The following is a 288358-nucleotide window of genomic DNA, read 5'->3' as shown; positions in this document are numbered from 1 at the left end:
AAGATATATGAATAAAATGTCAATAACAGAATTAAAGTTTAAAAAGCTAATAATGGAATTTGACAACAACCCTGTTACAAAAAAAATTGCAATTATTGATTTGACCTAGTGAACCTTTTTTTTTTTTTTAATTGCCCGGTCAAAGTCCAAGTTATGTTGACAGATGACGTTGATGTTGAAGTTGGTGTGCTCTGCTGGCCTTGTGTTTTGTTGCACATCAGAACAAAAACAAAATCTTCCATTGTATTAAAATTGGAATTATGTGGTGAAGTGTGGTTCAGTATTCATGTCTGTAGAAAATACTAGTCTCAGATACAAGCATGATATTTTCCATTTATATGTTTTATGAATTCCTTTTAAATTCCCACCACAGAAAAGTGCAGTGCTCGAAGCAAGTGGTCAGGAGGAGCTTGTCAAGCGTCTAGCTGAGTTGGAACTGAGCCGGGGACTGCTGGATGAGCTTGGTGATGAAGAGCAGGTGACTAACTCGTAAATGAAACGATGAGAAAAACAGTCTTGTTTAATTCTCAATTTAATTGCCTGATTCTGAACTGTATGAAATTCTTAATGTTGAAATTTATAACTTGTACTTATTCATAATTCTCTTATTACTGTGATAAATATTTTGTTTTTAGCTTCATGTTAATGTATTTTGAATGCCTTTGTAAAATGTTTGTCAAACATTTCGAAACGTTTGTACTGAAAGTTTCACACAAATAAAATGTATTATTGTTATCCTGATTACAGACTCCACCGAGACCCAAGCTACCCCTCCCTCCACCGCCTAAACTCCCTGAGCAGCCTGCTATGGTCGTCCCACACTCAGCCACAGAGGTGGAAAAGATGGTCCATGCTGCCACTCTGGAGATGTGGGTCAAATACAATCTGAAAAAGGAGGGAGTGCTGACCTGTCCACCACTGCCCAAACCCAAGGCTTCACAAGAGTATCTGGGTAGTGAGGCCAGCGGTGAGGACCAGGAGGCCGCCTGCATTCACAGTTACAAAAAGGTAAATAAAATACCTTAAACATGACACAAGAAAAAAGTAGGTATAATAAACATGTAATAATAAAACTAATATGATGCCAGTATCCCTAATCTATTGCTCTGCACGTGTTTTGGGAATCTATTCAGGAATTGTTTTCAAGCCCAACATGTGTAAGGCATATATTTTGTGCCGTCAGCTGTAACTGTTCATAATTATCATATGTTCATTTTACACAGTTGGCTATGACTACACACAGAAAAACAAACATTTATTAGTAAGTCCCTTCGGTTGCTCCCTAGTTTGCACTCGGGGTCGCCACAGCAAATCCAAGGTGGATCTGCATGTTGAATTGGCACACTGAAACCAAGTGCACTAACCACTCGGCCACCACAAACATTTATTAATGTGTCTAAATAAAATTAAAGAATTCACTATACTGCACAAAGTACAACACACTAAGAAAGATAATATAATTGGATAAACTAGGGCTGCACCGATCCCAATACCAGTATTGGGTATTGGCCCGATCCTGTATTCATTTACTTGTACTTGCACTCAGATAATGCCTCCGATACTTCATGACCGATACCACTTTACAGCAGTGTGATGTCAACCTCTCAATGTGGGATTTTCACGCGCACACTCTGAAATTTCTGGACTATAGTTGCTACTTTTTTCATACATTTTGAACACTGCAGCTTTAACAATGATGCGGCTAATTTATGTATTATTAAAGGCTTTCATGTAATTTACTCAGAAGTCAAATACGACTGTCAATGCTGTCCACTGATTGGTTGAAAGCCGCTGTCCATCATGCAGAGTAAATTCACACACAGTAAATAAAAAGTCTTCATCGTTCGATCTTGAATAAAAATAATCCACATAAAGCCTCCTGAGTTTGGAACATAACATCTCAAAATACTTCAATTCCTCTTGTGGATGAAAAAAGCTCCTCCGTGACTTTGGCGCTCCTCCGTGACTTTGGCGGAACTCCGATCAGGGTTTTTAGCGGCGGAGGCTGTCCATCAGGTTGGTGAGTTTCAGCCCTTGGTGTGAGTGATTCCGGCGTTTTGGTCCGCTACAGGGGTAATCCGTTTGCGGAATCTCTGTGCACTGCGTTCGGAACCTCTGCTCGCTTCCACGAGCTGCACTTTGGGTCAGAAGTTGAGTCACTGCTCCCCGTTAACGGCTCAGTTACCACAGGCAACAAGCTATGTTATGCTATAAAATTATCCCATGATCCTCAAAAAAAAAAAAAGTTAAAATTACTCCGTTTTGCCTCGTGTTGCGACACCGCGTTTGTGTGTGTGATGTCAAAGTCATCTTAAAACTGTAATGGTATCATTAAGTATCCGTATCGGTACTCAGTATTGATGAGAACCAAAATGTATGTACTCATACTCGTACTCAGTCTGGAAACAAATGGTATCGGTGCATCCCTATGTGTGTTTTGACAGGTTTGACAGTAAGGCTGATGTGTTGATTTGGAATTTTATTTTTTCCTTGATCTTCTTAAAATATAACAATAATAATAACAAAACATGAAATTGCTGAACTTGCTTAAGGACATTTGTACTCTGTCTGAAATGGACTACTTTTAAAATAAAAACACCAACTAAATAAATGTCCATAGGTAATCAAAAAAAGCTAAGCTTTGTTTTTGTTATTTAACTATTGGTCCATACATTTTTGTACAGTAACTCAGTTATTATAATTTGGCCTCTGTACACTAGCACAGTGGATTTAACATGAAACAGTTAAGCTACTGAAAATATTGCATTAACTCTTGGCCATTTGTGTAGATTGCACCTCAATTTTCAGAGGCCATGGGTAATTGGACAAACTAACATAGTTCTAAATATAAGGCTTACATTGACATCTTTAAATGATTTGAACAAACTAAATATAACAGTTTTTTTTTTATGGGAATCATCACTTTTATACAGACAGTTATTTATTTATTTGACAATTCAGTGGATGGATACATAAACATTTCAAAGTCACTAAATGTGTCTTAGAAGGTACAAGAAGGACATTAGTGAGGGAAGCTACCAAAACACCTACGTATAATGACTCTGAAGGCATTATTGATTTCTGTTGATCCGATTACAGAAAATGGAGACAGTACATATGTCTTTTGCAACACAGCTAACAACTTCATGGTGGAGTGGAAGACAGCCACACATTTCGAGAATCATTACTTTATAGTAATCTATAACCTTATGAATCCTTTACAAATGTACTGCAAGTACTCACTTCAGTAATCGGCATGATTTTCAGTTATGTATTGTGCCATTGCTTATTTTAATGCGTGTGTTTTGCTTTAGGTTGTGTATGACCTGACATGGGAGATCCTTCATGAGATCTTTAGTGACGACCCCAATACCAACCTGCCTGAGTGGGCCAAGCCACAGCGAGTGAAGAATCCCGTGTTCCAAAGAGTCAAGATGACAAATGATGTTGGTAGAGTCCAGGTACAGTTTGACTGCATGACAACTGTAGGGGTGGAAGCACAGGAGGGCGGTTCAGAGGTACATATTGTGTAGGAAGGTGACCGCTTAAGCTGATGATGAGCAACAGCAGGCGTTACAGTCTACTTACATAAAAACTTGGAATTTGTTCTTTTTGTGTGTAATGTAGACTTTCGAATTTAGTTTGGGGATTATGTCCTAGTATGAAATACTCGTTTTAATAATGTTTGGAAGGCAAAATGCTCTAATTCACTGAAATGTCTGGTCGACAACCATAGGGAAACATGCTGCTTCTTTTAACATGGTGGCTTGTGTGAAGAGTCAGAATGTCTGAATTTGTGATTGTTTGAGGTGAAGACTAAGGTCCAGGCTTTTCTTTACGTCCTGTACTCAGCCATCACTGCATCTGTATGCGGTGGAAGTGTTGTATTTGTAAAGACAGTGTTACTGCCATATGTTGTCATCCTACATAAATTGCTGCCAGTACCAATAGTATATATGCCAAGTCTGATGGCATGGAATTTATGCTATAAATTGTTGCCAGCATATATTGTTTTGTGTGTGTGTGTGTGTATATATATATATTATGTATATGCCACATTTGACAGCACATATTGACACCACCCTTTTAGTAAGACAAATAATAAATTTTCTCATGTTTCCATTGTCAAGAATACTGTATTTGTTACACAGCTTATAGTGTAAATTGCCCTCCACGTTGTCTCATGGATATCACAGCAGATTCGTCATCAGTTGTTGCACAACGAATTTGGTCTGAATTATTTTCAACTACAATATGTGCGTTTTGTGACAATGCAGTATGTGCTGTCAGTCAGCATATATTGTCACAGGCGACAGTTTATGCAGAGCAACAATATATGAGGTAACAGACGGCCTCTGATTTCTCAAATTTTTTAATATTCACATATCTTGGCCTGTGGAGATTGTGTGGTGTTTGGGAAGAACGTATGGACAACAAAGGTCCCAGTCTTTAGTGTCCTTGTGTTCTGTCTTACCCTGTAGTTGTAAGAATTGGACACGAACCAATGACTAAAGGGGACATTTGGGTGTCTTTGGTGCTCTGTCTTGTTGTAATGTTTTTCAGTACAGTTTAAATGACTGTGTCAAAAGAACAGGTAGTTGGGGAGGCTTGCATGAGGTGTACCGCTTGCTTTGTGAGGTAACATCAGGTATGACATTTCAGCCATGTGGTCCACTTCGTTGGGAATGGTCTGTCTTGCAGATGTCCCAGTGTTAAGGTTACCAGCAACAACACAAAGAATTAAAGGTCTTTATAGTGGTGGAAATTATTCTCTTTTTTCCATTGTTTACCAGGAATTCATCACAGCAGAAATTCTGAATCTATATGGATTTACAGAAGATCTGAAACAGCCTGATTGGCAGAAGATGCTCAAATTTGGAAGAAAGAAACGGGATAGAGTTGATCAGATACTGGTAGGTGAAATATTCAACGATGATATTTTTTTCTGTATGACTTTAAAAGTCAATAGATAATACTTTTAAATCATCAGCTCAAATATCTGTCGTACAAAACATGATGTGACTGGAAGCAAAATATTCTACTTGCATTTTCATGACATTATAAAATTAGTTATTCTTTGATTACAGTATCTTTAGGATCTGTCACACCTTGACGATTTAGCCAGTGTATGCCGACAGTATTAAAAAAACGCTGGCGTACATCTAATATGTGTAAGTTTTTTTTTTTATGTTAAGAGCACGTTGAACGTACGATGATATACGTCATCCTGCGTCAAGCACCTCGAAAAATTTTGGGCATGCTGCAAAATTTCAACGCATTCCAGCGTATGACTCATATGTCTCGCACATGCGGGACATAAGTTGCAAGTACGAGTAATGTAATGCAATTGTTGACACACATTTCTTGTAATGTACTCAGAAATCATTAACCCTCTGGAATCTTGGGTATAATTGCGCTTTTTTAACTACTTTTGGTTTTAACTTCATAATTTAACTTAAACTGCTTCCTTGCCGTGTTTGGTGTCATTGTGTTCAGCACAACCTCACCTGTGTGACTGTACAGTTTTTCTTTTGTTCTGATATACTGCATTAAAACAGTGACCCTAAATTCACCCAAAAACCTAAAATTCGAATCAGAATTTTTTTTTTTTTAAGTGTGAAAACCAGAAATATGCTTAACAAACCATTTTTATAACTTAGAATGCAAATATAAATTGTAAATTTCCAAAACATATGTAAAAATGTTGTTGTGTGGGCCGCTGAAGAGGAGGTACTGCTGGCTCACCACCACCGGATGGCGCCCTGCTTGGAGTGCGGGCTTCAAGCACAAGAGGGCGCCAGAACCACTGGGAGTGACAGCCGTCAATCATCCTCAACACCAGCTGTCACTCATCATCTCATCATCACCATCACCATAAAGGCCGGGTGGCGACTCCACCTCCTCGCCGAGAAATCTCCTACGATACAAGGTAATCTCTCTGCTGACTTATACGTCAAATAATAACCTGATCTGTTTTGCAGCTGTTTTTTCCTGGTGGTATTTCCTTGACTGGATTTTCGGAGCTGCACGTGTGTATGATTGGAGGTGGAGGCTCTCCCTCCACAAGAATCAATAATCAAGGTTGCTGGGTGTGAGGATTCACACTCACTACCTTCTGTTTTTTCTGCCAGCAGTACCAGGGCCGACAACGGAGGACAGAGACCACCTGGGGACTCGGGGCTTGGCGGCTTCGGTGTTCTTCAGGCCGTTGGTGGTAGAAGCGGTGTGGGTCCCGGCTCTTCGTTCATCTGAGGTCTCCTATCTTCGAGCCTGCCCGCAATCCTCTTGTGTGTGATTGGCAGTACCTTTGTTTATTTTACGTTGTGTTCTTGTGCAACATTAAATTGTTACTCCTTCCCTTATCCATTGTCCGTTCATTAGCGCCCCCTGTTGTGGGTCCGTGTTACGACACCTTCCCAACAGGATTTCTCGGCCATTCGTCATGGATCCCGAGGGGCGTCAACCACAGCTTGAACAGCCAATGGGAGAACAGGGAGCGCAGGCGTCAGCAGGAGGCGTGGTAAGTGATCTGCAGCAAATCCTTACCGCTTTCACTGCTCAGTTACAGCTGGTAACTGAGCAAAATGCAAGCCTCAATCAGAGGATGGAGGCTCTCACCGCCAGAGTGGAAGCACGCGAGTCAAGCGTCGCTGCAGTGTCTCCTCCTGCTGGTCCGGGGCCTAATGTAGATGTTCCACTGGCCGTTCAACTACCCCCCCCCACCGTCCCCTGAAGCTTACATAAGTCCTCCTGAACCGTACGGAGGCTGTGTGGAGACGTGCGCAGACTTCTTGATGCAGTGTTCGCTCGTTTTTGCACAGCGTCCAGTCATGTACGCGGCAGACGCCACCCGGGTGGCTTATGTAATTAATCTGCTTCGAGGTGAGGCACGCGCTTGGGCTACAGCGCTCTGGGAACAGCAGTCATGGCTTCTGACGTCATACGCTGGGTTTATACGGGAGTTCAAACAGGTGTTTGATCATCCCAACAGAGGCGAGACCGCCTCGACCGTGCTGCTGTCACTGAGACAGGGGCGTTGGAGCGCGGCCGATTACGCTGTCGACTTCCGCATCGCGGCTGCGAGGTCGGGTTGGAATGACGTCGCGCTCCGCGCCGCCTTCATAAGCGGACTGTCTCCAGTACTGAAGGAGCATTTACTGGCTAAGGACGAACCGCAGACTTTCGACGGGCTTGTCACTCTGGTTATACGCTTAGACAACCGTTTGAATGAACACCGTCGGGAGCAGGCCGGGGGGCGTGGCCGGGCACAAGCCGTCCCTCTCTCTTCCGGGTCTGACGGGGTGACGTCGTCCTCACGCTCCATTGCCGGTGGGCTCCGTGTGGCAACAGCTCCCCCTGCTGACGAAGCTATGGACACGAGCAGGGCTAAAGTGAGATCAGATATTAAACAAAGGAGACTGGCCCGCGGGGAATGTTTTTACTGTGGCTCATGTGAGCACCTGTTAAAAGACTGCCCCAAAACGGTCAAACACCAACGCCCGTCCTTAGACACTGGGCTAAGGGTGGGCCATAACATGTGCACGGGAAGTTCCCGCAAATCAGCACGAATCCCAGTGGTAATCCTGAGTGGGGATTTAACCCTTCACGCCCCAGCACTGGTGGACACGGGGTCCGAAGGGAATCTGTTGGATAGCAGATGGGCAAAGGAAGTGGGGCTCCCCCTAGTGGCTCTGCCTTCGCCCTTGAAGGTACGGGCACTAGATGGCACTCTACTCCCGCTAATCACACACCGGACCCAGCCTGTGACCTTGGTTGTGTCTGGGAATCACCGGGAGGAGATAGTGTTTTACGTGACATCTTCTACCTCCCGAGTGATTTTGGGTTTTCCTTGGATGGTGAAGCACAATCCCCGGATCGATTGGCCGTCTGGGGTCGTGGTGCAGTGGAGCGAAACCTGCCACCGGGAGTGTTTAGGATCCTCGGTTCCCCCCGGAATGACGGCTAAGGAGGAGGTTAAAACCCCTCCCAATCTGACGGCGGTGCCAGGGGAGTACCATGATCTGGCTGACGTCTTCAGCAAAGATCTGGCGCTCGCCCTTCCACCACACCGACCGTACGATTGTGCCATCGATTTGGTTCCGGGCAGTGAGTTCCCGTCCAGTAGGCTGTACAATCTCTCACGTCCGGAACGCGAATCAATGGAAACCTACATCCGGGACTCCTTGGCCGCCGGGTTGATCCGGAACTCCACCTCCCCGATGGGTGCTGGTTTCTTTTTTGTGGGCAAGAAAGACGGCGGACTTCGTCCATGCATCGATTACAGGGGATTGAACGAGATCACGGTTCGCAATCGATACCCATTGCCCCTCTTGGATTCGGTGTTCACACCCCTGCATGGAGCCAAAATATTCACCAAACTCGATCTTAGGAATGCGTACCATCTAGTTCGGATCCGGAAGGGAGATGAATGGAAGACGGCATTTAACACCCCGTTGGGTCATTTTGAGTACCTGGTCATGCCGTTCGGTCTCACTAACGCCCCCGCGACGTTCCAAGCCTTGGTTAATGACGTCCTGCGGGACTTCCTGCACCGGTTTGTCTTCGTGTATCTGGATGATATACTCATCTTTTCCCCGGATCCTGAGACCCATGTCCGGCATGTACGTCAGGTCCTACAGCGGTTGTTAGAAAACCGGCTGTTTGTGAAGGGCGAGAAGTGTGAGTTTCACCGCACTTCTCTGTCCTTCTTGGGGTTTATCATCTCCTCCAACTCCGTCGCCCCGGATCCGGCCAAGGTTGCGGCGGTGAGGGATTGGCCCCAACCAACGAGCCGTAGGAAGCTGCAACAGTTCCTCGGCTTCGCAAACTTCTACAGGAGGTTCATTAAGGGTTACAGTCAGGTCGTTAGCCCCCTGACCGCCCTGTCCTCCACCAAAGTCCCCTTCACCTGGTCGGACCGGTGCGAGGCCGCGTTTAGGGAGTTGAAACGCCGGTTTTCATCTGCTCCAGTTCTGGTGCAGCCTGATCCTACTCGCCAGTTTGTAGTAGAGGTGGACGCCTCAGACTCAGGAATAGGAGCCGTGCTGTCCCAGAGCGGGGAGTCCGATAAGGTTCTCCATCCTTGTGCCTACTTTTCCCGCAGGTTGACCCCCGCTGAACGGAACTATGACGTGGGCAATCGAGAACTCCTCGCGGTGAAGGAGGCTCTAGAAGAGTGGAGACACCTGTTGGAGGGGGCTACGGGGCCTTTCACGGTTTTTACGGACCACCGGAACCTGGAGTACATCCGGACCGCCAAGCGGCTGAACCCCAGGCAAGCCCGCTGGTCCCTGTTCTTCGCACGCTTTGACTTCCGGATCACCTACCGCCCCGGGACCAAAAATCAACGATCTGATGCATTGTCCCGGGTGCACGAAGAGGAAGCCAAGGTCGGGTTGTCGGACCCCATCGACACCATCCTTCCCGAGTCCACTGTCGTGGCTACCCTCACCTGGGACGTGGAGGAGATCGTCCGGGAGGCCCAGACTAAGAACCCGGACCCGGGAAACGGTCCGAAGAATAGACTCTACGTTCCACCAGAGGCTAGGGCTGCCGTCTTGGACTTCTGCCACGGATCCAAGCTCTCCTGTCATCCTGGAGTGCGTAGGACCGTGGCAGTAGTCCAGCAGCGCTTCTGGTGGGCGTCACTGGAAGCCGACGTCCGGGACTACGTCCAGGCCTGCACCACCTGTGCCAGGGGCAAGGCGGACCATCGCAAGACCAGGGGTCTCCTCCAACCCCTGCCTGTGCCTCATCGCCCCTGGTCCCACATCGGTCTGGACTTCGTCACGGGCCTCCCGCCGTCCCAGGGCAACACCGCCATACTGACGATAGTGGACCGGTTCTCCAAGGCGGCCCACTTCGTGGCCCTCCCGAAGCTCCCAACGGCCCAGGAGACGGCAGACCTCCTGGTTCACCACGTCGTGCGTCTGCATGGGATACCGTCGGACATCGTCTCGGATCGTGGTCCCCAGTTTTCCTCGCAGGTCTGGAGGAGTTTTTGTAAGGAACTGGGGGCCACCGTGCGTCTCTCGTCCGGGTACCACCCACAGACGAACGGCCAGGCAGAGCGGGCGAACCAGGAACTTGAACAGGCTCTTCGTTGTGTCACCTCCGCTCACCCGGCGGCCTGGAGTAACCATCTGGCCTGGATCGAGTACGCTCACAACAGCCAAGTATCCTCTGCCACCGGCCTCTCCCCCTTTGAAGCGTGTCTGGGCTACCAGCCCCCGTTGTTCCCACTTGTGGAGGGAGAGGTCGGGGTACCCTCGGTCCAGGCCCACCTGCGGAGGTGCCGCCGGGTGTGGCGGGCCGCCCGCTCTGCCCTGTTGCAGACCCGGACGAGGGCCAAGGCCCATGCAGACCGCCGGCGTTCCCCGGCCCCTACATACCAACCAGGGCAGGAGGTGTGGCTATCCACCAAAGATATCCCGCTCCAGGTAACCTCCCACAAACTCAAGGACCGCTTCATCGGGCCGTTCCCCATCGCCAAGATCCTCAGTCCGGCCGCAGTGAAGCTAACTCTCCCGGCTTCACTGCGGATCCATCCGGTTTTTCATGTTTCCAAACTCAAGCCATACCACACCTCACCGCTCTGCTCCCCCGGACCCGACCCACCTCCTGCCCGGATCATCGACGGGGAGCCGGCATGGACCGTTCGTCGGCTCCTGGACGTCCGTCGGATGGGTCGGGGCTTTCAGTACTTGGTGGACTGGGAGGGTTACGGACCCGAGGAACGCTCCTGGGTGAAGAGGAGCTTCATCCTGGACCCGGCCCTTTTGGTCGATTTCTACCACCGACACCCAGACAAGCCTGGTCGGGCGCCAGGAGGCGCCCGTTGAGGGGGGGGTCCTGTTGTGTGGGCCGCTGAAGAGGAGGTACTGCTGGCTCACCACCACCGGATGGCGCCCTGCTTGGAGTGCGGGCTTCAAGCACAAGAGGGCGCCAGAACCACTGGGAGTGACAGCCGTCAATCATCCTCAACACCAGCTGTCACTCATCATCTCATCATCACCATCACCATAAAGGCCGGGTGGCGACTCCACCTCCTCGCCGAGAAATCTCCTACGATACAAGGTAATCTCTCTGCTGACTTATACGTCAAATAATAACCTGATCTGTTTTGCAGCTGTTTTTTCCTGGTGGTATTTCCTTGACTGGATTTTCGGAGCTGCACGTGTGTATGATTGGAGGTGGAGGCTCTCCCTCCACAAGAATCAATAATCAAGGTTGCTGGGTGTGAGGATTCACACTCACTACCTTCTGTTTTTTCTGCCAGCAGTACCAGGGCCGACAACGGAGGACAGAGACCACCTGGGGACTCGGGGCTTGGCGGCTTCGGTGTTCTTCAGGCCGTTGGTGGTAGAAGCGGTGTGGGTCCCGGCTCTTCGTTCATCTGAGGTCTCCTATCTTCGAGCCTGCCCGCAATCCTCTTGTGTGTGATTGGCAGTACCTTTGTTTATTTTACGTTGTGTTCTTGTGCAACATTAAATTGTTACTCCTTCCCTTATCCATTGTCCGTTCATTAGCGCCCCCTGTTGTGGGTCCGTGTTACGACACCTTCCCAACAAATGTAGCATAAACAAAGTTATATATGACAATTCACAATAAAATGTCTGCTTACTGCTGGGGCGGTGTGTGTCTGCACCCTGCTCTGTGTTCCAGGACTCTGCACTGGGGCAGAGCTCTGCAGCGCTGAGTCCTGGAGAAGCTGGAAAGAGAAGCGTGCGATCTAATCCACTGTGGGGTGCAAAATTGCTTGCCTCTGCTGGTGGTTGGCTCTCACTGCGGTATTGTATCACTTCCTGTTCCGGAGCACAGCGGTGTTTTGCTGTATCTGTTAGCTGTTTAATCTGCGCAATTAGATTGATCTAGTTATCTAGATTACGATTTGTTTCCCAGTGTAATCTTCACGTGCCTTAACTAAAGCACTCCTTCTGCTGAATCACCTCTAAATTATTTACACATTATTCACTTTACGTGTTTTTAGGAATCCGCTAGCTTAGCGCAGCTACTAGCTCTTAGCCGATTTAGCATGGCGGCTTCTCCTGTCTCTCCCGCACTTTTCTGCTCTGGGTGTGAAATGTTTATTTATTCCTCGGCCTCCTTTAGCAGTAACGGTACTTGTAATAAGTGTAGCTTATTCGTAGCTTTGGAGGCCAGGCTGGGCAAATTGGAGACTCGGCTCCGCACCGTGGAAAATTCTACAGCTAGCCAGGCCCCTGTAGTCGGTGCGGACCAAGGTAGCTTAGCCGCCGTTAGTTCCCCTCTGGCAGATCCCGAGCAGCCGGGAAAGCAGGCCGACTGGGTGACTGTGAGGAGGAAGCGTAGTTCTAAACAGAAGCCCCGTGTACACCGCCAACCCGTTCACATTTCTAACCGTTTTTCCCCACTCGGTGACACACCCGCCGAGGATCAAACTCTGGTTATTGGCGACTCTGTTTTGAGAAATGTGAAGTTAGCGACACCAGCAACCATAGTCAATTGTCTTCCGGGGGCCAGAGCAGGCGACATTGAAGGAAATTTGAAACTGCTGGCTAAGGCTAAGCGTAAATTTGGTAAGATTGTAATTCACGTCGGCAGTAATGACACCCGGTTACGCCAATCGGAGGTCACTAAAATTAACATTAAATCGGTGTGTAACTTTGCAAAAACAATGTCGGACTCTGTAGTTTTCTCTGGGCCCCTCCCCAATCGGACCGGGAGTGACATGTTTAGCCGCATGTTCTCCTTGAATTGCTGGCTGTCTGAGTGGTGTCCAAAAAATGAGGTGGGCTTCATAGATAATTGGCAAAGCTTCTGGGGAAAACCTGGTCTTGTTAGGAGAGACGGCATCCATCCCACTTTGGATGGAGCAGCTCTCATTTCTAGAAATCTGGCCAATTTTCTTAAATCCTCCAAACCATGACTATCCAGGGTTGGGACCAGGAAGCAGAGTTGTAGTCTTACACACCTCTCTGCAGCTTCCCTCCCCCTGCCATCCCCTCATTACCCCATCCCCGTAGAGACGGTGTCTGCTCCCAGACCACCAATAACCAGCAAAAATCTATTTAAGCATAAAAATTCAAAAAGAAAAAATAATATAGCACCTTCAACTGCACCACAGACTAAAACAGTTAAATGTGGTCTATTAAACATTAGGTCTCTCTCTTCTAAGTCCCTGTTGGTAAATGATATAATAATTGATCAACATATTGATTTATTCTGCCTTACAGAAACCTGGTTACAGCAGGATGAATATGTTAGTTTAAATGAGTCAACACCCCCGAGTCACACTAACTGTCAGAATGCTCGTAGCACGGGCCGAGGCAGAGGATTAGCAGCAATCTTCCATTCCAGCTTATTAATTAATCAAAAACCCAGACAGAGCTTTAATTCATTTGAAAGCTTGACTCTTAGTCTTGTCCATCCAAATTGGAAGTCCCAAAAACCAGTTTTATTTGTTATTATCTATCGTCCACCTGGTCGTTACTGTGAGTTTCTCTGTGAATTTTCAGACCTTTTGTCTGATTTAGTGCTTAGCTCAGATAAGATAATTATAGTGGGCGATTTTAACATCCACACAGATGCTGAGAATGACAGCCTCAACACTGCATTTAATCTATTATTAGACTCTATTGGCTTTGCTCAAAATGTAAATGAGTCCACCCACCACTTTAATCATATCTTAGATCTTGTTCTGACTTATGGTATGGAAATAGAAGACTTAACAGTATTCCCTGAAAACTCCCTTCTGTCTGATCATTTCTTAATAACATTTACATTTACTCTGATGGACTACCCAGCAGTGGGGAATAAGTTTCATTACACTAGAAGTCTTTCAGAAAGCGCTGTAACTAGGTTTAAGGATATGATTCCTTTTTTATGTTCTCTAATGCCATATAACAACACAGTGCAGAGTAGTTACCTAAACTCTGTAAGTGAGATAGAGTATCTCGTCAATAGTTTTACATCCTCATTGAAGACAACTTTGGATGCTGTAGCTCCTCTGAAAAAGAGAGCTTTAAATCAGAAGTGTCTGACTCCGTGGTATAACTCACAAACTCGTAGCTTAAAGCAGATAACCCGTAAGTTGGAGAGGAAATGGCGTCTCACTAATTTAGAAGATCTTCACTTAGCCTGGAAAAAGAGTCTGTTGCTCTATAAAAAAGCCCTCCGTAAAGCTAGGACATCTTTCTACTCATCACTAATTGAAGAAAATAAGAACCCCAGGTTTCTTTTCAGCACTGTAGCCAAGCTGACAAAGAGTCAGAGCTCTATTGAGCTGAATATTCCATTAACTTTAACTAGTAATGACTTCATGACTTTCTTTGCTAACAAAATTTTAACTATTAGAGAAAAAATTACTCATAACCATCCCAAAGATGTATCGTTATCTTTGGCTGCTTTCAGTGATGCCGGTATTTGGTTAGACTCTTTCTCTCCGATTGTTCTGTCTGAGTTATTTTCATTAGTTACTTCATCCAAACCATCAACATGCTTATTAGACCCCATTCCTACCAGGCTGCTCAAGGAAGCCCTACCATTATTTAATGCTTTGATCTTAAATATGATCAATCTATCTTTGTTAGTTGGCTATGTACCACAGGCTTTTAAGGTGGCAGTAATTAAACCATTACTTAAAAAGCCATCACTTGACCCAGCTATCTTAGCTAATTATAGGCCAATCTCCAACCTTCCTTTTCTCTCAAAAATTCTTGAAAGGGTAGTTGTAAAACAGCTAACTGATCATCTGCAGAGGAATGGTCTATTTGAAGAGTTTCAGTCAGGTTTTAGAATTCATCATAGTACAGAAACAACATTAGTGAAGGTTACAAATGATCTTCTTATGGCCTCGGACAGTGGACTCATCTCTGTGCTTGTTCTGTTAGACCTCAGTGCTGCTTTTGATACTGTTGACCATAAAATTTTATTACAGAGATTAGATCATGTCATAGGTATTAAAGGCACTGCGCTGCGGTGGTTTGAATCATATTTGTCTAATAGATTACAATTTGTTCATGTAAATGGGGAATCTTCTTCACAGACTAAAGTTAATTATGGAGTTCCACAAGGTTCTGTGCTAGGACCAATTTTATTCACTTTATGCATGCTTCCCTTAGGCAGTATTATTAGACGGTATTGCTTAAATTTTCATTGTTACGCAGATGATACCCAGCTTTATCTATCCATGAAACCAGAGGACACACACCAATTAGCTAAACTGCAGGATTGTCTTACAGACATAAAGACATGGATGACCTCTAATTTCCTGCTTTTAAACTCAGATAAAACTGAAGTTATTGTACTTGGCCCCACAAATCTTAGAAACATGGTGTCTAACCAGATCCTTACTGTGGATGGCATTACCCTGACCTCTAGTAATACTGTGAGAAATCTTGGAGTCATTTTTGATCAGGATATGTCATTCAAAGCGCATATTAAACAAATATGTAGGACTGCTTTTTTGCATTTACGCAATATCTCTAAAATTAGAAAGGTCTTGTCTCAGAGTGATGCTGAAAAACTAATTCATGCATTTATTTCCTCTAGGCTGGACTATTGTAATTCATTATTATCAGGTTGTCCTAAAAGTTCCCTAAAAAGCCTTCAGTTAATTCAAAATGCTGCAGCTAGAGTACTAACGGGGACTAGAAGGAGAGAGCATATCTCACCCATATTGGCCTCTCTTCATTGGCTTCCTGTTAATTCTAGAATAGAATTTAAAATTCTTCTTCTTACTTATAAGGTTTTGAATAATCAGGTCCCATCTTATCTTAGGGACCTCGTAGTACCATATCACCCCAATAGAGCGCTTCGCTCTCAGACTGCAAGCTTACTTGTAGTTCCTAGGGTTTGTAAGAGTAGAATGGGAGGCAGAGCCTTCAGCTTTCAGGCTCCTCTCCTGTGGAACCAGCTCCCAATTCAGATCAGGGAGACAGACACCCTCTCTACTTTTAAGATTAGGCTTAAAACTTTCCTTTTTGCTAAAGCTTATAGTTAGGGCTGGATCAGGTGACCCTGAACCATCCCTTAGTTATGCTGCTATAGACGTAGACTGCTGGGGGTTTCCCATGATGCACTGTTTCTTTCTCTTTTTGCTCTGTATGCACCACTCTGCATTTAATCATTAGTGATCGATCTCTGCTCCCCTCCACAGCATGTCTTTTTCCTGGTTCTCTCCCTCAGCCCCAACCAGTCCCAGCAGAAGACTGCCCCTCCCTGAGCCTGGTTCTGCTGGAGGTTTCTTCCTGTTAAAAGGGAGTTTTTCCTTCCCACTGTAGCCAAGTGCTTGCTCACAGGGGGTCGTTTTGACCGTTGGGGTTTTACATAATTATTGTATGGCCTTGCCTTACAATATAAGGCGCCTTGGGACAACTGTTTGTTGTGATTTGGCGCTATATAAAAAAAAATTTGATTGATTGATTGATCTGTGCGCACGCCAGTGGATCCAACTGCTCTCGTCCGTCCAGATCAGAGATCGGCACAGTCTGCTACAGTTGTCATCTGTTGGTTGGATGTTTGTGGGTGCTGGCTCGAATTTCTGCTGTCAGTGGAGCCTCCTGTCCCTCCAACAGGCCTTGCTCTTAGCGCCACAAATCGAAAGAATCACAGCTCCTCAATCACGTCTCATTTGCCATAGGGATCAATCGATTCTGTCTGCATGCGATGAAATTATCCCATGATCCATAAAGAAAATAAATGAATGAATAAAATAATCTTAAAAATTACTCCGTTGTGCCTCCATGTGGAGCGAAGATGCCACGCGACACTGTGCACACACTCGATTCTGTGCTGATCAGGATTTAAGTGTTCCACCTGCAAAACCAAGGGTTCTACCTGTGGTGGAAATGCAAACCAAGCCAGACTTAACTGTTCTGACACACATAATACTGTGCAGCACTGACCCAAACCACACAGTAGAAATAGGGCTGTCAGTACAATATATGCTGGTTAAGTCATCAGGGTGTGACAGCTGACTTAATTTATGAGACATATGCTCGCTTATTGCAGCGTTTGTAATACAGCCGGCATACGCAGGCTAAATCGTCAAGGTGTGACAAAACCTTTACATAATGATTTCCTCTAGACGTCACAGACCAGATTGTCCTGAGTAATGGCTTTGTTCAAAAACTGGGTGGAGGGCAAACATAATAATCATAAGATCCTGGCAAATCATCCAACTTTAAAACTGTTGCTGGCTATCCAATTTGTTCATCATACAGTGCCTCCAGAAAATTATTCACAGCGCTTCATTTTGTCCACATTTTGTTGTTACAGCCTTATTCCAAAATGGATGAAATTCATTTTTTTCCCCTCAAACTTCTACACACAATACCCGATAATGACAAGGTGGAAAAAAGGTTTTTGTTTGTTTGTTTAGACTTTTGCAAATTTACTAAAAATAAAAAACTGAGAAATGACGTGTTCATGAGTATTCACAGCCTTTGCCATGAAGTTCAAAACAGGGCTGTGAAAACTCCAGATCCGCGAAAATTCCACGGATTTCATCATTGGGGGGTGTTAGTGTTTTACTCTGTAATCGTGATCGTCGCAGGGCTGTGAAAACTCCAGATCCGCGAAATTCAGCGGATTTCATCATTGGGGGGGTGGTTGTTAGTGTTTTACTCTGTAATCGTGATCATCACAGTTTTTAAAATGTCTATCGCAAAGTGTTCTTTTTTTTTTTTTATGACCATGCAATTTTTATGCACGGTCAATTTTTTTTAATTTTTAAGTCCTAGGCTGTCCACAGACACTGATCTGTGTGTTACAGATATAAATCAGTGTCCTCGGATGCGCAGAGTTTCAGGGAGGAAAAAATCCCTCTCTCAAAGCCTGGCTGTTGGGACAGTTGTCGTAAAGAGGGACTGGATGGTTTCTGCAGCGACGCTGTGTGTCTCCTGCCTGAAGCTTAAGCTAAATGGACATCGCAAACCTTTAGAGCTCTAAAGTTTTTAAAAGAAGACTTGTGCAGCACGTCTCTCACGGACCAACGTCGCACAGAGAGAAGATGGCGAGAAAAACTGTTTGAAAAGGTCTGATAAGGACAAGAATCCTTGGAATTGTCGCTGACTTCATCAACACAGATGAAACGGGAAAAGTGAACTGTGCTCTCAGGAAACACAGTAAGAATTTTTCTCTCTGGAAAATAAACATTGTGCTGTTCAAACAGGATTTTAGACAAGATTATGTGACTTTTTTCATTAATCTAGACTTTCATTGGGGAAAAAAAAGACTGGTTTTGAATGGATTTACATGAATTTACACAAGAATGTAAATGAGTTTTTATTAATGTAGACTTTTTCATAAGAAAAAGACACTGTGGCTTTGAGTGGATTTACACAAGAATATGTGGCTTTTTTTACTATAAGGTATGTTATTGATATTTTACCACAATTTTCAAAATATTCTACAAGCTTTAGCTGTGGTTTTTGAAATGCTTTAACAGTCTTTTCAGTCTTCATGAATTTCATGTAGTTTAATTGTTCTGAGTGAATGCATAATTTGGTTTACAATTAAAAGGAAAATCATTCCAGGCCCTACTTCCACGTTATATTCTGTTATTTCAACTTGATCATTGACGGTTCAAATGAAAGGTTGAATACAGGGTCATTTAAATATGCACAAATTTTGAGACTTATTGTTCCAGGAGATGCTGAAAATGTATCATTAGATAAAAAATGTATTTGATTTCTGGGATCCCACGGGGCCCGAGACCCCCAGACCCCCTGCAAATTTTCCTCGGATTTCACAGTTTTCATTTCACAGCCCTGTCAAAATTTAGCTCAGGTGCATCCTGTTTCCACTGATCATTCTTGAGATATTTCTGCAGCTTAATTGGAGTCCAGCTGGGGTAAATTTAGTTGATTGGAGACAGGATTGTCTCGAGGCACCAATCTGGGGAAAGGTACAGAAATATTTCTGCTGCTTTGAAGGTCTCAATGAGCACAGTGGCCACCATCATCCATAAACGGAAGAGGTTTGGCTCCACCAGGACATCAAACATTCCTCCTTTGACATGTGTTCACTGTAATGACTGCAATTAGAGGAACTTTTGTTGGTCGTGCCCCTCCAGAAATGATCTGTTTGTCTTTCAGGCTCAGGAGCTCCATGAGGAGGAGTCTCAGTGGGTCACATATGACGAGGATGAGTTGTTTGTCAAAAATCAGCTTGCAGACAGCCTCTTTGACATGTTACTGAAGGACACAGCAAACACACTCACACAAATATTTGACAAGAAGGCCAAAACAGATGCCCTCTCCTGACAGTGTGCGTGCAGCAACACAGGTCACTCATCCAGCACCTGTCAGACACAACACAGATAAAAGCTCTGGAATCCAAAGGCTCTTTGTAGGTTTAGTTTTAATTTAAAGTTTACTAGAAATTAACTGAAATTAAACAGTGATAATGTAACAGGATGTCAAAGTAATGTGATTGTTTAATATGAATTTTACAGTCAGTCATCATACAGAAAAGAAAGGACTTAAATATGGGAGAATAATCTATAATCTGAAATCAGTGAATATACAAGGCAGAAATGGCTCAAACGGTTTCTGATGTCAACTTTGAACTCAGCCCCAGTCACTGATATCAGGAGTGTTTTTAACCCTACTTTAGTGTATTATGTTTTGTTTGGAACAGTTTCATTTAATAATCAAGTAACATTTGGAACTCAAGGCTGTCTTGTTGACATTTTAGGAATTGAGTTTTAACTTTATGTAAAGCATAATTGGTTATTGCATGCCAGGTTATCAGATGTCTCCCTCCTGACTATCTCAGATTTACTTGGGAAAAAAATGTCCACATGACAGATGAAGGTCTTAATGGGGAAAGTGCAAGGGAAAATTTCAGGTCTGTACTATTATATGTTTTCTCAAGAAAAAAGAATAAAATACTATCCTCCTGAGACCCAGAAAAATAAGTGTTGTAAGTTTAGCTTTTTTTTCTGCATTAATTGTCGTGTGATGACAACATAAACTGTCAGCAGCATTTGTATTTATATTTTTTTATGGAATGTCCTTTGCAGTGGACAACGGGATCTAGTGCTCACTGAATAGTTCTTTTGAAATAAAGCTGTGAAACTCGTCATTTACAGAGGACAAAAATGCATTGCTGGGTCTCAAGAGTCTATGGTCGAGGTGTTTTGGGCTGTTATTCTTATCTGAGATGACGAGGTGGGAGGTGTTTCTGTCAGTTTGGTTTATGGACATGAAATGAGAGCAGTGGAATTTTAAAAGCACAAACTGAAATGTCCTAAATGTGAATACAGATGAATTATGTCAGAGGTTGTGTAATAATGGTTACAGCATTTTTGGCAGTTTACAAGAATGTTTGTACTTTATTTTGTATTAAGCCGTCACACATGGCGTACTTTGATGGCTGCTATTCAGACTGTGACTTTATACAACTGTCAATTTTAAAATGTTTCGTAGCTTCCAAGATACACCCCCCCCCACACACACACACACACACACACACACACAACACCAAAAACAAATGTAACTTTGTAACTTAATAGTGTTTTTCCATTCTTGGTGACCTGAACAATTTCTGTTTTTCTGTTTGTTTTTGTTTTTTTTTTCCCCCCTTTCTTTTGCTGTGACAAATGTGGTGTTACATGTTCAAGTGGCTGTTGGAATGTAGCCTGATGATGTTACTGCTCAGGTTTGTCCACATGAAGTCAAGTGCCTCTTTAGATCCATAACAAATTGTACCCACATCTCCTTTGGACCTACTTCTGTTTTCTTGTTCTTCCAACCACGAAAGGATCTTCACTCTAACCAGTCTGCCAATAATTCAGTTTCTGCCTTATAATGTCATTTTCTCATTTTCTATGCTTCAGTTGGAGGAAATGTAATGAACTGCTGACAGGCTCTTAGTGCTGTCAACATTTTGGCCGTTGTATCTGTATTTAGCCACAGTTAAGTTCATGAACTGTAGTTTGTTCTCACTTCACTGACAAATTGTGTCCAGTCCTAATTCTGTACCATCTCAGTCATGGAAGTGATGTGGCTGATCGCTAGATTGGATTCAAGGGCTTTTTTGATCCTCACTGTCAATGCTACTTTATTCCAATGATAATGTGTTCAGATTCATCAGGTGTGTGACAGATTTTACCATTTTAAAGAAATCCTGGCCTTAAATTGGTGGAAAATGCTGCTTCAACTGAATATTGTGCAGTACACATGGTACTATTGTAAATTAACAGTTGCGTAATTGTCTAATCAAAACCGTAAATTACTTGATGCATTGAAAAAGAAGCCTGAAAAGAACATATAACACAAATCTCCATGCTGGAAGGGTGTTTCTGATCCGTATGTAACTGACCACAAAAATATTTTCTGCAACATTGTCTCTCAGATTGTCCTCTTCAATTGATTGTGTGTAAGTACATTTTTATGACTATGCAGTCTTCGGTCTTGTACATTATTTTATATGTATGGAGATATTGGACTTAATTGTGCATATGAGGAGTTGTAAGTTTTTAAAGATGGTGTAAAGTGAGGCTGCTCATTTCCTCTGTTTTGAGGTCAGTTTCTTTGTAGAAGTTTATCTGCAGTGAAGAGAGAGATGGTGCAACTTCTTTAACATCATCTGTAGTTTGATTCTAATGAAAACAGTCACAAATCACTCACTCCCTCGCTCATCTTCAACCGCTTATCTAGGATCGGGTCGCGGGGATAGGCACAAATTTTTGATGATAAATTAAGCAGCCTAGATTGAGCTCTTTCTCTATGGATATGTTTATGAATATTTATATTGTGTGCTGACTGCACCAAGTGCACTTGAAGACTTTTACAATTCTTTCTTTGGGGTAAATATGTTTATCCATTCAACTCCACTGTTAACCTAAATGATTGTTGTAAAATATACACTGTCTACTTTGAATATATGTATATATTATATATTTAACTAAATGAACTTTGAAGTTGTAAAATAAAGCTTTCAGTGTTTTTAAACTGAATGCCGTGTGAAAAATCTATTCCTAACTAAAGTTGAGTTGCTCCACCTTGTTGCATTGTGCAAAATGCTCCTGACATTTACAGTTGGTCTGTTGTCCTGATGCAAAAGAGTGACACATGAAAGGAAAAACAAAGTGTGTTATTAAGGTGCCGCCAGAACAGCTTCATAGGCCTGAGGTTTGATTCTACAAGACTGGCTCTCCCACTAGAGGGATGAAACAAGTCTTCCAAAGTTATCCTCTCATTTGGTGGGTTATACAGTAGTGTTCAGAATAATAGTAATGCTATGTGACTAAAAAGATTAATCCAGGTTTTGAGTATATTTCTTATTGTTACATGGGAAACAAGGTACCAGTAGATTCAGTAAATGGACTGCATTTATATAGCGCTTTTCCATCTGCATGAGATGCTCAAAGTGCTTTACAATTGTGCCTCACATTCACCCCAATGTCAGGGTGCTGCCAGACAAGGCGCTCACTACACACCGGGAGCAATAGGGGATTAAAGGCCTTACCCATGGGCCCTTAGTGATTTTCCAGTCAGGCGGGGATTTGAACCCATGATCTTCTGGACTCAAGCCCAACACCTTAACCACTAGACCATCACCATTGGGCCTCATGTATCAACGTGCATACGGTGATATTTGAGCGTATATGGGGTGTACGCCAAAACGGCTGCGCTACTTGGCATTTATCAGTGTGGTCGCTGGCGTACACTGCACTGAAAATATACACCAGGTTGAGAGGTGGCGTAAATTATACACCAAAATGAACCACAAGGAATCCACATAAAAATGAAGATGATCAACATGATAAACAGTGCCATTATACAAATCAATGCATATGTTACATAAATAACACTTTCCTCATTATACTACATAATAATCAATACAAATCCCGCTTTTGCGGAATTGCTGGTCTATCGAGCACGATCCATGGCCACAGCGCTGACTGCAAAGAAGGCGCTGCTCGCCTTTTTCTCCAGAGCCTGGAACCAGAGCAGCGCTGAGCTTAACTTTATGTGGTGTGATCATTTTAGACAATGAAATTGATAATTACAACTGTAGTTTTGTCATTCCCTTCGCCCGTGCTGCAATCAGGTTGTGTCGTCTCCATTCGTTTGTCACAATAAAATAAATAAAGAAATACATCTTAAGAATAAAGATATCTGAAAAATTAGGCGTGTCTTATTAATTGAGCGAGCAAATATCCACGTCAAGAATTATTTACACGTGAAAAGAGAATACAGTGGTCCCTCGCTATAGCGCCGTTCGTTCACCTTTTGCGGCCTCGTCATTTTACGGAGTTTTTAGTACAATTTTGCATGCTTTTTTTTTTTTTTACAGTGTTCTGTGTTCTGCGTGTCTGTTTATAAGAATCTTCTCACCCAGAAGAAAAGAGAGCGCCAACAACTACTCATAACTGTGTTTGTCACTCGGAAACAGACACCTGCAGCCAGGTGTGAGTGGGGAAAAGGCGCGGCGTCAGGACGAAGAGGCCTGATCTGTGACATACTGGTCAGTCACTATTAATAATTTCTTATGTGTCCAACCTCGTACGTTGATCGTTAAAATTAAATTTGTTAGTTCTAAAAGCCATCATAATTATTTATAGGAAAACATTCTATTTTTATTTCTCAAACAAATGTTTGGGCCTGAAAACAGTTTGGTCTTATTTTTATACTAAGTTTTGAACTTTGAGAGTGTTTACACACGAGACAAGAGTGAGAAAATGTTCATGCCTGATTGAGAAAAGTGTATAAATTAGTTTTACAGGGTTTTTACAGCTTTAAAATGTCTATAATAATTGTAAAAAAAAATAACGCTGACAACGTTGCGGACTTCGCTTTTTGCGGACTATTTTTAGATTGTAATTCCCGCGATAAACGAGGGACCACTGTAACACTTTTTTGATTATACTACAAAACAATTGATACGACGGCCGCTTTTGACGCTCTATTGGCACGCATCGTGATTGGTGGAGTTCTTTTTCTTTGCCGTCTTCCTGGCTTCCATGGCGTAAAATGAGGGTGTGTCTGAAGCGGAGTCTGAATATTTATGGGCGTGTTTATTATAATTACGATTGTTTTCATCCGCCGCATTTATCAAGGTCACGTCAGGCGTACGCTGGAAATGGGCAGGTGCGCACTGCTTGATACATGTCACTGCAACTGATGTACTTCAAATTTACACCGTAAATTTACGCCACAAGTGCGCAATGTTGATACATGGGGACCATTGTCTTGTTGAAACACCCATTTCAAGGGCATGTCCTCTTCAGCATAAGGCAACATGACCTCTTCAAGTATTTTGACATATCCAAACTGATCCATGATACCTGTATGCTATATATAGGCCCAACACCATAGTAGGAGAAACATGCCCATATCATGATGCTTGCACCACCATGCCTTCACTGTCTTCACTGTGAACTGTGGCTTGAATTCAGAGTTTGGGGGTCGTCTCACAAACCTCTGCGGCCCTTGAACCCAAAAAGAACAATTTTACTCTGTCCACAAAATATTCCTCCATTTCTCTTTAGGCCAGTTGATGTGTTCTTTGGCAAATTGTAACCTCTTCTGCACATGTCTTTATTTAACAGAGGGACTTGCGGGGGCAAATAAATTAGCTTCACACAGGCGTCTTCTAACTGTCACAGCACTTACAGGTAACTCCAGACTGTCTTTGATCATCCTGGAGCTGATCAGTGGGTGAGCCTTTGCCATTCTGGTTATTCTTCTATCCATTTTGATGGTTGTTTTCCGTTTCTTCCACGCATGTCTTTTCTTTTTTTTCTTTTTTTTCCCCATTTTAAAGCATTGGAGATCATTGTAGATGAACAGCCTATAATTTTTTGCACCTGTGTATAGGTTTTCCCCTCTCCAATCAACTTTTTAATCAAACTACGCTGTTCTTCTGAACAATGTCTTGAATGTCCCTTAAGAGTGTGCATATCATAGCAATCATATCATATCAATGCTTGGTCTTGTTGGATTTGTGAGAATCTACTGGTACCTTGTTTCCCATGTAACAATAAGAAATATACTCAAAACCTGGATTAATCTTTTTAGTCACATAGCACTACTATTATTCTGAACACTACTGTACATCACATGATGAACTGTTAGCATTGGGCCATATCATCTGCCTCAGGAGTTTTCACAAGTTATCGTGATAGCTGTGTATGTAGCCCCATCTGCTAACCCTGAAATTGCTTGTGAGCATCTGCTAAATTGCATCAGTGATCCGCAGTCAAGACTAGGCCCTGTGCCTCACCACTGGTGACTTCAACCACTCCAACCCTGCCTCTGTCCTCCCCACACACACTCAGTATGTGACCTGTCCCACCAGAGACAATAAAACACTGGACTTATTTTTGCCAGTGTGAAGGAGGCATACACCTCTCCCCCCACTGGGCAGATCAGACCACAATCTCATCCATTTGGCACCAGTATATGTACCCCTTGTGCGAAGGCAGCCTGCTGAGTCTCGGACTGTACAGAAGTGGTCTGCAGAGAGTGAGGCAGCACTTAGACTGTTTCAGTACAACTGTGTGGTCCGAACTCTGTGACCCTCACAAGGAGGACATAAACGCCATGACAGAATGCATCATGGACTACATCAACTTTTTGCTCTGAAAATACCGTACCTACCCGGACAGTGCGGTGTTGTTTCGAACAACAAACCATGGATTAGCCCTGACATAAAGACTCTGCTTGAAGGTGAAGAAGAGAGCCTTTAAGTCAGGGAAACCGAAGAGGCCTGAAGAATATACAGAGAGAACTGAGGAGGGAATTCGCTAAGCTCAGACCACAAGCGGAAGTTGGAGGAGCAGCTCCAACACCAGAACGGGGGGTGTGGAGCAGCTTGAAGACCATCTCTGGGTTCAGACCCTCTCCCAAACAGGCGGAAGGTGACCATCAATGGGCAAACGACCTCAACAAGCCCTTCCTGAGGTTTGACACAACCCCTCCTCCTCCTCCCCTACTCTGTCTTCTGTGCCTCTGCCCGGTATCCCCCCCTCCTTAACACTTCCGCTCACACTGCTGCCACAAACTGCTTCATTCCCAATACACCTCCTAGCACCAGCCAGACCTCCTCCACCCCTACCTTCCCCCCCACCTGCTCTCTACTCTTCACGGCAGATCAGGTCAGGAGTCAGCTGAAGAGAATAAAGAGCAAAAATATTAGCCCGAGGCTCCTCAAATCCTGTGCAGATGAGCTGTGTGGGGTCATGGAGCGGGTCTTCAACCTGAGCCTGAAGCTGAGGACGGTGCCACACCTCTGGAAAATGTCATGTGTGGTCCCAGTGCCCAAACACCGCACGCCAAGGACTCAACAGCGTTCAGGCCAGTGGCACTTACATCCCACCTGATGAAGACCCTAGAGCGTGCTATGGACCCACAGCAGTTGGCTTACTGGCCTGGCATTGGAGTGGAGGACGCCATCATCTCCCTGCTGCACCGCTCACTGTCCCACCTGGAGACGCCCGGCAGCGCTGTGAGGATTCTCTTCTTTGACTTCTCTAGCGCTTTTAACACCATCCAGCCGTGGCTCCTGAGGGACAAGCTGGTGAATGCAGGAGTGGACAAGGATCTGCTGAGTGGGTCCTGGACTACCTCCACAAACCAGCCTCAGTTTGTGAGGACCAAGAACTGCGTGTCTGACCTCCTGACCTGCAGTGTGGGGGGGCCCCCAGGGAAACAGTCCTCGCGCCCTTCCTCTTCACTCTTTACACTGCAGACTTCAGACACAACGGACAGCGTGTCCTACAGAAGTCCTCCGATGACGCGGCCCTCATTGGACTCATTATGGACGACGATGACGCGGAATACAGAGGACTAACGCAGGACTTTGTGGACTGGTGTCAGAGGAACCACCTCCTCATCAACTGGGGGAAGACCAAGGAGATGGTGGTGGACTTCAGACGCCGCCCCACCACACTCCCCCCAGTGAACATCCAGGGAAGGAACATGAGAAGAGTGGACTCATATAAGTACCTGGGTGTCCATCTGAACAACAAACTGGGACTGGACTCACAACACGGACGCACTTTACAGGAAGGGTCAGAGCCGCCTCTACCTCCTGAGGAGAGTGAGGGGGCCACTCCTGAGGACCTTCTATGACTCTGTGGTGGCTTCAGCCATCCTGTACGGTGTGGTCTGCTGGAGCAGCCGCATCACAGAGAGGGACAGGAAAAGACTGGATAATCAATCAATCAATCAAATTTTATTTATATAGCGCCAAATCACAACAAACAGTTGCCCCAAGGCGCTTTATATTGTAAGGCAAGGCCATACAATAATTACGTAAAAACCCCAATGGTCAAAACGACCCCCTGTGAGCAAGCACTTGGCGACAGTGGGAAGGAAAAACTCCCTTTTAACAGGAAGAAACCTCCAGCAGAACCAGGCTCAGGGAGGGGCAGTCCTTCTGCTGGACTGGTTTGGGGCTGAGGGAGAGAACCAGGAAAAAAGACATGCTGTGGAGGGGAGCAGGGATCATCAGGAAATCCTGCTCTGTCATGGGCTGTCCTCTGGACTCTGTGCAGGAGGTGGGGGACAGGAGGGGTCCTGGCTAAATTCCACATCTATGCTGGACCACAAGTGTCACCCCCTGCAGGACATTCTGTCTGCTCTGGAGAACAGTTTCAGTGACAGACTCATTCCACCCTCGCTGTGTGAGGGAGAGATTCCGCAGATCGTTTCTCCGGCTGCTGTCAGACTGTACAATGAACAATGCTAGTACTGTGGTAACCATGGCAACCAGGACAATAATCATTGTCATACCTGCTGTATTATTAGGTGCAATAACACTATGTAACAAATTTTTATTTTTGTTTTGTTCCGGGTACACAGTGTGTTTTCCTAACCTGTTATGCCTTAAATAATAAAAAAAATAGCTGTTATTCCACAGAAACTTTGCTTCTGTGATCAGGAAACGTATTTTGAAATTTGTCTGTTTTCAAGAATATCTTGATTCGCCTTCACTACTACTGAGTAGTCTTCTAGAATATTCTTTAACTGCTAGAACTGTCCAGAATTTGCTAGAAGTTTCCAGAATTATCTAGAAATTTCAAGAAACTTTTAGAACTTTCTAGAACGTTTTAACAAAAATAAAATCAAAGTTTGTGCTGAATGTAGTCATTTTTCCATAGACTTTAGACATAAGCAGCTGAATCTAACACTTAGAAGCCAGGAACAAAAATTGTGTTACATAGTGTAATTTACTTATGGTGCAAATTCAAGTCATTTTACCTACTATATTTTAACCTGTCCATATTGTAAATATCGAGTAATTTATAGTAATTTCACACTGAAGTCACTTTATCTGATCATTTTACATCCCGACAGGCCGCACTTGAACTGAACAAGGCTTAGCCTATCTTACCGGCACTCAGTGCTTTGTTAGTTCTTGTTTTTTTTAATGACTATGAATGAATGAGTGAGTTTATTTCGGCACACAATTCCAACACAAACAAAAAAATCATAACAAGCAACTTTTACAAAGTCCTGCGTGGCCAAAACGGTGAGGGGCAGAAGCAGAGCTTATAAATACCCACCCCTTATACTAAAAAATAAACATATACACACAAAATTTCATAAATATCAACACACACACACACACACACATATATACACACACACACGATGACAATACCAAAAAGAAAAAAATGTGCAAACTTCAGATGGAAGAGTTGCTAGAAGAGGAGAAAAGGATATATATAAACTATATAAAATAAAAACTCCATGAGAATGAGTTTTAAGAACAGCAGTCAGTTAAACGTGTAGTTACCATGTTTTATTTTTGTAAATATAAGTAAATTTCTGCTTTTCTGTTTCTGTCTTCTCTCTTCAGCAGTTGCGGCAGAAATGATTCCAGAATTAATAAGAGCTTCACTTAATAAGACGTTAAGGCAATGACGTAGGAGTGTTACGCCCCACCCACTTTTGGCTCCCACCCACTCAGAGATGGTTTCATGTTTCAAACATGGTGTCAGAAAAAAAAATCTGTATAAATTACCATTTTTGACACAATAAATTTAAATTAACATGATAGTTTAAATTGAAAAAAGATTTACATACGTTTAATTAACTATAAATTAAGCTACTAAAACTTTAACAATTAAATTGTTGAAAATTATTTTTATTTAAGTTGGCAAACTCAAATCCAATCCAATCCACTTTATTTATGTAGCACATTTAACAACAAAAATGTTCCAAAGTGCTGCACATACAATAGAATCACGATAGATAAAACCCCAGTAGTCAAAAAATAAGAAAATTAACTAAAATGTGCAAGATAAATAAATAAATACATACGAGGTCTCTTAGATAATAAACCGACCCTTTTATTTTTTTTTTTTAACTATATGGATTTGAATGACGTGCGATTACACCAATCATGCTTGAACCCTCGTGCGCATGCGTGAGTTTTTTCACGCGTGTCGGTGACGTCATTTCCCTGTGGGCAGGCCTTGAGTGAGATGTGGTCCCGCCCTCTCGGCTGAATTCCTTTGTTTCACACGCTGCTCGAGACGGCGCGCGTTGCTTTATCAAAATTTTTTCTGGACCTGTAAGGAATATCCGAGTGGACACTATTCGAGAAATTAAGCTGGTTTTCGGTGAAAAGTTTAACGGCTGATGAGAGATTATGGGGTGTTTCTGTCGGTGTAAGGACTTCCCACAGAACGGGACATCGTGCAGCGCTTCCAGACGCCGTTGTCGGCCTGTTTCAACCTGAAAACATCCTAATTTAAGGCTTAATTCACCCAGGACGTCGTGAGAGAACAGAGAAGATTCAGAAGAGGCCGGCATGAGGACTTTATGCGGACATTCCACTGTTTAAGGACATTTTTTAATGAAAGACGTGCGCGCAAATTCGCCGAGTTGTCACGGAAACGACTCGGCGAATGTTCTGCAACAGGAAAAACACCTCCGTGTTGAAAACCATTGTAAAATTAAGGCGGTTTTTGATGGCTTTCAACAAGTGAGTAACTGAGAAATTGTTTAACAGCTTGGGCATGTTCCAACTTGCCCGTTAAGGTTTCCAACGGAGGTGTTTTTCCTGTTGCGACCCCCCCGCGGTCGGGTCCGGCCCGACATGCGACTCTGCCCGCACGTTCTTTCATTACAAAATGTCCGTTAACAATGGAATGTCCGAATAAACTCCTCATGCCGACTTCTTCTGAAAGTTCTCTGTTCTCTGACGACTTCCTGGGTCAACAGAGCCTGAAATGTGGAAGTTTTCAACTTGAAACGGCAAGACGCTGCCGCCTCAAAGCGCAGATCGCCGTCAGTCGCCGTAAGGACGGTCCTTACGGCGACACTACCAGACCAAAATCTCTCATCAGCCGTTAAACTTTTTACCGAAAACCAGCTGAATTTATCGAATGGTGTCCACTCAGTTGTGCCTTACAGCTTTGAAAACATTTTTATCAAACAAAGCAGCAGTCTCTGAGCCATTCCTAAACAATGAAAAAAATCGACGAGAGGGTGGGCCACTCCTCACTCAAAGACTGCCCACAGGCGAATGATGTAACCAACAGGCGTGAAAAAACTCTCGCATGCCCACGAGGGTTCAAGCATGTCTGATGTAATCACACGTGATTCAAATCCATATGGTTTTTGAAAAAATAATAAGGTCGGATACTTTTCTAATAGACCTCATACAGCATACAAAAGATAAAACCAATAAAATCTACCAAAATAAAAACAAAACCAATAAAACAGAGGACCACACAACTCACTCAGTGTTAAAAACCAGAGAATAAAAGTGGGTCTTCAGACGAGACTTAAAACACTCCACTGTGGGGGCTGTTTGGACATGGAGGGGCAGAGCGTTCCAAAGTCTGGGGCCAGCCACAGAGAAATCTTAAAATCAATTCTAAAATTAATAGGAAGCCAGTGCAAAGATGCAAGAATTGGGGTTATGTGATCACGCTTCCAGGCTCCTGTAAAAAGTCACGCTGCAGCGTTCTGGACTAACTGCAAACGGAAAAGAGCCCGTTGGCTAATGCCGAAATAAAGTGCGTTACAGTAGTCCAGATGACTTGAAATAAAAGAGTGCACAATTTGTTCAAAAAGGTTGAAAGATAAAAATGGTTTTACCTTTGATAAAAGACGAAGATGATAAAAGCACAATTTCAAAACCCCATTGATTTGTTTATCAAATTTAAAATCGCTGTCTATCGTGACGCCAAGGCTGGTGACCTTGGGACGTACAAAATCCTTAAGAGGGCCCAAGTCAACGAGGGTACTTCCAAACAACATAACCTCTGTCTTGCCCTCATTAAGTTTCAAAAAATTCTGTGACAACCAAGCCCTGACATCACACAGACACTCGAGTAGGGGTGTCAGGGGGCAAAGGCTGTTTTTAGCGATAGGTATGTACAACCCCTGGCAAAAATTATGGAATCACTGGCCTCGGTTGATGTTCATTCAGTTGTTTAATTTTGTAGAAAAAAAGCAGATCACAGACATGACACAAAACTAAAGTCATTTCAAATGGCAACTTTCTGGCTTTAAGAAACACTATAAGAAATCAAGAAAAAAAGATTGTGACAGTCAGTAATGGTTACTTTTTTAGACCAAGCAGAGGAAAAAAATATGGAATCACTCAATTCTGAGGAATAAATTACGGAATCACCCTGTAAATTTTCATCCGCCAAACTAACACCTGCATCAAATCAGATCTGCTCGTTGACATTGACCCTATGCCATGACATTGACCCTATGTGTCTTTTTGCAAGGAATGTTTTCACAGTTTTTGCTCTATGGCAAGATGCATTATCATCTTGAAAAATGATTTAATCACCCCAAACATCCTTTCAATTGTCCAAATATCAACGTAAACTTGTGCATTTATTGATGATGTAATGACAGCCATCTCCCCAGTGCTTTTACCTGACATGCAGCCCCATATCATGAATGACTGTGGAAATTTACATGTTCTCTTCAGGCAGTCATCTTTATAAATCTCATGGAAAGGCACCAAACAAAAGTTCCAGCATCATCACCTTGCCCAATGCAGATTCGAGATTCATCACTGAATATGACTTTCATCCAGTCATCCATAGTCCACAATTGCTTTTCCTTAGCCCATTGTAACCTTGTTTTTTTTTCTGTTTAGGTGTTAATGATGGCTTTTGTTTAGCTTTTCTGTATGTAAATCCCATTTCCTTTAGGCGGTTTCTTACAGTTCGGTCACAGACGTTGACTCCAGTTTCCTCCCATTTGTTCCTCATTTGTTTTGTTGTGCATTTTTCGATTTTTGAGACATATTGCTTAAGTTTTCTGTCTTGACGCTTTGATGTCTTCCTTGGTCTACCAGTATGTTTGCCTTTAACAACCTTCCCATGTTGTTTGTATTTGGTCCAGAGTTTAGACACAGCTGACTGTGAACAACCAACATCTTTTGCAACATTGCGTGATGATTTACCCTCTTTTAAGAGTTTGATAGTCCTCTCCTTTGTTTCAATTGACATCTCTCGTGTTGGAGCCATGATTCATGTCAGTCCACTTGGTGCAACAGCTCTCCAAGGTGTGATCACTCCTTTTTAGATGCAGACTAACGTGCAGATCTGATATGATGCAGGTGTTAGTTTTGGGGTTGAAAATTTACAGGGTGATTCCATAATTTTTTCCTCAGAATTGAGTGATTCCATATTTTTTTCCTCTGCTTGGTCTAAAAAAGTAACCGTTACTGACTGCCACAATCTTTTTTTTCTTGATTTCTTATAGTGTTTCTTAAAGCTAGAAAGTTACCATTTGAAATGACTTTAGTTTTGTGTCATGTCTGTGATCTGCTTTTTTTCTACAAAATTAAACAACTGAATGGACATCCTCCGAGGCCGGTGATTCCATAATTTTTGCCAGGGGTTGTAGATTTGACAATCATCAGCATAAAAATGATAGGCCACGTCATGTTTTTTAAAAATCTCTCTGAGTGGGAGGAGATAAAGAGCAAAAAGGATGGGTCCCAGGATAGAACCCTGGGGGACTCCACAATGAAGAGGGGCTGAAAACGAGGTGGAGTCCCCCAGCCTGACGGAGAAAGACCTCTCCGACAGGTACGACCTAAACCACTGCAGAACAGTCCCCCTGACACCCACACAGTCAAATGGTTTAAGTAATTGGTTTCCTCAAATGTTTTGAGAGCAACTCACTGAGTGTGCGAAGATTGAATAATCTGACCAGAGACACTATGACTGGATCACATGACAACGAAAAGTTACAGTGATGATTAGCTTGGACAGATTATCCCAAAAACAGTGTAGTATTTGACGGTTCTGTAACCAGAGCCCTGATGGGACTAAAAGACACTCTCTGAGGAATTGGCTGAAAAATCTGCAGTTAATAACATAATAGTTGACTGGTTTTACAAACATTTTGGCAAGTGGAAAGGACTGGTAACTTCAATTAGAATTTCTCTGTATCAGTAACTGTACTGGTCCATTGTATAAGACATTTGTCTCTCAAATGCATCACTGCTACCCTAGATAACAAATTGAGGCCCCTCACCCCTAATAAATGCCACAGCGCTCGCCTAATGAAACCAGACCTTCAGTGAAGACCGATATGTTTTTACTGCTATTACTGTGTTCTATGTTTTATTTTTCTCTCTTCTAGCAATTTTTAATTTTTATGAGTCACTGATACGCACTGTAGATGTTTTCCACAATGCACTGTGCAATGAAAAATACTTGCTGTTGTAAAATCTGGCAACGAAAAACTGCTTACACAAGGGGTGGCCAAGTTTGGTCCTCGAGAGCCACCTTCCTGACACTCTTAGTTGTCTCCCTGCTCCAACACACCTGAATCCAATGAAAGGCTCATTAAAAGTCTGCTAATGAGTCTTTCATTGGATTCAGGTATGTTGGAGCAGGGAGACAACTAAGAGTGTCAGGAAGGTGGCTCTCGAGGACCGAACTTGGCCACCCCTGGCTTACACTATTTTGTTACTGGTATAGGTGCTGCAATGAAGTAACTGCTTATATACAATCAGGGTGCAGGGTTGGGGGCTAAACTGAATGGGGGCCTTAGATCCTGTCAACATAATGGTAATGATATATATCTGATCCTGTCCTTGTTCAATTTTTTTATATATTATTTCTTATTAGTATTATTATTATTTTAATACAACCCAATTCCAATGAAGTTGGGACGTTGTGTAAAATGTAAAAAACAATGCAATGATTTGCAAATCCTCTTCAACCTATATTCAATTGAATACACCACAAAGACAAGATATTTAATGTTCAAATTAATAAACTTTATTATTTCTGTGCAAATATTTGCTCATTTTGAAATGGATGCCTGCAAAAGTTTTCAAAAAAGCTGGGACTGGTATGTTTACCACTGTGTTACATCACCTTTCCTTCTAACAACACTCAATAAGCGTTTGGGAACTGAGGACACTAATTGTTGAAGCTTTGTAGGTGGAAATCTTTGCCATTCTTATTTGATGTACGACTTCAGTTGTTCAACAGTCCGGGCTCTCCGTTGTTGTATTTTGCGCTTCATAATGCGCCACACATTTTCAATGGATGACAGGTCTGGACTGCAGGTAGGCCAGTCTAGTACCCACACTCTTTTACTACGAAGTCACGTTGTAACACGTGCAGAATGTGACTTGGCATTGTCTTGCTGAAATAAGCAGGGACGTTCCTGAAAAAGACGTTGCTTGGATGGCAGCATGTGTTGCTCCAAAACCTGGATGTACCATTCAGCATTGATGGTGCCATCACAGATGTGTAAGTTACCCATGCCATGGGCACTAACACACCACCATATCATCACAGATGCTGTCTTTTGAACTTTGCGCTGGTAACAGTCTGGGTGGTCTTTTTCCTCTTTTGTCCGGAGGACACAACATCCATGATTTCCAAAAACAATTTGAAACGTGGACTCATCAGACCAAAGCACACTTTTCCACTTTGCGTCTGTCCATTTCAAATGAGCTTGGGCCCAGAGAAGGCGGCGGCGTTTCTGGATGTTGTTGATGTATGGCTTTCATTTTGCATGGTAGAGTTTAATTTGCACTTGTAGATGTAGCGACGAACTGTGTTAACTGACAATGGTTTTCTGAAGTGTTCCTGAGCCCAGGCAGTAAGATCCTTTACACAATGATGTCAGTTTTTAATGCAGTGCCGCCTGAGGGATCGAAGGTCACAGGCATTCAGTGTTTGTTTTTGGCCTTGCCGCTTACGTGTAGAAAGTTCTCCAGTTTCTCAGAATCTTCTGATTATATTATGGACTGTAGATGATGGAATCCCTAAATTCCTGGCAATTGAACATTGAGAACCATTGTTCTTAAACTGTTGGACTATGTTTTCACGCAGTTGTTCACAAAGTGGTGATCCTTGCCCCATTGCTTGTGAACGGCTGAGACTTTTGGGATGCTCCTTTTATACAAATCATGACACTCACCTGTTTCCAATTAGGTGTTTTTTGAGCATTCATCAACTTTCCCAGTCTTTTGTTGCCCAGTCCCAACTTTTTTGAAACGTGTTGCAGGCTTCCATTTCAAAATGAGCAAATATTTGCACAAAACAATAAAGTTTCTCAGTTTGAACATTAAATATCTTGTCTTTGTGGCGTATTCAGTTGAATATAGGTTGAAGAGGATTTGCAAATCGTATTCTGTTTTATTTAAATTTTTCACAACGTCCCACCTTCATTGGAATTGGGGTTGTACTACTGTCATGTATTGTTTAAGCATTGATTGATCCATCAGATCTATTCTGAGATAAATTACTAAATAAGTAGTTCAATTCACTTTCAGTGATCCTACAAATTTGATGATCTGTGAAAATTTAAACTGGTGACACTGGATGACACTTCAAATGGTTGTTCCCCCACCCTTGGTGCCCCTGCCCAGTTGGTGTCCTTTTTCAGGCTAGTTTTGGAAGGCTGGATAGCCTATGATGGGTAAGATCCCATCTTACACCCTGGGACAACCTAAGGCAGGCAGAGTCACGATTACTCAACCTTGTCTCTTTGGGACTCTGACTCACTTGGACTGGTTATGAGGGTACAGCACAGGGGTACTGTGGTGGGGTCAAATGATGTATGATTGCTTGTATGCCTACATGTTTGATTGGAGTATTGGATCATTGTCGGGAATTGAATTATCATATTAAATCGACCTGAATTGGAAACCATGCCTTAAGACTTCTTCGCCTCATTGAATGGTATGTTCCAGATTTCACCTCATGAAATATTGGTACCATTGAGCTCATAAACATTCATTATTTGTATATTATTTGCTTTCACTCTTGGTCCCTTAGTTGCTTTAGCCTTAATTTCATTCTGTTTATCACATTTATGATATTTTGCTTTAGTCACAGGGTTTTGTTATTATTTATTTTCAGGTTTTCTTATCTGATTATGTTCCATTTGTTATTTATTGCATTTTCTGTTTATCAGTGATCTTGTTTATTCATTGTTTATTTTGGCTCATCTCATTTGTGATTTTAGTTATGCTTTAATGTCGGGTTTTGTTTTCAGTTCTCATGTTCATGCGCCGTGCTGGTTCTAGTTGTATTTTATTCTGTCCATGGTTTCCATTTTTGCCTCATCTTCTTTGATTGCCCCTGCACCAGCTCTTGTCTTCGTGTCTCACTATGACTCTTTTTGCTCTGTGTTTTCAGCCACTTCCACTCTTGCACCTGCTCATGTGTCTTTGTCTCTTTCATCAATCCACTTTATTTTCCTGCCTTCACTATCTTGCCCCATGCATATCTTTGTTCACTAGTCACGCCCCCTTCCAGAACTTTCACTTGACACCTGCATCTTGTTTCACTAATTACACCACCAGTTATTTAAGCCCTCAGTCTCACAGCTCACTGCCAGATTGTTGTCTTTGTACACTTTCCTGCCCTGTTCCTTGCTCTGGTTTTGCCTGCATGTGTTTTGACTCTGCGTCATTTTTTGACCTTGATTTTGCCTTGCCTCTGATAGCCCTTATACCATGTTTTCTGACCTGTGCCTGTTTATTGCACCATGTCTCAGCTTCCCGCCTTTTTGCTACCTTTGCCTTGCTGTTGGACCTCCTGTGTACCAAACCCCTGCCTGTTATTAAAACATCTGAACTTTATTAGTCAAGTGAGCTTGCATTTGTGTCCATCTGGTTTGTGCCATGCCTGATAGAGTAGCCAGATGTCCTTCTTTTTGCCACAAATTGAGATGATTTCCAGTGTTGTTAGGCGTCAGTTTGAGGTTAGTGTTGGGCCGGCTAGCGAGCCCATTAGCATCAGCTTAGAAACGCTGGCTGTGGAGGACGGCTTTCGGACTGTGGCTAGGCGGAGGAAGCCCCGTAGGGCTTGGTGCCCGGTTGTGGCATCCTGATCACACTCGCCAGTGCGAACTGTGAATCGGTTCTCCCCCTTGGATTTGCCAAATGTGAATTCTCTGAGCCCACAAGTGACTTCCTCTCCTGTCTCCAGGCCGAAACACCGGACTTTAGTGATAGGGGATTCTATCACCCGCAAAGTCAGGTTACAGATGCCGGCTGACGTTAAATGTATTCTTGGGGCCAGAGCTCCCGACATTGCATCTCATCTTAGGGTGCTGACGCTGCAGAAGGGAAGACAGACGAAGGAACATGACATGAGATATAGTCACATAGTTATTCACGTTGGCACCAATGATATCAGGATGAAGCACTTAGAGGTCACAAAAATGGACATAGAGAGGACTTGTGACCTTGCCAGAAAGATGTGCCGGCATCAATTAATAGTCTCTGGTCCCCTCCCCTCCCGGGGTACTGATGAGGCGTTAACAGGCTGACATCGTTAAATAGGTGGCTGGCGCAGTTTTGTAGACAGCAAGGCTTTAGCTTTATTGATAACTGGCCTTCGTTCTGGGGCCGCCGTGGCTTGCTGATGCCGGACGGTCTCCACCCTACTGGGGAAGGCACCGCCATCTTGTCTGCAACCATAGATAGAGCTCTACAGGGAGGGTAACATTAGGAATCTACAGCAGGCCGCAGAGCAGGTGATTAGAGACCCTGCAAGGCTTATGACAAATGTGGGTGTGGAATCCATTAGCTTAGCGGGGAATTTAGTGCAGAAAATCCACTATGGTGATAGTGCAGTTTATTTGCCAGGGAGGGAATTTCAACAAGTTGAGAATGTGGCCTGCTTCCGTAGTCGTGTCCATAAAAATCGTACAGGGATATGCTTTCCAAACCTAATACCATTACTATATTGGATGATGTTGAAATTGAGGATGGCCCAGTGGTTGTTCCAGCAATAGCTACCTACAACCGGCGTGGAATGTCTTAAACCTAAACCTACTTCTAGGCATCTTATATATGCTACTCTGGAACCACCGCTAAACCCAAACAGTTCAACTGTCAACCCCACTGAGGTCCTTAGACTGGGTCTCATTAACATAAGATCACTGTCCTCAAAATCATTGTTGATCAATGATCTAATTATTGATCATCACTTAGATATGATTGGGCTATGTGAAACCTGGCTTAAACCTACAGCTGTCCTCCCCTTAAATGAGGCCTGCCCACCAGCATATACATTTAGTCACGTCCCTCGTGATGCGAAGCAAGGGGGGTATTGCTCTTATTTATAAATCTAGGTTTAGCTTATTAGCTGTTAGCTCGTTTGAGCATTTGATTCTCCGCTCTGCTCAGGATATTACACATTGCCAAGGTCAGAAGAAATAAAATCAGTCGTATTACTTTGTCACTGTATATAGGCCTCCTGGCCCATATTCTGAATTCTTAGATGAATTTGGTGCATTCATCTCTAACTTGTCAACTAGTGTAGATAACATTCTGATCATTGGTGACTTCAACATTCATATAAATAAGCCTTCTGATCCCCTCTGCAAATCATTTATGGAAATTGTGGATGCATTAAGATTTCGGCAATGCATTCGGGATTCGACGCACATTAGTGTAATACCCTGGATCTGGTTCTCGCACGTGGTATTGCTGTCACGAATATTGACATCATGCCTCTTACATCTGGTGTCTGATCACTCACTTATTAAGTTTACAGTTTCGCTGCCATGTTTAGTGGAATAACAACCTTATATTCATTACGGCGATGCATCAACTCCTCAACTAAGACAGAACTTGAAGCTGAACTGCCTGATGTCTTAGGTTCACATTTGACAAATACCCAGTCAGTAGACAGACTTGTGGATAGTTTAAACTCTGTGCTCAAAATTACACTCGAAATGATTGTACCACCTGTGTTAAAACCGCGCTCCCCCAAATCACAGTCACCTTGGTTCAATGATTATCTGCGTGACCTCAAGCATAAAGCAAGAGGTCTAGAACGGAAATGGCGTCATTCAAAATTAGAAGTATTTCACCTTGCGTGGCATGATGCTATCTTTGACTATAAGCATGCATTATTGGCTACAAAGCGGACTTGCTACTCTGATTTGATCAACAAAAACAAGCATAACTCAAAGTTCTTGTTCGACACGGTGGCAACACGTGCATGGACAACCACTTGTAGTTCACTCTCCTTTTACAGCACAAGATTTCCTGGATTACTTTGGGAAGAAAATAGAAGACATCAGGTTAAACATATCCCGGCATGCCTTAATCCAGCCACTACACCCTGCTATTGAGGTGGGCGCCACTACTCAGGTATTACCTAGATTTATAGAATTTGATAGTATCGCACTTGGCATGCTGACAAAACTCGTAATGTCAACAAAAAGCACAACCTTTATTGATTATCCTACCAACAAAACTGTTTGTGGCCCACTGTTGGGCCGACTGTGCTGGAAATTATTAATCTTCTTTAACTTCTGGATCTGTTCCTAAATGTTTCAAATCTGCAGTGATTAAACCATTACTTAAGAAACCTAATCTTGACCCTAGTGTATTGACAAACTATCGGCTGATATCAAATCTATCATTTTTCTCTAAAATTCTGGAAAAAGTGGTGTCACGGCAGCTTGTAGACTATCTTACTGAGAATAATCTCTTTGAGCCACTGCAGTCTGCTTTTAGAAAATATCATTCCACAGAGACGGCTCTCACTAAAGTGGTGAATGGTCTTCTTCTTCGGACACCACTACGGTTCTATTGCTGTTAGATCTCAGTGTGATACAGTGTTTCTGTGTAGGCTCTCAGCTGTCCAGGTGGTTTCCATAGTAGAAAAAGCTTGAATCTTCGACTGGACTGGGTTGCTTGACGCAAGGACATTTCGCTTCAAATCGCAGAAGCTTCCTCAGCTAAAATTCTTGCTCTGGTGGTCTGACTTCTGTCTTGACTCTTGTAGAGAAGAATAATCAAGAAGTCACAAAACCTGGAGTTTTAAACCTAACCAGACCCCTCCTACTGAGAGGCAGACTGCTATAGGCCAGTGACTAAACAATAGCTCTAATTAGCACCTATTGTGCTCTAGTTAGCACCCTCCAAAAGACAGGGCAGCTGTCCCTCCTAATGATGGGAGGGAACCTCTCCTGATGGCTCCCTTGACGACTTTGCTGATGACGTGAATGACTCATTACCATGAACAAAAGACTGAAACTGCTTTGACCTGAGTACTCCATTGTAAACAGGGGATAAAGCGTGTCTCAGACCCCCTCCCCGGTTAAGCCTGGGTTTCAAACTTTTCACAAAGAATGCCTCCTTGACCCCTCTCTCAAACCATTTTCTCTCTGGCTAATATTTAACTTCCTTGTCCTCAAACGTGTGGTTAGTGTCTTTAAGGTGCAGATGAACTGCAGACTGAGGTCCACTGGCGCCCTCTCTGCGGTGCTGGTATAGCCTTTTGTGTAAAGGTTGCTTAGTCTCACCTATGTGGTGTTGGTTACAGTTTTCCTGACATCTGATAGAATACACTACATTGCTCTGTTTGTAACTAGGGATCCTGTCCTTAGGGTGAACTAATTTCTATCTCAAGGTGTTAACCGGTTTAAAGTAAACTGGGATTTTGTGCTGTCTGAAGATCCTCTGTAGTTTTTCCTACTCCTGCTAAATAAGGGAGAGACACTCCTCTTCTTCTTGTCTCCGTTTCCTGTCTATCTGGTCTCTTTGTTCTCTGGGACTTCTGCACTTTGTCCAGGGACCATCGTGGGTACCCACATACTGTGAGGGCTTTCCAGACAAGTTGTTGTTCTTTAGCCCTTCCCTCTGCAGTTGTGGGCACCTGTAGGGCTCTGTGTTGAAGAGTCCTGATCACCCCGAGCTTGTGTTCAAGGGGGTGGTTTGAGCCAAAGAGCAGATATTGGCGATGGGGTCTCCGGTATCCCCCATTGTGGCCAATCTGTACATGGAGCGAGTGGAGAAGACAGCCTTGATGTCTTTCACTGGCATCTCTCCCAGTCACTGGTTCAGATATGTTGATGACACATGGGTTAAAATCAAGCAACAGGAAGTTGAGGACTTTACAGAACACATCAACTCGGTGGACGCCAATATCAAGTTCACACGTGAGGATGCCAGAAACAACCATTTATCCTTCTTTGACTGTGATGTTACAATTGGAGAGAACAGGCAGCTCCAGACAGGGGTTTACAGAAAACCAACTCACACTGACCAATCTGCTCTTGCTGTTTGTTCTCCCAGAGAACAAAGAGACCAGATAGACAGGAGACGGAGACAAGAAGAAGAGGAGTGTCTCTCCCTTATTTAGCAGGAGTAGGGGAAAAACTACAGAGGATCTTCAGACAGCACAAAATCCCAGTTTACTTTAAACCGGTTAACACCTTGAGACAGAAATTAGTTCACCCTAAGGACAGGATCCCTAGTTACTAACAGAGCAATGTAGTGTATTCTATCAGATGTCAGGAAAACTGTAACCAACACTACATAGGTGAGACTAAGCAACCTTTACACAAAAGGCTATACCAGCAGAGAGGGCGCCAGTGGACCTCAGTCTGCAGTTCATCTGCACCTTAAAGACACTAACCACACGTGTGAGGACAAAGAAGTTAAAATATTAGCCAGAGAGAAGAAATGGTTTGAGAGAGGGGTCAAGGAGGCATTCTTTGTGAAACGTTTGAAACCCAGCCTTAACCGGGGAGGGGGTCTGAGACACGCTTTATCCCCTGTTTATAATGGGGTACTCAGGTCAAAGCAGTTTCAGTCTTTTGTTCATGGTAATGAGTCATTCACGTCATCAGCAGAGTCGTCAAGGGAGCCATCAGAAGAGGTTCCCTCCCATCATTAGGAGGGACAGCTGCCCTGTCTTTTGGAGGGTGCTAACTAGAGCACAATAGGTGCTAATTAGAGCTATTGTTTAGTCACTGGCCTATAGCAGTCTGCCTCTCGGTAGGAGGGGTCTGGTTAGGTTTAAAACTCCAGCTTTTGTGACTTCTTGATTATTCTTCTCTACAAGAGTCAAGACAAAAGTCAGACCACCAGAGCAAGAATTTTAGCTGAGGAAGCTTCTGCGATTTGAAGCGAAACGTCCTCGCGTCAAGCAACCCAGTCCAGTCGAAGATTCAAGCTTTTTCTACTATTTGATACAGTGGATCATCATATTGTACTTGATAGGCTGGAAAATCATTTTGGGATTACTGGGAGTGCCCTTGCATGGCTGATGTCATATTTGACCAGTCGTTCTCACTGTGTTTTGTACAGTAACACTACCTCTAACCTTAGTGACATGAAATTTGGGGTTCCACAGGGGTCTGTCTTAGGCCCCCTGCTTTTCTCCCTTTATATAGCACCCCTTGGGCACATATTGAGGCGTTTTGGGATTACCTTTCACTGCTGTGTAGATGATTCAGTTATATATGCTGATAACTGCTGGTTATCTTGTTCACATAAAATCCTTAGAAGATTGCCTTGCAGCAGTGAGAAGTTGGATGTCTGGAAACTTCCTACTTTTAAACTCTAAGACTGAAATGATGGTTCTTGGTCCAGTGAGACATCGGCATCAATTTGACCAGTTAACGCTCAGCCTCAGCTCGTGTGTCATACATCACACTGACAAAGTGAGGAACCTTGGGGTAATTTTTGATCCTTCGTTGTCCTTTGGCCTCCACATTAGAAATATTACTAGGACTGCTTCTTCCACCTGCAAAATATAGCGAAGATTCGTCCCATCCTGTCTATGGCTGCTGCTGAGACCCTGATCTATGCATTTATCTCTTCTAGACTGGACTACTGCAATGTTCTATTTTCTGGTTTACCGCAGTCTAGCATTAGGGGTCTCCAATTGGTTCAAAATGCTGCAGCCAGACTTTTGACACGAACCAGAAAGTACAACCACATTACAACCATTTTTGCGTCCCTTCACTGGCTTCCTGTCCCAGTGAGATCAGATTTTAAGGTTATGCTACTAACCTATAAAATTATTCATGGACTGGCACCTCCCTACCTAGCTGACCTAATTAAACCTTACGTACCGGCCCGGGCTTTACGTTCTCAGGGTGCAGGACTACTTGTGTCCCTAAGGTATAAGAAGTCTGTGGGTCACAGAGCTTTCTCTTATCGTGCCCCTGTTCTGTGGAATGATCTCCCTGCATCAATAAAACAGATTCTGTGGAGATTTTCAAGTCCAGACTTAAGACGCACTTATTTTCCCTTTCATATGGCTAGCATATTGGTACAGTTTGTTTACGCTTTTTACTCCCAGATCAGAGATCGGCACAGTCTGCTACAGTTGTCATCTGTTGGTTGGATGTTTGTGGGTGCTGGCTCGAATTTCTGCTGTCAGTGGAGCCTCCTGTCCCTCCAACAGGCCTTGCTCTTAGCGCCACAAATCGAAAGAATCACAGCTCCTCAATCACGTCTCATTTGCCATAGGGATCAATCGATTCTGTCTGCATGCGATGAAATTATCCCATGATCCATAAAGAAAATAAATGAATGAATAAAATAATCTTAAAAATTACTCCGTTGTGCCTCCATGTGGAGCGAAGATGCCACGCGACACTGTGCACACACTCGATTCTGTGCTGATCAGGATTTAAGTGTTCCACCTGCAAAACCAAGGGTTCTACCTGTGGTGGAAATGCAAACCAAGCCAGACTTAACTGTTCTGACACACATAATACTGTGCAGCACTGACCCAAACCACACAGTAGAAATAGGGCTGTCAGTACAATATGCTGGTTAAGTCATCAGGGTGTGACAGCTGACTTAATTTATGAGACATATGCTCGCTTATTGCAGCGTTTGTAATACAGCCGGCATACGCAGGCTAAATCGTCAAGGTGTGACAAAACCTTTACATAATGATTTCCTCTAGACGTCACAGACCAGATTGTCCTGAGTAATGGCTTTGTTCAAAAACTGGGTGGAGGGCAAACATAATAATCATAAGATCCTGGCAAATCATCCAACTTTAAAACTGTTGCTGGCTATCCAATTTGTTCATCATACAGTGCCTCCAGAAAATTATTCACAGCGCTTCATTTTGTCCACATTTTGTTGTTACAGCCTTATTCCAAAATGGATGAAATTCATTTTTTTCCCCTCAAACTTCTACACACAATACCCGATAATGACAAGGTGGAAAAAAGGTTTTTGTTTGTTTGTTTAGACTTTTGCAAATTTACTAAAAATAAAAAACTGAGAAATGACGTGTTCATGAGTATTCACAGCCTTTGCCATGAAGTTCAAAACAGGGCTGTGAAAACTCCAGATCCGCGAAATTCCACGGATTTCATCATTGGGGGGTGTTAGTGTTTTACTCTGTAATCGTGATCGTCGCAGGGCTGTGAAAACTCCAGATCCGCGAAATTCAGCGGATTTCATCATTGGGGGGTGGTTGTTAGTGTTTTACTCTGTAATCGTGATCATCACAGTTTTTAAAATGTCTATCGCAAAGTGTTCTTTTTTTTTTTTATGACCATGCAATTTTTATGCACGGTCAATTTTTTTTAATTTTTAAGTCCTAGGCTGTCCACAGACACTGATCTGTGTGTTACAGATATAAATCAGTGTCCTCGGATGCGCAGAGTTTCAGGGAGGAAAAAATCCCTCTCTCAAAGCCTGGCTGTTGGGACAGTTGTCGTAAAGAGGGACTGGATGGTTTCTGCAGCGACGCTGTGTGTCTCCTGCCTGAAGCTTAAGCTAAATGGACATCGCAAACCTTTAGAGCTCTAAAGTTTTTAAAAGAAGACTTGTGCAGCACGTCTCTCACGGACCAACGTCGCACAGAGAGAAGATGGCGAGAAAAACTGTTTGAAAAGGTCTGATAAGGACAAGAATCCTTGGAATTGTCGCTGACTTCATCAACACAGATGAAACGGGAAAAGTGAACTGTGCTCTCAGGAAACACAGTAAGAATTTTTCTCTCTGGAAAATAAACATTGTGCTGTTCAAACAGGATTTTAGACAAGATTATGTGACTTTTTTCATTAATCTAGACTTTCATTGGGGAAAAAAAGACTGGTTTTGAATGGATTTACATGAATTTACACAAGAATGTAAATGAGTTTTTATTAATGTAGACTTTTTTCATAAGAAAAAGACACTGTGGCTTTGAGTGGATTTACACAAGAATATGTGGCTTTTTTACTATAAGGTATGTTATTGATATTTTACCACAATTTTCAAAATATTCTACAAGCTTTAGCTGTGGTTTTTGAAATGCTTTAACAGTCTTTTCAGTCTTCATGAATTTCATGTAGTTTAATTGTTCTGAGTGAATGCATAATTTGGTTTACAATTAAAAGGAAAATCATTCCAGGCCCTACTTCCACGTTATATTCTGTTATTTCAACTTGATCATTGACGGTTCAAATGAAAGGTTGAATACAGGGTCATTTAAATATGCACAAATTTTGAGACTTATTGTTCCAGGAGATGCTGAAAATGTATCATTAGATAAAAAATGTATTTGATTTCTGGGATCCCACGGGGCCCGAGACCCCCAGACCCCCTGCAAATTTTCCTCGGATTTCACAGTTTTCATTTCACAGCCCTGTCAAAATTTAGCTCAGGTGCATCCTGTTTCCACTGATCATTCTTGAGATTTTCTGCAGCTTAATTGGAGTCCAGCTGGGGTAAATTTAGTTGATTGGAGACAGGATTGTCTCGAGGCACCAATCTGGGGAAAGGTACAGAAATATTCTGCTGCTTTGAAGGTCTCAATGAGCACAGTGGCCACCATCATCCATAAACGGAAGAGGTTTGGCTCCACCAGGACATCAAACATTCCTCCTTTGACATGTGTTCACTGTAATGACTGCAATTAGAGGAACTTTTGTTGGTCCGTAGCCCCTCCAGAAATGATCTGTTTGTCTTTCAGGCTCAGGAGCTCCATGAGGAGGAGTCTCAGTGGGTCACATATGACGAGGATGAGTTGTTTGTCAAAAATCAGCTTGCAGACAGCCTCTTTGACATGTTACTGAAGGACACAGCAAACACACTCACACAAATATTGACAAGAAGGCCAAAACAGATGCCCTCATCCTGACAGTGTGCGTGCAGCAACACAGGTCACTCATCCAGCACCTGTCAGACACAACACAGATAAAAGCTCTGGAATCCAAAGGCTCTTTGTAGGTTAGTTTTAATTTAAAGTTTACTAGAAATTAACTGAAATTAAACAGTGATAATGTAACAGGATGTCAAAGTAATGTGATTGTTTAATATGAATTTTACAGTCAGTCATCATACAGAAAAGAAAGGACTTAAATATGGGAGAATAATCTATAATCTGAAAATCAGTGAATATACAAGGCAGAAATGGCTCAAAACGGTTTCTGATGTCAACTTTGAACTCAGCCCCAGTCACTGATATCAGGAGTGTTTTTAACCCTACTTTAGTGTATTATGTTTTGTTTGGAACAGTTTCATTTAATAATCAAGTAACATTTGGAACTCAAGGCTGTCTTGTTGACATTTTAGGAATTGAGTTTTAACTTTATGTAAAGCATAATTGGTTATTGCATGCCAGGTTATCAGATGTCTCCCACCTGACTATCTCAGATTTACTTGGGAAAAAAATGTCCACATGACAGATGAAGGTCTTAATGGGGAAAGTGCAAGGGAAATTTCAGGGTCTGTACTATTATATGTTTTCTCAAGAAAAAAGAATAAAATACTATCCTCCTGAGACCCAGAAAAAATAAGTGTTGGAAGTTTAGCTTTTTTTTCTGCATTAATTGTCGTGTGATGACAACATAAACTGTCAGCAGCATTTGTATTTATATTTTTTATGGAATGTCCTTTGCAGTGGACAACGGGATCTAGTGCTCACTGAATAGTTCTTTTGAAATAAAGCTGTGAAACTCTTCATTTACAGAGGACAAAAATGCATTGCTGGGTCTCAAGAGTCTATGGTCGAGGTGTTTTGGGCTGTTATTCTTATCTGAGATGACGAGGTGGGAGGTGTTTCTGTCAGTTTGGTTTATGGACATGAATGAGAGCAGTGGAATTTTAAAAGCACAAACTGAAATGTCCTAAATGTGAATACAGATGAATTATGTCAGAGGTTGTGTAATAATGGTTACAGCATTTTTGGCAGTTTACAAGAATGTTTGTACTTATTTTGTATTAAGCCGTCACACATGGCGTACTTTGATGGCTGCTATTCAGACTGTGACTTTATACAACTGTCAATTTTAAAATGTTTCGTAGCTTCCAAGATACACCCCCCCCCACACACACACACACACACACACACACACACAACACCAAAAACAAATGTAAACTTTGTAACTTAATAGTGTTTTTCCATTCTTGGTGACCTGAACAATTTCTGTTTTTCTGTTTGTTTTTGTTTTTTTTTTCCCCCTTTCTTTTGCTGTGAACAAATGTGTGTTACATGTTCAAGTGGCTGTTGGAATGGTAGCCTGATGATGTTACTGCTCAGGTTTGTCCACATGAAGTCAAGGTGCCTCTTTAGATCCATAACAAATTGTACCCACATCTCCTTTGGACCTACTTCTGTTTTCCTTGTTCTTCCAACCCACGAAAGGATCTTCACTCTAACCAGTCTGCCAATAATTCAGTTTCTGCCTTATAATGTCATTTTCCTCATTTTCTATGCTTCAGTTGGAGGAAATGTAATGAACTGCTGACAGGCTCTTAGTGCTGTCAACATTTTGGCCGTTGTATCTGTATTTAGCCACAGTTTAAGTTCATGAACTGTAGTTTGTTCTCACTTCACTGACCAAATTGTGTCCAGTCCTAATTCTGTACCATCTCAGTCATGGAAGTGATGTGGCTGATCGCTAGATTGGATTCAAGGGCTTTTTTGATCTCTCACTGTCAATGCTACTTATTCCAATGATAAGTTGTTCAGATTCATCAGGTGTGTGACAGATTTTACCATTTTAAAGAAATCCTGGCCTTAAATTGTGGAAATGCTGCTTCAACTGAATATTGTGCAGTACACATGGTACTATTGTAAATTAACAGTTGCGTAATTGTCTAATCAAAACCGTAAATTACTTGATGCATTGAAAAAGAAGCCTGAAAAGAACATATAACACAAATCTCCATGCTGGAAGGGTGTTTTCTGATCCGTATGTAACTGACCAACAAAAATATTTTCTGCAACATTGTCTCTCAGATTGTCCTCTTCAATTGATTGTGTGTAAGTACATTTTTATGACTATGCAGTCTTCGGTCTTGTACATTATTTTATATGTATGGAGATATTGGACTTAATTGTGCATATGAGGAGTTGTAAGTTTTTAAAGATGGTGTAAAGTGAGGCTGCTCATTTCCTCTGTTTGAGGTCAGTTCTTTGTAGAAGTTTATCTGCAGTGAAGAGAGAGATGGTGCAACTTCTTTAACATCATCTGTAGTTTGATTCTAATGAAAACAGTCACAAATCACTCACTCCCTCGCTCATCTTCAACCGCTTATCTAGGATCGGGTCGCGGGGATAGGCACAAATTTTTGATGATAAATTAAGCAGCCTAGATTGAGCTCTTTCTCTATGGATATGTTTATGAATATTATATTGTGCTGACTGCACCAAGTGCACTTGAAGACTTTTACAATTCTTTCTTTGGGGTAAATATGTTTATCCATTCAACTCCACTGTTAACCTAAATGATTGTTGTAAAATATACACTGTCTACTTTGAATATATGTATATATTATATATTTAACTAAATGAACTTTGAAGTTGTAAAATAAAGCTTTCAGTGTTTTTAAACTGAATGCCGTGTGAAAAATCTATTCCTAACTAAAGTTGAGTTGCTCCACCTTGTTGCATTGTGCAAAATGCTCCTGACATTTACAGTTGGTCTGTTGTCCTGATGCAAAAGAGTGACACATGAAAGGAAAAACAAAGTGTGTTATTAAGGTGCCGCCAGAACAGCTTCATAGGCCTGAGGTTTGATTCTACAAGACTGGCTCTCCACTAGAGGGATGAAACAAGTCTTCCAAAAGTTATCCTCTCATTTGGTGGGTTATACAGTAGTGTTCAGAATAATAGTAATGCTATGTGACTAAAAAGATTAATCCAGGTTTTGAGTATATTTCTTATTGTTACATGGGAAACAAGGTACCAGTAGATTCAGTAAATGGACTGCATTTATATAGCGCTTTTCCATCTGCATGAGATGCTCAAAGTGCTTTACAATTGTGCCTCACATTCACCCCAATGTCAGGGTGCTGCCAGACAAGGCGCTCACTACACACCGGGAGCAATAGGGGATTAAAGGCCTTACCCATGGGCCCTTAGTGATTTTCCAGTCAGGCGGGGATTTGAACCCATGATCTTCTGGACTCAAGCCCAACACCTTAACCACTAGACCATCACCATTGGGCCTCATGTATCAACGTGCATACGGTGATATTTGAGCGTATATGGGGTGTACGCCAAAACGGCTGCGCTACTTGGCATTTATCAGTGTGGTCGCTGGCGTACACTGCACTGAAAATATACACCAGGTTGAGAGGTGGCGTAAATTATACACCAAAATGAACCACAAGGAATCCACATAAAAATGAAGATGATCAACATGATAAACAGTGCCATTATACAAATCAATGCATATGTTACATAAATAACACTTTCCTCATTATACTACATAATAATCAATACAAATCCCGCTTTTGCGGAATTGCTGGTCTATCGAGCACGATCCATGGCCACAGCGCTGACTGCAAAGAAGGCGCTGCTCGCCTTTTTCTCCAGAGCCTGGAACAGAGCAGCGCTGAGCTTAACTTTATGTGGTGTGATCATTTTAGACAATGAAATTGATAATTACAACTGTAGTTTTGTCATTCCCTTCGCCCGTGCTGCAATCAGGTTTGTCGTCTCCATTCGTTGTCACAATAAAATAAATAAAGAAATACATCTTAAGAATAAAGATATCTGAAAAATTAGGCGTGTCTTATTAATTGAGCGAGCAAATATCCACGTCAAGAATTATTTACACGTGAAAAGAGAATACAGTGGTCCCTCGCTATAGCGCCGTTCGTTCACCTTTTGTGGCCTCGTCGTTTTACGGAGTTTTTAGTACAATTTTGCATGCTTTTTTTTTTTTTTTTACAGTGTTCTGTGTTCTGCGTGTCTGTTTATAAGAATCTTCTCACCCAGAAGAAAAGAGAGCGCCAACAACTACTCATAACTGTGTTTGTCACTCGGAAACAGACACCTGCAGCCAGGTGTGAGTGGGGAAAAGGCGCGGCGTCAGGACGAAGAGGCCTGATCTGTGACATACTGGTCAGTCACTATTAATAATTTCTTATGTGTCCAACCTCGTACGTTGATCGTTAAAAAAATTTGTTAGTTCTAAAAGCCATCATAATTATTTATAGGAAAACATTCTATTTTTATTTCTCAAACAAATGTTTGGGCCTGAAAACAGTTTGGTCTTATTTTTATACTAAGTTTTGAACTTTGAGAGTGTTTACACACGAGACAAGAGTGAGAAAATGTTCATGCCTGATTGAGAAAAGTGTATAAATTAGTTTTACAGGGTTTTTACAGCTTTAAAATGTCTATAATAATTGTAAAAAAATAACGCTGACAACGTTGCGGACTTCGCTTTTTGCGGACTATTTTTAGATTGTAATTCCCGCGATAAACGAGGGACCACTGTAACACTTTTTTGATTATACTACAAAACAATTGATACGACGGCCGCTTTTGACGCTCTATTGGCACGCATCGTGATTGGTGGAGTTCTTTTTCTTTGCCGTCTTCCTGGCTTCCATGGCGTAAAATGAGGGTGTGTCTGAAGCGGAGTCTGAATATTTATGGGCGTGTTTATTATAATTACGATTGTTTTCATCCGCCGCATTTATCAAGGTCACGTCAGGCGTACGCTGGAAATGGGCAGGTGCGCACTGCTTGATACATGTCACTGCAACTGATGTACTTCAAATTTACACCGTAAATTTACGCCACAAGTGCGCAATGTTGATACATGGGGACCATTGTCTTGTTGAAACACCCATTTCAAGGGCATGTCCTCTTCAGCATAAGGCAACATGACCTCTTCAAGTATTTTGACATATCCAAACTGATCCATGATACCTGGTATGCTATATATAGGCCCAACACCATAGTAGGAGAAACATGCCCATATCATGATGCTTGCACCACCATGCTTCACTGTCTTCACTGTGAACTGTGGCTTGAATTCAGAGTTTGGGGGTCGTCTCACAAACTCTGCGGCCCTTGAACCCAAAAAGAACAATTTTACTCTGTCCACAAAATATTCCTCCATTTCTCTTTAGGCCAGTTGATGTGTTCTTTGGCAAATTGTAACCTCTTCTGCACATGTCTTTTATTTAACAGAGGGACTTTGCGGGGGCAAATAAATTAGCTTCACACAGGCGTCTTCTAACTGTCACAGCACTTACAGGTAACTCCAGACTGTCTTTGATCATCCTGGAGCTGATCAGTGGGTGAGCCTTTGCCATTCTGGTTATTCTTCTATCCATTTTGATGGTTGTTTTCCGTTTTCTTCCACGCATGTCTTTTCTTTTTTTTCTTTTTTTCCCCATTTTAAAGCATTGGAGATCATTGTAGATGAACAGCCTATAATTTTTTGCACCTGTGTATAGGTTTTCCCCTCTCCAATCAACTTTTTAATCAAACTACGCTGTTCTTCTGAACAATGTCTTGAATGTCCCTTAAGAGTGTGCATATCATGAATGCTTGGTCTTGTTGGATTTGTGAGAATCTACTGGTACCTTGTTTCCCATGTAACAATAAGAAATATACTCAAAACCTGGATTAATCTTTTTAGTCACATAGCACTACTATTATTCTGAACACTACTGTACATCACATGATGAACTTGTTAGCATTGGGCCATATCATCTGCCTCAGGAGTTTTCACAAGTTATCGTGATAGCTGTGTATGTAGCCCCATCTGCTAACCCTGAAATTGCTTGTGAGCATCTGCTAAATTGCATCAGTGATCCGCAGTCAAGACTAGGCCCTGTGCCTCACCACTGGTGACTTCAACCACTCCAACCCTGCCTCTGTCCTCCCCACACACACTCAGTATGTGACCTGTCCCACCAGAGACAATAAAACACTGGACTTATTTTTGCCAGTGTGAAGGAGGCATACACCTCTCCCCCACTGGGCAGATCAGACCACAATCTCATCCATTTGGCACCAGTATATGTACCCCTTGTGCGAAGGCAGCCTGCTGAGTCTCGGACTGTACAGAAGTGGTCTGCAGAGAGTGAGGCAGCACTTAGACTGTTTCAGTACAACTGTGTGGTCCGAACTCTGTGACCCTCACAAGGAGGACATAAACGCCATGACAGAATGCATCATGGACTACATCAACTTTTGCTCTGAAAATACCGTACCTACCCGGACAGTGCGGTGTTTTTCGAACAACAAACCATGGATTAGCCCTGACATAAAGACTCTGCTGAAGGTGAAGAAGAGAGCCTTTAAGTCAGGGAACCGAGAGGCCCTGAAGAATATACAGAGAGAACTGAGGAGGGAAATTCGCTAAGCTCAGACCACAAGAGGAAGTTGGAGGAGCAGCTCCAACACCAGAACCGGGGGGTGTGGAGCAGCTTGAAGACCATCTCTGGGTTCAGACCCTCTCCCAAACAGGCGGAAGGTGACCATCAATGGGCAAACGACCTCAACAAGCACTTCCTGAGGTTTGACACAACCCCTCCTCCTCCTCCCCCTACTCTGTCTTCTGTGCCTCTGCCCGGTATCCCCCCTCCTTACACTTCCGCTCACACTGCTGCCACAAACTGCTTCATTCCCAATACACCTCCTAGCACCAGCCAGACCTCCTCCACCCCTACCTTCCCCCCCACCTGCTCTCTACTCTTCACGGCAGATCAGGTCAGGAGTCAGCTGAAGAGAATAAAGAGCAAAAATATTAGCCCGAGGCTCCTCAAATCCTGTGCAGATGAGCTGTGTGGGGTCATGGAGCGGGTCTTCAACCTGAGCCTGAAGCTGAGGACGGTGCCACACCTCTGGAAAATGTCATGTGTGGTCCCAGTGCCCAAAACACCGCACGCCAAGGACCTCAACAGCTTCAGGCCAGTGGCACTTACATCCCACCTGATGAAGACCCTAGAGCGTGCTATGGACCCACAGCAGTTGGCTTACTGGCCTGGCATTGGAGTGGAGGACGCCATCATCTCCCTGCTGCACCGCTCACTGTCCCACCTGGAGACGCCCGCAGCGCTGTGAGTCTCTCTTCTTTGACTTCTCTAGCGCTTTTAACACCATCCCCGTGGCTCCTGAGGGACAAGCTGGTGAATGCAGGAGTGGACAAGGATCTGGCTGAGTGGGTCCTGGACTACCTCACAAACCAGCCTCAGTTTGTGAGGACCAAGAACTGCGTGTCTGACCTCCTGACCTGCAGTGTGGGGGGGCCCCCAGGGAACAGTCCTCGCGCCCTTCCTCTTCACTCTTTACACTGCAGACTTCAGACACAACGGACAGCTGTGTCCTACAGAAGTCCTCCGATGACGCGGCCCTCATTGGACTCATTATGGACGACGATGACGCGGAATACAGAGGACTAACGCAGGACTTTGTGGACTGGTGTCAGAGGAACCACCTCCTCATCAACGCGGGGAAGACCAAGGAGATGGTGGTGGACTTCAGACGCCGCCCCACCACACTCCCCCCAGTGAACATCCAGGGAAGGAACATTGAGAGAGTGGACTCATATAAGTACCTGGGTGTCCATCTGAACAACAAACTGGACTGGACTCACAACACGGACGCACTTTACAGGAAGGGTCAGAGCCGCCTCTACCTCCTGAGGAGAGTGAGGGGGCCACTCCTGAGGACCTTCTATGACTCTGTGGTGGCTTCAGCCATCCTGTACGGTGTGGTCTGCTGGAGCAGCAGCATCACAGAGAGGGACAGGAAAAGACTGGATAATCAATCAATCAATCAATTTTATTTATATAGCGCCAAATCACAACAAACAGTTGCCCCAAGGCGCTTTATATTGTAAGGCAAGGCCATACAATAATTACGTAAACCCCAATGGTCAAAACGACCCCCTGTGAGCAAGCACTTGGCGACAGTGGGAAGGAAAACTCCCTTTTAACAGGAAACCTCCAGCAGAACCAGGCTCAGGAGGGGCAGTCTTCTGCTGGGACTGGTTGGGGCTGAGGGAGAAACCAGGAAAGACAGCTGTGGAGGGGAGCAGGGATCATCAGGAAATCCTGCTCTGTCCTGGGCTGTCCTCTGGACTCTGTGCAGGAGGTGGGGGACAGGAGGGTCCTGGCTAAATTCACATCTATGCTGGACCACAAGTGTCACCCCCTGCAGGACATTCTGTCTGCTCTGGAGAACAGTTTCAGTGACAGACTCATCCACCCTCGCTGTGTGAGGGAGAGATTCCGCAGATCGTTTCTCCCGGCTGCTGTCAGACTGTACAATGAACAATGCTAGTACTGTGGTAACCATGGCAACCAGGACAATAATCATGTCATTACCTGCTGTATTTATTAGGTGCAATAACACTATGTAACAAATTTTTATTTTTGTTTTGTTCCTGGGTACACAGTGTGTTTTCCTAACCTGTTATGCCTTAAATAAATAAAAAAAATAGCTGTTATTCCACAGAAACTTTGCTTCTGTGATCAGGACAACGATATTTTGAAATTTGTCTGTTTTCAAGAATATTCTTGATTCGCCTTCACTACTACTGAGTAGTCTTCTAGAATATTCTTTAACTGCTAGAACTGTCCAGAATTTGCTAGAAGTTTCCAGAATTATCTAGAAATTTCAAGAAACTTTTAGAACTTTCTAGAACGTTAAAAAAAATAAAATCAAAGTTTGTGCTGAATGTAGTCATTTTTCCATAGACTTTAGACATAAGCAGCTGAAATATAACACTTAGAAGCCAGGAACAAAAATTGTGTTACATAGTGTAATTTAACTTATGGTGCAAATTCAAGTCATTTTACCTACTATATTTTAACCTGTCCATATTGTAAATATCAGAGTAATTTATAGTACATTTCACACTGAAGTCACTTTATCTGATCACTTTTACATCCCGACAGTGCAGCATTGAACTGAACAAGGTAGCCTTATCTTTACCCGGCACTCAGTGCTTTTTTAGTTCTTGTTTTTTTTAATGAATGAATGAATGAGTGAGTTTATTCGGCACACAATTCAACAACAAAAACAAAAAACTCATAACAAAGCAACTTTACAAAAGTCCTGCGTGGCCAAAACGGTGAGGGGCAGAAGCAGAGCTTATAAATACCCACCCCTTATACTAAAAAATAAACATATACACACAAAATTTCATAAATATCAACACACACACACACACACACATATATACACACACACACGATGACAATACCAAAAAGAAAAAAATGTGCAAACTTCAGATGGAAGAGTTGCTAGAAGAGGAGAAAAGGATATATATAAACTATATAAAATAAAAACTCCATGAGAATGAGTTTTAAGAACAGCAGTCAGTTAAACGTGTAGTTACCATGTTTTATTTTTGTAAATATAAGTAAATTTCTGCTTTTCTGTTTCTGTCTTCTTCTCTCTTCAGCAGTTGCGGCAGAAATGATTCCAGAATTAATAAGAGCTTCACTTAATAAGACGTTAAGGCAATGACGTAGGAGTGTTACGCCCCACCCACTTTTGGCTCCCACCCACTCAGAGATGGTTTCATGTTTCAAACATGGTGTCAGAAAAAAAAATCTGTATAAATTACCATTTTTGACACAATAAATTTAAATTAACATGATAGTTTAAATTGAAAAAAGATTTACATACGTTTAATTAACTATAAATTAAGCTACTAAAACTTTAACAATTAAATTGTTGAAAATTATTTTTATTTAAGTTGGCAAACTCAAATCCAATCCAATCCACTTTATTTATGTAGCACATTTAACAACAAAAATGTTCCAAAGTGCTGCACATACAATAGAATCACGATAGATAAAACCCCAGTAGTCAAAAAATAAAAATTAACTAAAATGTGCAAGATAAATAAATAAATACATACGAGGTCTCTTAGATAATAAACCGACCCTTTTATTTTTTTTTTTTAACTATATGGATTTGAATGACGTGCGATTACACCAATCATGCTTGAACCCTCGTGCGCATGCGTGAGTTTTTCACGCGTGTCGGTGACGTCATTTCCCTGTGGGCAGGCCTTGAGTGAGATGTGGTCCCGCCCTCTCGGCTGAATTCCTTTGTTTCACACGCTGCTCGAGACGGCGCGCGTTGCTTTATCAAAATTTTTTCTGGACCTGTAAGGCACAACTGAGTGGACACCATTCGATAAATTCAGCTGGTTTTCGGTGAAAAGTTTAACGGCTGATGAGAGATTATGGGGTGTTTCTGTCGGTGTAAGGACTTCCCACAGAACGGGACATCGTGCAGCGCTTCCAGACGCCGTTGTCGGCCTGTTTCAACCTGACAACATCCTAATTTAAGGCTTAATTCACCCAGGACGTCGTGAGAGAACAGAGAAGATTCAGAAGAGGCCGGCATGAGGACTTTATGCGGACATTCCACTGTTTAAGGACATTTTTTAATGAAAGACGTGCGCGCAAATTCGCCGAGTTGTCACGGAAACGACTCGGCGAATGTTCTGCAACAGGAAAAACACCTCCGTGTTGAAAACCATTTGTAAAATTAAGGCGGTTTTTGATGGCTTTCAACAAGTGAGTAACTGAGAAATTGTTTAACAGCTTGGGCATGTTCCAACTTGCCCGTTAAGGTTTCCAACGGAGGTGTTTTTCCTGTTGCGACCCCCCCGCGGTCGGGTCCGGCCCGACATGCGACTCTGCCCGCACGTTCTTTCATTACAAAATGTCCGTTAACAATGGAATGTCCGAATAAACTCCTCATGCCGACTTCTTCTGAAAGTTCTCTGTTCTCTGACGACTTCCTGGGTCAACAGAGCCTGAAATGTGGAAGTTTTCAACTTGAAACGGCAAGACGCTGCCGCCTCAAAGCGCAGATCGCCGTCAGTCGCCGTGGACCGTCCTTACGGCGACACTACCAGACCAAAATCTCTCATCAGCCGTTAAACTTTTTACCGAAAACCAGCTGAATTTATCGAATGGTGTCCACTCAGTTGTGCCTTACAGCTTTGAAAACATTTTTATCAAACAAAGCAGCAGTCTCTGAGCCATTCCTAAACAATGAAAAAAATCGACGAGAGGGTGGGCCACTCCTCACTCAAAGACTGCCCACAGGCGAATGATGTAACCAACAGGCGTGAAAAAACTCTCGCATGCCCACGAGGGTTCAAGCATGTCTGATGTAATCACACGTGATTCAAATCCATATGGTTTTTGAAAAAATAAGGTCGGATACTTTTCTAATAGACCTCATACAGCATACAAAAGATAAAACCAATAAAATCTACCAAAATAAAAACAAAACCAATAAAACAGAGGACCACACAACTCACTCAGTGTTAAAAACCAGAGAATAAAAGTGGGTCTTCAGACGAGACTTAAACACTCCACTGTGGGGCTGTTTGGACATGGAGGGGCAGAGCGTTCCAAAGTCTGGGGCCAGCCACAGAGAAATCTTAAAATCAATTCTAAAATTAATAGGAAGCCAGTGCAAAGATGCAAGAATTGGGGTTATGTGATCACGCTTCCAGGCTCCTGTAAAAAGTCACGCTGCAGCGTTCTGGACTAACTGCAAACGGAAAAGAGCCCGTTGGCTAATGCCGAAATAAAGTGCGTTACAGTAGTCCAGATGACTTGAAATAAAAGAGTGCACAATTTGTTCAAAAAGGTTGAAAGATAAAAATGGTTTTACCTTTGATAAAAGACGAAGATGATAAAAGCACAATTTCAAAACCCCATTGATTTGTTTATCAAATTTAAAATCGCTGTCTATCGTGACGCCAAGGCTGGTGACCTTGGGACGTACAAAATCCTTAAGAGGGCCCAAGTCAACGAGGGTACTTCCAAACAACATAACCTCTGTCTTGCCCTCATTAAGTTTCAAAAAATTCTGTGACAACCAAGCCCTGACATCACACAGACACTCGAGTAGGGGTGTCAGGGGGCAAAGGCTGTTTTTAGCGATAGGTATGTACAACCCCTGGCAAAAATTATGGAATCACTGGCCTCGGTTGATGTTCATTCAGTTGTTTAATTTTGTAGAAAAAAAGCAGATCACAGACATGACACAAAACTAAAGTCATTTCAAATGGCAACTTTCTGGCTTTAAGAAACACTATAAGAAATCAAGAAAAAAAGATTGTGACAGTCAGTAATGGTTACTTTTTTAGACCAAGCAGAGGAAAAAAATATGGAATCACTCAATTCTGAGGAATAAATTACGGAATCACCCTGTAAATTTTCATCCGCCAAACTAACACCTGCATCAAATCAGATCTGCTCGTTGACATTGACCCTATGCCATGACATTGACCCTATGTGTCTTTTTGCAAGGAATGTTTTCACAGTTTTTGCTCTATGGCAAGATGCATTATCATCTTGAAAAATGATTTAATCATCCCCAAACATCCTTTCAATTGTCCAAAATATCAACGTAAACTTGTGCATTTATTGATGATGTAATGACAGCCATCTCCCCAGTGCTTTTACCTGACATGCAGCCCCATATCATGAATGACTGTGGAAATTTACATGTTCTCTTCAGGCAGTCATCTTTATAAATCTCATTGGAAAGGCACCAAACAAAAGTTCCAGCATCATCACCTTGCCCAATGCAGATTCGAGATTCATCACTGAATATGACTTTCATCCAGTCATCCATAGTCCACAATTGCTTTTCCTTAGCCCATTGTAACCTTGTTTTTTTTTCTGTTTAGGTGTTAATGATGGCTTTTGTTTAGCTTTTCTGTATGTAAATCCCATTTCCTTTAGGCGGTTTCTTACAGTTCGGTCACAGACGTTGACTCCAGTTTCCTCCCATTTGTTCCTCATTTGTTTTGTTGTGCATTTTTCGATTTTGAGACATATTGCTTAAGTTTTCCGTCTTGACGCTTTGATGTCTTCCTTGGTCTACCAGTATGTTTGCCTTTAACAACCTTCCCATGTTGTTTGTATTTGGTCCAGAGTTTAGACACAGCTGACTGTGAACAACCAACATCTTTTGCAACATTGCGTGATGATTTACCCTCTTTTAAGAGTTTGATAGTCCTCTCCTTTGTTTCAATTGACATCTCTCGTGTTGGAGCCATGATTCATGTCAGTCCACTTGGTGCAACAGCTCTCCAAGGTGTGATCACTCCTTTTTAGATGCAGACTAACGTGCAGATCTGATATGATGCAGGTGTTAGTTTTGGGGTTGAAAATTTACAGGGTGATTCCATAATTTTTTCCTCAGAATTGAGTGATTCCATATTTTTTCCTCTGCTTGGTCTAAAAAAGTAACCGTTACTGACTGCCAAATCTTTTTTTTCTTGATTTCTATAGTGTTTCTTAAAGCTAGAAAGTTACCATTTGAAATGACTTTAGTTTTGTGTCATGTCTGTGATCTGCTTTTTTTCTACAAAATTAAACAACTGAATGGACATCCTCCGAGGCCGGTGATTCCATAATTTTTGCCAGGGGTTGTAGATTTGACAATCATCAGCATAAAAATGATAGGCCACGTCATGTTTTTTAAAAATCTCTCTGAGTGGGAGGAGATAAAGAGCAAAAAGGATGGGTCCCAGGATAGAACCCTGGGGACTCCACAATGAAGAGGGGCTGAAAACGAGGTGGAGTCCCCCAGCCTGACGGAGAAAGACCTCTCCGACAGGTACGACCTAAACCACTGCAGAACAGTCCCCCTGACACCCCACAGTCAAATGGTTTAAGTAATTGGTTTCCTCAAATGTTTTGAGAGCAACTCACTGAGTGTGCGAAGATTGAATAATCTGACCAGAGACACTATGACTGGATCACATGACAACGAAAAGTTACAGTGATGATTAGCTTGGACAGATTATCCCAAAAACAGTGTAGTATTTGACGGTTCTGTAACCAGAGCCCTGATGGGACTAAAAGACACTCTCTGAGGAATTGGCTGAAAAATCTGCAGTTAATAACATAATAGTTGACTGGTTTTACAAACATTTTGGCAAGTGGAAAGGACTGGTAACTTCAATTAGAATTTCTCTGTATCAGTAACTGTACTGGTCCATTGTATAAGACATTTGTCTCTCAAATGCATCACTGCTACCCTAGATAACAAATTGAGGCCCCTCACCCCTAATAAATGCCACAGCGCTCGCCTAATGAAACCAGACCTTCAGTGAAGACCGATATGTTTTTACTGCTATTACTGTGTTCTATGTTTTATTTTTCTCTCTTCTAGCAATTTTTAATTTTTATGAGTCACTGATACGCACTGTAGATGTTTTCCACAATGCACTGTGCAATGAAAAACTTGCTGTTGTAAAATCTGGCAACGAAAAACTGCTTACACAAGGGGTGGCCAAGTTTGGTCCTCGAGAGCCACCTTCCTGACACTCTTAGTTGTCTCCCTGCTCCAACACACCTGAATCCAATGAAAGGCTCATTAAAAGTCTGCTAATGAGTCTTTCATTGGATTCAGGTATGTTGGAGCAGGGAGACAACTAAGAGTGTCAGGAAGGTGGCTCTCGAGGACCGAACTTGGCCACCCCTGGCTTACACTATTTTTGTTACTGGTATAGGTGCTGCAATGAAGTAACTGCTTATATACAATCAGGGTGCAGGGTTGGGGGCTAAACTGAATGGGGGCCTTAGATCCTGTCAACATAATGGTAATGATATATATCTGATCCTGTCCTTGTTCAATTTTTTTATTATTATTATTTCTTATTAGTATTATTATTATTTTAATACAACCCAATTCCAATGAAGTTGGGACGTTGTGTAAAATGTAATTAAAAACAATGCAATGATTTGCAAATCCTCTTCAACCTATATTCAATTGAATACACCACAAAGACAAGATATTTAATGTTCAAATTAATAAACTTTATTATTTCTGTGCAAATATTTGCTCATTTTGAAATGGATGCCTGCAAAAGTTTTCAAAAAAGCTGGGACTGGTATGTTTACCACTGTGTTACATCACCTTTCCTTCTAACAACACTCAATAAGCGTTTGGGAACTGAGGACACTAATTGTTGAAGCTTTGTAGGTGGAAATCTTTGCCATTCTTATTTGATGTACGACTTCAGTTGTTCAACAGTCCGGGCTCTCCGTTGTTGTATTTTGCGCTTCATAATGCGCCACACATTTTCAATGGATGACAGGTCTGGACTGCAGGTAGGCCAGTCTAGTACCCACACTCTTTTACTACGAAGTCACGATGTTGTAACACGTGCAGAATGTGACTTGGCATTGTCTTGCTGAAATAAGCAGGGACGTTCCTGAAAAAGACGTTGCTTGGATGGCAGCATGTGTTGCTCCAAAACCTGGATGTACCATTCAGCATTGATGGTGCCATCACAGATGTGTAAGTTACCCATGCCATGGGCACTAACACACCACCATATCATCACAGATGCTGTCTTTTGAACTTTGCGCTGGTAACAGTCTGGGTGGTCTTTTTCCTCTTTTGTCCGGAGGACACAACATCCATGATTTCCAAAAACAATTTGAAACGTGGACTCATCAGACCAAAGCACACTTTTCCACTTTGCGTCTGTCCATTTCAAATGAGCTTGGGCCCAGAGAAGGCGGCGGCGTTTCTGGATGTTGTTGATGTATGGCTTTCATTTTGCATGGTAGAGTTTAATTTGCACTTGTAGATGTAGCGACGAACTGTGTTAACTGACAATGGTTTTCTGAAGTGTTCCTGAGCCCAGGCAGTAAGATCCTTTACACAATGATGTCAGTTTTTAATGCAGTGCCGCCTGAGGGATCGAAGGTCACAGGCATTCAGTGTTTGTTTTTGGCCTTGCCGCTTACGTGTAGAAAGTTCTCCAGTTTCTCAGAATCTTCTGATTATATTATGGACTGTAGATGATGGAATCCCTAAATTCCTGGCAATTGAACATTGAGAACCATTGTTCTTAAACTGTTGGACTATGTTTTCACGCAGTTGTTCACAAAGTGGTGATCCTTGCCCCATCTTTGCTTGTGAACGGCTGAGACTTTTGGGATGCTCCTTTTATACAAATCATGACACTCACCTGTTTCCAATTAGGTGTTTTTGAGCATTCATCAACTTTCCCAGTCTTTTGTTGCCCAGTCCCAACTTTTTTGAAACGTGTTGCAGGCTTCCATTTCAAAATGAGCAAATATTTGCACAAAACAATAAAGTTTCTCAGTTTGAACATTAAATATCTTGTCTTTGTGGCGTATTCAGTTGAATATAGGTTGAAGAGGATTTGCAAATCGTATTCTGTTTTTATTTAAATTTTTCACAACGTCCCACCTTCATTGGAATTGGGGTTGTACTACTGTCATGTATTGTTTAAGCATTGATTGATCCATCAGATCTATTCTGAGATAAATTACTAAATAAGTAGTTCAATTCACTTTCAGTGATCCTACAAATTTGATGATCTGTGAAAATTTAAACTGGTGACACTGGATGACACTTCAAATGGTTGTTCCCCCACCCCTTGGTGCCCCTGCCCAGTTGGTGTCCTTTTTCAGGCTAGTTTTGGAAGGCTGGATAGCCTATGATGGGTAAGATCCCATCTTACACCCTGGGACAACCTAAGGCAGGCAGAGTCACGATTACTCAACCTTGTCTCTTTGGGACTCTGACTCACTTGGACTGGTTATGAGGGTACAGCACAGGGGTACTGTGGTGGGGTCAAATGATGTATGATTGCTTGTATGCCTACATGTTTGATTGGAGTATTGGATCATTGTCGGGAATTGAATTATCATATTAAATCGACCTGAATTGGAAACCATGCCTTAAGACTTCTTCGCCTCATTGAATGGTATGTTCCAGATTTCACCTCATGAAATATTGGTACCATTGAGCTCATAAACATTCATTATTTGTATATTATTTGCTTTCACTCTTGGTCCCTTAGTGTGCTTTAGCCTTAATTCATTCTGTTTATCACATTTATGATATTTTGCTTTAGTCACAGGGGTTTGTTATTATTTATTTCAGGTTTTCCTTATCTGATTATGTTCCATTTGTTATTTATTGCATTTTCTGTTTATCAGTGATCTTGTTTTATTCATTGTTTATTTTGGCTCATCTCATTTGTGATTTTAGTTATGCTTAATGTCGGGTTTGGTTTTCAGTTCTCATGTTCATGCGCCCGTGCTGGTTCTAGTTGTATTTTATTCTGTCCATGGTTTCCATTTTGCCTCATCTCTTTGATTGCCCCTGCACCAGCTCTTGTCTTCGTGTCTCACTATGACTCTTTTTGCTCTGTGTTTTCAGCCACTTCCACTCTTGCACCTGCTCATGTGTCTTTGTCTCTTGCATCAATCCACTTTATTTTCCTGCCTTCACTATCTTGCCCCATGCATATCTTTGTTCACTAGTCACGGCCCCCTTCCAGAACTTTCACTTGACACCTGCATCTTGTTTCACTAATTACACCACCAGTTATTTAAGGCCCTCAGGCTCACAGCTCACTGCCAGATTGTTGTCTTTGTACACTTTCCTGCCCTGTTCCTTGCTCTGGTTTTGCCTGCATGTGTTTTGACTCTGCGTCATTTTTTGACCTTGATTTTGCCTTGCCTCTGATAAGCCTTATACCATGTTTTCGGACCTGTGCCTGTTTATTGCACCATGTCTCAGCTTCCCGCCTTTTTGCTACCTTTGCCTTGCTGTTGGACCTCCTGTGTACCAAACCCCTGCCTGTTATTAAAACATCTGAACTTATTAGTCAAGTGAGCTTGCATTTGTGTCCATCTGGTTTGTGCCATGCCTGATAGAGTAGCCAGATGTCCTTCTTTTTGCCACAAATTGAGATGATTTCCAGTGTTGTTAGGCGTCAGTTTGAGGTTAGTGTTGGGCCGGCTAGCGAGCCCATTAGCATCAGCTTAGAAACGCTGGCTGTGGAGGACGGCTTTTCGGACTGTGGCTAGGCGGAGGAAGCCCCGTAGGGCTGGTGCCCGGTTGTGGCATCCTGATCACACTCGCCAGTGCGAACTGTGAATCGGTTCTCCCCTTGGATTTGCCAAATGTGAATTCTCTGAGCCCACAAGTGACTTCCTCTCCTGTCCTCCAGGCCGAAACAACCGGACTTTAGTGATAGGGGATTCTATCACCCCCGCAAAGTCAGGTTACAGATGTCCGGCTGACGTTAAATGTATTCTTGGGGCCAGAGCTCCCGACATTGCATCTCATCTTAGGGTGCTGACGCTGCAGAAGGGAAGACAGACGAAGGAACATGACATGAGATATAGTCACATAGTTATTCACGTTGGCACCAATGATATCAGGATGAAGCACTTAGAGGTCACAAAAAATGGACATAGAGAGGACTTGTGACCTTGCCAGAAAGATGTGCCGGCATCAATTAATAGTCTCTGGTCCCCTCCCCTCCCGGGGTACTGATGAGGCGTTAACAGGCTGACATCGTTACATAGGTGGCTGGCGCAGTTTTGTAGACAGCAAGGCTTTAGCTTTATTGATAACTGGCCTTCGTTCTGGGGCCGCCGTGGCTTGCTGATGCCGGACGGTCTCCACCCTACTGGGGAAGGCACCGCCATCTTGTCTGCAACCATAGATAGAGCTCTACAGGGAGGGTAACATTAGGAATCTACAGCAGGCCGCAGAGCAGGTGATTAGAGACCCTGCAAGCTTATGACAAATGTGGGTGTGGAATCCATTAGCTTAGCGGGGAATTTAGTGCAGAAAATCCACTATGGTGATAGTGCAGTTTATTTGCCAGGGAGGGAATTTCAACAAGTTGAGAATGTGGCCTGCTTCCGTAGTCGTGTCCATAAAAATCGTACAGGGATATGCTTTCCAAACCTAATACCATTACTATATTGGATGATGTTGAAATTGAGGATGGCCCAGTGGTTGTTCCAGCAATAGCTACCTACAACGCGCGTGGAATGTCTTAAACCTAAACCTACTTCTAGGCATCTTATATATGCTACTCTGGAACCACCGCTAAACCCAAACAGTTCAACTGTCAACCCCACTGAGGTCCTTAGACTGGGTCTCATTAACATAAGATCACTGTCCTCAAAATCATTGTTGATCAATGATCTAATTATTGATCATCACTTAGATATGATTGGGCTATGTGAAACCTGGCTTAAACCTACAGCTGTCCTCCCCTTAAATGAGGCCTGCCCACCAGCATATACATTTAGTCACGTCCCTCGTGATGCGAAGCAAGGCGGGGGTATTGCTCTTATTTATAAATCTAGGTTTAGCTTATTAGCTGTTAGCTCGTTTGAGCATTTGATTCTCCGCTCTGCTCAGGATATTACACATTGCCAAGGTCAGAAGAATAAAAATCAGTCGTATTACTTTGTCACTGTATATAGGCCTCCTGGCCCATATTCTGAATTCTTAGATGAATTTGGTGCATTCATCTCTAACTTGTCAACTAGTGTAGATAACATTCTGATCATTGGTGACTTCAACATTCATATAAATAAGCCTTCTGATCCCCTCTGCAAATCATTTATGGAAATTGTGGATGCATTAAGATTTCGGCAATGCATTCGGGATTCGACGCACATTAGTGTAATACCCTGGATCTGGTTCTCGCACGTGGTATTGCTGTCACGAATATTGACATCATGCCTCTTACATCAGTGGTGTCTGATCACTCACTTATTAAGTTTACAGTTTCGCTGCCATGTTTAGTGGAATAACAACCTTATATATCATTACGGCGATGCATCAACTCCTCAACTAAGACAGAACTTGAAGCTGAACTGCCTGATGTCTTAGGTTCACATTTGACAAATACCCAGTCAGTAGACAGACTTGTGGATAGTTTAAACTCTGTGCTCAAAATTACACTCGAAATGATTGTACCACCTGTGTTAAAAACCGCGCTCCCCCAAATCACAGTCACCTTGGTTCAATGATTATCTGCGTGACCTCAAGCATAAAGCAAGAGGTCTAGAACGGAAATGGCGTCATTCAAAATTAGAAGTATTTCACCTTGCGTGGCATGATGCTATCTTTGACTATAAGCATGCATTATTGGCTACAAAGCGGACTTGCTAACTCTGATTTGATCAACAAAAAACAAGCATAAATCAAAGTTCTTGTTCGACACGGTGCAACACGTGCATGACAACCACTTGTAGTTCACTCTCCTTTTACAGCACAAGATTTCCTGGATTACTTTGGGAAGAAAATAGAAGACATCAGGTTAAACATATCCCGGCATGCCTTAATCCAGCCACTACACCCTGCTATTGAGGTGGGCGCCACTACTCAGGTATTACCTAGATTTATAGAATTTGATAGTATCGCACTTGGCATGCTGACAAAACTCGTAATGTCAACAAAAAGCACAACCTGTTTATTTGATCCTATACCAACAAAACTGTTTGTGGCCCACTGTTGGGCCGACTGTGCTGGAAATTATTAATCTTTCTTTAACTTCTGGATCTGTTCCTAAATGTTTCAAATCTGCAGTGATTAAACCATTACTTAAGAAACCTAATCTTGACCCTAGTGTATTGACAAACTATCGGCTGATATCAAATCTATCATTTTTCTCTAAAATTCTGGAAAAAGTGGTGTCACGGCAGCTTGTAGACTATCTTACTGAGAATAATCTCTTTGAGCCACTGCAGTCTGCTTTTAGAAAATATCATTCCACAGAGACGGCTCTCACTAAAGTGGTGAATGGTCTTCTTCTTCGGACACCACTACGGTTCTATTGCTGTTAGATCTCAGTGCTGCATTTGATACAGTGTTTCTGTGTAGGCTCTCAGCTGTCCAGGTGGTTTCCATAGTAGAAAAAGCTTGAATCTTCGACTGGACTGGGTTGCTTGACGCAAGGACATTTCGCTTCAAATCGCAGAAGCTTCCTCAGCTAAAATTCTTGCTCTGGTGGTCTGACTTCTGTCTTGACTCTTGTAGAGAAGAATAATCAAGAAGTCACAAAACCTGGAGTTTTAAACCTAACCAGACCCCTCCTACTGAGAGGCAGACTGCTATAGGCCAGTGACTAAACAATAGCTCTAATTAGCACCTATTGTGCTCTAGTTAGCACCCTCCAAAAGACAGGGCAGCTGTCCCTCCTAATGATGGGAGGGAACCTCTCCTGATGGCTCCCTTGACGACTTTGCTGATGACGTGAATGACTCATTACCATGAACAAAAGACTGAAACTGCTTTGACCTGAGTACTCCATTGTAAACAGGGGATAAAGCGTGTCTCAGACCCCCTCCCCGGTTAAGCCTGGGTTTCAAACTTTTCACAAAGAATGCCTCCTTGACCCCTCTCTCAAACCATTTCTTCTCTCTGGCTAATATTTTAACTTCCTTGTCCTCAAACGTGTGGTTAGTGTCTTTAAGGTGCAGATGAACTGCAGACTGAGGTCCACTGGCGCCCTCTCTGCGGTGCTGGTATAGCCTTTTGTGTAAAGGTTGCTTAGTCTCACCTATGTGGTGTTGGTTACAGTTTCCTGACATCTGATAGAATACACTACATTGCTCTGTTTGTAACTAGGGATCCTGTCCTTAGGGTGAACTAATTTCTATCTCAAGGTGTTAACCGGTTTAAAGTAAACTGGGATTTTGTGCTGTCTGAAGATCCTCTGTAGTTTTTCCTACTCCTGCTAAATAAGGGAGAGACACTCCTCTTCTTCTTGTCTCCGTTTCCTGTCTATCTGGTCTCTTTGTTCTCTGGGACTTCTGCACTTTGTCCAGGGACCATCGTGGGTACCCACATACTGTGAGGGCTTTCCAGACAAGTTGTTGTTCTTTAGCCCTTCCCTCTGCAGTTGTGGGCACCTGTAGGGCTCTGTGTTGAAGAGTCCTGATCACCCCGAGCTTGTGTTCAAGGGGGTGGTTTGAGCCAAAGAGCAGATATTGGCGATGGGGTCTCCGGTATCCCCCATTGTGGCCAATCTGTACATGGAGCGAGTGGAGAAGACAGCCTTGATGTCTTTCACTGGCATCTCTCCCAGTCACTGGTTCAGATATGTTGATGACACATGGGTTAAAATCAAGCAACAGGAAGTTGAGGACTTTACAGAACACATCAACTCGGTGGACGCCAATATCAAGTTCACACGTGAGGATGCCAGAAACAACCATTTATCCTTCTTTGACTGTGATGTTACAATTGGAGAGAACAGGCAGCTCCAGACAGGGGTTTACAGAAAACCAACTCACACTGACCAATATCTGCTCTTTGCTGTTTGTTCTCCCAGAGAACAAAGAGACCAGATAGACAGGAGACGGAGACAAGAAGAAGAGGAGTGTCTCTCCCTTATTTAGCAGGAGTAGGGGAAAAACTACAGAGGATCTTCAGACAGCACAAAATCCCAGTTTACTTTAAACCGGTTAACACCTTGAGACAGAAATTAGTTCACCCTAAGGACAGGATCCCTAGTTACTAACAGAGCAATGTAGTGTATTCTATCAGATGTCAGGAAAACTGTAACCACACTACATAGGTGAGACTAAGCAAACCTTTACACAAAAGGCTATACCAGCAGAGAGGGCGCCAGTGGACCTCAGTCTGCAGTTCATCTGCACCTTAAAGACACTAACCACACGTGTGAGGACAAAGAAGTTAAAATATTAGCCAGAGAGAAGAAATGGTTTGAGAGAGGGGTCAAGGAGGCATTCTTTGTGAAACGTTTGAAACCCAGCCTTAACCGGGGAGGGGGTCTGAGACACGCTTTATCCCCTGTTTATATGGGGTACTCAGGTCAAAGCAGTTTCAGTCTTTTGTTCATGGTAATGAGTCATTCACGTCATCAGCAGAGTCGTCAAGGGAGCCATCAGAAGAGGTTCCCTCCCATCATTAGGAGGGACAGCTGCCCTGTCTTTTGGGAGGGTGCTAACTAGAGCACAATAGGTGCTAATTAGAGCTATTGTTTAGTCACTGGCCTATAGCAGTCTGCCTCTCGGTAGGAGGGGTCTGGTTAGGTTTAAAACTCCAGCTTTTGTGACTTCTTGATTATTCTTCTCTACAGAGTCAAGACAAAAGTCAGACCACCAGAGCAAGAATTTTAGCTGAGGAAGCTTCTGCGATTTGAAGCGAAACGTCCTCGCGTCAAGCAACCCAGTCCAGTCGAAGATTCAAGCTTTTTCTACTATTTGATACAGTGGATCATCATATTGTACTTGATAGGCTGGAAAATCATTTTGGGATTACTGGGAGTGCCCTTGCATGGCTGATGTCATATTGACCAGTCGTTCTCACTGTGTTTTTGTACAGTAACACTACCTCTAACCTTAGTGACATGAAATTTGGGGTTCCACAGGGGTCTGTCTTAGGCCCCCTGCTTTTCTCCCTTTATATAGCACCCCTTGGGCACATATTGAGGCGTTTTGGGATTACCTTTCACTGCTGTGTAGATGATATTCAGTTATATATGCTGATAACTGCTGGTTATCTTGTTCACATAAAATCCTTAGAAGATTGCCTTGCAGCAGTGAGAAGTTGGATGTCTGGAAACTTCCTACTTTTAAACTCTGATAAGACTGAAATGATGGTTCTTGGTCCAGTGAGACATCGGCATCAATTTGACCAGTTAACGCTCAGCCTCAGCTCGTGTGTCATACATCACACTGACAAAGTGAGGAACCTTGGGGTAATTTTTGATCCTTCGTTGTCCTTTGGCCTCCACATTAGAAATATTACTAGGACTGCTTTCTTCCACCTGCAAAATATAGCGAAGATTCGTCCCATCCTGTCTATGGCTGCTGCTGAGACCCTGATCTATGCATTTATCTCTTCTAGACTGGACTACTGCAATGTTCTATTTTCTGGTTTACCGCAGTCTAGCATTAGGGGTCTCCAATTGGTTCAAAATGCTGCAGCCAGACTTTTGACACGAACCAGAAAGTACAACCACATTACAACCATTTTTGCGTCCCTTCACTGGCTTCCTGTCCCAGTGAGATCAGATTTTAAGGTTATGCTACTAACCTATAAAATTATTCATGGACTGGCACCTCCCTACCTAGCTGACCTAATTAAACCTTACGTACCGGCCCGGGCTTTACGTTCTCAGGGTGCAGGACTACTTTGTGTCCCTAAGGTGAATAAGAAGTCTGTGGGTCACAGAGCTTTCTCTTATCGTGCCCCTGTTCTGTGGAATGATCTCCCTGCATCAATAAAACAGATTCTGTGGAGATTTTCAAGTCCAGACTTAAGACGCACTTATTTTCCCTTTCATATGGCTAGCATACTGGTACAGTTTTGTTTTACGCTTTTTACTCTTTTAATTCATTTATTAGCAATTGGAGCGGGCTGCGGCCTCAACTTTACCTAAATTCTGGGTCTTTTAGTGAAGTTTAGGGCTCGTGGCTGGCGATCACCTTAGTATTTCTCTGTTTTTCTTGTTGTTTAATGCTGGCAAATTACACAGTATTTTTTGTCTTTCTGATGGCTGATTGTTTTTTTTCTCTGTTTAAGGTGCAGCTCCATCCAGAGATGGGAGTTGTATTCGTGTTGGCGATCCTCCTGTCCTGTGTGCCAATAGCATTTCTTGTATATTTGTCTGTGAATTGTTCTGTAATTTATGTTTGTAGCATGGCCCAAGCAGAGGGTCACCCCTTTGAGTCTGGTCTGCTTGAGGTTTCTTCCTCAGAGGGAGTTTTTCCTTACCACTGTTGCTCTGGGAGTTGGTAAGGTTAGATCTTACCTTTGTGAAGCGCTTTGAGGCAACTCTGTTGTGATTTGGCGCTATATAAATGAAAATAAATTGAAATAAATTGAATTGAATAATTGAAACATGCATTTTTTAAAACACGCATTTAAGAACTGAAGCCAGATTGTCAATGCTGGAAACCATCTCAGTTTGTGGCATAAAGGAGGACATATGGCTACCCTTGGCCTTACGTTCTGGGAATGTTTTGAAGAAAAGTTTTTTGGGGGGGGTGGTTCCCAGAACATTTGACAGTAACGTTACCACAAATGTTTTGAGAACGTTAGGCCTAATGTTCTGGGAACATTTTTAAGGTCATTCTGGTAAGGTTACCTAAAGTCAGTCTTGTCACTGAAAGATATTTGGAGTAAGAAAGATGGTGAGACGAGAATTAATATATTTGTCAAATATCTCTCAACTAGATACATGACTTGTCAATATATAAAAGGAAATAATAACACTAGGAAAATGTTCTAGAAATGTTTCTGATAATCATACATACATATAATCATAACATTACCAAAACATTATGTTAGCTGGGATGATCCAAGGTGGTGGAAAATGCTCTGAAACAGCTGTGTTTCTGTATAAATCTAATATGTCTTTCATATGTTTTGTAAAGGTTTGTGAGAAATAAACAATTCTAAAACTAAAAATGCTGTTTTTGTAACCAGATACACCTCTGAAGTGATTTAAAAGACATCTTATGGAGACATAGCAGGCACCTCAAGGGATCGCCCATCAAGCAGCAAAACTAACTGCTTGACGCCGTAAGTTGTAGCTAAGTTGACCGCAGCATTACAATAGGTTTCTCCCTGTGGTTGACATTTGGCATCTGGGTGGGAGGGAGCAATGAGCATGCATGTGTCCAGTGTTCAGGATGCAGACAAACTCCATATGAATTCAACTAAAAGATTGTGTCCTGGGTACAAGGAATCTGTCAGGGTTTGGATTATGTTATGTTATGTGTCTTATTTTGTGTTTTTTTGATAGGGGTTTATGTCACTGCTTTTTCTTGGATGTCACTTTGATGCTTGGTGATGGGCAGTTCCAGTTTGCTTTCCACTCCCACGCTCTGGCTTCTTTCCTGACACCTGTTTCCCATCACCTGCTTATCACACCTGCTCCTCATTCTCGGTATTTAAGCCCCTCTCTTCTCTCTTCTCTGGCAGATCATTGTGCTGCGCCACCTTTGCTTCCAGCCTGTTTTCATAGTCCTCGTTTTGATTGTCTTGCTGTGTTTTCTTTAATCTCACTTTTATCCCAGTGATCAATACACTGTTGCTGTTTTTGGACTGCCTTTTATATACCGACCATTGCTTGTTAACTCACTAACTAAAGCCTTTTGAACGTCACATCTTGGTGTCTGTGTTTTGCGTGTGTCCAGCCATTCCTGGTTACAAAACCTGACAGGATCAGTCCTCGTATTCTTTTTGTTGAGTGACAAGCCAACAAAGACAAGTTCTCATTTCTTGTTTGAGTTATTGTTGATACATTTTTTTGCTGTCTAAACCCTACCAATGCAGGGAAAACATAAATAAAAATTCACAATGCTAAAATGAGCTAATGGGGGGGGGGGGGGGGGGGGGGGGGGGGGGAATCAAGATTTAAAGAAATTCTATACAGTAAAAGGGAAGTGGCCTCTGTGTTTTTGTGTATCCGGAGCATCAGTTGAAATTCAGAAAGAGTTGACATTTGTCCTTTGGCATACTTGTGTATTTTTCTTGAGGAAGTGGTGAAAACAGCAAGGTGACTGGACCAATATTATTTCAGAAATCAATAATTTATGAAAACAACATGCCTGTTTATGTCTCACTTCTGAAATAAGAGCCAGTATTTCAAAATAAAAGCCTGTGAGGTTGCTGCAGACCTGACAGAATTAATCAGCCTGTCCATCCTCTAACACCCCAGGCAACTTATTCAAATCCCAAACCCAGAATTAACATGTTCACACGCCAGACAAAAAGCAGAATTATGTCTCAACAGTGTCTCTCACAGGCCAAAAATAAAACTGAAAAACAAATAAAAATAAATTTTAACTTATTTGACCACTGTCACAGTGTAAATATAAAACTTTAGTTTTTTTCAGAATTTGTTTACATGGAAGATTGTTCTGGTTAAGCAACTGGCAATAAAACTGATTATTTACAGGTATTACACTGAAGTGTTCCACGACTTATAGAACCCATCATCTTGGCTTTTATATTTGTAATTAATTTATATCAAGTTGTAGATATTTGCTTTCAGTTTGACTTTAAGGAAAATAATTTTAGAATTTTTTATTAATTTATTTGTTTATTTGTTTGTTTTTTGTATTTGAAATGGCATAAACAAATTAAAATGTGTGAAATACTGTGTTCCAATACTTTTACAGGGCACTCACTGTATTTCCGAGATGTCGTTTTCCAAAACAAGGAAATTTTACTGTCAGGCTGTGATGATGAATCTGACTGAAACAACGTAACAGGTCAGATTAAGACTTTATATCTACTTAGTGTGTGAACGATTTTAGGAAGTGGCTATCTGTACGTAGCCATAATAATATTTACATGTAGCGCAGTCTTGTTTATGGTTATGGTTTGGGGTTATTGTTATGGTCGTGTGAGGACTGTAGCTTTTGCTGCTGAGCCAATCAATGGGCAGCAGTGGGTTAGCGCTTGGCCCATTATTTGGTATGAGAAGTGGAGAGCAACAAAGCCCTGTGCATTTTTAAAAATACCCAAAAAGCAGGGAGTCAAGATGAACAAAGTAACAATTTTTTGAGATAACAGATGGGTTGAATACTGAAATCGATTGATGAGGAGACACCAGAGCAGTGGAGAAAACATGGCTTCAAAGTGAAATCACACAAGAATAAAATACAGTAATGTTTGCTTCTGTGAAGAACCTTCTTCCCAAACAAACTAAAGGACTATTGGAACATTGACCTTATCTCACAACTTCACTAGGGAGGTGTCCTGGAATGTTGGTGGAAGATCTGGGTCTCTCTTCCAGTCCTTAACACCTCCCAAGAGTAAACCATATATTCAATTTCAAAGGTCTTCTGAAAACCAACATCAGTCAAACTCCATAAATAGTGAAGGATGGGACAAACAACACTTCACATAAACATGTCAAAAACAGAGAGACTCCAGGTAGTGCAGCAGATAACTGAAACAATCCTTTAAATGGTGATACAAGCACCAAATTTGGCACAAATACACCTTAGACACTAGTCTTTTGGAAAAAAACAACTGGCCACTTGAATTTTCAATAGGCAGCCAGGTCGGGGTCAAATGAAGAATTACACAGGGGTCAAAATGTAAAAATGCTCCAATCAAATTGAAAACTGTGCCACATTATTTGTCTGATCACAAAGATTCCGAAAACATATAGTTTGGATTATCTATGACTGAAAGTTGTGGAGTTATGAGGTAAAAACAGCAAGAATGGTGACAAAGGTCAATTTCAGTTTGTACAAGGGTCAAAAGTTAGAGTTGCTTCAATTTTGGTAAAAAAAAAGAAAAAAAAAAGTGATGCAAATTATTGGTTGAGCTAATAGGATTGAAAAATTGAATAGTTTTGACAGTGTTGAATGCTTGGTCTCCAAAGTAAAGGTCAAACAAGGTCAATGTCCATTGGATTCCATGACATGTGACATATGTTACCCCGTAACATCGTAAATAAGCATGACACGCTGTCCAAACTATCCCTTTTTTAAAAAAAAAAAAAGACCTTGTTAACTCAATTAAGTGACCATCCTTGACAGAAGTGCAACCAACTGTAAGAACACAACCAATTTGTGTTGCAAAGAACATATTTTCTACAAATACAAAAGTTATAATGTTTTTCTTGTTTCTGATTAACCAAAAAGGACCTTGTATATTTCAATTTAACCTTTGACATGCTTTTCTTTAGGGAACAGCTCCCGATATATGTTAAATGTTATTTGTTGAATTATTCATGCTTTTTCCTTGTGAAATGTTTTTGCTTTTATCCAGTGGTTTGTTTTTAGCAGCTATTTTGAAAAACTAATCATATTTGGTGTAGTTAAAGAACCAAAGAAAAGAGTGTCTTTCAATATGTGAAATCTCTGAATTTCTCTGCCAAAGAAACCACACACCAAATGGGCAGAAGCTTAGTGATGTAGAGTCCTCTTAAAAGGGCAAGAACAAAGCCATTCTTACACTCTCTCTGACCCTGGCTTCTTGCTGATGGTTAAGCGTTGGGCTTCAGACCAGAGGATCCTCAGTTCAAATCCCAGCCTGACCAAAAATCACTAAGGGTTTCTTGGGCAAGGTTCTTAATCCCCTCCTGCAACCAGGCCGCACAATCAGAACCTGAGAGCGAGGTGGATCTGGACTACTCTCTGGCCGAGTGGAACTTGAAAATGAGTTTGGCTGTGGGCTGAGTGGACCCTTCTGTGGCTGGCGATTGCGTAATGCCTGCATGGGGGCTTGTTTGTTGTGGACTAATTTTGGATACCTTTACAACTGGGTGAGTGGAGAGTTGTGTGTGTGGTGTGTGTGTGCACTCTTAAATACAAACTTCATGTTGTTAATTTTCTCTCTGGTTAGCATCCAGTCGTGACAATGCCCTTCCATATTAGCTTAGCTAGTTAGCATGTCACTGTCTTACAAATGAGCTTGTCGTGCTTATTTATATGTGAACAAATAATGTGTCACAGTTAGTGCTGTAAATGAGTAGTCAACTGATTGTGGCGGTGTGGTGCTGGTTATGGCGACAAGCCAGCAGCAGCGTGTTGAGTGTGCAGTGTGTATGAGGACTATCTTTTGGGTGTGATCGCTCCTTCTGGTGCTAAAGTGACTGTCCTGCAATAATCGACAGCTGATCACATCATCTGCAGTGCATATTTTGCAACAGAATGGCCTGGTTGGGATATTTGCTCATTCTTACCTGTGTGGTGTACCTGTCCTGGGCCTGTGCGCAGACAGCGGCGGCATCCAGTACACCCACGAATTTCTTCTTCGTCTCCAAAACTCGGGCACTGGATCTATTAATCCATCAGTGGTTTTCCCGTATGAAATGCTTCGATCCAGTGTAGAAGTTAGAGAAGCTTCTGGGCGGCATAAAACGCTTCTTCCAAAGAAAAGGGGAAGACGTGGTGGAGTTCACCAGTGGCTAAAAAGAGAGGGGATGCGTCGAATTCCCCTTCCTATGATAATGCTATCTAATTCCCAGTCCTTACGGAGTAAAATCGATGAGCTACGAGCCAATGTGCATTTTTTGGAGGAATATAAAAACTCTTGCCTCATCGCGCTCATGGAAACGTGGCTAAAGAACCAGAATGTAAACTCAGAGCTGGACTTAGCTGAGTTTGGACAGCCACTCAGACTCGATCGGGACTCCCAAATGACCAGTAAGTCACTCGGGGGTGGAGTATGCCTGTACGTGAATCAAAATTGGTGCAAGACCGGAATTGTGAGGGAGTCTGTGTGTACGGAGGATATCGAACTCCTGTCAGTGTCTTTGCGCCCGTTCCACCTCCCGAGGGAATTCCCTCAGCTGTTTGTGACTGTTGTTTACATTCATCCAAAGGCGAATGCTGACGTAGCTGTGCGGATGATTACACGCACTGTGCGCAAATTCCAGGTTATCTCCCCAGATGCTCCTAATTTAATCATGGGAGATTTTAATAATTGTAACCCTGGTAAATCACTTCCAGAGTTTGAACAATATGTAACTTGCCCCACACGACGCAGAAAATGCCTCGATCTGTGTTTTGGGTCAATCAAAGGCGCATATAGATCCTTCCACAGAGCGCCACTAGGGTCGTCCGACCATAGCGTCATTCACCTTGTGCCCTATTACCAACCTCTCTTTAAGAGAGTCAAAGCAGAGAGACGCACAGCGCCTGTGTGGAACGCAGATTCCATTCAGTGCCTCCAGGAGTGCCTTGATTGCACAGATTGGGATGTTTTTAAAGACAACTGCAAAGATCTTGATGAACTTACAGAAACAGTGTCTGCCTACATCTCATTTTGTGAAAACATAACTATCCCTCGCAGATCATTTCGTTCCTTCTCAAACAACAAATTCTGTGCTTTGAAGGAGGGGATATGTCTATGTATCACATATTGCAGAAGGAGGTCAAAAGAAATATTAAAAGAGCTAGAAATGACCATAAGAACAAAGTGCAAAGCCTTTTTACCTCAGGAAATCTTTGTTCATCTTGGAAGGGAATGAAATCTATGTTAGGTAAGGAATCAAAATCAAGCTCTGGTGTTCTGAGCACTAACCTGTTTCCTCCAGATGTGGTCTTTGCAAATGAATTGAATACTTTTTATAATCGATTTAATGTCCTGAATTTTAATCACAATTTGTGTGTCCTTCAGAATGATGAGCCCAGCAACATTAACTTACCCATTGATAGAGGTGTGGTCCTTAAGCACCTTAAAAGTGTTAAGGAAAGGACAAGTTCAGGGCCTGATGGTATTGGGGGAAGGGTACTAAAAAACTGTGCAGAGTAATTGGCTGATATATTCTGCCACATCTTTTCTTGTTCAGTGGAACTCCGCACAGTACCCTCCCTTTGGAAATCCTCAACAATTGTTCCAATACCAAAAATAAGTCACCTAAATAACTGAACGACTACAGGCCTATAGCATTAACATCTCTTGTTATGAAGACTTTTGAGAAAATTGTGAAAGAGGAGCTTTTAAGACAAACACAGGGAGTGTTAGACCCACTCCAGTTCGCATACAGATCTGGAAGGGGTGTGGATGATGCAATCTCCACTTTACTCAGTCTGGCTTTGCAGCATCTTGAAGGTGCAAATACTTTTATTCGGATGTTGTTTATTGATTTCTCCTCTGCTTTTAACTGCATACAATCATATGTATTGGCAGAGCGATTAAGAGACATGAATATTGATGTTGGACTAATCTTATGGATTATTGACTTTTTAACAAACAGATCGCAGAGAGTCAGAGTTAATGAAACTCTCTCCGATGCTGTTGTATCATCCACTGGAGTCCCTCAGGGCTGCATTTTATCCCCTTTGTTGTTTTTTTTTATGCTAATCTCTGTCAAAGCCACATGATAATCATCACATCATAAAATATGCAGATGATTCAGTCATCCTGTCCCTTTTGCACGGTGATGACCTCCACAGACCACAGTTTGGTCTTGCTGGACTTTTTAGAGTGATGCCATTCATCTTTTCTACATATAAATGTGGATAAAACCAAAGAAATGCACATTGATTTCAGGAAAACACCACCTGTTCTGAATCATATGTCCATTGATGGGAAGCCCATAGATATTGTTGAGAATTATAAGTATCTGGGCACCCAAATTGACAATAAATTATCCTTTGAATTGCAGGTTAATGCAGTGTGCAGTAAGGCTCATCAGAGAATGCACTTTCTGCGAAAACTTAGGATTATAATGTAGATGGTGTCTTCATGAAAATGTTCTACAGTTGCTTTGTGGAGTCTGTGTTAACCTTTCCTTCCTGTGTTGGCTTAACCTATTGAACCTTAAGAATCGCAACTGTCTTTGTAATATTGTCAAGGAATGTGGTAAAATTATGGGAACTCAGTGCACGGACATTATGGACCTTTTTAAAACAAGGGTTGTGTCAAAAGTCAGGAAAATTATGGCCAATTCTGCACACCCTCTGTACCCACAATTTAAGTTTCTGCCCTCGGGCAGATGCCTGGTAATGCCCAGATGCAGAACCAACAGACTAAAAAACTCTTTTATTCCCACAGCCATTGCTCTCCTAAATAACACCTAAGGACTCACTGTTGCACTTAAGTCTACACTGACTCGCACCTTATTTCTGGGCTCTTGTTTTGTATATTTATTCTGCTGTGTTTTTATGTTTTTTATGAATTTGTATGATGTGGTTTTATTAATGTAATGTAATTTTACTGCTGACTTGCACCTGAATTGTCCCCATGGGGACTAAATAAATGATCAAATCAAATCAATTGTTGTGAAAGTGTCGTGACAACGGACCACAACAGGGGGCGTTAATGAACGGACAATGGATAAGCCAAAACGTTAACAATTTAATGTTGTGAATCGCACAACGAAGTACAGACAATACCATATGGTGGAATGTCAATTATACACAAGGTGACGTGTGGGCAGGCTCGACGATAGAAGACGTCTGGCGAGAGAAGAGCCGGATCCCACACAGCTTCCACCACCAACGGAGCTGAAGAACACCGGAGCCGCCAAGCCCTGCGCCCCAGGTGGCCACTGTCTTCAGCAGTCAGACCCGGTACTGCTGGCAGAGAACAGAGACAGTACTGATGAGTGTGAGTTCGCACACTCAGTAATCCCACAGTCAGTGTTTAGTTAGGAGGGAGAACCTCCACCTCTGACTCACACACTCGTGCAGCTCCTGAGAGAACCACTTATCTGGGTGGGGTGGGAGGCGAAGCCGTCGCAGTCCACACCAAACGCCAACTCAGCAGACAGGGTATCCGTCCCAGGAAAACGGCTGCAAAAGAGATCAGACTAATGCTCGAATTAAGGTTCAGCAGAGAATTACCTGAATGGTAGCTGATTTCTCGGCAGGGAGGTGGAGTTGCAGTCCGGCCTTTATGGTGGTGGTGATGTGTAGTGGATGAGTGACAGCTGGTACGGATGATGAGTGACAGCTGATACTCCCGGTCGCTCCGACACCCTCTCGTGCTTGAAGCCCACACTTCAAGCAGGGCGCCATCTTGTGGTGGTGAGCCAGCAGTACCTCCTCTACAGCGGCCCACACAACAGGACCCCCCCCTCAACAGGCGCCTCCTGGCGCCCGACCAGGCTTGTCCGGGTGACGGGTGTAGAAGTCGGCCAGGAGGGCCAGGTCCAGAATGAAGCTCCTCTTCACCCAGGAGCGCTCTTCGGGGCCATAACCCTCCCAGTCTACCAGATACTGGAACCCCGCCCTTTTCGACGGACGTCCAGGAGCCAGCGTACTGTCCACGCGGGCTCCCCGTCGATGATCCGGGCAGGAGGCGGCGCTGGTCCCCGGGGCACACAGTGGTGAGGTATGGCAGGGCTTGAGTCTGACACATGAAAAAACGGGATGTGTCCGCAGTGAAGCTGGCAGCTTCAGCTTCACTGTGGCCGGACTGAGGACTTTGAGTATGGTGAATGGTCCTATGTACCTGTCCTTAGGTTTCTGGGATTCCACCTGCAGGGGGATGTCCTTAGTGGATAGCCAGACCTCCCTGACCGGGCTGGTATGCAGGGGCCGGGAACGCCGGCGGTCTGCATGGGCCTTAGCCCTCGTCCGGGCTCTGAGCAGGGCAGAGCGGGCGGTACGCCACACCCGATGGCACTTCCTCAGATGGGCCTGGACCGAAGGCACCCCGACCTCTCCCTCCACTAGCGGAAACAATGGGGGCTGGTACCCCAAACATACCTCAAACGGGGAGAGGCCGGTGGCAGATGAAACTTGGCTATTATGAGCGTACTCGATCCAGGCCAGATGGTCACTCCAGGCTGTCGGGTGCGCGGAGGTCACGCAGCAGAGGGCCTGCTCCAGTTCCTGGTTCATCCGCTCTGCCTGCCTGTTCGTCTGGGGGTGGTACCCAGACGAGAGACTGACGGTGGCCCCCAGTTCCCTGCAGAAACTCCTCCAGACCTGGGAGGAGAACTGAGGACCACGATCCAAGACAATGTCCGATGGAATCCCATGCAGACGCACGACATGGTGGACCAGGAGGTCTGCAGTCTCCTGGGCTGTCGGGAGCTTCGGGAGGGCCACGAAGTGGGCCACCTTGGAGAACTGGTCCACTATCGTGAGGATGGAAGTCATGCCCTGGGACGGCGGGAGGCCTGTGACAAAGTCCAGGCCGATGTGAGACCAGGGGCGATGAGGCACGGGCATAGGCTGGAGGAGGCCTTGGGCCTTGTGGTGGTCGGCTTTGCCCCTGGCACAGGTGGTGCAGGCCTGGACATACTCCCGGATGTCGGCTTCCATAGACGCCCACCAGAAGCGCTGCCGGACCACTGCCACAGTCCTTCGCACCCCTGGATGACAGGAGAGCTTGGAACCGTGACAGAAGTCAAGGACCGCAGCCCTGGCCTCTGGTGGGACGTACAATTTGTCCTTCGGACCTGTCCCCGGGTCCGGGCTCTGTGTCAGGGCCTCCCGGACGGTCTTCTCCACGTCCCAGGTAAGGGTGGCCATGACAGTGGACTCGGGGATGATGGTTTCAGGGGGGTCTGACAGCTCGGTCCTGACCTCCTGTTCATGCACCCGGGACAGGGCGTCAGATCGTTGGTTTTTTGTCCCGGGGCGGTAGGTGATCCGGAAGTCAAAACCCGAAGAACAGCAACCAGCGGGCTTGCCTGGGGTTCAGACGCCTGGCGGTCCGAATGTACTCCAGGTTCCGATGGTCCGTGAAAACCGTAAATGGTACCGATGCTCCCTCCAACAGGTGTCTCCACTCCTCAAGAGCCTCCTTCACCGCAAGAAGTTCCCTATTGCCGATGTCATAGTTCCGTTCAGCTGGGGTCAACCTGCGGGAAAAGTAGGCACATGGATGGAGAACCTTGTCGGACTCCCCGCTCTGGGATAGCACAGCTCCTATCCCTGAGTCAGAGGCGTCCACTTCAACTACGAACTGGCGATTGGGATCGGGCTGCACCAGAACCGGTGCAGTCGAGAACCGGCGTTTCAACTCCCTAAACGCGGCTTCACACCGATCCGACCAGGTGAAGGGGACTTTTGTGGAGGTCAGGGCTGTCAGGGGGCTAACTACTTGACTGTAGCCCTTGATGAACCTCCGGTAGAAATTTGCAAAACCGAGGAACTGTTGTAGTTTCCTACGGTTTCTTGGTTGGGGCCAATCTCTCACCGCCGCAACCTTGGCCGGATCAGGGGCGACGGAGTTGGAGGAGATTATGAACCCCAGGAAGGACAGAGAAGTGCGGTGGAACTCGCACTTCTCGCCCTTCACAAACAGCCGGTTTTCCAACAACCGCTGTAGGACCTGACGTACATGCTTGACATGGGTCTCAGGATCCAGAGAAAAGATGAGTATATCGTCTAGATATACGAAGACAAACCGATGCAGGAAGTCCCGCAAGACGTCATTAACCAACGCTTGGAACGTCGCGGGCGCATTGGTGAGGCACGAACGGCATGACCAGGTACTCAAAGTGACCTAACAGGGTGTTAAATGCCGTCTTCCACTCGTCTCCCTCCTGGATCCGAACCAGGTGATAAGCATTCCTAAGATCCAATTTCGTGAAAATTTGGGCTCCATGCAGGGGCGTGAACACTGAATCCAACAGAGGTAACGGGTATCGGTTGCGAACCGTGATCTCGTTCAGCCCTCTGTAATCAATGCATGGACGGAGTCCGCCGTCCTTCTTGCCCACAAAAAAGAAACCAGCACCCATCGGGGAGGTGGAGTTCCGGATCAACCCGGCAGCTAACGAGTCCTGGATGTAGGTCTCCATTGATTCGCGTTCCGGACGTGAGAGGTTGTACAGCCTGTTGGACAGGTACTCAGCGCCCGGTATCAAATCAATGGCACAATCGTACGGACGGTGTGGGGGCAGCGTGAGTGCCAGATCCTTGCTGAAGACGTCAGCAAGGTCATGGTACTCGGCTGGCACTGCCGCCAGATTGGGGGGGACTAAAACCTCCTCCTTAGCTGTCACACCGGATGGAACCAAGGATCCTAAACACTCCCGGTGGCAGGTTTCGCTCCACTGCACCACAACCCCAGACGGCCAATCAATCCGGGGATTGTGTTTTAACACCCATGGAAAACCCAAAATCACTCGGGAGGTAGAAGGTGTTACATAAAACACAATCTCCTCCCTGTGATTCCCAGACACCACCAATGTCACTGGCTGTGTCTGGTATGTGATTAGTGGAAGAAGGGTGCCATCTAGTGCCCGGACCGACAATGGTGACGGTAAGGCCACTAGAGGGAGCCCAACCTCCTTTGCCCATCTGCTATCCAGCAGATTCCCCTCTGACCCCGTGTCCACCAGTGCTGGGGCGTGAAGGGTTAGATCCCCACTCAGGATCGTGACTGGGATACGTGCAGATTGTCGGGGTCTCCCCACGTCGGTGTTGTGACCCACCCTTAGCCCAGTCTCTAAGGACGCGTGCTGCTGTTTTGACCATTTGGGGCATTCTCTCTGTGTGTGCTCAGTTGAGCTGCAGAGAAAACACTCTCCACGGATCAGCCTCCTTTGACTCTGATCTGATCGCTCTTTGGCCCTGCTCGTTTCCAGGGGAGCTGTCGTCACGTGGAGAGCTCTGGCTGTGGAGCGTGGGGAAGACGGCTCCCTTTCGAACCCGGGAGGAAGATGGACGGCTTGTGCCTGACCACGCCCTTCATCTCGGTCCCGTCGGTGTTCTGTTAATTGGTTGTCTAACCGTATAACCAGGTCGATAAGCCCATCTAAATCCCGCGGCTCGTCCTTCGTCACCAGGTGCTCCTTAAGGACCAGAGACAGTCCGTTTACAAAGGCGGCGCGGAGCGCAACAGCATTCCAGCCGGCTCGCGCTGCCGCGATGCGGAAGTCGACTGCATACTTCGCTGCGCTCCGACACCCCTGTCGTATCGACAGCAGCACGCTTGAAGCGGTCTCACCTCTATGAGGGTGGTCGAACACCTGTCGGAACTCCCTCACAAACTCAGTGTAAATTGTTAGGAGCCGTGAATTCTGCTCCCAGAGCGCCGTAGCCCAGGCACGTGCCTCTCCTCGAAGCAAATTTATAACGTAAGCCACCCGGCTAGCGTCTGACGCGTACATGACGGGACGCTGTGAAAAGACGAGCGAGCACTGCATCAAGAAGTCCGCGCACGTCTCCACACAGCCTCCGTACTGCTCCGGAGGGCTTATGTATGCTTCAGGGGAAGGTGGGGGGGTTCGTTGAACGACCAGTGGAATGTCTGTCTCTGGCATACGGTCAACAGGAGGAGGTGCTGCAGCAGCGCCCTGAGCATGCGCTTCCACCTGGGCGGTGAGATCCTCCATCCTACGATTGAGAATAATGTTCTGCTCGGTAACTAAGTCCAACCGAGCAGTAAAAGCGGTTAAGATGTGCTGCAGCTCACCTAACACGCCTCCTGCTGGCGCCTGTGCACCTCGCTCTTCCATTGGCTGTTCAAGCGATGGTTGACGCCCCTCGGGATCCATGACACTGGCCGAGAAATCCTGTTGTGAAAGTGTCGTGACACGGACCCACAACAGGGGGCGTTAATGAACGGACAATGGATAAGCCAAAAAGTAACAATTTAATGTTGTGAATCGCACAACGAAGTACAGACAATAACAATATGGTGGAGTGTCAATTATACACAAGGTGACGTGTGGGCAGGCTCGACGATAGAAGATGTCTGGCGAGAGAAGAGCCGGATCCCACACAGCTTCCACCACCAACGGAGCTGAAGAACACCGGAGCCGCCAAGCCCTGCACCCCAGGTGGCCACTGTCTTCAGCAGTCAGACCCGGTACTGCTGGCAGAGAACAGAGACAGTACTGATGAGTGTGAGTTCGCACACTCAGTAATCCCACAGTCAGTGTTTAGTTAGGAGGGAGAACCTCCACCTCCGAATCACACACTCGTGCAGCTCCTGAGACAACCACTTGTCTGGGTAGGGTGGGAGGCGAAGCCGTCGCAGTCCACACCAAACGCCAACTCAGCAGACAGGGTATCCGTCCCAGGAAAACGGCTGCAAAAGAGATCAGACTAATGCTTGAGTTAAGGTTCAGCAGAGAGTTCGCACACTCAGTAATCCCACAGTCTGTATACAGTTAGGAGGGAAAACCTCCACCTCCAATCACACACTTGTGCAGCTCCTGTCTAACCACTTATCTGGTTGGGGTGTGAAGCGAAGCCGTCGTTGATCACACCAAACGCCAATCCCACAGATAAGGCAACACCCACAGGAAAACGGCTGCAAAGAAGTTCAGACTATTAGTCAGTGTTAAGTACAGCAGAGAATATTACCTGAATGGTAGCTGATTTCTCGGCGGGGAGGTGGAGTTGCAGTCCGGCCTTTATGGTGGTGGTGATGTGTAGTGGATGAGTGACAGCTGGTACGGATGATGAGTGACAGCTGTCACTCCCGGTCGCTCCGACGCCCTCTCCTGCTTGAAGCCCGCACTTCACGCAGGGCGTCATCTTGTGGTGGTGGGCCAGCAGTACCTCCTCTTCAGCGGCCCACACAACACAAATCAAATAAATGTGAAGAAAATCGATAATACAGCAACAATCAATCACACTCCACGCTAGGTTAGCTAGCTAGCCTGTAGTTGTTGTGGATATGAGCCTGTTGCAAAATAAATATATATATATATATATATATATACGAGGGCTGTCAATAAAGTATATATATCCGGATAAAATACTGAAACCGACTTCTTCTGAAACTTCTCTGTTCTCTCACGACGTCCTGGATCAATAGAGCCTGAAATGTGGAGGTTTTCAGCTTGAAACAGGCTGACGACGGTGCCTGGGAGCGCTGCGCAAAGTCTTGCTCTGTGGGAAGTCCTTAAAGCGACAGTATCACCTCAAAATCTCTCATCTGGCGTTAAAATTTTCACCAAAAACCAGCTTAATTTTTCAAACCGTGTCCACTTCAATGTGCCTCACAGGTTTAGAAAAAATTTTGATCAAACAAAGCGCCAGTCTCTCAGCAACTTCTCAGACAAAGGAATTCCGACAAGGGGCTGGACGACTCCTCCCACAAGGAGTGCTCACAGGCGAATGACGTCACTGAGAGGCGTGGAAAAAACTCACGCATGCGCACGAGGGTTCAAGCATGTCTGACGTAAAAACATATGAATGAAATCCATATAGTTTTTGAAAAAAAATCAAAAAAGACCTATACTTTATTGACAGACCTTGTGTGTGTGTGTGTATATATATATATATATATATATATATATATATATATATTCAGTGACTCTACCTTTTTTTTTTTTTTTTTTTTGGATGGGGAGTCAGGGAGGGCACCCGTGTGTTTGGTGTTCGTGCCCTGATGGTGCACCCCTGCTTGTACTGTACCTGCTCACTCCACTTCTCTACTTTTAAGATTAGCTTGTTGTGATTTGGCGCTATATAAATAAAATTGATTGAATTGATTGATTCTTCCAGACCCTGGCAAAGTGGTGACACATTCGACTAACTTGCACTTACATACAATTTAGGGGTGGACCGATATGGCTTTTTATTGGCTGACACAGATTTTTGATAAGATTTGAAAGCCAATATCAATATTTAAACAGATTTGCCTGTAGTAAAAAAAAGTAGTAACAAATTTTGTATGCAGAACTTTAAATGTTTTGCAGCATATGTTTAATTCACAAAACCTTTCATCATGACCTTCACACAAAAAGTGCAAGGAGCTAACATCTAATAAATCAAGTAGTGCTGTGGAACCAGAAAGGAGTGATTTATATTATCCTTATTCAATAAAGGGACACCATGTTACTCTTTGCCATGTATTTCTACGAGGTCTGTCCATAAAGTATAGGTCCTTTTAATTTTTTTCAAAAACTATATGGATTTCATTCATATGTTTTTACGTCAGACATGCTTGAACCCTCATGCGCATGCGTGAGTTTTTCCACGCCTGTCGGTGACATCATTCGCCTGTGAGCACTCCTTGTGGGAGGAGTCGTCCAGCCCCTCGTCGGAATTCCTTTGTCTGAGAAGTTGCGAGAGACTGGCGCGTTGTTTGATCAAAATTTTTTCTAAACCTGTGAGGCACATCGAAGTGGACACGGTTCGAAAAATTAAGCTGGTTTTCAGTGAAAATTTTAACGGCTGATGAGAGATTTTGAGGTGATACTGTCGCTTTAAGGACTTCCCACGGTGCGAGACGTCGCGCAGCGCTCTCAGGTGCTATCATCAGCCTGTTTCAAGCTGAAAACCTCCACATTTCAGGCTCTATTGATCCAGGACGTCGTGAGAGAACAGATAAGTTTCAGAAGAAGTCGGTTTCAGCATTTTATCCGGATATTCCACTGTTAAAGGAGATTTTTTTAATGAAAGACGTGCGGGCGGATTGCAGTGTCGGCTCGCAGCTGCGGCGACGCTCCGCCACAGGAAAAACACCTCCGTTGGAAGCCTTAAGGACAAGTTGGAACATGTCCAGCTGTTAAACAATTTCTCATATACTCACTCCACTGAAAGCCATCAACAGTCAAACTTTACTAATTTTGAGCCATGGGGAATAAAAATGTTCTTTGAAATTGTTGACTGGCTGTAGTTTTAAGAAATGCTACTACTGTGCTACTAAAAATTAATATATAACCCTTTTTGCTGATTTTTTTTAAATTGTTACAAAAAGAGAACAGGTCAGATATTATACAAACAGTCAGAGAAACATAAAAAAAGACCTATGTTTCTGATTTTTTCTGAAAACTCTACTGTTAACACAATATAATTATGTAGACGCAAAATGTAAAATCTCGTATATCTTAATATATAATATGACAATAACACTGGCTAATTGGCTACTGTTATTGTCATATTTGAATTCAACATGCCAAAATCCATAAAAAATACGAGGTCTGTCAATAAAGTAACGGACCTTTTTATTTTTTTTTTAAACTATATGGATTTGATTCATACACTCAACAAAAATATAAACGCAACACTTTTGGTTTTGCTCCCATTTTGTATGAGATGAACTCAAAGATCTAAAACTTCTTCCACATACACAATATCACCATTTCCCTCAAATATTGTTCACAAACCAGTTTAAATCTGTGATAGTGAGCACTTCTCCTTTGCTGAGATAATCCATCCCACCTCACAGGTGTACCATATCAAGATGCTGATTAGACACCATGATTAGTGCACAGGTGTGCCTTAGACTGCCCACAATAAAAGGCCACTCTGAAAGGTGCAGTTTTATCACACAGCACAATGCCACAGATGTTGCAAGATTTGAGGGAGCGTGCAATTGGCATGCTGACAGCAGAAATGTCAACCAGAGCTGTTGCTCGTGTATTGAATGTTCATTTCTCTACCATAAGCCGTCTCCAAAGGCGTTTCAGAGAATTTGGCAGTACATCCAACCAGCCTCACAACCGCAGACCACGTGTAACCACACCAGCCCAGGACCTCCACATCCAGCATGTTCACCTCCAAGATCATCTGAGACCAGCCACTCGGACAGCTGCTGAAACAATTGGTTTGCATAACCAAAGAATTTCTGCACAAACTGTCAGAAACCGTCTCAGGGAAGCTCATCTGCATGCTCGTCGTCCTCATCGGGGTCTCGACCTGACTCCAGTTCGTCGTCGTAACCAACTTGAGTGGGCAAATGCTCACATTCGCTGACGTTTGGCACGTTGGAGAGGTGTTCTCTTCACGAATGAATTCCGGTTCACACTGTTCAGGGCAGATGGCAGACAGCATGTGTGGCATTGTGTGGGTGAGCGGTTTTCTGATGTCAGTGTTGTGGATCGAGTGGCCCATGGTGGCGGTGGGGTTATGGTATGGGCAGGCATCTGTTATGGACGAAGAACACAGGTGCATTTTATTGATGGCATTTTGAATGCACAGAGATATCCTGAGGCCCATTGTTGTGCCATACATCCAAGAATATCACCTCATGTTGCAGCAGGATAATGCACGGCCCCATGTTGCAAGGATCTGTACACAATTCTTGGAAGCTGAAAATGTCCCAGTTCTTGCATGGCCGGCATACTCACCGGACATGTCATCCATTGAGCATGTTTGGGATGCTCTGGACCGGCGTATACGACAGCGTGTACCAGTTCCTGCCAATATCCAGCAACTTCACACAGCCATTGAAGAGGAGTGGACCAACATTCCACAGGCCACAATTGACAACCTGATCAACTCTATGTGAAGGAGATGTGTTGCACTGCATGAGGCAAATGGTGGTCACACCAGATACTGACTGGTATCCCCCCCCAATAAAACAAAACTGCACCTTTCAGAGTGGCCTTTTATTGTGGACAGTCTAAGGCACACCTGTGCACTAATCATGGTGTCTAATCAGCATCTTGATATGGCACACCTGTGAGGTGGGATGGATTATCTCGGCAAAGGAGAAGTGCTCACTATCACAGATTTAGACTGGTTTGTGAACAATATTTGAGGGAAATGGTGATATTGTGTATGTGGAAAAAGTTTTAGATCTTTGAGTTCATCTCATACAAAATGGAACCAAAACCACAAGTGTTGCATTTATATTTTTGTTGAGTGTATGTTTTTACGTCAGACAAGCTTGAACCCTGTTGCGCATGCGTGAGTTTTTCCACGCCTGTCGGTGACGTCATTCGCCTGTGAGCACGCCTTGTGGAAGGAGTGGTCCCGCCCCCTCATCGGATTTTCATTGTCTGGAAATGGCGGAATGATTTGGACTTTTTTTCCATCAGAATTTTTTCAGAAGCTGTTAGAGACTGGCACCTGGAAACCATTTGAAAAATTTATCTGGCTTTCGGTGAAAATTTTACGGGCTTCACAGAGAATAAGGACTGTTACTACGCCGCGCTCCGAGCTGTGACGACGAGGCAGAAAACGCCAGATCATTTCTAAGCTGATGGCTCTGTGGATACGAGACCGTCGTGTGCACTTTCTCTGGTTATCACAAGAGCTGGACATCAGCCATTTTCCGGCAGATTTCACTTTTAACAAGAGATTTTGTCATGGAAGGCCGCACAGAGGCTTCATGCGTAACGACCGATTCGCTGTTTGAGCGAGACAAAGGAACACCTCCGTTTCGGCGTGTCATGGGACAAGTTGGGACATCCTTAAAGCCGTCCTTAAAGCTGTAGTAACAGTCCTTATTCTCTGTGAAGCCCGTAAAATTTTCACCGAAAGCCAGATAAATTTTTCAAATGGTTTCCAGGTGCCAGTCTCTAACAGCTTCTGAAAAAATTCTGATGGAAAAAAAGTCCAAATCATTCCGCCATTTCCAGACAATGAAAATCCGACGATTGGGCGGGACCACTCCTTCCACAAGGCGTGCTCACAGGCGAATGACGTCACCGACAGGCATGGAAAAACTCACGCATGCGCACGAGGGTTCAAGCTTGTCTGACGTAAAAACATATGAATCAAATCCATATAGTTTAAAAAAAAATAAAAAGGTCTGTTACTTTATTGACAGACCTCGTAGCACATTTTTTTCTGACGCAGACAACTTCTAAATATTTGTATACCAGTGTAATGACAGTGAGTCTAGTTGACTGTGATAACAATGTGTAGTGAGGAGTGGAATAACTTTGAGGTGACTGCTGACTGAGATAAGAGATGAGTTTAAATAGATCCTGGAACTTAGCCTGGTCTGGAGCAGGCTCACTCCACCCAATAAATGTCCTTGGTGACTTATGTCATAACATATCCCATTTTGGCACAACCGGAACATGGATAAATTGAGCCAGGATAACTGCAATATCCGGGTTTAATCCCTTATCCTACTTTTGTGCAATGGGCTACAGGGCTACAACTGTGGATCATGTAGTCAATCACGGCCTCACAATGGCTGAGGCTGGCCAAAGGGTGCAGCCACATTTTGGGAGAACCATTGTAAATCTAATTATTCAAACAGGATTCAGCTTGGGACTCTCCTCATCTCCTCCACTCTCCCTTATCGCTGTTCTCTGCTTTGACCTTCAGGTCCCTACTTCACCAGACTGTGAATTCCTCAAATTATATTGGATTCTGGATCTATTGGACTACTATTGGATTAACCATGGAATTGTTCAGCTGGTCTCTGAACGCTATTGACACTATTTTTTCTACAAGGAGGTCAGGACCGGGGGATCCTACCTGCCCAGATGGAACATATCCTGCGGGCTATGTTCTCGACTCCTGGAGTTCCTCGTGTGTGGCATGCTTGGTGCCTTTCTCCGTTGAGGATGTCCAGGATTTATTCATTTTTGGTCTTATGGTAGCAGGGCTGGTACTTTTTGGCTTATGTGCTGTCCTGATCTTCCCGAAAATTGGCAAGACGGTGGCATCAAGAACCACGGCCCTTCGCTTGTCCGTCATGATTAATCAGGTTGGCAAGGCAGTGCATTCTCAGACTGCGATGACACTTGAACTCAGATGCAAATTGGATGACATCTTGGAGCAGATGCATGCCTTGCAGTTGAAGTTGAAGATTTCAGAGGCCTGTGAATATTCTTAATTCATAATTGGGGTTTGGTTGTTCAAGTGGAACTGTTAAAAAGTGTTTTTCACTGCTCAAACCATAACATTACAGGCTTATCAAGCCTGAAGATCAAATTGCCCGACTGTTTTCCTCCATAGGAATGTCTTTGGCCTGGGGATCATTTGGCTGTTTCTTATCTCAACTCACAAAGACAATAAACTGCTTTTCACAGGACTGAAGCATGCTCCATTCCCTCCCCCACCCCCTCCTATCCCCCATCAACACTCCCCACACCGACCCCTGCTCATGTCACTCCTTTTCCCTTCTGCAGGGGTGGTGCAGTTTTAGCTGCAGCCCCCGTTACTCCCCCCAAGCCGACGGCGGCACATCTCAGGGTTGCTGCGTGGTCTTCACCCACTTGCCTCAATTCGGATAATGGATTCTTCAAACTTAGTGCACATAAACCACAAGTGTCAAACTGATTCCAGAAAAGGCCAAGATGGTGCAGGTTTTCTTTGCAACCACCAACTCCACCAGGTGATTTCACTGATTAACTGATCCCATCTGTTCAAAGTGATGTTAATCAGTGAAATCACCTGGTGAAGTCAGTGGCTGCAAAAAAAAAAAAAAAAAAAAAACGGCACCCTCTTGGCCCTTTCTGGAATTAGTTTGACACCTATGACATAAACAATGTCAAATGTGTACTGTATGTGCTGTCTTTAGTTCTGATGTGTGCCATTATTATGGTCAACAAGTAATAATTGTGGACTAATTGCTGTCTGAGGTAACTGGAGTGTAAACATAATTTCTCAACTGTGAGATCAATAAAGTATCTCTCTCTCTCTCTCTCTCTCTCATTTAATCGGGAGAACGGGTGTGTATAACAGACAGTAATTCAGCTCTAAATAATCTACACTACTGTCACTGTGTCATACATGAAGCTTGCAGTGGCACAACAACTTGTCACTTCTTACATTTAGACTTACAGTTTTACTGCAGCACAGATTTGATGTATTGTAGTGCTACAGTAAAGATTTGCCATTTTTTACTGTAATTTTACTCTGCACCACATAGGATATTATGCCATTTTAAATTATGCCATAAGGTTGAGAGAAATACAAAGTGCTGTTTTTGAGGATGACAACAGCTTTTGGTATATTGAATCCATTTCAATCACTGCAATTGCCAGAGTCCCGTTTCTTTAATACTTCTGTTAGTTTTCAGTGTAACTGATGTGAATTTTAGTTCATTACATTACTCTTGTGTTAATCTTAGGAGTGGTTTACAACCCCAATTCCAATGAAGTTGTGACGTTTTTAAAAATATAAATAAAAACAGAATACAATGATTTGCAAATCCTCTTCAACCTATATTCAATTGAATACACCACAAAGACGAGATTTAAAGTTCAAACTCAAATTGTTTCTGTGTAAATATTTGCTCATTTTGAAATGGATGCCTGTAACACATTTCAAAAAAGCTGGGACAGTGGCATGTTTACCACTGTGTTAAATCACCTTTCCTTCTAACAACATTCAATAAGTGTTTGAGAACTAAGGACACTAATTGTTGAAGCTTTGTAGGTGGAATTCTTTCCCATTCTTGCTTGATGTATGACTTCAGTTGTTCAACAGTAAAACTGCTCACCATCCGGGACAACATCTCCCATCCCCTGCACGCCACACTGATGTCCTGTCAGAACACTTTCAGTCAAGCAGAGGAACAAGTACAACATTCTGCAATGACCATCTCAGTCCCCAGACCTGAATATAATTTAAAATCTGTGGTATGATTTTTAAGTGGGGTGTCCATGCTTGGAAACCAACAAATCTGACTGAACTGGAGATGTTTTGTAAAGAAGAATGGTCCAAAATACCTTCAACCAGAATCCAGACTCTCGTTGGAAGCCATAGGAAGCGCTTAGAGGCTGTTATTTCTGCAAAAGTAGGATCTACTAAATATTGATATGTTTTTTCTGTTGGGGTGCCCAAATTTATGCACCTGCCTAAGTTTGTTTAAATAATTATTGCACACATACTGTAAATACTAGAAACTTCATTTCACTTCTCAAATATCATTGAACCAGAATGGGCAATGTTCAAAGCTTCCATTGCTGAAGCTGCAGCGGTGAGCTGTGGCCTGAAGGTCTTCGGTGCCTTAAGGGGCGGCAACCCTCGAGCACCGTGGTGGAAGCCGCCCAACTGAAGAAGGAGCCCTTCCGGGATATGTTATCTTGGAGGACTCCGGAGGCAGTTGCAAGGTACTGACAGGCCCGAAGGGCAGCAGCCTCTGCTGTGGGGGAGGCAAAGCAGTGGGTGTGGGAGGATTTCAAAGCAACCATGGAGAAGGAATTTCAGTCAGCACCAAGGTGCTACTAGCGGACTGTGAGGTACCTCAGGAGGGGAAAATGGGGAACCATCCAAGCTGTCTACAGTAAGGATGGGACTCTGTTGACCTCAACTGAGGATGCTGAAGGCTCTGGGTGTGGAGGGATTGTCTTGGATGAGACGTCTCTTCAACATTGCATTGAGGTCTGGGACAGTGCCTAAGGAGTGGCAAACTGGGGTGGTGGTCCCTATATTTATAAAGGGGGACCAGAGAGTTTGTGGAATCTACAGATCATCACATGACTCAGCCTCCCTAGTAAAGTCTATTCCAGGGTGGTGGAAAGGAGAGTTTGGCTGCTAGGGTTTCATCACTGCTTTCTGCAGATGATGTGGTCCTGTTGGCTTCATCGGCCGGTGACCTCCAACACTCACTGGGTCGGTTTGCAGCCGAGTGTGAAGCAGCTGGGATGAGGATCAGCAACTCTAAATCTGAGGCCATCGTTCTCAGCAGGAAACCATTGCCTCATTGCATTGCCATTGCATTGCCTACTCCATGTAGAGGATACAGTCTTGCCCCAAGTGAAGGAGTTCAAGTACCTTGGGGTCTTGTTCACGAGTGAGGGGACAATGGAGCGTGAGACTGGACGGAGAATCGGCTCAGCAGGGGCGGTGTTGCATTCACTCTACCGTACTGTTGTGACAAAAAGGGAGCTGAGCCAAAAGTCGAAGCTCTCGATCTACTGGTCAATCTTTGTTGCTACTCTCACCTATGGTCATGAGGGTTGCATCATGACCGAAAGAACTGGATCGTGGGTACAAGCGGCCAAAATGGGCTTCCTCAGGAGGGTGGCTGGTGTCTCCCTTAGAGATAGGGTGAGAAGCTCGGTCATCCGTGGGGAGCTTGGAGTAGAGCCGCTGCTCCTTTGCGATGAAAGGAGCCAGCTGAGGTGGTTTGGGCATCTGGTATGGATGCCTCCTGGGCGCCTTCTTAGAGAGGTGTTCCAGGCACGTCCATCTGGGAGGAGACCCTGAGGAAGACCCAGGACCAGGTGGAGAGATTATATCTCCACACTGGCCTGGGAACACCTTGGGATCCCCCAGTCAGAGGTGGTCAATGTGGCACGGGAGAGTGATGTCTGGGGTCCCCTGCTAGAGCTGTTGCCCCAGCGACCCAATCTCATATAAGCGGTTGAAGATGAGATGAGATGAAGAATGAAAGTCGGAGGTTCGAAGTCTGTCAAATACCATTGTAGTTCAGACCATAAGCAATGCCAACTAGCTATCTGGTGGTGTTATTCCCATATATATAAACATTCAAATTTACAATATCGCCCAAATATGAAAGCTGCTGTTCGCTTCACCTCTATGAAGAACCTGCTTATCAGATCAGATGGTCCAGTCATTAACTGGTGAACTTTCAATCTGTGTTTTTTCCGATGCTGTTTCGATATTTATCGAGTATGTTCATGTCTGTCTTGGTTTTTCTAATTGTGTTTTTAGATTTCTGGTTTGTAACAAAGTTTTCAATGTGTTCTTGACTGTTTGGAGCTTTGTTTTCATCTTGGTGGAATTCATTTTGCACGTCCACTTGGAGCTCGTTTTCTGTTAATCCCTCTGTTTTCTTTGTTCACCTGGAAATGGGTGGGGGTGGGTGTTACTCATGAAGAGTGCTGGTATCTTGTGTCTGTGATTTTAAATTAATAAGAAAAAACACACACTGATGGAAATTTGTGATTGATTGTTCAAGAACACCTAATGATCATGCTATTGTTGATTATGTAGCAGGATGAAGGTCCTGGGTCCTGATTGAAAAGACATTCCCGCTAGCTTGGGTAATGGGGGAATTCCCCTTTGGCTGACCTGGTAGAGGAATGGTCTTTATTGCGAGCCGTCTGGGGTTCGATCCCACCATCGTCCTGGCCACAAAGGTCCTACGGTCACATTTATATCTAAAATATGTGATGGAGGCTTGGAGAACCCTTCACATTGTGCACTGACATATATCCAGGAAAGAGGGAAAAAGTGTTGAATGATAATATTTTGGTGGAATAGGGTTTTATTAAATTGTTGCATGTAACTGTATCATCCAGTCTGTCATATTTTGAAAATATCTCACCAAAATATGCTTGATTAACATTTGTTTATTCACATTATTTGGAATGGCAGCCTTTAAACTGGTATTATTTTGGTACAAAGAAAAAAAAGATAACTCAGTTAACCAAAGTAAGCGAAAGGGTGTAGGTAGAAGCAAAAGCTCACACCTACCTGTTTTACCTCAGTAAATTTTACTCCTCACAACAAAAGCAGAACGAGCAGAACAAGCAAAACACAAACGTGGCTGCCTCTTATTTACTTGCTGTGATGACAGTGACAAACATCTACCCCAGCATTTTGAGAAGGAGAGACGTCTGGGAAGAGCTCATGGAGTCATGAGGTGTTTGGTGATGTCCATATCTTTGTAGGAGAACAAAGGTCCAGGTGTTCATGGTCCTGGTGCTGCCTGTTTTAATGTGTGGTTGTGAAACCTGAACACTAACCAGTGACCTGAGGAGATGGCTGGATGTCTTTGGTACTACAGCCCTTCAAAGGATCCTTGGGTACAGCTGGAATGACTTTGTATCAAACAAGTGGTTACTTAGGGAGACTAAGATGAGGAGAATCACAGACATTGTGAGGGAGCGCCACATTTTACATTCTGGCCATGTTGCTGATTTCTCTGTGCATCATCCAGTACATAGGTGCCCGAGTGCTGAGGACCCAAGTGGCTGGAGGAGGCCAAGGAGATGCAAATGTCTCACCTGGCTGCAACAAATTGATGGACATTTTAGAAATGTGGGGATGGAATCATTGTCTGCCTGAGTGGTTGCCATCCAGGACCCTCGGGGGTTCTGTGGTGTGGTGGAAGCAGTGAAGTGCAGCACCAGTACCTGCTTCCAGACTTGACTCCACAGTAACGATTATCTTTAAGACAAATCATCACTTTTACAGCCAATCAGGGGATGGAAACACAAACATATTGATTTATTGCATTGTTTCTGCTTTGAATCAAAGTCTCTCATCATATATTATACCATCCATCCATCGATCCATCCAACCTGTTGGCTTTTAGTGGATAAACAATGAATGCAGAGAAACATTTGAGTTTGTACAGATAATTTATTAATGTGACAATATATAAATGTATAAAAAATATCCAAAATAAAGTGCAGGTGTAGTTTCTGGCTGACTGTCAGTGTCAGGATCTTCTGTCATTTTCATCCTGCACACAAGAAAAGGAAGAAAAAAAACACATTCAGACTTTCTACATGATGTCAGCTGCTAAAAACAAGAGTCACATGTGTGAGTGACGTCAACATACAACATGTATGATCTGAGTGTTTCTCACCTTTCTGACAGCCAACCCGTGACCCAGACGGTAAAACACGTCTTTCTCTTGCACAGTCAGAGAATCCCACTGCAGACAGACAACAGCACACCGTCAGTTAACACGCTCACTGACACAACCATAAGCTCACACACGTGCAGGAGCGTGCACACTCACCATCTGCTCCACAGTCTTTTTGTGGAGGCCGTCGAGTTGGAAGGTGTCTTCATTTGTCAAATGGCTCCTCTGCTCCTCCCAAAATGTGCAGAAACTTTTAGTTGGGATCATGACGGGGATTCGGACAGTGTGGCTGTCGTCATCCCCGTCTTTGGACTTTTGGGCCGTTTCTTCTGACCGTTTCTTCTTTTTTTGTCTTTTCTTTGGTTCTGCAGTACAAACAACAGGAACATCAACAATCACACTTCACCATTTAAATAAAACTGCATTTATTAATTTTAATATGAAAGGACTTTCATTTGAAAAGGCTGCTGTGTTTCTTCTTTTGGGGAAATCTTTAATCAAAAGTCTTACCTTCAGTCCCGGTCTGACTGTCTGACTTTCTCTTTCTGACCTGAAGAAAAAAAAAAGACACGTCTGACATTTATCACAAACTGTTTTTAACACTCAGTGTGTTGGATGTGTTGCTCACAGTCTTGGTGGGCCTCCACTCTGGGTGCAGCGTGTAGTGCCTGTCGCTCTCCTCTCTCTGCTGTCGGTGATATTTTTCCTTCTCTGTTTCAGAGAGGAATTTCCACTGCAAACAGACGAAAACACGTCGTCAGTCAACACGCTCACTGACACAACCACAAGATCGTGCACGTGCAGGAGCGTGCACACAACTCTCACCATCTGTCCCAGAATCTTGTTCACGGCAGCAGAGTCTGTGATGCCGTACTGCGCCACCACAAGGGGGCGCTGCTCCTGACGAAATAACATGAAAGAGTTGGGGGGTTTTTTAATGTGAGCTTTGGGTGGGGAAGGAGAGCGGGGACGGACGCTGCTGCCTGATGGGGAGGGAGTGACGGGAGGAGCGACAGTGATGTCGGGGACGACGCATGGTGGCAGAGCAGGATTGGGGGGAGGGACTGTGCAGGTGGGAGGAGCATCTGTGTAGGGAGGGACCAAGGGAGAGACGCTGACTGTGGGCGGGACAGGAGAATCTGGTGGGACGTCCAGAGGCCCATTAGTGTCCTCAGGACAGACAAAGTCCTCGATCATAGGATCATCCGAAACCTGGAGAAACAAGCAAACACAACCAGTTATTAGAAAAATGTCCTCTGTCCATGTTTGTCCTCAGTCCGTCTCTCCTTTAATGAAATCTATTCATCACAACAGCTGCTTCTTTCATTTACAAAATATAGTATCATTCAGAGTACTGAGAAGTATTAGTGCTCATAAGTTTTTTTCTTCTGTGGTTGATCTTCTGTCCAACCAACATTTATGTTTTATGTGACACTGAAATTAATGTTTATATTTGTTGCTTTCAGTGAAACTGAATACAAACTTTCTGCTTTGCTGCTCAAAACTTTATGACACTTTAAAGTGTGTGTGTGTGTGTGTGTGTGTGTGTGTGTGTGTGTGTGTGTGTGTGTGTGTGTGTGTGTGTGTGTGTGTGTGTGTGTGTGTGTGTGTGTGTTTCTTTATTTGAAAGAATAAATGGTCATGAATGATGTCATGATGTAACACTCCTGCTGATGGCATGTTGTGTCCAGCCTCACCTGTTCCTGCTCAGGAGGTGCAGGAAGAGAAGGTTCCTGATCCAGATATCTCTGGAACCAGTCCTCCAACGATGTGTCCACATAAGGTTCCTCTAAGGCCGCACTCTGTTCAGAGCTCAAATCGATGACTTCCTGAATCAGTCCAGGGACAAAGTTGTCCATACAGTAGTAGTCCATGCTGGAACACGAACACAACATTCAAAATAATAATCATTCATTTATAGAAAATTACAAAGTGCTTTACACAATAAAAGCATAAAAATAAAAATTCCATGAGAACAGCTTTGACAGTTTTGAGAACAGCAGTCAGTTAAACGTGAAGTTTCCATGTTTGATTTTTGTAAATATACCAGCACTAAACTCGGTCACTGAGGTTACTGTTAGCAAAGTTAAATAAGAACTCCGAACGTTCATACTTCCAATAATATTTCACAATAAAAGTTTGAAAGCAAAAAGCAGACGAACGACTTTTACTGTGAACGTCAACTGTGTCTAACTTGACAACACTGTGAAGTTAAAATCCGTTCTTTTTCTAAAAAAAAAAAAACGACCAACCTCCAGTTTGTATCAAGTTTCAGTAGTTCAACTGAATAAAATCCTATCTTTGCTGTGGGTGAAACATTGAATTTTACTGTGTTCAGAGTTAGATCCACGTTGGGGGGGGGGGGGGGGGGGGGGTTAATTAATTTACTTTTTCAAATATTCTGTATGTTTAATTCACGTCTCAGTCCCTCCAAATAATCTGTATACTCTGAATTATTTATATTTTCATATATTTCATAACATAAACAGCAACAAAACTGAGTCAGTTTTTACAAACAAACCCACAATTTACACAAAATATACTCTGATATTGACAGAGTAATATTTTATCTGTATGTTTTATTTTAAAACATTGTTAAATCTCACCTCTGTTGTGTGTTAACAGTTTAAAATTTCTGCTTTTGTGTTTCTGACTTCTCTCTTCAGCAGTTGTGCCAGAAATGATTCCAGGATTAATAAGAGCTTCACTTAATAAGACGTTAAGGTGATGACGTCAGAGCGTTACGCCCCGCCCGCCTTTGGTCCCCACCCACTCAGAGACGGTTTTATGTTTCTAGCACTGGTACCACAGTCTCTTATACAAAGAGACTGGGAGCGTGTTTATGAAAACATGGCTGTGATTGGTCCATCTGATAAGTCGGCCGCTATTGGCTATCACGCCACGCTCTGTGATTGGCTGTGGCGTAACCGCCGAAAATGTAAGTTGGTTCCACTCCTCCAGAGACTGTGGTACCAGTGCTACGTTGTAAACAAAGGCTGCAGCCAATCAGAGAGTGGCGTGTCTTAACCAATCAGCAAAATGTCAGAATCCTGACTAAAAGTCACGTGACCAAATAACCCGATACCGACTTCTTTGCATTGGTTGGAGGAGTGGAACCAACTTATCATGTTTCAAACATCGTGTCAGAAAAAAAATCTGTCTTAAATTTTCATTTTTGACACAATAAATTGAAATTCACATGATAATCAGTTTAAATTGGAAAAACAAAACAAAAAAAAAACAGACGAAACCATTCAAGTTGTATGATTGACCTTGATGAACAGTTGATGAAATGAAGAGAAAATTTATCAAGGTACAAATGCCTTTACTTCTATTTGATTTATGAAAGGAACATGAAAGTTTAATAATATATTCAGAAAATTCATGACAATGTAATAGCAAGAAGAGAACTCAGACAATAACCAACTAACTTTTATTGTTTTTATGTTTCTTTTCTCACTCACTCAACTTCAACCACTTACTCCAATTAAGGTTTGTATTCTGTTCTCTGTGTCTTTATTTCTCATTTTTACACACTGTATGACCTCTGATCCTTAAAGTGCTTTAAAAACAAACCTTTATGATGCAGTCATCTGATGTGTGTGTGTGTGTGTGTGTGTGTGTGTGTGTGTGTGTGTGTGTGTGTGTGTGTGTGTGTGTGTGTGTGTGTGTGTGTGTGTGTGTGTGTGTGTGTGTCTGTGTGTGTGGTTTTTTTTATAATTGTTTATTATGGTTCTTATAATCATTTTATTGCGTCATCCTCACCACCTGTCTTGTGCATTGTTGTTTTGACCCCTACAAAAACGAAATAAATACATTTAAAAAATTTAAAATGAAATCCACTTTTGTTTTGATTAGTTTCTTTAGTGAACGGAAAAACCCTACATATGTATGTATGTATGTATGTATTTATTTATTTATTTATTCGGCACAAAGACTCAGTAATAACAAAAAACTCATAAATAGGACAATTTAACAGTGAACCCATGTGACCGAAAGTGTGTGGGCAGAAGCAGAAGCAAAAGCTTAATATATGACAGAATCATCACACCCATACATAATTACAGTTATTTTGGAATCAGAGAAAGTGTGTAAGACCGTGTAGAAACATAAAACAACAGTGAAGCACAGTGTGTGTTATAAAATAAGTGTCCATTCATTTTCTGAACGGATAAATAACATAGTTTATGCCTGGTGTAAACATCTATGATAAACTGTAAATTATTTTAAAAAATCATACATTGTGATTTCCAGATTTTTTTTTTTTTTTTTTTTTAGATTATGTCTCTCACAGTGGACATGCACCTAAGATGAAAATTTCAGAGCCCTCCATGATTTCTAAATGGGAGAACTTGCAAAATTGCAGGGTGTTCAAATACTTATTTTCTTCACTGTATATGCACTTCCTCAGGAGGCTCAGATCCTTCAATCTCTGCAGAAATATGTTGCAGATGTTTTATCGCTCAGTGGTGTCCACCGCACTGTCATCTTCTTCGCTGTCGTGTGCTGGGGCAGCAGGCTGAAGGCAGCTGACATGAACAAACTCAACAAGCTCATCAGGAGGGCTGGCTCTGAACTGGAGTTGGAGCTGGAGTCTGTGGTGGAGGTGTCGGAGAGGAGGATGTTGAGAAAACTGCTCACCATCCGGGACAACACCTCCCATCCCCTGCACGCCACACTGATGTCCTGTCAGATCACTTTCAGCCAAAGACTCAGGCCACCGAGGTGCTCCACAGAATACTACAGGAGATCCTTCCTACCTGTGGCAATCAGATTGTATAACTTCTCCCCCTTCTGCAGGATGAATACATAACAGAGTTTTCAGTTACTCAGAGCTATGTGCAATACTGTCAAACAACTTGTGCAAGTGTCTTTCAGTCATTTTGCCTAAACATGTCATACTCATCGGTCTCATTGTAAAAATAAATTAATAAAACAATCAGAAAAATAATAAGGCATTGTTTACTGTTTCGGCACTATGGCAAAATAATTTCCTTTGGGATGAATAAAGTTCTTTCTGATTCTCTATCTATCTATCTATCTATCTATCTATCTATCTATCTATCTATCTATCTATCTATCTATCTAGCTATCTATCTATCTATCTAGCTATCTAGCTAGCTAGCTAGCTAGCTAGCTAGCTAGCTAGTGTGCAAGAGTCATGGGTAAGTATGTTTCTGGGCCTTCAGCCAGGGTTCCATCAGGTGTCATTGAACTGCGTCAGCTCAAACAAAAACAGAGCAGAATCAATCAGCTGGAACTAACAGCTCATAAAGCACTAGTTCCCAGCAGTAAACCTGCAGAGGAGCCCAGAGGTTATTAATGTGGGTGCTGGCAGCTAGCTATTTGCTTCAATAAACAGATCCAGTATTTATACATAATGAGGCTGAGACCTGTTAAATTGGTAATGACACAATTAAGGAGGACAGGAAAAATGGTGTGATACAACACAAGTATGTTATATGAAAGGGAAAACAGATGGGTCTTCATTCTGGACTTGAGTGACTCCAGAGAATCAGACTGTTTTATCTCTGCAGGCAGACTGTTCCACAGAACAAGCACACGATAAGAGAAAGCTCTGTGCCCTGCCGACTTCTTTTTAACCTTCGGGACACACAGCAATCCTACGTCCTGAGAATGCAGAACACGGACCAGGTAAAATTAAGTCAGCTCCATAAGAAGCCAGTGAAGGGAGAGCAAAATTTGGGTAATATGGTCAAACTTTCTGCTCCTAGTCAAAGTTCTAGCCAGGGGTGGTCCTGGAGACAGGCCGACCGGGCAGCCGCCTGGGGCGGCATCGCGGGGGGGGGGGGGGGGGGGGGGGGCACGACCGTGCGGACAAAAAACGAAAAAAAAAAAACGGGGTGGGGGGGTTGTCCTGATGGGGGAGTTCGTGGTTACGTTACGTTACGGCAGAGCGGCGCCCCCACCTTCCCGTCCCATGGCGGCTTTCCTCTCACTCATTCCCGCAGCTTCACAGTGCTATAAACAGTAGCGAAGCAAAGACTGCAGCGAAACGAGACGAGTCATTGGATAAATGCTGGGCTTTGTCCCGCCCATCGGACGCTCAGCGTGTCTGGGGGTCTATGGGGCAGTGGGCTGGCCTTGGCTGGCCCGGACACTCAGCTTCTGCATGATGATTGGATGATCTGTCTGAGGCTGAATCCCTTTTTGATTGACAGCGAATTGAGCGAATCAGCGATCTTTTGGTGTAAACATCCGTGGGAGCATTTTTAAAATTTTCATTCTTTTCTGAGTTGAACCGGAGACTTTCCTAATCCTCTTAGCGGCATTTTCTTTGTTAAAAACGACTAGCGACAAATCAAGCTTCTATTTCTGGTGGGGTTTTTCTTTTTTTGTAGCTGCTTGTGTTTGGAGACTGACTTCTATCACTCTTTCTGACTTCTATCGCAGTTTCTGTCCCTACCGAGCAGCGGGTGCTGCTGAGCTCCTCCACCGTCACAAAGCACTCACAGGCGGACACACTTCACATTAGCCTCTCGCCAGTCCCAGCTAGCGAGCTAGCTAGGTAGCAAGCTGCACATAATGGCAGACAATTTGAATGTTGTGGACCGGATTTTGGCGAAGCCATTTGATAGTCTTCCTTACGAAGAAGCCATGGCTGCTGTCATGGCTTCAGCTCTCTGTGGTTTGCAGGCCAAAGTTAAAGCAATAGCCCCCAGTGCAATGTTTGTGCATTGCTATGCACACAGACTGAATCTGGTTCTGTCTCAGGGGGCTAAATGCTTATCTGAGTGCAGAATATTTTTTGCATCACTCTCTGGGTTTGCCACATTTTTCTCAAAATCCACAAAGAAGATGTCTTTTCTTGAGTCTGCAGGCTGCTCAAGGTTGCCCAGAAATGCTCCTACTCGATGGAATTTCACATCACGGATAGTGAGCACTGGGGCAAACAATTATGATGCCCTCCTGCAAACTTTTGAGATGATCATTGCAGATAAGTCCATGGATGATGACACATTAGACTGTGCCAATTTCTTTGTGTTTGTTATTGCAGTAGTCATTAAAACTGGAAATTTGTTCTTGAAAATAGCTGCTGTGAGTTAATTTGTGGGATTGTGGGTGTTCTAGACGAAGTTAAAGCGCCTTGGGGCAACTGTTTGTTGTGATTTGGCGCTATATAAAAAAATTGATTGATTGATTGATTGATGGGTGGTGGGGCGGAGGTGGTGGCCTTGTTAGTGTGCACGCGGGGGGGGGGGGGGGGGGGGGGGGGCACGCAGGGGGTTTTGCCCGGGGAGTAAATCACCCTAGGACCGCCACTGGTTCTAGCAGCAGCGTTTTGAACCAGTTGGAGACCTCAAATGCTGGACTATGCTCAGCCAGAGAACAGGACATTACAGTAATCTAGTAATAAGTAAGGGGAGGTGATGGTCTAGTGGTTAAAGTGTTGGGTTTGAGACCAGAAGATCCTCAGTTCAAATCCCAGCCTGACTGGAAAATCACTAAGGGCCCTTGGGCAAGGTCTTTAATCCCCTATTGGTCCTGGTGTGTAGTGAGTGCCTTGTAGGGCAGCACCCTGACATCGTGGTGGATGTGAGGCATTATTGTCAAGTGCTTTGAGCATCTGATGCAGATGGAAAAACGCTATATAAATGCAGTCCAATTACCATTTAATCTAATCTATGGCATTGAAGACATGCATTCATTTTATTCTTTCTTTATTTATTTATTGGTCCGTGTGTGGGCGGGGGAGCTCATAAAAATGATTTGGAATCACTGCCCTATGCAAAGAAACACCTCTGGTTTTAAGTTATCCTTGTGCAGATTTAATGTTTGATCTCGATAACATTGGTAACAAATATCTGGAGTCACCCACAATGGAAAGTGTTTACACATCCTTTTCTTGGCATGTTGCTGTTTCAGCATCCAAAGCAAATAGAGTTCTAGGCATGATAAAAAGGGCGTCCTCATTTATCGACAGACTCATTTCTTCTTTTGTATGGCCCTTTCGTATAAGACCTTTGTTTGTCCCCATCTTGAATATTGTGTTCAAGTCTGGGCACCATACCTAGAGGAAGATACAAATACTTTAGAAAAACGTGCAGAGAAGGGCCACAAAGTTGGTTCCAGAATTGCGGCTTATGTCATATGAAGAAAGACTTTCAGAATTAGGTTTAACTACCCAAGAAGACAGACGTACTAGAGGTGACCTCATCAAGATTTATCAAATTTGGCATGGTTTTGAAAATGTAAATTTTGCAGATTTCTTTCAAGTGAGAAGGTATGCTGGCCTGAGAGGCCATGAACTGAAACTGGAAGTACAAAGGTCCAGTTTGAATTTAAGAAAAAAAAATATTTAGCAATCGAGAAACTGGAATATGGAATAGTTTACCACGAGAAGTGGTCTCCTACCCAGTGTTAACGTTTTTAAAATAAATTATGATTTGTATAATAATACAAACACCACCAGCTTTTAAAAAATGTTATTATTGCAACTTTTATTGTTATGATGTGTCTTTTATATACATTTTTGTATACATCTTTTTTACACAATAAATTGAATTGTGAATTATTGTGTCATCTATGTATTTTTTGAATGTCAGGTACGTGCAATGAATTCTACTAAATAAATTCATTCATCCACACTCATCTTACCCTACGACGGTGTTTTAGGGCCACATAGATTTTTTTTATTTTTTTTTTTAAGACTTCGAGAATAAAGTCGTAATATTACGAGAATAAAGTCGTAACTTTAAGACTTCGAGAATAAAGTCGTAATTTTACGAGAATAAAGTCGTAATTTTAGGAGAAAATGTAATATTATGAGAATAAAGTTGTAATTTTACGAGAATAAAGTCATAATTTCGACTTTTTTCTTGTAATGTCGCGACTTTATTCTCGTAATGTTACGACTTTATTCTCGTAATATTACGACTTTTTTCTTGTAATTACGGCTTTATTCTCGAAGTCCAAAAAATAAATAAATAAATAAATAAAATAAAATAAAATAAATTTAACGTGGCCCTAAAACTCCGTCGTATCTTACAGCTGTATTCATTCTAAAAACTGTTGCTTGTTCTGGAGAAGGCTTGTCGACAGTTTTTTTTTTTTCTTCTTTAACAATTTAACGCAACAGAACGAGACACGCCCACTTACACACCACCGACTGCAGAGAACATGCATCAGAACGTTCAGCCCTTACTATTTTACACGGAAATAAACCACTTCCTTAAAAAAAAAAAAAAGATATAAAAAAGACAAGAAAACGGATTTTGAACGATTAAATTTCATTGCTTTAAATAACACATCGGAGGTAAAGTGTTTTTAGGAATGTTAATGATGTATTCAAGTCAGGTGACTGACTTGGCCATTGCGGAAATTTCCACTTGTCTGCCTTTCAAAATAAAAAAGAGCAGTCATCTACTTCAAATCGCCTCTACCCCATTAATCGACTTAGTTTTGGATGAAATAATGATAGAATAAGGCCCAAAATGAGTGAGTGGGTATTTCTTGGTTATTATTTGCAGCCAATGGCCGCTAGGGGGCGGGGCTATAAGAGTCCTTCCGACGGAGAGCGCAAAGTTGCCATGAAGTTTTTTGTTTCTGACACTGAAGGTGGAAGATGGCGTGGCGCTGCAGCCGTGCCACGTCTCGGTTTACTGGGCAAATACAAATATATGGCACACAGCCGGTGACTTTTGGCGTTTTGCTGTGTTTTTATCTGCGTTTTCTGGGCGCCGCGCAGGCCGGTCTGTACACCGCCTCTGACCAGGTCATCCTGCTGAGTGCGGATAATGTGCACTCCGTCCTGGTCAACTCGTCAGCCGCTATCGTTGTGGAGTTTTACGCTTCTTGGTGCGGACACTGCGTCGCCTTTTCTCCAGTTTACAAAAACCTGGCAAGCGACATTAAAGGTGAGCACACGCACGCCTTTAAAACGGTTTCGTTCACTGTTCTTTCCTTTAATGTAACACAGTTTGTTCCAGGACAGCTCTCTCTCAATTAAAGTACAAAAAACCCCCCTTGTTTTCTACCTGTTAAATAGAGTATGGGATGTGGTTTTATTCAGCACAGTAAGCTCACTCTAATTTCTCATGTGGCCGCTGAACTAAAACAAATATTTACATGGCTTTTTGAATAAATACAATGAGGGTAAGAGTCAAGGTTTCTCATACACTGCCGTGTGGTATTTCACTCAGACCAAGAACTGAACAAAAAGTGGATCAGTCAACATTACCAGCTGGCATTTGTATCAGTCAGGTCCAAATGTATTTGGACAGTGACGTAGGGGTGATATTTTATTTATTTATTTATTTATTTAGTCATTTTGTTTGTACACCACCACAACGGAGATGAAATGAAACAACCAAGATGTATTTGCAGTGTCGACTTCCAGCTTTTAATTTGAGTGTTTTTACAAAAAAATCTCTTTAATCATTTAATAATTATAGCTATTAATATTATTAATCTGAAAAAATAAAAATTAGAATACCATGTTAAAGTTGAGTATTTTTTTTCAGGTCTTTCAGAGTGTAAGTTTTACATATTCTAGTTTCACTACTATCCTTTTTAAATTTTGATCATTACAGCCTCCAGGCCAAAAAAAAAAAAAAAAAAGCATATCTCAAAATATAAGAATATTTCAGCAGCTCAGTTTTTTCAAAAAGGATTTATAATTCAGAAATGTCTAATTTCTGAAAAAATATGTTCATTTATGCACTCCGCATTTGGTTGCGCCACCTTCTGAGTGAATTCCTGCCTCAGTGTGATATGGCATTGAGGCGATCACCCTGTGGCACTGAGGTGTTCTGGAAGTCCAGTTGGTTTGACAGCAGCTTTCAGGTTGTCTGGATTGTTAGATCTGGTGACTCTAACCTTCCTCTTGACAATACCTATTAAAGGATCTCAGGGATTGTCTATGGGGATAATGAAGTAAATTAACACCATGGTCGGCAAACCAGTTACTCATAGTTTTGGAACTGTGGGCAGGTGCCAAGTCCTGCTGGAAATAGAAATTTGCATCTCCATGAGATGTGTCAGCAGTTGGAACATGAAGTGCTCTGACACCTCCTGGTAGACAGCTGGGTTGACGTTGCATGTGAAACACAGTGGACCAACACCAGCAGATGTTATGGTGCCAAATCATCACTGACTGTGGAAAGTTCACACCGGACTTCAAGCTTGGATTCTGTGCCTTTCTGTTGTTCTGGAACGACAGACAGTGACTTAACATTTGACAAATACTTTAATCTGTACACTGTTTTCTCTTCCTATTCTAATGCCATTTGATGACCACAAAATGGAAATGTAAATAAAGCATGTAGCCATGTTTTTGGAGACAAACAAATTTCAATATATCTTGTGTAACTCCTTGTAATTCAACTCGGAGGGGCCAGTTCTTACAGATGGGATGAAGCGAGCTCCTTCCTCTGGAAAGTGGGCTGGTCGTAGGTGTGAGGCTTCCTCTTGTTAATGTCCTGGCAGGACAGCTCAGTTGTCCTCTTTACAAACCCACAGCAGTCCTCTCAATAAACCAGGGTCTTAAGAGTCACACTTATTGTTTGGAAGACCTGTTGACTTTTATATTTTAATATGCAATGAATGGTTAAACATCAAGTGAATTTTCAGTGTACATGACAGGAACACAATTTTAAATTATTTTAATGTGTGTGTTTGTCATATGATGCCTGGAATACGCTCCAGCCTGCCGTGACCCTTAATTTGAGTAAGAGGGTGTAAAAAATGAATGTATGAATGTTTGTCACCTGGGAGGTGGTGGTGTGATGCCGGCTTTCCCAGTATGGATGCTGCAGCAAGTCTTCCCACAGCTATTAATGCGACTGTACAATATGTACTTCAGACTTTAACAGTTGACTTACAGTAATTGTCACATCACTTCCTGTTCTGTTTATCGTGAACTTGCAGCTTCTTCCTTTCACTCAGAAGTGATGTAGCACAAGTTTTACACTGGATACCCTTGCTGATGCAACTCCACAGTACGTGGAGAATTGACACAGGTGGTGTTGAACCAGGAATGTTCTCATGCCAAAGTAAACATTTTAATCACATGGTCACCATGCTGCCCTTCTGTTTATATCATATATACTTATTAATTTGCGTCGCTCCTGTTTGAAATGTTTGCGCATAATTAATAATGTGATCTGCATGATGATTTGTTGGACATCAGCTTGTTAAGTGACACCTGAATCATGGCTGCTAATTTGCAGGCTGTTTGACCTGGGCTTTTTTGTGGATATGGTTTATCATGGTGTCTGGACATGGAAAAAATTGGGTGCACATGTACCCTGAGATCTGTCAATGATGACCGGTGGGGGAGATTCTGACATTAAATATGCACATTAAATTTTTCTTATACCCAAACATATTGTTTGCACCCATGTGGAGATTAATGATGCTGAAACTGAGTGAAAGAGAGAGAGACTTTGTCATTTGTAATAAACAGCGAATACTCGTTGGTGACAACCAGTCAGTAGCAGCAATGATTAAATATAAAAATAAAATATAAGCGCAATAAGGTGCATAAAACAATAGGCATCTTATGTTATTTACAGTGTGAAGTGAGATGCAAAAATTGCACTGCCCATGGCTGTTTAATACAGGTAAAATACAGAATGATTGCATTCTTTAATATGAAACATACTTATGTATTTTTTTTTCCTGTGCAGAGTAGGTTTTTAAAAACAAACAAACAAAACATTAGTCAATTTTTGTAGGACTGTGGTAGGATGACAAATAATTAAAACATTACTTAACTTTGGCTTTTGTGTTTCAGAGTGCCTCACAACAAGTTTAAAACATTAATTTGTTGTATTTATCTATTTAGCCTTCATTAATATAAGGATATACAGTATATATTAATGAAGACTAAATAGATACAAGCTTTATGACAATAGAGGCTTTAAAGGATATATTGTATCTTTATTTATCAGTAGTAAGTCCCTTTGGCTGCTCCCTTGTTTGCACTCGGGGTTGCCACAGCAAATCTGAGGTGGATCTGCATGTTAAATTGGCACCAGTTTTACGCCGGATGCCCTTCCTGATGCAACTCCACATTACATGGCGAAATGTGGCAGGGGTGGGGGTTGAACCGGGAACCTTCTTCACTGAAGCCAAGTGCGCTAACCATGCCGCACAGCTTTATTTACCAATGCCTGAGACATATTTGCCTCTGTGGCCAAGTTTCCAGCCTTTTTCAATGCATTTAATTTTTTTTCTTTTTTTTTTTTTTTTTTATACATCTAAGGCTCAGTCATAAAGAAATTCTCCAAGAGGTGGCCCATTAATGGCCAGTCACATGTCTGATGCCAGATGACCCCCCCTTCTAAGAGAAATACAGGGTGTCCCAAAAAAGTGCTGCAAACTAAAGCCATAGAAAATCTATACACTTTAGATACTGATATGTCATATTTTTGTTTTTTTGTTTGTTTGTTTGTTTTTTTAAATGCTTATTTCGAATATCAAGGCACAAAAATAAATAACAATAATATAAAATATAAAGAAAACCATAATCAATGGATATTCAAAAAGTAGTGAGAAGTAAAACTTATTTACTCCATCCCTTGTCCTTAAGTAAATAACATAACTTATACACATAATATATGCATTAATACATATAACATACACACAGTCAAATGCATTCATCCATTAGCACATCTATAGTCCCACATATAAATCCACATGTACCATATAAACATAATACAGAGAAACACCACAAAAAAGACTAGCAAAGCTAGCCAAAGCAAGGAAAGAAAAGAATTAAGTAGAAATAACCAAAAACAAAAAACACAAAAAATAAATAAGTAAAAAACAAACAAAAAATAACTAGACATTTCCCCCTAAAGCACCTGGTGATTGGTCACACCTCCTTCATCCTCATACCTTCTGAAAATCTTATTTTTATACAGCATTTTGAACTGTCTCATATTTGAACATTGTTTCAGTTCCACACTAAATTCCCTCAGAAGTCTCACCCCGCAGACTGATAGACAAAAATGTTTTCTGGTTGTATGAAATCTTGGTTCTTTAAAATTGCATTTTCTCCTTAGATTGTAATCCCCTTCATGATTTTTGAACAGTTGTTGAATATTCCCCGGTAATAGATTATTTATTGCTTTGAACATTATTTGTGCTGTTTGGTATTGCACAGTGTCAGTAAGCTTGAGTAATTTTGACTTTAGAAATCATGCGTTTGTGTGATCCTGATAACCTGCATTGTGAATGATCCATATTGCTCTTTTCTGTAGGATATTTAATGAACTTAATGAGGTTTTGTATTTGTTGCCCCAAACCTCAGTACAGTACTGCAACTTGAAGTATATCTCAGGAAATTTTATCTCTGGTGTTCATTTGTAATTTCACCTCAGTTTGTCAGAGTTTTGTCATTCACAAGATGTGCTCAATATGTGCACCGTTCCTCTGGTTCAGCCAGCTCTCCCTTTTGTTAACATTGCAAACAGTCCTATCAGTTTGAAACTTCTTTACAATCCTCCATATTGTCTTTCTGTCTGGGGCTTTTCTAACTGCTAATTAGAGTATTATGATTTTATGGCACTTTTTTGTTACACCCTGTATTTTAACAAACTCATCTGGAATTGAAATCAAAAATAAAAGCCATAGACACTGTTGGTGATGATTTGGTCAACTGTACTAACTAAACTAATGTTATGATACAGAGTTCACTAACCTCAACAATACACAATTCCAGAAGACTTGTTAAAAATACATAACTTCTACTTCTTTTTTCTGTTTTTAGAACTTTAGACTTCAACAGGTTTTTTGTTTTGTTTTTTTTGAAAATGAACTCAACCCTTGTATTTCCTGTTAATTACACATTTTTTAATGTTAATTTACTGTCTTAATGTATTTATAAATTATTTAGGTTCTGGTTGTCATATACATGCTATCATTATTATTTTATTATTACTTCTATTTTGTCATTTGATTTTTAAATGGACCACAATGGAAATAAGTTTTCACTTTCTTGTCATCCATGTATTTTTAACATATTTACAATTTTATTATGTACTTAACATTGATCTTACTAAATAAAATCACACATGCACACACACTTTTAATACATAGATGATTTAACGCCCCTTGCTGAAATGGCGTGTGAGTCCAGAATGTAATTATCAATGTCCATTTTTCAGTGTTGTTGGATAATATCCATAGTTTCTCCAAAAATATTAGTCCTGTCAGTGTTCTGTTTTTGGTGCATTCATCCTTGATCCAAAATGTATAAATTAAATGGACTGCATTTATATAGCGCTTTTCCATCTGCATCAGAAGCTCAAAGTGCTTTATAAATGATGCCTTGCATTCACCCCAGTGTGAGGGTGGTGCCATACAAGTTACTCACTAAACATCGGGAGCAACTAGGGGATTAAGGACCTTGGATTAAAGGCTATTAGTGATTTTCCGGTCAGGCTAGGTTTTGAACTGAGGATCCTCTGGTCTCATACCCAACGCTTAACCACTGGACCATCACCTCCCCAAACATTCTATCCTGTTTTTTTTTTTTTTAATTGCAAATTTTTTTTCTTACAATTAATAAGTCTAAAATGTCTGAAGTAAAAATATCCATCGCAGTTTCCCACAGAATGAGGAGACTCAAGAAATGTACTAGTTTTTTAGTCAATGCTTCAAAATTCAAATACTATGTACAAAACAGAAAATTAATAATTATTTAAAAAAAAATTAAACAAAATAAATACAAACTTATGTCTTTTGTATTAATTAGAGCTTTTGGGAAATTCTGTTGTGCCTGCATTAGTGGCAAATGGTCACCAGGTGGAGATATTGCACCATTTCAAGAGCATAAGCATACCAAGCAGCAAATGTCAGCTCTCTCTAGTTTGACCGTGATTTAAATTATACAGATGCAAGCACACGCGCATGCAGAGCTGTTTGTGTTTTTTACATTCTGCCACAAGCAGGTGCTTTTATTTTACACACTCATATACAGAGATGGTGGCGGAAGACATCAAACAAAATACACTTTTCAGTCAAGGTACAGGCAACATGACACTTAACTAAACTGACTAAACCAACTGAACTACAAAAGTAGGATAAATCAAGAGCACTAACACTGTTAAACTAACATGAACCACAATAACATAAATCAAAACTCTGAACTCCCATGGTGCATTGCGGCACAAAGTTGACACATTGTTTACTGGTTAGCTAAAATTGCTAATTTCGCCAAAAATATTTGTCCTATCAACTTTACATTTTCACAGCGTTCATTCTTTACCCAAAATACATAAGTATACCAAATGGCAAATGTCAGCTCTCCCCAGTTTCTGTGTGATCGAAGCCAAACACACATGCATGCACACACACACAGAGGCCACTTAATTGTCTGTATGTTTTTGTCTGCATTATTAATCAGATATTTTTGGCCTGGCAGCGGTTCTTCCACATGTTGCAGAGACCTGCTATGTGTACCTGCTCTACTTATCAGCAGCTGCTGAAGTAATTTTGCACCATATGTTTATATGAAAGCCATATTGCACCCATGGTGCCAAAGTTGTTTTTGTTTTTTTTCCTCCAGTTTAATGCAACAGTTGCACAGGCATGTGTGGTTCCACATCTGTGTGCATTGTCATGTCCAGATGTATGATTTAAGTATAAACCAGGATAACAGGCAAATTGCTCTTTAAATGAACGAAAAAGATCTTTAGTTTGTTCCAAGTGCAGTATTTTGTTTCAGTAACATTTGAATATGTCTGGTATACTGATGCACTGTAAGGGGACCATGAAGGACATGGATAAAATCATCCAGATGTTTCCTGTCTGCGTTCTCCTTCTCTCTGATTCCTGTTCTGCAGAGTGGAAACCTGCTGTGGACTTGGCAGTCATAGACTGTGCTTCAGAGGAGAATAGGAAAGTCTGCACTGACTTCAACATCAAAGGGTATCCCACTTTAAAGGTACTCAAGTCTTTCTTTGACAACAGTGGCAGTATGTCTGAATTCACTCATTTATTCACACAGACAGGTGATCAAGATATATGTGATAAGAAAACATGTTTTTGTTGCGTTTTGGGATTTGATAAGGGACTTTTTTTTTTCTCCTGCTTACTTCTTGGTGAAAAATGGTTGGGCATCATGGCAGTGTTGAAACCTTTGTTACTTGTGCAAAATGCAAAAAGGACTAAATTTATATTGTACTTTTCCATCTCTAAGACAGGTGCTTTTACTTTCAATCAATCAATCAATTTTTTTATATAGCGCCAAATCACAACAAACAGTTGCCCCAAGGCGCTTTATATTGTAAGGCAAGGCCATACAATAATTATGTAAAACCCCAACGGTCAAAACGACCCCCTGTGAGCAAGCACTTGGCTACAGTGGGAAGGATGTACAGAGATGTGTTATTTACCTATTCAATGGGTACACACCAGAAGCTATGTAATTATGGTAAGAAGAGTAAGACAAGTGCTGTCCTTTAAGGCTGCTACTGTTTTTTTTCCCAAAAAGTAGATTATAAAAACTCATTTATTGCAATTCTTGTCAGCAGTAGTCAGCTCCATGCTGCCCATGTCCCGTTTGTTTGTTTAAATTAACCATATTTTCTATATTCATAGTTTGACTTTGTCTTTTCTGCAGGGAAAATTATTTTATCAACCCTGAGCTGTTTACTTTTAATTTCAGTGTTAAACATCAGTTAGAAGAAGCTCTGTAAAGCTGTTAAACACAATTTTTTTATTTTTATTTTTTTTTGTTGTTTTTTTAATAATTGCATGACCTGCATGCTGACTTGAGCAATAACTAAATAAATTGCTTGTCTATGCATGTTGCCAAAAGCGGTTGTGCCGTATCTGATTAACTGATGCTTGTATAGCGTTGACTTCTGGCCTGACTGTCTACCTTGTTAATTTAGGTTTTTCATCATAAATGATTTACTGACTTTAATATACAGAAGCATAAAAGAAAACTAGAATATTGTGGAAAAAGTTAAATTGTTTTGTCAGATATTTGAAAAAGGGAAATGTTTCAAGAATTTTTATTTTAAGTTTGATAATTTTAGTTTACAGCTCCAAAAAAGAAAAAAGGAATCCATCTCAAAATATTTGAACATTTAATTTTCAAGTTTGACTAACTCAGTATTTATACAATATAAATAAAATGAATCCCTGTCTGGTTCAGTACACCCAACCGCAATCATGGGGAAAAGTATTGACTTGACAGTTGTCCAGAAAACACTCATTGACGCCCTCAACAATGATGTTAAGCCAGTGAAGGTCATTGCTGAAAGGGGTGACTGCTCAGAGTGCTGCCAAAGCGTATTCATGAAAAGCTGACTGGAACAGAAAATGTGGTAAGAAAAGATGCACAGGCAACAGGGATCACTGCAGGGTTGAGAAGATTGTCAAGCAAAGGTGGTTCAAGAACTTGGGGAGTTTAACAAGGAGTGGACTGAAGCTGGAGTTAGTGCATCAAGAGCCACTACACACAGACCTGTCCAGGAAATCCACTACAAGTGCCGCATTCCTAGTTGTCAGGCCACTCCTGAACCAGAGACAATGTCACAAGCTTCTTGACCTAAGGAGAAAAAAGATGTGCACTACTGTTCAGTGATCCAAAGTCCACTGGTCCAAAGTCCAAAATTTCACATGACTGTAAATTTTGCATTTTATCTGGAAATCAAAGTCCCAGAGTCTGGAGGAAGCATGAAGAGGCACAGAATCCAAGTTGCTTGAAGATCAGTGTAAAGTTTATACAGTGAGTAATGATTTTTGGTGGCATGTTCTCTGTTGGTTCTTGCTCTGGTTTGTTTTATCAAATCCAAAATCAACACAACCATTTACCTGTAGGTTTTATGGAGATTCTGGTTTCCTTTTCCAGCATGACTTGGCACTTTCCCACAGTGCCAAAATCTACTAGTAACTGGTTTGCTGACCATAGTATTACTGTACGTGATTGGCCCCATCTAGAATCTATGGGGTATTATCAAGAGGAACATGAGAAACACCAGACCCGATAATACAGATGAGCTGAAATCAGCTATCAAAGCATCTTGGGCTTCCATAATACCTCAGCAGTGTCACAGATTATCATCTCCATTCCATGTTGCATTAATGCAGTAATTTGTGCAAGAGGAGCCCCAAACAAGTACTGAGTGCATAAATGAATGTTCTTTTAAGTTCAACATTTCTGTATTATAAATCCTTTCTTTGAATTGGCCTTATGAAATATGCTGATATTTTGAGATATGCATTTTGAGATATGCATTTTGTATTTTATTTTAGGAGCTAAAGTTAAAATACAAAAATGTTTGAAACTGAATATAGAATCAAGCATTTACAGTGTATTTGGAAAGTGTTCATTGCACTTCACTTCTTCCACATTTTATGTTACAGCCTTATAGTGCAGCAGATAACAGAGTATTTGCAGAGGAATCCTTCAAATCCAGTTACAAGCACCAAAGTTTGACTGTGTACGTATATACCTTTTTGGTGCACATTTTAGAAAAATGTTAGCCATTTGAATTTTCAATAGGGGGCCAAGTAGGGTCAACTGAAGAACTGCATAGGGGTAAAAAAAAAAGTTCCAATCATATTGAAAGCTATACCACATTGTGTCTAATCACAAAGATTCCAAAAAGGTATAGTTTGGACTATCTGTGACTGAATGTTGCAAACATGGCGACAAAGGTCAGTTTCAATTTGTACAGGGGTCAAAAGTTAAAGTAGCTCCAATTATGGTAAAACATGATGCAAATTATTGGTTGAGTTAATAGGGTTTTAAAAAGGAATAGTTTGCACAATGTTATGATGTTACAGGGTAACATATGTCACATGTCATGGAATCCATTGGACGTCGACATTGTTTGACCTTTACTTTGGAGACCAAACATTCAGCACAGTCAGAACTATTACATTTGTTAATCCTACTAGCTCAAATAATTTGCACCATGTTTTATCAAAAGAGGAGCAACTTTAACTTTTGACCCCTGTACAAACTGAAACTGACCTTTGTCACCATTCTTGCTGTTTTTACCCCATAACTCCAGTCACAGATGGTCCAAACTATACCTTTTTGGAATCTTTGTGATCAGACACATGATGTGGTATAGCTTTCATTATGATTGGCACTTTTTATGATTGGCTGCCCATCTATACTGAGCGATCAAGGAGAAGGGCCTTAATCAGGGAGGTGACCAAGACTGTCACTCTGTCAGAGCTCCAGCATTCCTCGTGCAGAGAGGAGAACCTTCCAGAAGGACAACCATCTCTGTAGCAATCCACCAATCAGGCTTGTATGGTAGAGTGGCTAAACGGAAGCCACTCCTTAGCAAAAGGCACGTGGCAGCCTGTCTTGAGTTTGCCAAAAGCCACCTGAAGGACTCTCAGACCATGAGAAAGAAAATTCTCTGGTTTGATGAGACAAAGATTGAACTCCTTGGTGTAAATGCCAGGCATCATGTTTGGAGGAAACCAGGTACCATCCCTACAGTGAACCATGGTGGTGGCAGCATCATACTGTGGGGATGTTTTTCAGTGGCAGGAACTGGGAGACTCGTCAGGTTTGAGAGGAAAAAATGAATGCAGCAATGTACAGAGACATCCTGAATGAAAATGTGCTCTTGACATCAGACTGGGACAACGGTAAATCTTTCAGGAGGACAATGATCCTAAGCACACAGCCAAGATATCAAAGGAGTGGCTTTAGGACAACTTTGTGTATGTACTTAAGCCAGATGTACTTTAAGCTAGAGACCACACCTGAATCTGATCGAACATCTCAGGAGAGATTTGAAAATGTCTGCCCATTAATCCTGATGGGGTTTGAGAGGTAATGCAAAGAGGAATGGGCAAAACTGCCCAAAGATAGGTGCCCCAAGCTTGTAGTATCGACTTGAGGCTGTAATTGCTATCAAAGGTGCAATAACAAAGTATTGAGCAAAGACTGTGGATAATTGTGTACATGTGGTGTACAAGTTTTTTTCATCATTATTTTTAATAAATTTGCAAAAAAAAAATTATATATATATATATATATATATATATATATATATATATATATATATATATATATATATATATATATATATATATATATATATATATATATATATATATATATATATATACTCAACAAAAATATAAACGCAACACTTTTGGTTTTGCTCCCATTTTGCATGAGATGAACTCAAAGATCTAAAACTTTTTCCACATACACAATATCACCATTTTCCTCAAATATTGTTCACAAACCAGTTTAAATCTGTGATAGTGAGCACTTCTCCTTTGCTGAGATAATCCATCCCACCTCACAGGTGTGCCATATCAAGATGCTGATTAGACACCATGATTAGTGCACAGGTGTGCCTTAGACTGCCCACAATAAAAGGCCACTCTGAAAGGTGCAGTTTTATCACACAGCACAATGCCACAGATGTCGCAAGATTTGAGGGAGCGTGCAATTGGCATGCTGACAGCAGGAATGTCAACCAGAGCTGTTGCTCGTGTATTGAATGTTCATTTCTCTACCATAAGCCGTCTCCAAAGGCGTTTCAGAGAATTTGGCAGTACATCCAAACAGCCTCACAACCGCAGACCACGTGTAACCACACCAGCCCAGAACCTCCACATCCAGCATGTTCACCTCCAAGATCGTCTGAGACCAGCCACTCGGACAGCTGCTGAAACAATCGGTTTGCATAACCAAAGAATTTCTGCACAAACTGTCAGAAACCGTCTCAGGGAAGCTCATCTGCATGCTCGTCGTCCTCATCGGGGTCTCGACCTGACTCCAGTTCGTCGTCATAACCGACTTGAGTGGGCAAATGCTCACATTCGCTGGCGTTTGGCACGTTGGAGAGGTGTTCTCTTCACGGATGATGCAAAGGAGATGTGTTGCACTGCATGAGGCATATGGTGGTCACACCAGATACTGACTGGTATCCCCCCCCAATAAAACAAAACTGCATCTTTCAGAGTGGCCTTTTATTGTGGGCAGTCTAAGGCACACCTGTGCACTAATCATGGTGTCTAATCAGCATCTTGATATGGCGCACCTGTGAGGTGGGATGGATTATCTCAGCAAAGGAGAAGTGCTCACTATCACAGATTTAGACTGGTTTGTGAACAATATTTGAGGGAAATGGTGATATTGTGTATGTGGAAAAAGTTTTAGATCTTTGAGTTCATCTCATACAAAATGGGAGCAAAACCAAAAGTGTTGCATTTATATTTTTGTTGAGTATATGTATGTATGTATGTATGTATGTATGTATGTATATGTGTGTATTATCATTATAGGGTGTTGTGAGTAGAATTTTGAGGGCAAAAATAAATTTACTCCATTTTGGAATAAGGCTGCAACATAAGAAAATGTGGAAAAAGCGAAGCGCTGTGAGTACTTTCCAGATGCACCGTATACAATTTTCGATTTCAGCCTCGCATGGGATAATCTCCTTCCATGAGGCAGCACAGGAGTTTCAGCGAAGGCTTCAAGAGATGCAGAACTTCTGGTAGCAAGACAAAGCAAAAGATATCCAGTCCTACATTGACAGCAGAGACCTCCGGTGCTTCTATGCTGCAACAAAGGACATCTTTGGTCCTCATCGCGGAAGTACAAACACCCTCCAGTCTGCCGATAGGACAACCACCCTCACAGAAGATCAAGCCATCCTTGCAAGGTGGGGGAAAAAAACACTTTCAGACACTCTTGAATTGTCTATCTACCGCAGCTGATGACCTGCTCCGTAAGGTTCCTCAACACCCTGTCAGGCATGAGATGTCACTCTCTGCCTCTTACACCGAGTTTCAGAAGGTGTTAATGTGCATGGAAGAACCCGGACCGACAACATCCCTTCGGAACTCATTTCTCCTGGGGGGCATTGCTGTGAAGACCAGGCTATTCATGTTGACACTGCGCATGCAGGAGACAAAAGCTGTACCTGCAAACCTGAAGGATGCCACCATCACTACCATCTTCAAGAACGGTGATCGCTCCATCTGCGGAAACTACCACGGCATCTCCCTCCTTAAAGTTCTTTGCAGGGGTTCTGCTCGACAGGTTCCTGACCATCACTGAGGAAGTCCTTCCAGAGTCAGTGCAGCATCTGGCAATTTTGCGGCACCATTGACATGATCTTCTGCACCCACCTGCTTCAGGAGAAGTCCCGTAAGTTATGATGACTGCTCCTTTTCATCTTCTGGGACCCGGAGTAGGTCTTTGATAGCTTCACTAGATCAGCCATGTGGGCCACCTTGTGGCGTGGACCTTGTACAGGTCCTCCACAACAGGATGACTGGCCACATCGTGGCCAAGAATGGCATCTAACTCCTTCCCCATCACCACTGACCTGAAGCAGGGCTGTGTTCTGGCCCTCACCTTCTTTTCTCTCTACCCTGCGGCCATGATCCACAAGCTTCTTGATACGGCCTCTGGCATCTAGATTGATTCACTGCCAAATGGATGAGGTCTTTTCAACAACGGATGCTGACTCGCCACCTCAGTTACAGTGCGGGAGCTGCAATACGCAGATGACACTACTACCCCTGAGGACACAGTTGCTGACCTCTGGACTACTGTCAGTCTCTTTGATAGTGCCTATTCCCGCTTTGGTCTCACTAACATTGCGAAGACTAAGATCCTTGTGCGGGGAGCCCTGGGCCATTCCCCTCCAGACGCCAGCAACATATAACTTCATGGTAAAGTCCTTGAGACCATGGAAGTTTTCCCCTACCTGGGAAGCTACCTGTCTAGCAATTTGCACTGTGAAGAAAGACATTGACAGTAGGATTCGTGCCGCACATGCATCATTTGGGAGGCTCTCCAAACATGTCTTCTTAAACCACGCCCTCAGTTTTCATACCAAAATCATGATATTCCAAGCTGTCGTGCTTTCCACCCTTCTCTATGGCTCTGAGGTGTGGGTTTTGTACAGATGTGATGTGAAGGCTGTTGGAATGCTTCCAACAGCAGAAACTCCATGCAATCTTGAAGATCAAATAGCAAGACCTCGTCACCAATGAATCCGTCCTTCTCTGAGCCAATTTCTCCAGTATTGATGGCATGAGTGCACCTCCTCTGGATAGGACACGTTAGAAAACTGTCCACAACCTGACCCTCTTGTCGGATCCTGTTCTCACAAGTTGAATTCGGCACAAGACCCCAAGGACCCCTAAACATCGATTTTGCAACCAGCTGAAGGCCATTCTCCTCCACTGCAACATCGGCCATGTCAACTGGGAGACCCTCACGGAGAACCACTCTGAATGGAAGTGCACCATCTTTCAGGGAACAGACTGCATGGAAGATGAACAATGTTGTGAGGCAGAAGCCAAGAGATAACAACGCAAACGAAGGCTTCTCTTTCCCTGCTCACCACCCACCCTTCCCTGCAAAAAGTGTCCTTTCGCTCTGCCCAGGGCTCGAACAGCCACATCATACACAGTCACCCCCCGAACAACAACAATTGAGCCCCAAGGTGTCCTGCCATAAAACCACTGCTTGGACATGAGTGATCACCGCCAACTGTAAAGCACTTTGCCCATTAAAGCTGTATTTAAAAGAAGCCCATTTAGCATATGTCATGATAATCCTGTATAAGAATGTTTCGGGGTTTTTTTTTTTTTTTAAATGTGCAGCCAATCTACTCTGTGTACGCCTGATCACGTCAGATCTCAAGAGCTAAGCAGAGTAGGTCCTAATTAGTACTTGGCTGGGAGACCACTTAGGAAGACCAGGACTCTGTGTTTCTCAGTGTAAACCTGGAGTTGTGCCAGGAACAGCATCCAGTGTAAAACTTGTGCCAAATCCTGATTCCAATCTGTACAGGATCCGGTAGGGACGGGCTTAATATGCTTTGACAAAATTCAGTTTTTCCACAATTGAAGTTGTAAATTTAAGTGGAAAAGCTGTAAACAGTCATTCTGTAAATGAAAATAAGTGCTCACTGGACTTTTTCATCAGCAGTCTCCAAATATTAAATATCCATTCTGTACAGTGGCTGTCACTGAGTAGCTTTGGGACTACTGTAAAAGTCCATAAATCAGTAATAGTGGGATAATGTAATCGAAAGCCTTTTTCAGCTGTTGCTTTTCTTGTAGTGAGAGAATTGCTCTCTGGATATGATTGGGACAGACTGGATAACAGTGACGCAACAGTCTCCTAGCAGGCTTAAACTTTCCCCTGATCAGCTGCCACACTGCAGAAAAGTCTCAGGTTCTCACATCTGCATTTGTATTTTTGGCCGATTTGATTAGTCAGCACCAGTGTGAGTTCATAGTTCCCCTCTGTCTTGCACTAAAATCAGAATCCTGAAAGAGCTCCTTGTTTTTCACCATAGAGTGGAACATGTGTGACTTATTTAATCGCGGGTGGGTGTTTAGGTTGGGGTCAGAAGAGGCAGAAGTGAAGGCTGTCCGATCAGACAATACACAACATCATATTGCTACTCTTTGAGGGCCATCTAATGTGTCACTTTCTTCATCTTTTTCAATATTCTTTCTTCCCCCAACCTTCTCTCTCCCTCTCACTCATTTCAGTTCTTCCACGCATATTCTAATGCTGATTCTACAGGAAAGGCTATTAAAGGTAATGCTACACCCAGTGACATAAGTCAGAACAACGCTGTTCACGCTTCATGTTACTTTGACACCACCTTAAATTGTCATTCACAGAGCATGTGCAGGTTCTACAGGCTGCGTGTTTGAGCAGTAATGTGCATAATAATCACAGGCACAGCAAACATGCTACTGTTTGAAATTTCAAATGTCTGATCATCTGTTGTGCCTAGAGACTCTAACCATGCCCTCTTTAGATGCTAATCTTTGCAGTAGGAGTTGCCCTGGATAACTGTTTCTATAAGTAATCATATTTCTTGAGACCACCCAGATGGTAGTCCACAGCAGTGCATAAAGTTTTCATTGTGCTCTTTGACTTCCAGGTTTCTCACATGATGTTCGAAATCTCCGTCATAAGATCATAGACAAGCTGGAAAACCACAAGGAACCCTGGCCCCCTGCCTGCCCCCCACTGGAGCCCATCAGGTAAAAGCACGAAGAAATGCAATCTCTCATTTACATCGAGATATTTATCAGTCAGTTTAAGAGTAGTGTGTATTCACAAATGCTGAACATCCACATATATCTACTGTAGAGTAGCCTGGATTTGGAAGTGCTTGTGTGTGTATATGTGTATTAATGGACATTGGGTCAGGACTGTGCAATGTTCCAGGTTTGAAAAGAACCAGGATTTGGTTTTATAATGTTGCATGTACACACATGAACAAAATTTGGTCAGAATTAAATGCAAACAAAACAGTTTTGTTTAATCAAAAATTGTCCAGTGTTATATGGTATCAAGAACAAAACAAAATGCTTTCATGAAGTGAAACAAAAAATACTAACATTAAATGTATGCTGGACACAGTTATTTCACCCTTTGATGAATTTACAGTAAATTGTTACTTTTACAGCCAGTTTTCTTCATACAAGTCAGGGGATGGATACATGAATATTTTCAAACCACTGAATATGTCTTGGATGTCATTTACATCAATTATGAGGAAATATTAATGGTATGGTATTCTGTGGTGAATCTAAGTGGAGCAGACAGTTCTCATAAACTAAGAAATTGTGCAAGGAGGAAACAAGTGAGGAAAGACACCCAGACAACACGGAACAAGTTATAGGCTTTTGTTTTGAATTTTGCATCACCAGATATACAGCTTCATGGTGGAGTGGCACAGAGAAGGATTTTCTTGAAAGGATGTGAAATTTCAGCAACAGTTTGCCTGAAGGTACAAGAGCTATGCAAGCCTAGATTTGATCTGTTTTGTCTGAAAATCTTTCTCTGCTCTACTTCATTATGAGACTGAGTGGTGGGTCAACAGACAAAAGTTGCATGATGCACAATTTCTCCAATCAGCCACAGAAGCATATCATATTCAGAGTTGTCTTGGGTGCCTTGGTGTTTTCCTTCACTAGTCTGTCTTCTCCACACAGATGTACCATACTGTTTGTATTTCTTACAGATTGATGGAAATGAAGTCCAAGACATATTCAACAAGCTGGAATTGTTCATGTATACATCCCCCAACTTGTCTAAAACTGGCTGTAAAGGTAATGATTTATTGTCCAACATGCATTTTTATGCTTGTACAGTGGATCTGGAAAGTATTCACAGCACGTCACTTTTTCCACATTTTATGTTATAGCCATATTCTAAAATGAGGTAAATAAATGTTTTCCCTCAAAGTTCTACTCAGAACACCACATAATGATAACATGAAAAAAGCTTCTTTATTTATTGTGAGGCAGAGCCTTCAGCTTTCAGGCTCCTCTCCTGTGGAACCAGCTCCCAATTCAGATCAGGGAGACTGACACCCTCTCTACTTTTAAGATTAGGTTTAAAACTTTCCTTTTTGCTAAAGCTTATAGTTAGGGCTGGATCGGGTGACCCTGAACCATCCCTTAGTTATGCTGCTATAGACTTAGACTGCTGGGGGGTTCCCATGATGCACTGAGTGTTTTTCTCTTTTTGCTCTGTATGCACCACTCTGCATTTATTCATTAGTGATTGATCTCTGCTCCCCTCCACAGCATGTCTTTTTCCTGGTTCTCTCCCTCAGCCCCAACCAGCCCCAGCAGAAGACTGCCCCTCCCTGAGCCTGGTTCTGCTGGAGGTTTCTTCCTGTTAAAAGGGAGTTTTTCCTTCCCACTGTCGCCAAGTGCTGCTCACAGGGGGTCGTTTGGACCATTGGGGTTTTTACGTAATTATTGTATGGCCTTGCCTTACAATATAAAGCGCCTTGGGGCAACTGTTTGTTGTGATTTGGCGCTATATAAATAAAATTGATTGATTGATTATTTATTTTTATTTTTTGAGATTTTTGCAAATTTATTAAAAATAAAAAAGTAATAAATCACATATACATGGGTAGTCACTGTCTTTGCTCAATACTTTGTTGATGCGCCTTTGGTAGCAGTTACAGTCTCAAGCCTCAAGAATATGATGTCACAAGCTTGGTGCACCTGTCTTTGGGCAGATCAGGTGTTGTATAATTCACCTAATATTGTTGCAAATGAGCTCTTTTGGGGTAAGTAATGGGTTCTGTGCATGGAAGCTGGTCTGCTCTGAGTCTGATCCTGTCAGATCTCAGAGGCTAAGTGGAGTGGGCCCTGGTTAGTACTTTGATGGGAGACCTCTTATGCCGTGTTCACACCGGGGGCGACGCGAGCGACAGCAGCAACAGGTTGCCATGTAATCCCTATGTAACGACGCATTTTGGCGCCAAGTCACGCAGCGCGACGCAATGGACACAAATGAAGCGACGCGAGTGAAGCGATTGGCGCGATATTGCGTCACATCATGTTGTGTTGCCCTCCTCCACAAGTTGAAAAATCTGAACTTTTTCGTCTTGTCGCACCACGATGACCAATCAGGGACTGAATATGTAGTGACGTGGAGATGTCTGGAGTTTGACTGAAAATGTGAAAATGTCCTGTATCTGGTAGCAGCCTGTGAGCAGGACTTATGTCTCTTTTGTCCTTTATTTCACAATTATAAAAGAGTTTTTGGAGCGAGCAGCAGCCCTACAGCAGGGGGAGTGGAGTTTCTTCCTCTTTTTATTTTACGTGCGCGCGTGAGCGAATCCTTCATGGAGATTATTTTATTTATTAACTACACAGATGTATAATAAAACAAATGGTGACTGGTTTCTAAACACAATTATGACAGGTTTTTTTGGGGGGGGAAGAGCGAGCTGCAGCCCCGCAGCAAGCAGTGGAGTTTTTTTTGTTTTTTTTTTAATTGTTTACATGTGCGCGTGAACGGGACAAGAGGTCCTCAAACTAGGTCCTGCAGAGGTGGAAGGACCGCTGAAAGCGGCCGTCATCCAGACACAGCTCCTGCAGCAAATAATGATACTCCCTGTATTGGGAGCTTTCCACAACAACTCGCTTCGTGTGATCAAGGTCGTCATGTTAACTTGACTGACAACCGGAACCGGCGAGCAGAATGGAAGCTCCTCCTATTTGATGACGCACCGGGGCGAATTTTCGCAGCAAAAGCAGAGCGACACACCGGGTTATGGTGGTGCGTCCATCGCCATGCGACCCCCGCAAATTTGTGGCATCTGATCGCGCCCGGTGTGAATGCAGCATTAGGAAGACCTGGGGTTGTGTCTGTTTCTCCAGGGAATCTGGAGTTGTCAGGAAAGGCATCTGGTGTAGAACTTGTGCTAAATCCCAATGCACATCTGTGCTGGATGCGCTGTGGTGACCCTGAACAAATAGGTGCAGCAGAAATTCGAACAACAATGGATTCTGTGCACAAACTGTTAAAGTATGAGAGCAGCTGTCATCCCCCATAGCTCCCTGACGTGAAGCATTGAGCACTGCCTACAAAGACTCATCCAATGACCACTCAATCTCCTCCATATCGCACCAGACAACATCAGCTCCTCCCCATCCGCACTGTACCTGGATGCTGTAGTCAGTCCTGTCTTGGTGCTCCCTGCCTGTAAATCAAGGGAAGAAGAAAACTATATATTATTAAATATATGATAAAATGCCGGAGTTATGAAAGTTTTCCATTTGTATTTTAATTTTTGTTTTCAGTTCGGTGTTATTTGCTGCGCCAATACATCCCTCAGAATAAACCAGTGTATCTGAATATTGCACTGTGTAAAGATCTTGACACCAGGTTTTTAAATGGGGCATAATCACTTCTTTTCTGCCTCACAAGCAATGTGCCTGACCACTTTTTATTTCAGTATGCCCATGGGTACACAAATGAGCGCAAGTACATTTGCTTTTCAAAGAATGTGGACACTGGGATTGAAAAAAAATGACAACTACGTCAGGTGGAAACTAGAATTGACACTCTCACGGCTTTGTGTCATCTGTAAGAAGGAGCCTGAAATGTGCTCAGCCGTGTATGTATATATGTGTGTATATATACGAGGTCTGTTAGAAAAGTATTGGACCTTTTTAAGCCGTCTGAATCATCCAAATGGTTTCCACCTAGCTGTTGCTCAGTTTCTGGCAAAATTTGATGCGGCGCTGCTCCAGTTGTTCTGTCTTTTTCCTTGGAATGAAAAAACGCCGAGCGCACAACACACACCTCACACAAAGGCTGCTTACCAGAAAATGATGCAATCGACAGGTGTGGAAAAAGTTCACGCATGCACTCGAAGGTTCAAGGTTGGCTCATGCAAGCACACGTGATTCAAATCCATCAGGTTTTTGAAAAAAATAAAAAGGTCCGATACTTTTCTAACAGACCTCGTGTGTGTGTGTGTGTGTGTGTATATGTGTATATATATATATATATATATATATATATATATATATATATGTATGTATATATATATATGTATGTATGTATATGTATACGAGGTCTATTAGAAAAGTATCCGACCTTATTATTTTTTTCAAAAACCATATGGATTTGAATCACGTGTGATTACATCAGACATGCTTGACCCCTCGTGGGCATGCGAGAGTTTTTTTCACGCCTGTCGGTTACGTCATTCGCCTGTGGGCAGTCTTTGAGTGAGGAGTCGTCCACCCGCTCGTCGATTTTTTTTCATTGTTTAGGAATGGCTCAGAGACTGTTGCTTTGTTTGATAAAAATTTTTTCAAAACTGTAAGGCACAACTGAGTGGACACCATTCAATAAATTCAGCTGTGTTTCGGTAAAAATTTTAACGGCTGAGATTTTGGTCTGGTAGTGTCGCTTTAAGGACGGTCCATGGCGCCTGACGGCGATCTGCGCTTCGAGGCGGCAGCGTCTCGCCGTTTCAAGTTGAAAACTTCCACATTTCAGGCTCTGTTGACGCAGTAAGTCGTCAGAGAACAGAGAACTTTCAGAAGAAGTCGGCATGAGGAGTTTATTCGGACATTCCATTGTTAACGGTCATTTTGTAATGAAAGAACGTGCGGGCAGAGTCGCATGTCGGGCTGGACCTGACCACGGGGGGTCGCGGCAGGAAAAACACCTCCGTTGGAAATCTTAACGGGCAAGTTGGAACATGCCCAAGCTGTTAAACAATTTCTCAGTTACTCACTTGTTGAAAGCCATTAAAAGCCGCCTGAATTCTACAAATGGTTTTCAACACGGAGGTGTTTTTCCTGTCGCGGCGCGCACAGATTTCCCGAGTCGTCACGGAAACGAACTCGGCAAATTTGCGCGTACGTCTTTCATTAAAAAAATGTCCTTAAAACAGTGGAATGTCCGCATAAATTCCTCATGCCGGCCTCTTCTGAATCTTCTCTGTTCTCTCACGATGTCCTGGGTGAATTAAGCCTTAAATTAGGATGTTTTCAGCTCGAAACAGGCCGACGACAGCGCCTGGAAGCGCTGCAGGACGTCCCGCTCCGTGGGAAGTCCTTACACCGACAGAAACACCCCATAATCTCTCATCAGCCGTTAAACTTTTCACAGAAAACCAGCTTAATTTCTCGAATAGTGTCCACTCGGATACTCCTCACAGGTCCAGAAAAAATTTTGATAAAGCAACGCGCGGCGTCTCGAGCAGCGTGTGAAACAAAGGAATTCAGCCGAGAGGGCGGGACCACATCTCACTCAAGGCCTGCCCACAGGGAAATGACGTCACCGACACGCGTGAAAAAACTCACGCATGCGCACGAGGGTTCAAGCATGATTGGTGTAATCGCATGTCATTCAAATCCATATAGTTAAAAAAAAAAAAATAAACGGGTCGGTTTATTATCTAAGAGACCATGTATATGTGTGTGTATGTATATGTGTGTGTATGTATATGTGTATGTAATGTGTGTTCTCCCACTTAGAAGTCATGGAGGGGTCTGAAATTTTCATCTTAGGTGCATGTCCACTGTGAGAGACATAATCTTAAAAAAAAAAAAGGGAATCACTATGTATGTGTATATATATATATATGTGTGTGTATGTATATGTATGTATGTATATAATTTATTTGTATGTTACTGCTGCAAATAAGTATTTGAACACCTATTAACCAGCAAGAATTCTGGCTCACACAAACCTGTTAATTTTTCTTTAGGAAGCCCTCTTATTCTGCACTCTTTACCTGTATAATTGCACCTGTTTGGAACTCGTTACCTGTATAAAAGACACCTGTTCACACCACTCAATCAATCACAGTCCAACCTGTCCACCAGAGCAAGACCAAAGAGCTGTCTAAGGACAACAGGGACAAACTGTAGACCTGCACAAGGCTGGGATGGACTACAGGACACAGGGCAAGCAGCTTGGTAGAAGACAACACAGCTGTTATGATTATTTATTAAAAGTGGAAGAAACACAAGATGACTGTCAATCTCCCTCGATCTGGGATTCCATGCAAGATCTCACTTTGTGGGGTAAGGATGATCTGAGAAAGCTCAGAACTACACAGGAGGACCTGGTCAATGACTTGAAGAGAGCTGGGACCACATGCACAAGATTCAGGGCTGTGAAAAGTCTGCGAATCCGCGGAATCCCGCGGATTTCATCATGGGGGGGGGGGGGGGGGGGGTGTTAGTGATGTACTCTTTAATCGTGAACATCACTGGGTTTTTAAAATGCTTATCGCAAAGCGTTCTCTTTTTTTACGACATCGTGTAGGTTTTATAAGTCCGCGGACACTGATCTGTGTGTTCCAGATACAAATCAGTTGTCGCGGAGGAAAAATGCCACTCAAAGCGTGCCTGTTACGACAGTTGTCGTAAAGCAGGACTGGTTGGTTGCTGCGGCGACACTGTGTGGCTCCTGTGTGGCGCTTAAGTGAAATGTAGCATGTGCACATCCCACACTTTTAGAGCTTTCAAGTTTTTAAAAGAAGAATAGTGTAGCATGTTTGTGTCACTGAGTGATGTCGCACAGAGAGAAGATGGCGAGAAGACTGTTTGAAAAAGTCCTTATAGGACAAGAATCCGTGGAATCCACTGGCTTCATCTGCACACCTGAAAGATAAAAAACTGGAAAAGTGAGGTGTGCCATCAGGAAACATGGTAAGAATTTTTCTCTACCTGGAAAATAAAAATTCTGCTGTTCAAACAGGATTTTAGACAAGATTGTGACTTTTTTCACTAATCTAGACTTTCTTTCATTGTAAAAAAGACATTGTGGCTTTGAATGGATTTAGGCTGCATTAAGATGAGATGATGAAGATGAAAACTGTTTATTTCGAACATTTGATACAACAACAATTACAAGATAGATCAGTAAAGACAAACAACAAAAAGTTCCTACGTGTACCCAACATGTCCGAAAAGGGGTAGGGTGAAGCATCAGCTTATTTATCCCTACCCCTTCTTCCCCACAACCAGTAATACCTTTGCCACATATACACATAGTTTCCTACACACCTAAACCGATATCAATATATATATATATATATATATATATACACACATACCTACTTACATACAAAATACTATATATTTACAAGCCGAAGCAAAAAACAAAAACACCCTAACCCTCATTACCCTTCCTCCTCCCTATACCTAGAAAAAAACATTTTGTACCGTTTTTTGAACTGGTTCATGCTTGGACATTGCTGAGCCCCACTCCCAATCTGTTCCACATCCTCACCCCACAGACAAATACAGAAACCTTTTAATGTTGCTCGTGCCCACTGATGCTTTAAATTAAATTTCCCCCTCAGACTGCAATCCCCTGATCTGTTAAACATATTTTTAATATTTGCTGGAAGTAAATTTATTGCTTTATACACGATTTGTACTGTTTGAAAATGAACCAAGTCTGTGAATTTTAAGAATTTGGATTGTAAAAATAGTGGATTTGTATGATCTCTATAGCAGTATTATGAATAATTCCTTATAGCTCTTTTCTGCATTAACTGATAGTGTTGTGAAGTGTAAGTACACGGACCCACAACAGGGGGCGCAAATGAACGGGACAATGGAATAGGTCAAATAACACACTTTACTGTTGTGAATATGCACAACAAGTACAACAGATTACAATAATAGACAAAGTCAAATTCACACAGGTGTCGTGTGGGCAGGCTCGAAGATAGGAGACACCTCTCCAAAGTAGAACCGGAACCACACGGTTTCCTCCACCACCAGACCCCGGGAATACTGGAGCCGCCAAGTTCCCGAACTCCCAGGTGGCCACTGCCTCCGCGTGTCGGACCTGGTATGCTGGCGAGGAACAAGGACAATTAAAGGAGGGCGCGTTCGCACCCAGGAATCCGGAACCGGCAGGTAAGTTACCTCCACCTCCGTTGGAAAATACTCAGAGCAAACACAAAAGTCACAAAGAACACTGTTAAACAGTCAGCTGAGCACGTTACCTTTCAGTAGAAACGATATCTCGGCCATGAGGTGGAGATGCCGTCCTGCTGATATACCCCTGCAGATCCGATGATTGATGACAGCTGTCGCAGGTGATGGGTGACAGCTGTCACTCTGGCTGCTCCTGCAAGGCGGCAGCACCCTCTAGTGCCTGAGCCCGCACTCCAGGCAGGGCGCCCTCTGGTGGTGGTGGGCCAGCAGTACCTCCTCTTCAGCGGCCCACACAACAGGACCCCCCCTCAACGGGCGCCTCCTGGCGCCCGACCAGGCTTGTCCGGTGGCGGCGGTAGAAGTCGGCCAGGAGGGCCGGGTCCAGGATGAAGCTCTTCTTCACCCAGGAGCGTTCTTCGGGGCCGTACCCCTCCCAGTCCCCCCAATACTGGAAGCCCCGGCCCATCCGTCGACATCCAAAAGCCGGCGCACAGTCCAGCCGGCTCACCATTGATGATCCGGGCAGGAGGTGGTGCCGGACCCGGAGTACAGATGGTGTGAGGTGTGATGTGGTTTGATCCTTGACACATGAAACACGGGATGGATCCGCAGTGAGGCCGGAAGCTGAAGCTCACTGCGGCGGGACTGATGATCTTGAGGATCTTTAAAGGGACCTATGTACCGTTCCTGTAGTTTCGGGGAGGCTACTTGGAGTGGAATGTCCTTGGTTGACAACCACACCTCCTGCCCCTGGACGATACGTAGGGGCCGGGGTCCGCCGACGGTCTGCATGGGCCTTTGCTCTCATCCGGGCCTTCAGCAAAGCAGAACGGGCGGCTTGCCACACCCGACGGCACTTCCGCAGGTGGGCCTGGACCGGGGCACACCGACCTCCTCCCTCACCACCGGAAACAACGGGGGCTGATACCCTAGACATACCTCAAAAGGGGAGAGGCCGGTGGCTGACGACACTTGGCTGTTGTGGGCATACTCGATCCAGGCCAGATGGGTACTCCAGGCGCCGGCCGTTGCGCCGGCTGTCACGCAAACGCAGGGTCTGCTCCACTCTTGGTTGGCCGTTATGCTTGCCGTTGGTTTGGGGATGATACCCCAGATGAGAGCTGACCGTGGCCCCCAGTTCCCGGCAGAAGCTCCTCCAGACGTGCGAGGAGAACTGGGATCACGATCGGAGACGATGTCTGTGGGGATCCCATGCAGCCGGACGACGTGGTGACCAGGAGGTCCGCTGTCTCCTGGGCCCGTTGGGAGCTGCGGAGGGCCACGAAGTGGGTCCGCCTTGGAGAATCGGTCCACTATCGTGAGGATGACGGTGTTGCCCTGGGACGGCGGGAGGCCCGTGACAAAATCCAGGCCGATGTGAGACCAGGTGCGATGAGGCACGGGCAGCGGCTGTAGCAATCCCGATACCTTGCGATGGTCGGCCTTGCCCCTGGCGCAGGTGGTACAGGCCTGGATATAATCCCGGACGTCGGCCTCCAGGTATGCCCACAGAAGCGCTGCGGACAACTGCACGGTTCTTCGCACCCCTGGATGACAGGAGAGCTTAGAGCCGTGGACAGAAGTCCAGGACTGCAGCCCTAGCTTCTGGTGGGACGTAAAGTCTATTCTTCGGCCCCGGTTCCGGGGTCCGGGCTTCGTGCCCAGGGCCTCCCGGACGGTTCTCTCTACGTCCCAGGTGAGGGTGGCCACGATAGTGGACTCCGGGATGATGGGTTCCGGTGGATCCGACAACTCCGTTTTGACTTCGTCTTCATGTACCCGGGACAAGGCATCTGATCTCTGGTTTTTGGTCCCGGGACGGTAGGTGATCCGGAAGTCAAAACGGCCGAAGAACAGTGACCAGCGGGCTTGCCTGGGGTTCAGCCGCTTGGCGGTCCTGATATACTCCAGGTTCCGGTGGTCAGTGAAAACCATGAATGGCATGGACGTTCCCTCCAACAGATGTCTCCACTCTCAAGGGCCTCTTTCACCGCAAGGAGCTCTCGATTGCCGACGTCATAGTTCCGTTCGGGCCGGGGTCAACCTGCGGGAAAAATAGGCACACGGGTGAAGGACCTTATCGGTCTTCCCGCTCTGGGAAAGCACAGCTCCTATCCCTGAGTCCGAGGCGTCCACTTCAACCACTAACTGGCGACTAGGATCGGGCTGCACCAGAACGGGTGCAGACGAGAAAGCGCCGTTTCAACTCCTTGAACGCGGCAATCGCAACGATCCGACCAGGTGAAGGGGACTTTGGTGAGGTCAGGGCTGTCAGGGGGCTAACTACCTGACTGTAGCCCTTAATGAACCTCCTTGTAGAAATTTGCAAAGCCGAGGAACTGTTGCAGCTTCCTACGGCTAGTGGGTTGGGGCCAGTCTCTCACCGCCGCAACCTTGGCCGGATCAGGAGCGACGGAGTTGGGGGAGATGATAAACCCCAGGAAGGACAAAGATGTGAGGTGAAACTCACACTTCTCGCCCTTCACAAACAGGCCGGTTCTCCAACAACCGCTGCAGGACCTGACGTACAGGCCGGACATGAGTCTCAGGATCCGGAGGAAAAGATGAGTATATCGTCTAGATATACGAAGACGAATCGGTGCAGGAAATCCCGCAAGACATCATTAACTAATGCTTGGAATGTCGCGGGGGCGTTTGTGAGGCCGAACGGCATGACCAGATACTCAAAATGACCTAATGGGGTGTTGAATGCCGTCTTCCATTCGTCTCCCTTCCGGATCCGAACCAGGTGATACGCATTTCTAAGATCCAGCTTAGTAAAGATTTTGGCTCCATGCAGGGGCGTGAACACGGAATCTAATAATGGCAACGGGTATCGGTTGTGAACCGTAATCTCATTCAGCCCCCTGTAATCAATACATGGACGAAGTCCGCCCTTCTTCTTGCCCACAAAAAAGAAACCTGCCCCCGGCAGCTAATGAGTCCCGGATGTAGGTTCTTCCATTGATTCGCGCTCAGGTCGTGAGAGGTTGTACAGCCTGCTGGACGGGAACTCAGCGCCTGGAACCAAATCAATGGCACAATCGTACGGACGGTGCGGGGGAAGGGTGAGTGCCAGATCCTTGCTGAAGACGTCAGCAAGATCGTGGTACTCAACCGGCACTGCCGTCAGATTGGGGAGGGACTTTGACCTCCTCCTTAGCCTGGGAACCGGGAGGAACCGAGAATCCTAAAACACCCCGATGGCAGGTTTCGCTCACTGAAACCACCCCCCCAGACGGCCCAATCGATCCGGGATTGTGCTTTAACATCCATGGGATGCCCAAAATCACGTGGGAGGTAGGAGTTACAAAAACTCAATCTCCTCCCGGTGGGTTTCCAGGACACCACAGAGTTACTGGTGGTGTCTTGTGTTGTGAGTAAAGGGAGGAGGGATGCCATCTAGTGCCCGCACTGCGATGGCCGTAGGAAGCGCCACCAGAGGGAGCCCTACTCCTTTGCCCATCTGCTGTCTAGCAGATTCCCCTTCTGACCCCGTGTCCACCAGTGCTCGGGCTCTTGAAGGGTTAAATCCCGCTCAGGATTGTGACTGGGAGTCGTGTGGCAATTTGTGTGTGTCTCACTTGAATGTCTGACCCCCCCTTAGCCCAGTCTCTAAGGGCGAGTGTTGACGTTTTGGCCGTTTGGGGCAGTCCTCTCTGTGTGTGCTCTGTTGAGCTGCAGAGAAAACACTCTCCACGGATCAGCCTCCCCATTTTGGCCCTGTGCGTCTCCCTAACAACGTCAACGGGGGAGCTGTTGCCCCACAAGCGCTGCGGCTGTGGAGCGTGGGGAGGGCGGCCCCTTTTCGAACCCGGAAGGGAGAGGGGCGGCGCAGTATCTGGTGACGTCCTTCGCCTCGCTCCCGACGTCGTTCCTCTAACCGATTGTCTAATGTATAACGAGATCGACAAGCCCGTCTAAATCCCGGCGGTTCGTCCTTAGCCACCAGGAGCTCCTTCAGGACCAACGACAGTCCGTTTACGAAGGCGGCAGCGGAGGGCAGTGTTATTCCAGCCGGAACTCGCAGCCGCGATGCGGAAGTCGACTGCATAAGCAGCTGCCGCTCCGGCGCCCCTGTCTCATTGACAGCAGCACGGCTGAAGCGGTCTCTCCTCTATTTGGGTGATCGAACACTGTTCTGAACTCCCTCACAAACCCATCATATGTCAGAAGGAGCCGTGAATTTTGCTCCCAAAGCGCTGTAGCCCAAGCGCGTGCCTTGCCGCGAAGCAGATTAATCACATAAGCTATCTTGCTAGAATCAGTCGCGTACATGACAGGACGTTGTGCGAAGACGAGCGAACACTGCATAAGGAAGTCCGCGCACGTCTCCACACAACCTCCGTACGGCTCTGGAGGGCTTATGTATGCTTCCGGGGTAGGTGGGAGGGGTCGTTGAACGACCAGTGGAACGTCACTGTTACGCACAGGGTCGACAGGAGAGAGAGCCGCAGCAGCGCCCTGAGGGCGCACCTCCACCTGCGCGGCGAGAGCCTCCCCCCTGCGGTTAAGGAGGACGTTCTGCTCGGTCATTAAATCCACCGAGCCGTGAAACGGTGAGGATCCGCTGCAACTCACCGATCATTCCTCCTGCGGGCGCCTGTGCGCCCTGTTCTTCCATTGGCCGTTCAACAGCCAGTTGACGCCCCCTCGGGATCCCTGCGTTGGCCGAGATATCCTGTTGTGAAAGTGTAAGTACACGGACCCACAACAGGGGCGCAAATGAACGGACAATGGAAATAGGTCAAATAACCACACTTTACTGTTGTGAATATGCACAACAAGTACACAGATTACAATAATAGACAAAGTCAAATTCACACAGGTGTCGTGTGGGCAGGCTCGAAGATAGGAGACGCCTCTCCAAAGTAGAACCGGAACCACACGGTTTCCTCCGCCACCAGACCCCGGGAATACTGGAGCCGCCAAGTCCGGAACTCCCAGGTGGCCACTGCCTCCGCGTGTCGGACCTGGTACTGCTGGCGAGGAACAAAGGACAATTAAAGGAGGGCGCGTTCGCACCCAGGAATCCGAACGGCAGGTAAGTTACCTCCACCTCTCGTTGGAAAATACTCAGAGCAAAACACAAAAGTCACAAAGAACACTGTTAAACAGTCAGCTGAGCACGTTACCTTCTCAGTAGAAACGATATCTCGGCCATGAGGTGGAGATGCCGTCCTGCTGATATACCCCTGCAGATCCGATGATTGATGACAGCTGTCGCAGGTGATGGGTGACAGCTGTCACTCTGGCTGCTCCTGCAAGGCGGCAGCGCCCTCTAGTGCCTGGAGCCCGCACTCCAGGCAGGGCGCCCTCTGGTGGTGGTGGGCCAGCAGTACCTCCTCTTCAGCGGCCCACACAACATAGTGATTGTGTTGTACCTTTATAAGTATTACCCCATACCTTTGCACAGTACTGTAAATATGGTAAAACCAGTGAGCAGTAAAGAATGCGGAGTGAGTTGTGGTCCAGATTGTTTCGCTTTGTTTAGAACTGAAATGCTTCTTGACAGTTTACTTTGTATATGTTTTATATGAGTCATCCAGTTATCTTATCTATTATCACCCCCAGAAACTTATTTTCATGTACCCTTTCAATATCTACCCCCTCGACTTGTAACTGAACCTGTATGTCTGTATTACAATAGCCAAATAACGTATTTTGTTTTACTTAAGTTTAATGATAATTTGTTTCTGTCAAGCCATATTTTCAATTTTCCCATTTCTATACTGATCCTCCTCAGTAACTCCTGCAAATCCCCCCCTGAACAAAAAATCCTTGTCATCTGCAAATAATACTAATTTTAATATTTTGGAAACATTGACAATATCATTTATATAAATTAGAAACAGTTTTGGACCCAATACTGACCCCTGCGGGACGCCACAAGCATTGTCCAAGCATGATGTATATTCCCCCAACTTCACAAACTGTTTTCTGTTACTTAAGTAGCTTCTCACCCAGTGCAACACCAACCCCAATCCCATACTGTTCAAGTTTACTGATTAATATGTCATGATTGATTGTATCAAAAGCCTTTTTAAGGTCTATAAATATTCCAACTGAATGTAATTTGTGGTCTATGGCGTTTGTAATCTCCTCAACTGATTCTATTAATGCAAGTGATGTTGAACTATGTGCTCTGAATCCATATTGACTATCAGTAAGTAATTTATGTTTATTTATGAATTTGTCTAATCTATTATTGAATAACTAATAATTGATAATAACTAATAATTGAATTCTAATAATTTGGAAAATTGTGGAAGCAAAGAAACAGGTCTATAATTTGTGAAGTGGTGTCTATCCCCAGTCTTATACAGCGGCACAACCTTAGCTATTTTCATTTGATTGGGAAATTTACCGGTTTGAAATGATAAGTTACAGATGTATGTTAATGGTTCTACAATCCATTCAATGACCTGTTTTACCACCACCATATCAATTTCATTTAAATCGGTAGATGTTTTATATTTACAATTATTCACAATGTCTATAATTTCTTTTCCATCCACTGCTGTGAGGAACATTGAACAGGGATTTCTTTCTATGAGATTATCCCAATCCTCAGGTTGGGAATTGGGAATTTTTTCTGCCAAGCTTGGTCCAATATTTACAAAAAATTATTAAAACCGTTGACTACCTCATCCTTATTTTCCTTTTCATATTATTATCAATGAAATACTGAGGGTAACTCTGTTTTTTATTACCATTTTTGATAATGCTATTTAATATATCCCATATTCCTTTAATATTTGTTTTTGTTATTATATAATATGTTACTATAATATTCCTTCCTACATACCCGTATAATATTAGTTAATCTATTTTTGTATTTCTTATATCTATTTTCTGCCTCTTTAGTCTTTAGTTTTATGAATTCTCTATACAGTGTATTTTTCTTATTACATGCATTTCGTAACCCTTTCGTCATCCATGGTCGAGCTTGGATTTTTTGTTTTCTGTAGTCTTGTTTAATTGGACAATTTTTATCATGTAATGATGTAAATATTTGTAAAAAAGTTTCATATGCACTATCAACATCACTTTCACTGTATACCTTTTCCCAGTTTTGCTCCTGTAAATCCTTCTTTAGTGTGTTCATGTTTTCCTCTGTCCGCACTCGCCTGTATTTTATTTTCTCCTCTGGCTGATTCCGCCGATGGTTTCTATTTAAACGATGAAAACTGGTAGATGATCACTAATGTCATTGATTAATAATCCACTCAGTGTTATCTCAATATCATTGCTGAATATATTATCAATTAAGGTGGCACTATGGGATGTAATTCTGCTTGGCCTGGTGATTTTTGGATATAAACTCATACTGTACATTATATTGATAAATTCATCTGTTATTTTATGCTTATTTAATTTGAGCAGATCAATATTTAAGTCACCACAAATGAACACAGTTTTTTGATTAGTTTTTGAGAACATTTTTCCCATACAGTCAGTGAATGTTTCAATACTAGATCCTGGTGCTCTATATATACAGCTGACTAATAAATATTTGCTTTTTTCTTCACATATTTCAATAGTTATACATTCTAATAAGTTATCAATCACAGTTGTCATATTGTCTACTATTTTATAATCCATGTTCTTATCCACATACACAGTCACTCCTCCTCCACTCTTATTCTTTCTGTTTACACAATTAAATTCATATCCATCCAGTTCAAAATCCATTCCTTTATCTTCATCGATCCATGTTTCTGATATAGCAATTATGTTAAATATTTTTTTAAATTGACTTAAATATTCTTTAATGTTGTCAAAGTTTGCATATAGACTTCTGCTGTTGAAATGTATTATTGATAATTTGTTATCCATTTTAATGATCCAATTAAACTGTTCATCTGTATAATAGCAACAACTGTCATTGATATTTGAGAAGAAATTATTGTCCGGGTCTATATCGTGCTCCAAGTCCAGTACATTGTGGTCTGTGTATTTAAATGTTCTCAGTTCTACTTTTCCATGATCAGCAATCCTTTGAGTTATATCCTTCTTGTCTCCAGATGTAGATGATGTAGTAGATGAATAGGTTCCTCTGGTCTGTGTCAGATGTTTGGTCAGATGTTCATTGATGAATACGTTTGTTCCTTTAAGTTTCCGTCCCTGTTTTAACAATGCCATTTTGTGTTTTCTGTTGACAAACCTCATTATAACTGCTCGCTTGTCTCCATCCTCTCTCCTGTGCAGGGGGTGGCACGCTTCAATGTTATTACAGTCCATTTGAATACCTTTAGATTGCAGGAAGTCAGCCACCTATTGTTCCACTGAGTTGGCCTCCTGCTCACTGGCCTCCCCTCCGCCGTCTTCTGACACCGCCCGTGCGTAGGATCGAGGTTTAATATGAATTCCTGTAATAATAACGTCGTTCATCCTTGTGTACTGTTCCAACTCCGCAACACGGTTCTCCAGGTACACCAGACGCCGGTCTTTCTCGGCATTCTGGATCCGGAGAGCCTTCACTTCTTCCACCAGCTCCATAATGGATTTCTGCTGCATTTTAACAACAGAGATTTGCTCAGACAAAAAGTCCCTGGACTTTTTGATATCGTCTCCCTCCTCCGCCGTCAGTGCCTTATTCGGACCCATGGTCAGATAACTCCGCGCTGGCGCCTCGGGCCTCGGTAAAGCCGCGCCGGTGGAACTGCGCTGACGCCTCGGGCTTCAGGTGGAGCCGCGCCGGTGGATGTGCGCTGACGCCTCGGGCCTCGGTAAAGCTGCGCCGGTGGAACTGTGCTGACGCCTCGGGCTTCAGGTGGAGCCGCGCCGGTGGGAAAACAATCCTGCTGTAGGCGGTTTCATTAATTTACACAAGAATATGTGACTTTTTACTATAAGGTATGTTAATATTTTACCATGATTTTCCAAATATTCTACAAGCTTTAGCTGTTTTTTGAAATGCTGTAACAGTCTTTTCAGTCTTCATAAATTTCATCTAGCTTAATTTTTCTGAGTTAATGCATAATTTGGTTTACAATTGAAAGGAAAATCATTCCAGGTCCTACTTCCACGTCATATTCTGTTATTTCAACATCATTGACAGGTCAAATAAAAGGTTGAATTTAGGATCATTTAAATATGCACTAATTTTGAGATTTGTTCTTCCAGGAGATGCTGAAAAAGTATCATTAGATAAAAATTTAATTCTGGGGCACCACAGGGCCCTAGACCCCACCTCCTGGATGCTGCCCCCCCCCCCCAACCCCCTGCAAATTTTCCTCGGATTTCACAATTTTCTTTTCACAGCCCTGAAAGATTACATTAGTAACACATGATGCTGTTATGGTTTAAAATCCTGCAGGGCAACAAGGTCCCCCTGCTCAAGCCAGCACATGTCCAGGCCCGTTTGAAGTTCACCACTGACCATCTGGATGATCCAGGGGAGGTATGGGAGAAGGTCATGTGGTCAGATGAGACCAGAATAGAGCTTCTTGGAATCAACTCCACTTACCATGTTTAGAGGATGAGAACAACCCCAAGAAAACCATCCCAAGCGTGAAGCATGGGGGTGGAAACATCATACTCTGGGGGTGCTCTTCTGCAAAGGGGACAGGATGACTGCACTGTATTGAAGGGAGGATGGATGGGGTCATGTATTGCGAGATTTTGGCAAACAACCTCCTTCCCTCAGTAAGAGCATTGAAGATGGGTCATGGCTGGGTCTTCCAGCATGACAATGACCCCAAACAGACAGCCAGGGCAACTAAGGAGGGGCTCCGTAAGAAGCATTTCAAGATCCTGGAGTGGCCTGGCCAGTCTCCAGACCTGAACTCAATAGAAAATCTTTGGAGGGAGCTGAAACTCCAAACCTGAAAGATCTAGAGAAGATCTGTGTGGAGGAGTGGACCAAAATCCCTGCTGCAGTGTGTGAAAATTTGGTCAAGAACTGCAGGAAATGTTTGACCTCTGTAATTGCAAACAAAGGCTAATGTACCAAATGTTAACCTTGATTTTCACAGGTGTTCAAGTACTTAGTTGCGGCTGTTAGAACAACCTCCCGGTTGGAGGGCAGAGAGGCCAGAGGAACACCATGTGTTAGGAACTCCCTTTCCTTCCATTGGCGAAGATGTCGGACAGACTGAGCTGGAAGATACGCAGTCCTGTGTTGATGCAGCGTGGGGTTGAGGCCCAGGCTGTTGAGCCAGATTCGTAAGGGGTGCAACAGGAGTCCCAGAGGCGTGACTGCTGACACTGTCAGTTTCCCCATGAGCTGGAATCTCTGGTTTGATGAGACAAAGATTGAACTCCTTGGTGTAAATGCCAGGCATCATGTTTGGAGGAAACCAGGTACCATCCCTACAGTGAACCATGGTGGTGGCAGCATACTGTGGGGATGTTTTTCAGTGGCAGGAACTGGGAGACTCGTCAGGTTTGAGAGGAAAAAATGAATGCAGCAATGTACAGAGACATCCTGAATGAAAATGTGCTCTTGACATCAGACTGGGACAACGGTAAATCTTTCAGGAGGACAATGATCCTAAGCACACAGCCAAGATATCAAAGGAGTGGCTTTAGGACAACTTTGTGTATGTACTTAAGCCAGATGTACTTTAAGCTAGAGACCACACCTGAATCTGATGAACATCTCAGGAGAGATTTGAAAATGTCTGCCCATTAATCCTGATGGGGTTTGAGAGGTAATGCAAAGAGGAATGGGCAAAACTGCCCAAAGATAGGTGCCCCAAGCTTGTAGTATCGACTTGAGGCTGTAATTGCTATCAAAGGTGCAATAACAAAGTATTGAGCAAAGACTGTGGATAATTGTGTACATGTGGTGTACAAGTTTTTTCATCATTATTTTTAATAAATTTGCAAAAAAAAATTATAATATTATATATATATAAATATATATATATATAATTAAATATATAATATATATATATATATATATTAATATATATATATATATAATATATACTCAACAAAAATATAAACGCAACACTTTTGGTTTTGCTCCCATTTTGCATGAGATGAACTCAAAGATCTAAAACTTTTTCCACATACACAATATCACCATTTTCCTCAAATATGTTCACAAACCAGTTTAAATCTGTGATAGTGAGCACTTCTCCTTTGCTGAGATAATCCATCCCACCTCACAGGTGTGCCATATCAAGATGCTGATTAGACACCATGATTAGTGCACAGGTGTGCCTTAGACTGCCCACTAAAAGGCCACTCTGAAAGGTGCAGTTTTATCACACAGCACAATGCCACAGATGTCGCAAGATTTGAGGGAGCGTGCAATGGCATGCTGACAGCAGGAATGTCAACCAGAGCTGTTGCTCGTGTATTGAATGTTCATTTCTCTACCATAAGCCGTCTCCAAAGGCGTTTCAGAGAATTTGGCAGTACATCCAAACAGCCTCACAACCGCAGACCACGTGTAACCACACCAGCCCAGAACCTCCACATCCAGCATGTTCACCTCCAAGATCGTCTGAGACCAGCCACTCGGACAGCTGCTGAAACAATCGGTTTGCATAACCAAAGAATTTCTGCACAAACTGTCAGAAACCGTCTCAGGGAAGCTCATCTGCATGCTCGTCGTCCTCATCGGGGTCTCGACCTGACTCCAGTTCGTCGTCATAACCGACTTGAGTGGGCAAATGCTCACATTCGCTGGCGTTTGGCACGTTGGAGAGGTGTTCTCTTCACGGATGATGCAAAGGAGATGTGTTGCACTGCATGAGGCATATGGTGGTCACACCAGATACTGACTGGTCCCCCCCCAATAAAACAAAACTGCATCTTTCAGAGTGGCCTTTTATTGTGGGCAGTCTAAGGCACACCTGTGCACTAATCATGGTGTCTAATCAGCATCTTGATATGGCGCACCTGTGAGGTGGGATGGATTATCTCAGCAAAGGAGAAGTGCTCACTATCACAGATTTAGACTGGTTTGTGAACAATATTTGAGGGAAATGGTTATTGTGTATGTGGAAAAAGTTTTAGATCTTTGAGTTCATCTCATACAAAATGGGAGCAAAACCAAAAGTGTTGCATTTATATTTTTGTTGAGTATATGTATGTGTATATATGTATGTATGTGTATATTATCATTATAGGGTGTTGTGAGTAGAATTTTGAGGGCAAAAATAAATTTACTCCATTTTGGAATAAGGCTGCAACATAAGAAAATGTGGAAAAAGCGAAGCGCTGTGAGTACTTTCCAGATGCACCGTATACAATTTTCGATTTCAGCCTCGCATGGGATAATCTCCTTCCATGAGGCAGCACAGGAGTTTCAGCGAAGGCTTCAAGAGATGCAGAACTTCTGGTAGCAAGACAAAGCAAAAGATATCCAGTCCTACATTGACAGCAGAGACCTCCGGTGCTTCTATGCTGCAACAAAGGACATCTTTGGTCCTCATCGCGGAAGTACAAACACCCTCCAGTCTGCCGATAGGACAACCACCCTCACAGAAGATCAAGCCATCCTTGCAAGGTGGGGGAAAAAAACACTTTCAGACACTCTTGAATTGTCTATCTACCGCAGCTGATGACCTGCTCCGTAAGGTTCCTCAACACCCTGTCAGGCATGAGATGTCACTCTCTGCCTTTACACCGAGTTTCAGAAGGTGTTAATGTGCATGGAAGAACCCGGACCGACAACATCCCTTCGGAACTCATTTCTCCTGGGGGGCATTGCTGTGAAGACCAGGCTATTCATGTTGACACTGCGCATGCAGGAGACAAAAGCTGTACCTGCAAACCTGAAGGATGCCACCATCACTACCATCTTCAAGAACGGTGATCGCCTCTGCGGAAACTACCACGGCATCTCCCTCCTTAAAGTTCTTTGCAGGGGTTCTGCTCGACAGGTTCCTGACCATCACTGAGGAAGTCCTTCCAGAGTCAGTGCAGCATCTGGCAATTTTGCGGCACCATTGACATGATCTTCTGCACCCACCTGCTTCAGGAGAAGTCCCGTAAGTTATGATGACTGCTCCTTTTCATCTTCTGGGACCCGGAGTAGGTCTTTGATAGCTTCACTAGATCAGCCATGTGGGCCACCTTGTGGCGTGGACCTTGTACAGGTCCTCCACAACAGGATGACTGGCCACATCGTGGCCAAGAATGGCATCTAACTCCTTCCCCATCACCATGACCTGAAGCAGGGCTGTGTTCTGGCCCTCACCTTCTTTTCTCTCTACCCTGCGGCCATGATCCACAAGCTTCTTGATACGGCCTCTGGCATCTAGATTGATTCACTGCCAAATGGATGAGGTCTTTTCAACAACGGATGCTGACTCGCCACCTCAGTTACAGTGCGGGAGCTGCAATACGCAGATGACACTACTACCCTGAGGACACAGTTGCTGACCTCTGGACTACTGTCAGTCTCTTTGATAGTGCCTATTCCCGCTTTGGTCTCACTAACATTGCGAAGACTAAGATCCTTGTGCGGGGAGCCCTGGGCCATTCCCCTCCAGACGCCAGCAACATATAACTTCATGGTAAAGTCCTTGAGACCATGGAAGTTTTCCCCTACCTGGGAAGCTACCTGTCTAGCAATTTGCACTGTGAAGAAAGACATTGACAGTAGGATTCGTGCCGCACATGCATCATTTGGGAGGCTCTCCAAACATGTCTTCTTAAACCACGCCCTCAGTTTTCATACCAAAATCATGATATTCCAAGCTGTCGTGCTTTCCACCCTTCTCTATGGCTCTGAGGTGTGGGTTTTGTACAGATGTGATGTGAAGGCTGTTGGAATGCTTCCAACAGCAGAAACTCCATGCAATCTTGAAGATCAAATAGCAAGACCTCGTCACCAATGAATCCGTCCTTCTCTGAGCCAATTTCTCCAGTATTGATGGCATGAGTGCACCTCCTCTGGATAGGACACGTTAGAAAACTGTCCACAACCTGACCCTCTTGTCGGATCCTGTTCTCACAAGTTGAATTCGGCACAAGACCCCAAGGACCCCTAAACATCGATTTTGCAACCAGCTGAAGGCCATTCTCCTCCACTGCAACATCGGCCATGTCAACTGGGAGACCCTCACGGAGAACCACTCTGAATGGAAGTGCACCATCTTTCAGGGAACAGACTGCATGGAAGATGAACAATGTTGTGAGGCAGAAGCCAAGAGATAACAACGCAAACGAAGGCTTCTCTTTCCCTGCTCACCACCCACCCTTCCCTGCAAAAAGTGTCCTTTCGCTCTGCCCAGGCTCGAACAGCCACATCATACACAGTCACCCCCCGAACAACAACAATTGAGCCCCAAGGTGTCCTGCCATAAAACCACTGCTTGGACATGAGTGATCACCGCCAACTGTAAAGCACTTTGCCCATTAAAGCTGTATTTAAAAGAAGCCCATTTAGCATATGTCATGATAATCCTGTATAAGATGTTTCGGGGTTTTTTTTTTTTTTAAATGTGCAGCCAATCTACTCTGTGTACGCCTGATCACGTCAGATCTCAAGAGCTAAGCAGAGTAGGTCCTAATTAGTACTTGGCTGGGAGACCACTTAGGAAGACCAGGGACTCTGTGTTTCTCAGTGTAAACCTGGAGTTGTGCCAGGAACAGCATCCAGTGTAAAACTTGTGCCAAATCCTGATTCCAATCTGTACAGGATCCGGTAGGGACGGGCTTAATATGCTTTGACAAAATTCAGTTTTTCCACAATTGAAGTTGTAAATTTAAGTGGAAAAGCTGTAAACAGTCATTCTGTAAATAAAATAAGTGCTCACTGGACTTTTTCATCAGCAGTCTCCAAATATTAAATATCCATTCTGTACAGTGGCTGTCACTGAGTAGCTTTGGGACTACTGTAAAAGTCCATAAATCAGTAATAGTGGGATAATGTAATCGAAAGCCTTTTTCAGCTGTTGCTTTTCTTGTAGTGAGAGAATTGCTCTCTGGATATGATTGGGACAGACTGGATAACAGTGACGCAACAGTCTCCTAGCAGGCTTAAACTTTCCCCTGATCAGCTGCCACACTGCAGAAAAGTCTCAGGTTCTCACATCTGCATTTGTATTTTTGGCCGATTTGATTAGTCAGCACCAGTGTGAGTTCATAGTTCCCCTCTGTCTTGCACTAAAATCAGAATCCTGAAAGAGCTCCTTGTTTTTCACCATAGAGTGGAACATGTGTGACTTATTTAATCGCGGGTGGGTGTTTAGGTTGGGGTCAGAAGAGGCAGAAGTGAAGGCTGTCCGATCAGACAATACACAACATCATATTGCTACTCTTTGAGGGCCATCTAATGTGTCACTTCTTCATCTTTTTCAATATTCTTTCTTCCCCCAACCTTCTCTCTCCCTCTCACTCATTTCAGTTCTTCCACGCATATTCTAATGCTGATTCTACAGGAAAGGCTATTAAAGGTAATGCTACACCAGTGACATAAGTCAGAACAACGCTGTTCACGCTTCATGTTACTTTGACACCACCTTAAATTGTCATTCACAGAGCATGTGCAGGTTCTACAGGCTGCGTGTTTGAGCAGTAATGTGCATAATAATCACAGGCACAGCAAACATGCTACTGTTTGAAATTTCAAATGTCTGATCATCTGTTGTGCCTAGAGACTCTAACCATGCCCTCTTTAGATGCTAATCTTTGCAGTAGAGTTGCCCTGGATAACTGTTTCTATAAGTAATCATATTTCTTGAGACCACCCAGATGGTAGTCCACAGCAGTGCATAAAGTTTTCATTGTGCTCTTTGACTTCCAGGTTTCTCACATGATGTTCGAAATCTCCGTCATAAGATCATAGACAAGCTGGAAAACCACAAGGAACCCTGGCCCCCTGCCTGCCCCCCACTGGAGCCCATCAGGTAAAAGCACGAAGAAATGCAATCTCTCATTTACATCGAGATATTTATCAGTCAGTTTAAGAGTAGTGTGTATTCACAAATGCTGAACATCCACATATATCTACTGTAGAGTAGCCTGGATTTGGAAGTGCTTGTGTGTGTATATGTGTATTAATGGACATTGGGTCAGGACTGTGCAATGTTCCAGGTTTGAAAAGAACCAGGATTTGGTTTTATAATGTTGCATGTACACACATGAACAAAATTTGGTCAGAATTAAATGCAAACAAAACAGTTTTGTTTAATCAAAAATTGTCCAGTGTTATATGGTATCAAGAACAAAACAAAATGCTTTCATGAAGTGAAACAAAAAATACTAACATTAAATGTATGCTGGACACAGTTATTTCACCCTTTGATGAATTTACAGTAAATTGTTACTTTTACAGCCAGTTTTCTTCATACAAGTCAGGGGATGGATACATGAATATTTTCAAACCACTGAATATGTCTTGGATGTCATTTACATCAATTATGAGGAAATATTAATGGTATGGTATTCTGTGGTGAATCTAAGTGGAGCAGACAGTTCTCATAAACTAAGAAATTGTGCAAGGAGGAAACAAGTGAGGAAAGACACCCAGACAACACGGAACAAGTTATAGGCTTTTTGTTTTGAATTTTGCATCACCAGATATACAGCTTCATGGTGGAGTGGCACAGAGAAGGATTTTCTTGAAAGGATGTGAAATTTCAGCAACAGTTTGCCTGAAGGTACAAGAGCTATGCAAGCCTAGATTTGATCTGTTTTGTCTGAAAATCTTTCTCTGCTCTACTTCATTATGAGACTGAGTGGTGGGTCAACAGACAAAAGTTGCATGATGCACAATTTCTCCAATCAGCCACAGAAGCATATCATATTCAGAGTTGTCTTGGGTGCCTTGGTGTTTTCCTTCACTAGTCTGTCTTCTCCACACAGATGTACCATACTGTTTGTATTTCTTACAGATTGATGGAAATGAAGTCCAAGACATATTCAACAAGCTGGAATTGTTCATGTATACATCCCCCAACTTGTCTAAAACTGGCTGTAAAGGTAATGATTTATTGTCCAACATGCATTTTTATGCTTGTACAGTGGATCTGGAAAGTATTCACAGCACGTCACTTTTTCCACATTTTATGTTATAGCCATATTCTAAAATGAGGTAAATAAATGTTTTCCCTCAAAGTTCTACTCAGAACACCACATAATGATAACATGAAAAAAGCTTCTTTATTTATTGTGAGGCAGAGCCTTCAGCTTCAGGCTCCTCTCCTGTGGAACCAGCTCCCAATTCAGATCAGGGAGACTGACACCCTCTCTACTTTTAAGATTAGGTTTAAACTTTCCTTTTTGCTAAAGCTTATAGTTAGGGCTGGATCGGGTGACCCTGAACCATCCCTTAGTTATGCTGCTATAGACTTAGACTGCTGGGGGGTTCCCATGATGCACTGAGTGTTTTTCTCTTTTGCTCTGTATGCACCACTCTGCATTTATTCATTAGTGATTGATCTCTGCTCCCCTCCACAGCATGTCTTTTTCCTGGTTCTCTCCCTCAGCCCCAACCAGCCCCAGCAGAAGACTGCCCCTCCCTGAGCCTGGTTCTGCTGGAGGTTTCTTCCTGTTAAAAGGGAGTTTTTCCTTCCCACTGTCGCCAAGTGCTTGCTCCCAGGGGGTCGTTTTGGACCATTGGGGTTTTTACGTAATTATGTATGGCCTTGCCTTACAATATAAAGCGCCTTGGGGCAACTGTTTGTTGTGATTTGGCGCTATATAAATAAAATTGATTGATTGATTATTTATTTTATTTTTTGAGATTTTTGCAAATTTATTAAAAATAAAAAAGTAATAAATCACATATACATGGGTAGTCACTGTCTTTGCTCAATACTTTGTTGATGCGCCTTTGGTAGCAGTTACAGTCTCAAGCCTCAAGAATATGATGTCACAAGCTTGGTGCACCTGTCTTTGGGCAGATCAGGTGTTGTATAATTCACCTAATATTGTTGCAAATGAGCTCTTTTGGGGTAAGTAATGGGTTCTGTGCATGGAAGCTGGTCTGCTCTGAGTCTGATCCTGTCAGATCTCAGAGGCTAAGTGGAGTGGGCCCTGGTTAGTACTTTGATGGGAGACCCTCTTATGCCGTGTTCACACCGGGGGCGACGGCGAGCGACAGCAGCAACAGGTTGCCATGTAATCCCTATGTAACGACGCATTTTGGCGCCAAGTCACGCAGCGCGACGCAATGGACACAAATGAAGCGACGCGAGTGAAGCGATTGGCGCTGATATTGCGTCACCATCATGTTGTGTTTGCCCTCCTCCACAAGTTGAAAACTCTGAACTTTTTCGTCTTGTCGCACCCCGATGACCAATCAGGGACTGCATATGTAGTGACGTGGAGATGTCTGGGTTGACTGAAAAGTGTGAAACGTCCTGTATCTGGTAGCAGCCTGTGAGCGGACTTATGTCTCTTTTGTCCTTATTTCACAATTATAAAAGAGTTTTTGGAGCGAGCAGCAGCCCTACAGCAGGGGGAGGGAGTTCTTCTCTTTTTATTTTAGTGCGCGCGTGATGCGAATCCTTCATGGAGATTATTTTATTTATAATACTACCAGATGTATAACTAAAACAAATGGTGACTGGTTTCTAAACACAATTATGACAGGTTTTTTGTGGGCGGGGAAGAGCGAGCTGCAGCCCCGCAGCAAGCAGTGGAGTTTTTTTTTGTTTTTTTTTTTAATTGTTTACATGTGCGCGTGAACGGACAAGAGGTCCCTAAACTAGGTCCTGCAGAGGTGGAAGGACCGCTGAAAGCGGCCGTCATCCAGACACAGCTCCTGCAGCAAATAATGATACTCCCTGTATTGGGAGCTTTCCACACAACTCGCTTCGTGTGATCAAGGTCGTCATGTTAACTTGACTGACAACCGGAACCGGCGAGCAGAATGGAAGCTCCTCCTATTTGATGACGCACCGGGGCGAATTTTCGCAGCAAAAGCAGAGCGACACAACGGGTTATGGTGGTGCGTCCATCGCCATGCGACCCCCGCAAATTTGGTGGCATCTGATCGCGCCCGGTGTGAATGCAGCATTAGGAAGACCTGGGGTTGTGTCTGTTTCTCCAGTGGAATCTGGAGTTGTCAGGAAAGGCATCTGGTGTAGAACTTGTGCTAAATCCCAATGCACATCTGTGCTGGATGCGCTGTGGTGACCCTGAACAAATAGGTGCAGCAGAAATCGAACAACAATGGATTCTGTGCACAAACTGTTAAAGTATGAGAGCAGCTGTCATCCCCCATAGCCTCCCTGACGTGAAGCATTGAGCACTGCCTACAAAGACTCATCCAATGACCACTCAATCTCCTCCATATCGCACCAGACAACATCAGCTCCTCCCCATCCGCACTGTACCTGGATGCTGTAGTCAGTCCTGTCTTGGTGCTCCCTGCCTGTAAATCAAGGAAGAAGAAAACTATATATTATCTAAATATATGATAAAATGCCGGAGTTATGAAAGTTTTCCATTTGTATTTTAATTTTTGTTTTCAGTTCGGTGTTATTTGCTGCGCCAATACATCCCTCAGAATAAACCAGTGTATCTGAATATTGCACTGTGTAAAGATCTTGACACCAGGTTTTTAAAATGGGGCATAATCACTTCTTTTCTGCCTCACAAGCAATGTGCCTGACCACTTTTTATTTCAGTATGCCCATGGGTACACAAATGAGCGCAAGTACATTGCTTTTCAAAGAATGTGGACACTGGGATTGAAAAAAAATGACAACTACGTCAGGTGGAACTAGAATTGACACTCTCACGGCTTTGTGTCATCTGTAAGAAGGAGCCTGAAATGTGCTCAGCCGTGTATGTATATATTGTGTGTATTATACGAGGTCTGTTAGAAAAGTATTGGACCTTTTAAGCCGTCTGAATCATCCAAATGGTTTCCACCTAGCTGTTGCTCAGTTTCTGGCAAAATTTGATGCGGCGCTGCTCCAGTTGTTCGGTCTTTTTCCTTGGAATGAAAAACGCGAGCGCACAACACCACACCTCACACAAAGGCTGCTTACCAGAAATGAGCAATCGACAGGTGTGGAAAAAGTTCACGCATGCACTCGAAGGTTCAAGGTTGGCTCATGCAAGCACACGTGATTCCAAATCCATCAGGTTTTTGAAAAAATAAAAAGGTCCGATACTTTCTAACAGACCTCGTGTGTGTGTGTGTGTGTGTATATGTGTATATATATAATATATATATATAATATATATATATATATATATGTATGTATATATATATATGTATGTATGTCTATGTATACGAGGTCTATTAGAAAAGTATCCGACCTTATTATTTTTTTCAAAAACCATATGGATTTGAATCACGTGTGATTACATCAGACATGCTTGACCCCTCGTGGGCATGCGAGAGTTTTTTCACGCCTGTCGGTTACGTCATTCGCCTGTGGGCAGTCTTTGAGTGAGGAGTCGTCCACCCGCTCGTCGATTTTTTTTCATTGTTTAGGAATGGCTCAGAGACTGTTGCTTTGTTTGATAAAAATTTTTTCAAAACTGTAAGGCACAACTGAGTGGACACCATTCAATAAATTAAGCTGGTTTTCTGTGAAAAGTTTAACGGCTGATGAAAGATTTTGGTCTGGTAGTGTCGCTTTAAGGACGGTCCATGGCGCCTGACGGCGATCTGCGCTTCGAGGCGGCAGCGTCTCGCCGTTTCAAGTTGAAAACTTCACATTTCAGGCTCTGTTGACGCAGTAAGTCGTCAGAGAACAGAGAACTTTCAGAAGAAGTCGGCATGAGGAGTTTATTCGGACATTCCATTGTTAACGGTCATTTTGTAATGACAGAACGTGCGGGCCAGAGTCGCATGTCGGGCTGGACCTGACCCGGGGGGTCGCGGCAGGAAAAACACCTCCGTTGGAAATCTTAACGGGCAAGTTGGAACATGCCCAAGCTGTTAAAACAATTTCTCAGTTACTCACTTGTTGAAAGCCATTAAAAGCCGCCTGAATTCTACAAATGGTTTTCAACACGGAGGTGTTTTTCCTGTCGCGGCGCGCACAGATTTCCCGAGTCGTCACGGAAACGACTCGGCAAATTTGCGCGTACGTCTTTCATTAAAAAATGTCCTTAAACAGTGGAATGTCCGCATAATTCCTCATGCCGGCCTCTTCTGAATCTTCTCTGTTCTCTCACGATGTCCTGGGTGAATTAAGCCTTAAATTAGGATGTTTTCAGCTCGAAACAGGCCGACGACAGCGCCTGGAAGCGCTGCAGGACGTCCCGCTCCGTGGGAAGTCCTTACACCGACAGAAACACCCCATAATCTCTCATCAGCCGTTAAACTTTTCACAGAAAACCAGCTTAATTTCTCGAATAGTGTCCACTCGGATACTCCTCACAGGTCCAGAAAAAATTTTGATAAAGCAACGCGCGGCGTCTCGAGCAGCGTGTGAAACAAAGGAATTCAGCCGAGGAGGGCGGGACCACATCTCACTCAAGGCCTGCCCCAGGGAACTGACGTCACCGACACGCGTGAAAAAACTCACGCATGCGCACGAGGGTTCAAGCATGATGGTGTAATCGCATGTCATTCAATCATATAGTTAAAAAAAAAAAATAAACGGGTCGGTTTATTATCTAAGAGACCATGTATATGTGTGTGTATGTATATGTGTGTGTATGTATATGTGTATGTAATGTGTGTTCTCCCACTTAGAAGTCATGGAGGGGTCTGAAATTTTCATCTTAGGTGCATGTCCACTGTGAGAGACATAATCTTAAAAAAAAAAAGGGAATCACTATGTATGTGTATATATATATATGTGTGTGTATGTATATGTGTGTATGTATATAATTTATTGTATGTTACTGCTGCAAATTAAGTATTTGAACACCTATTAACCAGCAAGAATTCTGGCTCACACAAACTGTTAATTTTTCTTTAGGAAGCCCTCTATTCTGCACTCTTTACCTGTATTAATTGCACCTGTTTGAACTCGTTACCTGTATAAAAGACACCTGTTCACACACTCAATCAATCACAGTCCAACCTGTCCACCAGAGCCAAGACCAAAGAGCTGTCTAAGGACAACAGGGACAAAACTGTAGACCTGCACAAGGCTGGGATGGACTACAGGACAACAGGCAAGCAGCTTGGTAGAAGACAACAACAGCTGTTATGATTATTTATTAAAAAGTGGAAGAAACACAAGATGACTGTCAATCTCCCTCGATCTGGGATTCCATGCAAGATCTCACTTTGTGGGGTAAGGATGATTCTGAGAAAGCTCAGAACTACACAGGAGGACCTGGTCAATGACTTGAAGAGAGCTGGGACCACATGCACAAAGATTCAGGGCTGTGAAAAGTCTGCGGATCCGCGGGATTCCGCGGATTTCATCATGGGGGGGGGGGGGGGGTGTTAGTGATGTACTCTTTAATCGTGAACATCACTGGGTTTTTAAAATGCTTATCGCAAAGCGTTCTCTTTTTTTACGACATCGTGTAGGTTTTATAAGTCCGCGGACACTGATCTGTGTGTTCCAGATACAAATCAGTTGTCGCGGAGGAAAAATGCCACTCAAAGCGTGCCTGTTACGACAGTTGTCGTAAAGCAGGACTGGTTGGTTGCTGCGGCGACACTGTGTGGCTCCTGTGTGGCGCTTAAGTGAAATGTAGCATGTGCACATCCCACACTTTTAGAGCTTTCAAGTTTTTAAAAGAAGAATAGTGTAGCATGTTTGTGTCACTGAGTGATGTCGCACAGAGAGAAGATGGCGAGAAAGACTGTTTGAAAAAGTCTTATAAGGACAAGAATCCGTGGAATCCACTGGCTTCATCTGCACACCTGAAAGATAAAAACTGGAAAAGTGAGGTGTGCCATCAGGAAACATGGTAAGAATTTTTCTCTACCTGGAAATAAAAATTCTGCTGTTCAAACAGGATTTTAGACACGATTGTGACTTTTTTCACTAATCTAGACTTTCTTTCATTGTAAAAAAGACATTGTGGCTTTGAATGGATTTAGGCTGCATTAAGATGAGATGATGAAGATGAAAACTGTTTATTTCGAACATTTGATACAACAACAATTACAAGATAGATCAGTAAAGACAACAACAAAAAAGTTCCTACTGTGTACCCAACATGTCCGAAAAGGGGTAGGGTGAAGCATCAGCTTGTTTAGCCCTACCCCTTCTTCCCCACAACCAGTAATACCCTTTGCCACATACACATAGTTTCCTACACACCTAAACCGATATCAATATATATATATATATATATATATATATACACACATACCTACTTACATACAAAATACTATATATTTACAAGCCGAAGCAAAAAACAAAAACACCCTAACCCTCATTACCCTTCCTCCTCCCTATACCTAGAAAAAAACATTTTTGTACCGTTTTTTGAACTGGTTCATGCTTGGACATTGCTTGAGCCCCACTCCCAATCTGTTCCACATCCTCACCCCACAGACAAATACAGAAACCTTTTAATGTTGCTCGTGCCCACTGATGCTTTAAATTAAATTTCCCCCTCAGACTGCAATCCCCTGATCTGTTAAACATATTTTTAATATTTGCTGGAAGTAAATTTATTGCTTTATACACGATTTGTACTGTTTGAAAATGAACCAAGTCTGTGAATTTTAAGGAATTTGGATTGTAAAAATAGTGGATTTGTATGATCTCTATAGCCAGTATTATGAATAATTCTTATAGCTCTTTTCTGCATTACTGATAGTGTTGTGAAAGTGTAAGTACACGGACCCACAACAGGGGGCGCAAATGAACGGACAATGGAATAGGTCAAATAACACACTTTACTGTTGTGCATATTCACAACAGTACAACAGATTACAATAATAGACAAAGTCAAATTCACACAGGTGTCGTGTGGGCAGGCTCGAAGATAGGAGACACCTCTCCAAAGTAGAACCGGAACCACACGGTTTCCTCCACCACCAGACCCGGAATACTGGAGCCGCCAAGTCCCGAACTCCCAGGTGGCCACTGCCTCCGCGTGTCGGACCTGGTACTGCTGGCGAGGAACAAAGGACAATTAAAGGAGGGCGCGTTCGCACCAGGAATCCGAACGGCAGGTAAGTTACCTCCACCTCTCGTTGGAACATACTCAGAGCAAACACAAAAGTCAACAAAGAACACTGTTAAACAGTCAGCTGAGCACGTTACCTTCTCAGTAGAAACGATATCTCGGCCATGAGGTGGAGATGCCGTCCTGCTGATATACCCCTGCAGATCCGATGATTGATGACAGCTGTCGCAGGTGATGGGTGACAGCTGTCACTCTTGGCTGCCTGCAAGGCGGCAGCACCCTCTAGTGCCTGGAGCCCGCACTTCCAGGCAGGGCGCCCTCTGGTGGTGGTGGGCCAGCAGTACCTCCTCTTCAGCGGCCCACACAACAGGACCCCCCCTCACGGGCGCCTCCTGGCGCCCGACCAGGGCTTGTCCGGGTTGGCTGGCGGTAGAAGTCGGCCAGGAGGGCCGGGTCCAGGATGAAGCTCTTCTTCACCCAGGAGCGTTCTTCGGGGCCGTACCCCTCCCAGTCCACCAAATACTGGAAGCCCCGGCCCATCCGTCGGACATCCAAAAGCCGGCGCACAGTCCAAGCCGGCTCACCATTGATGATCCGGGCAGGAGGTGGTGCCGGACCCGGAGTACAGATGGGTGAGGTGTGATGTGGTTTGATCCTTGACACATGAAACACGGGATGGATCCGCAGTGAGGCCGGAAGCTGAAGCCTCACTGCGGCGGGACTGATGATCTTGAGGATCTTAAAGGGACCTATGTACCGTTCCTGTAGTTTCGGGGAGGCTACTTGGAGTGGAATGTCCTTGGTTGAAACCACACCTCCTGCCCTGGACGATACGTTAGGGGCCGGGGTCCGCCGACGGTCTGCATGGGCCTTTGCTCTCATCCGGGCCTTCAGCAAAGCAGAACGGGCGGCTTGCCACACCGACGGCACTTCGCAGGTGGGCCTGGACCGAGGGCACACCGACCCTCCCCTCAACCACCGGAAACAACGGGGCTGATACCCTAGACATACCTCAAAAGGGGAGAGGCCGGGGCTGACGACACTTGGCTGTTGTGGGCATACTCGATCCAGGCCAGATGGGTACTCCAGGCCGCCGGCTGTGCCGGGCTGTCACGCAACGCAGGGTCTGCTCCATCTCTTGGTTGGCCCGTTTTGCTTGCCCGTTGGTTGGGGATGATACCCAGATGAGAGACTGACCGTGGCCCCCAGTTCCCGGCAGAAGCTCCTCCAGACGTGCGAGGAGAACTGGGGATCACGATCGGAGACGATGTCTGTGGGGATCCCATGCAGCCGGACGACGTGGTGGACCAGGAGGTCCGCTGTCTCCTGGGCGTTGGGAGCTTCGGGAGGGCCCCCGAAGGGGCCGCCTTGGGAGAATCGGTCCACTATCGTGAGGATGACGGGTTGCCCTGGGACGGCGGGAGGCCCGTGACAAAAATGCCAGGCCGATGTGAGAACAGGTGCGATGAGGACGGGCAGCGGCTGTAGCAATCCCGCTACCTTGCGATGGTCGGCCTTGCCCCTGGCGCAGGTGGTACAGGCCTGGATATAATCCCGGACGTCGGCCTCCAGGGATGCCCCCAGAAGCGCTGCCGGACAACTTGCCACGGTTCTTCGCACCCCTGGATGACAGGAGAGCTTAGAGCCGTGACAGGAAGTCCAGGACTGCAGCCCTAGCTTCTGGTGGGACGTTAAAGTCTATTCTTCGGCCCGGTTCCGGGGTCCGGGCTTCGTGCCAGGGCCTCCCGGACGGTTCTTTCTACGTCCCAGGTGAGGTGGCCACGATAGTGGACTCCGGGGATGATGGGTTCCGGTGGATCCGACAAACTCCGTTTTGACTTCGTCTTCATGTACCCGGGACAAGGCATCTGATCTCTGGTTTGTTGGTCCCGGGACGGTAGGTGATCCGGAAGTCAAAACGGCCGAAGAAACAGTGACCAGCGGGCTTGCCTGGGGTTTCAGCCGCTTGGCGGTCCTGATATACTCCAGGTTCGGTGGTCAGTGAAAACCATGAATGGCATGGACGTTCCCTCCAACAGATGTCTCCACTCTTCAAGGGCCTCTTTCACCGCAAGGAGCTCTCGATTGCCGACGTCATAGTTCCGTTCGGCCGGGGTCAACCTGCGGGAAAAATAGGCACACGGGTGAAGGACCTTATCGGTCTTCCCGCTCTGGGAAAGCACAGCTCCTATCCCTGAGTCCGAGGCGTCCACTTCAACCACTAACTGGCGACTAGGATCGGGCTGCACCAGAACGGGTGCAGACGAGAAGCGCCGTTTCAACTCCTTGAACGCGGCATCGCAACGATCCGACCAGGTGAAGGGGACTTTTGGTGAGGTCAGGGCTGTCAGGGGGCTAACTACCTGACTGTAGCCCTTAATGAACCTCCTGTAGAAATTGCAAAGCCGAGGACTGTTGCAGCTTCCTACGGCTAGTGGTTGGGGCCAGTCTCTCACCGCCGCACCTGGCCGGATCAGGAGCGACGGAGTTGGGGGAGATGATAAACCCCAGGAAGGACAAAGATGTGCGGTGAAACTCACACTTCTCGCCCTTCACAAACAGCCGGTTCTCCAACAACCCGCTGCAGGACCTGACGTACAGGCCGGACATGAGTCTCAGGATCCGGAGAAAAGATGAGTATATCGTCTAGATATACGAAGACGAATCGGTGCAGGAAATCCCGCAAGACATCATTAAACTAATGCTTGGAATGTCGCGGGGGCGTTTGTGAGCCGAACGGCATGACCAGGTACTCAAAATGACCTAATGGGGTGTTGAATGCCGTCTTCCATTCGTATCCCTTCCGGATCCGAACCAGGTGATACGCATTTCTAAGATCCAGCTTAGTAAAGATTTTGGCTCCATGCAGGGGCGTGAACACGGAATCTAATAATGGCAACGGGTTATCGGTTGTGAACGTAATCTCATTCAGCCCCCTGTAATCAATACATGGACGAAGTCCGCCATCTTTCTTGCCCACAAAAAAGAAACTGCCCCCCGGCAGCAATGAGTCCCGGATGTAGGTCTCCATTGATTCGCGCTCAGGTCGTGAGAGGTTGTTACAGCCTGCTGGACGGGAACTCAGAGACCTGGAACCAAATCAATGGCACAATCGTACGGACGGTGCGGGGGAAGGGTGAGTGCCAGATCCTTGCTGAAGACGTCAGCAAGATCGTGGTACTCAACCGGCACTGCCGTCAGATTGGGAGGGACTTTGACCTCCTCCTATCCTGGGAACCGGGAGGAACCGAGAATCCTAAACACACCCGATGGCAGGTTTCGCTCCACTGAACCACCCCCCCAGAAGGCCAATCGCATCCGGGGATTGTGCTTTAACATCCATGGGATGCCCAAAATCACGTGGGAGGTAGGAGTTACAAAAACTCAATCTCCTCCCGGTGTGGTTTCCAGACACCACCAGAGTTACTGGTGGTGTCTTGTGTGTGAGTAAAGGGAGGAGGATGCCATCTAGTGCCCGCACCTGCGATGGCGTAGGAAGCGCCACCAGAGGGAGCCCTACCTCCCTTTGCCCATCTGCTGTCTAGCAGATTCCCTTCTGACCCCGTGTCCACCAGTGCTCGGGCTGAAGGGTTAAATCCACCGCTCAGGATTGTGACTGGGAGTCGTGTGGCAATTTGTGTGTGTCTCACTTGAATGTCTTGACCCCCCCTTAGCCCAGTCTCTAAGGGCGAGTGTTGACGTTTTGGCCGTTTGGGGCAGTCTCTCTGTGTGTGCTCTGTTGAGCTGCAGAGAAAACACTCTCCACGGATCAGCCTCCCCATTTTGGCCCGTGCGTCTCCCTAACACGTCAACGGGGGAGCTGTTGCCCCACAAAGCGCTGCGGCTGTGGAGCGTGGGGAGGGCGGCCCCTTTTCGAACCCGGAAGGGAGAGGGGCGGCGCGTATCTGGTGACGTCCTTCGCCTCGCTCCCGACGTCGTTCCTCTAACCGATTGTCTAATTGTATAACGAGATCGACAAGCCCGTCTAAATCCCGCGGTTCGTCCTTAGCCACCAGGAGCTCCTTCAGGACCAACGACAGTCCGTTTACGAAGGCGGCGCGGAGGGCAGTGTTATTCCAGCCGGACCTCGCAGCCGCGATGCGGAAGTCGACTGCATAAGCAGCTGCGCTCCGGCGCCCCTGTCTCATTGACAGCAGCACGGCTGAAGCGGTCTCTCCTCTATTTGGGTGATCGAACACTGTTCTGAACTCCCTCACAAACCCATCATATGTCAGAAGGAGCCGTGAATTTTGCTCCCAAAGCGCTGTAGCCCAAGCGCGTGCCTTGCCGCGAAGCAGATTAATCACATAAGCTATCTTGCTAGAATCAGTCGCGTACATGACAGGACGTTGTGCGAAGGACGAGCGAACACTGCATAAGGAAGTCCGCGCACGTCTCCACACAACCTCCGTACGGCTCTGGAGGGCTTATGTATGCTTCCGGGTAGGTGGGAGGGGTCGTTGAACGACCAGTGGAACGTCACTGTTACGCACAGGGTCGACAGGAGAGAGAGCCGCAGCAGCGCCCTGAGGGCGCACCTCCACCTGCGCGGCGAGAGCCTCCACCCTGCGGTTAAGGAGGACGTTCTGCTCGGTCATTAAATCCAACCGAGCCGTGAAAACGGTGAGGATCCGCTGCAACTCACCGATCATTCCTCCTGCGGGCGCCTGTGCGCCCTGTTCTTCCATTGGCCGTTCAACAGCCAGTTGACGCCCCTCGGGATCCATGACGTTGGCCGAGATATCCTGTTGTGAAAGTGTAAGTACACGGACCCACAACAGGGGGCGCAAATGAACGGACAATGGAATAGGTCAAATAACACACTTTACTGTTGTGAATATGCACAACAAGTACAACAGATTACAATAATAGACAAAGTCAAATTCACACAGGTGTCGTGTGGGCAGGCTCGAAGATAGGAGACGCCTCTCCAAAGTAGAACCGGAACCACACGGTTTCCTCCGCCACCAGACCCCGGGAATACTGGAGCCGCCAAGTCCGGAACTCCCAGGTGGCCACTGCCTCCGCGTGTCGGACCTGGTACTGCTGGCGAGGAACAAAGGACAATTAAAGGAGGGCGCGTTCGCACCCAGGAATCCGAACGGCAGGTAAGTTACCTCCACTCTCGTTGGACAAATACTCAGAGCAAAACACAAAAGTCACAAAGAACACTGTTAAACAGTCAGCTGAGCACGTTACCTTCTCAGTAGAAACGATATCTCGGCCATGAGGTGGAGATGCCGTCCTGCTGATATACCCTGCAGATCCGATGATTGATGACAGCTGTCGCAGGTGATGGGTGACAGCTGTCACTCTGGCTGCTCCTGCAAGGCGGCAGCGCCCTCTAGTGCCTGGAGCCCGCACTCCAGGCAGGGCGCCCTCTGGTGGTGGTGGGCCAGCAGTACCTCCTCTTCAGCGGCCCACACAACATAGTGATTGTGTTGTACCTTTATAAGTATTACCCCATACCTTTGCACAGTACTGTAAATATGGTAAAACCAGTGAGCAGTAAAGAATGCGGAGTGAGTTGTGGTCCAGATTGTTTCGCTTTGTTTTAGAACTGAAATGCTTCTTGACAGTTTACTTTGTATATGTTTTATATGAGTCATCCAGTTTATCTTATCATCTATTATCACCCCAGAAACTTATTTTCATGTACCCTTTCAATATCTACCCCTCGACTTGTAACTGAACCTGTATGTCTGTATTACAATAGCCAAATAACGTATTTTGTTTTACTTAAGTTTAATGATAATTTGTTCTGTCAAGCCATATTTTCAATTTTCCCATTTCTATACTGATCCTCCTCAGTAACTCCTGCAAATCCCCCCCTGAACAAAAAATCCTTGTCATCTGCAATAATACTAATTTTAATATTTTGGAAACATTGACAATATCATTATATAAATTAGAAACAGTTTTGGACCCAATACTGACCCTGCGGGACGCCACAAGCATTGTCCAAGCATGATGTATATTCCCCCAACTTCACAAACTGTTTTCTGTTACTTAAGTAGCTTCTCACCCAGTGCAACACCAATCCCCAATCCCATACTGTTCAAGTTTACTGATTAATATGTCATGATTGATTGTATCAAAAGCCTTTTTAAGGTCTATAAATATTCCAACTGAATGTAATTTTGTGGTCTATGGCGTTTGTAATCTCCTCAACTGATTCTATTAATGCAAGTGATGTTGAACTATGTGCTCTGAATCCATATTGACTATCAGTAAGTAATTTATGTTTATTTATGAATTTGTCTAATCTATTATTGAATAACTAATAATTGATAATAACTAATAATTGAATTCTAATAATTTGGAAAATTGTGGAAGCAAAGAAACAGGTCTATAATTTGTGAAGTGGTGTCTATCCCCAGTCTTATACAGCGGCACAACCTTAGCTATTTTCATTTGATTGGGAAATTTACCGGTTTGAAATGATAAGTTACAGATGTATGTTAATGGTTCTACAATCCATTCAATGACCTGTTTTACCACCACCTATCAATTTCATTAAATCGGTAGATGTTTTATATTTACAATTATTCACAATGTCTATAATTTCTTTTCCATCCACTGCTGTGAGGAACATTGAACAGGATTTCTTTCTATGAGATTATTCCCAATCCTCAGGTTGGGAATTGGGAATTTTTTCTGCCAAGCTTGGTCCAATATTTACCAAAAAATTATTAAAACCGTTGACTACCTCATCCTTATTTTCCTTTTCATATTATTATCAATGAATACTGAGGGTAACTCTGTTTTTTATTACCATTTTTGATAATGCTATTTAATATATCCCATATTCCTTTAATATTTGTTTTTGTTATTATATAATATGTTACTATAATATTCCTTCCTACATACCCGTATAATATTAGTTAATCTATTTTGTATTTCTTATATCTATTTTCTGCCTCTTTAGTCTTTAGTTTTATGAATTCTCTATACAGTGTATTTTTCTTATTACATGCATTTCGTACCCCTTTCGTCATCCATGGTCGAGCTTGGATTTTTTGTTTCTGTAGTCTTGTTATTGGACAATTTTTATCATGTAATGATGTAAATATTTGTAAAAAAGTTTTCATATGCACTATCAACATCACTTTCACTGTATACCTTTTCCCAGTTTGCTCCTGTAAATCCTTCTTTAGTGTGTTCATGTTTTCCTCTGTCCGCACTCGCCTGTATTTATTTTCTCCTCTGGCTGATTCCGCCGATGGTTTCTATTATAACGATGAAAACTGGTAGATGATCACTAATGTCATTGATTAATAATCCACTCAGTGTTATTCTCAATATCATTGCTGAATATATTATCAATTAAGGTGGCACTATGGGATGTAATTCTGCTTGGCCTGGTGATTTTTGGATATAAACTCATACTGTACATTATATTGATAAATTCATCTGTTATTTTATGCTTATTTAATTTGAGCAGATCAATATTTAAGTCACCACAAATGAACACAGTTTTTTGATTAGTTTTTGAGAACATTTTTCCCATACAGTCAGTGAATGTTTCAATACTAGATCCTGGTGCTCTATATATACAGCTGACTAATAAATATTTGCTTTTTTCTTCACATATTTCAATAGTTATACATTCTAATAAGTATCAATCACAGTTGTCATATTGTCTACTATTTTATAATCCATGTTCTTATCCACATACACAGTCACTCCTCCTCCACTCTTATTCTTTCTGTTTACACAATTAAATTCATATCCATCCAGTTCAAAATCCATTCCTTTATCTTCATCGATCCATGTTTCTGATATAGCAATTATGTTAAATATTTTTTTAAATTGACTTAAATATTCTTTAATGTTGTCAAAGTTTGCATATAGACTTCTGCTGTTGAAATGTATTATTGATAATTTGTTATCCATTTTAATGATCCAATTAAACTGTTCATCTGTATAATAGCAACAACTGTCATTGATATTTGAGAAGAATTATTGTCCGGGTCTATATCGTGCTCCAAGTCCAGTACATTGTGGTCTGTGTATTTAAATGTTCTCAGTTCTACTTTTCCATGATCAGCAATCCTTTGAGTTATATCCTTCTTGTCTCCAGATGTAGATGATGTAGTAGATGAATAGGTTCCTTGGTCTGTGTCAGATGTTTGGTCAGATGTTCATTGATGAATACGTTTGTTCCTTTAAGTTTCCGTCCCTGTTTTAACAATGCCATTTTATGTTTTCTGTTGACAACCTCATTATAACTGCTCGCTTGTCTCCATCCTCTCTCCTGTGCAGGGGGTGGCACGCTTCAATGTTATTACAGTCCATTTGAATACCTTTAGATTGCAGGAAGTCAGCCACCTATTGTTCCACTGAGTTGGCCTCCTGCTCACTGGCCTCCCCTCCGCCGTCTTCTGACACCGCCCGTGCGTAGGATCAAGGTTTAATATGAATTCCTGTAATAATAACGTCGTTCATCCTTGTGTACTGTTCCAACTCCGCAACACGGTTCTCCAGGTACACCAGACGCCGGTCTTTCTCGGCATTCTGGATCCGGAGAGCCTTCACTTCTTCCACCAGCTCCATAATGGATTTCTGCTGCATTTTAACAACAGAGATTTGCTCAGACAAAAAGTCCAGGGACTTTTTGATATCGTCTCCCTCCTCCGCCGTCAGTGCCTTATTCGGACCCATGGTCAGATAACTCCGCGCTGGCGCCTCGGGCCTCGGTAAAGCCGCGCCGGTGGAACTGCGCTGACGCCTCGGGCTTCAGGTGGAGCCGCGCCGGTGGATGTGCGCTGACGCCTCGGGCCTCGGTAAAGCTGCGCCGGTGGAACTGTGCTGACGCCTCGGGCTTCAGGTGGAGCCGCGCCGGTGGGAAAACAATCCTGCTGTAGGCGGTTTCATTAATTTACACAAGAATATGTGACTTTTTACTATAAGGTATGTTAATATTTTACCATGATTTTCCAAATATTCTACAAGCTTTAGCTGTTTTTTGAAATGCTGTAACAGTCTTTTCAGTCTTCATAAATTTCATCTAGCTTAATTTTTCTGAGTTAATGCATAATTTGGTTTACAATTGAAAGGAAAATCATTCCAGGTCCTACTTCCACGTCATATTCTGTTATTTCAACATCATTGACAGGTCAAATAAAAGGTTGAATTTAGGATCATTTAAATATGCACTAATTTTGAGATTTGTTCTTCCAGGAGATGCTGAAAAAGTATCATTAGATAAAAATTTAATTCTGGGGCACCACAGGGCCCTAGACCCCACCTCCTGGATGCTGCCCCCCCCCCCCAACCCCCTGCAAATTTTCCTCGGATTTCACAATTTCTTTTCACAGCCCTGAAAGATTACATTAGTAACACATGATGCTGTTATGGTTTAAAATCCTGCAGGGCAACAAGGTCCCCCTGCTCAAGCCAGCACATGTCCAGGCCCGTTTGAAGTTCACCACTGACCATCTGGATGATCCAGGGGAGGTATGGGAGAAGGTCATGTGGTCAGATGAGACCAGAATAGAGCTTCTTGGAATCAACTCCACTTACCATGTTTAGAGGATGAGAACAACCCCAAGAAAACCATCCCAAGCGTGAAGCATGGGGGTGGAAACATCATACTCTGGGGGTGCTCTTCTGCAAAGGGGACAGGATGACTGCACTGTATTGAAGGGAGGATGGATGGGGTCATGTATTGCGAGATTTTGGCAAACAACCTCCTTCCCTCAGTAAGAGCATTGAAGATGGGTCATGGCTGGGTCTTCCAGCATGACAATGACCCCAAACAGACAGCCAGGGCAACTACGGAGGGGCTCCGTAAGAAGCATTTCAAGATCCTGGAGTGGCCTGGCCAGTCTCCAGACCTGAACTCAATAGAAAATCTTTGGAGGGAGCTGAAACTCCAAACCTGAAAGATCTAGAGAAGATCTGTGTGGAGGAGTGGACCAAAATCCCTGCTGCAGTGTGTGAAAATTTGGTCAAGAACTGCAGGAAATGTTTGACTCTGTAATTGCAAACAAAGGCTAATGTACCAAATGTTAACCTTGATTTTCACAGGTGTTCAAGTACTTAGTTGCGGCTGTTAGAACAACCTCCCGGTTGGAGGGCAGAGAGGCCAGAGGAACACCATGTGTTAGGAACTCCCTTTCCTTCCATTGGCGAAGATGTCGGACAGACTGAGCTGGAAGATACGCAGTCCTGTGTTGATGCAGCGTGGGGTTGAGGCCCAGGCTGTTGAGCCAGATTCGTAAGGGGTGCAACAGGAGTCCCAGAGGCGTGACTGCTGACACTGTCAGTTTCCCCATGAGCTGGAGGAGCCGGCCGTAAATCAGTCTGGCATTCCTGCGAACACAACAGATCAGAGTGAGAATGTTGTCCACCCTTCGCGGGGATGGGCGGGCAGTCACTGTCATTGAGTTGAGCGCCATGCCAATAAATACCACCTGGTGGTATGGGGTCAAGGAGCTCTTTGCAAATTCAATGGGCATGAATGGCACAACATACAGCTCATCTGTGTGAAAAAAGAGCCGGCGATGTGTAATAAACTCAGACCGACAAATTAACATTCACACCACAGTGTCAAGACAGTGTGGCATGTTTTACAGCGCGACATGCCCGACACACATTAGGGTTGCTCACAGTAGTGATAACAAATGCTACGAATGTGTCACACTCAATTTCAATTTATTTTCCTTTATATAGCGCCAAATCACAAGAGTTGCCTCAAGGCGCTTCACACAAGTAAGGTCTAACCTTACCAACCCCCAGAGCAACAGTGGTAAGGGAAAAACTCCCTCTGAGGAAGAAACCTCAAGCAGACCAGACTCAAAGGGTGACCCTCTGCTTGGGCCATGCTACAAACATAAATTACAGAAACAATTCACGGACGACTATACAACAATTGCTGAAGCAAAACAAGTGTGTCACGTCCCGTACACAGTAGCGGAACCCAAATTAAGCCACAACCGCTCACTGGTAGTAACACAGAATTACTCACCGAGAGTTGAGGCCAAATCACCCACACCAAGCGGGGTTACTCACCCACAGCGGTAAGCGGAACAGAGGAAAGAACTCGCGGTCTTGCAGCCTCTGGAGGCTGCGTGTGCGCAGCTCCAACCATGGAAGTTTGCGAGGCTCTAATCAACAAGAGATCCCAAAAAGTTTGACCTTCTGCTTCCCACATGAGAGATGGAAAAAGAACTGAATGCTGGGTAATGTGCTCTCATATACTGTCGCTGACATCACCCACCTTTGTTGGTATAAGACTCTACCTCTGCGCATGCCGCAAGGAATAGTCCAGGTGCTAAAGCACCGCCCTCTGGTGGTCGGGAGGAATGAAATAGTACTGTATTTTTGAAGTATGTTTTCTGTCTTATTATTCTTGGACTTATTTTACATTGTTTCATCTTTCAGAAGGAATCTTACCTGTGTATTACTGACAGAATGATTTAACCTGCTACTCAGCCACAGGAAAGGCAGTTTGCTTAATCAGTTTAATTTAATTCCATTATCTTATGATTACCAATCAATGCACAAGAGTTTCCACTTAAGTTTCTATTTCACGGCATAACAATTGGACTGTCATGTTTTGCCCGCACACTGTGATGGAGAAGGTCAGACACACACTAACAAGCACAGTTTTAATGCAATAGTGATGCAGGAAAAGCAAGAAGGAAGTACTGTTGGTGTTCTCAGTCTGCAGCAAAGTTTTTTTTTTTATTTATTCCCTCCTTTCACTTCATGACTGTTCTTTCATTTTGTAAACTTAAAAAAAACTTTAAATTTCAAAGCAGATACCAGGCAAGAATACATTTAAGACTGTCGGGTAACTCAAAATGTAGTAACAAAGCCTTTCCATATGATATAAATCCTTTTTCATCTTCATTTCATTTGAGAAAATTTATTCAGAAATGGCATGCACAGGTAGAGCATGTGAACACACTTGTCTTAATTGTTTGACACCTAGTAATGTAAATTATTTGTAATTTTTTGTGATACTATGTAATTGGGCTTCCATGTGTTTGCATCATACCTAATTCATGCTTTATTACAAGAATAGAGAATGTAATTAATGCAAGCATATCACTGTATTTTCATATTTAATTTTATGGTTAATTTTGTGACGTGCATTTGTAAAATACAGATTATGGGTCAGTTTTGTGACAGGATGTTTGGTTTGGACACAAATGCAAGGCTCGCACAGGCAGCTCTGGTGGTTGAAAGACTTTAGTGATGAGGACAGCAAAGGTCGGTACATGGGAAGGCAGTGCAAAAAACATCAGGCTTAGACAAGATCGGAATAAACAGGCTGGAGATTGAGAACACAATGAAGCAGACAGGACAAGAGAATACAATACCGAGAGCTGGAAAGAAGAAACAGAAGCAAACTGGGCAGTATACATCCCAGTGATTGGCAGCAAATTGACAGCAGGTGCGCATGGAAGAGCCCAGAATGAGGGCGTGGTCAGGGAAAGAGAGAGAGAGAGAGAGAGACACGCCCACCACCAAGAGAGACAAAGAAATCAAAGCAGGCAAAGCTCTAACAGAGAAATAGACAAAGAGGAGAGCAACCAAGCAGATAAAATCAAAGCAAAGCAGAGCAACCTCACACCCTGACAGTACCCCCCCTCCCACCACCATGGCCGACCTCAGGCAGCCCAGGAGAGTCAGGTTGAGCAGAATGAAAAGCACGAATAAGGCTTGGCTCCAACACAAAGCAGGAGGGGACCCATGACCACTCTCAGGGCCATACCCGTCCCAACCGACCAAATTCTGACAACCGCGACGGCGAGAGGCCAGGAACCGACGCACAGAGAAAACAGGGCCACCAGCCACACACTGGGCGGATGGCGGGTTAATGGCAGGAGGGCACAAAACGCTCGACTGAACAGGTTTGACACAGCTGACATGAAAGGTGGGATGGATACACATGGACCGAGGGAGACGAAGATGAACTGAGACAGGAGTAAGGACTTTGAAGACTGGGAATGGACCGACAAACCTGGGAGCCAATTTCTTGGGCATGCCCCTGAGGGAAAGGTGATGCATTGTAAGCCACACCTTCTGGCCTGTGATGTAAGATGGGGCTGTGGACCTCTTACGGTCAGCAGAGGCTTTATACGACGCTGTGGAATGTAACAGAATTTTTTCGTTGCCAGCTCCCAGGTTCATTGGCAATGAAGGATAAGACTGAGTGCCAAAGGCACCAGGGAGTCAAGATTGACCGAGAAAAAGAGCGAGGGCTGGTGACCAAAAACCATGTGGAAAGGAGAGTAACTGGTGGAAGCTGAGGGCAAACTGTTATGTGCAAGTTCTATCCAAGGAAGTTGATCTGACCAGGATGCGGGGTGTTGTGATGCAAGCAACCAAAGCCCTTTCTCTAATTCCTGATTCAACCGTTCCGCTTCCCCATTGCCCTGTGGATGGTAGCCCGAGGTTAAACTGGATGTGACCCAGAGGAGACGGCAAAACTCCCTCTAAAAATGGGATGCAAACTGCAGACCCCGGTCTGACATGATGTCCTGGGGCAACCCATGTAATTTGAAGATTTGCTTTAACATTACCACTGCGGTTTCCTTAGATGGTGGAAGTTTAGAGGTATAAAATGAACCATTTTTGAGAAGCCATCTACTACTGTCAGGACAACCGTATGCCCTTAGAGGGTGGAAAACCGGTTACAAAATCCATTGCAATGTGAGACCACAGAAGAATCGGGATTGGCAAAGGCTGCAAAGCACCTGTGGGCGGGTGATTGGAAGATTTGTGCATCGTACATGACTGACAAGCAGACACGTTCAGAGACATCCTTGACTAACCCTGGCCACCAAAACCTCTGCTGCACAATTAATATGGTCTTCCTAATACCTGGATGACAGAACATTCAGGTTTCATGACACCAGCAAATAGTTTCACCCCTGGGGGCGGGAGGAACGAAGAGCTTTCCCCACGGAGACCGAGCAGGAACGGGCGCATTCCCTACCGCCAATTTGATGTGGGACTCGATGTCCCAAGTTAGTGCGGCAAAACAGGAGGAGGGTAAGATTGTTTCCGGCTCCACGGGTGCATTTTGTTTTTTTAGTCCGGGCGGTAGGACAGAGTGAAATTGGACCGACTAAAAAATTTTACCCAACGAGCCTGACAGGAGTTAAGACGTTTTGCGGTGTGGAGGTATTCAAGATTTTTATAGTTCGTGTAGACTATGAACGGGTATTGTGACCCCTCCAGCCAGTGTGGCCACTCCTCCAAAGCCACTTTGACCACTAACAGTTCGCGGTCACCGATACCATAATTTCGTTCAGCTGGGAACAGCTTTTTAGACAAAAAAGCGCATGGATGCAGCCTGTTGTCGGAGGGATTTCTTTGAGATAAGACTGCCCCCACACCCACATTGAAGGCATCGACTTCTGCCACGAACTGCCGAGTGGGGTCAGGGAGGAGCAGCACGGGGCTGCAGTAAAGTGATTCTTTAGGACTCTAAATGCCTTGTCACACTCCGGTGTCCTGACGAACATTCGGAAGGATGAGGTAACTGCATGAAGAGTAGCTGCGACAGTACTAAAACCCCAGATGAACTTGCGGTAGAAGTTGGCGAAACCTAAGAATTGCTGTACCTCCTTGCAGGATGTGGGAACCACCCACTCCCGAACCGCCGTCACCTTTGCAGGATCCATCTTGATTTCTCCTGTTGAAATCGCAAAACCCAGGAAAGAGACAGTGGGTCTGTGGAATTCACATTTCTCTGCCTTTACAAGAAGCCGTTTTGCAGCAAGGTTTGTAATACCAGACGAACATGATGTGTGTGAGTGACCAGATCAGGAGAGAAAATATGGATGTCATCCAAATAAACAAAGACATTTCTATTAAGAAATTCCCGTAACACGTCGTTAACCAGATTCTGAAATACGGCAGGTGCGTTTGTGAGTCCAAATGGCATGTCCAGAGGGAGTGTTAAAGGCCGTTTTCCATTCATCGCCATGTTTTATTGCACCCTGTACGCGTTCTGCAGATCAAGTTTGGTAAAAATCGTGGCTCCTTCCAACAACTCAAATGCAGAGGAGATTAGCGGGAGCAGGTAGCGGTTCTTTACTGTGATGTCATTTAGGTCACAGTAATTGATGTAGGGCTGGAGTGTCTCATCTTTCTTTTAAACAAAAAAGAAACCCTCCCCTATGGGCTACGACAAAGGACGAATCAATCCAGCTGCCAAAGACTCCTGAATATACTTATTCATAGCGTGATGTTCAGGAGCTGAAAGAGAAAAGAGCTTTCCTTGTGGTGGAGACACCACGGGGAGGAGCTTGATAGTGCAGTCATATTTGCGATGCGGTGGTAACGATTTAGCTTTGGCTTTACTGAAGATGACTGCCAGGTTGGAACTTTCAGGGACTCCTGCGTGATCTGGATTAGAACCCTGCAGAGTGCAGATGGATTTATGCAGACATACATTATTACCTGCTGGCCTCCACGAAACTATCTCACACTGGGCCCATGACGTTGTAACCAGGAGTGCCCCAGTATGATTGGGTGAGTCATATTATCCATTACTTGAAAACTGATGGATTCTGAGTGTATGTGGGAGATTATCATTTTAACCGACTGAGTGCAGTGTGTAATTTGACCCAAAACATGACCATTCACGGCATGTACCACCAGAGGACATGAGAGCTTATACTTCTTAAGGTGAAGAGACCTGGCAAGAGAGGACAAAATCAAACTGGCATCAGAACCAGAATCAACAAAAGCCGATGCAACTATAGTGGAGTTGTCAGATATTAAATTGGCTGGGATTATATTTTGAGTGGAAACAGAGGAGATGGAATTAAGACTCACCTGCAACTCTGATCTTGGCCGCACGGTGGCACCCCTGGCTTGACAATTGGATCACAAGTGACCTGATTGTCCACAGTAATAACAGAGTCCGCACTCATGGCAGTGCTGTCGCTCAGCTGGTGACAGGTGTGTGCATCCCAACCGCATGGGTTCCTCTGAGCTGTGTGGAGGAGGGTCGGGCCGAGCGTGAGTGGAGCAGGAGAGACGGCTTGGAGGCACGTCTGTTTGCTGATCCGGATAGCGACTCCCACGGCGAGGTTGGTCCTGCAGGCAATGATCAGTGTGGATGGCCAGCGCTATCAGCCCATCCAAATCGTCTGGTAGGTCGATGGCTATGAGTTGGTCCTGACTGTCGGCGGACAGACCCTGGAAGAAGACGTCGAGAAGAGTCGCCGGGTTCCATTCCCTTTTAGCCACAAGAATGTGCAAGTCAGTGGCATAATCGGTAACCGGACAGGTGAGTGATCATATAAACAATTTTTGCTCTGTCGGTCGGAAACCTTGCTGATATCGGCTCAAAGTGGAGCTCACACTGCGTAATGAAAGGCTCTGATGTCTCCGGTTTCACCAGAGAAGCGTTTAGGTTGCGACAGCTGATTGCACACCACTGGTGCTGATGCGGAAGCCGGTGAGGCGGCTGTCAGTCCCAGTGGAGGTGTGCTGGAAACACTGGTGGCCACATCCGAAGAAGATTGAGGGCTGAGTCGCGTCAGTAGCTGATTCATCTGTGCGTTGATTGACGACATAAATGTATCCTGGTGTTTAGCCAGTTTGCTAAACCTGGAGCTGAGCGTAGTAAGCTGATCTTCTTGCTGCGCGAGCTGCTAACTGTGGTGACGTACCGCCAGCTAAAAGGGATCTGAGCCTGCTGCACCCATTGTTGGCCAGATTGATCTGACAAGGCTGTTTAGTTTGGACACAAATGCAAGGCTCACACAGGCAGCTCTGGTGGTTGAAAGACTTTAGTGATGAGGACAGCAAAGGTCGGTACACAGGAAGGCAGTCCAAAAAACACAGCAGCAGTACAAATACATCAGGCTTAGACAAGGTCGGAATAAACAGGCTGGAGGTCGATAACACGATGAGGCAGGCGGGACAAGAGAATACAATATTGTGAGAGCTGGAAAGAAGGCACAGGGCACATCAATCTGGTGAAGAAACGGTGCAGAATGAGCAGTACATATGCATCCCAGTGATTAGCAGCAAATTGACAGCAGGTGCACGTGGAAGGGCCCAGAATGACGGCGTGGTCATGTAAAGAGAGAGAGACACACCCACCACCAACAGAGAAACCAATGCGGGAAAAGATCTAACAGACAAACAGGAGAGCAACCAAACAGATAAAAACAAATCAAAGGAGAGCAACCTCACACCCTGACATTTTGTAGGTAAAATTTAACTATATGCGGTAAGCACTTACAACCAAGCGTTTGACCTATTAAGGTCAACTAGGGTGAAAAATGTAATCGAAAGAATATCTATACATGACTTTATATCGGGGTTTAATAGTAAATATAGGTGTATTTATACCCATTCTAAATAGCCACTGTTTACAGATACGTATGAAGTTTAGAGCAAAATTTTGATTTTCTTGTAATAAAATCACTTTCTGTGGTTGGTCCTCAATCAATCCAATAGGTTTCATTCAAATCATGTCAAAAACTGAGTTAAATCGTGCATGTTTTAATTCTTCATTTTGATTTCTAATACAATTTAAGGCTTTAGGAATGCGTGCACTTGGATTTCAGCCTGTTGTGTTTGTGTGCTTCTCTCTGTCCAGCCAAATGGAAGTCGACAGCTTCTTTGAGAATAACAATGTTCGATACTTGGCTTTGATTTTGAGGACTCGAAATCATACATCGGCCGAGAGGTAACGGTCTGTGTTTCTGTCCTCCTGACCTACAGAACATGTTTCTTCATTCTCAAAAATAGAGCGGCAGATTTACACACTTAATCTGGACAAACAGAAGTGTAGAAGTCATGTTTTGTAATGACCAACAGTTAAACATTTGTCCTGGTGACGTAGCATTCAGTCAGGATGTTAAAATATGGTGAAATTTCTTAGGATTTGTGTGTGTGTGTGTTGTACTTTATACACCAGGTAACCCTGGACCTGTTACAGTATGACAGCGTTGCAGTGCGGCGAGTCCTGAGCACCGAGGAGAGTCTGGTGACCAAACTGGGCGTGACCAGCTTCCCCTCATGCTATATTCTCAGTCCTGGAGGAAACTTCACCAAACTCAAAGTGTAAGTGTCTAAGTTTGTAACTTCCACTGAAACACACTAACAGCACCCAAACAATATGACAACTTTCACTTTTCTGGCAAATTCAACGAAAGACTGATTGGTGAAGAAATCAATTGTAAAAGTTTTTTTAGCAATTTATAAATGGACATTGTGTGGGTGTTTGTCATGTATAACATTAAAAATCATAATTTAAGAAAACTATTTGAGAAATAATAAAAGCCCAGAAGAATATACTCCCTGCTCGTCTGTTCAATGATAAAATAAAGTTTGCATTTACGTACATTTAAAGCAGTGGCTGTTGGTTTAAACAACTAGAAGTCGTGTCATGAACAAAGTAAAACAAACAAACAAAAAAAAAACAAATTGTCTCTTCATTCCAGCTCAGTGAGAATTGAGTTCATCAAAAAAAATAAAAATAAATAAATAAATATATATATATATATATATATATATATATATATATATATATATATATATATATATATATATATATAATTACAGATTAGCACTTAGATCTACAATTTTTTTCCCCATATTCGATTAAAATAAGTGCAAACACAGACTAGGGGTTTCCATGTTAAATAGGAGCAGTCATCTGCTTCCACCCTCATTCTGCTGCCTGCATCACTTTTTGAAAATTAGTGATTTGCACCTCTTTTGATCAGAATCATTTCCTAAAGGCTGGTGTACTTATCTGCATCTTCCTTCTTTCTCTCCATGTCAGTAAGATAATGCCTCAAAACGTCTTACTGGATCCCGCTAGACTTGAAAATCTTGTAGGGCGTCACTCTGTGCATGTCCGTGATCAGCTGCCTCAGGATCCAAACTGGAATTCGCAGATTTTATGTAATTTTTGCTCATTTGTTTTATGATTCTTTATACATAAAAGACATTTTAACCTCTATCTATGCTCATATGCTTAAATTTATTTATTAAAAATGTTATAAAATTGGGCAGCGTGGTGACTTACTGGTTAGCAGTGTTGCCTGGCAGTGAGATGGTCACAGGTTTGTTTCCCCACCTGGTCCTTCCTGTGTGGAGTGTGCGTGTTCTCCCCATGTGTTTGTGTGAGTTCCCTCCGGGTGCTTCCTCCTACTTCCAAAGACATGCAGGTGAGGTGAAGTGGTGACTCTAAATTGGCTGTAGGTGGGACTGTGAGTGTGTTTGTTGGTGTTGCCCCACCTCTCATCTAATAACATCTGGGATAGGCTCCAGCCCCCCATGACCCTTAAATGGAATTATCTGGTTTAGAAAATGGATGGATGAATATTGTAAAATACTACTTTTTTTTATTTCAGTGTTCATTCCCCCCCGTGCTCCCCAATAAACCCCTCAATTATTTGTTCACATGCAGCAACTTTGCTTTTTTTTTTTTTTTTTGCTATGGACTCATTATCTGAGCCCTATTCATGAGAATACTTTTAAACATCTGGCCTCTTAATGGCATCGGAGTTTTAAAATTGCTGCTATTGTTGGCGGTGATAAAGCCGTACTGATCTTTCCTCGCCCTGCAAATCCATCTGCTGTTTCTGCCGCTTTGTTTGGCTCTTTCAATAACTTGGCATGCAAAGAGGACTCTCTGTAGTTGACAAATGCAAAAAGGACATGATTTATTGCTGATTTATTTATTCACTCTCCGTCTCTCCCCTTTCACCCCCCCCCCCCCCAATCTCCATCACTGTACAGAGGAGGTTTTTTAATTTCTTGCATGAAAACAATGCCATTGCTTTTCTAGGTTCACCTGCCAAACAAACCCCAGCCGCACGCGGCGACAGATGGCCTCCTATCAGCGCTGAATATCAGATTGATCCTGGGAGAGAACGTGTATGTGTGTGTTTTATATCAAACATGCATGTCATGTGGCAGCTCGTCCCTTGTTGATGCGTCCACCCTGATGCCTGCCTGCCTGTCGGCCCCAGGAATCACTGGATGAATGGCTCTCTCGCCGCCTGTATGCTCCCAGCGGACACTCGTGTACCCGAGTCCCAGGCTCCAGTGAGGGCGTGAAGCTTCCATCTTGTTCCAGTTTTTTGGCGTGAGAGAGGGCATATTAATGGCTGTACTTTCAGTTCCAGAGTCATCACATGGTTAAACAATCACCAATCTCTCAGTTCCACTGTGACTAGGCACCATCTGTTCAGCCTTTGAGAGTTGTTCCTGTGTGTATTTAAGATATGTGTCCACAAAAAAACCCCAAAAAACAGCAGGCACGATGAGTGGAAAGAGAGAAGGGTATGGGAAACAAAAATTGCTGGCTGGCATTCGAACCAGGGACTAGTGAGTGTCACCACTAGGTCACACCAGCAAAACATGAAACCTTGAAATAGTTATTTATTCCATTAGCAACTAACCAACTCTTGCTGCAGAAGTAAAAAGAAGCACAAATTGTATTTTTACCATGCAGCACATTGTTGGCAAGCGGCTGTTTAATGTTTTACACTTACTCACACCTCTCCCTCTTGTATAGCATCTTTGAGGCTCGCACCTTCTACTCATTCACCCTCCAGAGGCTGCCTGGAGTTGTGCGTTCAGGGAAAACCCTTCATTTCACAGCAGGTGGCCAGACAAACGTCACAGAGGAGCCCTGGAGACCCTTCAACAGGTATCAGTGAGATGCATAGACTTTAAATGGGTTTTATTTTCAGCTGTGCATTTTAAACTGCTTGCTTTGTGCTCCTTGTGTTATTCATGAAAATGTGATGGATTTATAAAACAGAGAAACTGTGTGTTCGTGTGTGTGTGTGTTGCTTAGGTCCAGGGTGTACATGGCAGACCTGGAGTCTGCGCTGCACTACTCACTGCGTGTGGAGATCTCTGCATTTCCCCTCCTCAAAGGAGAAACGCTGACTTCTCTCAAGAACTACATCTCCGTGTTGACAAAGGTAAGAGCACACACACACAATACATTATCTACACATGGACACACACCAACTATGGTGCAAGATGACCTTTATTTCAGCGCATTGTTTATATGCTAGATGTATTTATTTTTTAAGAGAAAGTTTTGTTTATTTTGAAGATTAAAAGCAAAAATCTAATTTTAAAATTGCAATTTGCATTTAATTCTGTAGTTCAACAGTTGGTTTCTTTCATAAGCCTATTTTAATAACATTTTTCAGAATGGACACTTTATTTTACTTTTGATTTATGGTACTTGCAGTAAAAAGGGTATTGTTAATACTGCAAAAAAAGACGTTAACTACACTAGATTGTGAAGTAATTATTAGATTTATGTCATTGTGTAAATTTTGCAGATATGCAGATCAGGACTTTCACTTTCCTTTCACTCTTTTATATGTACACTAGTGTGTTGCCCATGGGGATCCACGGGCTCTAGATTGGGTAGTGCTTATAAAATAGGTAGCTGACATTTTTCAAGGGTGGCAATAAATTCTGCAGTTTTTATGATTTGGAATGATGTGTGAGTCCAGAATGTATTTATCAATGTCCATTGTTCACTCCTGTTATGTAATATCTATTATTTCTCCAAAAATTAGTCCTGTCAACGTTCTGTTTTCATGGCATTTATCCTTGACACAAAATATATAAGCATACCAAACGGCAAATGTCAGCTCTCCCCAGTTTCTCCGTGTTTGAAGGTATATATACACACACACACACACACACACACACACACACACACACACACACACACACACACACACACACACACACACACACACACACAGAGGCCACTTGGCTTTTAATATATAGATAGTAGTAAATGGGATATTTTTGGTCTTGTCAAAATAATGTATCTTGATGTGAACCAGTGCCATAAACTGATGATGAAACACTGCTTTTGGTTGGGTAGTCACTTGAATTTGTGTTTCAGGTCTGTTTAAACTCATTTGCTCTGGATTTACAGTTATTTAGACTTTATTTCTCCCCTCTCAACTAGAACATGTAGTTCCTTTAGGTCACCACTAGATGGAGTAAGACAGCAGAATGTTGCACAGAATTGTTTCCACATACACTTCCTCTATCATGCTCTAAATTCTTTTTAATGTTAAAACTTGTCTCCTTAATTGTTTTCTTAAGTGCTCTTATTTTTAATCACTCACACACACACACACGCACACAAAATTACTTTTAAGGACAACTGAAAATCATTGCTGCTGGAACTCTAAGGGCCAGAATTACTAAAACGAGACTTCTGTTCAGAAAGGTACAGACTGATGTGGCCATTTGTGCAGGTTGTCTACCATGCACCAGTTATGAACACAGCCAATTGATATTCATCACAAACTATCAAGGTCAGATCAGGTGTGAGAGCATGCACTGGCGCTGCACTTCGCCACACCCACCACACCACAGAACCACATTGGTTCTTGGGCAGCAACCACCCAGGCAGACAGTCAGTCAAGCCCCACCTCTTGAAAGTATCTGTGGAGCATGAACATCCCCTTGACCTTTACCAGATGCTGGTGTCTTCAGCACTGATCCAGCTGCTGAGGGTCCTGCTCAGTGGTGCACCACATGGCCAACATATAGCTAAATTCTTGAGTCTCGGTAAGTGGCTGTTTGTTTGACAGTCATTCCCGCTGTGCCAAAGGCTCCTCCAAGGAGACCAAGACATCCAGTTATTACCTTAAATCACCGGTGAGCATCCAAGTCTCACAGCCATACGGTAAGATGGGAAGCACCTGGACTATGAAGACTTGGACCTTTTTGCTTTCCTGTAAAGATATCGGCATTGCCAAACACCTCTGTCCAGCGACCTCATGACTCCATCGTCACTTCCCAGGCATCTCTGGAGCTCAAAAGCCAAGGACACAGACATTAATATCCTTGTTGAGATAAATGATTCTGTCTCCAAGTTTGACACTTTAACCACCTGAAATCATGTCATCATGGTCGTATCAGAGACACTGTGCACAGTGTGCTTTCAGTGGCACAGCCCAGGCTAATAAATAAAATGACACTGTTCCCCTTTTTAATCCCAGTTCTCACAAAGTCCTTCACCTCTGTGGAAACAATCACGACCAGCAATAGAAAAAAAACTCGTCAGTTAAAATGTCATAGACCAAAAAAGAAGAAAGTGTGAATTTAATTATTTGATTTCTTACTAAATTGGGACTCTTTATGTACAATACTTTCGAAGTATCCACAGGTGCTACCATTATTGGGTTCGGGATGGGGGGAGGGGTGTATACTGTACATATGCTGTAAGTAGACTTTCTTTTCTGTTCCAAATTGATCTAAACAATAATCACTCAATTTGTCAATATGGTTGTTGACTGAATTTAATAGTTGACTAGTAACTGATTTATTGTTGCTGCTCTATGGTCATGTTGCGTTTTAAGCTTAGAATTTACCAGGACTCACTTGCAACCACATGCCAATTCAGCATGATTTATCCCTGGTTAAATAAAGATGAAATGAATAAATATTTATGATTTGTTGGAGCTGGAGGTTCCAAGTTATCTTTGTTTTTTTTTTTGTTTTTTTCTTCAGAAGATTAAGAATAACTTCCCTTGGCAGTTGATATGTCCTGATAATGTTCTTGACAAAACTCTGGTGGTGAACATTTCTTGCCTGTCTGCTCTCTGCGGTGCTTCTCGCTGCCATGTCGGGTACAAATGGACAGCGACGGTCACTCCTGGCATACAAATTTTGCAGTCTGTAAGGGGAAACTCCTACAAATACATATGCAGTGAGGCCTGTCCTTGCCTTATTACTGCACCAACTAAATCCTGACAGTATCGGGTTGTTTGGTTATTTGGTAAAATGCTAAAGAGGTTTTGTTCTGGTTCAAAGGGTTCCTGGGTTTTGTTGCCTCTGATTGTCAAGAGGATTGAAGCATGGCTGCCAACCGCTTACTGCCCACAACCTTCTTACCACTTCAGTTAAATAATCCAGATGGTTCTCACCCACATTTGGCTTCACCGCATACTCCTCAAATATGTCTCACTCCATAAACCTCTCATTATCAGCCGGCATTGCCTTCCTTCCTGATTTTCTTTTTTTTTTTTTTTTTTTTTTCCTCTTTCTGCTCTCCAGCCGACCCACTCCACCTCCAGACTTATGTTTTAAGAATTGTTTATTTTATCTTTTTACTGTCTTTAGCTGTCTTGTTCCTGCTTTCTCTTTTCTTTCTTTTCCTCCGTTCTACTCTGAAAATGTGTGCCAGCCAGACAAGCGTGTGGTGGTGATAATGCTTGACCTGCTCACCCTGTCCTGATTGGCTGTGTACCAGGCTGTCCCACTGCCACCAATCTCTCTGATTATATCTCGCTCTTTAGGGAGGTCTTGTATTATATGTGTGTGTGTGTGTGTGTGTGTGTGTGTGAGGGCAGAGCGATGTGGCCTCCCATTAGCTCGGTTTGTTTAGTCAATACCACCAGGTCCCAGTGGTATTTTTAGCCTGTCCTCTTCCAAAATGGGCCAGCCTCCTGACGGCGCTTTGTGTGGTTGATGAGGCCGTCCTTACAGCTCAGCGGGACTCGTGACACTTGATTGAGCACCCGTTGTACAAAGACGCCCTATCTGTTCAGTCAGTCTACTTGTGCTGTAGATGGAGGTCAAAAATGTTTGTGAAACAGTTCAAGAAATTTGAAGCAGGTTGGACGCAATTGTGAGGGACACAAACACAGTTGATACATTTTTTACACAACAATAATAATGCCTTCAAACAAATCTAATAATGTGACAATGCTGCCGTCTTGTTTTGGTTTGGACCACTTCAAGATCACACTGACAACAAACAAAGCAGGTAAAAACAACAACAACAAAAAAAAAAATCAACAAATAGTCTAAAATATTTTTATTTACCCATAGTTGGATCCACTTCAAGATCACGCTGAAAACAAACAAAGCAGATAAAAACAAAAAAAAATCAACAAATAGTGTCTAAAGTATTTTTATTTACCCATAGTTGGATCCACTTCAAGATCACGCTGAAAACAAACAAAGTAGGTACAAAAAAAAAAAAATCAACAAATATTCTCAAGTATTATTTACCCATAGTTGGATCCTCAAAAAAAATAAATAAATAAATTACCCTTTTGGACAGTGTGTCCCTAGTCCAACAGTTGTGTAAGTAAATTATTAATTAAATTGCAGATCCAGTTTGTACAATAAAGTGAGTTTCAGGCACTCTGAAATTTTAATTAAAAATAGTGTTTGATTAATATTATTTTTTAATCATCAGTGGGTCGTTAGTAAAATCTAATTTGAGACAAATATTTCTATTAGAAAATAACACCAGACCTTTAAAAAGTCTGATTTTCTTTGTAGTTGTAGTACCTGATATAACACACACAGAATGCTGACAGATGGTAATGGAAATCATAAAATAATTTTAAAATAAAAACAGGTTAAACAACACATTTTTCTTATCAATTTCAGGAGACCACCTCAACTAAATTTTTACCTAAAAAGAAATACTGTTTTTTTTAAGGTTAAAAGGTGAGCACATATTTATATTTGATTATAAATAGTAACTGTCTACCAGCTGTAATGTATTTTTTTTTTTTAATATAGCACTGTAATTACAAAGTAAGAATTTAGCTTAATCACAGAAAAAAATGAGGTTCATGAGTCTTAACCTTTTACATTTTTAGTTTATCACAAAATTAAGAATGGTAGCAATTTGTCTTCAGACCATCCATGCAGAGTAGATATCAAACACATTTTAGGAGGATTTCTTGTCCTGCGGCTCAGGTGTGATGAGTCGCTAAATGACTATTGAGTCACCAAAGCGTGAGGTCAGTGTCGAGCTCTCCCGTCTTCATCATTACTGACACAGTCTGTAAAAATTAAATTGCTGAACTCTCTGCGTGAGTCGCATGATTAGATGAGAGTTAAAGTGACTCACATTGTCCTGAGCCAAACGTTTTTGTCATCACTTCACACTGGTGACGCGTTCTCTAAGTCACTGCACTTTTTCTTAACACTCCAAAGAAGTCATGTTAAAGTGTATTTACATGCTGAAGGTTATGTGCCCTGTTGCAGTGGAATTTGTGTGCATATTGGGACCTCTAAGTGGGGTGTGAGTGTGTGGAGTGTAAGATAGGAATATATTGTTTATCCATCATGTTTACTCTAGGTCTCAAAATAGGACTGCTGTTAATGTCCAAGAATTGTAATTCTACAAAAACAGTTTATTTTGGCAGTTTGCCATCTATTTAGCTTTCCCATTCATCTCCATCCATCCATTTTCTATTTATTTATTTTTTGCGGGAGGGTGGTGGGGGGTAACTGTTATAAATTATTAGATTTACTGTCTTGCCAGGCTGAAGCCGGATTTATGAATCCTCTGCATGTACATGAGGATTAAAGAAGTGGATCTTGGGAAGCGTGAGAGCATTACAGCAAGGTTTTTAAGGATTATATCTCTATCCTTTTTTTTTTTTTAAGGAAGCCAGGAGAATCAGGGGAATGAAAAAACAAAACAAAGACGGGTCATCACCCTTCTAACACCAGTGCTCAGGATATAATTTTCACAGGTTTTTAAACTATCCAGCCCATAAAATTCAATCTGCTTGCTGCTGTAGTGTGTCATCAGAGGCAGCAGTTGTCAAAGAGGTAGGCAGCTGTTTTCCATTTTGTGTGTGTGTGTCTGTGTGTGTTTGTGTGTGTGTGTGTGTGTGTGTGTGTGTGTGTGCGCGCAGCGTCCTCTGTGCATCCCCCGGTGGATTGAAGTCACATGACGAAGAGGCTTCACCCTTGTCTTTCTACCTCATGTGGTCTCGTCTGCCCCACTGCAACCAGCAGATGCCTCCCTCTTGGGACCCTCACCACAAGGAGCTTGTGGTTTCTCAAGTGCTGCGGATACTAATCGGATCAGGGATGACATATTGCAGGGGTGAAGAGGATTGTCATGGTCCAACTGGGATGGGATCAGTCGGTTACAACAGTGGAGGAGAGGAAATGTGTAGCATTGCAGGATTTCTCAGATTAAAACTCTTGTAGTTGCAGATAGCTGAGGATCTAGATGTGGAAAAGGTAACGTGTTTGATGTTTGGACAAGATAGTAATCATATACAGGTGCATCTCAAAATTAGAATATCATAGAAAAAGTTGATATTTTGTCATTTATTTCAGAAAGTGACATTTTTATATAATCTACATTCATTACATATAAACTAAAATATTTTAATTTTCATAATTGGGACCTATAGCTATTTTTTTTTTTTTATGCAACACATCTCAAAATATTAGAATATTTAATTTAAAGTTTGCCAAACACTGTGCATTATAAATGCTGTTATAATCTGTCACTGTGGCTCAGTACACACAACCAGAAGCATGGGGAAGACTGACTGGACAGCTGTCCAGAAGATGCTCATTGACACCCTCCACAAGAACGATAAGGCACAGAAGGTCATTTGTGAAAGGGCGCTGTATCAAACCATACGAGCTAAAATTGGTTCTTCTCGACAAGGGTCAGACAGAAGTCAGACTACCAAAGCAAGAATTTTAGCTTCTGATTTGAAGCGAAACTTCCTCGCGTCAAGCAACCCAGTCCAGTCGAAGATTCAAGCTTCTCTACTATATTTATGGAAAGTTGACTGGAATGGGAAAAAGTGGTAGGAAAAGATGCACATGTAACAGGGATGACCACAGCCTTGAGAATATTGTCAAAGATAGCCAATTCAAGGACTTGGGGAGCTTTACATGGAGTGGACTGAATGGACTTGTCCAGGAAATCTGCCACAAGTGTGGCATTCCAAGTGTCATGACACTGCGGCACCTCAATCAATCAATCAATTTTTTTTTTATATAGCGCCAAATCACAACAAACAGTTGCCCCAAGGCGCTTTATATTGTAAGGCAAGGCCATACAAAAATGATGTAAAACCCCAACGGTCAAAACGACCCCCTGTGAGCAAGCACTTGGCTACAGTGGGAAGGAAAAACTCCCTTTTAACAGGAAGAAACCTCCAGCAGAACCAGGCTCAGGGAGGGGCAGTCCTCTGCTGGGACTGGTTGGGGCTGAGGGAGAGAACCAGGAAAAAGACATGCTGTGGAGGGGAGCAGAGATCGATCACTAATGATTAAATGCAGAGTGGTGCATACAGAGCAAAAAGAGAAAGAAACAGTGCATCATGGGAACCCCCCAGCAGTCTACGTCTATAGCAGCATAACTAAGGGATGGTTCAGGGTCACCTGATCCAGCCCTAACTATAAGCTTTAGCAAAAAGGAAAGTTTTAAGCCTAATCTTAAAAGTAGAGAGGGTGTCTGTCTCCCTGATCTGAATTGGGAGCTGGTTCCACAGGAGAGGAGCCTGAAAGCTGAAGGCTCTGCCTCCCATTCTACTCTTACAAACCCTAGGAACTACAAGTAAGCCTGCAGTCTGAGAGCGAAGCGCTCTATTGGGGTGATATGGTACTACGAGGTCCCTAAGATAAGATGGGACCTGATTATTCAAAACCTTATAAGTAAGAAGAAGAATTTTAAATTCTATTCTAGAATTAACAGGAAGCCAATGAAGAGAGGCCAATATGGGTGAGATATGCTCTCTCCTTCTAGTCCCCGTCAGCACTCTAGCTGCAGCATTTTGAATTAACTGAAGGCTTTTTAGGGAACTTTTAGGACAACCTGATAATAATGAATTACAATAGTCCAGCCTAGAGGAAATAAATGCATGAATTAGTTTTTCAGCATCACTCTGAGACAAGACCTTTCTGATTTTAGAGATATTGCGTAAATGCAAAAAAGCAGTCCTACATATTTGTTTAATATGCGCTTTGAATGACATATCCTGATCAAAAATGACTCCAAGATTTCTCACAGTATTACTAGAGGTCAGGGTAATGCCATCCAGAGTAAGGATCTGGTTAGACACCATGTTTCTAAGATTTGTGGGGCCAAGTACAATAACTTCAGTTTTATCTGAGTTTAAAAGCAGGAAATTAGAGGTCATCCATGTCTTTATGTCTGTAAGACAATCCTGCAGTTTAGCTAATTGGTGTGTGTCCTCTGGCTTCATGGATAGATAAAGCTGGGTATCATCTGCGTAACAATGAAAATTTAAGCAATACCGTCTAATAATACTGCCTAAGGGAAGCATATATAAAGTGAATAAAATTGGTCCTAGCACAGAACCTTGTGGAACTCCATAATTAACTTTAGTCTGTGAAGAAGATTCCCCATTTACATGAACAAATTGTAATCTATTAGACAAATATGATTCAAACCACCGCAGCGCAGTGCCTTTAATACCTATGGCATGCTCTAATCTCTGTAATAAAATTTTATGGTCAACAGTATCAAAAGCAGCACTGAGGTCTAACAGAACAAGCACAGAGATGAGTCCACTGTCCGAGGCCATAAGAAGATCATTTGTAACCTTCACTAATGCTGTTTCTGTACTATGATGAATTCTAAAACCTGACTGAAACTCTTCAAATAGACCATTCCTCTGCAGATGATCAGTTAGCTGTTTTACAACTACCCTTTCAAGAATTTTTGAGAGAAAAGGAAGGTTGGAGATTGGCCTATAATTAGCTAAGATAGCTGGGTCAAGTGATGGCTTTTTAAGTAATGGTTTAATTACTGCCACCTTAAAAGCCTGTGGTACATAGCCAACTAACAAAGATAGATTGATCATATTTAAGATCGAAGCATTAAATAATGGTAGGGCTTCCTTGAGCAGCCTGGTAGGAATGGGGTCTAATAAACATGTTGATGGTTTGGATGAAGTAACTAATGAAAATAACTCAGACAGAACAATCGGAGAGAAAGAGTCTAACCAAATACCGGCATCACTGAAAGCAGCCAAAGATAACGATACGTCTTTGGGATGGTTATGAGTAATTTTTTCTCTAATAGTTAAAATTTTGTTAGCAAAGAAAGTCATGAACTCATTACTAGTTAAAGATAATGGAATACTCAGCTCAATAGAGCTCTGACTCTTTGTCAGCCTGGCTACAGTGCTGAAAAGAAACCTGGGGTTGTTCTTATTTTCTTCAATTAGTGATGAGTAGAAAGATGTCCTAGCTTTACGGAGGGCTTTTTTATAGAGCAACAGACTCTTTTTCCAGGCTAAGTGAAGATCTTCTAAATTAGTGAGACGCCATTTCCTCTCCAACTTACGGGTTATCTGCTTTAAGCTACGAGTTTGAGAGTTATACCATGGAGTCAGACACTTCTGATTTAAAGCTCTCTTTTTCAGAGGAGCTACAGCATCCAAAGTTGTCTTCAATGAGGATGTAAAACTATTGACGAGATACTCTATCTCCCTTACAGAGTTTAGGTAGCTACTCTGCACTGTGTTGTTATATGGCATTAGAGAACATAAAGAAGGAATCATATCCTTAAACCTAGTTACAGCGCTTTCTGAAAGACTTCTAGTGTAATGAAACTTATTCCCTACTGCTGGGTAGTCCATCAGAGTAAATGTAAATGTTATTAAAAAATGATCAGACAGAAGGGAGTTTTCAGGGAATACTGTTAAGTCTTCTATTTCCATACCATAAGTCAGAACAAGATCTAAGATATGATTAAAGTGGTGGGTGGACTCATTTACTTTTTGAGCAAAGCCAATAGAGTCTAATAATAGATTAAATGCAGTGTTGAGGCTGTCATTCTCAGCATCTGTGTGGATGTTAAAATCGCCCACTATAATTATCTTATCTGAGCTAAGCACTAAGTCAGACAAAAGGTCTGAAAATTCACAGAGAAACTCACAGTAACGACCAGGTGGACGATAGATAATAACAAATAAAACTGGTTTTTGGGACTTCCAATTTGGATGGACAAGACTAAGAGACAAGCTTTCAAATGAATTAAAGCTCTGTCTGGGTTTTTGATTAATTAATAAGCTGGAATGGAAGATTGCTGCTAATCCACCGCCCCGGCCCGTGCTACGAGCATTCTGACAGTTAGTGTGACTCGGGGGTGTTGACTCATTTAAACTAACATATTCATCCTGCTGTAACCAGGTTTCTGTTAGGCAGAATAAATCAATATGTTGATCAATTATTATATCATTTACCAACAGGGACTTAGAAGAGAGAGACCTAATGTTTAATAGACCACATTTAACTGTTTTAGTCTGTGGTGCAGTTGAAGGTGCTATATTATTTTTTCTTTTTGAATTTTTATGCTTAAATAGATTTTTGCTTGTTATTGGTAGTCTGGGAGCAGGCACCGTCTCTACGGGGATGGGGTAATGAGGGGATGGCAGGGGGAGAGAAGCTGCAGAGAGGTGTGTAAGACTACAACTCTGCTTCCTGGTCCCAACCCTGGATAGTCACGGTTTGGAGGATTTAAGAAAATTAGCCAGATTTCTAGAAATGAGAGCTGCTCCATCCAAAGTGGGATGGATGCCGTCTCTCCTAACAAGACCAGGTTTTCCCCAGAAGCTTTGCCAATTATCTATGAAGCCCACCTCATTTTTTGGACACCACTCAGACAGCCAGCAATTCAAGGAGAACATGCGGCTAAACATGTCACTCCCGGTCTGATTGGGGAGGGGCCCAGAGAAAACTACAGAGTCCGACATTGTTTTTGCAAAGTTACACACCGATTTAATGTTAATTTTAGTGACCTCCGATTGGCGTAACCGGGTGTCATTACTGCCGACGTGAATTACAATCTTACCAAATTTACGCTTAGCCTTAACCAGCAGTTTCAAATTTCCTTCAATGTCGCCTGCTCTGGCCCCCGGAAGACAATTGACTATGGTTGCTGGTGTCGCTAACTTCACATTTCTCAACACAGAGTCGCCAATAACCAGAGTTTGATCCTCGGCGGGTGTGTCGTCGAGTGGGGAAAAACGGTTAGAAATGTGAACGGGTTGGCGGTGTACACGGGGCTTCTGTTTAGGGCTACGCTTCCTCCTCACAGTCACCCAGTCAGCCTGCTTTCCCGGCTGCTCGGGATCTGCCAGGGGTGAACTAACGGCGGCTAAGCTACCTTGGTCCGCACCGACTACAGGGGCCTGGCTAGCTGTAGAATTTTCCACGGTGCGGAGCCGAGTCTCCAATTCGCCCAGCCTGGCCTCCAAAGCTACGAATAAGCTACACTTATTACAAGTACCATTACTGCTAAAGGAGGCCGAGGAATAACTAAACATTTCACACCCAGAGCAGAAAAGTGCGGGAGAGACAGGAGAAGCCGCCATGCTAAATCGGCTACGAGCTAGTAGCTACGCTAAGCTAGCGGATTCCTAAAAACACGCAAAGTGAATAATGTGTAAATAATTTAGAGGTGATTCAGCAGAAGGAGTGCTTTAGTTAAGGCACGTAAAGATTACACTGGGAAACAAATCGTAATCTAGATAACTAGATCAATCTAACTGCGCAGATTAAACAGCTAACAGATACAGAAAAACACCGCTGTGCTCCGGAACAGGAAGTGATACAATACCGCAGTGAGAGCCAACCACCAGTCAAGACCTGGTGGTTGACACCTGAGACCATGTCAGAAGCATCTTAACTGGGCTAAGGAGAAACGCAAGTGGACTGTTGCCCGCTTGTCCAAAGTCCTCTTTTCAAATGACAGTTGATTTGACATTCCATTTGGAGATCAGTGTCCCATATAGTGCAACAGATAACAGAATATTTACAGAGGAATCCTGCAAATGGTGATAGAAGCACCAAATTTGGCACAAATACACCTTAGACATTACTCTTTAAAAAAAAAAAAAAAAAAAAAAAAAAAAAGATTGGCCATTTGAATTTTCAGTAGGCAGCCAGGTAACGGTGAATTGAAGAATTACACAGGGGTCAAAATTAAAAGATGCTCCAATCATATTGAGTACTATATCATATTATTTGTCTGATCACAAAGATTCCAAAAAGGTATAGTTTGGACTATCTGTGACTGAATGGTGTGGGCTAAAAACAGCAAGAATTGTGACAAAGGTCAATTTCAGTTTGTACAGGGGTCTAATGGTTAAAGTTGGTCTAATTATGGTAAATTTAAAATAGAGTTAAGTTAAATTCAAATTATTGGTTGAGTTAATAGGGTTTTAAAAAGGAATAGTTTGCACCATGGGGCATGCTTAGTTATCATGTTACGGGTTAAGATACGTCACATGTCATAGAATCCAATGGTTGTCGATACGTTTGACCTTTACTTTGTAAACTAAGCATTCATCACAGTCAATACTATTCCATTTATTAATTCTATTAGCACAATCAATTATTTGTGTTACCAAAATTGGAGCAACTTTAACTTTCGACCCCTGTACAAACTGAAACTGACCTTTACCATTTTTGCTGTTTTTACCCCATAACGCTATAACATTCAGTCAGATAGTCCAAACTATACCTTTTTGGAATCTTTATGCTCAGACAAATAATGTGTAGTTTTCAATATGATTGGAGCATCTTTTAATTTTGACCCCTGTGTAATTCTTCAATTGACTTCTACCTGGCTGCCTGTTGAAAATTCAAGTGGCCAATTAGTTTTTTCAAAAGAGTAATGTCTGAGTATTTGTCCTGAATTTGTTGCTTCTATTATCATTTGCAGGATTGTTTCACTTACTTGCTGCACTAATATGGTAAATACTGCATTTAGCGCTTTTTCCATTTGCATCAGAAGCTCAAAGCACTTTACAATTACATAGTCTAGATGAAGAGTTGAGACACAAAATCCAAGTCGCTTGAAGTCCAGTGTGAAGTTTCCACATTCAGTGATGGTACCATGTCATCTGCTGGTGTTGGTCCACTGTGTTTTATCAAGTCCAAAGTCAACACAGCTGTCAACCAGGAGATTTTAGAGCACTTCATGCTTCCAACTGCTGACGAGCTTTACAGAGATGCTGATTTCTTTTCCAGTAGGACTTGACACCTGCTCACAGTGTCAAAACTAGTAGTAACTGGTTTGCCGATGATAGTATAACTGTACTTGCTTGGCCAGCCAACTCACCTGATACCGTAATTAATGTAAAAGGAACACCAACCAGGTATTGATTGTACAAATGAACATACATTTCAGAAGCTAGAAATTCCTGTATTATAGATCCTTTTCTGATTGATCTTATGGAATATTCTAATATTTTGCACTACATTTTTTTCTTTTTTTTCATGCTGTGGGCTGTAACTTCAATCCATCCATCCATTTTCTTCCGCTTTATCCGGAGTCGGGTCGCGGGGGCAGCAGCTCAAGCAAAGCCGCCCAGACCTCCCGATCAACACACACCACCTCCAGCTCCTCTGGCGGAACCCCAAGGTGTTCCCAAGCCAGCCGAGAGATGTAGTCCCTCCAGCGTGTCCTGGGTCTTCCCCGGGGCCTCCTCCCAGTGGGACGTGCCCGGAACACCTCTCCAGCGAGGCGTCCAGGGGGCATCCGGAAAAGATGCCCGAGCCACCTCAACTGACTCCTTTCGACGTGGAGGAGCAGCGGTTCGACTCCGAGCTCCTCCCGAGTGACCGAGCTCCTCACCCTATCTCTAAGGGAGCGCCCTGCCACCCTGCGGAAGAAACTCATCTCGGCCGCTTGTACTCGCGATCTCGTTCTTTTGGTCATGAGCCAAATCTCATGACCATAGGTGAGGATCGGAACGTAGATCGAGTGGTAAATCGAGAGCTTTGCCCCCCTACTCAGCTCTCTCTTCACCACGACGGTCCAATACAGCGACCGTCTCACTGCAGATGCTGCACCGATCCGTCTATCGATCTCACGCTCCATCCGTCCCTCACTTGTGAACAAGACCCCGAGATACTTAAACTCCTCCACTTGAGGCAAGGACACTCCACCGACCTGAAGAGGGCAAAGCACCTTTTTCCGGTCGAGAACCATGGCCTCGGATTTGGAGGTGCTGATTTTCATCCCAGACGCTTCACACTCGGCTGCAAACCGCCCCAGTGTACGCTGAAGGTCCTGATTTGACGAAGCCAACAGAACCACATCGTCCGCAAACAGCAGAGACGAGATTTTGTGGTTCCCAAACCAGACCCCCTCTACACCCTGGCTGCATCTAGAAATTCTGTCCATAAAAATAATGAACAGAACCGGTGACAAAGTGCAGCCCTGGCGGAGGCCAGCGTGCACTGGAAACAGGTTTGACTTACTACCGGCAATGCGAACCAAGCTCCTGCTGCGGCCGTACAGGGACCGGATAGCCCTTAGCAAAGGACCCCGTACTCCCGGAGCACTCCCCACAGGGTGCGTCGAGGGACACGGTCGAATGCCTTCTCCAGATCCACAAAACACATGTGGAATGGGTGGGCAAACTCCCATGAACCCACGAGCACCCGATGGAGCGTGTAGAGCTGGTCTAGTGTGCCGCGACCAGGACGAAAACCACACTGCTCCTCCTGAATCCGAGGTTCGACCATCGGTCGAATTCTCCTCTTCAGTACTCTAAAATAGACCTTACCGGGGAGGCTGAGGAGTGTGATCCCCCTATAGTTGGAACACACCCTCCGGTCCCCCTTCTTAAACAGAGGGACCACCACCCCGGTCTGCCAATCCAGAGGCACTGTCCCTGATCGCCACGCGATGTTGCAGAGGCGTGTCAGCCAAGACAGCCCCACAACATCCAGAGACTTAAGGTACTCAGGATGGATTTCATCCACCCCAGGAGCCTTGCCACCGTGGAGCTTTCTAACCACCTCGGTGACTTCGGCCTGGGTAATGGATGAGTCCGCCTCCAAGTCCCCAGTCTCTGCTTCCTCTTCGGAAGACGTGACGATGGGATTGAGGAGATCCTCGAAGTACTCCTTCCACCGCCCGACAACATCCCCAGTCGTAAACGGTGCGGGTGGAGAGCTGCTTCTGCCTCCTGAGGCATCGGACGGTTTGCCAGAATCTCTTCGAGGCCGACCGATAGTCCTCCTCCATAGCCTCCCCGAACTCCTCCCAGACCCGAGTTTTTGCCTCTGCAACTGCACGAGCTGCGGCACGCTTGGCCTGCCGGTACCTGTCAGCTGCCTCTGGGGTCTCACCTACTAACAAAGATAAGTAGGACTCCTTCTTCAGCTTGATGGCATCCCTTACTTCCGGTGTCCACCACCGGGTTCGGGGATTGCCGCCGCAACAGGCACCAGAGACCTTGCGACCACAGCTACGAGCAGCCGCATCGACAATGGAGGTGGAGAACATGGTCCACTCGGACTCCATGTCTCCAACCTCCCCCGGGATCTGGGAGAAGCTTTCCCGGAGGTGGGAGTTGAAGACCTCGCTGACAGAGGGTTCCGCCAGTCGTTCCCAGCAGACCCTCACGATACGTTTGGGCCTGCCAGGTCTTACCGGCTTCCTACCCTCCCAGCGGATCCAACTCACCACCAGGTGGTGATCAGTCGACAGCTCTGCCCCTCTCTTCACTCGAGTGTCCGAGACACGTGGCCGAAGGTCAGATGATACGACTACAAAGTCGATCATCGACCTCCGGCTCAGGGTGTCCTGGTGCCACGTGCACTTATGGACACCCTTGTGCTCAAACATGGTGTTCGTGATGGACAAACTGTGACTATCACAGAAGTCCAACAACTGAACACCACTCGGGTTCAGTTCGGGGAGGCCGTGCTTCCCTATCACTCCCCTCCAGGTCTCACTGTTGCCGCCCACGTTTGCGTTGAAGTCCCCCAGGAGAACAATGGAGTCCCCAGTCGGAGCGCTATCTAGTACCCCTCCCAGGGACTCCAGGAAGGTTGGGTACTCTGCACTGCTGCTCGGCCCGTAGGCCAAGACAATGGTGAGAGACCTGTCCCCGACCCGAAGGCGTAGGGACGCGACCCTCTCGTTCACCGGAGTGAACTCCAACACTTGGCGACTGAGCTGGGGAGCAATAAGCAATGCGACCCCAGCTCTCCTCCTCTCCCCCGTGGGCGATGCCAGAAAATGGAGCGTCCAGCCCCTCTCCAGGGAGTTTGGGTTACCAGAGCCCAAGCTGTGCGTGGAGGTGAGCCCGACTATCTGTAGTCGGTATCTCTCAACCTCCCGCACAAGCTCAGGCTCCTTCCCCCCTAGCTAGGTGACATTCCACGTCCCAACAGCCAGGGGACTGTGAGCGTGGACCGGGCCGCCGGGCACCCGCCCTCGACCGCCCGCCCAATCCTCTCTGCACCCGACCCCCATGGCCCCCTCTGCAGGTGGTGGAACCCACAGGAGGGTAACTTCAAAATGATTTAAAAAAAAAAATGCAGGAAACGGTTTATCTGTAATGAGTCCCAGAATATAAATAATTTTCACTTTCTGATTGACAAAAAACTTTTGATCTTTTTTACAGTATTGTAATTTTTTTGAGTAAAAATAAAAAGGTGATATACTTTTCTTTTTTCCCCACATTACTATATTGATTTTAGCTAATTGTTTTCCTTTTATTAATTTTCTTTCTTTTTGTATCACTTATGCGGGTCTGAGTCGCAGTGGCAGCAGACCAAGCAGCTCATTCTATACTTCCCTATCCTCAGCCAAGTGCTGTAACTCTTCCTGGGGTGCATCCCAAGGCATTCAAGATCACCTGGGAAATATAATCCCCCCAGCATGTCCTGGGCAATATTTGAAGTACTGCTATATTCTATCAAAACATCTATAGATATTCTCATGTTTTTCATTATCCTTTGTTTCTTTCTTTCATGTTGTGTCCATATTTCAAGAAGCTCCATATGTTGTAACCACAACCAGTGACACTTGAAACTCCCTCCTTCTCTCAATTATAGGTGAACAATGTGGCTGAATCTAAATATTTGTTCATAGAAGTGTTTTTAAAATGACACTGACTAATGAATGTATGGGTTCATTAATGTTCTGTAGCATTTAGGTGGCTACCACAACACAGTAGTACTCAGGCAGTTAGACCCACAGAGCTTGTGAATAGTTCAGCTTTGTTGATGCTGAACTGAGCCCATTAGAAGGAAACTCCTAGTTTTCTCTTCTGGTTAAGATCATAGGACTGTTTAAATGGGTTTTACTGACCAGACGGTACCGAAACCCCAGATCCCGTTCCTAAACCTATTAGACCACTTATCCAGCAACAAGCAGCAGACATCATGTGCTGTTGTCTGTAATTTAGGCACCACCTTTACTGTTTAATGTGGTGATGGTGTGATTGTGTATTGTGATGAGAATACAGAGTCTTTTGGTTGTCAAATAATTTTCATGAGCTGCAAATAACATATGGTACTTGGAGCCGATTGTACACAATCGCACCTCTGCTTCTAAGTGCACGTCAGTTTTCTGGTGCAGACATATTGGGGTTACAGAAATCAGCAGAGGTCTGGTTAAGTGGTTTGGGTGAGATGCACAGATCCTGTTAGAGGGTGCTGAGCTAAAAGGAGAGTGAGCACAAGTGCTATTGTTTGAACAGATGTTCAAGGTCAGAATTTAATCCCCGTCTGCATATATACTAATGGTAAATGCCACACTGGCAGAACCATTTATATAGATAAATACACATATGCAGTTTGTTCTTGCAAGACAGAAAGTATGTAGTGGATGAGTGAACGTAGTGTGTGTGTGTGTGTGTGTGTGTGTGTGTGTGTGACCCCCATCTGCCCTTCCCGCTCAGCCTACAACATCCTACTCAAAGTCAACAGACAACTTCTATCAGGAAGGGCCAACCACCAAAACAACAAAGACAGACAAGAACGAAAGAAGTGGCAATAACTGAAGTGATGAAAAGTGAGACACCAAGGAGACGAGACCCCAACAGTACAACATACCAGGGCAAACAACCACACATGAACAAGCAGTGACAGCAACAGTCTGTCTAGTTAGCGAGCATCCATACCCTATTCTAGGACACCAGAGTCTTGATCCCATTGAGAACAACCAAAACCGAATTGTGGTGATGGCCACAAACACCTAACCATCCAGACACAGAGACCCAGATCACAGCTAAATATCTGATCACTACTGTGGCCAGTTTCAGGAGGAGCAGTGTGGTTTTCGTTCTGGTCGCGGCACACTGGACCAGCTCTACACCCTCCATCGGGTGCTCGAGGGTTCATGGGAGTTCGCCCAACCAGTCCACATGTGTTTTGTGGATCTGGAAAAGGCGTTTGACCGTGTCCCTTGGGGCACCCTGTGGGGTCCTTTGTTAAGGGTTATCCTGTCCCTGTACGACCACAGCAGGAGCTTGGTTCGCATTGCTGGTAGTAAGTCAAGCCGGTTTCCAGTGCATGTTGGCCTCTGCCAGGACTGCCCTTTGTCACCGGTTCTGTTCATTACCTTTATGGACAGAATTTCTAGGCACAGTCAGGATGTAGAGGGTGTCTGGTTTGGGAACCACAGAATCTCGTCTCTCCTGTTTGCGGACAATGTGGTTCTGTTGGCTTCATCAAATCAGGACCGTCAGCGTGCACTGGAGCGGTTTGCAGCTGAGTGTGAAGTGTCTGGGATGAAAATCAGCACCTCCAAATCCGCTGTATCGGACCGTCGTGGTGAAGAGAGAGCTGAGCAGGGGGGACAAAGCTCTCGATTTACCGATTGATCTATGGTCATGAGATTTGGCTCATGATCGAAAGAACAACATCGTGAGTACAAGTGGCCGAGATGAGTTTCCTCCGCAGGGTGGCTGGGTGCACCCTTAGAGATAGGGTGAGGAGCTCAGTCACTCGGGAGGATCTTGGAGTCGAGCCGCTACTCCTCCACGTCGAAAGGAGCTGGGGGAGGTGTGTGTGGATCGGGAGGTCTGGGCGGCTTTACTTGAGCTGCTGCCCCCGCGACCCGACCTTGGATGAAGCAGAAGAAAATGAATGGATACTGTGGCCGGTGTGTTGGGCCAAGACAAAAGAACAGAACCCTACCATATGACGTGGACCATTCTGGTATGTCAGGAGCCATACGGGTGATTGCATGCAACAGATGGAAATGGGTCCAGGATGCAGGGCCCCAGGAGAAACAAGGAGAAAAAGGACAGTAGAAAGGCATAGGGGGCATGAAGGGCACCCACCAGAGCCACAGGGGGAGCCGATGAACAATTTTCAATTTATTTTCATTTATATAGTGCCAAATCAGAACAGAGTTGCCTCAAGGTGCTTCACACAAGTAAGGTCTAACCTTAATAACCCTCAGAGCAGCAGTGGTAAGGAAAAACTCCCTCTGAGGAAAAAATGTCAAGCAGACCAGACTCAAAGGGGTGACCCTCTGCTTGGGCCATGCTACAGAGACATACATTGCAGAACAATCCACAAAACTAATATACAGGAAATGCTGTTGGTGCACAGGACAGGAGGGTCTCCAGCACAAATACAGTTGTGCTCAAACGTTTACATACCCTGGCAGAATTTTTGCCTTTTTGCCATTTTTAAGAGAATATGAATGACAACACAAAAACTTTTTTTTCACTCATGGTTTCCTCTTTAAATCAAAATGACAAGAGAACTAACCAAATGAACCTGATCAAAAGTTTACATACCCCTGTTCTTAATACTGTGTATTGCCCCTTTAACATCAATGACAGTTTGGAGTTTGTGGTAGTTGTGGACGAGGCTCTCTGATGGTAAAGCTGCCACTGAATATGTTTCGGACTTTATTTACATCAATTACAAAGAAATACGATGGTAATACTGCGGTAAATACTATGGTAAATCTGCATGGGGTAGACAGTTCTCAAAAACTGAGTGACTGTACAAGAAGTAGCAGAGTGAGGAAAGCCACCAAGACACCCAGACAACCCAGAAGTTATAGGCTTACGTGGCTGTGATTGGGGAAATTATGCACAGTGCAAGCTTTGCATTTTGTATCACCAGTTATCCATCTTCATGATGAAGTGGTATTGAGGAGGATTTTCTTAAAAAGAAGACCTGAAAGTTTAGCTACAAATTGCCAGAAGGTACATCTGAGATGCAAGCCTGGATTTGATCTGTTTTGGTGAAAGAAAATCCTTCTCTGCTCTACTTAACTATGAAGCTAAGAGTATTGATGAAAAATGCAAAGCTTGCACTGTGCACAATTTCTCCAATCACAGCCACATAAGCCCATAACTTCTCCTGGGTTGTCTGGGTGTCGTGGTGGCTTTCCTTACTCTTCTCCTTCTTGCACAGTCAGTTTTTGAGAACTGTCTACTCCATGCAGATTTACCAGTGCCATACTGTTTGTATTTCTTTGTAATTAATGTAAATAAAGTCCAAGACATATTCAGTGGCAGATTTACCATCAGAGAGCCTCGTCCAAAACTACCACAAATGACTCCAAGCTGTTGATGTTAAAGAGGCAATACACAGTATTAAGAACAGGGGTATGTAAACTTTGTATCAGGGTCATTTGGGTAGTTGTCATTTTGATTTAAAAAGAGGAAATGCAGCTGTCTGACAATAAATGGCTTCACCCAACCACTAACCATGAGTGGGGAGAAAAAAAAAAGTTTTTGTGTTGTCATTCATATTCTCTTAAAAATGGCTAAAAAGCAAAACCTCTGCCAGGGTATGTAAACGTTTGAGCACAACTGTACCACACCCATCTCTCGATGAAGCTGCACCTTAAACAGAGAGAAAAAACAGAATCAGGCATCAGAAAGACAAGGAATACAGTATAATTTGTCAGCATTAAACAACAAGAAAAACAAAGAAATACTAAGGTGATTGCCGGCCACTAGCCCTAAGCTTCACTGAAAGACCCAGAATTTAGGTAAAGTTGAGGCCGCGGCATGCTCTGTTTCCTAATAAAATGAATTAAGAGTAAAAAGCATAGAACTATACTATGCCAGTATAAAAGGGATACGAAAGGGAAAATAAGTGCGTCTTAAGTCTGGACTTGAAAGTCTACACAGAATCTGACTGTTTTATTGATGCAGGGAGGTCATTCCACAGAACAGGGGCATGACAAGAGAAAGCTCTGACCCACAGACGTCTTATTCACCCTAGGGACACAAAGTAGTCCTGCACCCTGAGAATGCAAAGCCCGGGCCGGTACGTCAGGTTTAATTAGGTCAGCTAGGTAGGGAGGTGCCAGTCCGTGAACAATTCTATAGACTAGTAGCAGAACCTTAAAATCTGATCTCACTGGAATAGGAAGCCATTGCAGGGATGCCAAAATGGGTGGAATGTGGTTGAACTTTCTGCTTCATGTCAAAAGTCTGGCAGCAACATTTTGGACCAATTGGAGAGCCCTAATGCTAGACTGCGGTAAACTAGAAAATAGAACATTACAGTAGTCCAGTCTAGAAGAGATAAACACATGGATCAGGGTCTTAGCATCAGCCATAGACAGAATGGGACGAATCTTTGCTATATTTCACAGGTGGAAGAAAGTATCAATCAATCAATCAATTTTATTTATATAGCGCCAAATCACAACAAACAGTTGCCCCAAGGCGCCTTATATTGTAAGGCAAGGCCATACAATAATTACGGAAAAACCCCAACGGTGAAAACGACCCCCTGTGAGCAAGCACTTGGCAACAGTGGGAAGGAAAAACTCCCTTTTAACAGGAAGAAACCTCCAGCAGAACCAGGCTCAGGGAGGGACAGTCTTCTGCTGGGGCTGGTTGGGGCTGAGGGAGAGAACCAGGAAAAAGACATGCTGTGGAGGGGAGCAGAGATCAATCACTAATGATTAAATGCAGAGTGGTGCATACAGAGCAAAAAGAGAAAGAAACACTCAGTGCATCATGGGAACCCCCCAGCAGTCTAAGTCTATAGCAGCATAACTAAGGGATGGCTCAGGGTCACCTGATCCAGCCCTAACTATAAGCTTTAGCAAAAAGGAAAGTTTTAAGCCTAATCTTAAAAGTAGAGAGGGTGTCTGTCTCCCTGATCTGAATTGGGAGCTGGTTCCACAGGAGAGGAGCCTGAAAGCTGAAGGCTCTGCCTCCCATTCTACTCTTACAAACCCTAGGAACTACAAGTAAGCCTGCAGTCTGAGAGCGAAGCGCTCTATTGGGGTGATATGGTACTAAGAGGTCCCTAAGATAAGATGGGACCTGATTATTCAAAACCTTATAAGTAAGAAGAATTTTAAATTCTATTCTAGAATTAACAGGAAGCCAATGAAGAGAGGCCAATATGGGTGAGATATGCTCTAGTAAGTAGTAAGTAAGTAAGGTTTATTTATATAGCACCTTTCAAGATAGAAATCACAAAGTGCTTCACATAAGAACAGAGAAATTAAAAACGGCAGAAACATAAAACCATAAAAACTAGGTAAAAGCCAGCCTATACAAAAGGGTCTTTAGCTTCACTTTAAATGTTTCAACAGAGTCCACGGAGCGTAGGTCCAAAGGCAATGCATTCCACATTTTAGGTGCCACCACCTCGAAAGCACAGTCTCCCCTGGTCTTCAGTCTTGTCCTAGGCACTCTCTCCTTCTAGTCCCTGCCAGCACTCTAGCTGCAGCATTTTGAATTAACTGAAGGCTTTTCAGGGAACTTTTAGGACAACCTGATGATAATAATGAATTACAATAGTCCAGCCTAGAGGAAATAAATGCATGAATTAGTTTTTCAGCATCACTCTGAGACAAGACATTTCTAATTTTAGAGATATTGCGCGAATGCAAAAAAGCAGTCCTACATATTTGTTTAATATGCGCATTGAATGACATATCCTGATCAAAAATGACTCCAAGATTTCATACAGTATTACTAGAGGTCAGGGTAATGCCATCCAGAGTAAGGATGTGGTGGTTAGACACCATGTTTCTAAGATTTGTGGGGCCAAGTACAATAACTTCAGTTTTATCTGAGTTTAAAGTAGTCCTCATAATATTTCTAATGTGGAGGTCAAAGGAGAGTGTAGGATCAAAAATTACCCCAAGGTTCCTCACTTTGTCCGTATGATGTATGACATACAAGCCTAGGCTAAGACGGACCCCTGTGGAACCCCAAATTTCATGTCACTGAGTTTAGAGGTAGTGTTGCTGTACAAAACACAGTAAGAACAACTGGTCAAGTATGACGTCAACCATGCAAGGGCACTCAATCCCAGTAATCCCAAAATGATTTTCCAGCCTATCAAGTAGAATATGATGATCCACGGTATCAAATGCAGGGCGCTGGCGTATGCCCACAAAAGGGGGCACCTCAGAACTGCACCACCCGGGCCATGGCCCCCAAAGGGAGGAGCGAGTGGCGGCAGGGACGAGGGGCCAAGGAGCCAGCACAATCGAACCTAAAGCTCGGGCAGGGACCCCCGAGTCCAAAGAGGGCGGGATCCAGCCCCCAGACAAGGGGCAGGATCAAAACCCCAAGCCAGGAAGCACATGAGACTCCCTCAACACAGACCCCCCTCCCCCGGACCCCACTCCAAACACCAAAGCCCAAGATCAGGAGACCACCCAAGTGAGAGTGGGGCAACATCCCCCCCTCCTCCCCCAGTGTCATCACATGCGCCCCACCACAACACCAAGGTCAGAATTTAAAATGACTAACTATGCAAGGCAATTCTTCATTCATGGTCCCCCCTCTTGTGGGGTTGAGTCATGAATTCAGTCATATCAACAGCACGACTCTATAATTCTCACAGTGGTCAGGAGTTTCTGCTTTGTTTGTTTATGCAGTATGTCAAGTATCTTCCAAAACTGGATTTTCCCGTTATTTTTCGTGTTAGGTTTTCCATTTGTATGCCTGCCATTCAAATCAGTTTATAGTACAAAATCACAACATAAATTCCCCCAAGGTGCTTTGCGAAGGTAAAGCCTACCCTTGCCAACCACCCTGAACAAGCAAGGTAGGCAACAGTGGTAAGGGGGGAAAAAAAAACTCCCTCGGGGGGATTTGAGGAAGAAACCTTAAGTAGACTGAGGAGTGACCAACTGCTTGGGCCATATTAACGGTAACAAGAATCAGGTGAACAAAATACAACAAAGAATTGTTAGATATATTTGTGCGTGTTTAACTATTTTGTTTATTTGTTTTGGTATTAAGTAATTATTTTACTTCAATGATTATATTCTTAGTTTGATATACTTTTAGTCTTATTTGTTTAAATGTGCATGTCGAACTGCGTTGAACCGGTTTTACCACTTGGGACAAAGAGATTCAGGTTACAATATAAATCATACGAGGTCTGTTAGATAATAAACCGACCCTTTTATTTTATTTTTTTTAATTATATGGATTTGAATGACGTGCGATTACACCAATCATGCTTGAACCCTCGTGCGCATGTGTGAGTTTTTTTTACGCGTGTCGGTGACGTCATTTCCCTGTGGGCAGGCCTTGAGTGAGATGTGGTCCCGCCCTCTCGGCTGAATTCCTTTGTTTGACACGCTGCTCGAGACGGCGCATGTTGCTTTATCAAAATTTTTTCTGGACCTGTGAGGAATATCCGAGTGGACACTATTCCAGAAATTAAGCTGGTTTTCGGTGAAAAGTTTAACGGCTGATGAGAGATTATGGGGTGTTTCTGTCGGTGTAAGGACTTCCCATGGAGAGGGACGTCGTCGGCCTGTTTCGAGCTGAAAACATCCTAATTTAAGGCTTAATTCACCCAGGACGTCGTGAGAGAACAGAGAAGAATCAGAAGAGGCCGGCATGAGGACTTTATGCAGACATTCCACTGTTTAAGGACATTTTTTAATGAAAGACGTGCGCACAAATTCACCGAGTCGTTTCCGTGACGACTCGGCAAATCTGTGTGCGCCGCGACAGGAAAAACACCTCCGTGTTGAAAACCATTTGTAAAATTCAGGCGGCTTTTGATGGCTTTCAACAAGTGAGTAACTGAGAAATTGTTTAACAGCTTGGGCATGTTCCAACTTGCCCGTTAAGGTTTCCAACGGAGGTGTTTTTCCTGTCGCGACCCCCCGCGGTCGGGTCCGGCCCGACATGCAACTCTGCCCACACGTTCTTTCATTACAAAATGTCCGTTAACAATGGAATGTCCGAATAAACTCCTCATGCCGACTTCTTCTGAAAGTTCTCTGTTCTCTGACGACTTACTGGATCAACAGAGAAGTTTTCAACTTGAAACGGCGAGACGCTGCCGCCTCGAAGCGCAGATCGCCGTGAGGCGCCGTGGGCTGTCCTTACGGCGACACTACCAGACCAAAATCTCTCATCAGCCGTTAAAATTTTTACCGAAAACCAGCTGAATTTATCGAATGGTGTCCACTCAGTTGTGCCTTACAATTTTGAAAAAAATTTGATCAAACAAGCAGCAGTCTCTGAGCCATTCCAAAACAATGAAAAAATCGACGTAGAGGGTGGGCCACTCCTCACTCAGACTTGCCCACAGGCGAAATGACGTAACCGACAGGTGTGAAAAAAACTCTTGCATGCCCCCGAGGGTTCAAGCATGTCTGATGTAATCACACGTGATTCAATCCATATGGTTTTTGAAAAAAATAAAAAAGGTCGGACACTTTTCTAATAGACCTCGTATGTCCTGTTATTGAGTGGGTTATGGGCAGGGGGGCAGGACCTCCCATGAATGTCCACGGAGACCAATAAGGGAAGGATTTTGCAAAATAAGGTCCGCCTTTGTTCTGCCGATGTTGTGCTTTATAAAAACTGTTTCAGTCCATTATTTGGGGTTCTGAACTGGTGGATCTCCTGCATGAAGGAAGTTCTTCAGAATTCAGGCCTGTTTCCCACTGTGACTTTGAATAAATTTAAATGTGCAAAATAGTTAGATTTTTGTACTTTGTGAGGGACAGCGTGACAGTAAGAACCAGGGAGGTGTAACAGAATTGTCAAACATGTCATAACAGTAAGCTCTGTATGTGGGAACAGGACAGTCACCAAGTTTGGTCACAAATTGTTTGCTGGTGACATTTTTTTAATTGATATTGTCGTTATTTTTTTCTTTTCATGTCCCACTATGATGCACAGTCAGGTCCATAGGTAGCTGGACACGGACACAGGTTTTGTCATGTTTACTCAGTACACCACCATAATAAGGTTGAAATGAAAGAAGCAAGATGTGCTTATAGTGCAGACTTTCAGCTTAAATTCAGAGAGTTTAATTAACTGTTCAGAAATTCTGGCCACTTGTGTACACTTTCCCATTCAAATGCATGAAATGTGCAAAACATTTGACTGGTACTGGGTATATATATCATAATCCTGGTGCGCCCAAACTTGGCCGGTCTTCAGCATTCAAAGGCACCATGACTTGGGTTTATTTTTTTCTTCTCCTCAAACACTCAACAGCTAGTTATCTGTTATGACTCTATTAAAAACAGGAGATACCGATTAGGAAAAATTACGACTCAAGATATTCTAAAAGGAGTCTTTGTGCTGTTGTTGAAGAACAAACTTTATCCTCTGCTGTGTCTATTTCAAGAACAGAACTATTACCGTAAATGGCTTGAGGCAAGAATAGATGGCTGCTATTAATACAATCTTTTCTTTCTTACGTTAGTATGTTGAAGATCTCTCCTTTTTTTTTTCTCCCTATTGTTAGTAGTTGTATGTTTAAGTCATTCTTGTCTTCGTCTGCTTTCACTCTGTCATCACTGGACTCAGACCACACATCGGGTGGATTTCCTCTGTCTCGCAGTGCACCTATCTCTGCTAGTTACGGGTCATGTTCTTCGCCGCTATGGTAATTGCCATGGTAGCACTAGTTTGAAAGGAGGTAAATACACAACAGAAGTCGACACCAGCTGAGTAGTTGTTAGTGGATTTAGAAATGGGTTTTAATGTAGGAAGAGGCTTAAGCTCAGCTGTTGACACGTTTTGTGAGAATCTTTAAAGGTGTTGTAATAAAGACGTTCAAACCGCAGTGTTGCACAATGTCTAGATCCTAATGTTGTTATTGATGAATAATCTAAACATCAAATACCTAGCTTAAAAAATTTGTGAGTGCTAATTATAACAAAAATGGTGATAAAAGGATGATGGTGTGAACTGTGACAAATGCCCACAGGATGGGGAGAGGGTGTCTGAAAGTTCTAATGCTTTTGCGCCAACTGAATTAAATTCTGTACACATTTCAGGGTCACTGTGGATGGATATCCTTAAAGATTAGTCAGAAATGAGCCCAGACTGGGAATCTAGAGTGTTTTTAACAGTTATTATTATTTATTACTGAGAAATGCAACCATTTTGGACATATTGGCCATTTTCTACTGTATATTTTAGACAGATAACTTGTCACCCTGCCTCATTGTTGGGTCTGGACTAGAATTTAAATATGACAATCTCATTAGTGGTATCAAGAGGTGGTTGCTATTTTTGACATTTTGTGTGAGTGGTTATAGGCCTAATGCTGAAAACAGCAGATGTTCCCTTACTGGTCAACCTTTGTTTAATTTTTACAATTGAATGATTCATCCTCAGTGTATTAACTAACATGTTTTATAAATTTACCCATTGTAATATTTCAATGAAGGGAACAGGGTTGGTCTTTTAATGATATTACTTCTGATTTGGTTTATTTCAGTCAAAGGAAGTGTGCATAGTCATAGTTTTGTTCAATGATATAAATGCCAGAGGAATAAATGATCATAACACCCATGTCAATAAATACAGACTTATGGTTAGTAATAATATAACTCAACAGTATGTGCAGTTTGAAGTCATCCTATAGGAATAACTACAGCTATGAACCAAACCTTTTCTTAGAATGGTAACTCACATTGAACTAATTGTGTTATGTGCTACGTCTTCAGTACTTTCCAGGCCGTCCTATGGTGATGAACCTTCTGATATCGGTACACTCTTGGCTGCAGAGCACAATGACTGAAGTTTCATATCAGGCACTCAGAGAGATACTGGATAACTCTGCACAGGTGAGTTAAGACACAAAGATACAGTGCGTTTGACGTTATGAGTATAACGAGTGTTTCCCAGGGCAGACATGTTAGTCTGCCCTGGGAAAGGTCGAATCTTTCCCATATCTTGGCAGTTTTCTTTCTGCCAAAGCAAACATTGATAATGAGATCCAGTATCGCCTTCGTGCCTCCAGTTATGCCTTTGGACGAATGCGTGAGAGGGTATTTGAGAAGACAGATATTCAATCTGACACCAAGTTAAAGATCTACAAAGCTGTCGCGTTACCATCCCCTCTTCTATGGCTTGGAAACCTGGACCACCTACAGGCGCCACTTAAAAACCCTCGAGAGGTACCATCAGCACTGTCTGCACCACATTCTAGGTATTAGCTGGATGAAACGCCGGACCAACAACTGTGTACTAGAGGAAGCTGACTGCAGAAGCATAGAGGCCATGATAATCCAAAAACAAATCCGCTGTACAGGGCATGTTGTCAAAATGGATGAAACGCGCTTCCCCAAACATATTCTCTTCTCTATGGTGAACTCAGTTTTGGAACAAGATCAATAGGAGGGCAGAGGAAGCGTTTTAAAGACAAACTTAAGGCCACTCTGAAAGCTTGTAATACAACCCTGGCAAAAATTATGGAATCACCGGCCTCGGAGGATGTTCATTCAGTTGTTTAATTTTGTAGAAAAAAAAGCAGATCACAGACATGACACAAAACTAAAGTCATTTCAAATGGCAACTTTCTGGCTTTAAGAAACACTATAAGAAATCAGGAAAAAAAATTGTGGCAGTCAGTAACGGTTACTTTTTTAGACCAAGCAGAGGGAAAAAAAAAATATGGATCACTCAATTCTGAGGAAAAAAATTATGGAATCATAAAAAACAAAAAAACACTCCAACACATCACTAGTATTTTGTTGCAGTCTCTGAGGCATGGACTTAATGAGTGACAAACAGTACTCTTCATCAATCTGGCTCCAACTTTCTCTGATTGCTGTTGCCAGATCAGCTTTGCAGGTTGGAGCCTTGTCATGGACCATTTTCTTCAACTTCCAAAGATTTCAATTGGGATTAAGATCCGGACTATTTGCAGGCCATGACATTGACCCTATGTGTCTTTTTGAAAGGAATGTTTTTTCACAGGTTTTTGCTCTATGGCAAGATGCATTATCATCTCGAAAAATGATTTCATCATTCCAAACATCCTTTCAATTGATGGGATAAGAAAGTGTCCCAAAATATCAACGTAAACTTGTGCATTTATTGATGACCGTAATGACAGCCATCTCCCCAGTGCCTTTACCTGACAATGCAGCCACATATCATCGACTGTGGAAATTTACATGTTCTCTTCAGGCACTCATCTTTATAAATCTCATTGGACCGGGCACCAAACAAAAGTTCACAGCATCGTCACCTTGCCCAATGCAGATTCGAGATTCATCACTGAATATGACTTTCATTCCAGTCATCCCAGTCCACGATTGCTTTTCCTTAGCCCATTGTAACCTTGTTTTTTTTCTGTTTAGGTGTTAATGATGGCTTTCGGTTAGCTTTTCTGTATGTAAATCCCATTTTCCTTTAGGTGGGTTTCTTACCAGTTCGGTCACGGAACGTTGACCTCCAGTTTTCCTCCCAGTCGTTCCTCATTTGTTTTGTTGTGCATTTACGATTTTTGAGGACATATGTTTAAGTTTTCTGTCTTTGACGCTTTGATGTCTTCCTTGGTCTACCAGTATGTATGCCTTTAACAACCTTCCCATGTTGTTTGTATTTGGTCCAGGGTTTAGACACAGCTGACTGTGAACAACCAACATCTTTGCAACATTGCGTGATGATTTACCTCTTTAAGAGTTTGATAATCCTCTCCTTTGTTTCAATTGACATCTCTCGTGTTGGAGCCATGATTCATGTCAGTCCACTTGGTGCAAACAGCTCTCCAAGGTGTGATCACTCCTTTTAATGCAGACTAACGAGCAGATCTGATTTGATGCAGGTGTTAGTTTTGGGGATGAAAATTTACAGGGTGCATTCCATAATTTATTCCTCAGAATTGAGTGAGTCCATATTTTTTTCCCTCTGCTGGTCTAAAAAAGTAACCATTACTGACTGCCACAATTATTTTTCCTGATTTCTTATAGTGTTTCTTAAAGCCAGAAAGTTTGCCATTTTAAATGACTTCAGTTTGTGTCATGTCTGTGATCTGCTTTTTTCTACAAAATTAAACAACTGAATGAACATCCTTCGAGGCCGGTGATTCCATAATTATTGCCAGTGGTTGTATAAGCGCAGACAACTGGGAAGAGCTTGCCTTGGATCGGTCGCGATGGAGAAGAGCAACCCATGAGGGGGGGTCACCTCCTTCGAGCTTGTAAGATGACGCACACAAGAGGAGAAGCGACAAAATCGCATGGAGCGTGAAAAGACAACTCCTCCAACCGCCTCCTCATTCGTCTGTTCAGTGTGCCAGTGACCTTGCGCCTCCCGTATTGCCTCATGAGCCACCGTAGGGTGCACAAGTAATCTCTGCCCTACTGCTATTATACAGTCTTACCTTGCAATGGACAATCTTACGCGCTCCGCAAGGGATTCCCGATGATGATGATGATGAAGACTGGGGAGACCTGCCTTTCGGGATGATGTCGCCCCTCACATAAGTCGACCCTTGTTTACCAAATCTGACTAAAGTGACAAATGTGGCCCGCATGCCTACAGTATGTATGTCTTCCCTACAGCAGGTGCTGCTGAACACATAAATCAATTCAGGTTTAGGATGAATACATTACAAAAGTATTTTGTTGTTGTTGCAGTACTCTGTAACACCTGAATGAAAAGGAAAAAAACTAATAACTCCGCTACTGAAATTTGTAAAGCGGCCTATGATGCATACAAAAACAGACATGTTTGGATTATTGATTTGTTTTTTCATCTGTATTCAGAACAGAGGACTATTTTGCATACAGCAATGTAGGTGAGCCACAGATGCAAGCTGCAGTTATCAAATGCATATTGTTACTTTCTCCCATGGCGGGACATAAATAACAAACTCCTTTTTCACAGATACTTGTGTTCACACAATATTAATATGACCCGAGGTAATTCCTGATCATTTTTACAAAAGGTAAAAGGTGTACACTATGTGGATGTGTGCATTCCAAAGTGGGGAAAATGAGGATTTCTGTAATTATTTTACCCCACCTCCCCATAGGAAGCGTAACCCACCTGAATAGTCTATCCAGTAAGAGATTTATCAATCAGTCATCTTGCACACATACTAAAAAGAGGCACTATTTTTCTGCTTTGGTGCTCTGGTGACCACAATTACTGTCAAATCATCAGGTGAGACCCAGACCTGTTTTAACCCAAATGTTGCTGAATGAAGTGAAAATTGTATTATCCAAGTAGTCCTGGTAAATATAATATTAAGCAGTTGTGTCAGGCATGTAGTCAGTGGTCCTGTGCCACATACACACAGCAGTGTCACCACCATCATACATGTGTATCAATGGCTTTTCCAAGAGGGTCTTCTTTTGCATATGTCCCCCCCACAAACACACACATCTGTATTCTTGGCAGGGCTTTGACAGACTATTAGGGACTCGCCTAAAGCGCGCACAGTTTTGCCTATGTGTCTAGGGCTTTAGCAACCACATAAATATATATAGATAGATGGAGAGTAAAAAAGGTGACATAATTAATCTACATCCTCATAAAAACATGTTTTTTAGCAACCATCAGACCCAAGGCTTCCTGCTTTAATAGAACACTGTGCAAAATGCTAAAACTGTATCTTTCAATGAAGTAAATCATTGTTCATATTGAACAATGATTGTGTCTCATGCCATCGTCACCTGTACTGTGGCGCTACAAAGAATAGCAATTCTGCAACAATGACCAACATGACTGTTTTCTACGGTGAACACAGCATAAGATACTTACATGCTGGATCATGCACAGAGAAATGCACCACACGGCCAAGGAGACGTAAGTCGTTCTACCGCTACCCAAGGATCCTCCAAAGAGACCTGGTACCACAAAATTCACCTGGACTTGAGAACATCTGAGAGTTCAGCCTCAGCTTTTCAAAGAATTAACAAGGTTGCTTTTCAGTCAGGACACTTAACAAGAGTGTAATGATCTTCAAAGATCGAAGTGATGACTTGCTCCTTAAAATTGTGATCTGGAGAAAATTTATATAAAGCACACTGTATACATAATTAATATTTCTCTAGTTTAAGAAATATCCAAATCAACATTCAGAATGTACTTTCTCCTCACGTCCATGGCAGAAAACACAACTCGGCGTCTAAGTGCTGTTGTGTTTGGAATGGAGCCTGCGTGCCTCCAGTATCTTGCTCCTTGCAAATTGAAAGAGTCACTTACTTGCATCATTAGCTTTTAGCCGGCAAATCAATGGATCAATGAATCAATAAGAAAGTATGAACAGACTTCACCTCAGAGGAAATGGACTCTCTCACACGCGCACGCCAAATCTTTACTATTGACATGTGAGTAACCCTGTCAATCACACTCACAATGGAGAACTACTGCAGAAAGAAACGACTTTATGTCAGAGAAAATATGTTGTTGGATTCAAAGCATGCTCATGGTTCCAGATCAGAGCAGCTTCTCTTCATTAGTGGAGGCTAAGCCATTAACCTGGGATTGACTTCTCATTGATCAAGTAAGCTACACCGGCTTTCATTAAGTTGGGCTGGTTGGGAGATGATTGAGATGCTGTATTTTTGAGAGGAACATTGGTGTTTGGGATCAGAGTTTATGATGTCGCCCCACTATGGACACATTATGGACATTTTGTCTTCATGCTTCTGTCCATGTCTGTAGCTGTGTTTGTCTGTGTAGGCACATTCTTGTGAACTTAGCAGCCACTGCATGTTACTCCTTTGATTTTTGGTGACACTGGTATGTTGGGAAGCATTAGCAGCCGTACCAGTAGATTATAGAGTAAACTATTAGACAGTTTTAGAATGTCCCGAATGATGTATATTGTTTAGGTTGCACAGCCATACATAAAATGTGATAAACCAATATTAATTTTGGCTCCAACCTGTTCAGGAATGATCATTTTAAGGTGGAACCCAAACCCAGAAACATTAAAATACCTATTCTGCTCAGAATAAACCAACTGGGGGAAAAATGCGGTTTGAAACCCTGTTCGCATATGTTTGCATGACAATGGTAACTGCAGATTAAAATATAAATATAACCCTGATTGGGTTTTAGTTGGGAGGGGGAGAGAAGAGTTCTGTATATTTAGTGGGGGTGGTCTTGTAGGTGGTTGTACTGAATGAGGGAAAAGTCATATCTACAAGATTCATGTCACAACATGACTGTTGCTCTGATGTTTGCATAAATTTGTCTGCTCATGAGGTAAGCTGATTTCTGACTATACCAGTGCTGAGGATTGTTCGTGGGGCCCTCATATTGCAGTGTGACTCTTAGTATGATTCATAGCACACTAATGAAGGGAGCTTCTTTGTAGCATTCTGGGTGTAAGATGACCCATGTTTAGCAATGAAAAGTTCATCAATGGATACATACTCTGCATGTGGTGGTGGTATTTTTGTTTGCTTTTTTGTGGTTGGGACTTAACAGCCCAGATGTGTTGCAGATAACCTGCTGTACTGTAATAGCTCAGCTCGACAATCCCAATTTCAGTGCGTTTCCATGGAAAAATTGATATTGTGTTCCATTTCTGTCCAAAGGCTGCAGCAGTATCTTATTTATGCAACTTAATGGTCCCTTGTTCATTTCTCTGTCTCTTAGTCTCCAAACGCTGCTTTACCTGAAGGAGTAAGGTGGGTGGGCTGTCAAGGTTCTCAGCCTCAATTTAGACGTTACCCTTGTGGAATGTGGACCCTCTTCCATGTGCTCACTGTCCAGGCCAACTCTGAAGGCTCAGGTACTGCCTGTATAGGATACATGCAGTTTATTAGATTCTTTAACTGTGGGGGAAAAAAACTGCGATTACATGAAGACGGTTGCACTGAAGATGTGGGCTTTGAGGTTTTGTCATCAAACTAACCCTGAAATTTATTTTTGTGAACTGGCACATATTGCGCATTGCACAGAAAAGATGGACACAGATCCAGTAAAACACAAAGAAATCCAATGACTGTATCTATTTTTATCTACATATTGACCATATTTAATTATTCTTTTCCATGTTTTATTGGTGTAAAATTGACCCTAATTTTGACTGAGAAAAAGGATTATGAAATGTGAGTGGTGCATAAAACGGGCATGTGACCGCAGGCTTCTATCCTGACAGAAACGTTAATCTCACACAGAGAAAGAGAGGTTAATCCCAAGGTTTACGGACCATCATGTGACCTGCAGATGGCTGACCAAAAGGGAAGACCATCTGGCTCCCCACAGACCCCTGTCATAGTGCTTGGATCTGCACTGTACACGCATACTGCGCTGTAACATAAATGCATGATGTATCTAGGAAAGCATAGAATAGATAAGTCACTGGAGGTGTGAACATAGCACGTGCACATCCTCATGACACACTCAGCGCACACCCAGACAGATTCCCACCAGCATTACAGTTCATCCAATGGCCGAAGTCAGGTGACAACAAAGCCATTTTGGAAAAACGTCCGGAAAATATGGTTGTGCGCTGTTGAAGTCCTGAGATAGTCGTGCAGTCACCATTCACACAGAGGGTTAACTGTATTTAATCTCCAGGTTGGGTTACCCCATTATCATAGATTATTCATCCCACTATGGGGTTAACCCTAACCCAACTCCCTGTGACTGCAGTGCCACGAGAAAGCTTTCAGGCTACAGAGCAGGTTTACAGCATGTTTTAAAAATCTGTCAGCACATGGGATCACAATGCCCATGTCTTTTATGCACCACTTAATGTTATTTTTAAATAATCTGAACTAAATTATTTTTGTGTGTTTTGCTTCTTCACTTGTGCTCGGGTTGCCACAGCACCTCCAGTATGGTTCTGCATCTTGGGATTTAAGATAGAATATATGTCTATCGTCATTGCATCTCTGCAACCATTCTGGTGGCACTGCCAAACAGCTGTACACAAAAAAACAACACAACAGCAGCAAACAACAAACAAACTGGACAGCAAGACCTTCTTAGAATATAAAAAAAGGTGCTTAATAAATTATTAATGTGCTTAAAGCTTAGTGAGGTAGGATAGTTTTAGATATGTAAACAGACTTAATTATTTTTCGTACATGTTAATATCTGTTACTGAGTGTTTGTGTTTGTGGGAGGGGGGCGGAGTGGGGTGGAGTGATGGAAGCTACAACTCTGGGGGAAAAGCTGTTCCTTAGCCTGTTAGTCTGTGTCCTTATAGTGCGGTACCTCTTCCCTGACAGCAGAGAATGGCAAATGGGGCATGTCCCGGGTGGATGTTTTCCTTGCAGATGCTAGTTGCCCTTTTTTTTTTTTTTTTTTTTTTATGCAACTCCAGATTTGCTTTTCAAAATACTGATTAAGTGTTTCTGGGACTTGCAAGGCTCTGCTTTAACTTCGTACAACTGCAACAACCAGTGCAAACTGTGTGTTTCCAGCTCCACCATCTACTTTTGTTTGTTCAAGTAAGAAGGCGTTATGTGTAAACTAACTGGCTCGAGTGGATTATAAATCAGAGGGTGTGGTGAAGGATCACTGTCTTCTCAGCCGAAACATCACTTGTCTGATAGTTATTGTACTGATGGCGCAGAATAGCAGCTATGAAACTACAACATTGCAAATCTGCAGATGGTGACTTCATGAAAAGGGGAAAAAAAAACATGATAATGCAAATGCAGATGACAAATATGAGTTGGATTAATTTAGTGATCAGTACAGAGTGTTTTACTGAAGCTACAGTTACTAGTTAGGTGTTGTGGGTCTTTCAACTGCCCCTGTTTTTTTTCAGGGTTGCCACAGCAGATTCGCATTGGGATTTGACACAATTTTTACACTGGATGCCCTGTCTGATTCAACTTGGAGGAACACACTCAGCCTCCTGGTCATCCCAAGCAGTGTTCCAGCCAGGTGCTAATTGGGATCTGCTCTGTTACACTTCTGAGGTCTGACAGGATCAAGTGCACACAAGCTGACTGGCCGCACCTGCTGGTCAGAGAACATGATTATTTGCATTTTTCAGAAGCAGCCTGTAATTTTTCTACTTTTCACCTTGTAATTATTTGCAGTGTGTTAAATGGACTGCATTTATATACCACTTTTCCATCTGCATCAGACGCTCAAAGCACTTCACAAATAATGCATCACATCCACCCTGATGTGAGGGTGCTGCCGTACAAGGTGATCACTACACACTGGGAGCAACTAGGGGATTAATTAAGGACCTTGCCCAAGTGGGAGGTTAGTGATTTTCCAGTCAGGCTGGGATTTGAACCGAGGATCCTCTAGTCTCAAGCCCAACACTTTAACCACTAGACATTTATTTGTTCATCACAAATAAATGCAAGGTGTGAGAAGGCCACAAGACCAGTCTGGATTTAAAGGACTCACCAGACTCGAGCTGTTGCATGTCTCAAAGGTTCACTAACATGAAGAAATAAATCAAAATCTCACTCTGAATCTTTGATGTGTGTAGTTCAGCCATCCATCACAGACACAATTCTCTTGTCCTTACTCCATGGATCAAGTTCTCATCAAGATATCGCCATGTGTGACAACCCAACACACACACACCCGCACACACTGCTTGCTAGTGGTGTCTGAGGAGCTGGTATATCACATGCTTAATGTTACATGTAGCCTGAAATGAGTTCGTCTGTCAGATTGTTTGGTTTACCATGAAGCCTAGGTCTACCTGCTGTTTATTTATGAATACAGTACATTTATCAGGTATTTTTGTTAACTGCCTTGAGATGCCGTTATTCCACTCCAGAGCCCAAGGAGGTGCTGAATGCAATGAGTGGTTACATCCAGAGCTTCTTCGGCTGCAGGGAGTGCGCTGGACACTTTGGCAAAATGGTGAAGGAGGGTCTGGGACAGGTGTCCACTCTGTCCTCATCAGTCATGTGGATGTGGTCCAGACACAATCGCGTTAACAACCGACTGGCAGGTAGGAGCCACTGGTTTTGTAAAATTGTTTGGTGAAAAGTAAAACTCATCATTCCAACATTCCTGTAAAAAGTTCTCTTAGAATGTGTCCCATATTTTCCATGAACTTTACAGATTGTGATGCTGCCTCTTTGGAAATTTGAGATTATGTTTTGATAGGTGTCCTCCTTCTGACAGACATGATGTTCCAGTGATTTTTGCTCTTTGAGTTCTTCACTGAAAAACTCAAAGATTTGTCAAATAAAAAGTAATTTACAGGAAAGAAATTAATTAGGTGCATATTAATTATGCACCTGTTACTTCCTGCTGTACTTCAGGTAGCTCAGTACTGACCAGCCCATTTTCTAGTATCTGTCCAGTGCTGTGTCCCAATGCAGGGTTTGCACCCTTCTAAGGGCTGCGTCCCAAAAACCTCTCCAGGCTTTAGCCCTTCAGATACAGCAGAGGCCAGAACAAATTGTTCTGAAATTAGACTGTCTAGCCCATGGAGTGTTTTGCTGTTGTCATAATGTTTAGTTATTCCTCGGCCTCCTTTAGCAGTAACGGTACTTGTAATAAGTGTAGCTTATTCGTAGCTTTGGAGGTCAGGCTGGGCGAATTGGAGACTCGGCTCCGCACCGTGGAAAATTCTACAGCTAGCCAGGCCCCTATAGTCGGTGCGGACCAAGGTAGCTTAGCCGCCGTTAGTTCCCCCCTGGCAGATCCCGAGCAGCCGGGAAAGCAGGCCGACTGGGTGACTGTGAGGAGGAAGCGTAGCCCTAAACGGAAGCCCCGTGTACACCGCCAACCCGTTCACATTTCTAACCGTTTTTCCCCACTTGACGACACACCCGCCGAGGATCAAACTCTGGTTATTGGCGACTCTGTTTTGAGAAATGTGAAGTTAGCGACACCAGCAACCATAGTCAATTGTCTTCCGGGGGCCAGAGCAGGCGACATTGAAGGAAATTTGAAACTGCTGGCTAAGGCTAAGCGGAAATTTGGTAAGATTGTAATTCACGTCGGCAGTAATGACACCCGGTTACGCCAATCGGAGGTCACTAAAATTAACAGTAAATCGGTCTGTAACTTTGCAAAAACAGTGTCGGACTCTGTAGTTTTCTTTGGGCCCCTCCCCAATCAGACCGGGAGTGACATGTTTAGCCGCATGTTCTCCTTGAATTGCTGGCTGTCTGAGTGGTGTCCAAAAAATGAGGTGGGCTTCATAGATAATTGGCAAAGCTTCTGGGGAAAACCTGGTCTTGTTAGGAGAGACGGCATCCATCCCACTTTGGATGGAGCAGCTCTCATTTCTAGAAATCTGGACAATTTTCTTAAATCCTCCAAACCGTGACTATCCAGGGTTGGGACCAGGAAGCAGAGTTGTAGTGTTACACACCTCTCTGCAGCTTCCTCTCCCCCTGCCATCCCCTCATTACCCATCCCCATAGAGACGGTGCCTGCTCCCAGACTACCAATAACCAGCAAAAATCTATTTAAGCATAAAAATTCAAAAAGAAAAAATAATATAGCACCTTCAACTGCACCACAGACTAAAACAGTTAAATGTGGTCTATTAAACATTAGGTCTCTCTCTTCTAAGTCCCTGTTGGTAAATGATATAATAATTGATCAACATATTGATTTATTCTGCCTTACAGAAACCTGGTTACAGCAGGATGAATATGTTAGTTTAAATGAGTCAACACCCCCGAGTCACACTAACTGTCAGAATGCTCGTAGCACGGGCCAGGGCGGAGGATTAGCAGCAATCTTCCATTCCAGCTTAATTAATCAAAAACCCAGACAGATTTGAAAGCTTGACTCTTAGTCTTGTCCATCCAAATTGGAAGTCCCAAAAACCAGTTTTATTTGTTATTATCTATCGTCCACCTGGTCGTTACTGTGAGTTTCTCTGTGAATTTTCAGACCTTTTGTCTGATTTAGTGCTTAGCTCAGATAAGATAATTATAGTGGGCGATTTTAACATCCATACAGATGCTGAGAATGACAGCCTCAACACTGCATTTAATCTATTATTAGACTCTATTGGCTTTGCTCAAAAAGTAAATGAGTCCACCCACCACTTTAATCATATCTTAGATCTTGTTCTGACTTATGGTATGGAAATAGAAGACTTAACAGTATTCCCTGAAAACTCCCTTCTGTCTGATCATTTCTTAATAACATTTACATTTACTCTGATGGACTACCCAGCAGTGGGGAATAAGTTTCATTACACTAGAAGTCTTTGAGAAAGCGCTGTAACTAGGTTTAAGGATATGATTCCTTCTTTATGTTCTCTAATGCCATATACCAACACAGTGCAGAGTAGCTACCTAAACTCTGTAAGTGAGATAGAGTATCTCGTCAATAGTTTTACATCCTCATTGAAGACAACTTTGGATGCTGTAGCTCCTCTGAAAAAGAGAGCTTTAAATCAGAAGTGCCTGACTCCGTGGTATAACTCACAAACTCGTAGCTTAAAGCAGATAACCTGTAAGTTGGAGAGGAAATGGCGTCTCACTAATTTAGAAGATCTTCACTTAGCCTGGAAAAAAGAGTCTGTTGCTCTATAAAAAGCCCTCCGTAAAGCTAGGACATCTTTCTACTCATCACTAATTGAAGAAAATAAGAACAACCCCAGGTTTCTTTTCAGCACTGTAGCCAGGCTGACAGAGTCAGAGCTCTATTGAGCTGAGTATTCCATTAACTTTAACTAGTAATGACTTCATGACTTTCTTTGCTAACAAAATTTTAACTATTAGAGAAAAAATTACTCATAACCATCCCAAAGACGTATCGTTATCTTTGGCTGCTTTCAGTGATGCCGGTTTTTGGTTAGACTCTTTCTCTCCGATTGTTCTGTCTGAGTTATTTTCATTAGTTACTTAATCCAAACCATCAACATGTTTATTAGACCCCATTCCTACCAGGCTGCTCAAGGAAGCCCTACCATTATTTAATGCTTCGATCTTAAATATGATCAATCTATCTTTGTTAGTTGGCTATGTACCACAGGCTTTTAAGGTGGCAGTAATTAAACCATTACTTAAAAAGCCATCACTTGACCCAGCTATCTTAGCTAATTATAGGCCAATCTCCAACCTTCCTTTTCTCTCAAAAATTCTTGAAAGGGTAGTTGTAAAACAGCTAACTGATCATCTGCAGAGGAATGGTCTATTTGAAGAGTTTCAGTCAGGTTTTAGAATTCATCATAGTACAGAAACAGCATTAGTGAAGGTTACAAATGATCTTCTTATGGCCTCGGACAGTGGACTCATCTCTGTGCTTGTTCTGTTAGACCTCAGTGCTGCTTTTGATACTGTTGACCATAAAATTTTATTACAGAGATTAGAGCATGCCATAGGTATTAAAGGCACTGCGTTGCGGTGGTTTGAATCATATTTGTCTAATAGATTACAATTTGTTCATGTAAATGGGGAATCTTCTTCACAGACTAAAGTTAATTATGGAGTTCCACAAGGTTCTGTGCTAGGACCAATTTTATTCACTTTATACATGCTTCCCTTAGGCAGTATTATTAGACGGTATTGCTTAAATTTTCATTGTTACGCAGATGATACCCAGCTTTATCTATCCATGAAGCCAGAGGACACACACCAATTACCTAAACTGCAGGATTGTCTTACAGACATAAAGACATGGATGACCTCTAATTTCCTGCTTTTAAACTCAGATAAAACTGAAGTTATTGTACTTGGTCCCACAAATCTTAGAAACATGGTGTCTAACCAGATCCTTACTCTGGATGGCATTACCCTGAGCTCTAGTAATACTGTGAGAAATCTTGGAGTCATTTTTGATCAGGATATGTCATTCAAAGCGCATATTAAACAAATATGTAGGACTGCTTTTTTGCATTTACGCAATATCTCTAAAATCAGAAAGGTCTTGTCTCAGAGTGATGCTGAAAAACTAATTCATGCATTTATTTCCTCTAGGCTGGACTATTGTAATTCATTATTATCAGGTTGTCCTAAAAGTTCCCTAAAAAGCCTTCAGTTAATTCAAAATGCTGCAGCTAGAGTACTGACGGGGACTAGAAGGAGAGAGCATATGTCACCCATATTGGCCTCTCTTCATTGGCTTCCTGTTAATTCTAGAATAGAATTTAAAATTCTTCTTCTTACTTATAAGGTTTTGAATAATCAGGTCCCATCTTATCTTAGGGACCTCGTAGTACCATATCACCCCAATAGAGCGCTTCGCTCTCAGACTGCAGGCTTACTTGTAGTTCCTAGGGTTTGTAAGAGTAGAATGGGAGGCAGAGCCTTCAGCTTTCAGGCTCCTCTCCTGTGGAACCAGCTCCCAATTCAGATCAGGGAGACAGACACCCTCTCTACTTTTAAGATTAGGCTTAAAACTTTCCTTTTTGCTAAAGCTTATAGTTAGGGCTGGATCAGGTGACCCTGAACCATCCCTTAGTTATGCTGCTATAGACGTAGACTGCTGGGGGGTTCCCATGATGCATTGTTTCTTTCTCTTTTTGCTCTGTATGCACCACTCTGCATTTAATCATTAGTGATCGATCTCTGCTCCCCTCCACAGCATGTCTTTTTCCTGGTTCTCTCCCTCAGCCCCAACCAGTCCCAGCAGAAGACTGCCCCTCCCTGAGCCTGGTTCTGCTGGAGGTTTCTTCCTGTTAAAAGGGAGTTTTTCCTTCCCACTGTAGCCAAGTGCTTGCTCACAGGGGGTCGTTTTGACCGTTGGGGTTTTACATAATTATTGTATGGCCTTACCTTACAATATAAAGCACCTTGGGGCAACTGTTTGTTGTGATTTGGCGCTATATAAAAAAATTGATTGATTGATTGTACATATGGAGCCTAAAAGTGTCCTTTAAAACAAACAAAAAAACACAACCAGTTTTGTCTTGGGGGGAATCATGCAGTGATTCATGGGATTTTTGGACCATGAAGGATGCACCGGATACATCCTTCATTTGCAGGAGAAAGAGGGCTGCAAATGTCAACCACTTCTCAAGCAGCCTTTTGAAAGGGACAGCCCGGTCGCACCAATTATAGCATGAGTGTCCCACAGTTATAGCCTTAGAAGCGTGCAGCCACTGAATTAGGACACAAGCCAAGCAGTAGTTTCATTGATGAAACACTGCCGAGTCCAGTCTGGGAGCAGCCACGGGTGTGTCGCAAGTCACCGCATCCATGGAACAGTCTTTGGTCCTGGATGGTAACCACCTAAGCAGACAACTGCTCCATCCCCACCTCTTAAAAGTAAGCGTGGGCATCACCTTGGCCTTCTCCAGCCACTGGGGTCCTCAACACTGATGCACCTATGTTCTAGTGATGCACAGGAGAGGGATGACAAAATAAGAGCGGTTAAAATAAGATTTTTTTTTTTCATCTTCATGTATTATCCTGGGGTTTTTCTTATTTTTATTTTAACATTATATATACATGTTTTGTCTGTATGATTCCTTATTGGCCGAATAAACAATCCAAACAAAGGTATTTGGAATCCCTCCCACCTGATGTTTTCCATCCTAACGTTTCTTCTTGTCACTCCTTGTGTGTCACTGTTCACACTTCTGTAACATGAACGTGAACTTTTTTCCTCTTTGAAACATTCCCAGTCTTATCATGTGGTCAGTTTATCTTTGTAACACAGCTGAAGGAGTGAGGAGGGGAGAGAGAACAGATCCTGAGATCAGACACCAGCTGTCACCTCGTCTTAGCCACAAAGTATTATCAGTTTCAGCCTCACCCATTTTCTCCTCTCGTTCCTACTTTTTCTCATAGCTTAGCTTTGATTTCCTCGCACATGACACCATCTCCTCTCTGATTATTCATCACTCCTCTTATTTCAATAAATCCTGCTCTTGTGTCTCGTCCTCGTGCACTCTAACCCAGACATTTCCACTCTGCCGCACTGCAGGAAGCAGGACGTGCATGTTTGAGGAATCTGAGGTCATCAATCCGTGTCATCCATTTAAAAGGGGCCAACTCGGCATATGGCCCAATTATTGCCTCTGAGTAGGCAAAATTTCAGCTCTTTCTTCTGCAGCATTTTGTTGCATTTGTCGTACTACCTGTCGTCGCTCTGTTGAAATCTGCAAACGCGTCTCTTCTTTGACCGTGCTGTTCTGCACGTGTGTTGAGCGTGACTAATAAACAGCTCTTTAGTGTTCCTCCTCCTCTCGTGTGTGTATGTGTGTGTGTGTGTGTGTGTGTGTGTGTGTGTGTGTTTATATGGTTTTTATTAGGCACAGGCCAGTCATTAACAGCCCACTTTGTTAAATCACTGCCTTTTGTTTGTGTTGACTGGTCCCTCCTCTCTATCACAGACAGCTTGTGTCCTGAACAGCCGGGGCCGGGAGGACGCCTGTCCCTGCGTGTGTCTGCTCCCCAGACACTTAAACACTATTCAGGCTTTTCCTTCTCATCCTGCAGCCCTCTTTCCCCCTCGATTTCTGTGTCTTTCACGCTCTCCTGGGACTCATATCCTCCGCTTGACAAGTAATAGCAGAGCATCCTCCGAGGATGGGTCCCAGAGGAACCAGCCCTGTTTCCGCACATGCACGCACAATTCCCAGAGCACTGTGTGATAGCAGGTGGCAAACACCAAGCCACACACACACACACACACACACACACACACACACACACACACACACACACACACACACATCCACACCCTTGCATGAGTCAACACCCCTCCCCTCCTGCACAGACACAGCCCTCCCAAGCATGGATCAAGTAGTGGCGTGTTGCGTGGATGGAGTTACTCAGCGTGGTGGGTGAGTTTAACTCCTTGGGGGATAAGCTGGGCGAATCAGAAGGAGAGAGGGAGGAGCTGAGGTTTTGTAGCATTGAGTGGCAGCGTCTCCCAGAGGAGCGCACACTCCATCCTTCCATCCACTCAACCCCTCATCTCCCTTTTCCTAAAGTGGAGCTTTTTAGCATACTCTCCCACCCACCTCCCCCTTTCAAGAGCAGCCATGCATGAAAGCACATCTATTTGTAAAGCAGCTGAGCAATTAATTTAGCTGGCAACAAAGAGGCCCCAGGGCCCTCGGCCTCACACCAGCAGAATTAAGACCCGCGGCAGCGCGGTCCTGTTGCTGCTTGTCAACAGGCTGAGACTGACTCGCATTTCTGCACACAGAGCAGCACTGCTGCAGGCATGCAGAGCCGCCCGCGCAGTGGCTGCAAGTTTTGATGCATAATGTAAACTGTTCATTTTATTATGCAACAGACTGTTCAGATTTTTGAATTAGTCTGGTCTCCTCTTTAAGATTTCTGACATCTGTTGTGCTTGACATCCTCCATGAAGGCTCAGAATCACGTGCAGTTTCAGAATTACTGCTGAGGTGGCTTGTTTGACGTGCTGGACAATACATATTTATACCTGATGAATATGTATGACGGTGATGATGGCATCTCTGTGACAGGCCATTGTGGCAATCTCAATATGTCTGGTACGGCTAAAGTCACCCTGGCTCCAAACATGGCAAGCTGATTAGAATAAGGACAGAGACATGCGGCATTGATTGTGCGTGCAATCCTGTCTGCTGAAATGTATAAAAGCCTCTGCATAGCCGTGCACTGCAACCCATCCACAACACTGTAAAATTGATGTATGTTTTATGTAAAGCACTGTATGTTGAGTACGTACAGACATGCATATGACTGAGATTAATCTTGGACAACAGAGAGGAGGAGGGAGAAGGGATGAAGGTGGAGGGGGATGTAAATTGACAGTGCTGTAAAGTGGCAGATCTGCTGCAGCTCTGTTTTTTTTTTTTCCACACAGTAGTCTGTTAGTGACAACAAATAATTTATTGCTAGACATTGCCACGCATTTGTGTCCTTGTGAATATTTGTGTACCTGTCGAAGATCAAGCCTGTATACAGCCGGCTCCATAGATACTTGGACGTTTATCAGTTGAGCGATCAAGGAAGTTGAAGCACATTTTATGTGTCCAGTAATTTTAGTTTGAGGAGTCACCAATCTAGTGGCTTAAGAAATTTACCTGCAGATCTAAAGATCAGTAGTATAATTCCAAGTATTGGGACTTGACCCCACCCCCCTGCGTGTCTGGATAAAATGTCATTTGCATTGTAGGAGTCCACTCATCAGTAAATGGGTGCCAACAAATGACCTACAGTGGACAAGCATCTCATCCAAGGTGGTTCATGCCATGGAAACCAGAGATCAGCACTAGACTGTCCACATTGGCCTCATAGGATTAATAAATAATGTTCTTTTTCTTATTATTCTTTATCATTATCAAAGTAGCAGTAATAGTATTTTTATTTTATATATTTATTTTTTACAAACAGATCTAATTTTGGCATATTGCCACTGGTTTATATTTTATGGTAAATATTGGTATTTTGTTGCATTCTACACAGGTACACTTCCCTGCAGGAAGGTATTCTTGATATAGCCGACTAAACACATGTTCCTTTACCAGGAAAGAATTCTGTCATCTGCCACATATGTTTTTCACAGTCTTCTGGAATTTTTAATTGTTTAAGGGCTGACCAGTGTGAACTCAGTTAAGACATTGGGGAGGGTTGTGGAGGCAGCAGAGAAGATTATTAGGGCTAGCCTGCCAACCACTGGTGAACTGGCAGAGCAGTGCTGCTTGTTCAGGGCAAGAAGGATAATCAGGGACACTTTACATCCCTTTAACAATCTGTTTTCCCTCCTGCCCTCAGACAGAATCTGAATCTGCAAAACATGTACAAGTAGATTCAGGGACAGCTTTTGCCTAACTGGCAGTTAAATACAAATCGATAGGAAAAAAAAAATCTGTGCAATATAGAATGTACGAAGTTGAATACACTTTAGCATCTGGTAGCATATTTAGCCTTGTAGCATCTTCATATGTGCAATATTCCATGTCCTTTATTTATTTATTGCATGTTGTGTATACAGTTATCAATAGGTTTAAAAAAAAACTTTCTCACTATCACACACCTTGGACTGGCATTATGGGCTTTTTTCTGTTTATCTATTCATGCAGTGGATCGATATTTCATTGTGTGACGGCATCTGGGATTTTTTTAATGAATGACAATAAAAACGAGTCTAAGTCCAAGAATTACAACCCCAATTCCAATGATGTTGGGATGTTGTGTAAAATGTAAAGAAAAACAGAATACAATGATTTGCAAATCCTCTTCAACCTATATTTAATTGAATACACCACAAAGACAAGATATTTAATGTTCAAACTGATAAACTTGTTTTTGTATTTGATCATTTCGAAATGGCTGCTTGCAACATGTTTCAAAAAAGCTGGGACGGTGGTATATTTACAACTGTGTTACATCACCTTTCCTTCTAACACTCAATAAGTGTTTGGGAACTAAGGACACTAATTGTTGAAGCTTTGAAGGTGGAATTTTTTCCCATTCTTGCTTGATGTACGACTTCAGTTGTTCAACAGTCCTGGGTCTCCGTTGTCATATTTTGCGCTTCATAATGTGCCACACATTTTCAATGGGTAACGGGTCTGGACTGCAGGCAGGCCAGTCTAGTACTCGCACTCTTTTACTATGAAGCCACGCTGTTGTAACACGTGCAGAATGTGGCTTGGCATTGTCTTGCTGAAATAAGCATGGACGTCCCTGAAAAAGACGTTGCTTGGATGGCGGCATGTGTTGCTCCAAAACCTGGATGTACCTTTCGGCGTTGATGGTGCCATCACAGATGTGTAAGTTGTCCATGCCATGGGCACTAACACACCCCCATACCATCACAGATGCTGGCTTTTGAACTTTGTGCTGGTAACAATCTGGATGGTCTTTTTCCTCTTTTGTCCGGAGGACATGATTTCCACGATTTCCAAAAACAGTTTGAAATGTGGACTCATCAGACCACAGCACACTTTTCCACTTTGTGTCTGTCCATTTCAAATGAGCTCGTGCCCAGAGAAGGCAGCGGCGTTTCTGGATGTTGTTGATGTATGGCTTTCGCTTTGCATGGTAGAGTTTTAACTTGCATTTGTAGATGTAGCGACGAACTGTTAACTGACAATGGTTTTCTGAAGTGTCCTGAACCCACGCAGTAAGATCCTTTACGCAATGGTGTTGGTTTTTTATGCAGTGCTGCCTGAGGGATCTAAGGTCACGGGCATTGTGTTGGTTTTCGGCATTGCCGCTTATGTGTAGAAAGTTCTCCAGATTCTCTGAATCTTCTGATTATATTATGGACTGTAGATGATGGAATCCCTAAATTCCTTGTAATTGAACATTGAGAAACATCGTTCTTAAACTGTTCGACTATTTTTTCACGCAGTTGTTCACAAAGTGGTGATCCTCGCCCCATCTTTGCTTGTGAATAGCTGAGCCTTTTGGGGATGCCCCTTTTATACCCAATCATGACACTCACCTGTTTCCAATTAGGTGTTTTTTGTTGTTGTTGTGTTTTTGTTTTTTTTTTTGTTTTTTTGAGCATTCATCAACTTTCAAAGTCTTTTGTTGCCCCTGGCCCAACTTTTTCGAAATGTGTTACAGGCATCCATTTCAAAATGAGCAAATATTTGCACAAAAACAACAAAGTTTATCAGTTTGAACATTAAATATCTTGTCTTTGTGGTGTATTCAATTAAATATAGGTTGAAGAGGATTTGCAAATCATTGTATTCTGTTTTTATTTACATTTTACACAGTGTCCCGACTTCATTGGAACTGGGGTTGTAGATCTGTCACACATTTTTAATTTTTATTGATGTCACACATATTTAATTATATTGATCATCAGCAATAGATCGCAAACAGAAGAGTAAGCTCCAGCCCATTAATTTGCTTGTTTGGAAAACAAACTGAGTCCATAGTACACCTTCTTTCAAGTGATCTCTGAGCACCCACGAGTCCATTTACTTGTGAACTTTTGGGGGGGTGGCCAAATGTACAAAATACACATACCCAATTTGGATGTACAAACCCTCAAATTACATCTCTCTAAATAAACCTGAAATCGGCATCTTGATGTCGTATTCGTAATTTGCTTTCAAATCCAATATTCTGCAAAAGTGGAAATGTATTATTAAAATTAAAAAAGTCAGCACCTAAATATTCATTGAGAGACTGTAATTTACACACTGTGTACATATACTCTGGGTTAGTGGGACGTATATACATAAAAGAAAACATCTTAAAGAGAAAGTTTTAATTAATTAGAGGGGCAGCTCCCCTCTGAGGATTCTGCTGCTCTCATCTTCAATTTGGAGATTGGACTCACTTTGTAGAGGGTGCTGAGGGGACAGGTGGTCCAGAGAACTGAGGTCTGCCGCCTGAGAACAGGGCTCGTGTGTTTGTACATGCAGAGAAGCTGTCCACTTTGGCCACATCTATTATCTCACCACCCCGCCCACTGGGACATCCCACAAGCCCATTGATCATTGTTAGACCCCGTCACCCACACGTGCATGTACACACACACACACACACACACACACACACGTGCATACACACACAAAAATGTCAATCCCCCAGATTACAAGCTCAAACCACACAGCCAGATGATTTACATACACACACTTAAGCACATACATGCACATATGCATATTGGCACTTAGATTTTACGAGCCGTGTGACAAAATCAAATGGGTTCAGCACAGATTGCATCCAGTCCTCAAGACGCTCCTCAAGTCAGCGCACCAAGAATGGATGAAGCAATTGTCTGAAAGCTTGTTTGATTACTGTATGCGACACTGAATGTGGGTCACCTCAACATTTTACTTTTCGGTTTTCATATCTGCTGTCAGTTTGAAAGTTGATTTCTGTAAAGAATATGTAAACAAAGCAAAGTATTCAATTTGAGAGTAGAGTTACTTCAAACGATCATAAAAACTGTGTTAAGAACTACATCATCTGAATGATTGCAAGTATTCATTATTTTACTCAAAACAAATGTACAGATTATTGTAAAATGTGTAAGAGAAAAGATTACAGTTGGGGTGTGTCTTCAAAAAGGTGTAAAACTGGGAAATGTAAAAGAATCTTGTCTTTTTCAAGATACAGCGTGGTAATGAAAGCAAATTCATAAAGCCTAAAGGAGAGGTTGGCTCCTGGATGCCTGCAGGTCCAGATAAAGTGGAAAAGACAGGAACTTTACCAATAAATTACTGTTGTGAAAGGGTGTTTTTGTACAGGGGGGTAAATTTAGATTTTGATCCTGGTAGTGAACATACAGACCCTGTGCTGACTGTAGCCTTTAAATCTAAAATTCATATTCTGACATGGATGCATATTCCTGAGTCATCCAGCAAGAGGTAGCACAATACATCTTTTTTTCTTCTTCTTTTTTCCATCAAGACTTCACAAGAATATTTGAAACATGGGTGTTCCATAAGTTTTGGAACAGTGTTCAGTACTAAAGAAATTTTTTTGGCACCATCCCCAACTTTTGACCCATTTAATTCTGGTTTTACTTTCCTGTTCTGTGGTGTTATTATTTTACATGTAGATATATAGTAGCATCTTGCTCATGGGAGTCCACGGGCTCTAGATTGGGTAGTGTTTATAAAATAGGTAGCTGATATTTTCAAGGGTGGTAATAAATTATTCAAAGTTTCTATAATGACTTGGAATGGCATGTGAGTCCAGAATGTTTTTAGAACCTTAGACCTCAACAATTTTTTAGAAGAACTCAACTCTTTTATTTCCTGTTAATTATGTAATTCTTTTTATGTTAATTTACTGTTTTAATATATTTATAAGTTGTTTAGGTTCTTGTTATCATATACACAGTGTTATTATTATTATTATTATTATCAGTGTTTTATTTTTAGTTCTATTTTGTAATTTCATTTTTAAATGGATCACAATGGAAATAAGTGTTTCACTTTCTTCTCATCCATGTATTTTTAACATATTTACAATTATATTATGTATTTGCATTGAACTTAAGTAAAATTGCGCACACATGCTTTTAATGTATAGATGACTTACTCCCCCCTGCTGGAATGGCATGTTAGTGCCGAATGTAATTATCAATGTCTGTTGTTCAGTGTTGCTAGCCAGTATCCGTAGTTTCTCCAAAAATATTAGTCCTGTCAACATTCCATTTTGGTGGTGTTCATCCTTGACCCAAAATACATAAGCATACCAAATGGCAAATGTCAGTTCTCCACAGTTTGTTCATGATCAAAGTTATACAGGCACACATGCATGCAAAGCTTTTTGTCTTTTCTGCATTCTGCCACAAGCAGGTGCCTTTCACCATTTCAGCAAAATGTCAAGACTTTGGCACAGGGACATTGTGCCATTGCTTAGGGAGAGCCGTGGACTATTGATGTTGTTTAAAAATGCAAAAGTGCTTTTTATCTGATTACTCCATTAATCGCCAGAATAATCGATAGAATTCTCGATTACAAAAATAATCGATAGCTGCAGCCCTAGGCAGAAGACATCAAATGCACTTCATTTCTCACGCATGGTAATGGCGACATGATACTTAACTAAACTGACTAAACCAATTGAACCACAAAAATGATCAGTCAATAACACTAACACTGTTAAACTAGCATGAACCACAATAACATTTAAAACCCTGAACTTCCATGGTGCATTGCAGCACAACATCGATTGTTCACTGTTGTTGGATAATATCACTAATTTCTCCAATTTCTCCAAACATATTAGTCCAATCAACTTTCCGTTTTTGCAGCATTCATCCTTACCCCAAAATACATAAGTATACCAAACAACAAATGTCAGCTTTCCCCAGTTTCTACGTGATCAAAGCCATACACACACAGGTGTACACGTACACAGAAGCCACTTGGCTGTTAAAATGTGTGTGTGTGTGTGTGTGTGTGTGTGTGTGTGTGTGTGTGTGTGTGTGTGTGTGTGTGTGTGTGTGTGTGTGTGTGTGTGTGTGTGTGTGTGTGTGTGTGTGTGAGACAAAGTGGTGAATCATGTTTTTCCCCATGGTTGCAAGCTTAAGTTGTTAAGTGTGTATCAAACGTTCACCACATTTTAATCATTTCATTCCAGTTATATGCACTTTTAACTTGATATACAAAATGATAGCATTAAATGGTTTACTGTTCGTGTTTATTGCTTCATGGTTAGCACTGTTGCCGGAGCGAAAAGGTCCTGGGATCGCGTCCCACCTGGTCCTTTCTGTGTGAAGTTTGCTTGTTCTCTCTGTTGGCGTAGGTTCCCTCTTTGTGCGCCGGCTTCCTCCCACCTCCAAATACATACATGTTAGGTGAAGTGACCCTGTGATAGGCTGGTGTCTTGTCCAGGGTGTACGCCGCCGCTCGCTCTGACTGCTGGGATGAGTTTCAGCTCCCAGTGACCCTTAAATGACATAAGGAGGACATAGAAAATGAATGGATAAATAACAAAGAATGATGAATATGTGTGAAGTATTGTACTCGAGTACCCCTTCTTCATTCTTCTTTTTTTTCTGAGAATTCTTGTTCTTTTCCAACTATTAAATTGTTGTATTTTTGGCTTCCAGGTGCACTGAGTGAAGACCCCTACTTCCCCAAGATCCAGTGGCCAGCCCCTGAGATGTGTTCAAGCTGCCATTCAGTAAAGAAAAATGGAGAACATGTGTGGAATGAGACAGAAGTTCTACTGTTCCTCCAGTTTTATTTCTCCAAAACCCGTATCCTCACAGGTACAGCTTGACCCTGATTTTTCTTCATGAAAAGCTTATCTACATTTTTACAAATAAGAATTTATCTATCTTTGCATTTCTTTTTGTTACCCTCTCAGACTATCTGGAAGATGAGAACCAGGTCCTGGATAAGCAGAGACAGAAACATGCGAGTCAGCAGCTCGCTGTGGAAGCCCAGAGAGGCATAGCAAGGAAAGCCAGGGAGGTGTTGACACAAGACCTGCCATCACAAGACACTGTGCAAGAGGAGGAAGAGGAGGACGAAGCGCCTGAGGAGGATGAGGAAGGTGGAGAGGGAGGAGCAGCTGCAGCAGATGAGACGGAAGGTAAATTATCTGAGCCACCTAACTGGTCCAAACCTACAGAGGAAGTGGCTCAAGGCCGGCGAAAACGTCACAGGATGCCCATCATAGTGGGTATGAAGCTGCGTGACCTGCAGGAGGACATTGTGGATCTGGACTCATTCGTCAACCACCTCTACAAGGCCAAGGCTCTGGAGCTGGCTGCTTCCACCCGGGTCAAACTGCGCAGCTTACAGAGAAAGGAAGAACAAGAGCCCGCCCCAGGGTTTGAGCTTGGCGCAGAGTTGGACCCGGGGCTCGGTATGATGCACCTGCAGCCTTTGGGATCTGACACAGGCCAACAGAGAAAACAGCTGCACAGACGAGACCTGGCAGGCCAGTACATCGGCGACGACTCTGAGGACAGGGAGTTCAACAACCATCAGTTACACAGCCAGAGCCACCGCGGACGCTGGATCTCAGGATTCTCCAAAGTGGACATCAGCCTGTGTGTCATTCTTTACTTCCTCTCCTCCATGTGCCTGTTGGCCATGTACCTGTTCTTTAAAACCCGTCTAAGTTTACGGCGAGCTAAATTAGCCATGCCTTAATGAAAATATCCAACTGTAACCCGAGACACTGCAATTATTAAAATCCATCAGGTTAATATAGGCTAAAGTAATGGTTAGTATAAAATGAGCTTGATTTTGTTTGAATTAATGGTACCTTACTAATTCATCAGGCGCTGTCATATTAATGTCTGTTTTAAAGGAAGAATTATCAGATTAGGTTGAAACTTGATCTGAGTGAAATTTCTGTGCAAATAAAGGTATTTTTGTAAGTGAATTTCTGCTCCTCATTAGTAAATCTGATTGTTGTTGCTTCAGTGTGACCATATATGAAAGATAAAATCTATAAAACAGGAGTGTTTATTTCTTTATTTTGATGAAGAGAATGCAGCTGCTGTTTCATGTGTAATAGATATATTTTAATGCTAACGACAGTAAGTTGCAGACATTTTCTCCTCACCCTGTGTCCTCTGGGTAAACATTAAGCTTCAGTTGCAATGTTTTAAATATTGCAGTGCAAAAAAATTGTTGAATTATTTGAATGGAAGATTGTGTTTTGGGTCACATTTCTTCAATTCCAGAGGAACCGTTTTGTTTTTCCTTCTTCCACCAATCAGTCACTGGAGTTTTTGTCTTTATGAAGTGTTTCCGTTGATAATCTGATGGCTAAAGCATCAGATGCTTCGTGGTTTCTTTGCAGTCTGTTGCAGTCAGCAGCTGCAGCACGGACAACACATCCGTCACTGTCAACATTACAGCCTGAAGTGCTCCAGATCTCAATTATGTTCTCCCACATGCGACACAAATCAACTTTTCTCCTTTTCTGTTTCTTGTTTAAGGTGCATGAGCACATTGGAGTAGCATCACTGAGACATATGAACTTTGGAGATGCATGCACAGACTGAAGAGTTGACAGTTAGGGCCTGTAACTTGTTGCTGCAGTTCAGCTTATTAATGTTACATCACTTCATTCTTTATGACATCACACTGCTGAGTCCACAGAGAAGAGTGTGGCTTGAGTGTCACATATGTCCACACTGCACACAGCTTTACAATAAGGATTACATTTAAACATTTTATTTCTGCTTCTCTTAGAATAAAACTTACTATTGTTGAGGATTATTTCTCCTCAAAACTCCGTCTCATCTGTTACTGAAAGCTTTTATTTGATCATGTGCACTCGATTTTAACTTCTTTGGAGAAGGCGTTTTTTTGGACAACCTCACAGGAACTCTCCACTCTCACTCACTCACTCACACACACACACACACACACACACACACACACACACACACACACACACACACACACACACAACACACACACACACACACACACACACACACACACACACACACACTCACTCACACACACACAGGAATGAGCCTTTCTGTTTTTTTTGTTTGTTTTTTTTTGGCCAAAGGAGGAACAGGCTGTTGCATGTAGAAAGGGGTGGGTTAAAGCATCCAAGGTTGAAGGAAAAAGCCGTTGCCATCTGCTGCACAGTGCACACTAAATCCTAACAATTTCATTGGGATTATAGCAAGTGAGTAATCCTGCTTTCCTTTGGACTAGAGGAAAGAGATTACGTGAGGATTAGCTCCTTGCCGATAATAAACTTTATTAAAACACAATCTGCTTTCGGGGATCTTCTTCCCTCACACACTTTGAGTTTGGAAGCACCTCCTCTGGGACTCCAACATGAGAGAGAGGGCCGAGTGAGGAGGATGAAAGAGGTGTTCTTCTGTGTGGGACAAACCGAAGGATGGATGGTTTGATGCCTGGATTACAACAAGCACATGTGAAGGAGCAGAGCAGCGCTGTTTTGTCTTGAGATGTTTTTGGTGGAACATTGGTTTGAATTCCCTCGACTTCTGCTCCATACCTCCAAGTAGTCCCTGCACCAACCCGCTGATCACCAAGTCCACACTCTTATCTGCCACACACTTCCAGTAGCAGCAGTATGGCAGGTTTTGATGGTGAAAAAGTTCATTTAAAATGGATTAATATGTCAACGGGAGAGCAGCTGTAGTTCTATGATATCAAACTATCAGGCTCCTGGAATTCATTTGAAGGTGGCACATCAGGTCTGAGAACAGGCCTATGTGCTGTACAGCACTGGGTCCTGGACGGCAACCATGCATTCAGACAACTAGTTGAAGCCCACTTCACCAAAGTATCCAATCCACTTAGCTTCTCCAGTTGCTCAGGTCCTCAACACAGAGGCATCTGCATGTTGGGTCATGCTCATAAAAATGTGACACATGACCAAACTGTCATAGCTGATGTTCCGTCACAATGCAAGTGATACGCATTCCAGCAGTACTTAAGGAACCTCTGAGGAAAATTGGTAGCAAAGACTTCCCGTTGTCACTTTAGGTCACTGGTTAGCATCCAAGATTCACAACTATGCAGCAAGACAGTAAGCATAGAGATCATAAAATCTTCGACCTTCACTGTCCTGCAAGATAATATCCCAGGCACCTCTTCACTCCATAAGCTCCTCCCAGGCATCTCTGGATTTCACTGTCAAGATAAGTGAATGTCTCTGCAAATGTGACACTATAACTGCACAGATATACTTATGATGGCTGAGTCAAGGAACTAATTCAAAACCTGGATTTTATTCTTGATCCAGGACAACTGCAAATCCAAAGATTATGACTCTCGTCAGCATCTCGAGGGCTACAAGCTCAAGTCCTTCAGGTGCTCTTTTGGCAAACTCCAGGCTGGCTGCCATTTGCCTTTTACTAAGGAGTGACTTCCGGCTGACTACCATACAGGTATGATTGGTGGATTACTGCAGAGGTGGTTGTCCTTCTGGAAGGTTCTTTCTTCACAGAAGAATGCTGAAGCTCTGACAGAGTGACCATTGGGTTCTTGGTCAACTCCATGAATAAGGCCCGTCTCCCCCGATCACTCAGTTCAGATGGGTAACCAGTTCTAGGAAGAGCCCTGGTGGATCTGAACTTCTTCCATTTATGGTAATGGAGGCCGCTGTGCTCATTGGGACCGCCAATGCAGCAGAAATGTAGGTATTTGCAAAAATCTATATATATAAAAAAAAAACTTTTTCACATTGTCATTATGGGGTATTGTGTGTAGAATTTTGAGGAAAATTAATCCATTTTGGAATAAGGCTGTGACAAAAAAAAAAAAAAAAAAAAAATGTGGAGAAGGATTCAGTCCTCTAAAGCAACTGCTACTCTTTAAAGTTCACCACCATGAGTGCAGCCAGAACAAAAGCAATTGTATCCACCCCTGAAATCTTTATTTGTGGCCATGGTAATGTGGAGATTTTCACGCTCATTGGTGTGGAAAATGGTCATACTTAGTGAGAGAAAGAATGTTCCACTGCATAACTCATCTCAGGTTGGAACCATGATGTCGCTATGTAGTCTATGGTCCTTCAGCCCCACCAGTCACCACCCTCTGGAGACAACACCCTTGGTGGTCTTGGTTTTTACAGAGGTGAGGTTCCAACCACCCATCCCCTGTATAATGTTACTCTCATGGAGTGCAGAAATGAGATTTTCTGTTTTCTGTTGGGCTTTTCAAAGTTTTTTATGACGGGTGAAGAGTCGGTCTCACCGGGAACCCCCTAAAAAGGATTAACTGTAGGCTGGAGGACCACCTGTCCCTGGATGCAGAATAATGTCAGGCCAAAAACATAAAATACAAAGCAAACGAACCATTTTAAACAAAGTAAAAGTCCATCCATCCATCCATTTTCTTCCGCTTTATCCGTAGTCGGGTCGCGGGGGCAGCAGCTCAAGCAAAGCCGCCCAGACCTCCTGATCCACACACACCTCCCCCAGCTCCTCCGGGGGAACCCCAAGGTGTTCCCAAGCCAGCCGAGAGATGTAGTCCCTCCAGCGTGTCCTGGGTCTTCCCCGGGGCCTCCTCCCAATGGGATGTGCCCGGAACACCTCTCCAGCGAGGCGTCCAGGGGGCATCCGGAAAAGATGCCCGAGCCACCTCAACTGACTCCTTTCGACGTGGAGGAGCAGCGGCTCGACTCCGAGCTCCTCCCGAGTGACCGAGCTCCTCACCCTATCTCTAAGGGAGCGCCCAGCCACCCTGCAGAGGAAACTCATCTCAGCCACTTGTACTCGCAATCTCGTTCTTTCGGTCATGAGCCAAATCTCATGACCATAGGTGAGGATCGGAACGTAGATCGATCGGTAAATCGAGAGCTTTGCCCCCCTACTCAGCTCTCTCTTCACCACGATGGTCTGATACAGCGACCGCATCACTGCAGATGCTACACCGATCCGTCTATCGATCTCACACTCCATCCGTCCCTCACTCGTGAACAAGACCCCGAGATACTTAAACTCCTGCACTTGAGGCAAGGACACTCCACCGACCTGAAGAGGGCAAAGCACCTTTTTCCGGTCGAGAACCATGGCCTCGGATTTGGAGGTGCTGATTTTCATCCCGGACGCGTCACACTTGGCTGCAAACCGCCCCAGTGCACGCTGAAGGTCCTGATTTGACGAAGCCAACAGAACCACATCGTCTGCAAACAGCAGAGACGAGATTCTGTGGTTCCCAAACCAGACCCCCTCTACACCCTGGCCGCGCCTAGAAATTCTGTCCATAAAAATAATGAACAGAACCGGTGACAAAGGGCAGCCCTGGCAGAGGCCAACGTGCACTGGAAACAGGTTTGACTTCAAATCAAATCAATTTTATTTATATAGCGCCAAATCACAGCAAACAGTTGCCCCAAGGCGCTTTATATTGTAAGGCAAAAGCCATACAGTAATTACAGAAAAACCCCAACGGTCAAAACAACCCCCTGTGAGCAAGCACTTGGCGACAGTGGGAAGGAAAAACTCCCTTTTAACAGGAAGAAACCTCCAGCAGAACCAGGCTCAGGGAGGGGCAGTCTTCTGCTGGGACTGGTTGGGGCTGAGGGGAGAGAATCAGGAAAAAGACATGCTGTGGAAGAGAGCAGAGATCAATCACTAATGATTTACTACCAGCCGGACTTACTACCGGCAATGCGAACCAAGCTCCTGCTGCGGTCGTACAGGGATCGGATAGCCCTTAGCAAAGGACCCCGGACCCCGTACTCCCGGAGCACTCCCCACAGGGTGCCCAGAGGGACACAGTCGAACGCCTTCTCCAGATCCACAAAACACATGTGGATTGGTTGGGCGAACTCCCATGAACCCTCAAGCACCTGATGGAGCGTGTAGAGCTGGTCCAGTGTGCCGCGACCAGGACGAAAACCACACTGCTCCTCCTGAATCTGAGGTTCGACCATCGGTCGAATTCTCCTCTCCAGTACTCTGGAATAGACCTTACCGAGGAGGCTGAGGAGTGTGATCCCCCTATAGTTAGAACACACCCTCCGGTCCCCCTTCTTAAACAGAGGGACCACCACCCCGGTCTGCCAATCCAGAGGCACTGTCCCCGATCGCCATGCGATGTTGCAGAGGCGTGTCAGCCAAGACAATCCCACAACATCCAGAGACTTAAGGTACTCAGGACGGATTTCATCCACCCCAGGAGCCTTGCCACCGAGGAGCTTTCTATCCACCTCGGTGACTTCGGCCTGGGTAATGGATGAGTCCGCCTCTGAGTCCCCAGTCTCTGCTTCCTCTTCGGAAGACGTGACGATGGGATTGAGGAGATCCTTGAAGTACTCCTTCCACCGCCCGACAACATCCCCAGTCAGGGTCAACAGCTCCCCACCCACACCGTAAACACTGCTAGTGGAGAGCTGCTTCCGCCTCCTGAGGCGTCGGACAGTTTGCCAGAATCTCTTCGAGGCCGACCGATAGTCCTCCTCCATAGCCTCCCCGATCTCCTCCCAGACCCAAGTTTTTGCCTCTGCGACCTCATGGGCTGCGGCACGCTTGGCCTGCCGGTACCTGTCAGCTGCCTCTGGGGTCCCACCTACCAACAAAGATAAGTAGGACTCCTTCTTCAGCTTGACGGCATCCCTTACTTCCGGTGTCCACCACTGGGTTCGGGGATAGCTGCCGCGACAGGCACCAGAGACCTTGCGACCACAGCTACGAGTGGCCGCATCGACAGTGGAGGTGGAGAACATGGTCCACTCGGACTCCATGTCTCCAACCTCCCCCGGGATCTGGGAGAAGCTCTCCCGGAGGTGAGAGTTGAAGACATCGTTGACAGAGGGTTCCGCCAGTCGTTCCCAGCAGACCCTCATGATACGTTTGGGCCTGCCAGGTCTGACCGGCTTCCTCCCCTCCCAGCGGATCCAACTCACCACCAGGTGGTGATCAGTCAACAGCTCTGCCCCTCTCTTCACTTGAGTGTCCGAGACACGTGGCCGAAGGTCAGATGATACGACTACAAAGTCGATCATCGACCTCCGGCTCAGGGTGTCCTGGTGCCACGTGCACTTATGGACACCCTTGTGCTCGAACATGGTGTTCGTGATGGACAAACTGTGACTAGCACAGAAGCCCAACAACTGAACACCACTCGAGTTCAGATCAGGGAGACCGTGCTTCCTGATCACCCCCCTCCAGGTCTCACTGTCACCGCCCACGTGGGCATTGAAATCAACCAGGAGAACAATGGAGTCCCCAGTCGGAGCGCTATCTAGTACCCCTCCCAGGGACTCCAGGAAAGTCAGTTACTCTGCACTGCTGCTCAGCCCATAGGCTGAGACAATGGTGAGAGACCTGTCCCTGACCCGAAGGCGTAGGGACGCAACACTCTCGTTCACCGGAGTGAACTCCAACACATGGCGAATGAGCTGGGGAGCAATAGGCAACGCGACCCCAGCTCTCCACCTCTCCCCGTGATAACGCCAGAAAAATGAAGCGTCCAGCCCCTCTCCAGGAGTTGGGTACCAGAGCCCATGCTGTGCGTGGAGGTGAGCCCGACTATCTCTAGTCGGTATCTCTCAACCTCCCGCACAAGCTCAGGCTCCTTCCCCACTAGTGAGGTGACATTCCACGTCCCAACAGCCAGGGGCTGTGAGCATGGACCGGGCCACCCGCCCTTGACCTCCACCCAATCCTCTCTGCACCCAACCCCCTTGGCCCCCTCTGCAGGTGGTGAACCCACAGGAGACAAAGTAAAAGTCAAAAATTTTAAATACATTTAAAAAATTACATCAGCCTTAATCTTATCAGGGGAGGTGATGGTCCGCTTGAGACCAGCGGATCCTCTGTTCAAACCCCCGTCTACCTGGAAAATCACTACGGGCCCTTGGCCAAGGCCCGTTGTCCCTGGTGTGTAGTGAGCACCTTACATGGCAACACCCTGACACGGGTAGGGGTGAATGTGAGGCATTACTGTAAAGCAGTTTGAGATTCTGATATACACGGAAAAGCACTATATGAATGCGGTCCATTTTACCATTCATCTAAACTATAAACAAGTTAAAATATAAGTTATGTAATTATAAAATTCTACTGTTTTAAATAGTTGAACAAATAGAATAGAACAAATAGTTGACAAATAGACTTCATTTTCTTGTCTGTCTTTTTCTGTTTGGGGTTTTCTGTCTCTATTTCTCTTGTCTGTCACTTGGTGCTCGGTGGTGGGCGTGTCCCTCTGTCTTTCCACTCCCATGCCCTGGATTTTTCCCTCACACCTGTTCCTCATTTTCTGCTCATCACCTTCTGTATTTAAACCTCACCTTGTCCACTCGTCCACTTGCCAGATCGTTGTGCTCCATGCCTTCGCTTTCAGCCGTGTTCCTTGTGTTTTTGTCATCCTGCTTGCCTCTCTGTGTTTTCATGACCACCTGCTTGTTTTTTTGGACCATGCCTTTGCCTGATGAACTTGTTGCTGTTGCTTATTCTCCACTCTCAAGTCTGATACCTAGCAATTGTATCCACCCATTTCATGTTGAGCCTGATAGATACACTGTAAAAATATAGAACGCAATGCTAAAGTACCCTCGGCCGTATCAGCATAAAAATAGGACACAGAATGTGACCTTTTGATGTCTTAAAATAGGTCAAGTCATCTTTGAACTTGTCCCATGTCTGTTTACCAAGAATGTACCCTGTGAATTTGAAGACCCTGACAGTAATAGGACTGGACTTACGCTGAGCACAGACAGACGGACGGATCGATGGATGCAAAGTCTTCGTAATATCCGATGGCAGTATTTTGGCTTGGGTAAAAATGACAGGCATCAGAGGACTAATGTCTGCACGCTCTGCACACTGAGATATAAGTTTATATTATGAATATTATGAATTACAACCCAATCTCATGGCTTCAGGGACCACATATAAGGATTTTTTTTTTTTAACTTGATATTCCTTTAAGTTCATCATGACATCACTTATGCCATGCAGTCACAATGTTTCACTGATGAATTTGAATTTCTGATCAAATCTCTGGTCAGAGATATTATTGCAAATGTGTTTTTGAGCTGTGTTTTGTTCGACCTTGACATCTGACCAATTTGTTCTCAAAGTTAATCACATAGACACTCACCCAAGTAATATTCTCACACACACACACACACACACACAGGAGCAATTACAATATCCTGCTCGCCCAGCAGCGCAAAGGATGAAAAGACTTTTTAAGTTCAAAAGGTTGGTGTCCAGGTTTCCTTAAAATTTGAAGTTGACTGAATTTAACTGTTACTTGAATTCTTTTGTTTTATAATAATTCAAGATCAGTACATGTTGCACACTCACTGAAGTAGTTTTTTTTTTTAAGTAGATGAGCTGATTAGGCTTTTGTGGGTGTTTTGTGCAAACATTTGGATACAAATGACGGGAACCAAGTATCTCTTTAGTACTGAATGTTTGAAATGATGGACCCGTAGTGTACCATAAGGGTTGCCATGATGTTTCTAAATGTATGCCTAGAAATAAAGGAAACATTTCTTTGGAGTTTTGGCTATACATCACTAGTACATAGCAGTGAAACTTTCATACTCACTTTACCTCATGTGAAACAGATGGTGTTTTGTATTTTATACTTAACTTATTATATGTAGCAACCCTAATTTCAGTGTGTTTCCTCAGAGAAACAGATAACATTCCATTTTGGTCAAAAATCAGAACATGAAATGGAACATTATGCCATCGAGAGCCAAGAAAATGACAAAAATATACTTTTGCCTGTTTACACAGCTGGTCCCTCCTATATACTGAATATGAAATTCAAACACTGTGCATAAAGCACCAAAACAGCCTAATGAATGATGAGCACATTCTAATCGGCCCAAGTGTGATTATAAACTCTTACAAAGACTGTGAAATAAATAATCTTCACGTACTGCACTGTGGTCTGCATGGACCCCACCATTAAAATGCAATATTCCCTCCATCGGATTGTGTGCTTTATGCACGTTTCAAGAAAAAGATGTAGCGAGGATGGGTTCAGGTTCCTGGAAGACGTGAAGGACCGTTCACACATATGTGTGTGTAAAGTCAATGTCCCACCTCCTTAACAGAGACACAAATAATTTATTGTTTTAAATGCTTCATGGATCTCACTGAGTTTCTAAAAATGGCAAATAAAAAACTGTGGGAGATGTGAATTAAGTAACAACTGGATTAATCAATAACTAGAACAAAGATGGATTAATAGTTGGACGTGCCCCACATTATTGTCTACTAAAACATTGTGGGCAACACAAAAGATAACACTAATGCAAAAACTAAATCTTGCCCCCTGTTTCCTGTCCGCCTGCCTCTCCTGGCTGCATGTTTCCCAGATTTGTCCACTCTCACTCTCTCTCATCCTCTGATTACTTTCTTTAAAACTTTTTGTGGTGATAAAATAAAACGTAATGCCTGACAGATTCCTGTGTTATGACAGCACACAGTGAAGGGTAAAAGCCTCACCTTGGTGCCCTGTGTTGTCTTCCATAAATTAGACCATGTGGGCTTTTATAGTCCTGTATGCTCTCTGCCTCGGTGTTTATTACCCCTCTGGTATTGATATGAAAATGCAGGAGGGGCTTGATGCATTTTTCTGTCATCTCTTTCTGACTTTAATAATACAATAAAGCTTCCTGCTGTGGCGAGAGAAAGAGAAGAAGGCAGGCTGAATAAATTATGAAAAAGAGAATAATATGAGCTATCGGTGTAATAACTAAGCCAGATCCAGTTTGGTTTTAACATTAAGCCTTATAAAGGCAGTAGTCAAGTAGGGTCAGATCCATCTCATTTTACTGCTCCGGGCCCTCCTCTTTTCAAATGTGCGTTCATCTGCTCTCTCAGCATTCAGTCTGCAGCCACCACCATGAAAAGCTGCACAGACCACAGCTGGAGCTGGATATTTATGTGCTGTTCCGATTGCACGTGAACGTGCTTGAAAGATGTTCAAGTTTTAGGTTGAAGTCACTGTGTGCAGAGCAGAGTGCAGAAGAGAGGGGACGAGAATCAATAACCTCCTCTGATTAACTACATTTCAGCTTTGATAATAAGCCCGACTGCACTATTTTAATTTCAACACAAACCTGACTTTTGACCTCTTATTCTGTTCCCAGCTGCAGAGTTAGTTTACAAGAAGTGCTCAGGTAATGAACTTGGAGGAGGGCCTGTTGCTGTCAGTCACATCCTTATAGAAACGGGAAGGCTCGCCGTTTTCACCAAAACTCTTGAATCACTTTTTATTCAGATTCACTTCACGGTTTTGGCCCATTTGATTTGGATTATTATCTGAAACACCAGAAGTTTAAACATTTTGATCTTAATCTCACTTCTCAACAACAACACATAGATGGTGGTAATGTTTAAAATGGCAAACAGTTGTTGATCCACCGAGAAGCGTTTTGAGAAACTAGTTATAGGCTACACTTTAAAATTTGCTTTCTTCCCTCGTCGAACCTTCAGTTCATTGGTTCTGGAATCTTCAGTGGCCCCAAAGCTGTTTAATGAACAATAAAGAATTAACATCATCATGTGTCCACTTAAAGCATTATAGCATACTGTGCATTATTCTGGTGTGCTTTGGACTTTGGTGCACATTTTTGATCATATTTAGAAGGAAAGTGTCACTGGCAAAGGCTTTTTTGTGACTTTGTGTGTGTGATTCTGGTCCCAGCATGCATTGGGCATCCAGCAGAAAAGAAAAAGAAGCTGTAGCGACGTAATGATCAGATCATATATGTTACTCCCCACAGAATTTTGTGAGACTGTTGTAGATAAAGGTTATTTAGAGTTGATTTAACACCATGATAGAGCTGATTTAAATCTATGGTAGAAGTTGAAATTGAAAATTGTATACTGTGCACCTGAGAAGTATTCACAGTGCTTCACTTTTTTCCATATTTATGTTACAGCCTTATTCCAAAATAAATGAAATTCATTTTTTTCCTCAAAATTCTACACACAATACCCCATAATGACAATGTGAAAGTTTTTTTTAGATTTTTGCAAATTTATTAAGAATAAAAAACTAAGAAATCACTTGTCCATAAGTATTCACAGCCTTTGCCATAAAGCTCAAAATTGAGCTCAGCTGCATCCTATTTCCACTGATCATCCTTGAGATGTTTCTTCAGCTTAATTGGAGTCCACCTGGGGGTAAATTCAGTTGATTGGACATGATTTGGAAAAGCACACACCTGTCTACATATAAGGTCCCACAGTTGACAGTGCATGTCAGATCACAAACCATGAAGTCAAAGGAAAGGAAAGGCATTCCTCTGTGTCATCATCATTGCAGCAATCCATCAATCAGACCTGTATGGTAGAGTGGCCAGAAGAAAGCTAGTAGAAGTAGTAAAAGGCACATGGCAGCCTGGAGTTTGCCAAAAGGCACAGCCAAGATATCAAAGGAGTGGCTTTAGGACAACTCTGTGAATGTCCTTGAGTGGCCCAGCCAGAGCCCAGACCTGAATCTGATTGAACATCTCTGGAGAGATCTGAAAATGGCTGTGTACCGACACTCCCCATCCAACGTGATGGAGCTTGAGAGGTGCTGCAAAGAGGAATGGGCAAAACTGCCCAAAGATAGGTGGACCAAGCTTGTTGCATCATATTCAGGAAGACTTGAGGCTATAATTTTTGCCAAAGGTGCATCAAGAAAGTATTGAGTAAAGAGTGTGAATACTATGAGTAATTTCTTAGTTTTTTTTTTTTTTAATAAATTTGCAAAAAAAAAAAAAAAAAAAAAACTTTTTCATGTTGTCATTATGGGGTGTTGTGTGCAGAATTTTGAGGGGAAAAAAATAATTTACTCCATTTTGGATTAAGGCTGTAACATAATATGTGGAAAAAAGGGAAACGCTATAAATACTTTCCAGATGCCGTATATTCCTAGACAGAGTTGATTCAACACTGTTTGATTTAATACTGAGATGGCACAAGTTTAAATCTATGATACAGTTAATTTAACACTTTCTGGTTTAACACAGTGAAAAAGTTGATTTAGGTCTACATTGAAAAAACTGTTGGATTTGTGTTATCACCGAGATACTTAAGAAAATTATGTTGTTTGGACACATTATGATCATTTGCAAATGATCACCATATCTACTAGAAATCCTGTAATGTCACACTTCTCTTTGTGGTTTCTCAGAATACAAAAGATGGAGGACCACGCTCTACTTTTTCTGGGTCACACTCCAAACTTCTCATTTACCCCTCATATGTTTATTTAAGTCTCCATATTATACAGTTTATTGAACAATTGTGTGTTTTGTGACTATGTTAGAGGTTATTTAATTCTATGATACAGTTGATTCATCTCTAGATAGAGCTGATTTAACTATACTATATAGCAAAGTTCAGAGTGACCTTTTATTGTGGCCAGCCTAAGGCACACCTGTGCAATAATCATGCTGTCTAATCAGCATAACACTATGACAGAGTTTAAATTGGGATAGAGTTGCTTTCTTGCCACTGCCATTTATTTAGGGCCCCTTCACACATAGTGCAAAGTTTGGACGAGGGGCACACTTAGTGCGCATGACGCAGGAATCGTGTACAAACCGTGTAATGTCCTCCCAGCTTCCAACGCCTCGTACACCTGTTGCTACAACTATTTGCACACACAAGTGCCTAAAAGACAAAGTGTGCACTGTGCGAACCCATCACACCCTTTCATGGCAGGTGCTGGCCAAATTCCAAGTGACACGCATGAACAACTAACACCGCTCACCTGAGACTTAGAAAATGTGTGGCCAGTCACACTCTTGGCACGACAAGAGACTACAGACAATCACTGTCATACTGCTGTGAAATTTGTTTAAGTTCCCCATGAGTGTGACTTTGCAAATACACACACTGACACATAGTTGTGTGTGCTCCACTCACGGGAGGTGTAGCTTCCTACAGAAGCAGCTGTGGTGATCTGTCATTCTGGACATTCCAGCTATACAATGCCTACTGTGTTTGGACAGTCATGGACTAACAACTGTCCACTGTGAGGCACGTGTGTCTGCTGTATTTATGTGGATATAAATAAAAAAATATATCGCCATAGTGGCGACAAGCTGCAGGAAGCAAGCACTCATGGAGTGGACATTGACAGCCCCCCAGGTTGAAATGGACTGTCAGATCAGAACACGCAGTGGGTGATCTGACCGTCACGTCACCCACGTGAGCTCTGTTCCACATGACGTGGTGTCTGTGCTGTGGCGCGCTGTCCACAAGACACGTGTGTTGGGCACGACATGCACGCGGCTGACTGGACACACCTAACCAGTAGATGTGGACATGATCAGAGCACACTGCTTCTCATTCATGTCATTTCATGACTGTATGTCTGTGACCCCGGGTCATCACCAGAGGAACAGACGGATCATATTTGTATTGCTCGCTTGATAAATGCAAGCATTTTCTATGGTGTGGGATTTTAATTTTTTTGTAATACTTCCATGTCCTTCCTGATATGAGGCAGCTTCCCGCAGCTTTCAAAGAACAGCTCCATAGCTTAGTGGTAAGTCTATGACTGGGAAGGGGTCTTGAAAGGCACAAGTTCACATCCCGGGTGGTGTTTTTTTTTTTTTTTTCTGTTTTTTTAGTACTTTTATTATTCCACATAAGCGGCGCAATGTGGTCCCCCAGCTGGTTTTTATTTTTTTATTTATTCCACATAAGCAGTGCAATGTGGTTCCACACGTACCAGCTGATTTTTATGTCTTCCACATAAACGGCACCATGTGCTGCACCTGGCACTGTTCCCGCTCGACGGACACCGGCGCATGCATGAACTCTCGCACCAGGTTTGTGCATGCCTGCCCGTCGGTGCAATGTTTTGTGCGCTAATTTTGAACTGTTTTGCGCTGTTTCGTCATTTTCGTCCAAACGCCGTCCAAACTTTGCACTGTGTGAAGGGGCCATTAGGATTGCTGCAGTGGATCCACCAAGAGCCACACTGGAATTTGGCACAAGTTGTACACCGGACATCCGTCCGTATGCCAATTTTCACGCCAGATGCCCCACCTGACACAATGTTGCACAGCCTCTAGTCTTCTGAAGAGGTATCCCATCCTAACCAGAACCCATTCTGCTGCGCTTCTGAGATCTGACAGATTACACAGAGCAGACAGGCTGCCTATAGTGTTGCTTAAATGCCATTTGTTTGCCACCAATGCCACAAATGCCACCAAGAGTAGAATGGGAGGCAGAGCCTTCAGCTTTCAGGCTCCTCTCCTGTGGAACCAGCTCCCAATTCAGATCAGGGAGACAGACACCCTCTCTACTTTTAAGATTAGGCTTAAAACTTTCCTTTTTGCTAAAGCTTATAGTTAGGGCTGGATCAGGTGACCCTGAACCATCCCTTAGTTATGCTGCTATAGACGTAGACTGCTGGGGGGTTCCCACGATGCACTGTTTCTTTCTCTTTTGCTCTGTATGCACCACTCTGCATTTAATCATTAGTGATCGATCTCTGCTCCCCTCCACAGCATGTCTTTTTCCTGGTTCTCTCCCTCAGCCCCATCCAGTCCCAGCAGAAGACTGCCCCTCCCTGAGCCTGGTTCTGCTGGAGGTTTCTTCCTGTTAAAAGGGAGTTTTTCCTTCCCACTGTAGCCAAGTGCTTGCTCACAGGGGGTCGTTTTGACCGTTGGGGTTTTACATAATTATTGTATGGCCTTGCCTTACAATATAAGGCGCCTTGGGGCAACTGTTTGTTGTGATTTGGCGCTATATAAAAAAAAATTGATTGATTGATTGATTTGTTTATTTCCAATTGCAAAATTTACTGTGTAAATTATAATATAATTGTATTTGGACTAATGGGTTACTACATTTGATGCTGTAATATTTGTTGCAGTATATTGTTACCTCAAATGATACCTTGAAATACCTTGGTGTCTATAGAAGGCAAACCGCATGTGCAGCAGTAAAGATGGAGGATGACTGACTGACTGACTGACTGACAGGGAGTTAGGGTTTTCACTCAAATCATGGAATAAAACAATGTTAGAGATCTTTTATGTTATTATGAGAAATGTGACGTGACTTTAGTTCATTAATAAACTGTGGTGAGGCAAATGTCACCACAGCCGGCTGGCACACAAACACTGTGACATACATCACAGTACTATCAAATTGTTTTATACTTGAAATTTTCTTAGACTAGTGTCATTTTTACATGGACAGCCACAGAATTGTACCACTTTAACAAAAAACTCAAATAAATTAAACTGTAGACTGATTGTGGAAATTTGACCCTTTAAATATTTATGATCATCAAACGCTCCAGAAAACAACAACAACAACAACAACAACAATAATAATAATAATAATAATAATAATAATAATAATAATAATAATTGAGGGGAATTGAACCTATCACCAGCTGGTCTGATCACCAGCTTCAGGTTCAATCAGGGAATTGACAGGACCCGAATTCGTTTGTCCAACCCGTCTCCTGCACTAATTACCCAAATGGACAGGAGCTGTCAGGAGACAATAACTATTCCCTAATAGAATTTATCCTCCAAGTGCAATTTAATTTTGTCGGCGGTGCGCGCTGAGGTTGGCTCTCTCCCTCCGTGCGTTACTTTGCGACGCGGTGCCGCCGCTGCAGCCTCCCGGCGTTCGTGCGTCCGGATGCGGACGCTGTGCGCGCTGTCGCTGCGTGTCCGCGGGCCTCGGATCTTCATGTCCACGTCCACCTGGAACCGAGTGAAGAGGAGCCGGAGGACGAGTCGCCGTTAGGTAGGTTTGCATGATCCGAGTTGAACTCAAAGTCACGTTTAATGTTGAAAATTTTTACGTGCGTTATTTGTAAAACTGCTCCTAGGATGTTTGCGTGTTTTATGATCTATAAAATGGAATTCAAGTCATTAAAATTCACAATGCACAAACGCACATAAACGCAAAAACACTTCATTTGTTGTATGATTATTTTTTTAATAAATTGTGATTGTCCGGCCTGCAGGATGACCTCACACACCTGTGCGTATGGATGCGCGCGCGCGGTTATGATGCGTTTTTGTGTTTCTGATGCATCACGTGTCAGTGAAGTCGTCTGTTGAAATAGTAGATCTAATTAGAGGTGAAGGGGTCAGAGGCGGAGGAGTGACCCTCTGTCTGAGTTATAGCCTCCACATTATTTTAAATATGCCTCGATCGTGTTGTGCGTTTATTTCTTTCATTACTTTCCTATTTTGATTTGGGATCATATTTGGCCTACATGCATACAGCAAATGCAACTCATTGGCAACCCAGTCTCACGGCAAGTCGTGATTCAGCAGCACGAAATATACATTAATCTATTGGTTCGTGATATTGTGACGAAAAATGCCTCATTTTCGTCATGGGAGCACGAAAAAACGCGTGAGACTGGGCTGCTCAATGGATATCATCAGTTCTTTTGCAAATATTATTTGTGCAATATTTCCTACATTGTGCACGTGGATTCTCTGTGTCACTGCATCACTATTTGAATAAAACAAACATTTATTGTCCCTGTCAAACACGTGCGCGCTCGCATCTTTTTCCCCTGCATTTTGCATCCATCAATTACTGTAATTGTGTTGCCTTTTGCTGACAAGTTAAGAGCATTTTGATCTGCATTGTTTTCCAGCGGGGGTCTGATTGCACAGTTTAGTAAATTAAATCATGTTGAAGCGAAAAAGTGCATAATGAGGATAAAGTAAGACACACGATGGATGGATGGATGGATGGATGGATGGATGGATGGATGGATGGATGGATGGATGGATGGATGGATGGATGGATGGATGGATGGATGGATGGATGGATGGATGGATGGATGGATGGACACCTGTCCCACAGACACTTTACTCTTGAAAAATTCCTGTAACATACCACATCCACTTTTATTTAATCAGCTTGATGTGTGTTTTCCTTTTACTAAATTACATTTGAAGCATTAAGCACACAGCTGGCCGGCTTATGGGATTGTGACTGCAAACACTATGCGACAATAGAACTATAAGTGCATATTTTTAAAAATAACCTACGGAAATACATAGGAGAATAAAACAGCATGATGAAACATAGAAACTGACCGGCATGTGCGTTAATTGTGTGAATCAAACGCACGCAAAATTGCAGATGTGCACAAACAGGAGAGTTTTGAAGGGAGGGGGGTGTTACTCAAATAATTTGGAATAATGCTTACTGGTAATTCATTTGCACATTTATGTTTTTTATTTGTTACAATTAGCTTCATGCCTTCCGAAAAAGGAGCAATAATAATAATAATAATAATAATAATAATGTATTATTATTATTATATTGAGAGGACATAGTAATATGAAGTAATGGTAGAATTGCATTTATTTATATTTATTTTATTGCTACAAATATATATTATATACCGTGTTAATTATGTATTCTATTTTATATTATGTTAAAATTGTAATATTTATACAATTATAATAAGAATTATTATTGTTGTTATTATTATTTATAGCTATTTTATATTACTTTATATTATATTATTGTATAGCTATTTATTTGTAGACTGCTGACAGTTAATATATATTTTAAAGATGACCAATTTACCCTAAGGCAGTTCTTTTACGACACACTTGTAGAACCTGTTTTGTGTGAGCTGCAGACATCCAGACATCCACCTGGGACTTCAGGCTGGTTGTTGATGGAACAGGTTGAGTCGGAGGTGGATGCGCCACTGTGCGCTTTCCTGTCCACGCTTGAAGTAAATTGGAAGCGAAGATTGAGTTCATCTAGCTTGAACCGGCGGCCCTCCCGGGGGGAATATCTTATCGGAGAGAGCAGCTCTGTCACGGCGTGGATAAAATGAACAGTGTCAGGAGGATCCGCTCCACACAAACAACCGAACCCGCGCGTCCTGCGCTCCCGCGTGCAGCTCCTCACGCGGAGGTGTGCAGAGGATGTGACTGACACACATGTGGTGTTTGTGTTTCTGCCACATTTGTGTTAGAAGTGTTTGAAGGCGGGAAAGACGCGCGTAAAATTGTGTTTGGAGATCTTCAATCTTCATATAACAGGTGGGCCGATCACAGAACTCTCACCTTGGGATTACATTAATGAATTTATTTGAATTGTTTCTCACAATCAGATCTTTATATTGGAAAAGAATCCACAGAGCCTTGTCCAAGCGTAACTGTTGCTCCTCTCCCCAGCCCGGCTGGGATCTCCTGCTGGCCCGGAGCCCCTCCGGGAGCCACTGCAGTGAGCTATTTATGTTCTCCACAAGACCAAGTCCCGCCTCTCTGGAGACATTTTTACACTCCTCTCCTTCTCTCCTTTCTCCTCCGCCGATCCTACACCTATGGAGGATGCTTTCCGCCTCGGGGGGCCTCCTCTTCCTGCGCTCCTATTGGCCCCCGTGTGAGCCTCTGCCGCGGTGACGTCAGACCCCGCCACCCCTGCAGCGCTGAATGGACCAGGCAGTCTGTCTGATCCACTCCAAAACAGCTCTGCACGCCACGGACAGTATCCCGGGAGGGATTTACCGGCATCACGGGAAAGAGCGCGCGGAGAAAGGCCTCTATCGAAGCCACGACCATCTTCAGCATCATCATCACCATTTTTCTCCAGGAGGCAGGACGGGGGAGTGCGCCCACCGTGTTGCGGGTGTATGCGCGTGCGTTTGGATCACGATGATGCAAAGTGCGGCGGTTCTACCGACGGAGAGTGCCGTAAAGAGTTTACCGGAGATCCTCGGAGTGCCACTGCAACGTAAGTCCACCAATGCACCTCCCGTTACGCGTGAAGAGTGACCTGTGCCGCAGACACCGCACGCACGGGGCTGGGGACGAGGACAGGAGACGTGTCACGTACAGGCCAACGTTCCATACGCAGAAAGACGTTTAGACAGTACGCATGCACTTGTGCAAAGGAAAAAAAAAAGGCTGCAGCACGGCGCAGTTTGCTCATCCGTTTATTTAAAGCCTAAATGTCGCACTCAGGTTCTGGCCTGAATTTTTGATTTTGTTCCTCGTGTTCTGTCAGGATGATGATCTTTTTCAGACATCTGTTAATTTGTAAACGAGCCCGCGTGGTCAAGAGATCAGACGCAGTTGTCATCACCCATCAAACACACTGACTCACTCACCTCTGAGCAAAACACCACATGTGCACAAGGACGGACACACGTGTTCCAAAACGAATAAAGCGCACGGAAAGCAGCGAAAATCGTTTGGTTCTGAGCATTAAAATAATCCGTAAATGCACCAAAAAACAAAAGAAACCTTCATTTATACAAAATATAGTTTTGCTCATTAATCACAAGTGGCCTAAAACGTGCAAATGTGTCGGAAAAAGAGAAATAATTAACAACAAAACGGGAACAAAAAGATGCCCATTCATTTTCAGCACTGAAATATGCAAGAATCAAAATAAAAAGACAAAAGTGTCGCCCGTTTACTATAACTGACAACAAAAAGCCACACAAAATTATAAAAAATGTGTTTTTTTTTTCGGGTCAATATGTTTAAACTTCATTAAAATACAAAATATACTGTTTTATGTTTCTATCTATCTATCTATCTATCTATCTATCTATCTATCTATCTATCTATCTATCTATCTATCTATCTATCTATCTATCTATCTATCTATCTATCTATCTATCTATCTATCTATCTATCTATCTATCTATCTATCTATCTATCTATCTATCTATCTATCTATCTATCTATCTATCTATCTATCTATCTATCTATCATTTTAAAGACTGACAGAGTGGATAAAGTTTGTGGTGTTCAGTCCATCCTCTGTGCTTCTGTTCATTTTGCACTTAATCTTGGATTCCAAAAGAAAAGGGAACATTTATCTTTTGCTCCCTGCTGACTCAGGGCACAAAACCTCAACCTGCAGACTATTAGTCGGGAATATAAAGTGTTTACTTCAGGCTAATGAACATAAATCCTCTGACAGCTGAAAATAGAGGAGTGTGCCAGACTTTACTTCCAATGCAAACTCAGCTGCACTTTGTCCCACACAGTTCGTGGCTTCATATGCGAAAAAGATGAAAGCAGTTTCTGTCTCCGCTTTTCTTTCAGCACTGCTGCTTACCTCCACATGCGTTCTCGTTTTCATGCACAGCTTCACACGTGCACCGATGATTACATTTTGAATTAATTCTTGATGTTTAATAATAATAATCTGCAGATTCGCTTATAACTGAAACGAAACAAAGCCAGTGTAAACGTGTGCAGGAATGCCCATCCATTCCTTTATATTTGTCTTTAGGTTTCGACTAAATCCAGATTTGCTATTTGAGTATTTTCTGTAATTTTTCTATATTATATTTTTTTAAACTCCACACCAAACAACGTGATCGATTAATGTGATATAGTTTTTGGTGATGAAAACGTGTTTTTATTTATTTATTTATTTATTTATTTTTATTGTCACTATTTGGTGTATTTTGTGATGTTTTCTTTTTTGCTTCTGATTTAAGATAAAAGCGACTATATATATATATATATATATATATATATATATATATATACGAGTCCTCGAAAGCTGTAGAACGTGCGCTCTTTGTTGTGCACGCGCTGCATTTCATATTAGGATTAGACGATTATATTAGGATTATTTTTTGGGATAACAGCTTTCCTCGTTTGAACCGAAATAAAATATAAAAAACAAACAACCCTTTCAAAACGCGTTTGGCTCGTGGAACACGCGTTCGCACAAATATTATTTCATTTCTGTAATTTCTCACAGAATACAACTGTAATGTTTACAATCAATCCTCCCATAAAGCATATTAACATATGTTGTTTCAAAAGAACATTTGCATTTATTCATACACTTAATTTGAATTCCTAATTTAATGCTGCCAGAGACTTTATATCAGGAAATTTAAAGGTAATTATCGTTTGTTTCCTCTGTTAGTTCTCTTTGTGTTTTCCGCAGTAACAACAATAGAATTGAGTTTTGATGTGCAGCACGCAGCAGGACTAACGCTTCCACTTTTGCTCGTAAAAACATTCAGAGACATGATCAAGCTTCGGCAGAACACAACTGGTCAACTTAATTAAGAAAAATCAATAAGGTGGTGCAGAAAAGTGCTGGAGCTCCGCGTTCAGCACCTCGGACAGCTCCACTGACCGTCCCACTCAGGGAGGCTTAAAAAAACAAAACTGTTTCTGACAGTAAGGTCGAACTTCTCATTAAATCACAGTCATTGCACTACTAGAAATCGTGATCCTTGTTTTATTTTTACTTTTTAAACCAAAGAGGATGCAAATAAACTGCATTAGAATGGTGGTTCAAAAAAGTCAGTGATTATTTAGGTTTTATAAACTCAAATACATAAGCAGAGCAAAATAAATACAAATTCTTTACATTCCATTTTTAAAAATTAAGAAATTTGCCTGTTTTGAGGAAATAAAAAGCAAATTCTAAAGCTTTCTGAGTCTGGTATCCTTGCATTCTGGATAAATGAAGCTCAGGTGTGTTCCTTTGAGCGTTTTGGGGTCTTGGTGCTGAATGTTTTCCTCTCCTGTCCTCTGCAGAGATCCCTCAGTGTGCCGGCTGCAGTCAGCACATCCTGGACAAGTTCATCCTCAAAGTGCTGGACAGACACTGGCACTCCAAGTGCCTGAAGTGTGCTGACTGTCACACACCACTGGCGGACAAATGTTTCTCCAGGGCAGGAAGCGTTTACTGCAAGGAGGATTTCTTCAAGTCAGTCTCTGCTTCTTCTTTGTTTCTTTCTTTCATTCATTCTTTCAATGACACAAGATATATTTGCACATTCATTTTCTCCATAAACCTGACTGGATGACCCACTGTTAACATTTTTGTACAAATAAACTTGCAAATTATTGAGCCAAGGTAATAATAATAATAATAATAATAATAATAATAATAACTACCACTATCATTTCAGATTGAATGAAGTAATTCATTCAGATGGAAAAAAGCCTGAATAATTCCTCTTCATATGGCAACTAACAGAAAGATACACTTGAAATTTACTAGTTAACAATAACGTCTTATGTTTTAATCTGTAATTACTTTAGCAATGATGAAGATCTGCTTCCGCATACTTTTTTAATAATTCACAATGTGTTAGAGTGTGAATGAGTACTGTGCAAAAATCACAGGCATGATAAAAAGCAATGCTGCTGATAAAGATAATATCAACTATTGTGCAAAAACAGGTTATCAGCATTAAAGACTAAACAAAATGAATATACTGCGTTTTGACATTTTATCTTTAAAATGGAATTATTTGGTTGAGCTGTCTCATGTGCTGATCAACTAATTATTCTTGGATAGTTACTGCATTTGTTGTCATTGTGGAATCACATTAGGCTGTAAACCCACAAAATAATCAGTTGTTATAAGGTTGGTTACTTTTTGAAGAAAATAGACACATTTAATTATTTTGTCTTTAATTAATTAGCTAGGATTTGTTAAATTAACCTGTGGAAATTTTAAATTCTATCTTTTACTGACATAGTAATTAAAAATTAAATGACATTTATGCAGAAACATGAGAATACTGAATATTTCCACAGGTATTGCAGATTATTAAACATACACTGAAAAAGTATTTTGGATTTACATGATTTATATATGTACATTGGTTGTTCATGATCAGAACGTGTCCAACTGACGTAATTGTTATCTGTATCTAATTGAGATAAATAAGAAAATATTCTGACCATGTGAATCAAATATACAATATTTAAATCTGACGATGTGTCCAGGGTGTCCCCTGCCTCTTGACCAATGCATGGTGGGATTGATAATCAGCTAGATGGGCATAGTGTGTGTGTGTGTGTGTGTGTGTGTGTGTGTGTGTGTGTGTGTGTGTGTGTGTGTGTGTGTGTGTGTGTGTGTGTGTGTGTGTGTGTGTGTGTGTGTGTGTGTGTGTGTGTGTGTGTGTGTGTGTGTGTGTGTGTGTGTGAGACAGCAATCTGTCCCCAGCTGCTGCTCAGTGGTCATTTGTTAATACGTATATTCCAATTTCCATATATGATGAGTGGATTTATTTGATTTCATCGTTTGTAAAATTTGTATTTTGAAGTTGTTAGGTTTTGCTGGTATTGTGAAAGTGAAAAACAGAATTCCTAAAGTACTATGCCACACAACCTGCTTTTCTTTCTTTCTTTCTTTTTTTCTTTCTTTCTTTCTTTGATTTGATTTCTGAGGTATTACAGAAGGAAACTGAGTTGACTTTAATCCAAAGCAGGATCATCAGATCCGGGCTTTTTACTAAATCCTGTTTGAAAGATTTTAATGCTCAAAGCATGAACGAGACCTAAAGAGCTCCAAGTCTGACTGAAAACTAACTGCGTTAGCTGGTCCGGGGGGACACCAGGGGGTTGTTTCCTGAGCAGAGAATGGAATGGAGAGAACACACACACACACACACACACACACACACACACACACACACACACACACACACACACACACACACACACACACACACACACACACACACACACATGCTGTTGTGATGTGGAAGCTTTTCACCTTTTTATTTTTATTTATTTCCATGGGTTAGCTGCATGATTTAAAGCCTCTCCTGAGTCAGTGTTTTATTGCTTCTCCTCAGAGAATGTTTATTGTACACCCCTCTCCTCCTCCTCCTTCTCTTCCTTTCCACTTTTCCATCTTCTTCCTCCTCTTTTTTGCCGCCTCTTCCTCCTCTACAACTCTCAGTACTTCATCTGCAAACACATAAGCATGCAAACATGCACACATGGTGCATTGATCCCGTCCATCCATCAGGCTGACGACGGGTCTATCGTTAAAAAATGCCTTCCAGTGCTGCGCTTTCTCTCTGCAACAACTGGAGATTCTATTAACACAAATACTGTGTCATCATTCCTGGCTGCAGTTGAAGAAATAGCTTGTCTAGCAAGTGAAATTTTAATGTCACTATCTCCATCACTATAAAATGGATAAAAATAGAACAGCAGCCAGCCCTGCTGGTGCTTTGAATGAAACAATTTAATGGCTGCTTTCTTCAGGTTTCTTTGCTCTCTGATTTTCCTCCTTCAGGCGTTTTGGAACAAAATGTGCATCATGCCAACAGGGGATCCCTCCTACACAGGTTGTGAGGAAGGCGCAGGACTTTGTGTATCACCTACACTGCTTTGCCTGCATCATGTGCAGCCGACAGCTGGCCACCGGGGACGAGTTTTACCTCATGGAAGATGGGAGGCTGGTGTGCAAAGTGGATTATGAGACAGCCAAACAGAATGGTTGGTACACCCCAGCAGATGCAAATTTAAATTATGTAAGAGTCACAGTCCAGGCTTTAGCATGTTTTCTATGAAAAATTAAAGAAAAAAATTACCCAAGAGATGTAAAGCTGAATCAAAGTTTCACTATGTCACTTTGAATATTGATTCGTGATGCATTTGCATCATAATTCCACAATTGAGAATTTCATAAACAGACCTATATAGGCTGCTGGTGCCGGTGCGTAAATCTCAATTATGTAGCATCAAGTGGACAACAGTTTATGACTCCCCCTGAATGGGATGTCAGTCTGATGCAGGTTACTTCCCCAGCTGAGGATGGTACACAGTAAAATCAACAGTGTTAGTGTTAGTTTTACAGCTGGGTGGACTGAGACAATGTAGATAAGTGTCTTGTCCAAAGGCACAAACAGGTGCTATGAGCAGGAATCAAATCCAGGCATACATGTTGGCAAGCCAGCTCCTTATCTGCTCAGCTGCCTTCTCTACAAATGTCTGCTAAACAGCCATCCTTGCTTAAAACAACAATAATTCTAATAATACTGACACAATTTCTAATTGAAATAATAATAATAGTAGTAGTAGTAGTAGTAGTAGTAGTAGTAGTAGTAGGATGAGGAGGAAGAGGAGTAAATGCCAGTAATATGAAAGAAAACAACAAAATATACATTTTTAAAAACCTTTTAAATAATAATAGCAGAATTGATGAGCACAAAATACATTTTAATTCCATCCCAAATATATGTCCATTATACATAAAATGTCATCTTATCTTAAGTCTTGCTTATTTAAGTTTTGATTGGATTACACAATAATTTTTTTTAAATTAATCCTTCCATTTTTAGAACTGCTTTTTTTAATACATTAAATTATTTATTCATTTATTTAAATCACAGTTCTTACCCTCACCATCAGATCAGGTGGAGTATGCGATGGTTTGTAACCTCAGTGGCTGTGAAGGTGGCTGAAGGCTGCAGCACGTCCTCAAACCCCAATCGTCTGGGATTTCCCAGCCATCAGACCAGATTAAGGATCTGTCAAGGCCCATGTGTTTGTTGGCGAGCAATGACATTCCCACATTAAACAAACCATCTTAAGATCGACCCCAGATGTCAATATCCCATCTGGGAATTGACCAAGACACAATTTTCCTCACCACTGAGGGATTGCCACAATGATATGTGGATCCTAAATATTAAGCAATAAATAATCTAGTTTAAATAAGTACAAACATTTCTGTTATGTAGTCTGTTGTACCAAAACCAGTAAGACTGTGAAATTTAGATTTCCTGGTCTGCACATTTTATTTGTACTTCAGATGTTAATTTAAGCTGTCCTTAAGAGCATTTTGCAAATGATTTTAGAGAGCTACATTGTATTATATTATTATTAGTTATATTCTAATAGCCAAGTGGCCTCTGTGTGTGTGTGTGTGTGTGTGTGTGTGTGTGTGTGTGTGTGTGTGTGTGTGTGTGTGTGTGTGTGTGTGTGTGTGTGTGTGTGTGTGTGTGTGTGTGTGTGTGTATGGCTCAATCACAGTGAAACCGGGGAGAGCTGACATTTGTTGTTTGGTATGCTTATGTATTTTGGGTCAAGAATGAACACTGTGAAAACAAAAAGTTGATAGGACAAATATATTTTGAGAAATTAGCAATTTTAGCTAATCGTTAAACAATGGACGTTGTGCTGCAATTCACCATGGGAGTTTGGGGTTTTGAGGTTTTAATGCTGTTATTACCTCCGCCAAGGAGGTTATGTTTTCGGCAGCGTCTGTTTGTTTGTTGGTTGGTTGGATTGTTAGCAGGATTACTCAAAAAATCCTTAACATAGTTCAATGAAGTTTTTTTTACCAGGGGTGAATCTTGGCCTAACTTAGAAGTCATTAAATTTTGGTAATGATCCGGAACATGATCTGGATCCAGTAATTTTTTTAAGGATTCTTTATCATTGCAGGATAGGGCCAATTTCAACATTTTTGCATCTAACTTCATGAAGACGAGTTACAAAGGCTGAACAAAAATTAAGTTACGACACAACAATTTAGCATTTGTTTCTCCTCATTGAATAAACTTATTAGAAAATAAAAAAACTTATGTATTTCATGCAGTTTCTCTTTATAAATACATTTGCTGAAGATCTAAGGATTTAACCCTCTGGGGCCGACACCGTTGTATACGACGGCTGAGACCAAGCTTTACTAAATTATAAATAACCTTTTAATGATATGAGATAGAAACTTACTTTTTTTTTTTTTTGCTGAAAAGTTAACTCCGCGGACTTTTGAGCCACCGTCCACCATCTTTGTACTCCTCATAGAAACTGTGTGATGACGTGAGCAATGAGAGTGTCCAATCGGAATTGGTTCACCGTCACATGGTTTTCCAAAATCTAATCGTAGGGCAGATTCACCTCACATGACACACCAAAGATTGTTTTTAGGAGTGATGTGTTACTAGTTTATTATAGTTTGCTGTGTGTTTTGAATAAATGTGTGTGGAAAATTATTTCCCGCTTTACTTTTTCCTTTCTTATTTCTGATTGTAAACCTGTATTAGACTTATAAAACACAACTATAGCATATATATTTTGAAAGTACAGGTTGTCCTGAAAAAAAAGAGACATAAAACTTGATTGTGGGATGCAGGGAGAGCTGTTAACAGCAATAATAAAACATTTATGCCAGGCAAGTGAACTGTCCAAAAAATGCCCTCAGACCCCAGAGGGTTAACCACTGAATCTGAAACATGAGGGTAGATGCGTGAAACGATGTGGAATAAGTCTCTTTGCCAAAGGGTATTCCATGTGACGTCAGTGACCCTATGGCCTTGGTGGAGGATTGCACTCTCCAAGTGCTTCTAGTTGTGGTTGATGTTAGTTTAACAGTGTTGTTAGTGATATTGATTTGTTGTGTTTTTGTAGTTCAATTGGTTGAGTCAGTTTAGATAACTATTATGTTGCTGCTACCATGAGTGAGTTAAGTGTCATGTTGGTACCATGAGTGAAATGCATATTGCTTTTAATGTCTTCTGCCACCATCTCTGTTTACCAGATTAAAATAATAATAATAATAAATTTTATTTATAACGCACTTTACATTTACAATAAAATCTCTAAGTGCTACAGCATAAAAATGAACAGAAACACATTAAAATTACACATTAAAAGCCTTTCTAAATAAAAAAATGTTTTAAGCTGCTTTTTAAAAGACTCCACAGACTGTGGTGCTCTCAGACATTGGGGCAGGGTGTTCCAGAGTTGTGGGGCAGCTGCCTGAAAAGATCTGTCGCCCATGGTGCGGAGCTTGGTCCGAGGTTGGCAGAGGCAATTTGAGTCAGTGGACCGGAGGTGTCGGGTGATGGTGTGTGGAGTGAAGAGCTCTGTCAGGTAGTCCGGGATGTGGCCATGGAGGCACTGGAAGGTCAGCAGGCAGATTTTGTAATCAATCCTGTGCTGGACTGGGCATTACAATAGTCTAGCCTGGAGGAGACAAAGGCGCAGACCAGCCTTTCAGCATCACTGAAGGAGAGGGAGGGGTGGAGCTTTGAAATGTTTCTAAGGTGAAAAAATGAGATTTTACAGAGGTGGTGGATATGATGATCAAAGGAGAAGGTGGGGTCAAACCTGACCCTGAGATTTGTTACACAGGAGGAGAAGGAGATGGAGTGGCCTGAAAATGAGATAGCTGTAATGGGGGAAGAGTGGCACTGATGTGGTGTGCCAACAAGGATGGCTTCTGTTTTGGTGCTGTTTAGCTGTAGGAAATTTCTTGTCATCCATGCCTTTATCTCCTTCAGGCAAGCTCTAAGTGTAGACAGAACAGTTGTTGGGAATGTGGGATTGGTTCGCAGGTAGAGTTGAGTATCATTGGCAAAGCATTGGAAGGAAATTCCATGCTTGCCGATGATGTGGACCCAGGGGGGAGCATATCGATGGTGTATAAGGTGGGGCCAAGAACGGACCCCTGAGGAACAAAAAGCTGTGCGTGAGTGCATGCATGTCTGTGTGTTGCGTCAAGGATAAATGGCGCCAAAACCAAACATTAATAGGTTTAATATTTTTAGAGAAGCAACATATATTAGTTAACAATACTGAACACTGGACATTGATATTTACATTCTGGACTCACACACCTATTCAGCAGGGGTTGGTAAATCATCTATATATTAAAAGCAAGAGGGCGTGTGTGCGTGCGTGGTTTTATTTAGTAAATTCAGTGTAAGTTGTAAATATGTTAAATAACAATAATGATAATAATTAATAACAGTAATAATGATAATTATTATAATGATGATAATAACAGTGTGTATATGATAACAAGACCTCAACAAGTTATAAATACATTAGGACAGTAAATTAACATTAAAAAATACATAATTAGCAAGAAATAAAAGAGCTGAATTCTTCTTCAAAAACTATTGAGGTCTAAGGTCTAAATCATTCTTGACTCACATGCAATTTCAAGTCATTATAGAAACTTTGCACAATTTATTACCACCCTTTAAAAATGTCAGCTACGTACTTTATAATCACTACCCAATCTAGAGCCTGTGGATCCCCACAGTCAACACGTTACTTATTATTATTAATATTATCATTAGTAGCAGCAGTCGTAGTGTTGAAAGATTTTCTAAATTGTATGCACCTGCATCCATCATTAATGCCATAGCAGTGCAAGTGAATCAGTGGGAAATGAGATGGACTACAAATATGTAAACCAGTGTTTGATTCTTTGGACAAGACACTGTATGAGTATTGTCTCTGTCCATCCTGCTGTACATTGGTACCGGGTTTGACACAACAGATGTGACTGTGTGTTTATTCTCTTTTTTTCTGATTTATTATGTAAAATGTAGTGAAGCTCTTACATGGTGGTGCCCCTGTAACTCTGTTCCTGTGTCACTCAGACTGCATATAGATTTATGTTCTGTGCTGCGAGGGACACATGCACAAGGACAATAATGCACTTCCATGCATGATCATCCACTTCATTTCACACACATAGACTCTGTACAAGGCTGAGTCCACTGCCTGATAAAGCCGCGTGGCCAAGGTTAGAAGAACTCAGTCATACTTTTGACGGTGCTTTCAGATGATTCAGAGGCGGGGACAAAGCGGCCGAGGACCACCATCACCGCCAAGCAGCTAGAGACTCTCAAAAGTGCCTACAAAAACTCACCCAAGCCGGCACGCCACGTCAGAGAGCAGCTTTCCTCGGAAACTGGACTGGACATGAGAGTCGTGCAGGTAGGACTTTTCTCTCTTCTTAATCACGTTCCTCACTCAGTCCAAAGTTGCTAACAATGACGTCATTGATTTGAGCCTTTTTAACCAAACCATATTTGCCAAAATGAAACAATATCACAAATGTTGAGTTCCCACATCTGGCTGAGGAAAACCTGAAATCTTCACATATATTACAGATGATGTAGTCAAAGTCCAGCCTTCAACTGAACGTCAGTTTATTGGAGCTCAGTTTCTGTCATCCTTTAAATCATCTTGACACTTTCTTTTTTAACTTTCATATTTATTTTTGACCTACCATCTAAAGTATGGCAGGAAAGATTAATGGAAAAGGGAGATTCAGATGAGGAATATCACTTGCAAGGGAACATCAGCTTAAACATTTTAGCCATGTGGTGTGTTTCTCTGTTGTGGACCTCAGGAACTTGAAAATAACAAGGACACACCCACTTTTCACCTGACTGTAGCAGGTAGATTGTGACTTTTAAGTAGAGCCCGACCGATATGGATTTTTTGAGGCCGATGCTGATAACGATATTTGGATGAAAAAAAATGCCGATAATCGATAAATCGGCTGATTTGCCGATAAATCAGCCGATATTATTTTTTTAAATGAATAAAATGTTCTTTTTTGGACCCTTAACAAAAAAGATATGAGCTAAAAGCTGAAGCTTTGTCCTCATATTGATTAACTTTATAACAGAAGAATTTTCAAGTTCAAAAAATTCAATCAAGAATTAAACCTTTGTGAAATTAGCAAATACATATCCTTAAAAAGAGTTGTGAAATACATCTGATCTTGTACCTCTTGTTGCTGTAACTTAGATATAGGTTCAGGATAAGGATGTAGATCCTTATAAACTTACTTGTATGCTTTTGTCAGCTGATCAGTGCAGTGTGACGGCGAACTACAGGGGCTGGTGATGAACACATTTAAGCAGGGGTGTAAGCAGCTCTCAGTTGAATGGAGTCAGAGTTCCATCTACTGGGCAAAAGGTGCAAGGACATTTTACATTGCCAACACAAACATTATTTCAGTAACTGTTCTGTTTATGAGAAATTATCGGCATTCTATGAGCAAAATTGTGGCCGATAGTGAGTACTTTGAAAAGTGTGTATATCGGCCAATATTATCGGCCGGCCGATATATCGGTCGGGCTCTACTTTTAAGAGCTGGGATAGACTGGTTGTCTGCCTGGGTAGTTGCCCATCCAGGACCAAAGATGGTTCCCTAGGGTGGTGGACAGAGTAACGCATGGCACCACAGCTAGATTATAAAAGGGTCATATTTCCACCTTTTCACCAATCTCAGGTTGAGTTTGTCCATATGCATCAGCTCTCTGATGCCTTTCATTCTTTACAATAACAAGTCCAGCTTTGAATTTATTGTTTTGCATCTGATGATTTAATATATTCTTGAGCAAATTCTTATACAGCAGTTCAAAAGAGGAACTGATGATACCGTTTCCCTTCTTCGTACAAATAAATTCCACTGGCTCTACTACTGTCAGGTGTGGTTCCAGAACCGGCGAGCAAAGGAAAAGCGCCTGAAGAAAGATGCTGGTCGGCACCGCTGGACTCAGTTTTATAAAAGTGTCAAACGCAGCCGGGGAGGAACTAAGGTGGAGAAGGAAAGCTCAGCCGACGATGCAGGACTCAGTGACAGTGAACTCAGCTTCAGAGGTACTTATTGTGAGCCAACCCACAACTGATCGAGCATCTATTATAGCTGAAGTCAAACAGTTTGTTATGAGAGGTGTCATTCATGCTGTCGTGGAACATGTGCAGCGGTAACTAACTGTCTCCTTACGGTAACTCACTTCCCACGATTCAAATCAGAGTGTTGTTCTCAGGCAGATTCAAAATGGCATCCTAATTTCACATTCCCATCACACCTCCCTGTGACTATACTGCCACGTCCCCCCGCCTCAGTGTGTTTCCGTGACAGAGCTTATTGGAAAAAGGAGAGCGGGTCCTTAGAGGGATGCAAACGACACTTTGGACGGCTCCACGTTATTTAATGTTTGCAAATCCTGTTTTGGGCAGTACTACAAAGTATTCAAGCCACGTTTAGAAAGAAAAGCATTTTTTATGAGAAATGAAAACATGGTGACAGAAACCCTATAAAGCATGCAAGGCTTTTAGTCAATTAGAGAGAAAGCTGTGTGGGGCATTGTTGTTATTGAAGCCACCCGGGGGAGAGATCGGGATGAAAACAAATATATGGCACTGCCGTATTATTTAGCAGTTTCTCCCGTTGCCTTGATACCTCAGCTATTGGTCCACTGGCAGTGGGTGGATATAGTTCAGCTAATCAGCTAACAGCTAATTAGCTAAGATAACTTTCTTGTGTGCAGATTAGCTTTTCAGCTAACTTTGAAAACCGCTAGCAGACAATTAACTTCCACTAAATTTCATTCTGCTAACATAAGGTCAGATAACTTTTTAAAAAATTAAGTTTAATAGTCAAAATATTCATAAACCATAAAATAAAAAAATTAAGTTTAATAGTCAAAATATTCATAAACCATAAAATAAATATGTACGAGGTCTGTGAGAAAAGTATCCGTCCTTATTATTTTTTTCAAAAACCATATGGATTTGAATCATGTGTGATTACATCAGACATGCTTGAACCCTCGTGGGCATGCGAGAGTTTTTTCACGCCTGTCGGTTACGTCATTCGCCTGTGGGCAGTCTTTGAGTGAGGAGTGGCCCACCCTCTCGTCGATTTTTTCATTGTTTAGGAATGGCTCAGAGACTGCTGCTTTGTTTGATAAAAAATTTTTCAAAACCTGTAAGGCACAACTGAGTGGACACCATTCGATAAATTCAGCTGGTTTTCGGTGAAAATTTTAATGGCTGATGAGAGATTTTGGAGTTTTACTGTCACCGTAAGGACGGCCCACAGCGCCTGACGGCGATCTGCGCTCCGAGGCGGCGGCGTCTCGCTGTTTCAAGCGATAATTTCAGGCTCTGTGGACCCAAGACGTCGTGAGATAACAAGAACTTTCAGAAGAATTTGGGATCAGGAGTTTATCCAGACATTCCACTGTTAAAGGAGATTTTGTAATGAAAGAACGTGCAGGCAGATTCGCATGTCACCTGAAAAACACCTCCGTTGGAAACCTTAACGGACAAGTTGGAACATGCCTAAGCTGTTAAACAATTTCTCAGATACTCACTTGTTGAAAGCCATTAAAAGCCGCCTGAATTTTACAAATGGTTTTCAACACGGAGGTGTTTTTCATGTCGCGGAGCAGAAGGATTTGCCACGTCGTCATGGATCCGACTCGGCAAATTCGTCCGCACGTTCTTTCATTACAAAATCTCCTTTAACAGTGGAATGTCCGGGTAAACTCCTGATGCCGGCTTCTTCTGAAACTTCTCTGTTCTCTGACGACGTCCTGGGTGAACAGAGCTTTAAATTAGGATGTTTTCAGCTCGAAACCGCCAGACGGACGCCACCTCCAACCGCGCTGCGCCGATCCGCTTTGTGGGCTGTGCTTAAAGCAGAAGAAACTGCACAACTGAAAAAGTATTGGTATCAGTATTGATATCGGTGATACTGGGCCTGTATTTCCTTGGTATCGGATCAATACCAAAATTCCCGGTATCGCCCACCTCTACTGTAAATGCTTCTGGGAAGCATTAGCATGGCTAAAAACCTTCAGCTTCGGGGGGGGGGGGGGGGCCGCTGGATCTTATAAAGTAATCGGATAAGCAAAATTGACACCACGCAAAGACAACAAGCGTCACCTTGAGGATATGTCAATCATCAATCAATCAATTTTTTTATATAGCGCCAAATCACAACAAACAGTTGCCCCAAGGCGCTTTATATTGTAAGGCAAGGCCATACAATAATTATGTAAAACCCCAACGGTCAAAACGACCCCCTGTGAACAAGCACTTGGCTACAGTGGGAAGGAATCAGGAGATATGTCGGAGCAAGAGGTCAAGCCAGAGTAAATTTGTTTTTTATTATTTGTTTGAATAAGCTATGTTGAATGGAAACTGGTCTTTAATTTCATTTAAATGTTTGTGTACATCTTCATCCTCACGTGACCTTGGCATGCTAAACCCTTTTGGGAACCTCCATATTTATGCAACAGCATGTTAAAATGTCAGCTGGTTTATTTTTCAAGGCTTTACAGCCAAAAAAACAAGCCAAAGATAAATTCTAAATGATAAAAGGTAGTAGTTAGCAGAACCTGTAACATTCTCTAAATGATTTGGTGGCTTATTTTAGCATTATCACAGTTAACCTTTCAGTTGGTAGATTAGCAGCTATCACAATGAAGATTTAGGTTATGTATACACACTACTGTCAACTGTTCTCCATGAAACCAACAGTGAATCTCACTCAGCTATCAGTCAGCAGCACTAGTGATGTATCAAAGCTTGATGCTAAGTGGCATTGTCCTTTTGTGTCCTCTACAGACGACCAGGTCCTGTCAGACTTGGGCCACACCAATGGGCTTTATGGGAGTGTTGGTGATGTCACCAACAGTGCGGTACTCAATGGCAGCTTCTCAGTCGAAGCAGCAGGGCAGCCGTACCACGACATCCGGTCAGGAAGTCCCTACGGCCTCCCTCAGTCACCGTCCTCCATTGCTTCGCTACCTGGCCACACTCCTCTTATTAACAACCTTGGCTTTAACATGGACAGTCTTGTGGCACAGGGGGGTTTGGGTGGTGTGGGACAGGCTCTAAGGGCCATGACGGGAGGCCCCACCTCAGATCTCTCCACGGGTAGCAGTACGGGATACCCCGACTTCCCGACCAGCCCTGCATCCTGGCTGGACGAGATGGACCATTCCCAGTTCTGATTCTGTTGACAGACTGTGGACAAAGTGACAGGGACAAAAAGAGAACAGACTCATGAGGCTTTTTACATTTCTTTCTGTTACTCCCCCTGGACCGGTGTGTTTTGTGATGGATGAGGAGAAAAAAGAGAAGAAGCCTGAATCTTTGACATTGTACTGGTCTGATCACTCACCAGAAACAAAAAAGCGATGAAGACTACTTTACCGACTGGAGTTAATTTGACTGAATGTTCCATCTTAATGCTACAATGCAACATTTGTATCAACGGAACTTTAGTTTTTCACTCTGACAATGAGACTGGATTATCAAGATGAAGTTCAGATGGAGGTTGGATTATACCCCATAGGGAGGAGGTGTCATCTCAACTCCCTAAAAACAGCTTGACCACAGGGTTGAAATCTAGATAAAAAGTCTCTCTAGACCCAGAAGATAACGGCATGCTCCAAATCCCTAATGAGTAGGGCTACTGTCCGGCTGTATCAAAGCCTTTACGTTGGCAACGCACTTTAGTCTCCTCTTCTTTTCTACAGAACGCAGAGAGAAAGAGGAGAGGCACAGGCACAAGGCAAAAACACAGTGTTCCATTGGGAGGGAAATTTACAAGAACAGTGGCACAAGTATGAATTTTGAAAAACATTTTTTTAATGAACTGATGAAGCATAAACACGTAAGTTATTTGGAAGTAGACGGTATTGGTCTGTCTGTCAAAGCTGATGTTTCCTCTGTTTGAATGGGCACAAGCTCATCTATATTTGTAGGTGCTTAACTTGTTCCTGCCCGTGTAAAACTGTCCTTTCCCGAGTGGAGAGTGAACGTCTGTCAGTGTTAAATTATCTGTTTCCGGACTCACGGGGATTCAAGCTGTCTGTTGGGGAGCAAATTTAGAATTCCAATCAACGTAATTACGATTCTTTTTTTTTTTGTTTTGTTTTTTGTATGACTGCACAAACAAAAACAAGGAGCTATTCTTTGTAAGCAGTTGTGGGCACAGCTAACCTAAAAGCTAGCTTCATTAACCACTTTTACGCTAACTGAAAAGGTAACCGCGATAATGCTAAACTGATAAACTGCTAAAATACTTAGCTGAAGCTACTGCTATGTTGTATTCTCTGACTTTAGCTTTGCCTTAGGTTTCTTTGGCTCTTCAACACTAACAAGAAAAAAAAACAGACCTAAAGAGATTAAATTTTAAGACTTTGTTGGGTAAAAATGGAAGTTCTCAAAAAGGTTTTAGCATGTCACGATCAGATGATGATGATCAAGATATACATATATAATTAAATAAACAAATGAAATTAAACACAGTACAGAATGTATTAAATAAATAAGAAATATTAAGAAACAAAAATACACATAGAAAGCAAATTTAATAACATAATTAATGTATTTGCTTGACGTCCTGCTGCTTTATCTTCTTTAGGTGTTACTTGTTACATTCTTGTGGCAATTTCATTGATTGGATTAGTGTGTAAGTTCCAACAGGTTTACAGGTTGACAAACATTTTTGACAGCTAAAGGTTTGTTTGTTTGTTTGTTTGTTTTACGTTTGCTGGTTTACGGTTAGCAGAACTAAATTTAGTTGAAGGTAATTGGTCTGCTACTGGTTTTTAAAGCTAGCAGAAAAGGTAATGAGTGAAAAAAAAAACTGTTAGCTTTGCTAATTAGCTGTTAGCTGAACTGTGCCCACTGCTGTTTGTCAGATAAACCAGCTAAGGATTTCCTCATGAATTATTAATTATTTGATGTTCCCAACACCAACTAGTGTTAAGCGGAGTGTTGGTGAGCGGCCACTGTGGGCCTGACAGCTGGACGGCTGCTTCTTACGACTCAGGCCACATCAGCTGCAATTAGCACGAGCTGGTCGCTATAAGGTGCTCGTAAATCAACAAACAGTTTGATATTTCCTGTGTGAGCATGTCATTCGATATAATGAATGTTTTCCTTAAAGAACGTATCACCAGGATCCTATAACCATTCCTATGTTATCTATCAAATACAACAACCAATTTGACAGACAACAAAAAAGAAAGAAGTAATTATCATTTGTAAAGGTTGACTCAAACCAGTTTTGTTCAGTCTGTGTTGCCTCAGAACGTGACATCATAATTGTTGTAAATTTTGTACAGTTTGAAAATGTGTTAGTCGTCTTGTTTCATGAGCGCTATTTATGATTATGATTATTATTATTGCCATGTGTCTTTGAAAAAGATGTAAAAGAGAGCACTGAATTTATTCATTTATGCCTTCTGTGTAATGGTATGAACTGTGTACAGTCAAATCTATATGAGGAAAATAAAGCGGAATTGTCTTTGGGTTACTTTTGGGCACATTTTTCTTAAAGGGGACATGTTATGAAATTTTTCTGTGAGTGAATGTGAGTCACCAGAGGCCTCATTTATAAATGTTCTGTACACAGAATCAGAATCGCCTTTATTGTCATGGTAATTTACACCGCAACGAGATTTGAGTGCAACTCCAAAAGGTGTTTTTTCCAATTGTTAGCCAAATAAAAGATAATGAAATTTAACAAAATAAATTATTTAAATATATGTAAAACATATGTATGTGGACAAAAGTAAAATGTAAAATGAGAATTATGTACGACTGTGTAATGATACTGCATGGGAAGATATTGCACATGGGTACAGATATTGCACAAGAACTTTGAAAATTGCAGATTAATGTGGTTTGTTATTGTTCAGTGCAGTGATTGCTCTGTGGAGAAAGCTGTCCCCGAGTCTGTTTGTCCTAGTTTTGATTGGTTGCTGGGGTGGGATGTATCTTTGATGATGCTGGCAGCTCTGCTGAGGTAGCGAGAGCTGGCAATGTCCTCCAGGCTGGGCAGAGAGCAGCTAGTGATCCTCTGGGCCGTTTTGATCACCCTCTGCAGTGCTCTCCTGTCTGTGGCTGAGCACCCCCGTACCACGCTGTGATGCAGTACGTTAGGATGCTCTCGATGGTGGCTCTGTAGAACAACACCAGCAGCTTCTCCACCAGCTTGTTCCTCCTGAGCACCCTCAGGAAGTGGAGTTGCTGCTGGGCTTTCTTCACCACCACTGTGGTGTTGGCAGTCCAGGAGAGGCTGTTAGAGAGCTGCACTCCCAGGAACCTGATGGAGCTGACCCTTTCCACACAGTCCCTTGGATGTAGAGCGGGGCTGGGTCAACCCTATTCTTCCTGAAGTCCAGGATTATTTCTTTTGTTTTTATGGTGTTCAGCGGCAGGTTGTTAGCTGAACACCACGTTGTCAGTCAGTTGACCTCGTCTCTGTAATCAGACTCATCCCCCCCCCCACTGAGATGAGCCAACCACGGTGGTATCATCCGCAAACTTTATGATGGTGTTTGAGAGATGGGTCGGAGAGCATCTTGAGTGTAAAGGGTGACAGGAGGGGGCTCACATAAAACAGCCTTGAGGGGAACCGGTGCTGAGTGTGATGGTGGAGGAAAGGTGGGGACCAAGTTTCATGGACTGTGGGCGGTTTGTGAAGAAGTCCTTGATCCACTGGCAGATAGGGGTGGAGATGCCCAGATGTGTCAGTTTCTGGACCAGGATCTCCAGAATGATGTGGTTGAAGGCTGAGCTGAAGTCCAGGAAGAGCATCCTCACATAGCTCCCCTGGTGCTCCAGGTGGCTCAGCGCGGTGTGGAGAGAGCTGTGGTGATAGCATCCTCTGTGGAGCGGTTTGCCCTGTAGGCAAACTGGTGGGGGTCCAGAGTGGGAGGCAGACAGGCCCTGATGTGCTGAGAGACCAGTCTTTCAAAGCATTTCATGACCACAGGCGTAAGTGCAACAGGCCTGTAGTCATTTATGCTCTCCACTGCTGACTTCTTTGGGACTGGGATGATGGTGGAGGATTTGAGGCAGAGTGGAATGATGGCCTGCGACAGGGACAGGTTGAAGATGCAGGTGAAAACTCCAGCCACATTTTCACATGCATGCATTGGATTTTATAAAGGAAAAATGTGCAGTGAGAATGTGTGCACATCATGCATCCTTCAGAAAATACACATATATGTTTTTCAGAGCAAATGAAGTCTGATATGATGAATTGCAAATTAATAGTATAGCAATGTGCAGTGTAACTAAAAACAAAGAGGCCAATATCACAGAACTTACATTTGTTATTGATCAGACATATTTCTGTTCCTGCACACACACATATATTATTAATGTGTCCAATTTGCCATTCCCACACTGTATTGTAAAAGATCGTATACCAATTTTTTTCAACCCTCTTATTATTTCTATATTAATGTGTCAATTTCCTCCTGTATTTGTCCCCATTTCGTGGCTTACATTCTGTTTATGATCCAAAAACTGACCAAGAAATGAAACACATTTCCTTTAGTCAGAGGATTGTCAGTTTCACATTCAGTGAAATTGCACATCTTCTGCATTTTTTTTTCAATTTTATTGCTGTGTTCTTCACTGTGTGATGGAATGGTTCATTTCTTAAATGGCAAGTACAGAAATATTTTACATGCAAATGATTATTTGAGGTGTGATTCGGACAAACGACCTCCCCGATCTAAACCCGTGCAGTCGTTTGTTATAGGACTTCTGTAGTAATCATGGACTGTCCAAAACGAACACCATGTTCGAACATAAGGATGCGCATAAGTGTACATAGTGTCAAAGCACTCTAAGCCGAAGGTTGATGATCAATTTTGTGATCATATCATTGAATCTGAGGCCGCTTGTTCTGGACACTTTAGAGAGGGGCAGTGCTGCCAACTGATCACCATCTGGGTGGGGGAAGACTTTGAACAGACCTGGTAAGTCTGAAAGGATAGTGCGGCTGAACTGGGAATGTCTGGAGGAGCCCACTGTCCATGTGATCTTCAACCCATACCTCCGGCAGAGCTTTTCTGGCATCCTCGTCGACGTTGGGGGGATTGAACCAGAATGGGCAATGTTCAAAGCTTCCATTGCTGAAGCTGCAGCAGGTAGCGGTGGACTGAAAGTCTTAGGTGCCTCAAGGTACAGTAACCCTCGAACAGCGTGGTGGACACCGGTGGTCAGGGAAACAGTCCGCCTGAAGAAGGAGTCTTTCTGGGAGTCTTTATCTTGGAGGACTTTTGTAGGCAGTTGTAAGGTACCAACAGGCCTGAAGGATGGCAGCTTCTGTTGTGGGGAAGCAAAGCAGCGAATGCGGGAAGAGCTCAGAGCAACCACGGAGAAGGACTTTTGGTCAGCACGAAGGACCATGCGGCACTCTTCAGGAGAGGAAAACGGGGAACAATCCAAGCTGTATACAGTAAGGATGGGACTCTGTTGACCTTAACTGAGGAGGTAATTGGGCGCAAGAAGGAACACTTTGAGGGACTCCTGCATCAGACTGGAGCTCCCGCTGTAGTAGAGGCAGAGCTAGAAGCTGAAGGGGGATCAACATCAATTTCCCTGGTGGAAGTCACAGAGGTAGTCAAACAGCTCTACAGTGGCAAAGCCCTGGGGGTTGATGAGATCCATCCAGAAATGCTGAAGGCTCTGGTTGTGGAGGGACTGTCTTGGATGAGACATCTCTTCAACATTCAAATCAAATCAAATCGAATCAATTTTATTTATATAGCGCCAAATCACAACAAACAGTTGCCCCAAGGCGCTTTATATTGTAAGGCAAAGCCATATAATAATTACGGAAAAACCCCAACGGTCAAAACGACCCCCTGTGAGCAAGCACTTGGCAACAGTGGGAAGGAAAAACTCCCTTTTAACAGGAAGAAACCTCCAGCAGAACCAGGCTCAGGGAGGGGCAGTCTTCTGCTGGGACTGGTTGGGGCTGAGGGAGAGAACCGGGAAAAAGACATGCTGTGGAGGGGAGCAGAGATCAATCACTAATGATTAAATGCAGAGTGGTGCATACAGAGCAAAAAGAGAAAGAAACACTCAATGCATTATGGGAACCCCCCAACAGTCTAAGTCTATAGCAGCATAACTAAGGGATGGTTCAGGGTCACCCGATCCAGCCCTAACTATAAGCTTTAGCAAAAAGGAAAGTTTTAAGCCTAATCTTAAAAGTAGAGAGGGTGTCTGTCTCCCTGATCCAAATTGGGAGCTGGTTCCACAGGAGAGGAGCCTGAAAGCTGAAGGCTCTGCCTCCCATTCTACTCTTACAAACCCTAGGAACTACAAGTAAGCCTGCAGTCTGAGAGCGAAGCGCTCTATTGGGGTGATATGGTACTATGAGGTCCCTAAGATAAGAAGGGACCTGACTATTCAAAACCTTATAAGTAAGAAGAAGAATTTTAAATTCTATTCTAGAATTAACAGGAAGCCAATGAAGAGAGGCCAATATGGGTGAGATATGCTCTCTCCTTCTAGTCCCTGTCAGTACTCTAGCTGCAGCATTTTGAATTAACTGAAGGCTTTTCAGGGAACTTTTAGGACAACCTGATAATAATGATTTACAATAGTTCAGCCTAGAGGAAATAAATGCATGAATTAGTTTTTCAGCATTACTCTGAGACAAGACCTTTCTAATTTTAGAGATATTGCGTAAATGCAAAAAAGCAGTCTTACATATTTGTTTAATATGCGCTTTGAATGACATATCCTGATCAAAAATGACTCCAAGATTTCTCACAGTATTACTAGAGGTCAGGGTAATGCCATCCAGAGTAAGGATCTGGTTAGACACCATGTTTCTAAGATTTGTGGGGCCAAGTACAATAACTTCAGTTTTATCTGAGTTTAAAAGCAGGAAATTAGAGGTCATCCATGTCCTTATGTCTGTAAGACAATCCTGCAGTTTAGCTAATTGGTGTGTGTCCTCTGGCTTCATGGATAGATAAAGCTGGGTATCATCTGCGTAACAATGAAAATTTAAGCAATGCTGTCTAATAATACTGCCTAAGGGAAGCATGTATAAAGTGAATAAAATTGGTCCTAGCACAGAACCTTGTGGAATTCCATAATTAACCTTAGTCTGTGAAGAAGATTCCCCATTTACATGAACAAATTGTAATCTATTAGATAAATATGATTCAAACCACCGCAGCGCAGTGCCTTTAATACCTATGGCATGCTCTAATCTCTGTAATAAAATTTTATGGTCAACAGTATCAAAAGCAGCACTGAGGTCTAACAGAACAAGCACAGAGATGAGTCCACTGTCTGAGGCCATAAGAAGTTCATTTGTAACCTTCACTAATGCTGTTTCTGTACTATGATGAATTCTAAAACCTGACTGAAACTCTTCAAATAGACCATTCTTCTGCAGATGATCAGTTAGCTGTTTAACAACTACCCTTTCAAGAATTTTTGAGAGAAAAGGAAGGTTGGAGATTGGCCTATAATTAGCTAAGATAGCTGGGTCAAGTGATGGCTTTTTAAGTAATGGTTTAATTACTGCCACCTTAAAAGCCTGTGGTACATAGCCAACTAATAAAGATAGATTGATCATATTTAAGATCGAAGCATTAAATAATGGTAGGGCTTCCTTGAGCAGCCTGGTAGGAATGGGGTCTAATAGACATGTTGATGGTTTGGATGAAGTAACTAATGAAAATAACTCAGACAGAACAATCTGAGAGAAAGAGTCTAACCAAATACCGGCATCACAGCAGTCAAAGATAACGATACGTCTTTGGGATGGTTATGAGTAATTTTTTCTCTAATAGTTAAAATTTTATTAGCAAAGAAAGTCATGAAGTCATTACTAGTTAAAGTTAAAGGAATACTCGGCTCAATAGAGCTCTGACTCTTTGTCAGCCTGGCTACAGTGCTGAAAAGAAACCTGGGGTTGTTCTTATTTTCTTCAATTAGTGATGAGTAGTAAGATGTCCTAGCTTTACAGAGGGCTTTTTTATAGAGCAACAGACTCTTTTTCCAGGCTAAGTGAAGATCTTCTAAATTAGTGAGACGCCATTTCCTCTCCAACTTACGGGTTATCTGCTTTAAGCTGCGAGTTTGTGAGTTATACCACGGAGTCAGGCACTTCTGATTTAAAGCTCTCTTTTTCAGAGGAGCTACAGCATCCAAAGTTGTCTTCAATGAGGATGTAAAACTATTGACGAGATACTCTATCTCACTTACAGAGTTTAGGTAGCTACTCTGCACTGTGTTGGTATATGGCATTAGGGAACATAAAGAAGGAAACATATCCTTAAACCTAGTTACAGCGCTTTCTGAAAGACTTCTAGTGTAATGAAACTTATTCCCCACTGCTGGGTAGTCCATCAGAGTAAATGTAAATGTTATTAAGAAATGATCAGACAGAAGGGAGTTTTCAGGGAATACTGTTAAGTCTTCAATTTCCATACCATAAGTCAGAACAAGATCTAAGATATGATTAAAGTGGTGGGTGGACTCATTTACATTTTGAGCAAAGCCAAACGAGTCTAATAATAGATTAAATGCAGTGTTGAGGCTGTCATTCTCAGCATCTGTGTGGATGTTAAAATCGCCCACTATAATTATCTTATCTGAGCTAAGCACTAAGTCAGACAAAAGTTCTGAAAATTCACAGAGAAACTCACAGTAATGACCAGGAGGACGATAGATAACAACAAATAAAACTGGTTTTTGGGACTTCCAATTTGGATGGACAAGACTAAGAGTCAAGCTTTCAAATGAATTAAAGCTCTGTCTGGGTTTTTGATTAATTAATAAGCTGGAATGGAAGATTGCTGCTAATCCTCCACCTCGGCCCGTGCTACGAGCGTTCTGGCAGTTAGTGTGACTCAGGGGTGTTGACTCATTTAAACTAACATAATCATCCTGCTGTAACCAGGTTTCTGTAAGGCAGAATAAATCAATATGTTGATCAATTATTATATCATTTACTAACAGGGACTTAGAAGAGAGAGACCTAATGTTTAATAGACCACATTTAACTGTTTTAGTCTGTGGTGCAGTTGAAGGTGCTATATTATTTTTTCTTTTTGAATTTTTATGCTTAAATAGTTTTTTGCTGGTTATTGGTAGTCTAGGAGCAGGCACCGTCTCTACGGGGATAGGGTAATGAGGGGATGGCAGGGGGAGAGAAGCTGCAGAGAGGTGTGTAAGACTACAACTCTGCTTCCTGGTCCCAACCCTGGATAGTCACGGTTTGGAGGATTTAAGAAAATTGGCCAGATTTCTAGAAATGAGAGCTGCTCCAGCCAAAGTGGGATGGATGCCGTCTCTCCTAACAAGACCAGGTTTTCCCCAGAAGCTTTGCCAGTTATCTATGAAGCCCACCTCATTTTTTGGACACCACTCAGACAGCCAGCAATTCAAGGAGAACATGCGGCTAAACATGTCACTCCCGGTCTGATTGGGGAGGGGCCCAGAGAAAACTACAGAGTCCGACATTGTTTTTGCAAAGTTACACACCGATTCAATGTTAATTTTAGTGACCTCCGATTGGCGTAACCGGGTGTCATTACTGCCGACGTGAATTACAATCTTACCAAATTTACGCTTAGCCTTAGCCAGCAGTTTCAAATTTCCTTCAATGTCGCCTGCTCTGGCCCCCGGAAGACAATTGACTATGGTTGCTGGTGTCGCTAACTTCACATTTCTCAAAACAGAGTCGCCAATAACCAGAGTTTGATCCTCGGCGGGTGTGTCGCCGAGTGGGGAAAAACGGTTAGAAATGTGAACGGGTTGGCGGTGTACACGGGGCTTCTGTTTAGGGCTACGCTTCCTCCTCACAGTCACCCAGTCGGCCTGCTTTCCCGGCTGCTCGGGATCTGCCAGAGGGAAACTAACGGCGGCTAAGCTACCTTGGTCCGCACCGACTACAGGGGCCTGGCTAGCTGTAGAATTTTCCACGGTGCGGAGCCGAGTCTCCAATTCGCCCAGCCTGGCCTCCAAAGCTACGAATAAGCTACACTTATTACAAGTACCATTACTGCTAAAGGAGGCCGAGGAATAACTAAACATTTCACACCCAGAGCAGAAAAGTGCGGGAGAGACAGGAGAAGCCGCCATGCTAAACCGGCTAAGAGCTAGTAGCTGCGCTAAGCTAGCGGATTCCTAAAAACACGCAAAGTTAATAACGTGTAAATAATTTAGTGGTGATTCAGCAGAGGGAGTGCTTTAGTTAAGGCACGTGAAGATAACACTGTGAAACAAATCGTTATCTAGGTAACTAGATCAATCTAACTGCGCAGATTAAACAGCTAACAGATACAGCAAAACACCGCTGTGCTCCGGAACAGGAAGTGATACAATACCGCAGTGAGAGCCAACCACCAGTAGAGGCAAGCAAGAGCCCCACATTGTGTGTAGATCTGTGACTGTGTCAAAGGAGTGGGAAACCGGCGCCTGACAAATATTTTAAAAAGAGGGCCAGAGAGTGTGTGCCAACTAGAAGGGCATCACACTACTCAGCTACCCTGATAAAGTCTACTCCAAGGTGCGGTTAAGGAGGGTTTGGCTGATAGTTGAACTTCAGATTGAAGAGGAATAATGTGGGTTCCGTTCTTGTCGTGGAACAACTGACCAGCTCTTCTTTCTCACAAGGATCCTGGAGGGGGCCTGGGAGCATGCCCACCCACTCTACACGTGTTTTGTCGACTTAGAGAAGGTTTATGATCAGGTACCCTGGGACATATTTTGGGAGATGCTGCGGGAGTATGGAGTGAGGGAATACCTTCTCAAGGCCATCCAGTTTCTGTACTCACAAAGTGAGAGCTGTGTTCAGGTTCTCAGCAGTAAGTCAGACTCATTTCCGGTGCAGGTTGACCTCTATCAGGGCTATGCCTTGTCACCAATCCTGTTTGTGATATTCATGGACAGGATATTGAGGCGTAGTCAGGTGAAGGAGGGTCTTCAGTTGTTGGCTCAGGGTCTCATCACTGTTTTTTGCGAATTATATGATCCTGCTGCCATCATTGGCCTGTGACATCCAGTACTCACTGGGTCAGTTTGCATCCAAGTATGGAGGAGCTGGGATGAGGGTCAGCAGGAAACCGATGGATTGCCTACTCCGGGTGGAGATTGAAGTCTTGCCCCATGTGAAGGAGTTCAAGTACCTTGGGGTGTTCCTTATGAGTGAAGGGTCAATGGAGCATGAGATTGGCTGGAGAATCGGTGCAGTAGGGATGGTATTGCATTCGTTCTCCCGTACTGTTGTGAGGTTGAGCCAAAAGGTGAAGGTCTCGATATACCAGTCAGTCTTAGTTTCTACTCTCACCTATGGGTTGGGAGTAGAAATGACCGAAAGAACTAGATTGCTGGTACAAGCAGCTGAAATGGGTTTCCTCAGGAGGGTGGCTGGTGTCTCTAGCCATCTGAGATGGTTCAGACATTTGGTAAGGATGGCCCCTGTGTGCCTCCCTAGGGAGGTGTTCCAGGCACGTTCATCTGGGAGGAGACCCCGGGGAAGACCCAGGACTAGGTGGAGAGATTATATCTCCACACTGTCCTGGGAAAGCGCCCATATTCCACAATCAGAGGTAGTTAATTTGGCCCGGGAAAGGGAAGTTTGTGTCCACTGGTGGAGCTGTTGCCCCCACAACCAGATAAGCGGTTGAAGATGAGTGTGATGAGGGATTATTTGAAAGTGTGTTCACAAATGAAATAAAATTATCAGTCCCACAATGAAATTTTAATTTTTTTCTTCAGTATTTCCCAGGTGCCTTTTTGCAGGGCAAAAATTTTTGAGCACAGCATTTCTAAACATTCTAGTTTTATTTTGGATGCTTAATATTATTTTATGTTGCGCACACAAAATTATTTCACAACAACCAAAAACTACCAGGGTCAAAATTATTAGTTTGTTTTTTTAGCCATATCACAAACACTTGTGCAGTGATGTGCTTTAACTTTGCAAAGCTCAAAGCTTGAAAAATCAAGTTAAAATTGGGGGTTTTCTTCCAGATTACATGCAGTGTAAAAACTTCAGTAAGGGTTTGATCTGTTCTTATGAAAGCATCAAAAGTAATCATTTTAGACTTGAGAAAAAGAATGATTGATACTCACAAAGCAGGAGAAGGGCATACAATGTTATCACAGCATTTCCAAGTGTGAAGAACTGGAGTAAGAAGTATCATCAAGAAATTCAAAGAGATCCACTCAGTACAAAACAAACCTGGCAGAGGTAGGAAGTGAAAGATCTCAAAGACTCTGGAAAGAAAACTCTTTAGAGATGTGTCTAAAGACCCCACAACAACCGCCAAGACACTAAATGAATGACCTAGCCAAGCTGGGAATTGTAGCCTCAAAAAAAGACAGTCATTAGAGCCCTGGACAGGAATGAGCTATGAGGTTGCAAACCAAGAAAAACTCCACTTCTGCAGAAAAGACACCTTCAAGCCAGACTGAAGTATGCTAAGGACAACCTGGAGAAAGACTGTGCATATGGAAGTGTGTCCTTTGGTCAAAAGAGACAAATTAGAACTCTTTGGCCGTAAAGACATTACTGTGTTTGGAAAAAGAAGGGAGAGGTGTATAACCCAAAGAACATCAACCCCACAGCCAAACACAGAGGTGGCAGTATTACAGTGCATCCAGAAAGTATTCACAGCGCTTCAATTTTTCCACATTTTATGTTAGAGCCTTATTCCAAAATGGATGATATACGAGGTCTATTAGAAAAGTATCCGACCTTATTATTTTTTTCAAAAACCATATGGATTTGAATCACGTGTAATTGCGTTAAACAAGCTTGAACCCTCGTGTGCATGTGTGAGTTTTTCCATGCCTGTCGGTTGCGTCATACACCTGTGAGCAGGCTTTGAGTGAGGAGTGGTCCATCCATCGGCGGATTTTCATTGTCAGGAAATGGCGGAATGATTTGGGCTTTTTTTCCATCTGAATTTTTTCAGAAACTGTTAGAGACTGGCAGCTGGAAACCATTAGAGAAATTTATCTGGCTTTCGGTGAAAATGTTACGGGCTTGGTAGAGAATAAGGAGTGTTACTGTCGCTTTAAGGACGGCCCCCAGCGGCTGTGGGGTGTGCCGTGCTCTGAAGCCGCCATCGACAGGCTGAACGACCATTTCATTTCTAAACGGATGGCTGTCTGGATCCGTGACCATCGTGTGCCATTTCTCTGGTTATCACAAGAGCTGGACATCAACCATTTTCCGGCAGATTTCACTTTTAACAAGAGATTTTGTCATGGAAAGCCGAGCGGAGGCTTCGCGCGTCACGATGGATTCGCTACTGGAGTGAGACAAAACCACCTCCGTTTTGGTCTCACAGAACGGCTTTGAGATGGCGTTCAGACAGCTGTCGGTGGTTTTTCCATCGAGTGATTATCCGAGAAATTGTGGATGTGCCTGGACATGCCAGAACATGTCCCGTGAGGCTTCATCACGGCGTTGCTGTGCGCCATGCGGCACCGCCGCAACGCACGAAGCCTCCGCTCCCCTTTCCATGACAAAAACCCCTGTAACAGTGGAATGTGCCGTTCATTTCCAAAGTGGACGCTGTGTTTTATCCGGGACGTCGTCTGACTAGCACAGGAATTGTGAAAAGACGTGGACATCAGCACTTTTTCGGCACATTGAGACAGACGTGCGGAGGAATTCCGCGCGTTGCGGCGGTGCCGCATGGCGCACAGCAACGCCGTGATGAACCCTCACGGGACATGTTCTGGCATGTCCAGGCACATCCACAATTTCTCGGATAATCACTCGATGGAAAAACCACCGACAGCTGTCTGAACGCCATCTCAAAGCCGTCCTGTGAGACCAAAACGGAGGTGGTTTTGTCTCGCTACTGTTATGTGTCGGACGCAGCCCGGAGAACCGACCAGCGTTTGAAGGACCCAGTATAAAATAAGCAGAGCACGGTACAAAGGATAACTAAATTTAATGACATAACAGTGATGTGAAAAAAGACAACAAATGAGTGCGCGGTCTGGCGTGGTGGATAAGCGGTGCGCTCCCAGCAGCACTAACGGTCCGGAGCCAGAAACAGTTCGGACCCAAGGACCCCGCCGACACCCCCCAGGTGGCCGCGACAAACCGAGTCTGTGAAAGAAGAAATCATCATGTGAGTCCACACTCCACACACAGAGAGACCACTCAAAGGTGTACATACACAGCAAACACTTCCTGGCTTAATCACTAATCAGCTTCCACCCTGCAGGCATGGAACACCCCGTTCACATAACTCAACTGCAGTGGAAGCTGATTAAACGACTAACATAACAGCTCAATATAATAAGGTGTGAGCGACACCACATTTACTGACTGTACAAATGTTAGTCACAAAACCTAACGTACCTCAGGAAGTGTGCTGACGAGCGTGAGACCTCACCCCCTCCTCTTTCACAGACCATGCATCAAACCTGGACGTTCTCTGCATCCACTGATGATGAGATGGCTCTCGAGACGACGATCTCACCCGTCTGGTCACAAGGTCGAGTCTCTGGCAAATACACACTGTGTACTCCAGACTTAAATGCCACCATGCTCCAATCCGTGTAGATGCACCACAGCTGTGAGTCCTGACGAGCTGCACTTGATCAGCCTCAGGTGATCAGGGTGAGGTCCTGGTAACTCAGCCACACAGCCACTCAGTCCTAAACGCAAGCCACCTGGAAGGAAAAACAAAAGACAGGACAGAAGACAGAAACAAAAGGCAGCCAGGCCCCCCCAGCCATACAACAGCTCCAGTAGCGAATCCATCGTGACAATGAAAATCCGCTGAGGGGGTGGACCACTCCTCACTCAAAGCCTGCTCACAGGCGAATGACGCAACCGACAGGCGTGGAAAACTCATGCATGCGCACGAGGGTTCAAGCTTGTCTGACGCAATCACACGTGATTCAAATCCATATGGTTTTTGAAAAAAATAATAAGGTCAGATACTTTTCTAATAGACCTCGTATATATTTTTTCTACACACAATACCCCATCATGACAATGTGAAAAGTTTTTTTATACATTTGTGTAAATTTATTAAAAATGTAAAAATATAAAAAAAGAAATCACACGTACACAAGTATTCACAGCCTTTGCTGTGAAGCTCACAAATGAACTCAGGTGCATCCTGTTTGCACTGATTATCCTTGAGGTGGTTCTACAGCTTAATTGGAGTCCATCAGGGGTAAATTCAGGTGACTGAACATGATTTGGAAAGACACACACCTGTCTACATATAAGGTCCCACAGTTGACAGTGCATGTCAGAGCACAAACCAAGCATGAAGTCAAAGGAATTGTCTGTAGACCTCCGAGACAGGATTAACTTGAGGCAAAAATCTGGGGAAGGGCAGAGAAAGTTCAGATCCGGGTGGGATTCCGATGGGAGACTAGTCAGGATTGACGGAAAGATGAATGCAGTAATGTACAGAGACATCCTGGATGAAAACCTGCTCCAGAGTGCTCTTGACCTCAGACTGGGGTGACAGTTCATCTTTCAGCAGGACAATGACCCTAAGCACACAGCCAAGATATTAAAGGAGTGGCTTCAGGACAACTCTGTGAATTTCCTTGAGTGGCCCAGCCAGAGCCCAGACCTGAATCTGATTGAACATCTCTGGAAAGATCTGAAAATGGCTGTGCATCAATGCTCCCGCCATCCAACCTGATGGAGCTTGAGAGGTGCTGCAAAGAGGAATGGGCAAAACTGCCCAAAGATAGGTGCGCCAAGCTTGTGGCATCATATTCAAGAAAACCGGAGGGTGTAGATGCTGCCAAAGGTGCATCAACAAAGTCTTGAGCAAAGGGTGTGAATACTTATGTACAGGTGATTTCTTAGTTTTTGATTTTGAATAAATTTGCACAAATTAAGAAAAAAAAAACCTTTTCATGTCATTATGGGGTGTTGTGAATAGAAGTTTGATGGGAAAAAAATGAATTTACTCCATTTTGGAATAAGGCTGTAACATAATATGTTGAAAAAGTGAAGCGCTGTGAATACTTTCCAGATGTACCGTATGCTGTGGGGATGCTTCAATGCTTCTGGAACTGGGAACCTCCTCTAGGTGGAATGAAGAAAGGAAGGTACGTGAAGACTTGAATACCTGAATGACCCAAAAACACAAGTCGCTCCTAGTGAGGATCTACCTCCAGAAGACCAAAGTGAACATTACTGACTGGCCTGCACAAAGGCCTGACTTGAATCCCATTGAAAACCTGTGGGGTGAACTGAAGAGCCCCATGGTAGAAGAACATAAAATGTGGAGGAGTTTGAGAGATTTGCCAAAGATGACTAGGCTGGGGTGGGATTCCTCAGGAGTCATATCTGAGACTTACTGAAACCTACAACAAACGACTGCAGGTTGTTATCCAGCAAAAATGACACACAATCTCTTAGCAACAGGGGTTAATAATTTTACCTTGGTAGTTTTTCATTTTTGTAAAATCATTTTGTTTCTGTACGGAAAATAAAATAATGTAAGCATCCAAAATAAAAGTACAATGTTTAGAAAAGCGGTCTTGAAAATTAATTGCTCTGTTAAAAAGCACTTGGGACAATTTTGAAGAAAACCTTACGTTTCAGAAGGTGGTGGGGGGGGGGAGCATGAAGCAGAATGCAAGACTAACAAATAAAATATAAAAATACAGTTAAGGAGTTAATACTGACTCTCTGGTATTTGATGTACATATGTAGTCAGATGATGCTTTCAAAAAATAAAATAACTAAAAAAATCAGCTCTATTTTTGGGTGCTTGTTCCTTTAAATAGAAAGGAGCTGCTGATTCCCACTACCTGAAATCACCCCTATCATATTGAACTGTAAAATGTAGATAAAAACACATTTGGCTCAATGCGTCTCTTTTAATATGCTGATCTCCATCACCACTGGCTGCACTAATGAATGTGAGCATTTCAGATGAACTCTTGTCAATATGTAAAAGAAAGATATCTCCTGTAGGCATTTTTATTATTTTGCCTTATTGAAATACTCTCAGAGACAGTTAACCCGTAAATTCATTTACCCATTGAGAGCATTTACCACACACTTAGGCCTCTATTGAATTGTGGAGATCCATTTAGTACCACCAACAGACAGTGGTCAGTCAGTTAACAGTGATTGATGCTGCTTTCCTCCCTCGCTGCCTGGGCGGGGGTGACAGGAAAGATGCATGGAGAGAAAGAAGATAGAAAGAGGAAAAAATAAAACGAGAGGAGTAAACAGCTGCCACGCTGGCTGTTGGCATCACTGATCCGCTCTGTGCTTAAGAGACGCAGCAGCAGATTGTTGCACACTTAAAGCTTTCCGTAATCCTCATGCTGTTAACTAATGGTATGCTGCTTTGTGAAATATGCTTTGTGGTCAGGCAAAGAGGGAATATAGGTCTCATGCCGGCACTTATCCTGCATGGCAATATGTCAAGCTGCTAAATAGACTGTGCTTAAAGGGGTCGTATTGTGCAAAACATTTTACAGTTTAAAATGTTGTGAAAAGTGTCAAATATGTCATCAAAGTTCAACATTTGTACATGCAGAGAATCTGCAATGAGCAAAAAATTTGACTATAACAGCTTGTTTTAGACATCCGTGCCATATATGAAGTGAATTTGTGAGTGGTGTCATTTTGGCAAAATACATCTGCATTGAAAAACCAGAATATTGTGAAAGTTCAGTATTTTTTATTTTTTTTTGTCAGCTATTTCAGAATGTGAAATTTTATAGATTCGTGACACATAGAACAAACAAAATAAACTAAAAAATAAACTAAAATAATGAAAGAATAAATGTCAGTAATCAAAAGTACAGTATAACTACAATACACAACAAAGCCAAATTAAATAGATTAAATAAATAATTAAATGAATAAATAAAGAGCATACTCTAATGAGAGTTATATATGTTTTTTCCTCTTTAAGAAGCATTTTTTTTTTAACCGATGTGACTCATAGTCATGTGTGAATTATACTCTGGAAAATAAGGTAAGTTGTTTCAATGAATGCGAACTTTAACTAGAGTTGTGGTCGGACGTTCACATACACGAAGTGTATATAAATGTCTGCCCACAACTGTATATCACCTTTATATATCGCTACCTAGTTAACTTCAAGGAACACTTTCTGAGTTGGGAATCCTTACACTACACCTTTATTAGCTTCAATGGAAGGAAGGTATAAATTATGTAAATCTGACCTCCAGCTTCTGAGTTGTCATCATAACTGAATGCAGCATAAGACCTTTTTCAGGAGGGAGAGTGGGCGTGGCTTGCAGCAGCTCCTTTCCTCTGTACAGCCCTAAACGTGATTTGAGATTGACTCACATCAGTGTCTGTGAGGTATATTTAGTTAGATAACGCCTAAATAGATCCTTGTCATTTAATTGGCGGTCTGTATGTCACATGATATTGATCATTCATCCCATCTGCCACTGTATTCCATTTACCGTGCAAATTTGGTTCCATACATTTTGTATCATTGCATGCCGCCACATGCTCACACTAGTGGCAGTGGCACTTAGCTTAAATACAGACAGCGGCTTGACAGTGCTGAGACTCGCTGGGTAATGGAAAGCAAGGCTGGGTGTGCTGAGGGGGCTCAGGAGCGAGTCGGGGGATGATGTCGCGAGAAAGTAGGGATTCTCTGGTCGGCACAGCAGGCTCCGTCAGATGATGCCTGGGTGAGACGGGGCATCTCAGTCTCGCTACCGAGCTTTGGTGGACACCATAGGACCAGGAAGGGCATAAGTCCCTTTCTCTTGTTTGCAAATTAATAAAATATCAAAAGACAAGGATCTATTTTAGGTGTTATATAAAACAAATAATGAATGTTGTTTTCATTCATTCAATGGTAAGAATATTTCATGAGGCAACAGATGGAATGTTCCATCTTTCAAGTCATATTCTATATTCCATATATATATATATATGACCCCTTTTAATGTGCCTTTTACATTGTAATTAGCAACACTCGCTGCATTACTGAAAGCTTCCAGGATGCATTGGATTTATAGCCCGTAACTACGGCGTTAGGCTAACTATTTATGGAATTATAATGAAATTACAGCACACACAGTGTACAGCTGTATGAAACTCATTTGTATGCGGCAACGTGCAGCATTTGTCTGAGAGCGAGCGATCCTAACCCAAACTTAAGTGCTATCGATTCCTTTGTGTTTTAGCTATTCCTGTTACATTATAAAAACAAAAAGCAAAGCGTCAGCCTGGTTGGGAGTTTGCACGTTTGCATAAAATGCTTGAAATTGAGCAGGTTTTTATTTAAGCATTGATTGGCTGAGCTACAGGCATTAATGGATAGGCTCTAATAGTGCTGCCTTACAAAGATAAAGAGCCACACAGACAGTTAGGATAATTTACACACCACTTACAGCTCTAGTATACAAATAAATCTGCGATAACTCCACCACTGTTGCTTTTGCGAAGATGACAAAAAACAAGCACAAATGCCATTATCATCGATCGCGGGGCTTTTATTATAAACCTCCTGAAGGAAACAGTTTTCTTTTAGCTCTGAAGGGAAAAGAGAATAAATTAACATGCAAAAACAGATAGGATTCGTTTTGGTCTCCCAGTCAATCTCGCGCCGTCGAGACAAGGTATTTTTCTCCCCAAATGACTCCATCCGCCCTGCAGTGAACAATGATGTGCAGCATGACGGAGTGAGTCTTAAAGAGCAGCTGGAGTCAAAGAGAGGCTGCTCAATGACACCCTCAAGGTTGTGAGCTCAATGCTGTTTTAATGTGAAACTGGGCCTTTTCCACTCAATAACCATCCAGCTGCACATATCAGATAAATGACAGGTTACCAAAGGAGGGTTCGTGACCTCGTGCAGGATACCATGAGACATATCCAAGTGATGATAATTTGTTTGTTGTATTGATGACCTTGGCCTCCGGCGGTTTAACTACATCTACGTGCAAAACCAAACCTCGTGCAGCAGCAAGAGTGTCCGTCTCTTTCTGGTGTCAGTGGGAAGCTGGTGGGTTATGAGCTGCAGAGCTGTGAGTGAATGCACAGTGGAGATAAGGGCAGGACATGTGTGGGAAAGGCGGGGTTAGGGTTTGCAATAAGTGCTGGTCAAAGCAGTGACATGGTATTGCTTTTACAGCGGAGAGGTAAAAGATGAGAGAGGGAGTGTTCAGAATGATGAGAGAGAAAGAGGAGGAGGAGGAGGAAGGAGCTCTGCTGGTGTTCATTAGGGAAAAGGGAACATATGAACACATCTGTGTTTATACACTCTAAGAAATAAAATTGCTGAATTTAATTGATAAAGTTAAAGTAACTTTTTCCACATAACATTGTCAATTAAGTGCAAAACAATATTGTAGTTGAAATTAATTAAATCAAATGAAACATCCGTCCATCTATCCATCCATCCATTTTCTTCTGCTTTATCCGGAGTCGGTCGCGGGGGCAGCAGCTCAAGCAAAGCCGCCCAGACCTCCCGATCCACACACACCTCCCCCAGCTCCTCCGGGGGAACCCCAAGGCATTCCCAAGCCAGCCGAGAGATGTAATCCTTCCAGCGTGTCCTGGGTCTTCCCCGGGGCCTCCTCCCAATGGGACATGCCCGGAACACCTCTCCAGCGAGGCATCCAGGGGGCATCCGGAAAAGATGCCCGAGCAATCTCAACTGACTCCTTTCGACGTGGAGGAGCAGCGGCTCGACTCCGAGCTCCTCCCGAGTGACCGAGCTCCTCACCCTATCTCTAAGGGAGCGCCCAGCCACCCTGCGGAGGAAACTCATCTCGGCCGCTTGTACCCGCGATCTCGTTCTTTCGGTCATGAGCCAAATCTCATGACCATAGGTGAGGATCGGAACGTAGATCGATCGGTAAATCGAGAGCTTTGCCCCCCTACTCAGCTCTCTCTTCACCACGACGGTCCGATACAGCGACCACATCACTGCAGACGCACCGATCCGTCTATCAATCTCACGCTCCATCCGTCTCTCACTTGTGAACAATACCCCGAGATACTTAAACTCCTCCACTTGAGGCAAGGACACTCCACCGACCTGAAGAGGGCAAAGCACCTTTTTCCAGTCGAGAACCATGGCCTCGGATTTGGAGGTGCTGATTTTCATCCTGGACGCCCCACACTCGGCTGCAAACCGCCCCAGTGCACGCTGAAGGTCCTGATTTGACGAAGCCAACAGAACCACATCGTCCGCAAACAGCAGAGACGAGATTCTGTGGTTCCCAAACAGGCCCCCTCTACACCCTGGCTGCGCCTAGAAATTCTGTCCTTAAAAATAATGAACAGAACCAGTGACAAAGGGCAGCCCTGGCGGAGGCCAACGTGCACTGGAAACAGGTTTGACTTACTACCGGCAATGCAAACCAAGCTCCTGCTGCAGTTGTACAGGGACCGAATAGCCCTTAGCAAAGGACCCCGGACCCCGTACTCCCGGAGCACTCCCCACAGGGTGCCCCTAGGGACACGGTCGAACGCCTTCTCCAGATCCACAAAACACATGTGGACTGGTTGAGCGAACTCCCATGAACCCTCGAGCACCCGATGGAGCATGTAGAGCTGGTCCAGTGTGCTGTGACCAGGACGAAAACCACACTGCTCCTCCTGAATCCGAGGTTCGACCATCGGTCGAATTCTACTCTCCAGTACTCTGGAATAGACCTTACCGGGGAGGCTGAGGAGTGTGATCCCCGTATAGTTGGAACACACCCTCCGGTCCCCCTTCTTAAACAGAGGGACCACCACCCCGGTCTGCCAATCCAAAGGCACTGTCCCCGATCGCCACACGATGTTGCAGAGGCGTGTCAGCCAAGACAGTCCCACAACATCCAGAGACTTAAGGTACTCAGGACGGATTTCATCCACCCCAGGAGCCTTGCCACCGAGGAGCTTTCTAACCACCTCGGTGACTTCTGCCTGGGTAATGGATGAGTCCGCCTCTGGGTCCCCAGTCTCTGCTTCCTCTTCAGAAGACGTGGCGATGGGATTGAGGAGATCCACCGCCCAACAACATCCCCAGTCAGGGTCAACAGCTCCCCACCCGCACCGTAAACAGTGCCGGTGGAGAGCTGCTTCCGCCTCCTGAGGCGTTGGACGGTTTGCCAGAATCTCTTCAAGGCCGACCGATAGTCCTCCTCCATAGCCTCCCCGAACTCCTCCCAGACCCGAGTTTTTGCCTCTGTGACCACACGGGCTGCGGCACGCTTGGCCTGCCGGTACCTGTCAGCTGCCTCTGGGGTCCCACCTACCAACAAAGATAAGTAGGACTCCTTCTTCAGCTTGACGGCATCCCTTACTTCCGGTGTCCACCACCGGGTTTGGGGATTGCCGCCGCGACAGGCACCAGAGACCTTGCGACCACAGCTATGAGCGGCCGCATCAACAATGGAGGTGGAGAACATGGTCCACTCGGACTCCATGTCTCCAACCTCCCCCGGGATCTGGGAGAAGCCCTCCCGGAGGTGGGAGTTGAAGACCTCGCTGACAGAGAGTTCCGCCAGTCGTTCCCAGCAGACCCTCACGATACGTTTGGGCCTGCCAGGTCTGACCAGCTTCCTCCCCTCCCAGCAGATCCAACTCACCACCAGGTGGTGATCGGTCGACAGCTCTGCCCCTCTCTTTACTCGAGTGTCCGAGACACGTGGCCGAAGGTCAGATGATACGACTACAAAGTCGATCATCGACCCCTGGCTCAGAGTGTCCTGGTGCCACGTGCACTTATGGACACCCTTGTGCTCGAACATGGTGTTCGTGATGGACAAACTGTGACTAGCACAGAAGTCCAACAACTGAACACCACTCGGGTTCAGATCGGGGAGGCCATGCTTCCCGATCACCCCCCTCCAGGTCTCACTGTCGCCGCCAACGTGGGCGTTGAAATCCCCCAGGAGAACAATGGAGTCCCCAGTTGGAGCGCTATCTAGTACCCCTCCCAGGGACTCCAGGAAGGTCGGGTACTCTGCACTGCTGCTCGGCCCATAGGCCGAGACAATGGTGAGAGACCTGTCCCCGACCCGAAGGCATAGGGACGCGACCCTCTCGTTCACTGGAATGAACTCCAACACATGGCGACTGAGCTGGAGAGCAATAAGCAATGCAACCCCAGCTCTCCTCCTCTCCCCGTGGGCAACGCCAGAAAAATGAAGCGTCCAGCCCCTCTCCAGGAGTTGGGTACCAGAGCCCATGCTGTGTGTGGAGGTGAGCCCGACTATCTCTAGTCGGTATCTCTCAACCTCCCGCACAAGCTCAGGCTCCTTGCCCCCCAGCGAGGTGACATTCCACGTCCCAACAGCCAGGGGCTGTGAGCATGGACCGGGCCACTGAGCCACCCGCCCTCGACCGCCACCCAATCCTCTCTGCACCCGACCCCCATGGCCCCCTCTGCAGGTGGTGAACCCACAGGAGGGCGGGCCCAAGTTGCTCCTTCGGGCTGAGCCCGGCCGGGCCCCATGGGCTAAGGCCCAACCACCAGGCACTCGCGTGCGAGCCCCAACCCCAGGCCTGGCTCCAGGGTGGGACCCCGGCTCCGCCATACCAGGCGACGTCTCGGTCCTTGATCTTTCACTGGTCATGGAGGTTCTGAAACATTATTACTTAAATCCCTAAAATTAACACTTGCAAGTATATTGAAAATAACCGTATTAATTGCATTTAAAACCCCTGTGTTTCATTTCTTAGAGTGATATAGTGAGCAAATAGGCCAAAAGAAAATTAATGCCTGTAAATAAATTTGAACTTGAGGAGGGAAAAATATTAATACACACACCACAATATTTAGTTTTTTTATTTTTACAATATAAGAATAGATTTTATGCAGCATGGTGGCTTAGTGGTTAGCCTTTCTGAGTGGAGTTTGCATGTTTTCCCCGTTGTTGTGGAATTTTTCCCATGATGTCAGATGTGGATATAAGATAGCCGGAGCCAGGATCACCAGGATTCAGTTCATACAATGCAAAGAGAGATTTAATTATAGTTGAAGCAGAAAACAGGTGCACCTGGAGAAACTAACAGTTACCACATGCAACGTAACCCCCTGAGAGTTCTGCCTTCCACACCCCGAGAGCCGTGTTAAGGAAGGCTCCAGCAACCCGTGACCTCCTAATGGAGTAAGCGGTTGAAGGTGAAAGAGAATAAATTTTTAACATCCAAAATTGATATGATTCAAATTCGATTGCTGGTGGACACGAGGTGGAAATGCAGTCCCGGTTTCATTCATCAGAGGATGGAATGTATTTTAGACCTAGATTTCACCACCTTTTGAAACAGAAATAAGAAAAAAAAAATGGAGAGAAATGAGTAACTTCTCCAGAGATCAAATTGAGCATTGATGGATATTTAGTCAAAGGAACTGCAGCCAGGGAGCAGCAAAATTAAGATTGGGATTGAGTCTTTATGTCTATGCTTAAAAGTTAAGATGCTCCGACAGTTTGTAAGGCAAATGTGTGGTGGGCCGAAACAGGGAAGCTAAGAAAATTGATGATGAAACAATATTTGATGATGAGTTTAACCCTTTCATTATGCAGGGTTATGTAAAACAGACCGAGTGCCCATCACTATTCTGCGTGATACTGGTGCCAAACTGGTGGCTCATCGCGGTGTTGTACCGTTTTCTGATCAGTCTTACTGTGGGTCTGATTTGTTGGTACAGGAACTGAAACTGAGTGTTATTTGTGTGCCATTGCACACAGCTTATCTCTCCTCATCCATCATGACCAGTACTATGTGTGTCGGTGTGCGCCATCAACTGCCTGTGGCAGGAATTGACGTGATCCTTGACAACGATGTGGCTGGGGAAAAAGTATTCCCTAAGTAACTGATAAGTGTACAGCTGATGTGTGTAGTGTTGTCCTTGCAGCGCTCAGCGTGCCGTGTGTAACCCAAGCACACCAGCTTGGTGATTGTGTGGATCTTTCCGATTCCTTTTTGACCACATTTGGTGCTCTGGACAGGCCTCCTGTCAAGTTAAAATGTGCGCCCCTTGCTGTGGAAGTGTTGCCACCTAAAAGTGAATTGTGTTTGTTGATAGATAAAGATGAGCTCAATACGTCCAGCAAGAGGATGGCACATTGTTTAACTGTGTCTGTAGCCCAGCAAAATAAAAGCACTAGACAGTGTGTGACTTACCTGTTTGATGACAGTGTTTTAATGCGCAAATGGCATCCACCAACACGGAGAGATTGTGATGTGGTAAACCAGGTTGTAGTGCCAAAGGAGTTCCGACTCCAGGCGTTGAGCCTTGCACATGACCACAGTTTTTCTGGTCATTTGGGGATTACTTAAATGTATCAAAAACTACACTGATATTTCTTTTGGCCAGAATTGAAATCTGATGTTGCAAAGTTTTGTAGATCGTGTCATGTTTGCCGACTCACAGGAAAAACAAACCCGGTTATTCCTCCAGTTCCGTTTCATCCTATTATTGCAACCATTTAACATCCAGGTTCAGCACATTAAGGGAAAACAGAATGTTGTGACTGATGCCCTGTTCCTACCAGTGAGAGAGAATCAAACATATTTAGTATTTTTGTGGCGTGTAGATGTGTTTACCCTCCCCACCCAGGTGAGGCGCTCTTCATTTTGTGTGCTGTGTGTGAGTTCCTTTTTTCTCAGGCGAACTTGTACAGATGGCACTGGCTGATTGGTCCAACACTGATGGCTTCAGCTGTAAAAGGAGGGCTGAATGCAACACCTAGTGTTCCATCTTCTTATTGCTCCAAACTGATGTTGTGTGTGTCTGAGGATACTTGTTTTTTTTTTAATGTCATTTTTTTGGTCTACTTTTGCAAATTTTGTAATCATTTGTTTTTGTAAAGCAGTGCAACACTTTTGTTAGTAGGTGTGAGAAGCCATTTTATTTTGTCATTCTCTCCTGTTTAGGAGTTTATAGCTAAGACTACTGTTTTTGGTTGTTTTATTTGAGCACTAGGTAAGAGCGGAGGTTTTG

The 288358-nt window shown here is 43.3% G+C and overlaps 4 protein-coding genes across 7 annotated transcripts in view; 3 read left to right on the top strand and 1 right to left on the bottom strand.

The window, feature by feature from the left end:
* Positions 1–21941, top strand: part of cep350 (centrosomal protein 350) — a 127496-nt gene extending 105555 nt beyond the window's left edge. For all 3 annotated transcript variants that reach the window (XM_034179685.1, XM_034179684.1, XM_034179683.1), the window contains exons 38-42: positions 374–478; positions 748–1008; positions 3315–3461; positions 4794–4913; positions 19080–21941. In XM_034179685.1, coding sequence (XP_034035576.1) covers positions 374–478; positions 748–1008; positions 3315–3461; positions 4794–4913; positions 19080–19247 — 801 coding nt within the window. In that variant the 3' untranslated portion in view covers positions 19248–21941. The remainder of the gene's footprint in view (positions 1–373; positions 479–747; positions 1009–3314; positions 3462–4793; positions 4914–19079) is intronic.
* Positions 21942–96913: 74972 nt separating this feature from the next.
* Positions 96914–98303, bottom strand: LOC117518077 (transcription factor 7-like 1-A). The gene is made up of 4 exons (XM_034179141.1): positions 97613–98303; positions 97416–97520; positions 97298–97337; positions 96914–97152 (listed from the first exon to the last, which is right to left on the bottom strand). Exons 1-4 carry the CDS (start codon positions 97982–97984, stop codon positions 96914–96916), a joined length of 756 nt encoding a protein of 251 aa, XP_034035032.1. The 5' UTR covers positions 97985–98303.
* Positions 98304–106303: 8000 nt separating this feature from the next.
* Positions 106304–228269, top strand: qsox1 (quiescin Q6 sulfhydryl oxidase 1). The gene is given in 14 exon segments (XM_034179681.1): positions 106304–106665; positions 113602–113702; positions 122276–122324; positions 122677–122779; positions 172485–172537; positions 172540–172574; positions 172806–172951; positions 175419–175553; positions 175704–175833; positions 203352–203471; positions 209251–209386; positions 212360–212536; positions 226981–227142; positions 227241–228269. Coding segments are annotated over 14 exon segments (2433 nt in total). The 5' UTR covers positions 106304–106373; the 3' UTR covers positions 228035–228269.
* Positions 228270–246832: 18563 nt separating this feature from the next.
* On the top strand, positions 246833–284084 carry lhx4 (LIM homeobox 4). Of its 2 annotated transcripts, XR_004563013.1 has the most exons (8): positions 246848–247056; positions 249846–250017; positions 252352–252554; positions 257644–257798; positions 259307–259478; positions 262239–262703; positions 266837–266839; positions 284075–284084. XR_004563013.1 is itself a non-coding variant. In XM_034179680.1 (6 exons), the coding sequence occupies exons 1-6, from the start codon at positions 246978–246980 to the stop codon at positions 262625–262627; spliced, it is 1170 nt and encodes a 389-aa protein (XP_034035571.1). In that variant the 5' UTR covers positions 246833–246977; the 3' UTR covers positions 262628–263921. The 2 variants fall into 2 exon arrangements, 1 of the variants encoding a protein (XP_034035571.1); XM_034179680.1 differs by lacking the exons at positions 266837–266839; positions 284075–284084 and having other exon boundaries at positions 246833–247056; positions 262239–263921.
* The last annotated feature ends 4274 nt before the right edge of the window (positions 284085–288358 follow it).

The sequence above is a fragment of the Thalassophryne amazonica genome, chromosome 10 (genome assembly GCF_902500255.1).
Source record: "Thalassophryne amazonica chromosome 10, fThaAma1.1, whole genome shotgun sequence".
Classification (NCBI taxonomy): domain Eukaryota; kingdom Metazoa; phylum Chordata; class Actinopteri; order Batrachoidiformes; family Batrachoididae; genus Thalassophryne; species Thalassophryne amazonica.
This window is presented reverse-complemented; position numbering and strand designations above follow the sequence as displayed.

Excerpts from the sequence above, each read along its gene's own strand:
- LOC117518077 (XM_034179141.1), bottom strand. The coding sequence starts at position 97,984 with ATGATCGAGGACTTTGTCTGTCCTGAGGACACTAATGGGCCTCTGGAC. Across the intron at positions 97,338-97,415 it reads AGTGGAGGCCCACCAAGACT|GTCAGAAAGAGAAAGTCAGA; the intron begins GTGAGCAACACA and ends TTTTTTCTTCAG. Across the intron at positions 97,153-97,297 it reads CAGTCAGACCGGGACTGAAG|AACCAAAGAAAAGACAAAAA; the intron begins GTAAGACTTTTG and ends TTTGTACTGCAG.
- lhx4 (XM_034179680.1), top strand. The coding sequence starts at position 246,978 with ATGATGCAAAGTGCGGCGGTTCTACCGACGGAGAGTGCCGTAAAGAGT. Across the intron at positions 250,018-252,351 it reads TGCAAGGAGGATTTCTTCAA|GCGTTTTGGAACAAAATGTG; the intron begins GTCAGTCTCTGC and ends TTCCTCCTTCAG. Across the intron at positions 252,555-257,643 it reads TGAGACAGCCAAACAGAATG|ATGATTCAGAGGCGGGGACA; the intron begins GTTGGTACACCC and ends CGGTGCTTTCAG.